Raw genomic sequence first — 288,358 nt, forward strand, 5'->3', positions numbered from 1 at the left:
CTGGGAAAGCGGTACTGAAAGGCATGATAATGAGGGGAACTGCTTTTGCCAAAAAATATATCAACACTACCAGAATTACACTAGAAAACTAAATCTTACGCCTCACCTCTATTTATCTCAAACCCATTATCCAATTATATTACAAAAATTATTATCAAGAAAATTCGACATTAATACTCTTTATCCCTCAATGACATTATGAATGTTTGGAAAAATCTGGGAGATTACTAGCATACCAAATACGACAGCAAGAAAGCTCTAGTACAAACCCTGTTATTAGGAACTCTGATGGTTCTTTACTTATACTCCCCTCAGAGATCCTCTCTAGATTTCAATCATTGCATGAAACTCTGTACACTACCATTAATTGCTCTGATATCTCTGAAGAAAATATCTTCTTCTCTAAATTCAATCTTCCGAAATTGACCCTAGAATAGAAACAAAAATTAGAAGCAGTGGTTTCTACTGATTGTTGTGTTAAAGACGATTAACTCATTGGCAACTTGTAAATCACCAGAAGAAGATGGACTACCGATTTAATTTTACAAAATTACCAAAACACACATTGCTCTGTTACTGGTATACGTATCTAATGAAACCCTAATTCTGGGACACCTAACTTCTGACTTCTTAATAGCTAGAATCACAATCATTCCTAAACCAGGTAAGGATCCCCTATAATGTTCTAGTTATAGACTAATATCACTAATTATCTCATATGTAAACATCCTAGTTAAAATCTTGTCATACCGTCTTGGTTGAATTTGTCCCTGGTTGATCACCTACAAATCATCTTGCACTTACCATAGTAATTACGGAATGGTAAAGAGGAATATGTCCTCTTATAACTAGATGCTGAAAATGCATTCGACAGAGTGGAATGAGGATATTTATTTCGTACAATGGAGAAGATGGTTTTCAATAATATTTTTTTTACATTAACTAGTGGTATGTATCACTCACCCACTGCATCCATGTCTTAAGGTGGAGTCTCTTCACCATATTTTAAAATTCACTGAGGCACTAGACAAGTCTGCCCTCTTTCGCCTTTACTGTTTTTATTGGCTTTGGAACCTTTCGCGGTTGTGAAAAGATGTAATACTGATATAAAGGTATTAACACAGCAGCTGGATAAATCAAGGCCTTTTAGCATGCAGATGATATTCTTTGGCCATCTCTCACCCAAAATTTTCTGCAAAAGCCTTGATTTTCCAATTAAATACTTTTTCAAAATTTTCAGGTTATAAAATTAATTGGACTAAATGCGAAGCTCTACCACTAACACCTATTACTACCACGGGCAGTATTGTTGCTCTACCTTTCAAATGGTTACACTCTACATTAAAATACTTGGGTGTATTCCTCAATACTGGTCTTAAAGATATGATTGCAGATAATTTAAATCCTATAATTGATCAAATTTAAAGAGATTTTTTCAAAGATGGACACACTTAAATGTATCCTTATGGGGTAGAATACAGATTATAAAAATGAATACAACTCCTAAATGTAACTATGTTTTCAGTATGATACCTCTCTCTATTCCAAAAAACACTTTGAATACACTTTCATCTATGATTCCTCATTTTGTATGGGGAAATGACAGACCCTGTGTAAGCAGCTCTGAACTTCATTCCACACCAGAGAAAGGAGGCCTATGACTTTCTCATTTAGATTCATACTGGATTGCACAACAACTAGCCCACTATATATGGATGCTACCCACCCAAAGGAACACACTACTTTGGGTCCAGATGGAGCAATCCATCCTTTGTTCTGACTTAAACCTGGCAATTTACTACACTTAAAGATTGAAATGTACAAATCCCACCAAGCCTATTATTCATTCCTCACAATTAGAAGGGCAAAAAGCACATAAAATCATGGCTGTTTATTTGCATCTCCTTTACGAAGTTCCATTATGGGATAATGCTGACATCCTTTATAAAGGATCAGAACTTAACTGGCCTCTATGGATTGAACATAAAATAGACAAGTTACCAGATATATTTGTGCCAGACCACTTTATCAAATAATTTTCTAGCTTACAACAAGATTATGACTTGCTTCCAACACTTCATAATAATTATATCCAACTTAAATCAGCACTTATCCTTAGCAAAGCGAAACATCCTGACATATTATCTCATTCTCCAGTTCCACACTATATTCATAGATGGAAATATTCAAAGGGCACAGTTTCTGGTCTCTACTCCATTCTTATGAAAATTTTATTTTCTACTGAAACAGCTAACAATTTAAAATCATGGGGGTCTACATGTCTGAATATAGAATTTGAGGATGAAGAATAGGATAATATCCTTATCAGTTACAACAAAGGCCTGAGAGACTTGTGTCTTAAATTAAACTTCTTCAAACTACTACATTGATGGCATTGGCCCCCTAATAAATTACATTCTGCTACAATAATTCCTGACTCTCAATGATGGCGATGTGGTACTTCAAATTGTGATATTGTTTATATATTATGGGAATGCCCCAGGATTAGACTGTTCTGGTATCAAATTGAAAGCTACATGAATACACACTCTAATATTAATATTCATTTTTCAGTGTGCCAAATGCAGCGGAAAGGCCAAAGAGGATGAAGGCAGCCGTGTCTCCGTGGTCCAGTATGATGCGGATGTCATCGGTGCTGTGAGGAGTGCTGTCTCAGTGCTGTTGTTGCTCCTGAAACTGGACTGTGAGGGGTCAAGGGTGTAGTTTGACTCGAGGAACTCCGTCAGTTGCATGTTGATGGCCTTTTTGTTACCTTGGCTGGGAAGGGGAGCAAAGAGATGGGTCTGTAGTTTTTCATCTCCTTCGGGTTGTCGGAGGCTTTCTTTAGGAGAGGATTGATCTCTGCGTGTTTCCAGTCGGATGGGAAGGTGGCGGTTTCGATGAAACGGTTGATAGTCCGGCAAGCTATGGTGAGATGGTGGCGCTATCCAGGTTGAAGATGTGATGTAGGCACGGGTCTGAGGGTGCCCCTGAATGGGTGGAGTTCATGAGTTTCCAGTTGTCTTCTGTAGAGATAGGGCCCAATGGTTCAAGGCCTGTGGCGTGGGTCTGTGGTAATGCTGGTGGGCGGTGAGGTCAGGTTTTGGTTCTTGAATCCTTCGTACATATGTCCTGGATTTTCTGGTGGAAAAAGATGGCGAGATTGTTGCAGAGGTCTTGAGAGGGGGGATGTCTTAGGTGACAGATCCGTGGTTCATGAATTCCTTGACTAAGGTGAATAGCTCCTTGCTCTTTTGTACATTGGTGCTGATGCGTTCTAGAATGGCATCTTTCTTGGAGGCTCTGATGCGCTGGTGGTGCGTGGTGACTGCGTCTTTGTAGGCTGTGCAGTCTGTGGTTGTTTTGCTGCTCCTCCATTTTCTTTCCAGTTGTCTGCAGTTGCATTTGGATTCTTGGAGTTCTGTTGTGAACCAATTAAGTTTCCTCCACTATGTGCATTATTTGTTATGCATTTACCTAAAAGAGAAAGGCCAACAAAATATTTCAGCATATTTTGTTCTTTTTTAGCTCTGTCTCTGGTCACTTTGGACTCGGAATCACACTGCCTGGACTTTATCAAGCATCGGAGGAGTTGGAGAAACTCGTGGACGGGGTCCTCCCCCAGTACACGCTACTCTACGGTCCTCCAGACAAACAGGTAAGTACACCGGGAGCATGCTGTATGGGCTATGCCTGTGTGGAGAGGGGTGGATGTAAGAAGGAAGGGGGAGAGTGCGGCGTGCATGAGTGCATGTGCCACATGGCAAGGGTAGGGATGGGGGCCAATAACTTTGACGGTGCAGTTGGTAATAACTTTCTCTTCCCCCTGTACAAATCATGTAGGTCAGCGCCCACCAGAAAAAACATATTTGGCGTGCCATCGCCAAGGACGTCAGGACCCTGGGGGTCTACCACAGACGGAGCACCCACTGCCGGAAAAGATGGGAGGACATTCGCCGCTGGAGCAAGAAGACAGCAGAGGCTCAGCTGGGGATGGCCTCCCAACGTGGGAAGGGTGCCTGTCGCGCCATGACCCCCCTGATTTTCAGGATCCTGGCAGTGGCGTACCCGGAGTTGGATGGGCGCTTGAGGGCATCACAGCAGCCACAAGGGGGTGAGTACACTCGCATTCTGCTCATTTTGGGGGCAGTGGAGGTGTCTGGGTGGGGGAGATGGGCTGTCGGTTTCCCTACGCCAGTGCGAGTTCCGTAGGCAAGGTCCCTCCATAAGGCAGGCCATGTGGCACCCCACCGCACCTCTGTAGAGTGCCAACTACACCTAGTCATGCCCCTGTGTCATCCATGTGTGCAGATGTCATCCATAGCCTAGTAGGCCATTTCCCAGGAATTGAACAGTGGAGCCCAAGAGCAGGGCGTAGTGCAGGGGGCTTCTGTGTCTGTCGTGTCTGCCAACGGTAGGGGTAATGCATGCACTCAACATGACTTTCTTCTGTCGTCCCCCCCCTTTTTGTGGTCTCCCTGTTCTTGTGTGCATTAGCATCATCAGGCGGAGGAGCAGTGGCACCGGAGCACGAGGGGGCTGCATCCCACATGGCCATGGAGGGCCACACTATGGAATCGGACTTCACCAGTGGGACGGAGGGCGACGGGAGCTCCACAGCGGGGACAGGAGCTGTGACCAGTGACAATGACTCATCCTCTGATGGGAGCTCCATTGTGGTGGCAGCAACATCTGTGCCCCCCTCATCTACAGGTACAGCCGCCACCCCCCCTTCCAGCACCACCCTCCCAGCAGCCCCTCAGCCTTCGCCCGTGCCCGCTCACCCGGGAGGGTGGGCATCACCTTCACCCCAGGCACCTCAGGCCCTGCCTCAGTCACCCCTGCTGCCCTCAGTGAGTAGGCCATTGACCTCCTCAGGTCCCTCACTGTTGGGCAGTCTGCCATTTTGAATGCCATCCAGGGTGTAGAAAGGCAGTTGCAACAAACAAATGCATTCCTGGAGGGCATTCATTCTGGTCAGGCGGCCCTTCAGCGAGCTTTTCAGACTCTGGCCTCAGCACTGATGGCAGCCATTGTCCCTGTGTCTAGCCTCCCCCCTCCAACTTCCTCCACCAAGACCCAATCCCCTGTACCTCAGCCTATCCCAAGCACACCTACAGACCAGCATGCACACACGTCAACACACAAGGGAAACTCAGGCAAACATAAGTACCACACATCCCACAGGCACTCACGCAAGCATCACACACATGCAGACACACCAACATCCACTGCCTCCACTGTGTCCCCCTCCTCCTCGTCTCCCTCCTCCCTCCCTATCTCGTCTACACTCACACCTGCATGCACTACCTCTACAGCCATTACTACCATCACCAGCACACCCACCACCACACCCCGCTCACCTGCAGTCACCACCCCCACTACCATTCACACGTCCCCTGTGTCCTCTCCCAGTGTGTCTGTGACGCCCCCTCCCAAGATACACGAATGCAGGCACACACCCACCCAACAGCCATCCACCTCACGACAGCCTCCAGCACATGCACCTTCACCCAAAGTCAGCAAACGAACACCTCCTACAACCACAACCTCTCCTCCACTCCCAAACCCCCCCCACCTACCCGTCCCAGTGTGTCCAAAAAACTTTTCCTGTCCAACCTTGACCTCTTTCCTACATCTCCCACACCCCGTCCGTCTCCTAGGTCCCGAACTAGTACCTCAGCCACAACATCTCCGGGACCAGTGGTGCCTGTAGTCACCGGAATCTGGAGTGCACCGGCCACCAGGGCAGCCAGTGTGCCACGGAGCCACAGCACAGACAGTCCCCCACCTGTGAAGCATCAGAAGTTGGCCAGTGCCCGGCGGGAGAGGGGGAAGACTCCAGCCACCAAAGCCGCTCCCAGGGGTACAGGTGGGAGTGTTGAGTCAGCTGAGACACCTTCCAAGGTGGGGAAGGGGCACAAGAAAGTCAGCAAGTCTGGGAAGAGCAGCACGGCGGAGAAGACCGCCATCATCCCAGCTGCCCAGGAGGCCACCGTCAGCACCAGCCCAGCTGCCCAGGAGGCCACCGTCAGCACCAGCCCAGCTGCCCAGGAGGCCACCGCCAGCACAAGCCCAGCTGCCCAGTAGGCCACCGCCAGCACCACCCCAGCTGCCCAGGAGGCCACTGCCAGCACCTGCCCAGGAGGCCACCGCCAGCACAACCCCAGCTGCCCAGGAGGCCACCGCCAGCACCAGCCCAGCTGCCCAGGAGGCCACCGCCAGCTCCAGCTCAGCTACCCAGGAGGCCACCGCCAGCACAAGCCCAGCTGTGCCATGAAGGACCGCCAGCAAAAGCCCCGCTGGGCAATGAAGGACCGCCAGCAAAAGCCCCACTGGGCCATGAAGGACCGCCAGCAAAAGCCCCGCTGGGCCATGAAGAACTGCCAGCAGCTGAGTCACTGCAATGGAGACCACCGATCCATGCACCGCTGAACAGGGCACCGCTGTCTCAAGAACCGGTGAACAGGGCACCGCCGCCTCAAGAACCGCTGAACAGGGCACTGCCGCCTCAAGCACCGCTGAACAGGGCAACACGCCTCAAGAGCCGCTGAACAGGGCACCGCCGTCTCATGCACCGCTGAACAGGGCACCGCCGCCTCAAGAACCGCGGAACATGGCACCGCCGCCTTATGCACCGCTGAACAGGGCACCGCCGTCTCATGCACTGCTGAACCGGGCACTGCCGCCTCAAGAACTGCTGAACAGGGCACCGCCGCTTCATGCACCGCTGAACAGGGCACCGCTGTCTCATGCACTGCTGAACAGGGCACCACCGCCTCAAGAACCGCTGAACAGGGCACCGCCGCCTCAAGCACCGCTGGCCCATGAGCGCCAAGGGCACTGACTCTACTGAGTCCGTCACAGACAGAATGAAGCACTCTGGGCACCATGCCCCCTCCAGAACCAGTGGAGAGATCCATCCACTACCTCTGACCTTAGCAGGATGAAGCACTCTGGGCACCATGCCCCCTCCAGAATCAGTGGAGAGATCCTTCCACTACCTCTGTCCTTAGCAGGATGAAGCACTCTGGGCACCATGCTCCCTCCAGAACCAGTGGAGATTGTTATCCACTTGAGAGACTGTGGCTTTGCACTCCCCAGGATGGAACAGTGGGCAACCCAACCACTGTAGAGACTTGAGAGACTGTGGCTTTGCACTCCCCAGGATTGAACAGTGGGCAAACCACCCACTGTAGAGACTTAAGAGACTGTGGCTTTGCACTCCCCAGGATTGAACAGTGGGCAACCCACCCACTGTATAGACTTGAGAGACTGTGGCTTTGCACTCCCCAGGATTGAACAGTGGGCAACCCACCCACTGTAGAGACTTGAGAGACTGTGGCTTTGCACTCCCCATGATTGAACAGTGGGCAACCCACCCACTGTAGAGACTTGAGAGACTGTGGCTTTGCACTCCCCAGGATTGAACAGTGGGCATGTGGCCCCCTCGTAGATTTGGCGTTGTGCACTCAACCGGCTGAGGTGCCCCCCCTTTCCCTCCCCCTGAGGTGCCTGTTTTGTTGCTCTCTGATGCCCCTGCAGTGTTCTGTCCATCATGGTCGGGGATCTTGTGTGGGCCTCGCCCATACCGTGTGGCCCAGTGTTCCACAGACTTAATTTGAAGCACTACCTGCACTACTATGCTTGGTATATATTTTGTACATGGTGTATATATATATATTTTTGCCTACTTGATTTTAATATATTACAATGGTTACACTCTTTTCCTTTGGTCTTTGCATTCTTCTGGGGGGGTTGGGGGGTGTAACTGTGATGTATCAATATGCATTAGTGTGTGTGTTGTAGTGGGGGAGGGTGGGGGTGTTGTGTGTGTGTGTCCCTGTTTTTTCCCTCCAACCTCCCCTGTGTCGTAGGTGCAGTACTCACTGTGGTCTTCGCCGCCGGCGTTCGTGCTCCTGGTAGAGGAGCAGGAAGACTATCGCAGGGAGAATTTGGAGTTCCGGGTCCATGGTGTCCTCGTTCCTCGTGGGGTGTGTAGAGGTGAGCGTTTTCCCTTTGGAATCCTGTTTCCGCCGTGTTTTTATCCGCGGTGAATCCACCCGGAAAAGGTGGCGGATTGGTGGGTTGTAACAGTGTGGGCGGTACATTGTCTCCCGCCTGTCTGTTGGCGGTGACCGCCGCGGTGTTTGTTTGTACTGCCGTGGCGGTCGGAGTGTTATAGTGGCTGTCTTTGTTGACGGTTTCCGCCACGGTCGTAATTGCCAATTTTTTACCGCCGGCTTGTTGGCGGTATTACCGCTGCTTTAACGCCGTCCGCCAGGGTTGTAACGACCACCTATATCTCTAAGGACACTGTAACTCTGAGACTCCCTAGAGTACTTTGAAGCACTAATACATACTATAATTCCGGCTTTAATATAAACCTTATCTCACATAGCCATTCAGATAGGCGGGAATTCTGTTGTTCCTTTGAGTTCTTCGCAACAACATATGGTCTTCAACACCCTCTCACTTACACGATAAGCACTCCCTTTACCACCACTTCCATCCACACTACTGTGGATCAATTCATCATCATCCATCAACATATAACTGCTACAACCATTCCCACCATTACTGCTCTGCACCTTTACTGATTGTTGATCCACTCCCATCTGTACAGAATTTGCCTCTCCATACTTAGCTACCCTCCTCAAATTCCACTTTTCACCATTCTCCAATACCACAAAGAAACGGTGCACTTCTCTCACTTTGAAAGGACCTCAGAACTTCTTCCACATGCCTGCTTTGACCTTAATTTTCACCCAATCGCCCTTATGGATTCCATTGGAACTCACATTAGACCACTTTTTGTTGCTCTCATCAGATTTTCTTTTCTCTCCCTCCAGTAGACAATTATCTAACATAGTTCTCATCCATGCCAGAAACACTCTTGTCCCCGCCTTCCTACCTCTCATCACCTCAAAAGGAACCTCACCCGTCACTCCGTTCCTCTTGGTGCAATATGCCCAAACCATGTCCGACACCATTGATTCAATACTGCTGCCGCCACTCAATGCCATTTGGACAGCCCCCTTCACCAAACGATTAGACCTCTCTACAATTCCATTGGCATGGGGGTTATGCAAACTTGTAAGAGAGTGCTTGATACCTGCCCTTTGTAGGTAACTTTTCATTTCTGTCGAAACTAACTGGGTACCATCATCCATAATAATCTTGTAGGGATATCCTTCTTCCCTAAAGACTGTTTCCAAAACTTTGATGGTAGACTTTGTGGTGACCTCCTTCATAAATCTCACCACCAACCACTTGGAATGAACATCCACCATCACCATGGCGAATCTCAACTGACTACCAACCAGCGATAATGGTCCTATAAAATCCACACATACATTATGCCACACCATACCAGGTTTCTCGATGACACCCCCAAAGGATTGACTAGCAACTTTTAATCTTTTCTCGCTATCCTTACACACACTATATTTCTCCACCCACACTTCAACATCATTATCCATGCCTGGCCACCAAAACATTTCTCTCAACCTTTTCTTAGTTAGAGTCTGACCCAAATGGCCCAAATGCGTCAACTTAAACAGGTCAAAATGCAAGCACGAAGGGGAAATCAACTTATCACCTCTCATTACCACCACTTCCATCTGCACTACTGTGGATCAATTCATCATCATCCATCAACATATAACTGCTACAACCATTCCCACCATTACTGCTCTGCACCTTTACAGATTGTTGATCCACTCCCATCTGTACAGAATTTACCTCTCCAAACTTAGCTACTCTCCTCAAATTCCACTTTTCACCATTCTCCAATACCACAAAGAAACGGTGCACTTCTCTCACTTTGAAAGGACCTCAGAACTTCTTCCACATGCCTGCTTTGACCGTCATTTTCACCCAATCGCCCTTACGGATTCCACTGGAACTCACATTAGACCACTTTTTGTTGCTCTCATCAGATTTTCTTTTCTCTCCCTCCAAAAGACAAGTATCTAACATAGTTCTCATCCACACCGGAAACACTCTTGTCACAAGGTTAATTCGTCCAAAACTTTCAAATACGGCCATGTAGAGGTGCTCACACAACTCTCCCTTTTTGCACCACACTTCACTAACCCAATCATCTCACTCAAAACAACATCATCCTTTAATCTCATCAACCACTTAACCTTGGGAATGGCTCCATGCATGCTCTCAGAAACATCTTCAACACTTGCAACCACAATGTCTCTCTCACCATCCACATCAGTTCGACTACCACCTTGAACTGGCAATCGAGACAAACAATCGGCCTGTACATTACGCCAACCAGAAATGTGTTCCGCCACATACATGTATTCTTGCAACTTTGAGGCCAATCTGACTAGTCTAGCTGAACCCTTTCCTGCACCACCAGGTGCTAACACCTTAACTAAAGTCTTGTGATCTGTGCGTAGGACAATAGTTGTCCCCCAAATGAAAGTGTGGAAGTACTCCAACGCCCAAGCAGCTCTCAAGGCCTCTCTTTCGATAACAGAATAATTCCTTTTGCTGGAAGATAAAGTTCTGGAAGCAAACGCTATTGTATTTTCACCAGCAGCATGATGCTGGGAAAACACCGCACCTATTCCCACAGCACTCGCATCCACCGTGACAATAGACTCATGATTCACATCAAATGGTACTGAAACACCAGCATTCAACAATTCCTCGTTGATAGAATTGAAACATCTATCTTGTTCGATACTCCAACAAAAACTTGTGTTTTTCTTAAGTAATTTCCTCAAACCATCTGTTTTGTCTGCAAAATTCTGAATGAATTTTTAATAGTACTCAATGAGGCCCATAAATTACCTCAAATGATCTTTGTTATTTGGTGGAGGAGCATCTCTAATAGACTTTAATAAATCTTTCTTTGGTCTCACACCCTCCTTTTAGAGCGTATGTCCCAAATATTCCACCTCCTCCACCAAAAACTTACACTTCTCTTTCTTGAGAGTTAAACCTGCAGAGTTAAGCTTATCAAACACAGATTTCAGTGCAACATTATGACTTTGTATCGTTTCTCCAAACACTAGAATGTCATCTTGGAAAAATATCACAGTTTCTACTCCTTTAAAGACAGTTGACATCATCCTTTGGAATACACTAGCAGCCGCGGACAAACCAAATGGCATTCTATTAAATTGAAAGGTCCCCTCCGATGTTATAAAGGCTGTAATTTATTTTTAATCATGATGTAACTTAATTTGGTGGTATTGAGGTCAAGTTTGCTGAACAAATGTGCCCCTCTTAACAATAACAGCATTTCATTGATATTTGGTAGGGGAAAGGTGTCCCCTACAATATTGTGATTAACGCTGCGTAAGTCCACACAAAATCTCAAACTTCCATCTGTTTTCTTCGTGATGACCACCGGAGAAATCCACTCAGAGCTTTCCACAGGCTCAATAATGCCTTTGGGCATCATATCATCAATGAGTTTCTTTACTTCGCCTCTCACAGTTATGGTAATTCCCCGTAAAGCATGTTGAACTGGTACAGCATTTTCTTCTAACACAATTTTGTGCACATAGCCTTTCAATGTCCCTTTACTTTCCGAAAAAACCTCACTTGCTCCTTCGATAATGTAATCAATAGGCATATTCTCCACCACCATAACTTGAGACGGGATTCTTGGATTGATCACAATATGAAGGTCATACTGATGTTGTCATCCTAAAATGGGTGACCCAGACTCGGCTACATACACTTTGCCTTTCACTGATCTGTCCTGAAATGTTATGCTCGCGAGCATATAACCTATAATGTGAATTTGCTCTCCTTGGTAACCACCTGGATTTATATCTTTCGGCATCAAGGAAACACCTGGCCATTCATGATCTACCATGCTTTTAGGTATGATGGTGTACAAAGATCCTAAATCCACCATAAGTTGGACCACTTTACCCTCCATCATGAAGTTCGCTTTTGGTCAAGAACATCTCCCCACTACAGCATTTTGTACGCACAAAATCCTGCCTTCAGATTCTTCATTGGTATCCAGGTTTACATGATCTTTCACCATTGCAACTTTACTTGAAGACGCTCTACAAACTTTAGCGAAATGGCCTTTTTTCCCACATTTCCTGCATTCCTTACCCCAAGCATTACAATCCTTGAAGTCAGCGTTGTGCGTAGTGCTGCCACACCTGAAACACATCTTAGGGTTAAACTTGTGACTTCTCACTAGTTTGTCTCGACCACTGGAATGGCTTTCCTCCAGTTTTGTTTCTTTTTTAATAACAGAGACATCACTGTTCCCCACGTCTTTCCTCGCCATTTCTTTCATGTAATATTCAGATTGTTCGACTATTTTTGCAACCTCAATGGCATCTCTGAGAGAAGGGTTCTTCATTGCCCACAAACGTTCTTGTATTTTCTTACTTTTGCACTGTACTATGAGTTGGTCTCTTATCATCTCATCAGACATGCTTCCAAATTGACATTTAGTGGACAACTGTCTCAAGCGCGAGACAAAGTCATCAATGGATTCATCCATATTCTGAGGTTGGGTATAAAATTTATACCTACACATAACAACACTGGTCTCCCTAGAAAATATTTTCTTAAGCCTGAGCTTAGCTTCAAGAAACACATCTTCAATGTGTCTCCCATCCTCATTTAGACATTGAGGTAAATACTTAAACACATGTTCGCTGTCTTTCCCCAAAACACTCATTAGAATAGCTTTCATCCTTGTAGGTCTAAATGTTTGTCCATCTAATGCTTCCAAATAGTTTCTGAACATATCAATCCATTCTTCCCAATCAATGTCAGGTGAGCCCACATCTTGTAAAAACATTGGTGGTGCAATAATAGCTGAATTATTCATTTCTTTAGCATGTATATAAATATGTATTGCAATACACCGAGAATGAGAATGTAAAATAAACGAACAGAAAAGAACAAAACAAGATATTGAAATATATATGTATATAAACACAGAATGTTTATGTAATTCTTATTACAAATGTCCTTTTTCTAATAAAGATACTTCCACCATGTTCAGTCCTCTTTCTGTGACACTGAAGATAAGTGAGGTGGTCCTTCTTTAGTTTCCCTGCGTAGACAGGTGCTGTCCTCACTGGCCTGAGACACGGCAAAACAGGTAAGTTCTGCCCGCTTAGTTTATTTTTTAGAAATACATGATAGAGCGCGCGTCGTCTGGCGTCGTTTAACATGGTTGCGTATCCATTGTAACCTGTGCGGAGAGAGCGCTCGAGATGCTCCAAGCCGAACTCATTTAAATGCTTCAAAAGTAAAGTTTCCCATGAAATATTCTCTGCAGAGCGTTAAAAAAAAGTCTTACTTGAGGCAAAGAAGGGATTGCGACCACAAACCCAGAAAGGATCAGCCTCCTAACGCCAGGCACTTTTACAGGTGTAGGTCAATGGCACGAGCCGTACCTCTAGGCTGGTGTCCTTGTCGCCAAATTTATGTTGTAGCGAAAGTACAGATCACAAAGGCACTCGTCCATAAATGAAGGAAAAGGGTTTATTCTTAGAGGTACAGCAGCGTGCGGCTCCCTCTTTCACCAGCCAGTCGAGTAACTGCCTCCACAGGGAACCTCACGCACTGCAACACTCCAAATTCCACATTCCCCATTACAACACTTATGCACTCCACCACCATTTACGTCTGCGCCGTTTTTCCGCCTGTCTCATCTACCTCATTGCCCCATGCCTTCATCATTTATACAGCCCATGGTCCCACCCTCATCTTACATCCCTCTTCGATTGTCTGCCTCTTTCCTTCACACCAACTCTATTCTTTACCCAATATGCCTTTGGTACCCACGCCTTTCTGGGCTCTTGTCATATATCTTTGCCAACTTCGATCTGTGCCACCTCTTCTCTCTCTGTGCCCCTGTTCTGTTGGAACTTCGGACCCATGATGACGAGCCGTGCTTTCATGTAGCTTCTGCCTGTCACCCTCCCTTTTCGACCCTCATGCACAAAGAGGGAAAACAAACTATTAACATTGAAGGTTGAAAAGGGGAGACACATAGACTTAGATTTAGTGGCAGATTTGTACAAAGTGAAACTAGAAAACCCAGGGCCGTAGCCATGGGGGAGCCGAGTGGGGTGGGCTCTCCCAAAATGATGTTTGGCCCCCCTCCAACCGGGAAATAAACTGCACGGGGAGTAAGGGCTGGTCCACGCCCATTCCCCTCTTGCTGCGGCATGCTTTTCTCCTTGCTTGCCAATGTCCAATCACAGGTCCTTCGGCGCTGCCATGGCTGTTTCCATCCCTTGTTGATGAATCTACCACTCTTCTTCATCTGTGCATCCTGTCAATGAAGGCACTCACTGGCATACTTCTGGCAGGTGGGATCAGGAAACGGTGGCGGCTCTGCCCTAGTACTACAAGATAGCTCAAGGACTCCGACACACCACTGCAATAAAAGGTAGTGTCGTAAGTGAGTAAGATTGTCAGCATTCCATTGGAAAAACACCGGACACATTTTAAGACTCTGCAAAGGCCCGAATGTGATCTTAAGTAGAACTTTATATGAAATCTCCTGTATTCATTTTTGACATGTCCTTTCTGTCTTCTTTGTTTACTTTGTCAGTCAAGGGTTATAAAGGCAGCAGTGGAGCACATTTTAAGTAATTTTTTCTTATGTTTATTACTTAAAGCATATACTTCTTATGGCAAAAATACCAGCTTTAGGTGACTTTCGTATTTTTTTACTGTCCTAGACCTTAAAATTCTCGTATAAAATGAGCTATGTAGTAACCATTTAAGTGAGTAACCTGATTTTGATTTAACCTTGACTCACTGCTTTCCTAGATGTCTGTCACCTTAGTGGGAAGGAAGTTAATTGAAACATGGGAGACCTTCCAGTATATCCCTAACTCCATGATACCTTTGGCACTTCGGAGATCGTTCAAAACAACTTAATTGCTCCAATACCAGTTTGATAATGCTTGCATGTGATGGCCTCTGTGATGCTGATACACCTATACATAGTGCTTGATTCCTAGGCCAGATGTACCAAAGGATTTTACCCATTCTGTGTCTATGGGGAAATGCTTTAGTACATATGGGCCCTAATGTCTACAGATTCATCCTGCTGCAGGTGTTTTTATTACTTGGTTACACTGGTGGTACTTATTTGTTCCTGCCAGGATTTGAAACGTAGGTCTGATGACTAGGCAGACATATGTCAGAAGCTGATGTTGGGCTGGGGTGAGTTGGTTGCTAGGGTAGGTGAGCTGTGAGACACTGGTGGAGTTGTTACGTAACTGCACATTCTATAGGATTCTGTGCCGAGAATGAAGAGCACACTTCTTTTGCAATGTCTCCTCTTTCCCCACCTGGGGTTCTCTTGCCTTGTAATAGCTTTCCAGGTCCTGAATGCCTGGGCACAGTCTCTGCAAGTCCACGTACCTCCCCCCTACGTCTTCAGAACTAGCCCTGATGCCGGTGAGACCCTCTGGCAAGCTGTGTTGTGTCAAAGAATCACCCTGAACCTTCTGACCGAGGCTCCTGACACTCTCTGTGACCTGGCCACAACCTGCACATTCAGTCTTCTCCATAAGGGTGAAGTATCAGTCTTTGAGACAGGGTATGTATTCATGTGATTTAGACCTCTAACCTTTCAAATCAGTTATGGTGTGGAGCACGCATCACTGCACTGTGCGTGCACACGTTGTTATATAGCCTGAATGCATGCACCCCCTTACACACTCTTTACTCCTGTCTCTGCTCCTTAAAGAGACATTAGTGGGGTAGCAAGGCTAAGTGTCATTATGCAAGCAAACAAAAGTGGCCCTCAGTGCCTCCAGGTTGTGTGATAAAGGCATCCATAATGGGCACTGTATTTTCAACAAACCAATGGGTCCTGGAACCAATACCCCCCACTGCACTAATGATAGCTACTCCCCTGAAGAGGCACAATAAATGTGACAGACAAGGATGTTTTTTACACTCCTCAAAAACAGGACAAATTTAGAACTAAAAACAGAAAGCATAACCAGCAGAGAGTTGTTACAAACTGTGGGAGAACAATAGTAAGGGAAGAGATAAAGTGTAATAAGCAAGGCAGGAGAGCCATCTTTGCAGATGACAACATGCAAACAATTTAGAGAGGGATATTATTGATAGTCAATAATAGTAATCATTATAGCTTACTTTACTCTTCTAACGTTTCTTTTCACCTTACAAAGTTGGTAGAAGGTTTGGTACTCATTGTATTTATTCTAGAATACCTCTGAAAACTAGCTGGACCTCTTGGTTAAAAAACAGTGACCTTCAAGTTCTCTGCAACAGATACATGAACCTTCCAAGTAATCCTTGTCTTTTTACCTTCACAGTTTATGTAAACAGTGTTTTGTTCCAGGCCTTTACTGCCACGACTATGTGCATTATGAGCAAAATGCTCTGCAGACCTCCATCTTTATGAACTAGCAGAACGTAATTTCTGTCTTCTCAATAACTTTTACTTGGCTGGCTTAAAACAATACATTAACATGACACAAAATTAAGAATCCGCTTTCTGTGTTTCCAGAATCCTAACAGTGACCACACACTGAGACTGCTGGATGAACTACTGTCCTGAACCTAATTATATATCAATAAAGGGACAAAGCTACTTTTGTACACCACGAAAAAAAACAAGAAAGAAAAGGCAGCTTTAAATACCTATTGGTGTTGTGATCACTCTCCTCTTCATATGCACAAAGGCAGATTTGTTGTGCAGCTGCTAGAGGAAAGTCAGATGAAAAGTAGCTTGAATTTGAATGATCATTCAGTTTGAATGGTTGTGTTGCTGAGCCTGTTTGGGGATGTCTATGAAGTCTCCAAAGGAGACCTAGCGAGTGTGATCCGTGGGTTTATTGAGGCCAACTATAGATGCTACATTCAAGATGGTAATAATCATAATTCTAATAGCATGACTAAATGATGGGACAATAGCTGGTTCTTGTGTCTCAGTGGACTAATGCATTCACTGTGTTTAACCAGGCGATCTTGTGTTCAAACCCTTATTAGTCCATTTAGCCTTCCGTTCTCCTGAGGAAGAAAGGCTAAGCTTTATTAAAAAAGTGCCACTGAGTTGTAATAAACACTAATGGGTGAATGGGTGCTTTACAAACACGTCAGTGTTGGTCATGTTTATGGCCAATATATGAAGCCTTTTTGCACTTGCGATTTGCACAAACTCCGACTTTGAGACAAAAAAAATGTGATACAATGTACAAAGCATATTTTGCAAGTCAGGAAAGTCTTTCCATGTTACGAAGTGCACTTTAACTCACAAAGGGCGGAGCTAGTCTACTGAAAAAAAACACTTGTGATTGGTGAAATGCCTGAATCCATCTCAGCCATTAGTATTTACTTGGGTTGCTTTCTAGCCTATTATTTTTCCCCACTATGTCATTATAGACAAAGATGAGCCATATGCAAATTAGCCTAGATCCTACTCCCAGTCCATCCCAAACTGCCAAGACTGATTTGCGGTTGACTGAGCGCTGTCTAGATTGACATAGTGGAAAAAACAATGTACTGGAATGCAGCCCAAGTGGCTGACATTAATTCAAACATTCCTACCATCACCTTGTTTGACTCAATGAGTGAGCAGTAGGAATCTCCTTTGCCTGCGTTGTTATGAAAATGATCAGTGACTTATGACTGTTATTGCAGAAGCGAATTGTTGATCAGTTACTTAATACAAAAACCAGAGGGGAGGGTTAACAGTCTCAAAGTGGAAAATGTTGCTAAGGAACACACCCTTCTTCTGAATAGTGTCTTTTTAGCACTGGGGAAAAAGGCAGTGGGCCCAGGGGTCCTTTGCGTGATTCCCACAATGCTGTTCATATTTAATTTGTTAGTATTTTTTTATTGAACATTGTTGACATGAATGGACATAGTTAACTTAGTAATGAGCTGTCCATAGCCATTACAAATATTTCCAAGTTCTGCTTTGATGTAATGCAGCCTCCCTGGGCCCAGGATGACTTGCCCATGTTAGTGAATGACAGGGTTGCAAGCAGAGTTCTCCTGTTACTTCCCTCATGTCTTTATTGGTTTTTGGTTCAGTTTGTGGATCAGTAACGCTTGACTTCTCTACATTCTTTATTCATACATTCTGAAACTGGCTTCCACACAGAGAAAATATAATCTCCGTCCCTGATTAGGTGTCTGCTCAGTATTTCCATTATCATAGAATCTCATAACCTGGTGTACTAGAAGTTTAGTTTGAGGGCATTTTGTTGTTTACAAAAAATCACAATCACCATTTTAGCTACTACTAGCAGCTGGAAAATTAGTGACCATTCTCTCCTTTTCAAGCCTTCACACCTATCTGTTTTCTGCTCCAGAATTATCATTCAGATTTTATACAAAATTGAAAAGTCTACTGTTTCTTATATTGCCACCATAACTTAATTCCAATAAATAGAAAGGAGCAAGCAGGTCCTCCATATATGATTATTGTGATCTTTACACTGGAAGACTTCCCATCAGGTATCATCAACCCCAATGTACATCCTATAAATTCGGTCTGTTGTTAAACACCTGTATGTTGTTATCTTATTGGAGGATTCCCTATGTAGGACCAAATTTGTTAAAATACAACTTCCTTGGTTCTCTCCACTGTAGTTATCAGTTTCTTTAAGCCAGTCATCTGTCTGGTGGCTGCCAGATTGTTGGGTATGTGGTATGGCCAGTGTCGTAGTTGCTAGTAGCAAAAGAGTTCTTTCTCTGTCACCTCATATGTCTTTTTATAGTCTTGAAAGGATTGAATCTAATCTTTCTCATGTAAGTATGCTAGGGTCTTCCAATCCCTGACTTGCCAGACCTTGTAAGCCATGCCCTCACTAGCTGGTGTAAAAATCTCCATTTTTGTAAATGGGAGTGAGCAGTGAAGGGAATGTTGTGAGCCATTGGTTGATTACTTTGATATCCCTGATATCGAGGGTTGTGCTCATAATTGGTCTATATTATAGTCTCCACGGTCTATTTATGTTTAAGAACTTGAGATTATCCAACAATGTTCTTCCTGTTGTTGCCTTGTCCATGTGTGCCTGTGGTCTTTGGACCGTTCCTATACTGTCTGTAAGTGGGAGGCATGGTTGTAGTTTCTCATGTCCGTAAATTCTAGAACACCTTTGTATTCAGGTTTGTAAAGGACTTTCCTTGACATCCGTAAAGCTTCCCTTGCTATACAAAATTTTTGGAGTGTGCCATGTTCTATTCTTATTGGAAGTGTTTGGAGAACTTCCTCCACTAGTGGATAATATTGGCTATGCTAATGGCAGGTGTATCCCGAGGTACTTTAAAGAAAGGGTGCTGTTCCAAAGGGAACCCCCTTCTTGATTTTATCCTCTATTTCAATAGGTGTTTATATTATCATTAGTTCCAACTATTTGGGATTGACTTTGTATCTAGTAATTTCCTTTAAATATCTTTAGCAGTTTAATAGCAGAGGATTCTTGCATCAGGGTAAAAAATACATAGGGCACAAATAGGGATATTTAGTGTTCTTTCGCCCACAAGGTCAGTCATTTTATCTCTTTAGACCATCACATTGTGGTAGCCAGAGAGTAGATTGCCACTATGAAGTGCAGGGGTGAAATTCGGGCACTGCTTGCTCATGCTACGACATATCTTAGTTTCCATCAAAATATCCTGTTTACCACAATTATTGGTATGGGATTTATATGGGATGCTTTTACTTTTCAAGTACAATCCTGTCCTAGTGCTATCATCACCATCACTTTCTTCAAGAGCTCCTAGTTTACCCCGTTAAATACTTTCTCAGCATCCAGTGCCAACAGAGCATGTGATATCGTTCTTTGCTGGATTTCTCAATGAGGTGTACTACTCTCCTTCTCGATCAAACATCTGTCTGCTTCTGATTCAAACAGACAGGTCATAAAGGATAATGTCTGGAAGGGTTGAGAACAGGTGAGACATTTCTTGTACAATTTATTAGCACGTATTTTTAATACAGCTGCTGTTCATTTAGGGGCATTGTTTAATTAATGCAAATGGATGGATGGCAGACTGCTGTACGCGGCAGACCTCCATCATGTATTCACAGCTATTCGTAGAATGTCACAGATTCTTACCTCATTAATATTAATGAGGCAGGAGTTTCTGCGACTTCCCACAAATGGCATTTTGCAAATTAGCACAACATTTTATAGCATACTCACGGTGGTTTTTCAGACCAGTCACTGTGCAAATACAGCGAGTGGTTTGTGATCTCACTATAATATTTTAGACACTTGCATCTTACAACATTTCTTTATATTTGAGACATGATTCAGACATTACTGAAGAAAAAAGGGCTAAAGTGGGAGCACTAGTTGTTCTCCAGCGATGTAGTATGCCCCGTAAAATCTTTATGGTCTGAGCCACATCAAGCCTTCTCACATATTCTTGTGCCTTTGGCTACTCAACATTTGTATGCACTCCTATGTATTTAGCAGCCTTTTTCTGACATTTCATTCCACCTTGTAGGACTCATAACATTTGATCACCATTTAGCATTTGAAAGTCTTTCGATTTTTTTTCAAACTCTTTGAAATAGTAGCTCATATCTACTTCATCTTGATGTACTGCGTCAGTTTCGTCTTTTAAAGGATCCATGGTGCATTGTCTGCAGATCTTCTATTTCCCTCGAGTGCCCTCTGATCTGGCTATTTTCGCCTGTGCCTGTATCCAGTTTATAATTATTTACCTTTATTTGTCCCTTGTTTATGTTTGTTTAAGGACTTGCCATTTATTTTGCTGATCTTGGGCATTGTAAGTCATGTTTTTGGATATGAGACTCAGGCGCATAAGAAGCGTTGACTGGAGTTGTTCTGAAAGTTGTATTGAATGTGATAGGGTTCCATGAACAATAGTATGCACCAAGATAGGAATGTATCAGCTTTACTCTCACCCCCTCTAATGAACAGGGAGGACGGGCTCCGGATGCATCTTTGATTGCCATCATTGAAAATGTACGCATTGTAGGCATCCTGTACCAGGACTTTTAAAATATTCAAACTCTATTTAGTAGACCATCTCCCTGATTCAGCCAGCACTGTGCTTTTATTTACCTTTTGTAATGAGGTGTTTTTTGACCTCCTCAAGACTGTTGCAATCTGCAGGTAATTACGCTGAATCTCTAACGGGGTCAACTCATCCATCTTTAGTTCTTATTTGACCCATTATTAAATTGGAAATAGTAACACTAGACATTTCCAGCACATTGAATTTGAAACTGCAGTCTTGTGTGCTGTTTACACAAACAGTGACATTATCTTTGACTTTTGTATAGTGAATGTGCATAAATATCCATACACACATCCAAAGATATGATGCATGCAAAATATGCAGACAGAACAATTTAACACAGGCATTCATGCATGCACAGACCAACATACCTACAATCGCTTGCGCAGATCAGCAGACACCCATATACACGAATCTACTGGCACACATACACTCAATTCACATGATATGCAGTCACTTGTACACAAAGAAAGAGGGGCATGTGATGTATTATGTTACCCTGGTTGAATAGAAAGCACTTAAATGTGCTCTTAAGCTAAACTTACTGATGAGGCCCCAGATATGAAAGGAGAGACTAGGAGAGAGGAAATGAGGAAGGTGCCATGTGAATGGAGTGATCGTCCCACAAATGGAGCAGTAATCACAGCCAATCTGAGGCATCTGCCTGTCAAGGGGAAGCATGAGTGGAAATGGGATATGAAAGAGCCAAAGAGGGAACAGGAGAGTCCAGGGTCCATAAATCTTGGTAGATAGAGCAAATATTCTGAGAAAACTAGCATAACAGAAGTTAAAGAATGGTGGTCTGATAGAAAAGTTTCAGAAAAGTCAAGTACCCATGTCCTCTCACAAAAATTGGAGCCACAGACAGGATATGACACAGACACAGTCACATAGCACACAAGCAGTCACACATAGGAGGCAATAGAATGCACAACAGACAGAAAGAAGGGAGAACTAGTGTATGGCTACAGCTTTCATGCCCACTTGACGGGTAGACTCTTTTGTGACAAAAAAAAATTAGAAATTAAGAAAATATTTGTGTCAATCTCTAATTACATCTAGTCCCGTTTTAGGAATATCCTTGCGAAAGGGTGCTGGAATGTTTTGTCTGCATACCTATTTAATCACTTCCTCTTTTCAGTGATCACATGCCATAACAATGCGGAGTTTTGTGTAAGCCCATTCCATCCATGACCTCTTTGCTATGATAATACTGCAAGCCATTGTCCTCTTTGTTTAACTGAATGTAATGTCTGATTGTTTCTCAAAACAATAACGACTGCTGCTTGAATGACGCTTATATATTGATTTCCATGTTTTGTCCTTAGTCCAGGCACTTTAGACCATACAAATTTTTCTATTTTTAGGCCTGGCGGTAGCCAAGACCTCTTGATTGTACTAATTATGAAAAAATAATATAGTCCCTTATAGGGGTTTTCAGACAGCATTTTTCTCCTATTGGCCTGGTATTATAGCATTTACATTTTTGTGTCACCCACTACAGAATACAGAATGACTGACTTCGTTATATGAGTGACGGCATTCTTGTCTTTCACAAACTTTCACAGGGAGCATATTCACACACAGAGCAGTTCCCTTCAGTACTACAGACTACTATGGCAATCTATGATACTACAGGGAGGTTTTGCAAAAAAGATAACAGCTAAACAAGCAATGACAAAGCCAAAAGACTGCCAGTGAACGCAAAACATATAGTAAAAAGCTTATGTTATTAGAATTATCTTCACAAGGACACAGCACATAATCCTAAATTGGGCAGGACCTTCTTTTCCTGCCTGGATCGAGATTTCCATCAAACATGCAATCAGCGTCTTAGCATTGTAAGGGTGATGTAGCCGCAACATGTTTTCAAAACCCGTCGGGCAAAAAAATAACTTCCTTGTGCACTCAGATGGAACCTTTGTTAGATGCCAATACGGGGGGCCATTCCCCCCAAAATAAATATTCCTGTCTACGGCCCTGAGAAAACTTGCATTAATTGCGGCTTCCCCATTTAACCAAATTGTATGATCTTAGGTAAAGATGTTATTTGTCTAAAAACAAGAGTATTGGGGAGTCAAAGTTAAAATATAAACACACTATACACCATAAATGTATAGCTCATGTAGCATCTTTATATTCAAATGTAGTATTTTTGTATTCAAAGTGGAAATACACACATTAGATATCTATTCAATAGAATTATAATCTTGGAAATCACAAATAACAAGAACAAGCTCTGAAGATGTTAAAATTCAATTTAGTTACAGTCATAATAATCTCCTTTACAAACAAGCACTGAAGTTCCCAACACGTGTTTCGCAGAAAAAAACAATCCACTTCTTCAGGGCAAGGAAGGATATTCTAACTCATATACTTCAACCAGGAACTAAATAGATTACATATCTTGTGGGACATATCATGAATCAACCGTGCTGTAGATAGCGGCGGTGCCCACAAACTGCCCCATGGAAAGACCAGGCTAAAATGGAGAGGGCAAAAGTTGTTTGCCGACATACAGCAATGACTGATGTCAGCAGACAGGGACAGAAGGAGGTCCTTGGAAGTGGCGACGGACAAGTCTTTAGGGGACTCTGCGGATCATGGGGGCAACAAAGACCAGAGACCGCTGCCAGAAGTCATGTCAGTGACATCCAAGGCTATCATAAGGCCCAAGCTTAGATTGGGCCATGGCTGGGCTGGCCTGTACTTGTCCTACACCGGGGAATACAGAAATAATGTGACTCGTATTTTTCTCTTTGGACACCGCCCTGCGCCGAATGACCCCTTAAAACTTGCATGGTTCACTGTTCGTAAATGAGGTCTTAGTTTTGGTGGGATATCAAGCACCCGAGTGTTAGGGATGTGTGATTTTAAGCCTACAGATCACAGGGGTAGGATGGGAGTAGTTGGCGGGGTTGAGAGCCACAGGTGTTCGCGTCTACATCCACTGCCACACAGTGGAGCACTACTGTATCCAATATGGCAGATATACTGACACAACATCCCACGGGTGGGCAAGCACTTACGATATTATCCTGGAACATTACTGGCCTGGGGCACATGCTGAAGAGGGAAATTGTAGCTAAATACCTGCACCAGCAGGATCATGGCCTGTTCCTATTGCAGGAGATGCATTTAACAGGTAACGAATATGGTTTCATTTAACGGGCCACTATAGGCTACTGTTGCACTCCGGGTTCACAGAGGCTGCAGAGGATTGGGAATTCTGGTGCACAAATCTTTGCCATTGCAGGTGGTCAATACCTGGGTGGATCCTCTAAGGCGCTATGCTGCAGTTAGCGGATACCGGAATACCAGGTGTCCGGCAGTGGTCTTCTGGTACTTTCCCCAGGCCTGAAGTCCAGTGGGCTGAATAAACTGGGTGAATAGTTGGCAGAAGCACATGAAGTCCATGTGATAATTGTGGTGGGGGGTAGGTGGGAGGGGAGGTGCTTAAACCTGACTTTGCAAGGCGATCTAGGCAGGGTGACTAAGACTGGGTTGCAATCAAGAAATTATACCTGTCTTCACGACTTCTTGGATGCGGTGGGTGTGGTAAACATCAAAGACGAAAGTACTTGGATGGCTTTAATTCTATGCACTCCCTTTCCCGACTGTACTGTCTGCTGACACGGTGGGACAGGCTTCGGGAATACTTCGCAGGAGCATCTTGGAGCATTCCTCTTTGACCGCAACACTATACTCGGATCAGGTCAGAACGCGATAGGTCTGAAGACTGGACCCAATTGAGGCTAGAGGTGCTATCCCAATGCCAAGACTAGGGGACGATGCCAGACAATCCCTAGAGTGTCATTTATCGGAGACTGATATCTCAAAAGCCCTGGCCCAGATAAAGAGGAGAAAGTCCCCAGGATCAAACAACTTTGCCTCAGAGTTCTTTGAATGTGTCAAGTCTGGCATAGTGGGCCCGCTAGAGAACTCTTACTGTGAAGCCAAAGAGAGGGGTAGGCTGCCCAGAGACTTGCACTGAGCCAATATTGTCTTAATACATAAAGAAGGAAAACCAGCTGGACGTGAGCCTCCTACAGGCTAATCTCACTACTAACCATGGAGACCAAAGTGCTGGCACAGGTACTGGCGAACAGCCGGATCTGTTTTATTTTTTTATTTTTTTATTAATAAGGATTTATTGAAGTCTGGCAGAATGGAAATAAAGCATCTTTACAGAATCCACTTATTAACAAAAAGATCATTGTCCTAGGATGTCATCAATAAACAGTTATTTCTGATAACCAATGATAAAATGAAAAGCTGGCAGTCCGAACTCGGTTCCAGATCTGGCGGACTAATGACATAAACCCATCCCTCCCCCCAACCTCGTGCTAGGGTCCAATAATTAATGTATGTAATATTCAGAACAAATAGTTGGTACAAGTCTGTGAGGACTAGCAAAACCTGACAGATCTCAAGCGGCACTTTCCACTCCGAATCCCTATTTATGTTTCACAGTATTTCCTGCCTGTAGGAGGGCAGGGATGGGCAAGACCACACCATATGTATACAGTCCGCACTCCTGGCCCCACTTCGTGCTCAGTAGGCTGGACAGCTGTGTATATAGCATGTAAGGTTTTTTGGGTGAGGTATGTTTGGTGTATATAGCTATATTGTAGCAGCTTGAATCGTGCATTGGAGCTGAGTGTCTGCACTTCTTCATGAACCTGTACCCAGTCCTTAGTCAACATGGGTTCCCCCTGTATCTCCTCCCACTTGGTCTGTGTGGTAAGCATCGTAGGCGGTAGGTCGCCACATAGCGCCCTGTAGATGTGGGAGATCAGCCTGCAGCCATGGGTCATTTCTGTCACTGGAAAGTGAGGAAAAGGTGTTTTTTTTTGCCAAATATTGAGGTTTGCAAAGGATTCTGGTTAACAGAACCTGGTCAGAGCCCCACAAGTCACCCCATCTTGGATTCCCCTAGGTGTCTAGTTTTAAAAACTGCACTGGTTTGCTAGGTTTCCCTATGTGCCGGCTGAGCTAGAGACCAAAATCCACAGCTAGGCACTTTACAAAAAACAGCTCTGTTTTCTTTGTGAAAATGTGATGTGTCCACGTTGTGTTTTGGGGCATTTCCTGTCGCGGGTGCTACGCCTATCCACGCAAGTGAGGTACCATTTTTATTGGGAGACGTGGGGGAACACAGAATAGCAAAACAAGTGTTATTGCCCTGTAGGAAAGTACCATCTTGCCTGGCATGTTACCCCCATTTTTCACTGTATATATGTTGTTTTAGTTGTATGTGTCACTGCGACCCTGCCAGCCAGGGCCCCAGTGCTCATAAGTGTGCCTGAATGTGTTACCTGTGTAGTGACTAACTGTCTCACTGAGGCTCTGCTATCCAGAACCTCAGTGGTTATGCTCTCTTATTTCTTTCAAATTGTCACTAACAGGCTAGTGACCAATTTTACCAATTTACATTGGCTTACTGGAACACCCTTATAATTCCCTAGTATATGGTACTGAGGTACCCAGGGTATTGGGGTTCCAGGAGATCCCTATGGGCTGCAGCATTTCTTTTGCCACCCATAGGGAGCTCTGACAATTCTTACACAGGCCTGCCACTGCAGCCTGAGTGAAATAACGTCCACGTTATTTCACAGCCATTTACCACTGCACTTAAGTAACTTATAAGTCACCTATATGTCTAACCTTTACCTGGTAAAGATTAGGTGCAAAGTTACTTAGTGTGAGGGCACCCTGGCACTAGCCAAGGTGCCCCCACATTGTTCAGGGCAAATTCTCCGGACTTTGTGAGTGCGTGGACACCATTACACGCGTGCACTACACATAGGTCACTACCTATGTGTAGCTTCACAATGGTAACTCCGAATATGGCCATGTAACATGTCTATGATCATGGAATTGCCCCTTCTATGCCATCCTGGCATAGTTGGCACAATCCCATGATCCCAGTGGTCTGTAGCACAGACCCTGGTACTGCCAAACTGCCTTTTCAGGGGTTTCACTGCAGCTGCTGCTGCTGCCAACCCCTCAGACAGGTTTCTGCCCTCCTGGGGTCCAGCCAGGCCTGGCCCAGGATGGCAGAACAAAGGACTTCCTCTGAGAGAGGGTGTCACACCCTCTCCCTTTGGAAAATGGTGTGAAGGCAGGGGAGGAGCAGCCTCCCCAGCCTCTGGAAATGCTTTCATGGGCACATTTGGTGCCCATTTCTGCATAAGCCAGTCTACACCGGTTCAGGGACCCCTCAGCCCTGCTCTGGCGCGAAACTGGACAAAGAAAAGGGGAGTGACCACTCCCCTGACCTTCACCTCCCCTGGGAGGTGCCCAGAGCTCCTCCAGTGTGCTCCAGACCTCTGCCATCTTGGAAACAGAGGTGCTGCTGGCACATTGGACTGCTCTGAGTGGCCAGTGCCAACAGGTGACGTCAGAGACTCCCTCTGATAGGCTCCTTCAGGTGCTGCTAGCCTATTTTCTCTCCTAAGTAGCCAAACCCTCTTTTCTGGCTATTTAGGGTCTCTGCTTTGGTGATTTCCTTAGATAACGAATGCAAGAGCTCATCAGAGTTCCTCTGCATCTCTCTCTTCACCTTCTGCCAAGGAATCGACTGCTGACCGCGCTGGAAGCCTGCAAAACTGCAACAAAGTAGCAAAGACAATAACTGCAACTCTGTAACGCTGATCCTGCCGCCTTCTCAACTGTTTTCCTGGTGGTGCATGCTGTGGGGGTAGTCTGCCTCCTCTCTGCACTAGAAGCTCCGAAGAAATCTCCCGTGGGTCGACGGAATCTTCCACCTGCTACCGCAGGCACCAAAGAACTGCATCACCGGTCCCCTGGGTCTCCTCTCAGCACGACGAGCGAGGTCCCTTGAATCCAGCAACTGTGTCCAAGTGACTCCCACAGTCCAGTGACTCTTCAGTCCAAGTTTGGTGGAGGTAAGTCCTTGCCTCCCCACGCCAGACTGCATTGCTGGGAACCGCGACTTTTGCAGCTACTCCGGCCTCTGTGCACTTCCGGCGGAAATCCTTTGTGCACAGCCAAGCCTGGGTCCACGGAACTCTAACCTGCATTGCACGACTTTCTAAGTTGGTCTCTGGCGACGTGGGACTCCTTTGTGCAACTTCGGGTGAGCACCGTTTCACTCTTCTTCATAGTGCCTGTTCCGGCACTTCTGCGGGTGCTTCCTGCTTCTGAGAGGGCTCCTTGTCTTGCTCGACGCCCCTCTGTCCCCAGACACAATTGGCGACATCCTGGTCCCTCCTGGGCCACAGCAGCATCCAAAAACGCTAACCGCACGACTTGCAGCTAGCAAGGCTTGTTGGCGGTCTTTCGGCGCTTCTGCACGACTCTCCACGGCGTGGGGTATCCATCCTCCAAAGGGGAAGTCTCTAGCCCTTGTCGTTCCTGCAGAATCCTCTGCTTCTACTGTCCAGTAGCAGCTTCTTTGCACCCACAGCTGGCATTTCCTGGGCATCTGCCCATCTCCAACTTGCTTGTGACTTTTGGACTTGGTCCCCTTGTTCCACAGGTACCCTCGACTGGAAATCCATCGTTGTTGCATTGCTGGTTTGTGTCTTTCCTGCAGAATTCCCCTATAACGACTTCTATGTCCTTTGGGGAACTTTAGTGCACGTTGCACTCACTTTTCAGGGTCTTGGGGTGGGCTATTTTTCTAACCCTCACTATTTTCTAATAGTCCCAGCGACCCTCTACAAGGTCACATAGGTTTGGGGTCCATTCGTGGTTCGCATTACACTTTTGGAGTATATGGTTTGTGTTGCCCCTATCCCTATGTGTCCCCATTGCATCCTATTGTAACTATACATTGTTTGCACTGTTTTCTAAGACTATACTGCATATTTTTGGTATTGTGTACATATATCTTGTGTATATTTACTATCCTCATACTGAGGGTACACTCTGAGATACTTTGGCATATTGTCATAAAAATAAAGTACCTTTATTTTTAGTATATCTGTGTATTGTGTTTTCTTATGATATTGTGCAAGTGACACTAGTGGTACTGTAGGAGCTTCACTCGTACTCACTACAAGCCAGTCCAGCCTCCTACATTGGTTGTGCAGCGGTGGGATAAGTGCTTTGAGACTACTTACCACTCTTGTCATTGTACTTTTCATAAGAGAAAAATATGCAAAACAAGTTCAGAGTGTGTACACATAACTAAAAAGTTTTGCATTTCCTCTTTTCACTCTTTTCTAAGTGCTGAAAAGTACTTCTAAACTTTCTAAAAGTTCTTAAAAAGTTTTAAAAGTTTTTTTTCTGTCTTTCCAAAAGTTCTGAAAAACTTTTTCTTCACTTTTTCTGTCACTTAAACTCTTTCTAAAATGTCTGGCACAGGCCAAAATGTTGATCTGTCCAAACTTGCATATGATCACCTTAGCTGGAAAGGAGCAAGGAGTCTCTGTGTAGAAAGAGGTTTGAGTGTAGGGAAGAATCCTTCCTTGGAATTGTTGCTTAACATGCTTAGAGAACAAGATAAGGCCAAAAGGGCCCCATCTGTTGAAAAAGTAGCTAATGGTTCCCAATCTGATCCAGGGACTCCCCAAGGAAAAGATTCAGGAAAGAAACTTCCTAGCCTGCCCATTACTAGACAGTCTAGCATAGTTGGTACTGATGTAGAGTCACACCATACAGATGGTGGTGTCTCACATCATAGCAAGAGTATTCCTTCTCACCACAGTAGAAGTGATGTTTCTGTTAACCAAGCTGTTAGGGTACCTTCTGTAAGGGACAGGTCTCCTTCTGTCCATTCTCACCACACTTCTGTTTCAAGGCATGTCCCTCCCACCCACCCTGATGACAGAATGTTAGAAAGGGAGCTCAATAGATTGAGAGTGGAACAAACCAGACTGAAGCTCAAGAAGCAACAGCTGGATTTGGATAGACAGACCTTAGAAGTAGAGAAGGAAAGACAGAAGTTGGGTTTAGAAACCCATGGTGGCAGCAGCAGTATTCCTCATAGTCATCCTGCAAAAGAGCATGATTCCAGGAATCTGCACAAGATAGTTCCCCCTTATAAGGAGGGGGATGACATTAACAAGTGGTTTGCTGCACTTGAGAGGGCCCGTGCTGTATAGGATGTCCCTCAAAGGCAGTGGGCTGCTATCCTATGGCTATCATTTAGTGGAAAAGGTAGGGATAGGCTCCTTACTGTGAAAGAAAATGAAGCCAATGATTACAAAGTTCTTAAGAATGCACTCCTGGATGGTTATGGCTTAACCACTGAACAATACAGGATAAAGTTCAGAGAGACCAAAAAGGAGTCTTCACAAGACTGGGTTGATTTCATTGACCATTCAGTGAAGGCCTTGGAGGGGTGGTTACATGGCAGTAAAGTTACTGATTATGACAGCCTGTATAACTTGATCCTGAGAGAGCATATTCTTAATAATTGTGTGTCTGATTTGTTGCACCAGTACTTGGTGGACTCTGATCTGACCTCTCCCCAAGAATTGGGAAAGAAGGCAGACAAATGGGTCAGAACAAGGGTGAACAGAAAAGTTTATACAGGGGGTGACAAAGATGGCAACAAGAAGAAGGATGGTAAGTCTTCTGACAAGGGTGGGGACAAATCTAAAAATGAGTCTTCATCAGGCCCACAAAAACACTCTGGTGGGGGTGGTGGGCCCAAATCCTCTTCTAATCAAAACAAAGAAAAGAAACCATGGTGCTATTTATGTAAAATAAAAGGCCATTGGACAACAGATCCCAGTTGTCCAAAGAAAAGCACCAAGCCTCCTACCACTACATCCCCCACTGCTACACCTAGTGTCCCTACTAATAGCAGTGGTGGTGGGAGCAAACCTACTAATAGCCAATCTAAGGGAGTAGCTGGGCTCACCTTTGGTAACTTAGTTGGGGTTGGTCTGATTAGGGAGACCACAGAGGCTGTGTTAGTCTCTGAGGGGGCTATTGATTTAGCCACCTTAGTTGCTTGTCCCCTTAACATGGATAAGTACAAGCAACTACCCCTAATAAATGGTGTTGAGGTTCAGGCCTACAGGGACACAGGTGCCAGTGTCACAATGGTGATAGAGAAACTGGTCCACCCTGAACAACACCTACTTGGTCACCAGTACCAAGTAACCGATGCTCACAACAACACCCTTAGCCACCCCATGGCTGTTGTAAATCTCAACTGGGGGGGGGGGTTACTGGCCCAAATAAAGTTGTGGTTGCCTCAGATTTACCTGTAGACTGTCTATTAGGGAATGATTTAGAGATATCAGCTTGGGCAGAAGTGGAGTTGGAGGCTCATGCAGCAATGCTGGGCATTCCAGGGCATATTTTTGCTTTGACAAGGGCTCAGGCCAAGAAGCAAAAAGGACAGGGAAACTTGGATCCTGGAACAATGGACCAAGTGCTCCCTAAAGCTAGGGCTAGTAGAAGTAAAGCACTACCTACTATCCCTCCCTCTACAGTGGACTCTACTTCTGAGGAAGAAGAATTTCCACCCTGTGCAGAACCTACACCAGAGGAGCTGGAAGCAGACACTGCTGAGCTTTTGGGTGAAGGGGGGCCTGCCAGGGAGGAGCTGAGTGTGGCACAGCAAACCTGTCCCACACTAGAGGGTCTAAGACAGCAAGCTGTCAAACAAGCTAATGGGGATGTCAGTGACTCTCACAGAGTTTACTGGGAGGACAACCTCTTGTACACTGAGGCAAGGGATCCTAAACCTGGAACTGCCAGGAGATTAGTGATTCCTCAGGAGTACAGAAAGTTCCTCCTAACTCTTGCTCACGACATTCCCTTTGCTGGACATTTGGGGCAAATTAAAACTTGGGACAGGCTTATTTCCTTGTTTCATTGGCCTAGAATGTCTGAGGACACAAAAGATTTTTGTAAGTCCTGTGAAACCTGTCAAGCCAGTGGCAAGACAGGTGGCACTCCAAAGGCACCCCTTATTCCACTGCCTGTGGTTGGGGTTCCCTTTGAAAGGGTAGGGGTAGACATAGTTGGCCCCCTTGACCCTCCTACTGCTTCAGGCAATAGGTTTATCTTGGTGGTAGTGGACCATGCCACCAGATAGCCTGAAGCAATTCCTCTAAGGATCACTACAGCTCCTGCAGTGGCAAAGGCCCTCCTGGGAATATTTTCCAGGGTGGGCTTCCCAAAAGAGGTAGTTTCAGACAGAGGAAGCAATTTCATGTCTGCTTACTTGAAGGCCATGTGGAAGGAGTGTGGGGTGACATACAAGTTCACACACCCTATCATCCACAAACAAATGGACTGGTGGAGAGATTTAACAAAACTCTCAAAGGCATGATTATGGGTCTCCCTGAAAAACTCCGCAGGAGATGGGATATCCTGTTACCATGCCTCCTTTTTGCCTACAGGGAGGTACCCCAGAAAGGAGTGGGCTTCAGCCCCTTTGAACTCCTCTTTGGACACCCTGTTAGGGGTCCACTAACACTTGTCAAGGAGGGTTGGGAACAACCTTTAAAAGCTCCAAAGCAAGATATTGTGGATTATGTACTTGGCCTCAAATCACGGATGGCTGAGTACATGAAAAAGGCCAGTAAAAACCTTCAGGCCAGCCAAGAGCTCCAGAAGCAATGGCATGACCAGAAGGCTGTTTTGGTTCAGTACCAACCAGGGCAGAAAGTGTGGGTCTTGGAGCCTGTGGCCCCAAGAGCACTCCAAGATAAATGGAGTGGACCCCACACAATTGTTGAGAAAAAGGGTGAAGTCACCTACTTAGTTGACTTAGGCACTGCCAGGAGTCCCCTTAGGGTGCTCCATGTCAATCGCCTGAAACCCTACTATGACAGGGCTGATCTCACCCTGCTCATGGCAACTGATGAGGGACAGGAAGAAGACAGTGATCCTCTTCCTGATCTCTTATCTTCCACAGAACAAGATGCTCTGGTGGAGGGGGTAGTTTTGGCTGATTGTCTTACTGCTGAGCAGAAAGACCACTGCATAAATCTCCTGGGTCAGTTTTCTGAACTCTTCTCTACTGTGCCAGGTACCACTTCTTTGTGTGAGCACACTATAGATACTGGAGACCGCTTGCCTGTCAAAAGTAAGATCTATAGGCAGCCTGACCATGTCAGAGACTGCATAAAGCAAGAGGTGCAGAAAATGTTAGAACTGGGAGTGGTGGAGCACTCTGAAAGTCCATGGGCTCCTCCTGTGGTACTTGTACCAAAACCCCATTCCAAAGATGGAAAGAAGGAAATGCGGTTTTGTGTAGACTACAGAGGTCTCAACCAGGTAACCAAAACTGATGCTCACCCTATACCCAGGGCAGATGAGCTCATAGATACACTGGCATCTGCCAAGTATCTAAGCACTTTTGATTTGACTGCAGGGTATTGGCAGATCAAATTATCAGAAGATGCTAAACCTAAAACTGCATTTTCAACCATTGGAGGCCATTACCAGTTCACAGTAATGCCTTTTGGATTGAAAAATGCACCTGCCACTTTTCAGAGGTTGGTGAACACAGTCCTGCAAGGGCTGGAAGCTTTCAGTGCAGCATATTTGGACGATATAGCTGTCTTTAGCTCCAGCTGGGATGATCACTTGGTCCACCTATGGAAAGTTTTGGAGGCCCTGCAAAAGGCAGGCCTCACTATCAAGGCTTCAAAGTGCCAGATAGGGCAGGGTAAGGTGGTTTATCTGGGACACCTTGTTGGTGGGGAACAGATTGCACCACTACAGGGGGAAATCCAAACAATTATTGATTGGGTTCCCCCTACTACTCAGACTCAGATGAGAGCCTTCCTAGGCCTCACTGGATATTACAGGAGGTTCATTAAGAACTATGGCTCCATTGCAGCCCCTCTTAATGACCTCATATCCAAGAAAATGCCTAAGAAGGTATTATGGACAGCAAACTGTCAGAAAGCTTTTGAGGAGCTGAAGCAGGCCATGTGCTCTGCACCTGTCCTGAAAAGCCCTTGTTACTCTAAAAGATTCTATGTCCAAACTGATGCATCTGAATTAGGAGTAGGGGCAGTCCTATCACAACTTAATTCTGAGGGCCATGATCAACCTGTTGCTTTTATTAGTAGGAGGTTGACCCCTAGAGAAAAGCATTGGTCTGCCATTGAGAGGGAGGCCTTTGCTGTGGTCTGGGCACTGAAGAAGTTGAGGCCATACCTGTTTGGCACTCACTTCATTGTTCAGACAGACCACAAACCTCTACTTTGGTTAAAACAAATGAAAGGTGAAAATCCTAAATTGTTGAGGTGGTCCATATCCCTACAGGGAATGGACTATACAGTGGAACATAGACCTGGGAGTAGCCACTCCAATGCAGATGGACTCTCCAGATATTTCCACTTAGACAATGAAGACCCATCAGGGAATGACTAGTCTTATTGTCCTTCGTTTGGGGGAGGGGGGGTTGTGTAGGAAAGTACCATCTTGCCTGGCATGTTACCCCCATTTTTCACTGTATATATGTTTTTTTAGTTGTATGTGTCACTGGGACCCTGCCAGCCAGGGCAGCAGTGCTCATAAGTGTGCCTGAATGTGTTACCTGTGTAGTGACTAACTGTCTCACTGAGGCTCTGCTATCCAGAACCTCAGTGGTTATGCTCTCTCATTTCTTTCAAATTGTCACTAACAGGCTAGTGACCAATTTTACCAATTTACATTGGCTTACTGGAACACCCTTATAATTCCCTAGTATATGGTACTGAGGTACCCAGGGTATTGGGGTTCCAGGAGATCCCTATGGGCTGCAGCATTTCTTTTGCCACCCATAGGGAGCTCTGACAATTCTTACACAGGCCTGCCACTGCAGCCTGAGTGAAATAACGTCCACGTTATTTCACAGCCATTTACCACTGCACTTAAGTAACTTATAAGTCACCTATATGTCTAACCTTTACCTGGTAAAGGTTAGGTGCAAAGTTACTTAGTGTGAGGGCACCCTGGCACTAGCCAAGGTGCCCCCACATTGTTCAGGGCAAATTCCCCGGACTTTGTGAGTGCAGGGACACCATTACACGCGTGCACTACACATAGGTCACTACCTATGTGTAGCTTCACAATGGTAACTCCGAATATGGCCATGTAACATGTCTATGATCATGGAATTGCCCCCTCTATGCCATCCTGGCATAGTTGGCACAATCCCATGATCCCAGTGGTCTGTAGCACAGACCCTGGTACTGCCAAACTGCCTTTTCAGGGGTTTCACTGCAGCTGCTGCTGCTGCCAACCCCTCAGACAGGTTTCTGCCCTCCTGGGGTCCAGCCAGGCCTGGCCCAGGATGGCAGAACAAAGGACTTCCTCTGAGAGAGGGTGTTACACCCTCTCCCTTTGGAAAATAGTGTGAAGGCAGGGGAGGAGTAGCCTCCCCCAGCCTCTGGAAATGCTTTCATGGGCACATTTGGTGCCCATTTCTGCATAAGCTAGTCTACACCGGTTCAGGGACCCCTCAGCCCTGCTCTGGCGCGAAACTGGACAAAGGAAAGGGGAGTGACCACTCCCCTAACCTGCACCTCCCCTGGGAGGTGCCCAGAGCTCCTCCAGTGTGCTCCAGACCTCTGCCATCTTGGAAACAGAGGTGTTGCTGGCACACTGGACTGCTCTGAGTGGCCAGGGCCAGCAGGTGACATCAAAGACTCCTTCTGATAGGCTCCTTCAGGTGTTGCTAGCCTATCTTCTCTCCTAAGTAGCCAAACCCTCTTTTCTGGCTATTTAGGGTCTCTGCTTTGGGAATTTCCTTAGATAACGAATGCAAGCGCTCATCAGAGTTCCTCTGCATCTCTCTCTTCACCTTCTGCCAAGGAATCGACTGCTGACCGCGCTGGAAGCCTGCAAAACTGCAACAAAGTAGCAAAGACGACTACTGCAACTCTGTAACGCTGATCCTGCCGCCTTCTCGACTGTTTTCCTGGTGGTGCATGCTGTGGGGGTAGTCTGCCTCCTTTTTGCACTAGAAGCTCCGAAGAAATCTCCCGTGGGTCGACTGAATCTTCCCCCTGCTACCGCAGGCACCAAAGAACTGCATCACCGGTCCCCTGTGTCTCCTCTCAGCACGACGAGCGAGGTCCCTTGAATCCAGCAACTGTGTCCAAGTGACTCCCACAGTCCAGTGACTCTTCAGTCCAAGTTTGGTGGAGGTAAGTCCTTACCTCCCCACGCCAGACTGCATTGCTAGGAACCGCGACTTTTGCAGCTACTCCGGCCTCTGTGCACTTCCGGCAGAAATCCTTTGTGCACAGTCAAGCCTGGGTCCACGGCACTCTAACCTGCATTGCAGGACTTTCTAAGTTGGTCTCCGGCGACGTGGGACTCCTTTGTGCAACTTCGGGTGAGCACCGTTTCACTCTTCTTCGTAGTGCCTGTTCCGGCACTTCTGCGGGTGCTGCCTGCTTCTGAGAGGGCTCCTTGTCTTGCTTGACGCCCCCTCTGTCCCCAGACGCAATTGGCGACATCCTGGTCCCTCCTGGGCCACAGCAGCATCCAAAAACACTAACCGCACGACTTGCAGCTAGCAAGGCTTGTTGGCGGTCTTTCGGCGGGAAAACACTTCTGCACGACTCTCCACGGCGTGGGGGATCCATCCTCCAAAGGGGAAGTCTCTAGCCCTTGTCGTTCCTGCAGAATCCTCAGCTTCTACTGTCCAGTAGCAGCTTCTTTGCACCCACAGCTGGCATTTCCTGGGCATCTGCCCATCTCCAACTTGCTTGTGACTTTTGGACTTTGTCCCCTTGTTCCACAGGTACCCTCGACTGGAAATCCATTGTTGTTGCATTGCTGGTTTGTGTCTTTCCTGCAGAATTCCCCTATCACGACTTCTATGTCCTTTGGGGAACTTTAGTGCACTTTGCACTCACTTTTCAGGGTCTTGGGGTGGGCTATTTTTCTAACCCTCACTATTTTCTAATAGTCCCAGCGACCCTCTACAAGGTCACATAGGTTTGGGGTCCATTCGTGGTTCGCTTTCCACTTTTGGAGTATATGGTTTGTGTTGTCCCTTTCCCTATGTGTCCCCATTGCATCCTATTGTAACTATACATTGTTTGCACTGTTTTCTAAGACTATACCGCATATTTTTGGTATTGTGTACATATATCTTGTGTATATTTACTATCCTCATACTGAGGGTACACTCTGAGATACTTTGGCATATTGTCATAAAAATAAAGTACCTTTATTTTTAGTATATCTGTGTATTGTGTTTTCTTATGATATTGTGCAAGTGACACTAGTGGTACTGTAGGAGCTTCACTCGTCTCCTAGTTCAGCCTAAGCTGCTCTGCTAAGCTACCATTATCTATCAGCCTATGCTGCTAGACACCCTATAAGCTAATAAGGGATAACTGGGCCTGGTGCAAGTACCCCTTGGTACTCACTACAAGCCAGTCTAGCCTCCTACATGCCCCTTGTCTTTTTCTACATTTTTTCCTTCCAAATGTAAGACAGTGTGTAAAAAAGATGTCTATTTGAGAAATGCCCTGTAATTCACATGCTAGTATGAGCACCCCGGAATTCAGAGATTCAAATACCCACTTCTTCTCAACACCTTATCTTGTGGCCATTTTGGAAATACAGAGGTTTACTTGATCCCTATTTTTCACTTTTTATATTTCAGCAAATTAATTGCTGTATACCCGCTATAGAAGAAAAACCCATTGCAAGGTGCCGCTCATTTATTGGCTCTGGGTACCTAGGGTTCTTGATGAACCTACAAGCCCTATATATCCCCCCCACCAGAAGAGTCCAGCTGACGTAACAGTATATTGGTCTCAAAACTCTGACATCGCAGGAAAAAGTTAGAGAGTAAAACGTTTTTCACCTCAATTTAAATATTGTTTTATTTCAGCTGTTATTTTCTGTAGGAAACACTTGTAGGATCTACACAAATGACCCCTTGCTGGATTCAGGTTTTTGTCTACTTTTGAGAAATGTTTAGCTTTCTGGGATCCAGCATTGGTTTCTCACCCATTTCAGTCACTAACTGGAAGGAGGCTGAAAGCACAAAAAATAATAAAAATGGGATATGTCCCAGTATAATGTCAAAATTGTATTGAAAAATTGGGTTTTCTAATTCAAGTCTGCCTGTTCCTGAAAGCTGGGAAGATGGTGACCTTGCCACCGCAAACCCTTTGTTGATGCCATTTTCAGGCAAAAAAAACACGAGCTGCCTTCTGCAGCCCTTTTTTCCCATTTTTTTGAAAAAAATAAAAATAAAATGTCCACTGTATTTTGGTTAATTTCTTGGTCTCCTTCAGGGGAACCCACAAAGTCTGGGTACCTCTAAAATCCCTAGGATGTTGGAAAAAAAGGACGCAAATTTGGCGTGGGTAGCGCTCGTGAACAAAAAGTTATGAGGGCCTAAGCGCGAACTGCCCCAAATAGCCAAAAAAAGGCTCGGCACAGGAGGGGAAAAGGCCTGGCAGCGAAGGGGTTAAGCATGTAGCGTTGACACCCACGCCATGGGTGTGTTGCATGCAGGTTATTCTTCTAATGAGAACTGCCACACAGTAAACTTGTACTGCGCTAAACACCGAGTCTGATGGAGATAGTAAAAATCTGATGGAGATAGTAAAAATGCTACCAAGAGCGAACGAGTAGCCAAGAACCACCTTCCGAGTGTTTTGAGGTGAGACAAGCAAAAGCTAGCAGTGGAAAGAGAAGTGTGGGCTCTGTTCTGAGTAGTCTTTCCGGGATCCTGTTACTTCCTCTTCGGTCAGTGGCAGAAAGCAGCAAGAAGGCGGGACTTTTTTCGGATGCACAAGCTCCCCTGCCAATAAGCTTTCATCGTTGAATGACGTCTCCAGGAACTTAAGGATCGTCCCGGTGGTAGCGTCCAGCCGAAGGGTGCACGGTACTGAATCTAGTAAAATTTCTATATAAGCCCCTCTTCTCACTGCCGCTTAAATGTTCCACTCTGACAACTAAGTCTATCATGTGAGCTAGTTGTTTTTTCTATTTGATGTATTTGTTATGTGAGCTTCTGCTCGTTTTAGAACGGCTGTTTCCGGTTTTTCAAAATCGATGTCATTGAGCACTATGGAAACGAGTTGTGGTGTCAAACTCCTTCACGATTTCAGAATACTCATTGATTGTGATCGACATCACACTTTCCCCTTTGCAACCCGAGCTGAACCAACAGGCAGCACTGTTATTTATTGGTTATTTGCTAAAGCAATCCGCATGGCTTGCATAATTACTATTGAGTAGCAGTTTATTGGCCGGAAGCGTTAAAGTGAGGATTGTTATTCTGTTTCTGCTCCGGGATAGCAGGATCCACGTTCAAAGATAGTTGATTTGATCTCCAACAACAAAACATTCTTTTTGCCTCCAAATCATTGGCAATATAACGTTTTAAAAACATTGTGTTAAGTATTCTTTATTTTTTAATTCAGAAATTGGAGACTGTCCGATGGGTGGTGTTAGTAGTTGTCCTACTCTGTTACCTCTCTGTTGTGTTCTGTCTCTCTCAATAGTTATTTTTCGAGTTTGAATGCTGGAATATACGAATCAGAATGCACAAAAAGGTCAGGTATGGGTTACTTGCTGACATGATATGTCTTTCTGGTGAATGAGTAACTCACATCTGACAGTTCTAAAATGGATGAGCTACTTCTACCAACCGGACTGCTTGGTGAACTATTCACGCCTGACATAAGCCTGCTTGAAATCTCTGTTGGGATGACCTCAGAGCAAACTTAAATGCAATGTGTAGGCTAGAAGCTTTCCCGTTGCCTGATTTTTGGGGTCTCTGTCCCCAGGATCCCCTATTGCAAGACTCAGCTGCTCCCGGGATTTTCACCACTGATGACTGCCCGAGCTGTAGCTGCGCTGTCACTCGCTTTCAGTTTCTCGGCTGTGGCAGGCCCTCGACAGGCCCATCTAGGATTCAGCTCTCCGGCTTGCAGGTACTCGCCATCTACCTGCCACAGTTCTGATCTCTGTCATCCCGGCAAAGAGGACCAGCACTTCTAACAAAATATGTATTATTAGTGGTAAACATTTATGGAAACTTAGCAGTAACACAAAGAAACACACAGTAACCTGTAGGGGAGGGTCGTAGGCGGGGGTGGAATGTGGTTTAATGGCTAAATTAATGACTTTGAACTTGGAGACCTTGGTTCTAACACAGACTTATGCTCTTGATCAAACGTGAAACTGGCAAATAACTATCTCACAGTGTCTTCATTTTGGGGTGGGTGTAATGGAAATATTTAGTAATCAGTAGCACAATATATAATAAAACTGTTCTCAGAAGAGCATATCGGTGCTCATTGAACCTACATTTTTGTATAGTCCATAGTCAGCATCAGAAATTACATTTTTATACATAGTAATTCCTCAAAAGGTCTTCCTTGGGTGACTGAGGGAAGGATTCTGTTAAACCCCAGGATGTAAATAAGGCTATCCTGTTATGTTATTTTTTATTTATTAAGCGCAGCCAGCTCACTCACAAAGTTTTTTCCGTGTGCTGAGGACAAGGTATTAATTAGCGAAACTAGGTAGAAAACAGGAGCAGCACACAAACGTATTAGAACGGCCACGTTTTGAGCATTGTTTAAAAGTTTATTCGATTCTTGCAAGATCGGAGAACAAAAGATAGTTTATTCCACTGCCTAGTGGCTAGGTAAGAGAAAGACCAACCACCACTTCTCACCTTGCTTATTCGGTGCAGAGTTGCTGAGGCCATGTCAGGCTATCTTAACCTTCTGCCGGGAGGATAAAGAGTAATCCTGGCTCGAGATGTAGAGGGCCCCTCCCGTACAAAGCTCTAGCCACATGGCAAAGGAGTTGAAAGACCCCTCCGTTTAGTATGAGCAGCCAATGTAGATACTTTGGGGGGGGGGGGGGGCTTTGAAGGTGTTCTAGGCGGGAGGTGGCAGATCAGCCTGGCACCTGCATTCATCACAATTTGTAATTGTGTCGGCAGCGAGTCACTTATGGCTGCATAAAAGGGATTGCCATAATCCAATCAACTATTAATAAGGGCTTGTGCAACTGTCTTCCGGCACTACAGCAGAATCCACATAAAAATCTTTTCAGGCAACCGCCTGACACCAGCAGCACCTATGAAAGCTCCTAGAGTTCTTTGATTCAGGGTGCATACTCTACACAATTCTTACAAATGTGTCCCAGCTGCTATAGGGTGCACTATTTAAACCCCAATGTGTCTGCTGGCCCCTATTACTTGGAAGGCAGGACCCTTCTGCTATTCAGATACACAAGAAGGTTGTTCTACCTTTGAAATCTCCCTCCGTGGGGGCTTTGTTGGGAGTATTGCGTCTATTTCTGAAGGACATATATGGATTAGCATTTGGGGAATTGATTTCAGCTCCTGAGATCTGATCTGGACTTTTTATGGTTCTGGGATTACACTGGTGTGTTTTGGCCAGTTCTGGCACTAGTAATATATAGAGTTTTGAGTCCAGTTCTGGGCCTTATATAAAAAAATAGCTGCTGGCAAGGGACCTCATACACTCCCCATTGACATGGATTCAAAGATTGTAGTCAGTTGAATGTAGTTGTATGCATTCTATTTCTTTTAGGATTCCACTTCTATATATTTGACAATTTGTCAATCAACCTGTTCTGACTGCATTCCTGCAGGGGGGGCAGAGGTCTGCTTGGGGTTTTCCTGTGCAAGCGATCTGCGTTTCACTGTGGATCTGTGAAGGCATTACACCTGAAGCACACCGCGTGATATATACATAAGAGTCAAAACTCTGCTATCTGATCCTCAAGATCTTTGTACCGCGAGAAATAGGAGATTGCTATAATCTGAGAGATGGACCATCTGCTTGAGCCTAAAAGATCTGTTGCCTGACTTTCAAACCCATATACTTTTCTAACTGCCCTGCTCTCTGACCATTACCATACACTTACACTTTACACACTTGCTGGGGTAATTCGATGTTGGCAAGTACAGACTGCTCACAAAATTCAGCCTGTGGTCTTCTAAGTGGCGTGTTTTTCTTTTCTTCTTGCAGATCTTACTTTTCTCATTGGTTTCATTTTCCTCAAGCCTACTGCCTCAGCGCCATGCCTTCCTCTGACTCGCACACTAAGGCCCGCACCTCACCGTACCCGCAATCCAGTGTCAGGCGTGGTTTGGTGCCGGATGACAAGGTCAGCTGGTCGGTGCCCTGGCCTGAGTATCAGCCAGTGGATTACACTGCACCCTCTGTTTTAGCCGGACCCGTCTGGGCTGACCCAGATATCAGGTAAGCAGATCGGTGGTATAGCTGGGTCGACTAGCACATTTTTAGAACTATATGAAGATACGGCTGTGTAGCTGGCAAGTTCCGTTACATATATTTGTGGGGAATTTTTAAGCACTTAATACTAAATACCTGCTGCTAGCCATCACCGTCTTTTGGTATTTTCTACTGTTGCATATATGTACTTTTTAAAATTATCGTTCATATTCACAAATACTGACCTTTTCCCGATTGTAAATATGTATTTTTACATTCTGTGGTAGCTTACTGTTTATTTATTTGTTTGATATTTTGTCGACATGGCAATACAAACATTACACCAGAAAAAAAGAAAAACAGTCCGTTTAAAACAATTAAAAACAAACGACTACACATTATAAGTAAGATACATTTCATTACTGTAAACGAAATTCATTTGAAAAAACGTAGAGTTACAGCATAAGACTCAATTTAAAGTCTCCTCTTTATAAAACACTTTCATAAAAAGATTATCCTCATGTATAGTTGCCTAAGCTGTACTCTCTAAAAAAATATGCAAGAAAATATGCAGCTGCTAGTAAAATGCACACCAGGCAGACATCTGGTAAAATACCAAAACATTGCTAACATCGATATCATTGCCCAAAAAAAGAATGCATATAAATGTACAGTTTTGGTTTTCTAATGTTTTCACCGGACGACAGCTACTAAATTCTGCTCAGGCAGGGCAAAATACAAATAGCTAGACACTAGTAGCTTCACACTTACTTGACAAAATAAGACAAATGGAAATTATTTTTCAAACCGCTAATAGAAAAGCAGAGCAAAAAACTAAAATATAATCCCTACCTCCAGTAGGATCTGTAGTATTTGCACAGGCTAATACTCTACCTTCCAAGAATTTTGCACCTTCTATTGGGAATTTAGAGCCTCTATCAAACGCAGATTTTGCCTTGTCCGATTTGGAGTCTATCGACTGACTCTTTCCCTGTGAGATGACTCCTTGCTATGTAGGCTCAGCTAGTATGAAACCTTCCCAGGCCAAAGTCTCAACTCCAAGGCTTAATATTTCTATGGAACTAAGATCAGTCATTTACGCTTCCAATGACATTTCCTCGGACCACGACAGGGTTGCAACAATCTGCACCTCAAGTGCTGAATTATGGGGATCTGACAATGTTGACTGTGGGTGTGAACAATTTTGTAAGGTCTTATTTACATTGCCGCAAAAGATTCCCGCTTATTCCTATATTCCAGGATGTTGCTCTTAGGAGAGTAGAGCAAGTAGCAGTTCTAAGGCCTATACTTTTTTGGGTGAGGGTGTAGACAGTATAGGAGCTTGCTCCATATAAATAGGACATGAGGGGACTCCTTGAACCAGATGAGCATAGCACCTTTCCATAGTTCCGTCATGTCGAATCTTGGTTCACCAAACTAGGCCTAAGGTCCTTTTGGACCAACCCATGCTCTTTGACTGTGCTCTCCGAAAACCGATTTGAAGTTTACCTTTTGTGAATATGCAATTGCCAGCTTACACCAAAGTTCCAGGTTGGGGAGATTGTCAGTCCAATTTCTGGAAATCAAGCCTAGACCTCACTTCAAAGTGTTTTTAGACACATCCCAATCCCAGGTGGCTAAGACACTTTATTTAAAGTTTTGCTGTGATACATTAGAAATTGGGTCGTTTCTGTCAGAATGGAAAAATGGTAGTGATAACCTTAGAAATTGAACTTGCACCTTGTGCCAGTGAAAGAAAATGGTACATATATTTTGTATTTTTTGGTACAGCATATGTAAGGTCAAGTAACAAATGGCTACGCCCATCACGTATTTCTCTAGATTTTAGACAGTATCTTGAAGCTTTAAAGGTTTTAAAAAGTGATACTTTCTAAACATAGTATCCAGCCTGAGCAGCTTCCAATTTGTAGTAGAGCCATTGCGGAGAAAAAGGGGATTACATTTTTAACATCGTTCTCTTAAGTTTTTTTTAATTGTGAAATTTCTGAATATAGTAAATTGTTGCAGCATTTTTTTAAGAGTCTTTCCAACTAAAGTTCAAAGTGACAAGAAGAACTACTGCATTAAAAATGTTGGGGGACACAATTGTACAAATAACTATGTCCAGCAATGAGTTTAATGTATGATAAAGGAAATGCTTTGTATTGTACATGTTTTTGAAGAAATATTTTTCCTGAGATAAACTAAACTACAGCCCTCAAAATATAATATTACAGTGTACCATGCCCTGTTATCCAAAAATTGTATATGTACCTGTTTCAATGCATTCTAAAACAACTATTTCCAAGCATTTTTTACACAGTACGTACAAATATTCCCACACTGCAGCATAATCTCATTGTTACATTCTGAATAATTTTCATTAAGTCTTGTACTCGTCGAACCTGTACGTCACTGAAAACTGGAAATAACAAACCTTTCCTCTTTATATAAAAAGTAGTGCAAAAACAAGTAGGGGAGACAATTTCAACAAGTAATTTTTACAAAAGGGGTAGATGGTCATTTCTGCTCTGTCCTGATTGATCTTCTTCAGTTGTATAAAGGCAGGCACCGGGCCAAGCCAAAGCTTCAGTATCCACCTTCTAACATAAGGTGATTTAATGTCTCTTAAATATAGTTGTCTATGACCTCTATTCTGTGTGCAATAACTGCACCAATTGACTTTCTTTGGCCACATCTTGTAAATTGCATTTTCTATATGTTTCTTTTTTCTTTTGATGCACTGGGCCACTCCCTATGTTTTTAAAGGGTTATCCGGTTATCCGTCCTTTTCATGATTTTATGAAGGTTTACAATCCATGAAGCTGAATTGATTGATTGTAAATTACTTTTATTTAGGTGCCACAATGATCCATCAGCTGAACTGTTGAGACAAAACCAGTAGCTCATAGTTTTTGGTTGATACTTGAATACTGTGTCAGCCCCAGCTCAAGCCTTAATGTGCTGTTAATTGTTCCTCTTGGGACACCCAGCCATCTTTTCCAAACATTCATGTTGGTAATCTGGAGACAAGTGCTATTTTACCCAAGTAGGATTTCACAGCCATAAAGTAGCAGATACATTATTTTAAAATTGTAAGTCTTTTTCAGGACTTCAACTGATTTATTCCCCAGTTCAGAATCCATTTTTTGTAATAAACCTTCCACCACTTTTCATCTTGGCTCCTGTGGGTCTTAAAGTTAGGATTATACATAAAAAGAAGAGTTAGGTATCCGTACTCTTTTACCGACCCCAATTGTACCCCATTGAGCCACCACTTATGGTGAATGTTCTAAATAGGTTTATTAAAAATATAGTTTTAGAAATATTAGTCATCAAATTGTTTGCTGCACAGTATGTCACAAAAGCATTTAATTGTCTCGGAAGGCCTATAGGAGTAGTAAGATCCAATGGTACTGTGGTGTCTGCATAGAACAATGAGGAGATGGGCTACCCTCCCAGTTTTGGTTGAAATGAATTAACCAGCCTAAGTGATATGTATATGTGTGTGTGTGTGTGTATATATATATATATATATATATATATATATATACTTATACTAATGGCAGTTGCCATTAGGTAGTTATAGTTAGGGCCATATTTACATAGAATTTTTTTTTTTTTGACTTGCCTATATCCTTGCTGGCGTTTGAACCTTCACAACATTTTCCAAAAAGGTGTTGGGGTGATTTTTGTTACGCACGAAAAGCTTTGGGGAGATCCGTCAAGTGGGGGTGGGGGGGTTTCAAAAAAGTTGTGTTTCCCATGTTAATTCCCATAGGACCTTTAGACGGAACTACTTTCTGAACCTGTGGATGAAATTACACCAAATTTGGCAGAAAGTTGGCTTGCAGTACGCAGATTACGCTTTTGCTTATTTGGTGTAAATCTGTCCAGTAGTTTTTGAGAAATTAAAGGAGATACAAATTTGTATATCTGTGATCGCAAAGACTTCACAAAAAATGACGAGCTCGTGCATGGAAATGCACAGCTCTGATAGGCTGCCAACACTTCAAACTAGGAAGTGTTGGGAGCTATGTTGGGGCTCGGCTTCAGCTGAGTCCCCGGGGCAATTTTAATATTATATGTGGGGGACTCTCAGCGTCCCAGGGACCACCACCTACCCAGGGCAAACAATAAAAATAAGAAAAGGGGTCAGTTTCAGATCCCTTAGAACCGGGGACCACCACCTCCCTGGGGCACTTTCTAAATTTGTTGTGGGGCTGCCGCTCGGCCCCCGAGCCGAGACACAGGGATTACCACTTCCTCGGGGCATTTCTAAAAATTCAGTGCGGGGTGCCATGCTGCCCCCGCAGCCGTGGGTACCACCACCTCCCCAGGGCAAACAATAAAAATAAGTAAAAGGGGTCAGTTTTGGACCCACATTAGCCCCAGGGACCACCACCGCCCTGGGGCCTATCTACACATTGGAGGGGGCTGCGCCGCCCCCCCTTGTGGAGCCACTGACCACCACCTCCCCAGGGCCTGCTCCTGCTATGTCCTTGGGTGCCCACCCCCAGGACATAGCTGTATGCTATGGCTAGGCTGCAGCTTTGAAGCTGCAGCCAAGCCATAGCAAATACTCCACCTTTTAACAGCAGGACCTGTAAAGCAGGTGGAGCTTTCATCTCTATCCCCTGCACGCGTGCAGGGAACAGAGATGAAATGCTTCAGCAAGCTTTTAAAACAGCTTCTTGCTTGCTGAAGCAATGACACTGCGGGACAGGCCTTGAAGCTTACCCCACAGTGCCAGTAACTTTAATTCGTGCCTTCGCCATGCACAGCTAATTACCCTACATATTATATCTTTGCTGACATCTTCTAAAATTTTCCAAAAAAAGTGTGCCCAAGGTTCTTTTTGTGCATGGAAAGTTTTGGGGTGATCTGTCAAGCTGGGGCACAGAAAAAGGGGGTGAGGGTAAAAAAAGTGTGTTTCCCATGTTAATTCCCGTAGACTCTTAAGACACGCCTGCAGCCCGAACCGCTAGACAGAATTGCACCAAATTTGGCAGAAAGGTAGCTTTTGGTCCACAGACCAATATTCTTCTTATTTGGTGTAAATCTGTTTAGTAGATTTTGTAATATTATAGGAAATCCACATTTGTATATCCGGATGGAACCTAGGCACAGATCTCATGGTGAGATCTGATTGACTGTCAGCACTTCAACCAGAAAGTGCTGGCAGCGATCTTGGGACCAATATACATGATAACACCCACCGAAATGTATTGTAGTGAATGCCAGGTTTTGAGTGTCACAAAAAGAAGAACATATAAAGGGTGAGAACAAATATTAGTTACAATATAAGTAATTTTTTGATGGAACCGTACTAATTTTAGGAATTGTGGTGTGTTCTAAGGTGATTTTACCCTACGGGGATTTCATGAAACTTGTGTGAGAGAAAACAGTTTCTCATGATTTTCCCATAGAGGTTATGGAAGGTGCTCCAGAAGCTAAAATGAGAGCATATTTTCTGTAAATTCACACTATCTTTCTCAGCTATATGAGAGACGTCCGACATTCGCAGTAAAACATGAACTTCCAACAGGAGCAGTCTGTCAGTTGATTCCCTGGTGTTCTGCTGCAGCCCCCAGAGTGTTGTAAAGAACAACTAGAGCTCTAACAGTCTTACTTATGACAACATTGTGACACACCTGAAGCCATCCATGATGTCATAGAAATTATGGTTAGTGCTGTAGAAAGAAACATTTGGAAATGTTTTAAGTGAGTACTCAAATATCTTCCTTTTGTATTTCATTAAAACATTCTGACATGCAGGCTGAAACATGCCCTTTCAACACCAGTAGCAGACTGGCAGTTAACTCCATGGTGTTCAGCAGCTTACAGTGTTCTAATAAACGACTAGAGTGCTAACATTTTCTACTGAGGATTCTGCAGTGAATAAGGAAATTAGGGAGTTTCATACCAAAGATGGCCATCAGAGCAAAAAAGAGCCCAAATGTAGCACACATATCACCCAAATGTAGCCCAGGTATAGCTCAATGACAGAAGTGTGCAAAACACTTAATTTAGCAGTTTTTGTGGAGTTTTATATAGCGCAGACTTGACACGGAGGTTTTAGGGTGCTTTACATGAGCATCAGTTACATTACACAAGGACACATTCATTTTAGTACATAAGCATAGCAAATAATTTAAAAGTGCTTTTTTCATTATTTGATAGCTCAGAAATGATAACCTCATTTTATGTTTTTTAGAGCACTAACCATAATTTCTATGAGAATAAGACCCTGTCATTTCTATAATTTCTAAAGGTAATGCTTTAGGTATTACATCAAGATAATGTCAGGAGTGCCACACTTTTGTGTGTGATCAGTTTAGTTTTTAATTAGAATACTGAGGGGAGACCGAGGTCAGGCGCATGGACTTAGATAATTGAGGGCATGGAGGAGGGTGCAGTGGCAACAAGTTGACCACGCTGGATAGGCGAGAGGGGCAGTGCAACAAATCATGGAGGGCAGTGGCAGCAAACCAACAATGCAGGACAGGCAAGAGAGGCTGTGGCAAAATAACAGACCATTGAGGGGAGTAGAAAGAGGCAGTGGCAGTACAGCTAGTACAACTATACATGCCAACAGAACTGATTCAGACGGGAGACTCCTGATGTTTTTAAACCCAAAAGTGCTTTATTTTAACTGTCTCTTGCTTAAAATCTCCTCTTTTTCAATGTAAGTCAATGGGGAAAATCTATTCCCCAGGTTCTTTTTCAAAATACCCCTCTTAACAACTTCAAAAGTTTGGCAAGTATCCGTCCATTGGATCATGGAGGGCAGGAGGAATGGAATAGGGACCTAGACTCAAATAGAGTGCAGGATGGAGATGGGCAGGGGCACAACCTGTCCTTGCAGGGCACGCATCAGGGGTTGCAGCAGTTCAGTACGCCACACAGGGCAAGAAGGATGGCAGTGCAGCACAATGGACCATGGAAAGCCATAGGAAGGGGACAGGGCCACGCAATCTCCTTGTGGTTTGTCAATTTTTATTACACTAATGGTGATTAATAACATAATTCACTATTAGTAGAATATAAATGAAGTACAGTTAGCTGGAATATGACCCTCCCTAGCAGTTGAGGTAAGTAAAACATGTTTTTAAATGGATGTTGCATGCATAGATGCATGCAGGTGAGAGTGTGTTTATGTGAGAGAGAGAGTTTGTATATATTATTTTGAGTGTGCATGTGTAAGCATGTGTGTGTGACCGAATGCAAAGGTTAAATGGCGTGTGATATCACTTCTGCTGCCCCTGGCCCTTTAGTGCATTGACGTTCATGTTGTGCAGGTTGAGGGAGCGAGTTATAGTTACCTTAGGGCACGAGTTATAGTTACTTGAAATAACTAACTATAGCAGCTGAATTGCTATGGTTTTGTGCATGTAAAATCTGAACCGAACTATAAAGTTCCTGTAACCTTTGTTTTTTTTTGTGAATATATATATATATATATATATATATATATATATATATATTGATCAACAAAAGTGTCCTCAGTGAAAGGGAACTCTCAGCAGTTTAACATAGGGAAATACGAAGTTGGCAGTTCACAGAGAATTCCTTTTAAATCTTGTCATTATTACGGGCCAAATGTCAATAAAATATCTCTGGACACGTGTTTCAGGGATTTTTTCCCCTCATCAGCAGAGAAAAACTAAAATTATTCACACCATCGTAGGAGCAGCCATTGCTGTTCCAGACTCATTCCTTTTAACAGCCACGTACCTGGCTCATTCAGCTAATTGAGATTGCAGGCACCTGATCAATCTGTTTTATGCCAGCCCAGGTGCATGCTGGTTTTAATAGCCCTGTATATAGCCCCTCAGTGGGTTGCTAGAGCCAGGCAAAATAATGAAAGAAATTCACGACCACAGTGGGCGAATTCAAAAGTGAAATATTCAAATTTACTTACATGTCCCAACCTGCTTTTCGATGTGTGACGATCCATGTTAGTCACACTAGACCTGCTCATAGCGCAGTGATGCTGCCTTCCCGGCTGGACAGCCAGCAATTATCGATCAACAAAAGTGTCCAGAGATATTTTATTGACATTTGGCCCGTAATAATGTGTGTGTGTGTGTGTGTGTGTGTGTGTGTGTGTGTGTGTGTGTGTGTGTGTGTGTGTGTATATGTATATATATATATATATATATATATATATATATATATATATATATATACACATACATATACATGTGTATACATTATTATTATAGATATATATGTGTGTCTCGGTATATATTTATTTATATATATGTGTGTATATATTTATACACACACATGCGTATATGAATGTGTGTGAATATATATGTGTATGTGTATATAAATATATATATATATACACTTGTATATATACCGATATATTGAGAGAGAAAAGAAATGGTGCTCAAATACATCCTTCCTTTAAGCCATTTGGTGTATATTTTTCTAGATAGCACACCCTTATTCCCCAATTCCATTCTAGTCCATGACCCTTCATGGAGTTGCATTGTTAATTTCAGTCAACCAAGCAGTATATTAACTATATTAACCAGTTTTTGCTCCCAAAGGTGTGCATGCGACATAGGGAGGCTGATTTCTTTTAAAAACATAATCCTCTGCCAGCAGTTTCAATATAAGGCACCCACCCACTGGAGTTTCCTCTCCTAAATTTGGTAGGACTGCTTCCTTTTCAACCAATTCTTCAAGTGCTTGTAAGAGATGCTTAGAATTGATTTTGCCACTGAATGTCCTGAAGCATTATGTGGTAGCTCTTTGGATACTCACTGGGCCTGTTTTGTAGATTGAGACCCTTATGCTTCCTTTCTAGTATTCCAGGGTTTCCTGTCCACTTATTACTGCTGCGAACAGCGGAGTCACAGCTTGGGCCTCCTTGCTGGGGTTAAGTTCTATTACATCAGCAGATAGGCCATCTAGGCCTTGTGTCCCAAACGTTTTAGCTTCTTTATGATTTCCTCAATATCTTTTGTTGCTGGTATCAGAGAAACTGATCTAAAAAAGTTCTGTCGGCATTTGGCCTCTAAGAGACTTCATGAGGGGACTTTTCTTACTAGATCATTTTTCTTTACATAGCTTTGAGACATACTTAATCTAGTCCTTTTCAACAACCAGGGTTGCTTCTGGTTTCCTCATTGTTCCTAGGATTTTACCCACGATATCCCAGAAGGTCCTTGATCTTTCTTTACGTACAGCCTTAATAACCTTTGACCATGTTGTTTCTTTATCTGTCCAATTGATCCTTCTGATCTCCTTTCTAAACTCCTTCCTCAGTAGTTTTATTGGGACTCTAGATCTGATTTGGATGTTGGCGGTAACAGTGCTGCTGTTGACTTTTCGGCTGAAAACCCACCTGCTGTCGCGATGGTCTGCCCGCCATATTTAGATGTTGGTGGTCCCATAGATGAAAGCCTCCCCCGTCTTTGACTGGGCAAGAACGGCCATCACTGCTGTCCCTGACCAACGGGGAAAAAATGACCACCCCCCTTGATGGACACAAAGGCAGGTACGCCGCATTGCCAGGGTATGTTGGGTGGGCACTGCACAGGAAGTGGGGACCACTGCAGACGTATACATGTCACAGTATTTTTTTAAATTACTGTGTCATGCATATGTGGGGTAATCAATGGTTCTCACCCATCACTGGGGACACACTGGCAAAACACGCATATCGCACATATACACAGCTGTCATTGTGGTGTCAGTAAACATTGCAAAATGAATGCTGGCACCACAATAATGGTACACTCACACTGGACAATGGTGTCCATGTATGTGCATTGCAGGAGAACCGGTGCGGGTAGGTTTGTGCTATCTGTTTGTGTGTGTTTGTATGTATGTGTGTGTGTGTGTGTGTGTGTGTGTGTGTGTGTGTCTGGATTTGCTGGTTAAGGTGGAGGGAGCTGGAGTGGGAGGTGGGGTTGTGTCTGTATGTGAGTCGCTTGCATGCGAGGCCGATGTTGTGTTGCCATGTGACACAGTCAGGTGATTGTGGTTGTTGTGTGGGGGGCATGATGTGTATAGTTGTGTGTGTGAGCGTGTTTGTGTAACTGAGTGTGTAGTTGCATTGTTTGTTGTGGTTGTGTAATGTGTGGGTGTAGTGTCAATGGTGTGTGTGTTTTGTGGCATGGATGTGTGTCATTGTGTGTTTTCGGCATGTACAGGTTGTGTTGGAATAGCAATGGGTTATTGTGAAGGTGGTGTGGTGTTTAGTGTGGGGGTACACATATGACAAAGGGACAGTGAGTGTGTGTCACATACCTCTATTCCATAGCCTCTGCCATTGAGCCCTGCCACAGTTTCCCTCTGTCAGCAATCCGCTGCCATTCGATTTGCTTGCAGAACTCTTAACATCTGAATACGGCGGGTGAAAGACCGTCTACTTGATGGTCTTCTCCAGTCTGTCACCATTGCGGTTTGGCAGTCTGCCCGCCAAGATCTAAATCGGGCCCTCTGTCAACTCTGCTTGCTTCAAAAGACTCTCTTATTTTCTTATTTAACTCCATTGTCACCAGCTCCTTCACTGAACTTAGTTTAAACTTCTGTACCTTTCCATTATTAAGGGCCTCGGATATGGTATCTCTCACTGAGTGTATTAGTTTTGCATATTCTCTAGGTTAACTTTGGGAGTATTACCCTTATCCTCTCTCAAAAGGTCACAGATCCTATTTACTATTTGGGTTTGCACTTTTGCTGTCCATATATTCTTACGTCTTTTCTTCCATCATATTTGAGAGCTATTCTGCCAGCTGTTCCTTAGTTGAGGATAATTTAATGACAACAGAAGGAGCTAATGATTACTTCCTATAGACTTCTCGTTTTTAAGTTATTTTATAAAATAAAAAACTTTGGAGGAAATTGTAGCACAAAACATAACTTAAGACAATTTCCTACTTTCAAAAGTATGCTTCCCTGGCTTGTCTTCTTTAATCCTAACATTACTTATTGTCCTATTCAAGCTTTCATGTGTTTAAGGCAGTTTTATGTCTTTGGCATCACCAGCTGTCTCAACAAAAATTTGACCTGGGATAACAGGCCATTATCTTTTTCTAATTGAAACACAACCATCAGGAGTCTACTGGCGATCTTTGTATTAAAATCTTCTAACAGGAGAACTAGAACCTAAGGGAATTTCAAGGTAATGTTCTCCAGATAACACCCCTATGTTTCAATATATTGGGGGGTGGGGTAAGTATTTAATATTATTACATTTTTTTTTTTTTTTTTTTTTTTACATCAGTACACAAAAGGATACATTGTCACTTTCAGAGAATAAAACGAAAAGAGAAACAAAAAAAAAAGAATCAATCAGGCTTATCCAAGAAATAATTTCCCCAGATTAGAGAGAACTTTTTGACATTGCCTATTCTCCTAGCATATCTCATCTCCTGAAGTCTAACTTGAATCATTTTATTGTACCATCCTTGACTAGTAGGAGATAATTCAGACCGCCAGTTTCTCAGCAACAGTGACCTAGCCACCGCCGTGGCTATAAATACGAGCTTCTCCAGCCGAGGGGAGAGTCTTGCTTCGGGATCATAGCCCAGACTCAGCAGGCGAATACTCGGAGATATGGGTACCAACACAATGGATGTTAACGTTGCAAAGACCTCTTCCCAGTATCTCTGCATACATTTACATGTCGCTATCGTATGTATCCAGCCAGCTGCCCCTATTTCCTTGCACCGAAAACACATATTTGGGTGGCCGATCCCCATACGGGATAGGTCTTGCGGGGTTCGATACAGCAGCCATTTGCTAAAAAATATAATTCTGTGCCAATTAGCCCCTCGTAGCTCAAAGAAATTTAGGCGGTTAATAGTCTCCCAGTATTCACTTGAGAGCATCATGCCCTCCTGACTAACCCATTTCTTCTGAGCTCGTATCCCCAAATCCACTTTAAACCTTTTTGCCTAGAGCCTTCTCCATGCCCCTGCATTCCCTACCCGCAAAGGAGTAACTAATTCTGATACCAGTGATTGGGTATTAATGATACAATTAGTATCTAAGTCTTTAAAAACCCTCAGCAATATATTGTAGGATCTGACCAGCAAGAGATCATTATTGACTGTAATCATGATTTTCCATGGGGCTTCCCAGTTACCCTCAACCCAGAAATCTCCAATTTTACTATATCCAGCGCGCTCCCACCTTTTCACCGTGATTTCGTTAAGCTTTGTCCCTGAACCTAGAGAAATCTGTGAGAGTGGGGTGTCAAAATGTACAGAGGGAATTGAATATTTTCTAGCGAAATCCACTCTTCTCTTAAGAAACCATTTGAGAATTTTATAACAAACTTTGTTAGGCGATTTGGTCAAAAGGGCTGGGTTCCGAATATTATGCTCTTGGCATATTAGTACCCGAAAATCAATAAAAAACTTGGAGCCCACGGAGTATTCTAACTTAAAGCTAGCATAATAGTGTGCAAAGAAAGCATAATAATAATCTTTGAAATTGGGTAAGGCCAGTCCCCCCTTCTCCTTATCGGCATAGAGTATACTCAAAGCGGCTCGAGCTTTTTGGTTCTGCCAGGTAAAGGAGCGAAATAGGGATTCCAGTTTTTTTAAAAAGGGTTGCGTTAAAACACACGGAATGGCTGTAAACAAGAAATTAAAAAGTGGTAAAATTGACATTTTAATTAATGCGATGCGGCCTAATATCGAGAGAGGAAGAGGCCTCCAACGAGTGAGTAAAGACTGAGTTTTCTGAAGTAGAGGAGCGAAATTCAGTTCATAAAGATCACTTATATTGGCCGAATAGAAACCCCCCAAGTATCTCTTTGGGTGGAGGTTTACACATCCTCTTAATTCAGGAAGAAGACAATTAGGAGTAGTGCCACAAAGAATGATGTCGGTCTTGGTCCTATTAATCTTATAGCCACCGATTTTCTGAAATTCTTTAAATATATTAAAGGTCGCTTCCTGAGAGGCGTATTTTGTGTCCTACAACAAAATAATATCATCTGCATAAAGTTTAATTTTTCCCATTGATTTAAGCGGTGCCTGAACCTGAGTATTTTGTCTAATTTTAATGGCAAGTGGTTCAATAAAAAGGGCAAATAAAATAGGGGATAGTGGGCACCCTTGTCTAGTCCCTCGTTGTATTTGAAGCTGTCCCACAGACCTTGAGTTTATAATAATATTAGCCTCAGCATTTGAGTACAGCCTTTGAATTAAAGAGATCACTTGACTGGGTACCTTGTAACTGGATAAAATTAAATAAAGCGTGTCCCAGACTACCAAATCAAAGGCTTTCTCTGCGTCCAGCAGAAGAATAATGGCAGGGATTTTATTAGTCGTAATATAATCAAGAGCCTCTGCTAAATAGTGCGTGTTTGTAGCCAGTTGTCGACCAGCCACAAAACCATTTTGATTGGGATGCACCAGTTTATTAATTACCCCATTAAGCCTATTAGCCAATAGTTTTGTCATAATTTTATGGTCTGTGTTTAACAATGAGATTGGACGGTAAGCATTTGAATCCTCCCTATCTTTATTTTTCTTAGGGAAGCTAACCACATTCCCTGTGTGCCAAGTTCTGGGGATTTCCTCGCCTTGTAATATACTGTTTAAGAGGGCTAAGAACTCCTCAGCAAATACATTTATGAAAGTCTTATAGAACTCTGCCGGGAAACCATCCGGGCCACAGGTTTTCCCTGTGGGAAGATCCTTGACTACATCTAGAAGTTCCGGCTTTGTAAATGGTTGAGACAATCCCCTACGGTCCTCCTCTGAAAGAGAGGGAATATTAAGGCCCAACAGGAATATCTCGGTGGTCCTGGAGTCTATAACTGAAACGTCACTATAGATTTGTTTATAGTGCTCCAGCATGATTTGATCAAGGTCCCGAGGCTCAGTGCACCTAGCCCCAATGATCGGACATCTTAAGGCGTGTATAACATTGCCAGCGATACGATCTCTAGCTTGCCATGCCAAGAATTTTCCCGTAAAATTGCTTTCTTCATAACTTTTCTGTTTATAAGATCCATATTCTATATCAACTTTTTTTTAAAAAAAATCCCGCTAACGCTTTCTTGGCAGCTTCGAACGCCTTTCTATTAATATCAGAAGGGGCCTTCAAATAAGAGATTAGACACTTGTGAACTACATCTTCCAGTGCCGCAGTTTGTTGTTTCAGAGCCCGTCTATCAGCTACCTCTTTAATGATCACCCGGCCCCTGAAGTAAGCCTTAAATGCATCCCAGACTATTGCTGGGGTTGACGACCCCTGGTTGTGTTGAAAAAATTCCCTTATTTCAGCCTGTGAAGTCTATATCCACCCTTCTTCCGTCAAAAGGCGGAGATTGAAAATCCACCTTTTAATCTGAGGTGGTTTAATTGTAGAGTGGAATGAAATTTCCAGCAGCAGAAGGGCATGATCTGAAAGACCAGAATGCAGGACGTATTGAGATCGATAACACAGAGTTTCAGAGATCAAAAAGAAATCTATAGGCGAGGAGCTTTTAAATCGAGAAGAGATACAGGTATATTCCCTAGCGTCGGGGTGTTGGTCCTCCAAGGATCACATAATGCCAGCACCTTAACATAATCTCTGAACATCTTGGCTACTTTAGGTTTATACTGTCTCTTACCTTTTACGGTAGAGTCTAGAGCTGGATCCTGAAGAAAGTTGAAACCCCCCCCCCCAATAATAATTTTCCCTGTCAACTAGAGAAGGGAGTGAAACAAGTCTCAATACGGGGCCGGATCATCCGTCAGAGGGGCATAAAAGCTAACAAAAATAAATCTCTCCATTGCAATAGTACACTGAACCCAGCACCAATGCCCTTCAGGGTCCGAGAGAAAATCCAGCGGTTGTGCATTCAGGGTTTAGCTAAAAAAAACTGCCACCCCTCTATGAGCCACTGAGGCTGCCGCAAGAACTTTAAAATCAGCCATTCTTTTAAACATTTGAAAATCTGAAACTTTATGAAATGGAATATGGGTTTCTTGAAGAAATATAACTGAGGGATTAAGATCAATTACCATCTTTTCGATAGCGGACTTCTTCCTATGATTGTTTAATCCATTAACATTCCAGGAGAGGAATCTTAATGGCAAAAGTGATTGTGTCATTTAATTAAATTTTGGGCTAGTGTGCCTGTAGCCTCACTAAATCTGGGGACAAAACTCCTAATCAATTGTGACGATCCTTTACATTGACTAAAACATATCCATGACCCCCCTCCCCCCCCCCTTTTAGTGGCCCACACCTGGAGCCTTCCCGCCTTGACGATCCGGGGCTACATCCCTCCCCCACCCTTTGTCCCACTTCTTTCCTAGCAAGGTGCCTTGTCATAGCACCCTGGGCTAGAGGCTAGAGAGAGAAATTTAGAGTAGTCTGTCCATACACTACGGCAAAAAAAAAAAAAAAAGGGGGGGGAAACAAAAACAAAAAGGAGGTCGGGCCTTTACTATGAGACTGACATTTCTAGTATTAAATAGATCCTTAAAGTCTATCTTGCGTTCTTCCCCGCCCCCCCTTTCTCGTGCCGGCTGTTCGGGGTTTTGAATTACATGCAACAAAGATTTAGCAGCATCAACCGTATGAATGAAGTTTGAATGACCCTTAAAAAACACTTTAAGTTTTGATTGTTGCACGAGGCCTGCCTGCGCCCCTGCGTTTTGGAAAGCTGGAATCATATCTTTTAGCTCTCTCCTTCGATGCGCTGCCGCCACTGACCTATCTGAGAAAATCTTGAATGCATAGTCCCCGGTAATCTGAAAAGTTTTAGTTCTAATTGATTTCTGGAAAATCCGCTCCTTAATACGAAAGACCCAAAGTTCACTAATATAGTTTGAGGATACTTAGAGTTGGATGGTTGGACCGCAGGGACCCGATGGGCTCTCATGATTGTTAGATCCGGATACTTATCCTCTGACCCTGCTAAAACATGACTTTTTATAAGATCTGTCACCAACTCCATGACCGTCTGACCGTTTTCGTGCCCTAAAACGCAAATTGGATCTACGTGATCGATTTTCAGCATCGTCCAGACTAATTTGTAGATCTAGCAGGTCAGCTTGGCATTTTGCCAGAGAGGGTTCTACCGTCACCCGAGTATCCTCCAGAGCAGAGACTCGTTATTCAATACCTGTAACTCGTGAGTTAAGTTGCTGGATGTTACTGCAGATCAGGTTCAATTGAGATTCTGTTCTCTGATTTGCATCGTCCTGGGAGATTTTAATGCTTTCAACTCACTTAGAATCTGAAGAAGTAAGTTGTCAGCAGGAACACCGGTGTCTGACATAACTATCATTCTCTGTGCAGAGGCTTCCCTTAACGCCTTAGGCCCGGCCGAATCAATAGAAGAAGCAAAAGAGGAGGAAGTGTGGGTGCAAGCTTCAGTTATTACATTTAGCCCTGCTTTGTTGATCAATTCTTGTGCTGATAGTGAAGCCAAGTCAACCGGCTGCGCAGAGGAAGTGTGGGTAATGCTGAATACCAGATGATCTTCCTTACGATTCCTTCCACTTTCAAACAAAGGAAAAAGGGGTCTAGAAGCAGATCTAGTATTCACTGTTGGATCACCAGCTATCTCAGAGCCACTGCCGTCGATCGGCTGAGTCAGTAATGGCGAGCCCTTAATTAACCCTGGACTAGAATCCAGATCCAATGGTGGGCCCTTGCATCATCAGACGGACAATCCAGACTAAGGGGGGTGCTGGACGAATTGGCTTCTAAGGGTAGAGGGCTGATAGGGAGAGGTGCAGGCAGACTAGAGACTGGATCCATAGCTGAAATTAAAGGAGGGGGGGCAGAGTCCAGAGCCTTGTGCAGGTGGTTATCCGAAGGGGCTGGTCGCTTCTGTGTAGTGATGCGGGTTGTCCTAGGAACTCTGGCAGCGGAGCGACCTGCAAAATGTGGAGACCGCCGCATTTTTCCCTCTCCCCCCGGAGAAAGAAAAAGGAAATTGAATTACGCAAGCAAATAAAAAAAAAAACAAGGGTGAGGTGGGACCTCTATCCAAAAAAAGGGAAAAAAAGAAAAGAAAAAAAAGGGAAGGAGGGAAAAAATGTCCCCCTACTTAACCCCTTTAAACACCCCCCCTCCCCCCACGGAATCTATCAAGTGAAATAAGTCTTAAGTACTAGGCAATTCCGGAGAGTTCGGTAAGCAGACCCACCAAAAAAAAAAAGGAATCTCGAGTTGGGGATACACAAATATGCGGAAATATAACTCCCTGCTTCTCTGTGCCCTAGACAATCTACTTGAGCCGTAACCTCTCCCATAAGAAAAAAGCCCGGGAAAAGTCACCTTTACTCCGTGCCTTCGATGTAAATTTCTTGCAGTTTTCCTCTTCTGGAGGACTGGCAAGAGTCCTCCGACAGAGAGCTGGACATCTACGCCTCCAGTAGGCCATAAAAAAAACGGCAGAGAGGTCTTTGGGAGGCCCCCCCCGTTGACACACTCACTCGGCGTCCCTAGCAACCTTGTCCGACTTTCTTCCCGCTCCGAGGCTTCCGCGGACCCGACTTCAATTAACGTTCCAGGGCGGCTTTCCGTTTTTTTTCTGATTTTCGAGCCGGCGTCCCTAACAACGGCTCTGAGGAGGCTTCCGCATTCCTCCGGCAGCCTGGGTTCAGCCCGGCTTCAGTAATTATCCTGGGGCGGCTTCCGCATTCCTCATTCCTTGAGCCGCAGCGCATCTTGCCTCTCCCTCCTACTGCCTCCTGCCTTCAGCCACAGAGCATGACAGGAGCTCTTGCGGCAGATCGGGTTCCTTAGCCGATTACCAATATTATTAAATTTTTAGAGGTATATTCAAATGAACATCTTTACAATTCTTCAGACTTGATATTCCAATGGCTAGAAAGCTTGTAAATTCACTTCATATTTTTGCATTCTTGAGTTCATGCCTCACCAAAGTTAGGATTGCTAACCAGCCTGCTGGTTGATGCAAATTTCTGATTAAACTGCTTTCATATTATAAACCTGGTATTTATCACCACATCTGCAGTTTCCAATGTTTCATGTAGTGCTATAACCATAACATCTTTCTTTTTCAGTGTTGTGGTTATAGATTCTAATTCCATGTCTGACAGCAATATTCTCTGACAATAGGTGGACAACCTTGTCATCAGGATCTCCAAGTTAATGGCCCTGTAACTGCATTTCCCAGATTGATTGCTGCAGCAATCCAGTGCCAGTCATTTTCGAACATCATAGCATATTCGTCATAGTTTGTATAAATTTGTCTTCCATAGTGAGATTTGATTTTTAGCATTCCTTTTGCCCCCATTCTTTCTGCCCCCATAACTTAAGTACTACCGTTATACACTTGTCCATGGTCTACCTCTGCTTCCCTCCATCCTCCTTGAGGAAGCCTCCAATTAGTTTCTTGAACCAGCTGTTTGAAATATTTTCCCACAGGGACGGACACTTTTGAGGTAGTGGCACACCTTCTTGTGTTATTTCCGCGTTAGTCATTGTACGCTGTCGCTTAATAGGACGCTGCCCTCTTGTGTAGGGGACAGGCCAATCAAATATGGAAGAAGGAAATCCTTTCTTTGGACTGCTCCTGAACATCCTCTCTTTTCGGATATTTGTATAGATCCAAGTACAGGGCTTGAAATATCGTGTGTATCATGTTGTTTAAGATTTCCAGAGAGCATTTAACATAACAGCATGTCAGACTGGTCCACTGTGTCTCCATCTTTTTCCAGATTGCCCAAGAATGATTTATTGCTTAACGGGATGAACTCAGCATTTCATTTAATTTGATCCTATTATTGGAAGGATCTATGATTGTACAAATCTGAATCAGAGGCATAATCTTCCTTTTGACACTGCTTTCAGTTGTCACCTTTGTTACTTTTAAAGCTGACCCCTGCCTCAAACGGGGTATACAGTGCATCTGTCTGGACCTGATTCTGTAGCTGTATTAATATGCTCTTCCACTTGCACTTTAATTTGTTGGACCGGGAACTATGATTGACTTTCCAGACTAAGCCACCAAGTCCCTAACCATGACATGACCGATTATTTGTTCCTGTGATGTTAAATGTTTATTGGCCTTAGGAACTGACCCAGCCTCTGTTACCTCAGCATTGCATAGTAAAGATTTACTATCAGGTATTTGTAACAAGCCTTTATATGTGTCTTGTACTTGTTCCTGCCCTTTATGTATGTCTTGGCAGGTGCGCAGTCCATTTTGCATTGGAGAAGCCCCTTCTTTAACAGTTAGTTTCATATAGTCTTGAATCGAATATCTGGTTTCTTTAGCATCACATCGCCTCTTAATTACGTCCTTTCTTCTCGCTATTCTAGATCCTAAAACCCATAGTGGACGCTGTGTCAGTTGACATTATCACATTTAGTATTTGGACGAGTGTCCAGTGTAGCTGTCATGGTTGCATGAGATCCAACTCCTACAGTGTACACTTTGGGATTATGCCTAGCCCAAGAGCTTGCCTTAATAATGTATACGACTTTCCTTCCCCTAGGAAAAAGAATGCCATGTGTGGAAGGTAACTACGTTCGGGAATGACACAGGACCACACCAGACCACAGGACACACAGAGACTGTCAACTGTTGCTATTGTTTTGAAGAGATCAAGGGCCAGATGTCTCAAGCTATTTTGCGGTCACCAATGGCGAAATTAGCCTTTTGCGACCACAAACTGGCCTTGTAGCATTACTATCCTTATTTTGCGACTCTGTAAAAATAGGGATTGTGACTCACTATTAGATAGGGGCGTTCCAAGGGCATCCCTCCCTAGTAGCGGATCGCAGGTCCATGTGTGAATGTTTTGTGACTGTGAATGGGGTCGCAAAACAATCGCAGTTACCACCAATTTAAAATAGGGGGTTACCCATTTGTAAACGGGAAGGGGTCCCCAAGGGACCCTTTGTGAATGGGGTCGCCAACATTTTTTCATAGCACCGTCCACTCCGAAAAAATGAAACCGGAACGTTTCATTTTCATTTTTGAAATGCATCCCGTTTTCCTTTGAGGAAAACTGTCTGCGTTAAAAAAACCTGCTTTATTTAAAAAGCAGTCACGACCTGCCTCATGAATATTAATAAGGCAGGTCCCTTGCAACTCATTCAGGAATCGCTAACTGTGTCTGACATTTTATTTTGCAACTTGCGATTTGCAATAAAGTGCAAATTGCAAGTCGCAAAAAAAATAGTCATACATCTGGCCCCAAATCAGTTATGATAGTTACGATCACCACTGACTGCTAAAAAAATCAGCGGCTAAGAGCCTTGCAGTGAAGGCAACAACTGATGGCTGATGGATAAGAGCCCTTCTGATAAATCTGTAACCCCACCTCCCCAGTCCACAGTAAAAGATGCTTCATGATCGTTGCCTTTCCAGGATCTTCAGAGTTTCTAGAAGTCTCCTGCTTCCCAGCGAATGATGCTCTCAATTACACTTTCAGCGGCACAGCACTATTAGCAATATGAAAAGCTAATATTAAATAGTCCAGACAAGTCAATCCACAAAAGCGTTACCACTAATAAAAATGCAGAGTTTGCAGAGTGCAGGCAATCCGCTCCTTTCGTCCCCAGAGAGGTCCGCAAGCTGCACCTGGACCGCCTTCATAGCAGTCTCACCACCCCCACACAGTGCTAACCCCCCAACTGTCCACTCTCCCATGCATCACATGCCTCAGCTGCCGCCAGATTGTCCCCACTCCCAAGTAGCCTCCACCGCTGCCAGTGAAGCATGACAGCATGACTAAAACAAGCCAGAGCCAATGAAACAGGTAGAAGCGCAGGAGAAGAGAATAGCGGGCATGAGCATATCCAGCCACTTCCTCAGGAGGGGAAGAACTTGAGAGCTAAAGATTGTTCAGACCAAGAATGAAACCTCTCAATGATACTGTATTGGTAACTCTAGTATTCTCAAGTAGTGATTTATTTCCTTACTTACCATGAGCTGATGTTCCACTATGCTTGTGCCATGTTAAGCAGATTTTTGAAGGGCACCATGGCCAGTCTTTTTCCTCACTTTGTTTTCTGCATATAGCACTGACCACCCTGAAGAGGTAGAAATAGAGGGAAGGTTGAGAGAAGGTGATCAGACTGAGAAGGGGGTAGGCTGCTCCTAGGAAATGTGCGTTTGGTTAGAGGGAAGGTTGAGGCTCACCACCAGTGGCAGTGAAAAACTCAGAGCACAGAGAATGATAGTCCAGCTCAATCCCAGGAGAGGGGGTGAGCATGGATGCTTTTCTTTGAACTGTGAATAAGCCTAATTCCCAATATGTTTAGTGATACAATTCTTGTGTAGTGCAGCATGTGGGTAGTGCTGTTGACGTACACGTAGCAAGAGTTTCATGAGCTCTAATGAAAGAAAATGAAAATCCCCTCTTGACCCCTGTTGGGATGTAAAAGAAAGCAATAATTGTGCTGTAAGGAAGCCTTCCCATCCTAATGATAGCTAAACCTCATGCGGTTGGGTGCTGTCAAATGCAGATAGTTATCTGCTAGTTGTGTTTTTCATCCCTGAAGAAGCCTCAGTCAAGGAGTGAGGTCTTGTGAGATTCTAAGAAACTCATATTATTGTGGTCAGTGAATTCCTGCAGTGATTTTAGTCGGTCATGGCAAAGACTGAAAATTGGTTTTCTCAGGGTTACTCAGTTTCGTGCCTGACTTTTATTTCCCGCCTCGAAGACTAATAACTGCCAAATGCAAAATTCTAAATCTTTAGGAATGAATGCCCAGGACACCCACAGCAAGCGAAAATGTGAAACAGCCATGCCTAGGACCCCGCAGTATCTCTGAAGACTAGGGGGTCCCTGTCTGAATATAGTAGCTATTCCAGGGAGAAACATCATGTGAGAATAAGTTATAGCTACTATTCCTTCACTATATTGTGAATTAATTAGTAATAATAATCAATATATTTTTTCATATTTCAATTTATATAATTGTCTCGTGAATCAAGGTGTATACTATTTTCAATTGCAGAACACATTTACCTTCTTTATGTCAAGGTCTATCATCATCTTTATTCAATTACATAACTTTTAATAATCCAATTTGACAATTATATTTTATTTCATATAATGTTATTTTTTGATGGGATTATGAGAACCAGGCATAGAAATAGAAAACAAACACATTACTGTTGCCACCATAATCCTTCTCCAAAGGCCTACTCGGATTCCCAACTCCTTCTTGCCACTTTCTCTGCCATTGTTCTGATATTATCTCAATATGATTGTTAATTAATGAATGAACGTATGAATGAAAAGCATTTTATAATACTCATTCTGCAGTCTCAAGTGTCCTGGTGTTTGGATTTGAAAGCTTCAAGTAGATATCTAACTAGTCAGAACAACCAGGTTTGGAGATGGCGTGCTTAAGAAATTATGATGGGTTTGCGAGTGTGGAGGATTTTACGGTTCAACAGTAAGAAATGAAAAAGACCCGCTGCTCCACTTGTTGTAGCGGACAGCAGGATTTTTCAAAAGTTGTGTTTTAGAGCAGCATTTCTTAATATTTTGACTTTTAAGGACCGCCACTGAATCACTACTGGAATCCGGGGACCCACAAGCCATTTGTATGACTTGAGCAGCAAAACAATAATACACAAAAATATATCAACTATATAAACCATTAACACACACCATTAGTAGAGGTGAGAGAGCCACTTAAAGCTCGAGCCAGAAACCTTGCTCAGCTTTAGGTCCTTTTAGAACGTCAAGCCCAAAAAGAGCTGAGTTTTCACAGGGAGCAATTTGGCCTTGCAGCTATAACTGTGGATCTCTGCCATGGAGTACCGAGTTTCAATCAGGACCTCAGCTCAGACTCCTGCAATTCTCATTATACCATAAAAACAATATGTACTTTGCAGTAGGTCTCCTGTGAAGAGCGCTTCTGTCTTTAGCCGAGAGTTGCGCTATGTAAGAGGGCCTAACTAAAATGTGTTTATTGCCTGTCGCCCATAGATTAATCTAATCCTGCAAGAATCATGGACAAATCATGAACCTTTTGATCTTAAAAAGATTTACTATTTAGTGGTCAAATTGTAGTGTGATCAGTCCCACCTTCCCTGATTGACCAAACTCTGTGATCCCTGGCAAATACTTTGTTATCAAACCTCCTTTTTGTTCATTAATGCATGTAGGAGTTCCTTCAAATACCTGCATTCAGATGTGTGCTGTACAAAATCCTATAATGTCTAATTCAATAGCCATAATGTTGCTCAAACTATAATAAGTCTCTAGTAAGCATAAAGGGTATACGTAACTGACCAGCCTCTTATTTCAGTAATAGCATTGTTATCAGGGCGTGGGCAAGAATGTTTCTCAGTGCAAGTTTTAAAACGATTCACTTTTAATACTTCTTGCTGATGTACTAAGGTAATACACTGCGGAATGGCAAAGAAGCACACTTTTTGAGTTTGAAAGACACATTACGGTATTCTAGCATGATGTTTGTGGCATGATTTACAAGCCAGATATTTTCAGGGTCGGCTCGTGCAGGGACTCTTGGAGCCACAGCCCACCCTTGGCTCAGCTCTCCCTGTTAATCTGTTGGCTCGCCCACCTCTGTTCAGAACTGGATGCAAAGTCCAGCTCTTGGATTTTTGGAATCTTCTCAGAGCCGTTGAAGAATTCAAGTTGTGGTTTCATCAGGTCCACAGAACATTTTTTGAAATTTTCCAAAGCTTATAGGTGTTGTCATTGATGATTTAACTGTCACCACATCAACCTTAGCCATTGACTTTCTTCTGTGCCTACGAGTCTCAATTCCTTGACACTCATTAAAGAAGAGCTGTTTCTCGAAGCTGGATCTGGTTTTCTCTAATTCACGCAGCACAGCCAAAATCAACTTCTCCCTCCTTCCTTAGTGGATTAGCGTAGATGTTTTGTATAGTCTGGGTTAGGAAAGAGCCTGTGGAACTCTATGAAGAAAAGGAAGAAAGTTAGGAAGAAAAGTAGGAGGTTAAACAGCCTCGGATCAGGGTGAAAGAAAAGCAGCAAGCTAGGGGTGTGCACCTTCTCTCGACCCCACCTCCCAGAGATGATAAACAAAAGTGTGTGGGAGAAAATGTCAAAGGCGGTGGAGGGATCCAGGATCAGACTTAGGTTGTTGAGTCCTGCCATCATCACAGATCATGTGCTGTGTTGTGCACAGAAGGGTAGATAAAAATATGTTTTTCAAGATGAGAAGACTTCATTTTTTACTGAAACCTCAACAATGTAGGAGTCTAGCAAAAGTAGCAAAATAGGCCAGTAGTTGGCAAGGTTACAAACACATGTGTTAGGCGCCTTTAGGAAAGGGAGAATGATTGACAGTTTCCAACCTTAGGGAACAGTGGCAGAACAAAGTGACAACTTACAAAATTCTCTGAGAACTGCATCCATATTACAGATTGTTGACTTGAAACAATCTAAAAGAAAACTGTTTATTTTCAGTAACTTATGTGGTCAGAATAGAGAAGCTCCAGAGAAGGAAGAAGAATCACCCAATGGGTACTTGGTGCCATCCATGCCATCATAAACACTATAGGGAGAAAAAGAATTTGGGAGATACCCAATTTTATCAAAGAAAAGTGATAACTTGTTGCATAATGCTCGTGAAACTGAAGGAATGGTGTGAGGAGGAAGCCATTCAAAGAGAATGGCAGAATGATCTGTATATTTGAAAAAACAAGAAGCTAGGATAAAATGAGAAGAGTATGGGGAGCTGAAAAGTAGGTCAAGGGTATGGCCTTCTATATGGGTGGGGCGGGTTAGCATCAGGCTAAGATGTACAGGCATTGAGGAGATTGCAAGTCGTGGTATATGTTTTGCTTACGAAAAAAGGATCAGAGATTTGACAATAATGATAGCTCTTATCTACAGTCTTGGCACTAGTTAATTGTGCAACTAAAGTACTTGATAGTAGGAGATGGGTAGTAGTCCCCGAAGGTAGTCAAGAGTTGGTTGGTGTTGACTTTGAATATGTTTACTGGCTGGGCTGTAGTAGACTGGAGACTTTGCAGGGCCATCAGGATACTACTAGTGTTGTTTATCTTTGGTTAAGGCTGCAGCAAGGCAGGTGTTATGACCTCACACCTGGTTGTTTTGCACAAGGGTGAAGGCAGGCTTGCCTTTCGGTTTCCTGCTGGCACTATTGGTTAATATGCCAGCTGTCCTCTGTAAAGTGTGGAGCACTTGTCATTCTGGAAGGCAGCAGCAAAGTAGCAAAGAAGTAAAACAAGGACAGTGTTGTAAAGAATAAAGGTGGAGTTTGTTTACTCTTCCTACATGTCAGAACTCCTCTAGGACATGGTACTGTGAATCTGTTATCACAAAATAACAGTAAATACAACACAAATGCCCCACAAGAATAAAATGTAGCAATACATTATTACAATTTACGAGGAGGTGTGGCTAGATCCCCAAATTTAAATGATGAAATACAATTCTTGGTTAAAGCAAATGAAACCCAGTTTTCATGCTGTATGGCTAAGTGCAGTGAGCAGAGTAGCCTGGTAAGTGGAATCATTAAGGCCACCATCTCTCATCTGCACAGAGTGGATGTCAGAGGTTATTGCTTTTGTCAGAGTGCAATAAGATAACAAGTAAACAAGAAACAGAGTACAGCTATGACTGAAATAAGCAAGAGGACTGGAGACCTGCTACTACTCTTGACAAACAAATCTCCTTCTTTGAGGCAGGGTACAAGGGAAACTAGAACAAGCTAAAGGTAAATTGTGAAAGGTAACAAAATAAAAGTAATCAAATAAAAAAAGTGTCCACAAGTATGAATGAAGCGATAAATTAACAAGAAACAGAAGGAGGGGCCTGGACCAAAACTTAAAAAATGAAATGAAAGGGCCAGCAAAAGCAAATTAAACACCCTTAGCAGCCATTGACGGTGTTCATCCTTGAGCAAAGGGAGGTGTGGTCGTTTACTGCGGATGAGAGCAAAGCTTTCAAAAATAAATTTGAGAAGATTCTATCCCAAGATTACATGGCTAGACTTCAGCTGGCGAGGCATAGACAGACTTGGATAAGAGTAACATATTGTCCATAAATGTAACATTTTTTTGTAATGGCTTTCCTTTTTGCTCCCAGCACAAGTGATTTCTTTCCAAAGTTTAACCAGAGGGATGGAAAGATACAGAGGAAGAGCTTGTGTGGCACGTATGAGGTGGTGGAAAGCAGACCAAGGTGAGTGGTGAGCTTGAGAGAATCTGCTGTTTCATTATCTGTTCTAGTCTTTCTCTCTCTCTCTCTCTCTCTCTCTCTCTCTCTCTCTCTCTCTCTGTCTCTCTCTCTCTCTCTCTCTTTCTCTCTCTCTCTCTCTCTCTCTCTCTCTTTCTCTCTCTCTCTCTCTCTCTCTCTCTCTCTCTCTCTCTCTCTCTCTCTCTCTCTCTCTTCTTACCAGTCTTTCTGTCTTACCCTTTCTTTAGTTCTGTCTCTCTCACTCCTTCTCTTGCCTTATGCTGTCTTGTTCTCTTTTCAAGAATCACCTCTCCTAGATCTTTCTTTCTCTTTTGTGCTCGTCAGGCTTTCTTCCTAATTATTTTTGTCTGTCACTTCCCATTTATCACTGTCTTCTAGCACATCCACGTCCCCTCTGTGCACCACCAGTCCCTTCCCATTTCTCCTTTCATATGCCTTTGCTCCTCCATCATGGTTTCTTTCGCACTTGAAGTTTCTTTCTGTTGCTCTACATTTCTCCCCAGACCTAAAGCCATGTGATTCTATATTGGATTGTTCATTCAGCTACCAGATCCCACTCTTTATCTTGTCAGTACACTTTTGCCATCATTTTGAGGGTTGATTTTCCTGAACTTACTTTTTCAGAAATCCCATGGGGCGTACAGGGATCACTGGGCGTGGACTCTTGGGACGCTGGGGGCCAAACCATGCTGCAGACCCCATTATTACAAGGTAAGAACATGCCAAGAAAGTAAGGAAGGGAAACTCTGGGTATTGACTTAGTGCAGTGGGAGTGTGGGGGGAAGCAAGGAAGGGCGAGAAAATGGGGAAAGGAAGGGGGGCAGAGGAATGGATAGGTGAGATCATAGTTGCAGAGATACATGGTGGTTGCTGATGTTGGTGATGAAAGGGCAGGTGGAAGCAACTCTTTAGGCAGATGCAGTTTTGGCATGGTGTAAAGGTTTACGAGGTTGCTTAAATCTATCTTCTCATTCATTTGCTGTCTCTTTTCTTCTCACAAGATGGAAAAGAGATAATACCGGGGCTAAAGTCATCCACAAGTTGTCTGGAAAGAACATCTTGGAGTTTGTGGCCATCAAGAGGAGAGACTGTGGAGAATGGGCGATCCCTGGGGTAAGTGCAGCTGATCACGAAACATTCGATCTAGCAACAGCTGAAGAAAACGTTAAAAAGTAAACAATCAAGCAATGATCGTTAACACAGCCCTGTGATAGAAGACTTCATTGTAGAAGCCCATGGCCTCAACAACAAAGCCATATTTTCCAAGTCACATGGAGGGATTTTTTGACATAATTAATTTGAGTCTCACAGCTGATTTGCTTAGCAGAGAATTGTAGTTCTAAAGTGCATTTTTATAACACTTACTACCACTGACGAGGCTTTGCAGCTCTTAAGACGAGTAGCATGCTTCTCCGGAACCCAAGCTTAGAGTTAAATAGATTAGTAATATGTGCTTCATTCTTTTACTCGTGGATTAGTTTTAAGTTTGTGCTCTAGAGTTCCCATGGTTTTGTAGTGTTTTGAGTGGTGACTGAATAATGGAGGTGGATTAGAAAATAAAAGTTGTGAATTGATGTTGCGAGTAGTGTACGTGTGCCTATTAACTGGATGATCTGGATAATAATGAGGTGTACGATTGAAAATGATGTTTCAGAATTCATAGTAATCAAACAAATAAGGATGAATCAGAGAGAGGAGGGTTTGGAAAAAGGTTGAAGAAATTAATTTTTCACAACTGAAATTAACCTCTTAAATGCGGGTGGTGGCCACACTCCCTCCCCAGTGCGGTTGGGGGCTAATGGCTGACACTGAGCACTGATCCTCTTGGGAGGGGTATCCTTGCAAAAGAGAACATCTCCCCATTTCAATGATATCATTCCCCTGTGGATCCCTGCTTGGGGATCGCCACAGGAGTGCAAGCCCCAAGCAAGGATCCAACTACTAGTCACCAGAGATTTTGGCGGAGCAGCCCCTAGGGCAAGGGATTGAGCTCCCCCCTTCCTTGCATACTTTTCAGTCTTTCTGTCCCCTTTGGAGGGGAGATGGTGTAATTAACCCCAAGCTGCCCCAGGGAGGGTGGGGGGTTTGAGCTATGGGAGTGGGGAGGGACAGAAAGCCCACTAGACATCAGGATAAAATGTAAAAGAAAACCATTGGGGTGGGGACTGCCACCAAGGGCATGGCCATGCCCCCAATCTAGAAGGCATGCAGACAGTCTTTCTGTCCCCCTTGTGGTGTCGATGTGGGTGATTACCCCAATCTGCTCCCTTGGGAGTAGAAAAACCCACTAGACAACAGGTATTTCAAAATGCACCAAGACAAACTAAAGGATGGTGTGTCCCACCTTGACATCAAGCCATACCTCTGCCCCAGAAGAGCAATAGTTTCTTTCTGCCCATTGAGGGCAGATGGGAAGTTTGTCCCAATTAGAGAGGATGCCCCAAATCTGTCGCCCAAGAGGGTAGAAAGGCAACTGTAAACAAGGGATTTTCCATTTGAGGCAAAAGCAAGGAGGGCGTGCGGCACACTCTGACATTAGGCCATACTCCCACCCCAGAGGGAAAAGCCAGTATTGGCCTTCTCTCAGGGCAGAGTGGGAGTTTGGCCCCAGTATGCACCCTGGTAGCATAAAACTCACTGGATGATAGGATTATTTTTTCAATAAAATAATGGGGTTGTCCACCCTCGCACCTTAAGCCCTTAGCAGTCTTTCTACTTCTTTGCACACTAAACCATCCCACCCCAATGTTAAGAGAGAGAGGGTTTGATTGTTTTGAGTATTGTTTTTCACATATGGACCAGGAGAGTGTGGCTAAATCCCAATATCGTCCTACTTACCATGGTGAATGGCTGCACGTTTTGGGTTTGGGTAGGCTGCCAACTGGAGATAATTTCCAGTTCCAGGCATTTCAGAAAACTTGACTTTGAGAGGAGTCCAGAGTAGTATGCCTCGTGTGGATCCGATTACGTTTTCTTACCCACAGTGCAAAGCGTACCTCAAACTCTGCTTAAAATCACACATTTTCTGTGTTGTAAAATTATGGAATAGACAGGGATATACAAAATTCCTACCGCCCAGTATTCTACCACTTGTTTCAATAAAAGCACTGCTCTTCTCGTATCGGTGGGCTTAGTGTCCACAACAGGAAAAGCCCCAAGAATTAATGTGGAACCATCCACATTTCCTGTTAAAAAACAAATCTGATTTGCCAGTAAGAGTAGCTGCATTAACTGGGCCTGATCTCAGTCACCACCTTGGGAAAGCTACTAAAACCACACACATCTGAAAACTAGACACCCGGGGAGTCCATGACGGTGTGCTTCCAATGACATTCTCTTACCCAAAGTGTAATACAAACCTCAAACTTTGCCTAAATCCCAAATTTTCCTTGAATTTATGTAACGTAATCTACTGAACTCCACAGGGATCCACAAGATTCCTACCACCTAGTGCTCTCCCACTTCTCCTATAAAAACACTACCCCACTTGTGTAGCTGAGTCTAGGGACCGCAACAGGAACGGATCAAACCAGGGTCAGTAGAAATCCCACAGTGGAACTCCCATTGTCGTTGGTTTGATCCGTTCCTGTCACGGGCACAAGGCCCAGCCACACAAACAAGTAAGGTAGTTACTTTATTGGGCAAGTGGGGGAATGCCAGAAATTTCCATCACAGAAATGTGAGGAAAATTTGTGATTTAAGCCAGTGTTTGAGGTTTGCAGGCCTTTGTGGGTAAGAAACCCTTCTGGGATTCATGAAAGGCCCACCACCTGTCAAGTTTTCATTTAGGTCTGTGGTTGGTAGGTTTCCATGTGTGGTGGTCTAGCACGGCCTCAAATACAGCAGCTACCCCATCGTTGATCTCTCCAGGTACAGCATTAGGTCCCTTTCTGTGGTGGTCTCCTGACCCACACAAGTGGGGTACTGTTGTTATCAGGATACGAATGGGAACCCTGGGTGGTACGAAATGTCTGGATCCCCACTGATTCTGGAACTTTCCATTACAGAAATAATGGAAAATGTTTTTTTTTTTTTGTCAAAGTTTGAAGTTTGCAAGGGATTCTGGATAAAGAGTACTCGTGGAGTTTCCCAAGTCACCCCAGCCGGGACTCCCTCTGGTATCTAGGATTACAAAACGTCCAGGTTTGCAAGCTTTCCTTAGATGCCGGCTGAGCTTGGGCCCAAAATCTACAGCTATTCACTTTGCAAAACAAAAGGGTCAGTTTTGAGTGGAAAAATGTGATGTGTCCATGTTGTGTTTCAGGCTCTTGTTGCAGGCACTAGATCTGCCCACACAAGTGATGTACTATTTTTATGAGGAGACTTGTGGGAAGGCTGGTTGGAAGGAAGTTTTTGGCTCCGCGCAGATTTCAGAACTTTACATCACGGAAATGTGGGGAAAATGTGTTTTGTGTAATCAAAATTTGACGATTACAAGGCCTTTGTGGTAGCAAAAACCTAGTGAGAGCCACGTAAGTCACCCCACCATTGATTCCGCTTTGGTGTCTAATTTTCAAAAATGTACACGTTTCTAGATTTCCCTAGGTGCCTGAGCTAGAGCCCAAAATACACAGCTTCCCACATTAGGGGGAAAAAAACAGTTTTCAGTGGGAAAATGTTATGCATCGTTGTTGCATTTTGGCTCATTTCCTGTTGCGGGCACCATGCCTACCCACACAAGTGAGGTACTGTTTTTGTCAGAAGACATGTGGGATCATTTTTTCTTCACCTCGTCTGTGGCTAAGATGCGGAACCCCCTTGCTCACAGATTCGTTCTCACTATGCACACAAGAGATTCTATCGTAAAGGCAAATAAAAGCGGGAACAGGGGACATCCCTGCCTGGTTCCCTCTCAAGTCAGGAACTCAGAGGACATCTTCCTATTCACTGTAACCACTACCTTGGGATTATGGTATAACACTGCCTACCTTTTATAATTTGGACAAACCCAAACGTCTGTAACGTTTGTTAAAGTAAGGGCCAGTGTATAGCATCAAACGCTTTTTCGGCATATAAAGAGAGGAAGGCATGTGGCGCCTGTCAGGCTTGCACTGTTGCAAACCACTTGTGTTGAGCTGTCTTGACGTACAGGGGCATGAATCCTATTTGATCTCTGTGACCTAAAAATGTGGTAACCTGCAGAAGTCGTGTGGCCAAGACTGTGGCCTGGATTTTGACTTCACTGTTGGGCAGTGATAGCAGGTGACAATATTTGCACCGCTCCTTGGTCTTTCCCTCTGGGAAGCACTATAATGGTGGCTCTCCGATGTCCGGGGTCAAAACCCCCTGGTTGCCCACTTCTGAAACATATTCAGCAGGTGGGGCTTAAGTAATCTGGAGTAACATTTGTAAAACTCAGCTGGCATGCCGTTGGGTCCTGAATTTTTACCTGGTCTCAATTTGGCAATGGCTGCCTGCACCTTCACTCAGTGTTAAATCCTCTTCTAGGGTCTCCTGCGCTTCCGTGTCTGGTACAGGAGTGGGGACGGCAGCCAGCCAGGCACTGTGCAATACTGGCAGAATCATGGAGAGGTTGGGCCCCATAGAACAGCTCATAGTAGTGGGTGAACTCTTCAGCAATTTGCTCATCATTTTCACAGGAATTTCCTGCTTGATTTATTAGACTTCGTACCCCGTGAGTCTCCAGTTCCCTTCTGCTCAACCATGCTAGGAGCTTACCAGCCTTACCCCTTGTCTCATGCAAGCGGTGTAATGTGGCTATCATTAGCTTTTTTGACCCTTCATTTGCCAGATCCTGGTATTTAGTTGGTGCGGCTGCGATCTGCATAAGAATAAGGGGGTCCCCTCCAACTGCTGGATCTGGGTCTCCAAATCCTTGAGTTCTACTATGTCCTTCTTTTTTTCTGTGCATTCCGATGTATTCGTTTGGAAGGTACATCATTTTGCATTCCTGTGTATCCATTTGGAAGTTACACCATTTTGTATAGTTATTGGTGTATCAGAATGCAAACTTATGCCAGTGCCTCTGTGTCCAGTGATTATGAAAGAAGCAAACTGTGTATTTCCAAAAGGATTTGTGTTTACAGTCTCGGCTACAGTAGCCAATATCTGTCATGTAACTCATGTTGATTCCTTATTGTTGTATACCAGTCAAATAATCTTGGCACTGGTGTCCCATACACAGATTCCTTTTTAAATTTATCTTGAAGAAAGAAAATTTGAAATGTAACTGTCATTTGTTCAACCTTGTCCTGACATTGAATGAACAAACACAGGTATCTGACCATCATACTTTCTTCTTTTAAGTTGCCTTGTTGGCCAATCATAATGTCTGAAAACCATACATTCACCAATTCCAATATAGAACATAATTCACATGAGGTAAAATGATATCTCTGGTCCTGAATAAATTTAAAAAACACAAGTTGTATGGCCCATAATGTTGAAAATATAAAGATAAAGGTGCAAAGGTAGGAAGAGTGTCTTCAAAATTTTAAAACACACATTACAAACAATAGAGCAAAATCATTTCACTTTGCATCCAGAGGTATCGTCCCCGACTCCTCCACCACACCCCCTGTTCATGATCTACAGATCCACTGATAATTCTTCATTGCTGTTAATTTCAAATGGAGCAACAGTATTGACATCAGTAATAAATTGTGATTCTAGTCTATATAAGGTCCTATTTCCCACTATAGTGGGCTTGGGATTCTGTTCAATGCAAAGATATTTAATTTTTGTCCAGTCGCTGTCATGAGATCGTTAAAGTATTTTGTAAATGCTGTAATTAAATCATCGTTGGTAATAGCCCTAAAGTGCTCAAGGATTCTCTTTTGAACTGTAAAGATGGCACTTCTGATAAATAACTCGACATAGACATGAGATACCATAAAACGTAAATGCTGTATTGCAATTGATATGTTTTTCAGTGTGGGTCTTCCGTCCAGTGTTAGTCCAAAAACTTCAACATCGAAGTACTATTCTTACATTCTTTGTCATGTCGACATGGAAAAAATGTGATCTAAGTGTTATCCACTTACGTGTTATCAGCCTCTGTAGATAATTCTATACCTATTTGTCCTTCAGCGATGGACATTCCCTATAGGCAATCAGAGGTTTTGGTCCTAACCCATCTTCTAATGTAATTTCGTTCCTTAATATTTCCCAGTGTTTTGAACGTATTTAGAAAACCTCATGTGATTGTGTGTGGTAAATGGTCACAAAGCGCAATTTGTTGGTCTGTTGCGATTTCAATGCATTTCTGTCTCCAAGCAGAATATCATCTCTTGAGTTTTGGTCCACTTACTCCATAGCTTTATTCAGTATCTTTCTGAAGTATCCCCTCCTTCTGAACCTTCACATAATTTCCCTATATGTGTGCATGAATGCACTCTTGTTACTGCAGTTCCTTTTTCAGCTCTAACAAATTCACCATCGGGGATGTCTGGCGTGAACAATTTTTCATGACTACTTTGTAAATGCAAGGTGGAGCTACCGGCTATCTACTTTCTGTAGAGCATTGTCTGAATCTTATTGTCTTGAATGTCAAGTTGAAGGTCTAAGAAGACCAATGAAGTGCGACTTGACTTCATAGTTAATTTTATATTCAGATCATTGTGATTCAGAATATTCACGAAGTATTTTAAATCTGCATCAGATCCCTTCCATACTAGGAAGCGTTTGTTAATGTAACTTAGCCATATTACTATATCACTATTGTATTTTTACATAGATTCAGCCCAGACCAACTGCTCCTCCCACCGTGCCATGAATAAATTCACTTAGCTGAGGGGAAAAAAGTGCTGAAGGCTGTGCCTTGTATTTGTGTGTAATTTTGATTGTTGAAGATAAAAATATTTTCCGTTAGTCAAATCTAAACCATTTCCAAAAACATCTGTGTATGTTGTATTGATTTATGCCTCCAGCCCTTAGGAAGTGCTCCTATACCATTTTGATGTTGATTACTTGTATAAAGGTCATTAACATCCATATTATAAAAAACCCACACAGCCTTTGGGCGTGTGCATTGCGGGGTACTCCTACTTAGGCATGGTAATAAAACATTACTTTACGTTAAAAAAACGTAGAAATTTACTGAAAAAAACAAAGATTATAGTCCTGTTTTAGTAAGGTGAAAATGTCAGTTAAAATGTTATATTTTAACCTCTAAATGACTGAAAATTTCTAAATAAAACTACCTCAAGGATCTATAACTTGTGCATTCACCACGCACTACTTGTTACCTCACATATTATATCACTCATGGCATGTTCTATCACATCATTGTTACCATCACTGATGTCATCTGAAATTACACCATGGAAGACAATACTAAGCATGACGGGGGCTTGACTTCTAGTTTAACCTTAACCACCTTTTACCTCTACCCACCCCTAAATTTACTCTTACGTCCCTTTACCTGTACCCGCCCCTAAATGTACCCGTCCCATAACCCTAAATTCACCCTCAAACCCTTTTTTAAAAATACTATAGCACAAACTATTATAAAACAAAAATACCTTTGTATTAAAGTACCATGTTGCAAAGGATGCATGCTAAAGGTAAAAAACATATACTGTGCACTTACCTGCATGGCGAAGATTGCGTGGCAAAGGCCTTGCAAGGCAAAGGCAGCAGCCAGCAAGGTCTGCATAATAAAAAGAGCACAAGGCCTTTTCTGCTCATTGTCTATTTTGAAGGATTTAGCAGTGACTAATTGCATTTTTGCAGGGTTAGAGACTAACCTTATGCCAAGCAACTCGGACAAGACGGAGCATGCAGAATTGCTTCACCTACTTTTGCGGAAGGCTAGTGGGAGGCATTTAGCCTTCACTTGCTGAGCTTATCTGCCTGGCTCCCAACACTGATAAGAATAGCAGACCTTGCTTTGATATACCTAGGGCCTCTTTGGTAAATCAGTAATGCAAGTGTGAACCTTTTGATGGTAAAGATTAGCTTAGTAGGTAATAAATGAAGGTGGAACAGTGATAACATTTTAATTTTAATATGTTGGAATGCTTCTTACTGTTCACACTGTTAATAAATGTTGCAACTCTTATTCTGTTCGTTTTTTTTTTATTTACAATTAAGTTTGTGTGCACTAGGATAGGACTTTGATTTTGAAATGCATCTTTAAAATACATTATTGTTTCCTAGTGTTTATAAGTTTGCCTTTCCTTAATGAAAGAAGGTTTGGATTCCACTAATTATCTTTGTGATGTCTGATAGAGTTGATCGTTACCTGAAACACATCTCACTGAAATATTGCTCAGTGGTTTGTGGGGTGGTTGCAGTCAATAGAGCCATGGGATCTAAAAGGCCAAGGTTTGGACACTATTTTATAGAGTCTATAAAACATATCATCTCCTTTTGATAGTGAGTGACTTCAATATACTTCAGTTCTTTTCAAGGTCAAAAGTCCTCAGTGCTCTTTTCAGATCTTTATTTCTTGCCGCTGGTCTGCTTTTCAGGTACAGTCTTTATATTGGCTAAGATGCTACTTACAAAGTCATTCCCTTTCCTGAAGCAGAAGATCCTTCTGAGGTCTGCTTGATCAAGGAGATTCTCTGAGAGTCCAAGCCCTCAAGTGAATGTGTGCATCGACTTTGGCCCCCTATCTCAGCTTCAATAATACTGGAAGGTTCAGTGTCGCCTCTCTTGTTCCCTGAAAGCAATTCCTGCTGATCCATTAGAGTGTACTACGGTTACTGTATAGACTTTCCATTGGGATAGTCTTCTCACAAAGAAACACCTTGAAAACCGACCAGTTTGATTCATCCTGGTGCCTCAACAAGCTGATTCAAGTAGGACAATTTTGATTTAGAACTTATGCTGGGCCTCAGAGGTGTGTTTTTATTCACCTTTCCTCAAGTGAACTATTCTTGTCAAATAACTGAACCACCTCTTGGAATCTGCCAAATCCGAATATTGGTTAAATCATAGCACTGAGACTGCCCTCCTTGTTGCTGCCAACATCTATCTCATCATGGACATGAGTGACAGCACAGCTCTCGTCCTTCTCAACATCTCTGCCACGTTCTGCACTGTCACCCACCCCATCTCATCCATTGCCTTCATGTAAATGAAACAAGGACCTGCTTGGATCAGCTCCACCCTCCTTGCTCCTGTGCAGTCAGTTAGCCTGCCCTCATACGCCTCCACTCTGAACTGCTGTGTCCCCCAAGACTCCTCAATCAGTCCCACGCTCTTCAGTGTCTTCATGGTCTGCTAGCTAACACTGCCCGAACCCACAGACTCAACATCCTCTCTTATTTCAATGACTCGCAGCTCATTCTCTCCCTGTCCGACGACACCTGCAACACCTAGAATAAATTCATTAGCTACATGTTTGAAGTTTCAAAATGGATAAAAACCAACTGCCTGAAGCTCAACTCCACCAAGACAGAGGTGGTTCTCTTCAGAAAAGACACCTCTCTCTGGTCCTCGGTCTGGTGGCCCTCAGAATTAGGACCTACACCCATCCAGTTGAACCATACCAGAATCCCTGGGAACATAATTGACAGTCAAATCTCGTTGACCAGCCAGATCAACTCGGTTGCCTCCAGACTTCTCAGGAAAACCTTCAAATGACTCCCACTTAACAGCCTGATCCATTGCCCAATCCCTGATAACCAGCAATCTGGACAACAGAAATGTACTGTTTGTTCGCTTTGCTGCACAGCTCACCAAAAGACTAGGTTATCCAGAATGCTGCAGCCAGCCTCACGCTCAGTCTTCCACCTTGTATTCACATTTCTACATACCCACATGCTTCCCATCCATAGATGCATCCTATTCAAAATTCTCATGTGCACACATACATAGCACTGCTCAGCCAATGTCCTGAATACCTGAACAGCAGCATTAGCTGCCACATATCTATCAAACTCTTCCACTATTCCAGCCCACTGCTTGCTTACTTCCTCTGCATCTGAAGAGAGAGCTGGTGGCTGAACATTGTCGTATGACCCCTCAGCAACTGTAACGACCTTTCCCTGTACATCAGAGCTGCCATTTCAGTCCCAGAGTTAGACACAAAACTGAAAACCATGCTAATCCCAAAGGCACCAGTCAGGGCAACACCCTTGGGTCAGTGGATACCCTCCCGGGTGACATGCCTTCCATGCAAATAAAGACACATAATATAACAAAACATAACATTCTAATATGGACATAGTCATTGGCCACTGCAAAAGTTGTTATATGTTGAGAAACTGGTTCTGAATTGTATGGTGTACTGGTTCTGCTACAGTATCATGGGAGTCTTCAATCACATCTACTATGGCAAAATCCTTGGCACGGTTCCGACTGACCACTTTAGTTCAAGTTCGAACCACAAGGCAGGAATAAATAAATCTGAAGGGGAGTCAGTTTCCTGTGGCATTGTGGGTTTTGAGGACGTGATCATGGGTTATTGGCTGCTTGCTCATAATAACGTAACTCATTATTTGAGCACTCAACTACAAATGTTAGGACACGGTACAGCATTTGTCCTAAAACAGTATATACTACAATACCTATCTATTCAAGTCCTTTCTGTAGTCTTTCCCATGCTGGTTCTTTAAGGTTCAGTTATGGGATGGATTCGGCAACAGTCGGGCATTGCTAAATACTGGATTAATTAATTATACTATTTGGATGAGCATAAGAATGATACAGTAGCCAGACAGTCATCTGTAACACACTCTATTTCTGAAATGACACAATCTTTCAGCTGAACATTATATCTCCTATGGGACAAGTATGTTTTTATTAGAGAGCAGTAGCAACATTTTAAATAGACCCCTCTTGGAGAGCCCCTCAAAAATAGCCCTCACCTTTAATCAATCAGAACTTATCATTGCCAGCTTTCAACATAAATAGGTGTGTTATTATAATGTTTCCTCATCTGGTAAAATTCTATTGTTTTTGTGCAAGTCTAAGCTACATGTTAAAATAGAAAGCTCAATTTGGATTATTAACTGAAGAATGAATGAAAGTGCTTTACAATATCACAGGAACAAAAAACATGCTGTGTTTTATGTGTTAAAGAACCGTTTCATGTTAAGTGAATTAATTCCACCATCTAAAGTTGCATACCTTCATGGTTAGGTTATGCTGTCCATATCTTTTTTTAACATATTGTATTTTTGATTTTTACATTAAAAACAAGTAAAAACATATCGGAACGTACATCTTGACTTGTTATGAAGCATAGACCTTCTTGACACACGTACATCATGCACTTGATATTCATGTTTGAGATCAGCTGCCTCCATAACTCCCCTGCCCCCTCATTTCCAACCATCATGTCTCTAGTCATTGATTCAAGCTAGCCTGGCTGATGAAGGGTGATACCCTGAAACCGGTCCCAGGATACTTGTTTCCAGTCCAGGGAGGACCTGGTTTGGCAGTTCGGGCTGGACTGTTCCCATAAGGAACAGGGTCAAGACAGATTTGCATATGGCTGGGTCAGACTGGGGTGGCATGGTGAGCAAAAGAATGATGGATTAAACCCAGATCTGTGACTGGGATGAGTGTTTGCATTGTTCAGCACTCCGTCCTTCATCCTTTTCTGTTGCTAAAGTTGCCCTAAGTGGGAAGGGTATGCCCAGACGTGGGTCCCTTGCTCACTGTGCCACTGGATTCAAGCTAGTCCGGCTGATGAAAGGTGATACCCTGAAACCTGCCTCAGGATGCTTGTTTCCAGTCCAGGGAAGACCTGGCCTGGCAGTTTGGGCTGGACTGTTCCCATGAGGAACAGGGTCAAGACTGATTTGCATATGGCTGGATCCAAAGTGGATTGGTATGGTGAGCAAAGAACGATGGATTAAACCCAGATCTGTGATTGTGGCTGAGTGTTTGCATTGTTCAGCACTCCGTCTATCATCCTTTTGTGTACCTAATTGCTATTCTCCTTTTTGTCAGCACCAATCCCAGTAGTGCAAACTTGTGTTATATTCTCTTTCTTTTGGATGGTGGCACAGCGCCAAGCAAGCAGTGGCGGGTGGACTTGTTGATAAACAGTCCGGTAACCCTGCATAATTTTGCAACAACGGCCTGCCAGAAGCCCTGTTTCCATAAACAGTTCCACGTCATGTGCATGAAATCAGCTTGTTCCTGCCCGCATCTAGGGCAGTCGGAGTTTCTATTCAGGTAGTTTCTGGCTAGTTTTAGTGGTGTGTAATAAGTTTGTTGTAGAAAGTTAAAATGCATAAGTTGGAGTCTGGAATTGCTAGAGGTCGTTTTTATGTGCTCTCAAACCTGTCTCCACTCTGTGTCCATTAGCAGTGTTGTAGCATTTCTGTCCCATTGTTTAATGAGTGGTAGTTCCAATTTCTGCATTTCAGATTTCAGTGCCCAGTATAATTGGGATACCTATTTGGCGGCGGAACCTGACTCCAGGAGTATTGTTATGGTTTGAGAAGTTGCGGGAGGGGGGCTGTAACAAGGAATCCAAGCCATTTTTCCTTTACCAATCTGGTCACCGTTCCATACTGTAAAAACTGTCCCAGTCCCACCCCAAACTGGTCCTGTGCCTCTGCAAATATCAGGAGCTGTTCTCCCGGGAACAAGTCTCATGCTGTCCGTATCTTTATCATCGTCGCCTTATCCAAACAATTCTCCCAAATCACTTTACACTGTAGAGAAGAGTTATTGGGGAGAGGGGCATCTCAGATTAATGTACCCTAGATCACAGTGATCATTCCTTGAAAGAAATAGAAAATATTCAATTAAAAGTTGCAAGAGTAAGTTTTTCATCTTATCCCATTGGTTAAACACAGTAGTCAAGAACATTGGTACATATTTTTTTAACCAAAAATCTCTGTTTACTGAGCTTCTGTGTTGATAGCTCGGTTGCTGCAAACCATTGTGTCATAAGGAAGGCACCAGGTGTACTCCTGTGCAGAGCACCAAGGACTTTGAAATAGAAGAAGGTTTTGTGGTTCATTTTAAAAAGTGTAAAGCATGTAATGCTAATTAATATTATGCAAAGTGATTCAGAGTAGGCAACCCTCAACTGGTAGATCAGAGACATGTTTTGAAAACCAAAGAGACTAAAGATTTATAAACTGTAACATATAAAAAACTACAGCTCAGAACATATATATTCTTCACATGGGTATCTGTTAAGTTTCTAGGTGTTTGATGTAGCACTACTTCAATACTTTTTTTCAGAGAAATATAAGACAAAGCATATGCATTATGGATGAAAAAGCAGTATTCAGAAAATTACTGTGAGCAGTGTTCATTATATTGTATGCTCTGTGAGGTTTAACTCTCTTCTTGGTTGCCACGTAATCCCTCCTGGCAGTTTCTGAAATATTTTGAACAGTCAGTTACTAGCTGTATGTGAGATGCAGAGAACTGTGGACAGACCTTGCTGAGGGTGAGCTTTAGTCTGAGTGTGCTATGAGTGCAGATGCTTGTCAATGCACAATTGCTGCAAACACAATGTACTAGTGGCTGTGGCCAGTGGGGGACTTAGCTCGTCTTAGGGTAGAATTGGGCAAATAAGACAGTTTATTTTCTCCAGCAAGCCCTTACGCTGCACTCCCTGTGCACTGATGAAGAGAAGTAATGACATTACCAGGGGTGTGGAATTTATTACAATATCTACTTGTCCATGGGACAGGTTGCTTTTTAAATCTAGTAGTCCTGTAAAAAATCTACTTGTCCCTTTTGTGCCATGTAGTGCAGCGACAAAGTATGGCAGCAGTCTCATTATGTAAAGCTCTGATAATAGCCTCTCTGATTCTGCCAGGGCCACTAGTATAGTAGGGCTTGAATACTTGCAATTTCAATCCCTACTATAGCGATTTCCTTATTTTGCCACCTTTCCGCAGATCTACATACTGGGGCTGGAGGAAGCAGTAAGCAATTGTCCCAGGGCAGGAATGCCTTTGCGTCTGCAAGCCTACTAACTTGTATGTTTTAAGGATTTTCAGCATCTCTTCTCTAATCTTTTCCCTTAATGAGAAAAGTTGGAAATTTACTCCTGACAATGGCAGACGTAGAAGTTATTCCAGGATTGGGAAAAAAGTGGTTGGAGGGAATGTGAACTTGTAAACGCTCAATAGATTTTCACATAAGCAAATCTACACATGCATATTTGCTCATGCTAAAATACAGTTCAAAAATATTTTCAAGGAGTACGATTTCCTGGACTACTTCTGTAAGTTCTTGTGAATTCATGAAAGCCACTAATTCGAAGACATTTATCATGGGTGCACTTTTTTTACTTTCTTTAAGAATTTGGGTCCATAATTAGGTCTGGTGTTAACAAAGACATTTTGTTTTTATTAAACTTTTATTTCTCTCTCTGTCAGGTGTCTTTACTGTGAGTGGTCGCATTCTGCTCTTACACAAGGAACATATTAACACACAAAGTAGTTTTGTTCAGTGCCAGGAACTACTGTGGCAGTCAGTGGCATAACAAAACTGGAGGGGAACCCCCTGCAAAGAACATGGAGGGGCCCATCTCCATGCTCACTCAGGGGAGGAGCTGTGCTGAATAGGCCTCCTGGAGGTGGGCTGCGGGGCCTTTATTACGCCAGTGGTAGTAATGTGTGCTTTTTCAGATCATAAACTTTTTTTGTTTTTGCCATTGTTTGTTACAATGGTGAGGGCCTGACAGCTCCCACACCAATAAAGTGTTACAAAAGCCACGTCAAAACAAGACACTCATTGACAAAACCAAAAGACTCACACAAAAATATGTTGGATCGGTTGGCTTTGTCAGAGCTTGTTTATTTTCATTCATCCCATTATCTTGTTGAAAATGGTTACACTTTTCCATTAGGAATAATGTTTGGAAATACTAGCATGCATCAACACATTTTACTAAATGACGCTCCAAAGAAATAGCACCTAAAACTTCATAGTAGCAAAACATTTTTTTTCCCTTCTTGCATTTTTTCCTGAACATTTTATTTTAAAGAATCATCACTCTTGCTTACAAGCTTCTGCAAACATTTGCAAATAATCAGAGAGCATTCTGGAAGCACTATGCGTAGCCTCATATTGTTTAACGTTTCAAACATGTGTGCACACTTTTTTTTTTTTTTTCCTTACTGGGACCACTGTCAGTAGTGCAGTGTGACCTTAAAACGTTTATTTACAGCGCTCACCCTAATAGTGAGGGTCTTTCATTAATGAACCTTAATGAACCATAAATACAAGTTCGGACAGCATAAACATATGGACCCACATATTACCTCAACTGCATATAGTTCCCCTCTATGTAAACTGGCAGCCAAAGGGTTTGTGCTGCAGGGGGTTGAGTCTACGTGTCCCAAGGACAAAATAAACATGAATGAAAATGTGTTGCCCTTGACCCCAAACAATATGTCCCGGGCGTCGGGCGATAGGAATTCCACATCCCTGCATTATTTATATCATGGCATCATTCTTTTTATCCAGTGAAACAATACTGACATCATGTAAACACATAGGCCTGGCACAGTAATGCAACCTTATTAGATAGCATAGAAAAGTCAGAAGAGATAGGTTTCTGGTACTTTTTCTTGTGTACACCTTAATAAGGCAGAAATGTACAGAGGTAGTATCAGACCCAACCTCAGCTTTTTTCCTTTATTTGGAATTCCGGAATTCTGTCTGAAGTAGCAAAGGCAAGGGGATTAGTTTTGTGTCCAACATTATAAGATGCAGGCTGTAAGGTTTAGTGTGCAGAGAAGAATTACTCTGTATCAGTTGAAGGACAACAGACATGCTCACGTCCAATAAAACATGACATTGGGGAAACTGTGAGAGTTATCTTCTTCTTCTGCTGTTGTATACTGAAAGACTCTATTAGTTGTTTCCATGTTTGAGTGTTGTATCATAGCCAAGAAGAGGCATGTGGAAAGTGCCATGGTAAGTGGGAGGAAAATCATGGTACCTGAGGTACCTCTTAATAAAGTTACATACTGAGATTGAGGAAGTGGCAGAAGGTACTAGTGAAGACAGTATACAGAAACTAGTCCTTAGTTAAACACCAAGACCTACTCTTCTAATGGATCTAGAGGCTTCTTCCTGGCAGAGTAGTTGGACAAAAAGTCTAGGTTGCGATTCCTGTCCAGAATGTCAAAATATAATAAGTATGGAATGACGTAAAAAAGATGCACCATCACATGAACATTCAGCTTCATGTGACATTGCTTCCATATCTCGTGTCAGCATGGTGCAGTTATGTCTCAGTCGGGAAACAGAAAATGTGAGTCTTGGGTACTGTGGCAGAAGAGATGACAGTTTTCTGAAAATGTTGTCAAGAAACTAAGAAGATTCCCCTGCAGAATTAATCTCTGGACAAAGAACATATAAAGGCGGTACAGAGGTTTACATTTCATATTTCCACGACAGCAAATCATGAATTATCTGCTGTTGGCACAAGCATGCAGCAACCCATGCTAGAAAATATGAGTCCCCCAGATTGCGGTCTTCAAGATCAAGGCAATGTAATGCTTGAGCTAGAGATAGGGAAGAGATCCTTTAGGCACCTTGATCCAAAACCAGTCTGCAGCAGTCTTGTCTGTGTGCAGAATATCCTGTTTTAGTTTTAAACCTATAATAACTGTTAAAGCCCTACTGAAAGGTGAATATCCCTTATCAGTGTAAATATACAAACACTGTAAACACCTCCACACCCACAAACTATAATGCCAAAACAAAGTGAGAGGGAATTTTTATTTCTTCCTGAAGAGACCAATGTGACGTTTTTATATGAGGCAGATGCGAGAAAGACTGGCTTAAGATTTAGTTTGCTTGCTTTTTGTTGTTTAGCACTGTCACCAAAATGCTTCTTTTTCCTTTTGGTGGTGCCAGTTTTATGTGCTTGGAATAAAGAGCCATGGTTTAGAAGCATCTGTTTTGGTCTGACCGGATTATTGTGTGCCCCTCAGAGAACCTAAGGGGGGCTAAGGGGAGAGAAGGTATAACTGAGAGGGAGGGTTAGGAAATGAGCATGAGAGTGTGAAGATTCAGTAGGTCATTGGCCTTGTGAGGGGAACCAGGCATAGAGGTATCACGGGATGGCATGTAGTAATATGCCCAGATAATTTGAGGGAAGCATGGAGGAAGTACAATTTGGGCTGGAGTAGGGTGGTGCGAGGAAGGTACGAGGATGCAAAAATGGGCTAAGATATATTTGGTTGATTGGGCAAGGGTGTATGAAGCGTGCTCGCAGTTATGACAAAACCTACATGAAGGGTTTCAAGATAGCATGTGATCACCGTGTACCTTCTGGTGAAAGTAGCCTACTGTGGAGAGATAGGATGCTTCCAGAGACCGCAAGCTTCCTTGCAGTGGAGCGCCGCCTCTTCAGCTGCATCCCCACTTACGAAGTTCACCGTACCAGGCTTCTGTTGGTGGCAGAGTAGGGGAGCGCCAATGTATTGTAACAGTATGTTTAGCCAAGAGAAGGGATAACGCTGCAAAGCGAGTGTGCACATTGTCATTTCTTGCGCTGGAGGATGCCAAGGGCGCATGCTTCCCAAGTCTGTAGGTCCATAAGTTCTGTGACTTCCTGTAGTGTTGTGTGTGTTGCTTGCCAAAATCCCCGTAATTCAGTGCAGGACCATAGATATGTTTAAGATCTGCACCCTGGGTAGGACAGCATGGACAGGTGATGTGTGCGCAGGGGTGGTATAGGTCCTATGTAGGACATTAAACTGAATGCTCTTGAAATGTGAGTTTCATGAAACCTGTTGTGGGTGTCATTGTGCTTTCTCTCATTCCTTCATGTCATGTAAAGCCCTCCCAAAGTCTTCCTACCACTTTTGTCGTAGTGTAGTAAGGGAAACATCTAAGAGGGGACAGATAGGTTTGTGTAACCAGGTGACTAGATGTCAACCAGCACCCATTGTCAGGACAGTCTGCAGAACTGGGTGTGTGTGCAGGCGGTTCTGGATCCAAGGGGCCCCAGAAGGCACAGCAGGTGCTACGTAGTTGCCTGTAGGCCAGGAACTGACCAACGGGGAGGTTATATACAGTAATAAGCTGGTCTAAGAAGAGTAAATGACCGTTATAGTAAAAGTCACCAGTGGTGAGTAAAGAGTGGGACCTCCAAGATGTTAGGTCTATGGAGGTATAAAAGCCAGGGAAGGCCCACAAGGGGAAGGTTAGGCGCATATGTCAATTTGCCATAGGAGACGCAATGGACTCTGCTTGCAGATGTGCGCCACTGTTACCTGGAGGGGCAAAGGAGAGGGAGGCAGCACCCCAGGCAGGGGAAGGTTACCTGTGGTCGTGGGTGGCAGAATACCTTGAAAGTCACATGTCTCCCTCATGTAGCGTCCCGCTATCCAGCGCGAGAGCCACTGTAACTGTGGCGCTAGGAAGTACACCTCGAAGGAGGGTGCAGCGAGACCCGCCCAGCCCACTGGGAGTTATAGTTTTCTAAGGGCTACGTGATGTTGGCCAGAACCCCATTTAAGCGTGGATAAAAGGAAGACAAGATTTGCAAAGAAAGAATGCGGAGGGATCACAACGAGATTGGCAAAGCAGGAGAGTAGTTTAGGCAACACAATCCTCTTGATTAACGCTGTCTTGCCGATAGGTGGGAGAGATTGCCAAAATGCCATTTGTGAGCGAATACCCAGGACGGCCATATGTAAGTTCCCCTCATATAAGTCTGCAGGTGAATGGTTTAACGAACCAGGTAGAGGATTGCCTCTGAAAACCAGGTAAGATGGTCTGCATCAGCTGACTGGGGCTAAGAGGGTAAATAGCAGATTTGGACCAGTTCACTTGTAGACCAAAGGCAGCCACAAAGTTGGTCAAAGTATCATGGATCGGCGTAAGTTCTATCTCTATGTCCCGGCGATAAAGGAGCAGGTCATCTACACACATGGAGACAGCATGCAAATGGTCCTCCATCTGGATACCCCTTGTCTGTCCCTCCGTTCAGAAGCCTTATAGCTAGGGGCTCCATCGCCAAGGCTAACAGTAAGAGAGAGAGAGCAGGCAGCCCTGACGGGTGCCCTGATGGTCAGAAAAAGAGTCTGAGACAAGGGAGCTGAGTCAGACTCAGGACATTGGGTTCCAGTAAAGCAATCGGGTATAACGAGCAAGAGCCTCCCAACACCCATGCATTCGAGCACCAGAAAGAGAGAGTGTCCTCTGAAAACGTTTAGAACGCCTTTTCCAGGTCCACTATAAAACATGTGGTGCTTTGAAAAAGATGCGTGGCCCTCTCCTGGGTGTGAAAGAGGCACCAGATGTTTTGCAAGGTGCTGCGCCCAGAGGCAGATCTGTTCTGGTCTGTGCGTATGAGGGATGGACCACCTGAGAATCCCTAGTAGCAAGGATTTACCCTAGTCTCTTATAATCATTGTCTAAGATAGCAATTGAACAATACGAGTCTAATCGTGTGGGGTCTATGTTGGGTTTGAATATCGATACCAATAGAGATTCACCGAGTGAGTGGGGCAGTTCACCGTATTCAAGGGCTACTTCATACATTGCCACTAAATGGGGTGCCAGCAGACAGCGGAGACAGTCCAGGTCCAGGGCCTTATTGTGGGCTAAATCTTAGATGGCCTGCTTAACTTCCTGTGTTGTGATTAGGGTATCTACGGCTGCTTTGGTCAGTGGGAGTTTAAGGAGGGGGGATGTCAACCAAGAAAGCTAGTAAAGTGTCTTGGGTGACTTTGGGGGAGGGCTAATAGACCGCAGAGTAAAATGCCTGGAATTCCTCCAGGATCTCACTTTGGGCATATAAAAGAACCCTTGAACATGAACAAATCTTAGTGATGGCAGTAGTGGCTGTGTCCTGCCGAATTGACCAAGCTAGTAAGCGTCTGGCCATGTCCCCTTGCCTGTGGACCTTGGCTGCATAGGCCACAAAATGAAAGCATCTAAGGTGCTCAAGCAGTGCAGTATACTCAGTTTTTGCTGCTAGGTAAGCAGGAGCGATCAAAGATGCCCTGTCAATTCCACTGCGTATTTCTGCAGTTCAGGCTTCAGCAACAGCTATCTCTCTTTGGAGGGTTCAATGTACCACCACTTATTTTCTGTATACATGCGCCCCTGGTGACCACAGTAAATGTATCCCACTCCATGCATCTGGTGGAGGCAGTGTAGCAACTCTTAGTGAACTAATGCCTAATGTGGGTCTCTTGGGACGCATGGAATGTGGGGGTCTTTCAGGGAGTTGCAGGGGAGTCACCACAGCAGTATTTGGGGACGCGGAGGTAGCCTTTGCAGGTCCCCCATATCAGTAGTGTAATAGGAGACTGGTTTCTCTTGAGTACATAGGTAGGGTGGTCTATGGCGCATATCTCCAATTCTTGATAGCTGTCAGCTGTGTCGCCCAATAATATGCTTGGTTGTCTGGGAGAGAAATGCCACAATTGTACTGATTGCGCTGCAGTGTCCTCAACGCCACCATGGGATGTCCCTCGTTCCATAAGAATTTGTGGACAAACCCATCAATCATTGTAAAAATCTTGTGTGGGACCTTATAGTAGGTGTTTGGGAGAACATATAAGAATTTCAGCAAGGTAATCATTTTGAACATGACCACCATGCACAACACTGTTAGCGGTAGCACCCTCCAGCGGCCTACGTATGCGTGGAAGTCTGTCAGTACTCTCTGGAGATTTCAGTCGAAGCTGTGCTCTTTGCCCATGGTCACATATACCCTGAGGTATTGAAAACCCTCCCTATCTGTTTCGTAGTCTTCCAGGAATGGCTGTCAAGTCCAGATCTCCACCCGTTGGGAATAGGCCTGATTTGTATCAGTTCATTGTGTATCCTGAATAGGCGCCATAGTGGTCTAATACATGAAACACTACTGGAATTTTCTCTTTCGTGTCGGTCACATATAAGAGGACATCGTCCATATATAGTGAAATCCTCTTACCTTCCACCGTGGCTTCATCCACTCCGAAGCCGGAAATATCGGAATGTGCCCGGACCACATACGCCAATGGCTCAAATGTTATGGCGAACAGTAGGGGGGGGACAGAGGACAACCCTGCCTCGTACCCCATCCAATAGAGGATCCTGTAGAGAGGGTACCGTTTACTTTGACTGCGGCCACTAGGGCCTTGTATAGTAGAGCTATTCAGGCCAGGAATGTTGGGGCCACAACCAAATCTCTTCAGTATTTGCATCAAAAAAGGGCCAGTGTACTGCATCAAATGCCTTTTCAGCATCTAGGGAGAGGAATAAATGAGGTTCCCTTCTCAATTGGACAACCAATTGTGGAGTCTACAGAGATTAAAGGCCTGATTGAGATCTTGTTGGACAAGTTAACTCCATCACAACAGTGACAGGTATTCCGCACGTAAATGAATACCATTAAATCCTGTGGGTTTCATATTTCAGCAGACAGGATATCCGTCACCACTGTAACGGAGTACCTCGTCATCCAAGGTCTCAGTCAGGCCCTAAATCTGGTCAAGCTCCGTGGCATAAAGCCTGATTGGTTCTTATGGCTCTGAGGGGATATACCTCCATTGAGTCCCATAGCTAAGGTTGTTGCCAGTATCTTGGCCTGTACATTAAGGAGCAAGATTGGGCGATAAGAACTACAATTTGTTGGTGGTTTCCCTGGCTTGTGGATTACTACTATTGTGGCTGGCAAATATCTAGTGGCATTATTTCCTCATTTCGTGCCTCTGTGTACATTTTAAGTTGGTGGGGACCAAGAATCGGGTTGTTTCTTTTAAAGAACAAGACTGGTAATCCATTGGGGCCAGGCACCATACTTGAACTGAGCTTTGTTATAGGCGCCAATATTTCAGGGAGAGTGAATTCTTCCTCTAGGGCCGATTGATCCTCCAGTGGGAGGGCTGACATGTTTACCATAGCTTTGTAGGCTTCTGTTTGGGGGGGTTCTGCTAGTGGGCGTGCCCTGTAGAAGTCCTCGTGCTATTGTGCAAATTCATAAGCTATCCTCTTATCTGTGTCAAAGGCTTCCTTATTGCTGCCCACTATACCTCTGACTCATTACTCCTCTACCTTTCTACGCCCTAACCAGGCCAGGAGCTTGTCAACTGCTCTGCTTGTGTTGTACAGACAATGTTGCATAGCTAATACCTGTTTTTTTTTGCCTCATTTTAGGCCAGCGCTGTGCGTAGGGCCGCTATCTTGCAGAGGGTAGGGGGATCCAAATCTGCCACAGAGCTTCCCTCTAACTTCACCAAGCGACTTTCTAGGTCCTCTAGTTCCCTTCTTTGCCTCCTCTTTCTGTGTGCTGTTACATTCTGTGCTTTATACCTGAATACTGTTATACAGGCCTCCCGCGGTGTGACCGTAGAGTTCACAGAACCTTTATTTTCTGTGAAATGTAACTCCATGTCGACCCTAAAGTCCTGTGAGGGGGGCGTGGCCAAGATGGCGACGTGCTAGGACGTGCATGTCCGAGCACCACCGCCCTGGCCCTGTGAATAGTTGCCTGGCCTGCTGGGGGGTCGCTTTGAGGCCCCCCAGAAGATACAGACGGCTCCGTGGGCCGCCATTTGCCCCCTGAAGACTTTGGGGCGCGCCGTGCGGCTTCTAGTCCTCGGGAGCCGGCGGGCTCGGAGGCGCGGCCTAGGTCGCGGCGCGGGCGGCGGCCTGAGCCGGCATGCGGATCTTCCCCCGCGACTTGCTTGATTTAGTGCCGGGGGGCTGAGGGAGGGCCAAGGAGGGTCGTTTTTTTTTTCTTCGATTTTTAGCCCTGGTGCCGGCGGGGCGTTGTTGAGGGCCTGGGCCCCAGGATCTTGGAGCTGTGGGCGCGGGGGGCGCCCTTCCATGCTGGAGCTGGCTGGAGGCGGGAGACTGTTGCCCCCAGACTGGTGTGCCTCGCAGAAGATGGATGAGAGGCCAGAGATCCAGGTTGCGGACGGGGGAGGCCATTGCATCGCCACGGGGTCGCTCTGCGCCCTCCAAGACAGCAAGTAAGTGTGGGCCCAGGTAAAAACCACAAAATTGGAATGCCGCAGCGGAGGATAGCCGGGTCTTGGATCCGAACACTGGCCCTGATCCAGTGACGCTCCCATGATTGCCAGAGAGGGCGGGCCAGGCACAAGAAGGCAGAAGCTGTAAAGGTAACGTGCTGCAGGAGGTGATTACCGAGTGCAGGCCCAGGCACAGAATTTGACGTGGCAATTCCGTACGCTCTGCTACCGGCGGAGTTGTTGAAGATACCTGGGGAGCTGACCCGGCGATTTGCGATTGGGCCTGTGAACTATGGCGACGTCTAAGTCTAAGCGAGAGCGGTCAGTGAAGGAGATGCTGGCAGGCGCCGGTCTGACATTGGGTGGCATGGCCGGAGACTCATCGGCGACAAGACCTCCAGAAGGTCGACTGGACGCGGATTCAGATGGAGGTTGACCGGTTACGAAGGGCTTTTTGACCTCCCTGTTTGATTCACTCCGTAGCGATATACAGGAGTTGCAATGGGACATATCCCAGGAGATGAAGGAGCTGCGAGGAGAGGTGACCTCCTTGGGAGAGTGTGTCTCGCAATTGGAGGATGGTGAGATTCCTCGTGGCAAAGAATTAGCGGACCTGCAGCAGGAGGCTGTCCATCTCCGAGAGCAGCAGGATCATCTCCAGTGAGCAGTCGAGGATTTGGAAAATCGCTTGAGGAGACAAAACATCCGCCTCAGGGGGGGCCCCGGTGGGGGCGGAGAAGGAGGACATTGGGGACTATGTGAGGGGCCTATTTCGCTCTCTACTTGGCCCGGACGAGATGCAGGAGATAGTCCTGGATAGGGTGCATCGAGTCAGCCGTGCTGGTGGCCCCGGAGACCGCCCGCCGGACATTCTAGCTTGTCTTCACAACTTTGTCCTTAAAGAACGGATTTTGCAGCGAGCCCGCAACCTTCAGAAGGCACTCTTTAGAGGACATGAACTTCAACTATTCCATGACCTCTCTGTGCATACGTTGCAAAGGAGGAGAGAATTTAGACCGATCACGGAACACTTGCGGGCGCACAATGTGTCTTACTTTTGGGGTCATCCATTCCACCTGGTCTTTCGCTGGTAGGAGGAGCTTCGGCAGGTGACATCTGTCTTGGAGGCGGCTCGGATCTTGGGTTTGGAGGATAAATGCCAGGTGTCGAGCGAGGGGGCGGCCTTGTCGGGGGGCCCCCCGCACTGGCGGCGAAGGGAGAGGAGGCAGAAGCTGCAGCGCCCAACGGCCTTGGAGCTGAGATCCGAGAGGGAATCTGCTTTGAGTAGTGTGGCGGCTTGAACTTCAGCATAGAGTAGAGTGCCCGGGGGTGTCCTAAATGGCGGTTGGCCTTGCTGCGAACGGCATGTCGGCCGTTGGAGAGGGTAGGGGCGGCGGGGGCGATGGACATGGATCACCAAACATGGCTGGTTCTACTGCCCCCTGGAGACTTTTCCTCCTGAGGACGGATGTGCGAGGACTCTTATATTTTGTGCACCTGTTGTGCGTATTGGTTTATGGTTGTTGGGTTTCCCGGCAGGGTTGGCACTTAAGTGGAGATGTTCCCAGGGCTTGTGGTTATAGGTGGGATAGATTTTGGCACGGGGTTTTCTTCCTGCGCTTTCTCTTCCTCTCTGCCTGCGGCCTTTAACTTAGCACATGATTATTAAATGTACGAGCTTGAATGTCAGTGGGCTCAGTAACCCTACCAAGAGGTTGGCTGTTCTGTCCACCCTAGAGAGGTCAGGGAGTCACATATGTTTGCTACAGGAGACACATCTCGTCCCGAAAGACACCTATCGTATGCGCTGTAGGTGGGTCCCTAGACAGTTTTGGTCCTCGGCAACATCAAAGCATGCGGGGGTGGCGATACTACTAGTGTGCTCATTCCCCGGGGAAGTGGTGTCCAAATTGCATGAGGTACAAGGGAGGCTTCTGGCTATTCGATTGAGACTTGTTTTTTTTTCCTTCACTATTGCTTCTCTGTACGCGCCTAACTCTCAGCAGGAAGCCTTCTTAAAACGAGCCTTGACCCTACTGTTGCAGTCCCCAGATGGCGCTATTCTGGTTGGGGGTGATTTCAATTTGGTGATGGACGGGGGTTTGGACCGTTCAGGTCACAGGTGGGGGCAGACAGGGTCGATAACCGAGACTGGTCGTCACTGGCTGAGTGAGTGTGGCTTGGTGGATGTGTGGCATAGGGCTCACCCCACGTTAAGAGATTACTCCTTTTAATTGGCAGCGACTAAGACATATGCTCGTCTAGACCTTTTCTTGGCCTCGCAGGAGTTCCTTTCCCAGATCAGGGACTCTTTGATTGAGCCTCGAACCCTGTCGGACCACTCCCCGGTTACTGTGGTGGCCCACACGAATATGGAGCGAGTGAGCGCATCGGGGTGGCGGTTTAGAGACTCAATGCTTCAGAGCGATGTAACAGTGCAGGCGATCCACAAGGCTATAATAGACTACCTCGGCCGTAATGACGACGGGACCACTAGCACGGTGACGCTGTGGGAGGCACTGAAGGCTGTAGTTAGGGGGAAGGTGATGTCGCTCTCAGCTAAGGACAACAAGGCAAGGGGACTACTTAGAGCGGATCTGGAACAGCGAGTGAGCGTGCTGGAGCGTTCACATAAACGCACCAGAGCACCGAGAGTTTGGCGCGAGCTTGAGAAAGTAAGGAAACAGTTGAGAGGGATGGACTGGGATAGGGCAGAATATGCGGTGGCGTGCCTCAAACACAAGTATTATATGGGAAGTAATAAGTGTGGGAAGCTGCTAACGCACAGGTTGCGAGCGCAGCGAACGGCGTCAATGATACAAATGGTTCGCTCTTCCTCTGGAACGGAAGCACGTACAAGTGACCAAATAGCGGAGGCCTTTGCGGAGTTTTATCAGGCATTATATCAGGCCGAGGAGCCCGGTAATTCATCACCGGAGGCCTTTCTAGAGGGTATAGCAATTACGCTTTTGTCTGAGAGGGATGCGGCTTCTTTAGAGCAACCTATAAGGGCGGAAGAGGTTATATCAGCTATCTTGCGCTTGCAGGCCGGGAAGTCACCAGAGGCCGATGGCTTCTCTGCACTTTTTTATAAGACCTTCTGCATGGAACTTGTACCCGTTTTAGTGCGACTTTTTAATTCCTTTCGACTCACGGGGGCTCGCGCACGTAGCATGCTTGATGCCACTATTGTGGTCATTCCGAAGCCGGGGAAGGATTGCGCCTCATACAGGCCGATCTCGCTCCTGAATATCGATGCCAAACTGTTTACTGGCATATTGGCGCACCGTCTAAATTATTATATGCCAGGCTTGGTCGATCCTGATCAAGCGGGATTTATACTGCATAGACAGTGTAGCGATAACACTAAACGACTGCTCCATTTATTGGATAAAACAGAATGCTCTAGAAGGGAGGCGCTATTTCTCTCTATTGACGCTGAAAAGGCGTTCAATAGGGTTAATTGACCATACCTGTTTAAGGTGCTAGAGCGCTTCGGGTTGGGCCCCGGTTTCATGGCATGGATCCGATGTGTCTACCGAGCGCCCCGTGCGGCGGTGCGGGTTAATGGGACGCTCTCGTTGCCATTCTCTGTTCAAAGAGGAACCCAGCAGGGGTGCCCCCTCTCGCCCCTCTTGTTTGCATTGTATATGGAACCTATGGCTCAGCGGCTTCATGATGACCCTAGGATTGCGGGCATGAAGTTTGGGGGAGATAAGCACCTCATCTCATTATACGTGGATGATGTGATTCTTACTCTGGCGGAACCTGCGACCTCGCTGCCTGCGCTGATGACTGTACTTGAGGAATTTGAAAGGGTCTCGGGTTTCCGAATCAACATGCTAAAGTCACAGGCCATGAGTAGGTTTATCAGCGCTGAACATGAAAGAGATTTGAGGGACCAATTCCATTTCGTATGGTCCTCCTCAAAGCTCCCATACTTGGGGGTTGAGTTAGGCTCCACGGTCACCCATACAGCGACGTTGAATTATATGAAACTGACGTGGGAGGTGCAGCGAGATCTGGAGAGCTGGGGGAGGTTTAAACTGTCTTGGTTGGGTCAGGTGGCGGCAGTTAAGATGACCATCTTGCCACACGTATTATACGTGTTTCAGGCACTGCCGGTGGAACCCCCGCCACGAACAATAACAACCCTTCAAACAGCGGTCCTAAGATTTATATGGGAGGGTAAAGCGGCACGGCTACCACGACGCGTGATGTATCGCCCTAAGTGGGAGGGGGGATTGGCTGTCCCCTGCCTTCTGAGATAATTTCAGGCGGCACAATTGCGTTTCCTATTAGAATGGAGCCACCCATCCTCCGAGAAGCACTGGTGTTTCATGGATCAGGCGGTGGTTGGCTCACATATATGGAAGGAGCCTTGGCTTAAGCGCCGTCACAGAGCCCGTGGGTTGTACGTATCCCCGGTCACGGAGGTGTTGATGAGGGTGTGGGACCGCATGGCCAGTCGATTGGACCTAACGACCTTTCCGTCCCCAATGACCCCCCTTTGTGCGAATCTTGATTTTGGTCGAGGCCTTCAAGTCGAGGCACTCCGCCAGTGGTATGAAGGTGGTTGTAAAAGGGTTGGTTGTTTATTTGATGAACATGGAGTGATCCCCTTTGACCCGATGAGGGAGACGTATGGCTTAACTGAGGCAGACAGGATGATGTATTATCAGATACGACACTGGGCTCTGTTACCGGCCAATAGAACATTAATAGACAGGCCCTTAACACCATTTGAAAAATGGATTATAATGAAAAAGGATGATAAGCGATTGATCTCCGAGCTTTATGCTCTCCTGTGGGGGGGGGTCCGACCGCCCAAAACTGAGGGTCAGCTGAGATGGGAGAGGGAGTGGAGAGAGAGCTCTCTGAGGAGGAGTGGGAGAGCATCTTTTACAGGACACATCACACAGCTTATAATGCGGCAGGAACAGAGTCAGCTTATAAAGTGGCATCCTACTGGTACTATACTCCAGCAAGGATCCATGCCTGGGATCCTGTTAAGTCAGACCTGTGCTGGAGAGGGTGTGGAGGGACCGGATCGCTTGTCCATCTCTTATGGCACTGCCCTAAGTTCCATCGGTACTGGGAGAATATACTAGACATTATTGACTCGGCTTTCGATACTCATATCCCCAGATTTCCTGCGTACATCTTGCATGGCCTTCCCAACACGCTCACTTTCCCTTTGAAATCAATGAAAGGTCGACAGATGGCCTTAGCTTTAAATGCAGCCACACAGCTGTTGTTAAGCATGTGGGGGTCTGACCAGATCCCGACGCTAACATTATGGCTCCATAAGCTTTAGTTTATTCTCGCCATGGAAAAGCTTACCCTGTCTTCATTGCAGAGTAGTGAAGATTTTAAGGAACTGTGGCAACCATTCTTACAAATACTGTCTACGGAGTTCACAAAACTGACATGTCCAACCTACTTGAGGGTTTTGAAGCTAAATTGAGGGAGGAGAAGCGGGTGTGCAATGCTTGCGTATACCCGGGGCCATGATTACTCTGGTACAAGCCCTGGGAGTGCAAGATGTTGATGTGATCTGGTATGCCAACTGTGGGGAAACTATGTTTGATGTTTTATCTAGTTTTTTTTTTCTTATCGCTATGCATAGAGCATATTGTATGTTATTGCAGTGGTCCTATTTTGAAGCGTTGCATATGCGTTGTTTATAATTGAAAATACAAATAAACAGATTTGATCCATAAAGTCCTGTGAGACCATCTCGTCTCTTAGTTCCCATGTGTTCAGCCTCCATCATGAGTCTGAGCAGTGTGGTCTTGTCCCCAGGGTGAGCCAGAGCAGCGAGTGGTCAGAGAGGCCTCTGGCCAGATTGTTGGCCCTCTCTATCTTATCAACCTCTCCTACTGAGACGAGGATGTAGTCTACCCAGGAAAACACTCAATAAAAGTAAGAGTATCTGTGGTGTCCCAGGTGATGGTGACACCAAAGGTCGGAGAGTCCGAGTTTGCAAACTGTGCCATTGGTGTTTCCCTTGGGACATCGGGGGCAGGGCCAGAGCAATCCATTTTAGGGAACATAACATCATTAAGTTCTCCCCCTGCAATGTGAATGGAGTAGTGAGTTTCCAACAGTATTGCCATAACTTTATCCCGGATGAGCTGTTGCAAACGTTGGGGGGGTCATACACACTAATAAGTCTGATGACTCTCCTTCCCCACACGCCTTGTACTGTGGCGTACATCCTGTTAGGATCTGTCCAAGTCTTTTGAGCCTGAAAAGGGGCGTCTTTTTAACCAGAATTCCACCCAGAGAGCCCAAGGTGAATCTGGCCTGGGCCATCGTGGTATAGGTCCCCCTGCTTAAAAAACTACACTGGGACCCCAGCAAGTGAGTCTCTTGTACCAAAACAACATCCTTTTTTAGCAGCCTGATATAAGTGGTCATCAACCCTCTTTTGACTTTATTTCCCAATCCATTCACATTCAAGGTCATAATGGAGATCCCTTTCATCTATTCTTCCTCAGTCCCCGTCACCTCTCTGTTGTGTCATTGTCTGTCTGCACCTCTTGGCCAATCCCATACCTGCATTGTTGCACTAGCCTATTCTACTTCTTAAACCTAAACCTAATAACCCCCAAAAACACCTGATCTCAGTAAAACTACCCCACCCTTTCCTGCCCCTTTTGCATGTCCACCCTCACGTCAACAAGACAACTATGTCGCAGGCTGGGCCTTAGAGATCTTTAGTCCTCCCCCCCAAACTCCTCCTGTCAACCACCCCCCCACCTCTCAGATCTGTACTCTCCAGTTACCTTTCACTCACACTTCTCACTCACACTTAAGTGTACACCAAAAGGGAGGGGGGGGCAGAGGTGCTCTCTCACACGTCTTGTTTTTGTCCCCTTCATGATCCCTTCCATGTGCCAAAATCTCTTCACTCCGTCCGATCCTCCTCTCGGGCCCTATTTCCAACCCCTCGCTAGTTTTCAGCATGCCCAGACTGGTCAATGTTCCTCTGGTCAGCTTTCAATGCTATTTTGTCCAACCCTCAACTTAGTACAATCTGTCTCTCTTTGATGTGTCCCTTTCTCCCCGGCAGTCTGGTATCTTTGGCTCTCCTGCCCCCATTGGTCATCCTCAGAGTCTTAGGATCATCCGCTAGATTCCCAGAGATTTTCCTCTGCCCATTCTTTGACTGTTTCGCCTCTTGCTCATTGAGGACTAGATTTTGGGCCTGGCACCCAGTCCGCTTGCCTCCGGGACTGTCCTTTCTCCCATTTGCGATGGCCTGAGCTATGGTCTCTCCAGCTCCAGGCCTCTTCTGGTATGATAGAGAAGTGGGTTGTGTCTTTGTGTATCACTTTTAATTTAGCTGGGATTGTATTTTCAGAGATTGGAGCTTGGCTTTTACTGCATCAAATGTCCGCCTCTGCTTCTGGACCTCATAGGAACAGTTTGAAAATATCATTATGGTGGCTGATTCATGTGTAATTTCTCCCATTCTCCTTGCCTCTTGAAGGACCATGTCTCGGTCCTGAAGTTTTAACAATGGGTAATTATAGCATGCAGGGAGCTCCTGCTGGCAGTTGTGCTGCAAGCACTCTGTGCATGCTCTATGACAAAACTGGCAGAGAAGTTCTCAGTCTTGAACATGGATCGCAGCCACTGTACCAGGAAGTCCACGATGTTGGATTCTTCTTTTCCCTCAGGGAATCCTACTATTCTCAGGTTGTTCTGTGTCGCTCGATTCTCAGCATCGTCAACCCTCAAGAGGAGGTCTTTTGACACCGCCTGTACTTCTTTAATGTCTTCTCCCATAAACTGCGTAGTATCTTCTAATTCGGACACTCTGCTTTCTGCCTGTGTCACCCGTTCTAATACATTTCGGAGATCCTGTCGGAGCAGTGACACTTCCGAACGTACCTCTCCAGTCCTGGCCTCCAAGGCCGTTCTGGACAGCTAGAATGCGTTCATGTGAGCCGCATTGTCTGACAGTGTGGGTGTTATCTCTGGGTCTGGTGTGTTTTCCACCACATTGGTGTATTTATCAATTTTCCCTTGACTGGCTGGTTTCTGTTCTTTTTCCTGTATAATATCGTCCAGACTCTGTCACCCGTTTGACTGATTGGCCTTAGGGGTTCGGGATGTATGAGCTCGAGGACGCCACCCGTCTCTCACACAGCTCCAGATGGTTTTGTATAGTGGTGAGATGTTGTGTCATGTCAAGTCTAGATCCGTTCAAAACTATCTAGACGTGTACAGCTGTGCCTCCGAGTATCCCCATTGCTCGCCATTGACAAAGGAGCAGGGGTCACCATGCTGCTGCCATTGCTGTTCCCTTTCTTTTACCCTCAGGCTCAGGTTCTTTGCTTTGCCTCTCTCTCACTGCCCGCCTTTGGAGCTCCTCACTTAAGTTCTATGTAGAGCCTCCTTGGGTGGGGATCCTCACCATCCATTCCCTCAAATCCCTGCCCTCCCCAACCACTCATCCGCACTGGTACATCAGAAGTGCATGCAGTCAACAGTCGTGCTCAGGGTGTGTATGGCTGAGAAGCAGTGTCTGGGGGGAGCACCAAGTCCACAATGGGCTCTATCTTTATCCTGGTGCCCGGGTGGACCACAATAGTTTACCACTCACGGGGGAGCTGCTCCCATGATCTCTCACGCCGCCAAGTCCTGCTCTAGGGGTTTGGTAGTGTCTGCTGCTGGTCACCCTCTTCTTGGTTTTCCTTACTTCTCTGGCTGCAGTGTGCCCGACCTTCTTAGTCCAGGGCCGGGTCCGATAAGTTGTCCTCACCCCCTACGTTGTGCCAGTCAGGTCCTCCGTCAGATTTAACCTAGCAGCACTATTGTTTAGCACAAGGCATCCGTGCTCCACTGGTTTCAAGCTTCGGGCTTTGCCCTGCTGTAGGCCTCTGGTCCACCTCTGAGGATCACCCTTCCCCCCCCCTTGTTTTTCTCTCCCAGTGCCAATCCATGTCTTGACTGGCCGGGTGGGATGGGTACTGGCCGATAGCGCCTCTGATCTGACTTGGGCCTCGTCGCTCACAGCCCTGCTGTGGTGCTGGGAGGGGTGGGGCGTCCTCTGTACCTGTTTCTTTGGCAGTCTAGGGCTGTCGCCCTGCTTAGGTGCAGACCCGCACCTCGATCTACGGGCAGTGCCAGGGGTTTCCTGTCCACTGCAGGGATCTTTCCATGCTGGGCCTGGACCTCTCAAACACTGTGTTTATCGGGCCATTTCTCCCTCGGTGCTGATCTGGTGCCCGGGGGGGACTCAGGAAGGGGTGCCTTCCCCGTACCTCTCACTGCATGCAACCAGGGAGGCCTCCATGCTTAGGCACTGACACATGCCTAGATCAGCAGGCAGCGCCGGGGACTTTCGTGTGCTTCAGTGACCTGTCAGAACCGGGTGCGTACCTCCCCGATATTGTAGTCATCTGGCTGTGGCTTAGAATCACCTCTCTTTGGCCCCTCTCAGCCATGGAATGCAGTGGCCGCCATTTTGTCTGGCCTCCTTTCCTCACCCCAGGGCCATCGCCAGTCCGCTAGAAATTGTCGCCCGACACTGTGGGACCACTCTAACCACTTGTGGGATCAAATATTGGCTGTTTTGGGGGTTCGATGGGGCTCAGGGATGCCGGATCAGTGCAGGATGTAGGAAGGCCTGGCAGAGCTCCATATAGGGGCATCTACTCCACCATCTTGTTGGCCACACCCCCTATCAATTCACTTCTTGGCCTTTTTCTGGATGTTCAACTTTTGATGTAAAGATCTAATTTCAGTGTTTGCACCCAGTGTTTGATTGATCTCCTTGTGTTGAACACTCCACTCTCTTGTTGAGAGCAGAGCTCCATCTCCATTCTATTCAATTGTGCTTGACCTATCTGGTGAAGGCAACCGCAGAGATGACAATGTTTTGTGTCAAGTGACTGAAACTAAGGTTGATCGAGTACAGGTTTACTTCCATTTGTAGAAGTAATTGCTCTCAAAGTAGTTTGAAGTTGGTTATCTAATTGAAAGTGCTGTGTTCCATTACAGGGCATGGTGGACCCGGGAGAGAAGATCGGAGCCACACTGAAGCGTGAGTTTGGGGAGGAGGCAGTAAATGCACTGGATAAGACAAGTGCAGAGAGACAGGTCCTAGAGGAAAAACTGAACCTGCTGTTCAGCCAGGATCAGTTTGAGGTATGGGCTGCTCAGTATGAAATACAGATTCGAACCTGTGGGTGTGCATATGTGTTTCAGGCTGCTGGTGTCTTGGTATACACATATATTTTTAACTGTAGATGCTCTGCTATCTGTAAATGTAGCCACAGGGCTAACCTCTGTCCTCCTCCTTTACCAAGGTCTACAAGGGCTACGTCGATGACCCACGCAACACTGATAATGCCTGGATGGAGACGGAAGCAGTGAATTATCACGATGACACAGGTTAGTGTATCTGTATTTACCATGGAAGGGTATGAATGTCTTGCGACCCCGTAAAGATAAAAATTTGCAAATGTATCTATCCAAACCAGCACAGTTTCATTGCCAAACCTAGTTTTGCTTCCCAAGTTGGGCATATGTTCCAGTCCTCCACATGCCGTCAGTAGTGGGAGAAGCAAATACTCCCTTTCATTATTAAAAGCCAACATAAAGCTGAAGGTTAGATTGTGGCATAGGTATGGACTGTGCAGATGTCCACTACATTGGCCGACTAACCTATCAATTGTCCAGTTTGCAACATATACAAAATGCTTAAGTCTGGCAAAACATGAGGATCAAAATCAAAAACATGAATCGATGTCCTGAGCTATTTGCTGATTGGATTGGTTGCCCATGAAACACCCATATTTCTACAGTGAGAGTGTGCATGTATACTGCACATGACAAACCAGGAGATCTAGCATCCAGCAACTTGTTTCCTCCCAAAGCCAATGTACAAATGGAGAGGAGAAAAGAGATTCTGAATCCTAATTGATGGAATGTTCTTTCTGTACACATCTGCATCTTCTAGACCAGGAAGGCCCTAAAACCCTTCCTTGTCTCTGAATAGAGTCGGTGCAGGTAAATGTATTGCTTATTTATTCAAGCCTGTATCTGCATGGGAAATGCACAGGGCGTTCAGATTGCAATGCCCATCATAAAAATGATTTAAAAAGAAATCAATGAAAACTGATAGATGCTTGAAAGGATTATATCAGAGGTTACAATCAGATGTGATCTCAACAGAAAGCATAATTAAACTGTGGCTATTTCATGCACTGATTCAGCCTTCTATTGTATGTAGAACCTGATTCTACTTTCTAAATTTACTCAAATCAGTTTTCGACTTAATCATGATAGTGGGATCTGGGTGAAAGTATAGCAGAAGACTAAATAAGTGCATGGCTGTCCCAGAGTATTGCGAAAGGATGTAATTCAGTAGATATCAACCCTATTATGATTTAAAAGGAGGCAGGGAGTGGCGCACCCATATTACACCCCATCTGCAAAAAACAATATCAACCCGAAACCTGATGTGGACATTTAACAATATCTTTCTAGGGTAGATTATGACTTCGCAGTTATCAACAGATATAACCAGTATAGGTTTTGCTTAGTAAAGAAAGTAGTGTGGGTATTTGAGGGAGATGAGAGTAGAATGAAGAAAAGCAGAGCAAAGCCTACTAAATTAAAAAGATGTAACATATAAAATGGTTTGAGTCTGTGAGGAGTGAGTTAGTGTGCAAGTATGTCTGAACATAGAATAGTGGTATAATTTCATCAGGGTGGAATGTAGGTATGATAGAACCTGGGTGTGGTTCTGTTAGAGGCTAGATTGTATCAGGATAAAATTAGGGTCTCATTCTATCAGACCAAAATTGGAGGTGTCATTATCTCATGTTAAAATAAAAGGGTGATTGTATCAAATAACAAATTCCAAGTGTCATTTTATAGGAAGGTAGAAACTTAATAGTAATATAAGGTTTAACGTCTGAGTAGATGATAAGGTGGCTCGGTGGGCTAAGCAGCAACTCAGTACCCTCTATATAAGAGGTTACAGTCCTAGCAGACTTTCAGTGAAGTTGGATAATATTAGCACTTATTATTTTTTTGTCCTGTTCTGCCTTTTTGCCACTTGGTTGGGAATACCTGACACAATGGCAAGAGTAGAAGGTAGCCCCTAAAAGAACAGTGTCACGTTCAATAACTTTAATAGGACCTTAATTCATGTCCATCTGGGCGCCTGGCGCCTAAATGTACCTCGCCAAACATTCCACTCAGGTAAACTCAGCCAGAGGGGTGGGACTCTAGTATCAGCTTCTTTGTAATGCTTCCTCATTTTTGGGTGATGCCTCCTATTTTGCATCATTTCTATACCGGAAAGGGCATTTCCCATTTACCTTAATTTTTATTATTGGTTTGTTAGAAAAATGCCTTCCTTATCTGCCGGCTGTTTAAAATGTGCTTCAAGCAATTCTTTGAGTGTATAGAAGATTTTTTTAGTGGCTGAACCACCTAAAACCGCCTATAAAGCTTCAATAATTAACATCTGTGCAAATTATTTTGTATTTGCACTGATATCTGGTAAACATGTTTAAGTAATTATCTTTGATGGTACACATGCCACAGTGGACCATTGACTTAACTGCAGACTTATGCACTTTTGCACCTTCCTAATAGAGGAATAGAGATTTTTTTTGGGACACATTCCTGAACCAGTGATAACCATAATTTTTGGTCTAATGGTTGTATGTCTTTCTCCTTTTCTAGGTGAGGAAACAACTGTCTTGTGGTAGTGACTTTCAAATAGTTTGTTTACTGTGACTTCACTTTCTTGGTCTTGCCTAATACAAGATATATAGACCTTTTTCTGACTCTCAAGCCCTGCTTCCTTAGGTGCAGGTGGTATTCTTCAAGACTTACTGACACCACAATTGTAGCTGCCAACCAGAATAAGCATGAGAGGACCTGGTCTTATTGCCTATGTCAATTTGGTGTGTACTTCAAGATCAATCCTGAACAAGATACTCCCTGTTGCGTCCCATTTGGAGGGCAAGATGAACATGGAAGCGGGTGCTATGAGTAATCTTTTCCATGCACCATGTCTGTGCTTATTTAATTACTTATATTGCACCTACTACAGACCCAACCACATGTACTTGAAGCAAACAACAACAGAATACTCTGGTGCAGATAACTGAATTATCAACTCGATTGGCATTTTATTGCACACCTAAACAGAAAAGCACTGCATACAGCTCTAGGAATCCATGATTTTGGACCATTACTTTCAATCAGCTACGAGTGAATGGGTACCTGGTGTGAGGAACAAGGTAAAGAAGTTGATTCTCTGAATGCAGAGCTGGATAGGGCCTTTGCATGCTCAGTATATCGATTAGATAGCAGAGGCCCAACCTCCGTAAGCACTTGAAACCACCTTCAGGATTTTTAATGCTACTCTGCCTTTCACTGGTAGCAGGTGTAACGCAGACTGGAATTTGAAGACTGCTTCTCTATCTTCAGACTGAATATTTCACTCAGGTCTGCATCCTGAACCCTCTAAGTGTGTGATTTCTTTGGGACTTGGGCGCATGTAAGGAAATGCCCCTTTTTGCCTGTTCACCCCCATGTTTTTAGACTGATGCTACTGGTTTTTCGAAATTGAGGATTCACTGAGGCCTGCTAATCAGACATCAGTGCCTGTGTTCTGACCTCATGCAAAGTATAAATTGGATTGGATACACCCAATTGGCAAGGCCTGACTTACTTATAAAACTCAAAATGGCTCTCAGCCTGCCACTGCAGACTGGAAGGACAGTGTTGTCACTGTCAGTTCGACTTTGCTATTTAAACAAATGGCAAAGCCTTCCTGCCCCTTTACAGTATATTTGAGTGCCCCCCAGGGAAGACCTAGAAAACCCTATTACAGGGAGTAATATTTATTGTTAAGTGAGGCGTATGTATTTTGTCATGTCTCTGCGGCAACACTTGCAAATAGCCGTTTGCTGTGGGCAAAGTTGGTAGCCCCATTGGCTAACACAGCGTTACTGGGTGGCATCCCCACCCAGCTAATTTTTGACTGGGACTACCATACTAGGTCATGTGGGGTATCAAATGAATTGTGACATCAAATGCAATCTAATGCTCAAGTCAAAATTAATGTCAGTTTTAATGTTTGGCCACTTTTAGAAGAGTGACCACTCTGCTCATATAGTAACCTCTTAGAAGCACACACACAGGCAGCTTTATGACTGCCTGGTAGGACATGTGAATGACTCCCAGGCTGGAGGACAAAGGCAGTGCCACAGCAGCGAGGTGTCACCTCATCTGACAGGGTGGCTGCCCTGGGGATTAGCCTCAAGGCATGATTTAAATGGGAAGCTGCCTTTGATGGGCCGCCTGGCCCAACATCCCTGAGCAGGATGCCTTTGATCCTTGCATACAGTATGAAGACAGGGCCAGTAGCAAGAAACTTGCCCCAAAACCGTTTTTACTGTGGGCATGTTGTCCCTAGGTAGCCACACCTCTAGGGTGGGCTACCTTGCTCCTCACTAATGAGAAAGGGTTGTGCTATCTTGAAGTGGCATGAATATGGCATTATAGAATAGCGAGATGCCACTCATCACAGGAACTTTGTCACTAGGTAAGAGGGGATCCAGTAGCCCATTGGCTAGTGTCCATGTGGTCCCCTTAGAGCACTTTTCTGGGATAAATATGGCACTCCTGGTACCCTTAGGGGACCCTCAGTATTCGCTGGACCTGGAAAGAGGACAAGAGAAAGACCACTTGGCACCCATTGGAAGCGTGGTTCCTACTTGGTTTATAATTCAACTTCTTGAATATGAATATGGCAGTTAACATTTTTGTGGGTCTAGTTGCCTCTTTAGAGCATTAGGTTCTATAATCTTTCCCAATCATTTTAACCTTGTGGACCATTTACTATCAGATTTGAAGATTTTTCCTGTGGAACATGTTCTAAAGGAAGAACTACTGGACATCAGAGAAAACGTCTGGATGTACTGTTTAAAATCACTGCATCCAGAAGGACTGAACATCACTGACAATACCACTTGGTTTCTGCATATCTGAAAAGTTCTCAGGACTGCATTGATTCCACATTCCAATTGGAATCTTCACTCATGATGCTTTTTGAAAATCCAGCAGTGTCAGCTGTGCAGCCACTGAGCAAACCATCTTATACTACCTGAGGAAGGCGGAAGCTGAAACGTTGTAGTAGAAATATATTTTTGTTCTTTGGTGAGACTATCTGAGTCACTTCTTTCTTGGATATATATATATATATATCTGCATTATCCTGCCATCTAGTGTTGGGCTCGGAGTGTTACAAGTTGTTTTTCTTCGAAGTCTTTTCGAGTCACGAGACCGAGGGACTCCTCCCCTTTCGGCTCCATTGCGCATGGGCGTCGACTCCTTCTTAGATTGTTTTTTTTCCGCCATCGGGTTCGGACGTGTTCCTCTTCGCTCCGTATTTCGGTTCGGAAAAGTTAGTTAACAAACGGAAAATTCGACGGTATTGTTTGCGATCGGGATCGGGTTAGACATAGCACATCGACACTGAAGAAAAGAAGAGCTCCGGCAGCCCTTTGGGGCTTCCACTCATCGACGGGGCCTGGTCGGCCCGACCGCGTGCATCTTCAAGGCTCATGGAACGGACCCCATTCCGCTTCTGCCCCAAATGCCACGCTAAGTATCCTTATACAGACCAACACTTGGTTTGTAATCTGTGTTTGTGCCCCGAACACAAAGAGGATACGTGCGAGGCCTGTCGGGCTTTTCGGTCCAAGAAGACGCTGCGTGACCGGAGAGCTCGAAGGCTTCAAATGGCGTCGACACCGGCCGGACACCCCGACGTCAAAGAGGAGGAGACATTCTCCATCCCAGATTCAGACTCTGACGAGCCAGAGAGTGAGCAGCCGACGAGGCAACAAACCGTGAGTAAACCAGCCCCGGCCAAAACTCACTCGAAAATCATGAAGGCCCAGGGGACGCCACCGCTGACAGGCCATGGCTTTACTCGAAAACACAGTGACCAAGCATCGGCACCGAAAAAGGGCACACAGCAGCCGAAGACATCCGACTCCGGTCGAGATACCGGCTCAGAATATACTCTGCACCGCGATACCGGCTCCAACCAAACTCGGCACCCCGAAATCAAAAAAGGTTTCTTCGCAGCCTAAAAAGACTGCTGAGAAGGTTTCGGTGCCGAAACACCCAGCCTCAGAGCCGAAACAAAGCTCCTATATGGACGAACAGGGCCTTTTCTCATAACTACAAGGCCACAAGTTTGGACAAGAACTAGAGATGGGAGAGCCAGACCATACACAGAGGAGGCTCCATATAAAAAAAGACACAGGAAAATAAGAACTCTTCCCCCAATTAAAATGAAGTGGAAGCTTGCATTCCATGAAACGGAAATGCAGCCAAAAGCAAAGGTGGCTAAAGAAAAAACACCACCACATTTTTCTCCACAGCCATCGCCACCGCCCTCACCACATCTGTCCCCAATAGCAACACCCCCAATGATGCAGTCACCAACGCATACAGGGATGAGCCAAGATGACCCAGATGCATGGGATCTGTACGATGCACCAGTCTCTGATAATAGTCCGGACTGTTACCCGGCAAGGCCATCACCACCAGAGGACAGTACTGCTTATATGCAGGTGGTTTCCAGGGCAGCTACTTTCCATAACGTAGCATTACATTCGGAACCTATAGAAGATGATTTTTTATTCAATACCCTGTCATCAACACATAGCCAATACCAAAGCTTGCCAATGTTACCAGGCATGTTAAAACACGCCAAACAGGTGTTTCAAGACCCGGGGAAGAGCACAGCCATCACACCAAGGGTGGAGAAGAAATATAAACCTCCCCCTACGGACCCTGTTTACATTACACTACAACTAACTCCTGATTTTGTGGTAGTAGGAGCAGCCTGGAAAAGGGCAAACTCACAAACTTCTGGGGACGCACCACCACCGACAAAGAAAGTCGGAAATTCGATGCAGCAGGCAAAAGGGTGGCAGCACAAGCAGCCAATCAATGGCGAATTGCCAATTCGCAAGATCTACTGACAAGATACGACAGGGCACATTGGGACGAAATGCAACATTTCATTGAACACCTTCCCAAAGAGTTTCAGAAGCGTGCCCAACAGGTTGTAGAGGAGGGCCAAAGTATCTCCAACAACCAAATAAGATCGGCTATGGACTCAGCAGACACAGCCGCCAGAACAGTAAACACGGCGGTCACCATTCGGAGACACGCATGGCTACGCACCTCCGGATTTAAGCCAGAGATCCAGCAGGCTGTGCTGAATATGCCTGTTAACGGACAACAATTGTTTGGGCCAGAGGTGGATACAGCTATAGACAAACTAAAGAAAGACACTGACACGGCCAAAGCCATGGGCGTGCTCTACTCCCCACAGAGCAGAGGCACTTTTAGGAAGCCACACTTTAGAGTGGGGATTTCGGGCCCAAGCTACAGAACCTTCTACCTCACAGGCCAGACCCACATACCAGAGCCAATACCAAAGAGGAGGTTTTCGGGGACAATATAGGGGTGGACAGTTCCCTAAACCAAGAGGGAAATTCCAAAGCTCAAAAACCCCATAAACTAAACAGTGACTCCAACGTCACAAACCCCCAACACACAACACCTGTGGGGGGGGGGAGACTCACAGATTATTACCAAAATTGGCAAGACATAACTACAGACTCGTGGGTCCTAGCCATTATCCAACATGGTTATTGCAAAGAATTCCAACAATTACCACCAAATGTGCCTCCAAGAGCACACAACATGTCCAAACAACACTTGGATCTGTTACAAATAGAAGTCCAAGCATTGTTACAAAAAGAAGCAATAGAACTAGTTCCCAACCATCAAAAAGGAACAGGTGTTTACTCCCTGTATTTCCTAATGCCAAAAAAGGACAAAACACTGAGACCCATATTAGACCTCAGAACACTCAATCTTTACATCAAATCAGATCACTTTCACATGGTCACACTTCAAGACGTGATTCCCTTGCTCAAACAACAGGACTACATGTCAACATTAGATCTCAAGGATGCTTACTTCCACATACCCATACATCCTTCCCACAGGAAATACTTAAGGTTTGTAATCCAAGGCGTGCATTACCAATTCAAAGTGTTACCGTTCAGGATAACAACAGCACCAAGAGTATTCACAAAATGCCTTGCGGTAGTAGCTGCTCATATCAGGAGGCAGCACATGCACATATTCCTTTACTTAGACGATTGGCTAATAAAAACCAGCACTCAGCAACAGTGTTTCCAACACACAAAATACGTCATAGAAACCCTTCACAAGCTAGGGTTCTCTATAAATTACCAAAAATCACCTCTACAACCGTGTCAAATACAACAATACTTAGGAGCAACAATCAACACACAGAAAGGGATTGCCACTCCAATTCCACAAAGGGTACAAGCATTCCAAAATGTAATACAAAACATGCACCCAAACCAACACTATCGAGTGAGGTTTGTGATGAAACTTCTAGGCATGATGTCTTCATGCATAGCCATTGTCCCAAATGCAAGACTACACATGCGGCCCTTACAACACTGCCTAGCAACACAATGGACGCAAGCAGAGGGTCAACTTCAAGATCTAGTGTTGATAGACTGCCAAACACACTCCTCGCTTCAATGGTGGAATCCTATAAATTTAAACCAAGGGCAGCCATTCCAAGACCCTGTGCCTCAATCTGTAATCACAACGGATGCTTCGATGGTAGGGTGGGGAGCACACCTCAACCAGCACAGCATACAGGGACAATGGGACGCTCAACAAAGCCAACTTCATATAAATCATCTAGAACTGCTAGCAGTGTTTCTAGCATTGAAAGCATTTCAACCGTTAATAGCCCACAAACACATTCTTGTCAAAACAGACAACATGACCACAATGTATTACCTAAACAAACAGGGAGGGACACACTCATCACAGCTAGGTCTCTTAGCACAAAAGATTTGGCATTGGGCGATTCACAATCACCTTCGCCTAATAGCACAGTACATCCTAGGAATTCAAAACCATTTAGCCGACAATCTCAGTCAAGATCATCAACAAACCTACAAATGGGAAATTCATCCCCAGATACTACAAACTTACTTTCGAAGCTGGGGAACACCACAAATAGACCTATTCGCAACAAAAGAAAACGCAAAATGCCAAAACTTTGCGTCCAGGTATCCACACCCTCACTCCAAGGGCAATGCGTTATGGATGAGTTGGTCAGGGATATTTGCTTACGCTTTTCCCCCTCTCCCACTCCTTCCATATCTAATAAACAAACCGAGTCAAAACAAACTCAAACTAATACTAGTAGCACCAACTTGGGCTCGCCAACCATGGTACACAACACTACTAGATCTGTCAGTAGTACCTCATATCAAACTACCAAACAGACCAGATCTGTTAACTCAACACAAACAACAGATCAGACACCCAAAACCAGCATCGCTCAATCTAGCAATCTGGCTCCTGAAGTCTTAGAATTTGGACATTTAGACCTTACACAAGAATGTATGGAGGTCATTAAACAAGCTAGGAAACCTACTACAAGACAATGTTATGAAAATAAATGGAAAAGATTTGTTTATTACTGCCATAATAATCAAATTCAACCACTACATGCATCCGCAAAAAACATTGTAAGCTACTTATTACACTTACAAAAATCGAAGCTAGCTTTTTCATCCATTAAAATACATCTCACAGCAATATCTGCCTATCTGCAGATTACACATTCAACATCACTCTTTAGAATCCCAGTCATCAAAGCATTTATGGAGGGTCTAAAGAGAATCATACCCCCGAGAACAGCACCAGTTCCCTCATGGAACCTCAATATTGTATTAACACGACTCATGGGTCCACCATTTGAACCCATGCACTCTTGTGAGATGCAATACTTAGCTATTAGGAAGGCTACTTTCCAGGTTATCACATCTCTTAGAAGAGTAAGTGAAATACAAGCATTTACTGTACAAGAACCCTTTATACAAATACACGAACATAAAGTGGTTCTATGCACAAATCCCAAATTTTTACCAATAGTTATAATACCGTTCCACCTAAACCAAACAGTGGAACTCCCAGTCTTTTTTCCACAACCAGACTCAGTAGCCGAAAGGTCATTACATACATTAGACATCAAAAGGGCACTAATGTATTACATTGATAGGACAAAACAATTTCGCAAGACAAAACAATTGTTTGTAGCCTTCCAAAAACCTCATGCAGGAAATCCAATATCCAAACAAGGCATTGCCAGATAGATAGTGAAATGTATTCAAACTTGCTATGTTAAAGCAAAGAGAGACCTGCCTATTACACCAAAGGCACACTCCAATAGAAAGGCGCCACAATGGCCTTTCTAGGAAATATACCTATGACAGAAATCTGTAAGGCAGCCACATGGTCTACACCTCATACATTCACGAAACATTACTGTGTAGATGTGTTAACCACAAAACAAGCCACAGTAGGACAGGCAGTATTACGAACATTATTTCAAACAACTTCAACTCCTACAGGCTAAACCACCGCTTTTGGGGAGATAACTGCTTACTAGTTTATGCACAGCATGTGTATCTGCAGCTACACATGCCATCGAACGGAAAATGTCACTTACCCAGTGTACATCTGTTCGTGGCATGAGACGCTGCAGATTCACATGCACCCTCCCGCCTCCCCGGGAGCCTGTAGCCGTTATAAGTTGATGAAAATTATATATTATATGTTGATAAAACTTGTACATTTGTAAATTTGTAAATATATGTTCGATGGCATGTGTAGCTGCAGATACACATGCTGTGCACAGTCCGCCGTCTGGTGTTGGGCTCGGAGTGTTACAAGTTGTTTTTCTTCGAAGAAGTCTTTTCGAGTCACGAGACCGAGGGACTCCTCCCATTTCGATTCCATTGCGCATGGGCGTCGACTCCATCTTAGATTGTTTTTTTTCCGCCATCGGGTTCGGACGTGTTCCTTTTCGCTCCGTGTTTCGGGTCGGAAAGTTAGTTAGAATCTCGGAAAAAAAGTCGGTATTGTTGCGTTCGGTATCGGGTTAGTTAGAACAAATCGACACCGAATTTTGAAGAGCTCCGGTGGCCCTTCGGGGTAATTTCGATCCCCCGTCGGGGCCTGGTCGGCCCGACCGCGTGCGACTTCAAGACTGATGGAACGGACCCCGTTCCGCTTCTGTCCAAAATGCCATAACAAATATCCGTATACGGATCAGCATCTGGTCTGTAACTTGTGCTTGTCCCCCGAGCACAAGGAGGATACGTGTGAAGCCTGTTGAGCGTTTCGGTCGAGGAAGACGCTGAGAGACCGAAGAGCCAGGAGACTACAAATGGCGTCCACGCCCACAGGTCAACAACGGTTCGAGGAGGAAGAAGAAGAAACTTTCTCCATCCACGAGTCGGATTCAGAAGAACTCGACGCCGAAGAAACAACAACCGTGAGTAAGACGTCGAAAATAAGGACTCACGAAAAGTCCACAAAAGCCCATGGGACGCCACCGCCAACAGGCCATGGCTTAACCCAAAAACTAGGTGACCGACCCAAGGCACCTAAAATGGGCATGCTGGTGTCGAAGTCATCCGACTCCGGTCGTGATACCGCCACACAGCAACCTCGGAGCCGAGACAGCGGCTCCGAGAAACTTCGGCACAGAGACAGCGGCACCGAAAAGATTCGGCACTGAGACACCGCGCCGAAACCAAAGAAAATTTCTTCAGAGCCGAAAAGGACTTCCGAAAAGGTTTCGGTCCCGAAACATCCAGCCTCGGAGCCGAAAACTAGTTCCTATACAGAGGAACAAGGGCTAACCACCCAATTACATAGATTTGGAGAGGAGCTTCAAGCTGTAGAGCCTGACTACACGCAGAGAAGGCTTCATATTCATGAAGACACAGGGAAGATAACCACTCTTCCCCCAATCAAGATTAAAAGGAAACTTGCCTTTCAACAAGGGGACAAGGAACCACAGGCAAAGGTGGCAAAGAAAACAACCCCACCACCTTCTCCACCACCATCAACACATGCATCACCAGCAACAACTCCACCACTAATGCACTCACCAGCTCATACCGCAATGAGTCAGGATGATCCCGATGCATGGTACCTCTACGATGCTCCAGTGTCTGACAATAGCCCAGGCTTTTATCCTACAAAACCGTCACCACCTGAGGACAGTACATCCTATACACAGGTGGTCGCAAGGGCAGCCGAGTTTCACAATGTCTCCTTACATTCGGAACCAATTGAGGATGACTTTCTCTTTAACACCCTATCCTCCACCCATAGCCAGTACCAAAGCCTCCCATGCTCCCAGGAATGCTAAGACATTCAAAACAAATATTTCAGGATCCAGTTAAAGGCAGAGCCATAACTCCAAGGGTGGAGAAAAAATATAAGCCACCGCCCACAGATCCTATATATATTACAACACAACTAACACCAGACTCCGTAGTTGTGGGAGCAGCTTGTAAGAGAGCCAACTCTCATACCTCAGGCGACGCACCACCTCCGGACAAGGAGAGCCGCAAATTTGATGCTGCAGGAAAAAGGGTTGCAGCACAAGCAGCAAATCAGTGGCGTATTGCCAATTCACAAGCACTTTTGGCAAGATACGACAGGGCTCATTGGGACGAAATGCAACATTTCATCGAACACTTACCCAAGGAGTTCCAAAAAAGAGCGCAACAGGTGGTGGAAGAGGGACAAATTATCTCAAATAATCAGATACGGTCTTCCATGGATGCAGCAGATACAGCTGCAACGACAATAAACACTGGAGTCACAATACGAAGGCACGCATGGCTGCGCACTTCTGGGTTCAAACCGGAAATCCAGCAGGCTGTGCTCAATATGCCGTTTAATGAACAGCAATTGTTTGGGCCGGAGGTAGACACTGCCATCGAGAAACTCAAAAAGAACACCGATACAGCCAAAGCCCTGGGCGCACTCTACTCCCCGCAGAGCCGAGGTACATTTCGGAAACCACCTTTTAGGGGAGGGTTTCGAGGTCAACCCACAGAAACCACAACCTCACAAACAAGGCCTACCTACCAGGGTCAATATCAGAGGGGAGGTTTTCGGGGGCAATTTAGAGGGGGCCAATTCCCAAAAAATCGAGGAAAATTCCAAGGCCCCAAAACCCCTCAAAATAAGCAGTGACTCACAAGTCACACACCCCCATCACATAACACCTGTGGGGGGAAGACTAAGCCAATTTTACAAACTTTGGGAGGAAATAACAACAGACACTTGGGTCTTAGCAATTATCCAGCATGGTTATTGCATAGAATTTCACCAATTCCCTCCAAACGTCCCACCGATAACACACAATATGTCAAAACAACATATAGACCTTCTATGACTAGAAGTTCAAGCATTGCTACAAAAGGACGCAATAGAATTAGTACCAATTCAACAAAAAAACACAGGAGTTTACTCACTGTACTTTCTAATACCCAAAAAGGACAAAACTCTAGACCAATACTAGATCTCAGAACACTAAATACCTACATAAAATCAGACCACTTTCACATGGTCACGTTACAAGACGTAATCCCACTGCTCAAACAGCAAGACTACATGACAACATTAGATCTAAAGGATGCGTATTTCCATATACCAATACATCCTTCACACAGGAAATACCTAAGGTTCGTATTCCAAGGAATACATTACCAATTCAAAGTGTTACCATTCGGAATAACAACTGCGCCAAGAGTTTTTACAAAATGCCTGGCAGTAGTAGCTGCACATATGAGAAGGCAGCAAATACATGTGTTCCCGTACTTAGACGACTGGTTAATCAAAACCAACACGCTAAAACAGTGTTCACAGCACACAAAATATGTCATACAAACCCTTCACAGACTAGGTTTCTCCATCAACTACGCGAAGTCACACCTTTTGCCGTGTCAAACGCAGCAATACTTAGGAGCGACAATCAACACAGCAAAAGGGATTGCCACTCCAAGTCCACAACGGGTTCAAACATTTCACAAACTAATACAGGCCATGTATCCAACACAAAAGATACAAGTCAGAATGGTAATGAAACTACTAGGCATGATGTCTTCATGCATAGCCATTGTCCCAAACGCAAGATTACACATGCGGCCCTTACAACAGTGCCTAGCATCACAATGGTCACAAGCACAGGGTCAACTTCTAGACCTGGTGTTGATAGACCGCCAAACATACATCTCGCTTCTATGGTGGAACAGTACAAATTTAAACCAAGGGCGGCCTTTCCAAGACCCAGTGCCACAATACGTCATAACAACAGATGCTTCCATGACAGGGTGGGGAGCACACCTCAATCAACACAGCATCCAAGGACAATGGGACATACATCAGAGACAGTTTCACATAAATCACTTGGAAATGTTAGCAGTATTTCTAGCGCTGAAAGCATTTCAACCCATAATAACCCAAAAATACATTCTTGTCAAAACAGACAACATGACAACAATGTATTATCTAAACAAACAAGGAGGGACACACTCGACACAGTTGTGCCTCCTAACACAAAAAATATGGCATTGGGCGATTCACAACCACATTTGCCTAATAGCACAATTTATTCCAGGGATTCAGAACCAGTTGGCAGACAATCTCTCTCGAGATCACCTACAAACCCACGAATGGGAAATTCACCCCCAAATACTAAACAATTACTTTCAAATTTGGGGGACACCTCAAATAGATCCATTTGCAACAAAGGAAAACTCAAAATGCCAAAACTTCGCATCCAGGTACCCACAAGATCAATCCCAAGGCAATGCTCTATGGATGAACTGGTCAGGGATCTTTGCATACGCTTTTCCCCCTCTCCCTCTCCTTCCATATGTAGTAAACAGGTTGAGTCAAAACAAACTCAAACTCATACTAATAGCACCAACATGGGCAAGGCAACCTTGGTACACGACACTACTAGACCTGTCAGTAGTACCTCATGTCAAACTACCCAACAAACCAGATCTGTTAACACAACACAAACAACAGATCAGACATCCAAATCCAGCATCTTTGAATCTAGCAATTTGACTCCTAGAATTCGGACACTTGCACCTCACACAAGAATGTATGGAGGTCATAAAACAAGCTAGGAAACCTACCACTAGACACTGCTACGCAAACAAGTGGAAAAGATTCGTGTATTACTGCCAAAATAATCAAATTCAGCCATTACACGCATCTCCAAAAGATATAGTAGGATATTTACTACATTTGCAAAAATCAAATCTAGCTTTCTCTTCCATAAAGATACATCTCACCGCAATATCAGCTTACCTACAAATTACTCATTCAACTTCACTATTTAGAATACCAGTCATTAAAGCGTTTATGGAAGGCTTAAAGAGAATCATACCACCAAGAACACCACCTGTTCCTTCATGGAACCTCAACATTGTCTTAACAAGACTCATGGGTCCACCTTTCGAGCCCATGCATTCTTGTGAAATGCAATACTTAACGTGGAAAGTTGCATTTTTGATTGCCATCACATCTCTAAGAAGAGTGAGCGAGATTCAAGCATTTACCATACAAGAACTGTCACGACTCACGTGCTGCTTGCGCCTGGAGTTTGCAGATCTTGAGGTGTGGATCTTGAGGGTTCGACTTTGTCCCAAAAAGGGGCGACTCTTTCTGGTAGCCACGGTGCTGTAGGCGAGGAAACGCCAAGGACAGACCGTGACCGTGAGAAAGTAGCGCCAGAGGGAAAAAACCCCTTCAGAAGAAGAGGAAAAAACCTCCCAGAAGATTCGCAGGGGATTCCTGGAACAAGAACAGAGGAACAGGAATCAAAGGAACTGACGTAACACAGAAATGGCGAAATCCAGAGCCAAGGGCTAGGAAATCAGGAGCGAGGACACTAACTGAAACAGAGAGTGTTGCAGCGCAAAGAGGGAAAGAAAAAACACCCTTAAATACCATAAAACAGGAAGTGACCCACAGGAAGAAAAAGGACACCATCTTGCATAGGGAAAAGTAGATAGAATAGACTGGAGCAGAAACCATAGAGAATAGGGAAGGAGGAATGCTGGGAAGACAGAGGTAACCTGGGAAGGGGAAAGACATAAAGGACAGAGGAGAAAACAGACCCAAAAAGAAAGAAAGACAGAAAAGAAGAAAGAGGAGTCCCCAGACAGGTAAGAGGGGTCAGGAGACCCCAACAAGACGGAGGGAGAGCGCAGCGCGAGGCCCCTAGTAAGTCCTGGGGCCTCGCAAGGTGCAAGAAAGGCTCGGGGCGCGCCGCGTCTTAGAGACGCGAAGCGCGGCCCGAGCCGAACGCGCGGCTTGTGCCGAACGCTCGGCTCGCGCCGCGCGGTGCGGCGCGACAGTAGGCCCCCCTCCCGAAGGCCCTGGTTTGAAAGGAAATAAACGGTGAAAGCGCTGAGTCAGAAGAGGAGCATGAACAGAAGATGCATCTTCCCAAGAACACTCACTGAGAGGATAACCCTTCCAATGAATCAGATACTGCAGACGGGTGTGAAAAAGACGAGAGTCACAAATCTCCTGAACCTCATATTCAGGAACATCATCCACTAAGACAGGAGGAGGACAGGAAAACTGACGGGAGTACGGATCTGGTACATAAGGTTTGAGTTGGGAGACATGGAAGACTGGATGAATCTTCCATGTGTGAGGCAAGTGAAGACGGACAGTGACGGGATTAAGCAACTGGAGAATACGGAAAGGCCCGTAATAGCGAGGGGTGAATTTGTTCTGAGAAAGACGTGAGGGTAAGAATTTAGAAGAAAGCCAAACTTTATCCTGTGGAAGGTAGTCCGGAGTTGCCCTACGCTTCTTGTCTGCTACTTTCTTCATATATCTCTTGGTGTGTAAGAGATTAGAACGAATCAGTCTATGGATTTGTAGAAGACGTTTGGAAAAATGAGTAATAGCGGGTAAGGGAGTGGGAGACAGAGAAGAAGTAGGAAAAGAGGTAGGATGAAAACCATAAGAACAGAAAAAAGGAGTGGTCTTGGAGGCACTATGGACTGAGTTATTATAAGAGAACTCAGCGATAGGGAGATAAGTGTTCCAGTTGCTTTGAGTTGAGTTGCAAAAACAACGAAGGTATTGTTCTAAGCCCTGGTTCAGACGCTCGGTCTGTCCATTGGTCTGGGGATGGAAGCCCGATGACAGAGCTCTATCGATGTTTAGTGTCTTACAAAAATACCTCCAGAACCGGGAAATGTACTGAGGACCTCTATCAGATATAAGAGTATGAGGGAGTCCATGAAGACGGAAGATATGTTCAATGAATATCTGGCTTAATTCTTGGGATGTAGGTAGTTTTTTCAAGGCAGTGAAGTGAGCCATCTTAGTAAAAGAGTCCACAGTGACCATGATTACTCGGTTTCCTGCTGAGAGTGGTAACGAACACATGAAATCGGTGGAGATGGTGTGCCATGGAGTTGGCGGAACCGGCAAGGGCTGTAGTAAACCCGCAGGCCTGGTTCGGGGAATCTTGACTTGAGCGCATGTGGGACAAGCCTGAACGTATGTTTCAATGTCTTTTTTCCAAGTAGGCCACCAGAAAAATCGGGATAACAGTTCTTGCGTGGCCTTGATGCCTCTATGACCAGCAACCGGTGAATCATGACACATTTGTAATGCCTTTTCTCTCACTCTGTTAGTGGGGATGAATAACAGATCGTGATAATAATAGTATCCTTGTCTCTTATGTAAAAGAGGCCTTAAGTCCTCTATTTCATCATCAGATAGATTGGGGTACTCCAGTTGTACCTCCTCCAGAAAAGACTGGGCTACCCCAATGATCTTACTAGGTTCCAGTAGGGGTTGAGCTGGGACAGGAGTACAATCTGGATAACGACGTGATAGAGCATCAGCCAGAATGTTTTGGGTGCCAGGAATATATGTAATGCAGAAATCATACTGGCTGAAGAAGAAGGCCCAACGAGCTTGACGACTATTTTGGCATACGAAATTTCGTAAACATTGTAAGTTTCGATGGTCTGTTCTCACTTCAAAAGGTTCCTTGGAACCCATCAGAAACTGCCTCCATTCAATACAAGCTGTTTTCAGAGCCAACAATTCTCTTTCCAATACTGAGTAATGTTGTTCTGCAATAGAGAGTATATGAGATAAATAGAAAACAGGATGTTCAAGACCATCGTCTTCTTGTTGTTGGAGTAGAACGGCACCAATGGCTTTTTCAGAAGCATCGGTGACGACAATAAATCGTTTGTTGGTATCTGGATGTCTTAAGATGGGAGCTTGTGTAAATGCCTTCTTTAATTCTTGAAAAGCTGTTTCAGCAGTTTTAGTCCAGACAAACCCTTTAATAAGATTTTCCTTCTTGAAAGTGTGAGTTATGTGGCTAGTTTGTTTAGCAAAGTCTGCGATGAATTGTCGATAGAAGTTCGCCAATCCTAGAAAGCATTGTGTTTCTTTAATGGAGGATGGAGAAGGCCAATCTAGGATAGCTTGCACCTTTTCTTGATCCATGGCTACTCCGGTGGTACTTAAATGATATCCTAGATATTTGACTTCTGTCTGGTCAAACTCACACTTTTCGGGTTTGCAAAACAGTTGATGTGCCCGGAGTCGTTGAAGAACTTGTTTAACATGGGAAGAATGGAGTTTGGGATTTCTGGAATAAATAAGAATATCATCAAGGTAGATTACAACTGTCTGATTCAGGAGATCCGAGAATACTGAGTCCATAAATCTCTGAAAAATTGCCGGGGCATTAGTAAGACCGAAAGGCATTACCCTGTATTCAAAATGACCAAATGGAGTCCTAAAGGCCGTTTTCCACTCATCTCCTTCTTTAATGCGTAAGAGGTGATAGGCTCCCCGTAGATCTAGTTTGGTAAACCGTTGAGCCCCTCTGACTGCCTCTAAAATGTCCCTTATGAGAGGCAAAGGATAACGATCTTTAATAGTTATTTTATTCAGGCCTCGAAAATCCAGGCAAGGGCGAAGGTCCTTTGTCTTCTTGGGTACGAAAAAGAGAGGAGCCCCAGCCGGAGAAGACGATGGAACAATAAGCCCACTTTGAATATTTTCATCCAAATACTCCTTTAGTACTTCCTTTTCAGTTTCCGTGAGGGAATACATCCTGCCAAAAGGAACGATAGTGCCAGGTTCCAAGGGAATAGCACAATCGTAATCTCGATGTGGAGGTAACACAGGTTTGGAAGGTTTTTGGAAGACATCTTGAAATTCCAAATAGTGTTCAGGAACTCCTTGGACTGTATTTATGGTCGAACCGGTGGTGCCCTCCGTGATAATTGACCTCTTAGGCGACCAATACTTGTCTGAAGCAAAACAGTGCTCGTGACAGAACTGTGAAGACAAGGAAACCGTCCGGGTAGCCCAGTTCACATATGGATTATGTCTGATGAACCACGGGATTCCAAGAATGATGGTATGGTTGGGGGAAGTTATAAGATCAAAGGAAATGTGTTCCTGATGGTTACTGATCTGTAGATTTAGCATCAGGGTAGTTGTATCTACTGGACCCGATGATATCAAAGATCCATCCACCGTGTGAACTTGTTCTGGAACCTCCTTAGGTTGTATAGGAACTTGTTGAGTGGTGGCCCACTTCTTATCCATATAAATGCCACTAGCTCCACAATCTAGTAGTGCCATAGTCTTCTCTAGACGGCCATCAGGTAATTGTAACATTACTGGTAAAGTGAACAAGGATGTGGTATTGTCGTTGAAAGAACTGATGGAAGGTATGGCTGCTAATCCCGTCCCCTCCCTTCTTACAGAGGACGGGAAGCGGCGTTTCCCGATGGCCTTGATGGACGTACTGGACAGGTACGCAGTATGTGGCCGGCAGATCCGCAGTATAAACACAACCCCTTCTTTCGTCTTTCTTCTCGTTCGCTAGGGGAGAGAGGGCCTCGAGTTGTATCCACCTGCATGGGTTCTCCTTCGGTGTCTCTGACAGGAGGGCGAGGTTCCTCAGAACGATGTGGAAAAACTCGTGAGGTGCTTGGTTGAAAAGACCCTCTGCTTTTTCTCTTCTCTGCTCTCCGTTCCTGAAGGCGATACTCGATGGAGAGGGCTTGATCCATCAGGCCACAAGATCCTCCACTCTGGTGGAATGTACTAGTTCGTCTTTGATCTCTTCTTTGAGTCCTCTACGAAACAAAGTCACCAAAGTACGTTCCACCCAGGTGGTCTCTGCCGCTAGTTGACGAAAGCGTGTAATGTATTGAAGGACTTCTTGTGAACCTTGATGAATATCGCATAAGGCCTCTTCTGCTGAAGCCTCCAATCCCGGGCGACTAAACATCAGCTTGAAACGGTTCACAAAGGCAGAATAGTCCGACAATACCGGATCGTTAGATGATACCATCGGGGTTGCCCAGGCCAAGGCAGGACCAGATAGGGCACTGATGAGATAACCCACCTTTGTTCTGTCATGGGAGAATTGGGTGGGTCGGAAGGCAAAGTACACTGTCAAGGAGTCAAGGAACTCTCGCAGCTTGGTTGGTTCACCCGAAAAACGATGGGTAGAGGCGGAGAGCGTCGGGACATCACCACTACGGAAGGCCAAGGCCTGTCGCAACGCAGCATTCTCACTGCGTAGTTGCTGTAATTCTTGAGCTTGTTGCTGAATTGTAGTTAGCAGAGCTTGATCCGGATCCGCAGCAGCTACCACAGTGTCTTCCATGGTGTTAGAAGACGTCGGGATGGTTGGGCGCTGCAATCTGTCACGACTCACGTGCTGCTTGCGCCTGGAGTTTGCAGATCTTGAGGTGTGGATCTTGAGGGTTTGACTTTGTCCCAAAAAGGGGCGACTCTTTCTGGTAGCCACGGTGCTGTAGGCGAGGAAACGCCAAGGACAGACCGTGACCGTGAGAAAGTAGCGCCAGAGGGAAAAAACCCCTTCAGAAGAAGAGGAAAAAACCTCCCAGAAGATTCGCAGGGGATTCCTGGAACAAGAACAGAGGAACAGGAATCAAAGGAACTGACGTAACACAGAAATGGCGAAATCCAGAGCCAAGGGCTAGGAAATCAGGAGCGAGGACACTAACTGAAACAGAGAGTGTTGCAGCGCAAAGAGGGAAAGAAAAAACACCCTTAAATACCATAAAACAGGAAGTGACCCACAGGAAGAAAAAGGACACCATCTTGCATAGGGAAAAGTAGATAGAATAGACTGGAGCAGAAACCATAGAGAATAGGGAAGGAGGAATGCTGGGAAGACAGAGGTAACCTGGGAAGGGGAAAGACATAAAGGACAGAGGAGAAAACAGACCCAAAAAGAAAGAAAGACAGAAAAGAAGAAAGAGGAGTCCCCAGACAGGTAAGAGGGGTCAGGAGACCCCAACAAGACGGAGGGAGAGCGCAGCGCGAGGCCCCTAGTAAGTCCTGGGGCCTCGCAAGGTGCAAGAAAGGCTCGGGGCGCGCCGCGTCTTAGAGACGCGAAGCGCGGCCCGAGCCGAACGCGCGGCTTGTGCCGAACGCTCGGCTCGCGCCGCGCGGTGCGGCGCGACAAGAACCATTTATTCAAATACATAAAAATAAAGTCGTTCTAAGAACAAATCCTAAATTTTTACCAAAGGTTATTTCACCATTCCACTTAAATCAAACAGTAGAATTACCAGTGTTCTTCCCACAACCAGATTCTGTAGCTGAAAGAGCACTACATACATTAGACATCAAAAGAGCACTAATGTACTACATTGACAGAACAAAACTAATTAGAAAAACAAAACAACTATTCATTGCCTTTCAAAAACCTCATACAGGAAATCCAATTTCAAAACAAGGCATTGCTAGGTGGATAGTTAAGTGTATTCAAACCTGCTATCTTAAAGCAAAGTGAGAGCTGCCTATTACACCAAAGGCACACTCAACCAGAAAGAAATAAAGGGGCTACCATGGCCTTTCTAGGAAATATTCCAATGAACGAAATATGTAAGGCAGCAACATGGTCTACGCCTCATACATTTACCAAGCACTACTGTGTAGATGTGTTAACTGCACAACAAGCCACGGTAGGTCAGGCTGTACTAAGAACATTATTTCAAACTACTTCAACTCCTACAGGCTGAACCACCGCTTTTGGGGAGATAACTGCTTACTAGTCTATGCACAGCATGTGTATCTGCAGCTACACATGCCATCGAACGGAAAATGTCACTTACCCAGTGTACATCTGTTCGTGGCATGAGTCGCTGCAGATTCACATGCGCCCACCCGCCTCCCCGGGAGCCTGTAGCCGTTTAGAAGTAGATCTTGAACATTTGTACATTTGTAAATATATTACTTTAACCTTTATTATGTACATACGTATTCATTCCATTGCATGGGCACTATTACTAACATACACAACTCCTACCTCACCCTCTGCGGGGAAAACAATCTAAGATGGAGTCGACGCCCATGGGCAATGGAATCGAAATGGGAGGAGTCCCTCGGTCTCGTGACTCGAAAAGACTTCTTCGAAGAAAAACAACTTGTAACACTCCGAGCCCAACACCAGACGGCGGACTGTGCACAGCATGTGAATCTGCAGCGACTCATGCCACGAACAGATGTGCACTGGGTAAGTGACATTTTCCATCACTTTTAGACACATTATGTACATACATACTTACTCCATTGCATGGGCACCTTTACTATATACACAACTCCTACCTCACCCTCTGCGGGAAAAACTATCTAAGATGGAGTCGACGCCCATGCGCAGTGGACCCGAAAGGGGAGGAGTCCCTCGGTCTTGTGCCGCGAAAAGACTTCTTCGAAGAAAAACAACTTGTAACACTCCGAGCCCAACACTAGATGGCAGGATAATGCACAGCATGTGAATCTGCTGCGTCTCATACCACGAACAGATGTACACTGGGTAAGTGACATTTTCCATATATATATATATATATATATATATATATATATATATTATTATTATTTTTTTTCTTCACTGAAGAGGGATGTTATAGGTAGGACCAGATTTGACACACACAAAACCATAGAAATTCAGCAGTTATAGCTATCTCAAGTAACTATAACTCGTAGTCTAAGATAGCTATAACTCGCTCCCCGCCATGCACAGTTTTCTCATCAATAATTTCACTGCAGATAGTGCAGTGATATTATCAGTGATGTCATAAATGATATCATGAGTGATGTAACATTCAGGGCAATTAGTGCATGGCAAGGGCGTGAGTTATCGTTTTCTTAGGGCAGGAGTTATAGTTATTTGAGGTAACTATAACTTCTGATTTACTATGGGTTTGTGTACTGAAAATCTGATCCTAACTATAACTTCTCTAGAACCTTTAGTTTTTTCCAGTGAATTCCTAAGGTTTTTTAAAATGTTATTTCCTAACTATAAAGTCCCTGTAACCTTTGTATTTTTCAGTGGCTTTCTACGATTTTAATGCTATTTCCTAACTATATTATTGTTAGTTTGTGGTGGGTGTGTGAGTGCTTGTGTGACATTTCGTGAAGATATGTCAAAAAGCACCAAAGTTATCAGCAAAAACAAAAAAAAATTCCTATGTAAACTAGGTCCGAACTATAAATACCTACTGGCAAATCCCCAGGGCAACATATTGAAGTATTATTAACGGGGGTCCTGTGGACCCCCTCCCCCAATGACCTCCACCTTCCTGGGGATATCTGTAAGAAGTAGGCAAAGGGCGCATGGCCCCCCCATCCCCCAGGACCACCACCTCCCTGGGGCAACATATTGTTTTTTAAAAATAGGAGGGTCCTGTGAACCCCCCTCACCCCCAAGGACCACTACCTCTCTGGGACTACAAAGTGTTTTAAGAAGGGGGTCCACACGGACCCCTAGGGACAACCACATCCCTGGGGCCAAATAGAAAAGAAGCAGTGGGGCTGTGCCCTAAGGTAACTATAACTCGTGCCCTCGCCATGCACTGCTAATTATCCCAGATATTACAGCATTTATGATATATTTTACCCATTGATAATGTCGCTGTAACATTGGTAATCAAATTATTGATGAGATCAATGTGCATGTCGAGGCACCAGTTATAGTTACTTGAAATTAACTCTAACAGAGGAACTTTAATGGTTTTATGTGTTTAAAACATGAGCCTAACTATAACGCTCCTGACAAACAGTTTACGCTTTTGCACCAGATTAGCAACATGCACTGAGATTTGTCCTTTAGCAATAGAGTTGAAGGATTGTAACCAAAACCTAATAGTGAGAGCCTGGATCACTGGTCAAGTCAGGAGTGCAATAGCTCTTTTCAAACATTTTCCCTCCAGCTGATCAAAACTGATCTTAGAATCAGGTGTAGTAGCTGGATAACAATATAGCCCTAGAGGGATGATTTTAGCTTTCCAATACCCTCAAAAGTCCTACCGCAGTTTAGCCACCAGAAATCATATTACATCATATTACATTTATTGAGTCCTCCTATGATAGTCGGGACATTCATTTCTATAAACTCTAGCAAATGTCCATGACAGAGAGGTGTTAAAAATAACACAGAGATACTTGCTCTGGGAGATTGTCAACAATTTTTCACTTGCCATAAACCTCCCTTCCTTGAAACGTAGAGCTTATGTCTTCCCAAGAACTTTCCTTTTTTAGTCCTAAAATTAGCAACTTGTGTCTTCTATACATTAATTGTCAAGCAGCTGAATATTTACTTCAAGGCAGATAGATCTTATTGACGGTGCAATAAAAGCATACAGAAGAGCATAAAAACAAAACAAAAATAAAGGTGCCAACAAGAAGCTCAGCTTGCCCAGAATCATCAAGTTGAGCCTGAGTCCAGGTATGATGTATGCAGTTACTTGATTGGGGTAATAATCAGGATGAGATTCCCAGCATGACCAACTTGGACTCCATCAACTTCTGATCAACAGTATCAGCCTTAGCCCAGAAGTGGACAAGAACAAGTTATCTTCAGTAATACGTTTTCTGGTGGACACTCCATCTAACAGATTCCTCACTTTGTGCATGTTCCGAGACGCTTGACTGGATGAGAAAAGTGTTCCTACTTACAAGTAGGTGGCACCATATGGCTACACCTGGACGATGTCCTGTTCAGAATGTGATGAATGGAGCCACATATAGGTGCCACCCATGCATGTCTATGCTGGTTTCTTTTATGAACTCTTCTGTGCTCTCAGATGCAGAGTCCACTGGTGAACTGAAAATACCAGTATGACTAGCATCTTTTTAGATGGAAAGGAGACCATTCTACAGAACAGAGGGGTGGGAGGGTAGTGCCAAATTTATGGTTAGATCAAATATCCACCAAAAAGAGCATTACTGAAGGTAAGTAACTGATGGATATTTGAGATAAAAGAGACCCAGGCACCAAAATAAAAGTGGCCCCATTAGCAACCCAGATAGCTAAAAAAACAGCCCACATTTGCAAATGAGACCAGTTTTCAACTTGTAAGGACATGCTGTATAGGTATATCGCAAAGCATATGAGACGGCATGCATTTTTCTTCGGTCCAAGCAATGTTTATGGTAATATCACATAAATCAACTGTAAAAACCAGCCCAACTGGGCATAAAATAGGTCAACAAACTGCTTACAAAATGGGCTCACAGACTGATCTGCCCACACACGGATCTACCAGACCAGCCAGTTGGGCACTGTCTGATTGCCCTATATGCCAGTCCTTCCCTGCCTTAGACTAAAAAGTCCTGCAAGACTGACTGGGCAGACTGTCAAGTCAGTAGTGCTTTGTGGATGGATGAATCAATGCCTACATAGCCAACAGAGTGGTAGCCACCTTGGCCCTGATACAGTGAGCCCTCAGACCTTCTGAAGGTTGTTTCTTAGCCAGTGCTCAGCGATCTTGAAACAGAGGACTACCCAGCAATAGATGGTCCCTTTCAGCTCTGCCTTGCCCATCTTTGCCCCAGAAAGTTGATTGTCCACCCATTGTTTATTGGTGTGATCAGTGTAAAAACCAAGTGCCCTCATGGGGTCCAAACAATGGGGTCTCTCTTCCTTTTTTATGGGATGAGGCAGAGCAAAGAAAGCCATGCGAGTGAAGGCTAGGTCAACATAAAAAGGCATCACTACCTGAGGCAAGTCCTTAACACCAGTTTGTCTGGAAAAAAGGTGGTATAGGAAGGCTGGACTGAAAGAGCCTTAAGTTAATTCACCCAGTGTATCACAAACAGGAAGGCCAAATCTTTGGGTGAGTAGGCACAATGGCCACCTGTGCATTGGTTCAAAAGGGGTACACACTAGAAAAGTGAGACCCGGATTTAAGTCCTAAGGTGGCATCACAAAGGGCTCAAGGGGAAATGTATTTTTAAACGTTTTAGGTAATTCATCGTAACTGGTGATTTGAACAAGGACGGTTGGTTCGGCAAACGTAAAAAGGCCAAGAGGACTGGCAGGTAATCCTTAACTGTGTCCAAACCAAGAACCTTGCTGGGCCAAAGACAAAGCAAACAACACATCGGACAGTTTTGCCTTCAATGTGTTCAACTTGCAGGCACCACTTGAAGGCACAAACTTATTCCAGGGCCCTGCACATAGATTTCATGGAAGGGCTGCGAGGATGACAGCGACCTCAGGAGGAAGATCAAAGGATATCAACTGTCACCCATCAATCTCTGTGCAAGGAGGTGCTGGATTGCCGGTGCAAGACCCTGTCTTGCTGCTGCAATGGAAGGTCCTTTAAGTGGCAGCCTGATCGGAGGATAGATGCTCAAGGCAAGGAACTCACTCTTCTGGCCCAGTCTGGAGCTACAGTAGTAACCGGGCCCAAGTCATCAGATCTTGGGATAGGAAAGGCAGTGGCCGGAAGACCTACAGAAGTCCTGTGCTCCACTCTAGGTGGAATGAGCATAAGAGAGAAAGCCTTCTTGGAATTTTCATTGCTTAAAAGAGTTGGCCTTGCTTGTTCTTCGCAGTGATAATGAGATCAAGCCAGGGGTCTCCCCATTGTTGCAGGATGCTGTATGCCACCTTCAGATGCAACTGCCATTCGTGATCTGCTAGGCGCTGCAATCTGAGTTTGTCCACCGTAGGATTTAAAGATTCATCTGGGTGATGTAGCAATAGGAAAATCCTTCGATCATTTACCCAGCTCTTGGCACAGGACCCCACTCAGCTTCACTTGTTACAGCACCACATGGCAGTGGTGTTGTCTGGGAACTTGCACCAGCCATCCATTGTTGGATAGCAGAAAGGACTTCAACACCAAGAAAATCACCCAGAACTCCAGCACATGGATGTGAAGGCAGATCTCTACGGAGACCAGAATCCTTTGCTCACCTCTTTCAGATGACCTTCACTACCCAGTATTGAAACATCCATCACACCTGCCAACTGTGGATGGGAATCGGTAAGGGTTCTTTGGCGGGTCCAGTTGAGGTTGAGCAGCAACCACTGCGGATCTTTTACTGTCTCCTCCATCACATGGATGGAATCTGACAGGCTCCCTTGATTCCGGGCCCACTGAGACTTGAGGTCCCACTGCAAATTATATATGCGTCATCTGGCATGGTCAGTGTGCTGGATGCAGGGGAATAGTAAGCCAAGAAGCTTCAGAGCTGTCCTCACAAGGAACCAGAACAAAGGTTGAAACACCAGAATCATAGCAACAAATGTCCCAGGTGTATTGTTCAGGAGGATAAGTTCAAAAGTGCAGCGTATTCAGAATGACTTCTATGAAAGGGAGCCTCTGCAAAGGAGTCACATGTGACTTCAACAGATTGAGAAACTCAATGATGCCAAGAGGTTCACAGTCGTTTGGTCAGTTGTCCCCGACTGACAGTGGAAAGCCCTCCTTCAACAGCCAGCGGTCTAGTTAGGGGAAGATTGGTAGACCTGACCTCAGCAGATTGGACTGCAACCACTGCCATCATCTTTGTGAACCCCTGAGAGGCATTGGTGAGGATGAAAAGGGGCACTGCAAACTGAAAGTGTTTGTGACCCACCTTGACCCGCAGATAACACCTGTGGGCCTGCAGGACATGGATGTGAAAATAAGCATCCTGCAGGTCTAGTGCCACCATTGAGTCACAGGGATCCAGGACAGATATAACCTAGGCTAGGGTGACTGTTTTGAATTTATCCTTTTGCAGGAAGACATTGAAAGGGCGGAGATCAAGGATAGGGACCCCTGTCCATCTTTGACTCAGGAAGTAGCAGGAATTGCACCCAGTACCCCCTACATAGGCCAGTGCCCTCTCTATGACTCCTTTGGCCAAATGAGCCTGCATGTCTTGGCATAAAACAGAGGTGGTCCACTGAGAAGGTGGCGAGAGCTGTGGCTTAAAAAGAAATGGCATGGCATAGCCCAATTGGACAAGCTGCAGGATCCAAAGAAGTTGGCCACTCACAATAGGCATTCCCGTAGCCTTTCCTAGACAAGGAGTGATGTCTAAGCCCGAGCCGATCACAAATTTGGCCACATCTCAACCATCCTGAATGGTTTGGGCTAAAGAAGCACATAAGACATCTGGGACCGCTGGCTATATCTCTCTGACCATTTCCCAAAGTGCATGGGTGTAGCGACCGAGTAGATAGCTTTCATTGAATGACATCAGAGCAAGACTAGCCGAGGTGAACACTAGTTCGCCAAATGTTTCTGCATGTTTTGACTCCCTTTCAGGAGGAATGGTTAAAAAGGCCTTGGGGTTTACTCTACTGGTGGATATCTGAACCACCAAGATTTTAGCAGTTTGGTGCTGGGTTAAGAAATGCGAGTCGCTTGGGTCAGGTCTGTGACAATAGGCGACATGCTGGTTGACTGGGGGCCAGAGCATGGAGGTAACCCAAGTGCCCCACACCATGTATGTGAGGGCTTTATTGAAGGCAACAGAGGTTCAGTCTGGGCTTGTCAGGCTGCAAGACCTCTGTCAGCACATTTGTTTTTACCTCCATAAAGGGGAGGTAAAGGTCAAGGACCTCAGCATAACTCATAATAAAAGAGGCGAAAGACATAGGCCCTCATTATGAGTCTGGCGGTCCTGAGACTGTCAGACTTACGGTGGCGGTCGGACCGCAGCGTTTGTGGCGGCCTGACAACCACATTACGACCGTGGTGGGACTGCCGCCACTGCCAGGTTGTCGGCAGTCTGGCGGTCCTGGCGACTGTAATTCGTCAGGATTAAGAGTCCCCATACCACCAGCCTTTTCATGGCTGTTCCATCGCCATGGAAATGCTGGTGGAATGGGGGCATCATGGGCTCCCTGGGGGCCTCTGCACTGCCCATGCACTTTGCATGGCCAGTGCAGGGGCCCCCATGCACAGCCCCGTCGTGCATTCCACTGCCGGAATTATGGGCAGTGGAATGCGTGACAGATGCTGCTGCACCCGCCACACCGCCACATTAATGCCGGCTCTATTACAAGCCAGCTGCAATGTTAAGGCCTTGTTCACCACAGGGCTGGCAGGCAGAAACGCTGTTTCCACCTGCCGGGCCAGCGGTGAACTCCAAGTACGGCTGGCGGTGTTTGGACCGCACAGGCGATCTCTCGGCATGCATAATGAGGGCCATACTCCTAATGAGGGCCATACTTTCTTCTTTTGGTGGGCCGAGGGGTAATCAACCCAGTATCATGTAAGGTATTCATACCACTGGCATCCTGTAAGACCGTGTAACACTTGAGGCAAACTCTTTCCCATCCCCACCATTTTCACCTCCATATCTCTACCTCTGGTCTGAGTTAAAGCTGGTGTAGTGCCTATGCCCAACTGTGAGGTAGTGGAATTGTGTTTGACTATGATGGTTTCTGATTTGTATGTGCTGCATCAAGATCTGGGTGTGGCCTCAGTCGGGACGAAGCAGGTTCAGACGGCACCAGAGGCATCAGTGCTGACGTTGACATTCAAAAGACCGGTGAAGATTTAGTGCCAGGCTCGAAGCCTGCACTGACGCCAATATGGACTCTAAAGTAGGATCAAGGGGCAAAGATGGCATTGAGGGGGAACCTGCTGACAGCAGCCTGACTGGTGGCCCTTGTGTATCCCGAATGTGTGCCACAGGAAGACAGAAGCATGTCAAAGATGTGCAGCATGGCCTCTCGAAAGGTTGCGACCTGCTGCAACGTGGCCAGTGGACCCTTGCAAACTGGGTGCATTGGGGCCAAAGATGAAACCAGCTTCTCGGAACAAGATCAAGACCTGAAGCTATGGTGATTCCCTAATGCTTCTCTGGAGACAGAGAGAGCGAGAGAGCAGCAGGAAACTGCTGAGACCTGCTTGGATTTATTATGTTTTTTCAATGATTTGCCCAAGGACTTTGACTTGAATAAGATCAATGACTGTGGGAGCAGGTCCGTACTACGAACTTTGACTTGGAGCATGAATGGCGTGGAGCCTTACGGTGCTTTGCCAGGTAGAGCTTTGCTTCATGTTCTTGGATGGCTTTAGGATTAATCTGGGCTCAGGTCTTGGAGTAGTTTGTCAAAGCCCAAGCACCAGAGGCACACCATGTGAGGATCGATCACCGACATCTGTTTGCATCAGTCCTTACAAGGTTTAAACCCTTTCATTTTTGAGTGACATGTCCTTTGCACTTGGGAAAATTTGAAAGAAAAAAACATGGAAAGAAAGGACCTGACCTCAGCGCATAGGAGGTGCTTATATGTGGTCCATTTAATTACTTCTGGAGTGGAACAGTGCTGATGTGCATGCAGAAACACTTCTTTTGAGTTTTCTGGATCTTGTCTTTCACCTGGTGATGTTCACAGGGGAAGGAGTCCGTGAAGAGAGGTTTATAGAATTCGCTCATCCTGGGCTGGAGATAAATCTGTACTGTGGGAATATGATAGTAATGTGTTGCCCACTCCTTAATATGAGAAAGCAACAGCCTAGAAACAACCATTCCCATTGTATCCAATAGAAATATCAAGCAATATAGAGCTGATTGAGATCCCCGCCTTTTAAATGATGTGTTTTGTGTATGATCCTGACGCAGTAGTGAGAATGAGATTGCTAAGAGCTGCAAAATGGGTCAGATAGAGCTATAGCATAGCCCACCATGAAGAAGATATTTTCTATCACAGTCCAAAGTCTGATACTCTGCTACCTTCGCACAAACGATGGACTGGATTGTGGCCTAGTGTAAATACCAGTGGGTGAGATAAATTCTAGCAATCTACCAACCCTTTTTTTTCCTCTTATGAGGGAAAGGCCTGTGTCAACAAGAGAATGTAGACATGTAGTCACCTCAACTTCCTTCACATTGACCGCAGGTTCCATACTGTAGCATAGACCTAAGTGAACTTTTTTATCACCTGACACATCTGTAATTGCCTGTGATACTAGTTTTCTTACAGTCCTACACCTATAGCACCTCTTCCATCAAGAGTGTCATCTAGGTTTGTTATCTTTATGTTTCATGAAGTCTTGGCAAGAGGAGCCTCCATGCTTAATATTTAATCAGAAGCTCCTCATCCTACTGTATCCATCATGGAGATGTATCAGTCAAGAGCAGCACCTAGATCTCGGTTTCCTTTGGTACCATGTCTTTTGGTAATACTGTAGAAAAAAGTCCTCATTCCAGCCATAACTAAAGAGGTACTAAAGAAATAAAGGCCACCAGACAAGAACCAGTCTTGAACCAAGATCTGTTATTGTGTCAGAGGGACAAAAGAAGCATGTATCAGCAGGGTGGACTTCAGGCCTTCTGGACAGGCAAAGCAAGAGTATGAGTGCTGCTGGAAAGAAAGTATGTGGTACTGCCTCTACAGCACTCAAAGCTCCAAGCACCATAGCTCTTGCATGGAGACATAGTTGCCTCCTACACTAAACAGTAAAAAGGTTTTTTGATGAACTTCCCAAGGACTAGAAACAAGATTTTCAAAAGCAAAGCAGTGCAAGAAGCTCTGCTGCTGGCCAATCAAGCAATCAATGAAAGAATCAGTTTGGTGGAGCTTTTGGCTTGAAATTACCATAAGAAGAATGTCATTGCTTTAGCTAATTTCTTTAAAGCCTGATCCTTCAAAGATTTGAACCAGCTTTTCACTGATTACATGCAGTTGACTCAGCACATGAAGAAAGGGATTCTTCAATTGAAAGCTGAAGTGGAGGCTCTCAGAATGGTGGATATTGAGAAGCAAAAGAAGTTTTTCAAGACAAGTTACTAAAATGTCTTGCGGATTCTGGACTGGAGGGTTCAATCCACTTATTTGCCATACCAACCTCACCAACATAGTTACTCATGCCATCGGAGATAGGGCCCTAAGTGTGCCAGTAACCATCAATTGGTAAATTCATATGAACAACTTCCTGCCAGTTCAATACAATGACTTTTGTTATGACAAGTGGATGCAGAAGAACAATTGGGATGGCACACTGAGATGGACACATAGCATCTTAGTCCCTCTTATGTCGATTCAAAAGGGGCAACTCTTTGCAGGCCTTCAGTTTCATCAGAGCTCCCATCTCAGACATTATAAACAGATTCCTCTCCGTTTGACTGGTAATCTCACTTAGGCAATCTGTCTGTCAAAAGCGATGATCAGCAAAGGAAAACTATTATCCCATCAATTTTGAGTTATCTCATCAATTTCCTAGGTCTCAGAATCTGCCATACTTAACAATAAATCGGGATTGTGTGCACACAGACAACATCACCACAGTGAACTACTTATACAAACAGCATTGAACCTGATCCAGACCATTATCATTGAAAGCCCAAAGAATTTGGTCTTGGCTTTCGGTCAAGATCCTGTCAACGAGAGCAATTCATCTTTCAGGGACTGATTTTCTGAGCAGGTTCTAAAAAAAATGCATAAATGGGGGATGAAGTGCTTCTCAACATCTTTTCTGATTGGGACTTTCCAGACATAAAGACTGATTCGCCAGTTATCGTTAACTGAAGTAACTGTAGGTCATGTCCTCGCCATGCACACTGTTGTCATCATTGATGTGATTTCAGATATCATGAAAAATTTCATATACATGTGTAAGTGATGTAATCTGAGAGGTCATAAGTAGTGCGCTGCAAGGGCACAAGGTGTAGTTAATTCAGTTAACTATAACTCGTAATATTCAGTGGGTTTTTTTTTGTTTTACTTAAACTGGCATTTTCACAGAACCATAACGTCACTTTCAAATGTGATTTTTTTTTTGTCAGTTTCTAGGAGTTTTGTTTAGTGTAAAGTAAGGTTTATTACAATAGGTCACTATGCGGGCTACACCCTACACCCAACCTCTGACAGAATTTGGCATATGCAGCATGGTTTTGCTGCATGGCCTGGCACAGCTGCCCACAGGGGACCACCCCCATTGCTCAAGGTTTTTGCCCTTGCAGCGTGTAAGTTGGCTGCAGGGCCAACTGTCCATATGTGTCTAACCCACCACAGACATCCACACCCCACTTTTTGTCAGAATGTTTTTCCAATCTTGTGGGACTCTTGCAGATGCCAGCGCAGCCCACTGTGTTCTAGCGTGACTTTCACATAGTAGGTGGGCCACACACTGGCTCCTGCAGAACCGGGCAACCCCAAATAATTGTTTTTTTCTTTAAACTCCAACTCCCCCCCCAAACATGGTCCAGGGGTTCAAAGTAATCCTAATACTTTTTTTTTCATTTTCAGGACACTGTCACTGAGTCTCTCCGTATCCTGCAATGGCGGCAGCAACATTTCTCTTCATGTTGCAGCCAGCCAAGCTCGTTGGACCAAGGTGGCCATCGGTGGGGGAGGGCCCTCTAAAGAAATCAGATCACTTTATTATTTGAAGATAGTGGATTGTCCCAGTTATTAAACTGCTGGATATAACACACTACGGGGAAGTCTGTAGGGTCCTCAGATGTGACAAGAAGGAGCAAATTGTATCTTCCATCTCAAGGTTCTTACTCAGGGCATGGAGAATCAGATCTAGTAAGGTTGCCAAAGAGGCTTGAGTCCAGATGGGGAAATTATGGAGGTCTTAACATAATGTACCTCTCATTCAATTCTGCATCTGCAACTTAGAGAGAATTTTTATGATGGCCTATACATTTTTTTCTTTTTAGCACTGAGATTTGTTCCCAGGACAAAATGTTTTAATTCAAGTACGCTCAGTTTTATGGTTTTCTAAAATCTGAAATTAAGTATTATCCATATAGTTGATATACAAAGGCAAAACATGGCCGAGTATAGCTAAACTAGATACCTAAGTGACCAATAATGGAACAGTCCTGATCACTCAAGAAATATGCTCTTTTGGTCACACTTAACCTTTAAAGTCTGTTAACTAGGATCTCCAGAAATCATAATAACGCACTTTGTATGTATAGTATTTTAGTTCTAGAACTGTATTATTTGTGTTTTTCTGCTTTATTATTTTTGACTGTAGTAATCAAGATAATAATTTATGCTCTTTTAACTGGCTAGCTCAAGCATTGTCATAGTATGGAATTCTTCGGAATCGAAATCACAAGTTCCTTTTTATTACTTTTAAATCCTGGATACTATCATACAGATAAATCCTGGGCTGAAGAATATGTACCAATTCCATAGTTCATGGTGGACCATGAAAGTTTTCTATGGTTTATGTTGTTTGTTCTCCCTCCTTGAGCCATCATGAAATCAGAGAAGTACTATGGCCCTCATTACGACTTTGGCGGTCTTTCATGAAGACTGCCAAAGCCACGGGCGCCAGAAGACCGACAGTGCTGGTGGTCTTCCACCCACCATATCGCAGTTACTGCTGGATTTCCGCCACACTTTGGGCGGAAATCTGGCAATAGTCGTGCTGGCTGGCAGAGGTGCTCTGGCAGTTCCACCACCAGACCCGCCCTGGTAGTAGGACTCCACCTGCCATATTATGGGCCATAATGCAGCCTGACATTGTCCTGCTGGCGGGGTGCTGCTGGCGGTGGAAGCACTCGTTCCTGTTCCCTGCTGGATGATCTTCTCCCTTGAACAGGTAAGTTGAATGTCCAACAGGTGAGAGGGTGGGATGCTGGGGTGTGTTGTGTGTGTGTGGTATCTGCATGTGTGCATGAATGTGTGTATGCATGTGAGTATGCGTGTTTGGATGGGTGTCAGTATGCATGCTAGAATGCGTGCATGAATGTTGTGAATGCATGCATGTATGGAAGCGTGCTTGAATGCATGTTTGAATATAGTTGTGTATGCATGTTTGGATGTGTGTGCGCGAATACATGAATGTAAGTGTAGGTGACTGTGTATGCGTGGTGTGTGTGGGTGTCTGTGTGCATGTATGTGGGGAGGGGGTTGCTGTGTCTGAAGGGGGGTGGGCGGTGGGGGGCACGGTGTATGGAGCGGGGGAGAGGGGCGCTGTGTATGGAGGGTGGGACGGGGTTTAGTGCTTGCTGGGGGTAGAGCCCTCTACTGGTGGTAGGGAAGAAATTCCCTGTTACTGGTAGCCTTTCCGCCATGGTTTTCATGGCGGGGCTACTGCAGTGGAAACCATGGCGGAAAGCCCTGCTCCTTATACGACTGGCGGTCTTCTGTGGACCGCCGGGTCGGAGATGCTCATCTCCGGCCCAGTGGTTCTGACCGCGATGACGGTATGAGTGGAGAAGTGTCAAGTTGGCAGAGGCCAACCTGCCACCCTCATAGTGTGGTGGTCTGCACTGCCAGCCTGTTGGCAGTGGGACCGCCAAATTTACCCTGACAGTCAAAAGGCCTCCAGGGTCATATTGAGGCTCTATATGTATTATCTTTGTGTTAACAAGACTGCCAAGAACAACATACGGATTAGCCACAATAAATTGTACTCTAGTTTATTTTTTTTCTTGTGTGACGTTTATGGCCTATAGACGAAATAAAGTATTTCTAACCTATTTAAAGTTGTGTGCCCTCTAGACTCCAGCAAGTGTTCTGTGGAGCCAGCTGTCCAGATATCTATCAATGTTGAAACTTAATTTCTTAAAAAGTACTGAATGGATTTACACCAAATCACAAAAAGTATGCTATGTGAGTAAAGATCTAGCATTCTGCTAAATATTATGCAATTCTGGTCAGCTGTTTTGTCTGTAACGTGTCTAAAATTCCCTGTGGAAATTGCACAAGGACTTTGCTTTTCGGCACTTCACCTTTATTTCTACTTCACTTGATGGATCCCTCACAACTTTTCAGGAAGGAGCTGAGGTGGCTGAACATTTTTTGGAAAGTTTTATTAAGATTTGTTGCCGAAGTTATTAGCAAACCAAAACATCCTTTTCCTATGGTAACTGGGTCCTAACTACAACTACATTGTCACAACTGTTACTGTGTTATATATATATATATACACTGAAAAAATAAAACAGATGGTATAGTTAGGTATGGTAATAATATCTTATTTTATGCTAAAAAAAATCCTTAGCAATTCACCGAAACAAAACAAAGGTTTAAAGGTATGTTATAGTTAGATTAAAATGTTAGTTAAAACATACTGTTTTAAACTAACAAAACCAATTATATTCACTAGTTATAGTTCTCTCAAGAACCCTTAACTTGTGCTCTAAAGTAACTATAACTTGCACCCCGGCATGCACAGTCTTGTCAACAATAATGCCATTTAAGATGTTGCAGTGATGTTATCAATGATGTGATAGAACATGTCATTAATGATGTAATGTTTGAGGTAATTAGCAGTGCATGGCAATGACACATGCTATAGTTTCCTTAAACCACATAAAAAATGTTTTGTGGTACCTCTTTGCCTTCTAGGGTCACCAGCAGCATCCAAAAATTTAAACATATAGTCCTTGCAGGGCATTATGGGGTGCTCCTTGTCTGGAATAGTGAATAATAACTTATTTTTTTATATATTTTTCTGGGTTCCCTGGTGCTCATCCAGTGCACTCCCCCAATCCTGACTTTCTTGGGGGCTGTGGGGGGCGGGCCAGGGCCCCAGTTCTCCAGCTATCTCTCTGGCCAGTACCTTACTGGGAGCTGGTGGGATCCAGCAGTATTCCTTTGCTCCCGCCTGGGCGGGAGTAGTATTTTCTTTACTGCTCGGGCAGGAGCAAAGTTCTGTTTTCTTCATGGGAGAGCATGGACAAGGTCTATTCAGACACTGTCCCAACTAGAAAACTGCAGTGTCCTGGGGGATAAGCTCCCTGGCATACTGCAGCCACCTCAGGCCCCTGGGGGTGGGGGTCCCCAGGGCTGATCATAAGCTCCAGGAAGGGTGTGCCACTTTTGTAAATTATCATCCCCGGGAGATGGGGACCCTGGGTCCTGTTCAAGGCTCAGGGAGGGGGACCTTATGCCCTCTACCCTCATTTAAACAATGTGACCGCCCCCATCCCCCCAAAAAAAACCTCCTGGTCCACCCTGGGGGCAGGGGGGAGGTGGTTATTATTTTTAAAAAAATAAGGAAGAAGATAACTATTTTTGGAGGTGGGGGACCTAAAACAACCCACCTGTGAGGCCTTTTTTTAATAGAAGAGAGGACTGAGCCCTGAGTCCTAAAATAGCTGCCACCATATCTTTGTTCATGTGGTAGCAGCCAGTCAGATCTGATCTTGGGATCTTTCCGCTTCGCTGATCTTACACGGTGTGAAATATCTACATTTTGTAAATCTTAAATCCTTTGACACTTCTGAACATAATTACACCAAAATTGCAAAAGCATGCTTTAAGGACCAAGATGTTGCTTTCACGCACAAAACAGGACACGCTGGACCCTAACATCACATCTAGCAACAGAATCGGATTCAACCACACCTTAGATCTTACCTAATCAGACCACTCCATCTTACACTTCACCATCACCACACATGCCTGCACCATCCCCAATCGTCACAGCTGACCCTTACGCAGCTGGTCCAAGGTCACTTAGCATCAATTGACTGATGCCCTCAGCACCACACAGCCCAAATACGCCCCCAAGCAGTACTGAACTTCAACGACTACATCACCAGCACCGCTGACCAAGTCGCTCCCACAAAACCAGCCAAAACCCACAGACACCCCATATAAGCCAACTGGTACACCCCGGAACTCAGCTTATAGAAATGCAGATGCAAACAACTTGAAAGAAGATGGCGCACCATCAGGAACCACATCGACAGAGCCACTTTCAAATCAGCCCTCAGCAACTGCCACTGACAGATCATAGCGGCAAAGAGAGAGGCCCTGACCCACCGGATCGACACCAGCGCCAACCAATTCAAGGAACTCCTCTCTATCGTCAGAGAGTTTACCTGCCTCTCAGCCACCATAAACTAATTCCCCTCATCACATAAAGTCTGTGACACCCTCGTCGACCATTTCCACAACAAGAATGCAAACATCTATAAGAACTTCAATCCCCAACCCTCCAACCCCCTCAGCCTCCGATCAACCATCACAGCTGAACTCCTGCCTATCGCATGGAAACATCTCAGCTCATAGATCACAGCCACCCTTTAACTTCATCCACTCCGGAGCACCCTCTGACCCCTGCCCCTACTGACTCTTCAACCTCGGAAGAGACAAGATCAGCTGCCAACTCACCACCATCAACGCCTCACTAACCACAGCCACCTTTCCTGATGCCTGGAAACATTCCGAGGGCAGACCTCTCCTCAAGAAACCCTCAGCAGACCACACTGAACTCCAGAACTACTGACCCATCTCACTGCTTCCTTTTCCCACCAAAGTCCTAGATAAGGCCATCAACCTCCAACTCGCTGAACACCTGGAGAAAAACAACCTACTAGACCCCTCCTAATCAGGATTCAGAACAAACCACAGCACAGAGACAGCTCTGATCACCACAACGGATGATGCCCCATAGGCCACAGTTAGGGAATCAACAAAGTGCCTCCGAAATTATAACAAAACAAATGCATAAAGATGCAGGATTTACTAGTCCAGTTTCTTCTGACTCTTGAATCTCCAACACCTAAAACTGGGATGGTGACCACAGTTCTCTGTACTATGGTCCTTGGCCATCATTTTAGATGTCTGGGATTTATCATGAGTCAGTAATCCAACTAGCGATTCCAGTACAAGCTTCATGGAGTGATGCTGGTGCTATATTCGCAAATTCGATTTTTTAATATATTTATTTAGTGGGGAAAAAGGCCTGGTCACTGGCCAATCACATTGGACCAACCATTGGCTGTAGTGCCCTTGTCACAGGTTAGGCCCTTGGTCTACTTTGTCCAGGGCCTGCAGCCTACCACTATTTCACATAGCCGCAAACCGTGTGCAACAGCGGTTGACGTAAGGACCTGGCTAAGGGCCATGTACCAAGGGAATTTCTGCTCATTGATGTTTAACATTTGTAATATAATTTTTGGTAACTCTTATTTCTCTGTGGTCCCGCTGCACAGTAGTGAGGCATTTGGGTATGACAAGAAAACAGTGTCACTTTTTTTAATATTGAAAATAGACTGCTTCAACATTGCCAATCAATTTCATCTCTAGAGCTTCTTGCCAGAGATGCCTTATGTTTGTCTTTATTTTAGATCTTATGGCAACAGTGCTAAAGAGAATTTTCTATGTTTGATAGTACATATAGTATCTAAAATGCACCCAATGCTCTGTTTTCTTGGGGCGTGGCCCGCCTCTCGAGCACGCTAAGTTGATGTTCCTAAAAGCTGTCAAGAATGGTAGCACATCCCTTTGTTTAGACTTGTTCCCGTCACTGCAGTGATTGAGGCTTTATGTGTGAACTACTGTGCTTCTGTTAGAGCCCATGACCTGCAATATATGCTGTCCAAGCTGACAGTAGATGCCTGTTAACTCTTGCAGCATCTCTCTAGTTTGCACCACAGTAGGAATATTGCATTGAGCATGGGGTGTTTACTCTGCTAACCCAGACCATGTGTGTTCCTCAGTAGACTCATTCTAAAAGGTGCCAATACATGGACCTGTTCCCTATAATACCACGGAGTATATCCTTGTATGTAATTACAGCTCTTGTTGGTATGTGGGAAAATAGTACATGTGTATGTGACAAGTTGTCCCAAGGCTGCTTCCACTCCCTCAAGCTCTACACGGGGGGAAGATTTCCGTAATGTACTTTGGGTTGGAGGAGACAAGTGTTACCTCTTCCACACTCTGCATAGTGGGAAACCATTGACTTTAATTAGTCATTCAGTGGCCTTCGAATGGTCCATATAATTTTGGTCTCCATTTTAAAACTGACACGTTTCATTAATTAATCAGTGATATACTTTTCATTAATATTCTCAGTTAATGCCTCTGTAGAATAGGAGGCTCGTTTCCTATCAGAGGAAGATAATTTAATCAGTCTTATTTATGTGTCTTCGTAGCTGTAAAGTGTTCTTTTGTCCATTTTTGGTATCTAGTAGGCATTGGGCCCCGTGTTGTGCACCCCAAGCGTGTGCCAAAAAGATTGCACCCACCATATTTCCCATGGCCTCCACACCGTGAAGGTATGCCCATCAGTTGTGGAGTAGAGAAAACAAACAAGTGTCCGATTAACATCTCATTTACATTGTCCATACAGGATGGGCAATCAACCCTACGACAGCACCAACAGGTTAGTTTGTGAGTTTACCTAGACCTAGATGCTTCATACACAAATAAGACATATTTTTTAAATGGAGGTGTTTTTTTTTACACTATCCTAGTAAAATGTTGGCAAAGATCATGATCGCATTGGCAATCAGAACAGAAGTAGAGAAAATGAAGAACCCAATCATGGCGTACACTTGTAGCTATTTCCCATGTAACCTAAACCTATTGTCTATCAGCTAAGTTGAGAAGTGAGATACAGCGTGATCTAGAGCGTCACATACCTAAGCAAAGGCAGAGGTGGCCTCTGTCCTGCACAGTTCACAATTAGAGCAGGGCTGTGTATGTGGAAATATGCTGGACGTCCCTGGATGTGGTGCTCACTGAATGCTTTTGATCCTCGCTCTCCCCGAATGTATGAAGGATCACTCCTTATGTGTCTTTTCTGATTGAATGGCTGCCCTTAGTCCTAGCAACATGTGTCAGGAAGAATGGCGTAAGAATTAATAGTAAGTTTTCTGACGTGATGGCTTGGCAGCCAAATCCATGTGGAATATATCAACTATAGATAGGGGCAGAAGCGAGTCTCCTTAATAACACCGTGTATATGAGATATAGCCACTCTTCAACAGTAAATAACAATGAGAGCACAGCAATTAGGTATCTAATAGACCTTATGCAAGGCAAGAGGTCACGTGTGATAGATATGTTAATACATAACAGGAGAGAGAGGTGTCATATGGGCCCTGTAAATTAGAAATAATGTAGCACTTGCAACAGTCCCACTATTACTAAAGTGACAGTTTTTAATTTGGAGAATCTTTTTTTTCCCATACTTACCAATGCAAAGGGCCTTCCAACTGTACGAGCAGGAGGAAGAGCAAGGACTACGATTACCAAATCACCATGATGTTAAGTGTTTCTTATTCTGATGTCTAGACTAGATTCCATATGTGCTGAGCCGTTTTAAAAGTAGTGATACTAACTATAGCACAAGATAATAAATATAACAATATACACTAGCTACTATTCAGTTGGGGTGTGACTATATCAGAAGGCATTGATCTTTACAGATAGAATCAGTGCCATTTATCAGAATCGGATATGGATCTGGTTATATTAGAGTGCACTTGTGGTGAGTTTACAAAGGAAAATCAGATATAAGCATATGTACTGAATCAGGACGTAACTATAAACCATGGGATTCTACAATCCCTGTATAAACAGCCGCCTCTAATTTCCTTATAATCGGTGACTTGTGACACACCCAGTCCCCGATTATAAAGAAAATACATCAGAACTCTTCCGAAGTCACAATGCCTCCTGCCAGAATCAGCAGCCGAGGTGAAAGGCTGGTCAGGTCATGGAGCCTAATGAGCAACTGGACAAAAATTTAGCTTTTCTTTCTCCTGCTCTATTTTTCTAGCTTACACTGACAAGCAGGAAGAACATGCTCCTTAGAAAATTGTAGAAAAGTTAAAATCTTTCGGCATGTTTCTCCACATTCCCAACTACTGCAGCTTTTTCCTAAAAAATTACTTGTATTGAACTGTTTCTAATATCTCTTTGTTCCAAATATCTACCAGGTTTTTGATGTGTTTTATTTTGCACCAGAGGCTCTATTTTTATTTGTCATGTTTGCAAACATACTCTCTTTCATATGAAAGAGGCACACACCATAGTTTTAAGTGATTTTTGGGGACAATGATGATGTGACCATGTATTATACAAGATAAAATACCCCATTGTATACATGATAAGGATATTGCATGTCTCCTTTAGCCTCGGTCCTCTGTCTGTTTATGGAACTCCTCGATGACTTGCAAAATACTTATAATATACAGCAGGGAGTACTTTGTCCTTTACATATTGAAGAGTATTAATGTTGTGATTATATCAGAGTGCAGTGATTATGTCGGAATATAATTTGGGTGTGATTTATACTGGAAGGACTGAATAACAATTTGATTAACACAAAGGTAGTTGGGGTATGATTTTGTGTTCGTATATAACAATCACAGAGAGAGAGAGAAGACCTCACCCATTCTCCTTTTCTTCCCTTTAGGTGCTATTATGGACAACATTCCCCTGGAAGCAGGTGATGATGCAGGCAAAGTAAAATGGGTGGCAATAAGCAAAGCATGTCAGTTATATGCTAGCCACGCTCATTTCATCCAGCTAGTGGCAGCCAAACTAGATGCTCACTGGAGCTGAAAAACTACAGTTGGCTGTTTGGGGTTGAGACCAAGCAGCTGTTTGTGGCCCTTCGGCATGCAGAGGAAAGGGAAGATTGAATACTGTTGACCCAAGCAGGCCACGTTTGTCACTTCTGTCTCCAAGGAGGGCTTTACCTGCAGAGCTTTCAGATGTTTATTTGGATTGGTTTTGATGCACTTTCTGGGACTTGCGCGTACACATTCTCTGGTTCTGATCTTGGTTACTTGGTGTTATTTTTTGTTTAATGTCTTTGTTAAAGTGTTGTCTTGTATGAAAGAATTCCTGCTCTCTCACAGGTGGGGTTGGGCCGTGGGTTTTGGGGACATACTTGCGATGCTGTAGCCAATGCTACATAAAAGGTATGGAAAAGCTAGGCACTACCTGTAGAGCCTTGAATTGGTGTGTCACATTGGCCCTGAATGCAATGAAGGCAGTCCTTGTGCTGATGAAGGGGTAGGACATGATTCAGCTGCTGTGGCTACATCCTTTCAGTTGACCTCCTCATATTGTCTGTGGCCAGGGTCATTGCCCCTCCAGCTGAACCTTCTTCCTTCCACTTACAGTTGTATTTCTGTGTTAAAACCTATTGCAAGGCTCATTCATATCTTTATGTAATAGTGTCCTGCTCGCTCATACACCCCAGAAGATGCCAATGTTTCTAATACAAACCAATCATATTGTCCCTACATTAACATACACTAACAGTTCCCTTTTACTGTAGTGCTCTTTTTAGATTTAGCGTTAGTTAAGAGCTTTTATTTTAAAATCATTAAAATACATACGTATACGTTCAGTTAATTCAGTACATCCATTTTTCTATTGTGTCATTCCCTTTTTGGTTCTACTTACCACATCATACAGCATTGTGCAATTGTGAAGCCCATCTCAGCAATCGGCTTATATCACTGTAATGATGGCTTACTGCTCCCCTATTACATGTGCATCAATTTCAAAAGTAGCCCTCTTTAGTACCAGGGACAGGTGAACCGGTGTTTTGCCTCGGAACATTACTTAAAGGGCTGAACAGCTTCACACACATTGATATCGGACCTCATTGCTGCTTCCAGATCACAGCCAGGCACTGCATGTGTTGTCCAGCTAGGAAATACAATTTCAAGACCATTCTAAAACAGACCCCCATGCATAAGCATACGTGCAGAAGTATTAGTGGCCATCTTTAGATAGTTTCAAAAACCATTTGAAGATGGCTCCCTGTACTAGCAAGTGTATATGCACACACCAGCAGCTGTCTTGGAATGCTTCATTTAATAAAGTTTCACAGATTCCACGAGAGCTGACAATGTGTCTACATGTGGTGACTAGCCTGGGTGTCCATTTTTGTATGGCTTTTGTGAAATCTGATTCTCCATATTATTCTAAGATGGCCACCTCTGAGTGTGCGGGCATGCATGAACCCTCATTTATGAATGTTTTAGATGTTTTAGAGAACACATTCAAAGATGGCCTCCAGTGCATCTGCAAGCAGGCTCACACGGGGTTGCCACAAAGCTGGGGCCAAGGTAGTGCCTGTAAGGGCTTGTCACCCCCATATTGATGTTTGCACCTGTATATGCAGCAGGCAGAGTTATGAAAGTCAAGATATTGATTTAAAACCAAAGCTTGATGTGAGAGTTAATCACATCCCCCACAACAATAAATGTATTCAGTCAAAAATGTATAAACTAATGAAATGCAAGCTTTACTTGTCGTCTTATTTTTTTAAAGCTGGGCTCTCTCTAACAAACATGTTCTTTAACTACAGGTTTGTTATATTAGTTGTTTTATTAAAGTACACTATCATCTGCAAGGGAATCTTGCTGATGGGCAGGTGTGTAAGCCTATCCCTGCCGGAGGTAGGCTGGTTAATTGAAAAGCTAGATCTTCAGCTTCTTGCAGAATCCAAGAAGAGAGTAGGAGGCTCTGATTTGGATTGGGTTGCTGTTCCACGCTTCAGGAGCAATAAAAGTCCAGGCCTGTCCTTCTGATCTGGTTCTGTGTATGTGTGGGAAATGTGCATGTAGGAGTCCTGCAGAGCGGAAGTGTCTGGGTGGTTGGTGGAATGAGGTGGGACTGTTCAGGTTGGTGGATTCTAAGTTGTGTAATACCTCGATGTGCGTGTGTGGGGAGTTTGAAATTAGCACGTCTGTGTATCAGGAGCCAGTGATGAGCCATGAGGTGAGGTGTGATGTGATTCTGTGTGGGGGGTTGAGGATGAGTCTGGCGGCCAAGTTCTGGATGGTCTTATCGGTGTTGAGCATGTGACTTTAATTCAGTTACAGACTTCAGTCATGCAGGCAATGAACTTGTTTCTTCTGTTGGGGTCTTTGTCCGAGAGGGAGGGTATGTGTTGCATATTATCGGTGTAGGAGAGGATGTTGAAGCCATAGGGATCGTGTATCAGTGAACTTTGATGAACTCTGCAGATGAATTTCCAGGCTTCCAAGGTGTAAGGTGCCAGACTGAAAGCATGTGTTCTGTCAGTTAAAAGGAGCAGACCCAGCGGAGAGTAGGTCCCGGGGTTTTCAAGTTTTCCTTCCTAAAACACTCATTGACCGTGATCCATTTTTTAGATCACCAAATCTCTCGTCCATCATTTTTCTTAGTGCGCAAAAGAGAACTTAGGGAATTATAAGCAGTGTGTAATAAAAATAATTACATCAGGTGGGACATGAAAGTTAGTACACTGACAAAGTGGGATCCACACTGACATCAGGAAACTGACAGACACCAACAATGACACAGTGGTAAAAACAATGTCACTGGTACTCGGCCACAGGACACGAACACAGGAACAGAGCCACAGGAGGACTGACAAATGGGCACTGACATAGCACACAACCACTAATGACGGGCACTAGGACATAAGGATACATACTTTGTGATAGTGACTGTGGGACACACTATCAGAACAGTGACGACATTTAAAAGAGAGGTACACAACCCTAGTGTACTGACTTGGATACTGACAGGATGCTGGCATGGGGCCGTTAGAACACTGACAACAGGTGCCAACATATATGTACAGATGATGGCATGGGTGTCACTAACACATTGATATGGGTCACAAATATTGACATTAGGACACTGCTACATGGGCACCAACATTACCACTAGGACACTGAAACTGAAACACCAGCAATCACACATCATTTGCCTCAGGGACACAGATACTGGGAGACTAACACAGGAGAATCAACACTTTTATCTGTGCATGTGTTATTTGTATGGTGCAAATCTATCCAGAATGCTGCAAATTGATAGTCCATGTCAAGGGTAAGAATGCAGTTAACAAGTGATTACAGAAGCAGATGATTTCCGGGAGGTGTGTGTTTCTGCATTGTGATTTAATGTTCTTTTTAGAGGTGCGTCTTCACCTGTTTCTTAAATTGGAAGAGAAATACTGATATGGGGACATGGACACTGGAACGTTGATAGGAGGTACAAACTTTGATGCCGGGACAATGGTGTGGATCAGTGACACTGAAAGATTGCCACAAGTACACTAGGATGCTGACACTTGGACACAACAGTAGCACTGCGGCACAATATGGGGACACAATAGCACTGAGGGGGGGCACCGCATTGGGATACTAGCATTTGTTTACTGACTAAAGGATGCTGACACAGGGGCCCTGGCATAGGGACCCTGGCATTGATACTAGACACTGGGGCACTAACATGGACTGTCATAGCAGCCCAGCTTTGTTACGCAGACACTAAAATGTGGCCATCACATCGGGATGCTGATACTGGCTCCTGAATAATGATTCAAAAGAGCTGACTTGGGAACAATGACAGTTTAGCACTGACAGTCCAACACAGGTAGATGGGAAATGGCGGCAGCAACATGGATGTCGGAACACTGACAGTAGAAAGGGGGGAGCTGACACACATCTATTGACATCCACAAATACACCGACTTTGGGGCAGTTAAACTTACATGGAGATACCAGCATTGGAATGGTGACACTGGGACAGTGTCACAAACACTGAGTTGGTGGATATTGGCACTAGGACACTTGTACAGATACATTAATATTTGGACATTGACAGACGTTGTGACTGACATTGCGAAACTGACACTGGTATATGGATTTTCAGGAACCCAGAATCACTGATGTGGCAGTGAAACACCCACTGTGATCATGGGCAGAAGAACAAGTACGTCAGCGATCCCAATTAAACAACAATGTTCTTTAGCAGCCCTCAGTACCACAAACGCAACAGGTTGGCAAATGCTGCTCATCACCAAAACTTCTTTTTTCTTGAGATAATTCAGCAACATATCTGCTTCCACACAGCTTATCTCGGACAGAGTGAGTGGCCCCTCAGCCCTGCCAAAGTACCACCAACCAACTTGAGTTGCCCGAATACAGCACTGAAAGAAAGCTACATGCTTTCTGTTGTCAAACAGTGTAGCCTTCAGTCAGGCTACTGCTGCATGTGGATGAGAAGATGGACACATTTTTCAATAGTTGCTTCAGCGTTCATCATTTTTATTGACGTTGCTGTGTAGGCAGCCTCAAAGAAAGAAACCCATACAGAGTGAGGGCCTTGACCCAAAGTGTATCCCCGCTATTTACTGTCAGTGACTCTGATCCAAGCAGTGTTTAATATGTACAATTAAGTGCAGGTGCCCAAAGTTTTATTTAGGAACCTCCGTCGGCACTTTCAAATGCTAGGGTTAATCAACACCAAGTCAATTACTTTGTCTTTCTTACTTTTGCAGGTTCTTTTTCTTCCTTACTTTCCAACGTTGACACCTTTTTCCTGACTTTCCCTTTCTTTTCTGTATTAAGATGCCTCGCATTATTACTGGCTGTATGTGCTTTCAAAACACACCTTTCATAGATATATGCTGAACAATTGCCATTGTTCCTGGCTCGCTGTGGTTGAAACGGCACAATTTCCTAATAATTATCCTAATTAGTTGTAAGGGTATCATACTACTAATAATTTTTTTTAAATACTGCAAATTATGCTGTGTTCTTTAAAATCTCACCTTGTTGTGCCATGTTCTTAAAGACCTTCTGGAGGGAACAAAATCCCTGTCCAACGTGGTGAGCTGTTTTGTGCAGTAGTTGTTCCTTAGGGCCATGTACCCCAAAACATTTATCTCCAACTAAAGTCCTCAGTGGCCATCATGTAGTAATAAAGGAAACCAAAAGAAACAAGCATTGGCAAATCCTGACGGTCTGCAACCAAAGCCCCCCTGTAAGAAACTCGCATTTTGTACGTGATCACCCCAATTTTTTAGTCTTTCTGTAGACCCTTTATTTTTGCTGGCCTATGAACGGTGGGAATTTATCCCCTTTCTAACTAGTAGTAATGTGCCTTTGCTCCCCTTTTTAACATGGGTGAGTTGTTATGCCCTTAATTGGTATATTTAATTTGCCTATAAGTCTGTAGATTAGATGGCCTAAAAGCCAAATACCACTAATGTACTGTAGCACCTATTGTGCCATCCGCTCCAGTGTAAACATGGTTACAGCCCAGATTTTAGCAGTGTAAAAACTGCAATTCGACCTGTCAAAATAGACCCTTTGACAGGTCACCACTTCCCTTTTAAATATTGATGTCACCTTGATGTGGTCCATGTAGCCCTCAAGGTAGGGTGCCAGATATTTTAAAAGTAGGACATGTAGAAATGTAATGTCAACATGTTGTCATAGTGACTAGCACCTAAAAGCTATTTTCATCATGGCAAGCCTACCTGTCCTGTGTAGAAAGCCAAAGTACTTATTAAAACAATGATACTGTAGCTTGTGAAAGGGACTACCTAGAAAAATAATTACATATTTTTATAGTTCTAAAAATCCAATATTGCTCATTATTGCGAAAAGTAACATTTTTGCCAAAATTCTTGCCAACAGTCTTATGTTGATGTTGCCATCCCTTCTTCACCCAGACCAGTGTGGATCTATGACCCTCTGCAGCACCCTCCACTACATCCACAGGGTGCACATTGTCTTGACGCATCGTCAGAGATACGAGGATTCAGCAGCACGCATACTCTTCGACTTTGAAAAGTCATTCTGCTATTTTGATTGGGGCTTCTTGATTTAGGTCCTCTCTTCTGGATGGGATTCAGTCCCTGCTTTGTCTCATTTGTCAAATCTCAGCCTTGAAGCGTTAGGCCAGGTGAATGACATTGTCTCGCCTCCCTTTTAGATTAGCAGAGGCACCAGGCAGGGATGACCCTCTCTTACCCCTCCTTTTCATCCTGGTGATTGAGCCTTTGACATTCTGGGTGCCGTGCGATGCCTAGATTTAGGGCTTTCAGTGGAAGGATTGCCTGGAGGACCACATCACCCTCTGCCTGACGATGTGTTGGTGTTTCTGTGCTAGCTGCACCTACAGCTGCTCCTTATCTACAGTGAGGCGCCCAGGCTTGCAGTCAACTAGTCTAAATAATTTCTTGACCCCCGGGGGGGGAGTCGGGTGAGCAGTAAGAAGTGATTGGCAGACCTGCCTCCATGCACACAGACTGTTCTAATATTTGGGGGTTTTCAGTGCCCTGGTGCCAGGGCTTACCTGGTGCGTCAACTCCGTCAGGACATGGCTAATGGTGTAACAAACTATTTGTATGGCTTACAAAGTAGTTTATGGATGGAATTTATGGAAAGAGTGTTAAATGTCCACCAATCATTATTAACAACAGACTATGCAACCACATAAAGCCTGTAACACAACTAGTGGCTCAAGAGAAAAGAGTGTCAACCAGCTGGTCACACACCTGCATACCCTGCTCTTTGTGTGGTACAATGGCACTGTTCCCTGAATTCAGACCGAGGTGAGGGTTCAGAGATATGGTTAAGCCGTGACGTACCGCAATGCTGTGTAAGATGCAACAGGCTACTATTACCTTGCACACAACTTCAGGGTAGTACAGCAGCACTCCCCCGTACAGTCAAGACATCTGAATTGCGACTTTAAAGTATTTGAAAAGTGCACTCTATGATGGCTCACGTCTGTAAGTGTGCCCTATTGTACCTACACTGAGGTACAATGATTGCACATCAGTATGGTGTGAGGAGATGAGGGGAGAGTGCATATACAGAATCACCTGAGAAAGAATATGTACAGATTTTGGTGCATGTTCCTGTTGAATTTGTGCAATTGTTAATATATGAAATGGTACATGAAGTGTCTGTTGGCATCATGTAGATGTCACAAGAAACATTATATTATGATGGATGTCTAAATGAACACATTTATCCATATAAAAACTTGTCTATTGTTTGCATACTTACCCAGAAGCCACATGTTGCCAGATTCTCCTGCTGCCAGGAAAGTAGTGACCTGCGTAATAGGTTGCTGTCATGCGTACTACCTGCAAACACTGCACACACATCTGTAAGGCAGCCACTGGCATCACACACACCCTGCACTTTGATGGAGTGCCAGCAGTGTCTGTTGCGGAAGATGTATGCGTTGTGGCGAGGTGGCTGAAGTGCTGTATGAGTGCTATCAATTGCACCAACCACACGTGGGAAGTGAGAAAAGATGTAGAAATTGCTGGCAACCCTTTACCTTCCTGCCAATGTATGTGGCATACATATGTACAGATGCACGCTCCTCGTTATGCAGCTAAGAACCTGACACAAGCATTAGGACTGGCTTGCCTGAGAAATGCCCACAATGTCACTGGACACCCTCTGGAATGACCCAGTAGCAAAGAAATGGGGAGCTGCTAGGATCTTGACATAGGCTTGGATCGCATGGGAGCTGCAGGTCAAGATCACGCTCCCACTCAAAACCATCTCCAAGAGGGGGAAAACGGAATCTGGAGCTGACATCTTGGCTGTACATCCAAAAGAGGTTAGTCCTTTGTCTGAAGATCCTCTCTGCTCTTCTCCTTCTCCTAACATCATTCTGTCGGATGACAAGGGGCAAGCCAACAAAGACATTCAGCGACATGTTCAAAGATCTGAAAGGGTTTGTGTGCGGCAGCTCTGAATATATGTGTACAGCCAGGCTGTGATTGCCTAAAGACTTGCAGCTAGTGCTGGGTGAGGGGGTGGTAAGCACTGACACAGATGTGTGGTATGTTTGCAAGAAACAGGAATCAGATATTTGTTCATAGATTTAAAGTGGTATCTCATTCACAATTTATCTGTTTGTGGAAGACATTACATGACCCATGACTGAGGGTTAAATGTACAACTGTAGAAGAGATATTTTTTCGAACTTACGATGTTTTTCAACACTCTTGTGGTTGTGTGTGTTTTTGCTACAACATTTCCAAATGCAATACACACCCTACATATATACATGACACTGCCTAGTGCCTCCATGTATCTATTTAATATTTTCAGTGATTATTTTTTGCGATTTTGATTGTATAACTAGAATTTTTTGTGTTCTGGCCTGAGTGCGGAGATTCCACCCGAGCCTGGAGATTCTGCCCCAAATGCAGATGTAAAGTTGCTACTCGTAACTCACCATTGTGAATACCAAAAGTCGTACCCTTAAATTTATCTAAGTTTACCTTTGTGAATTAGGCCCTCTGAGAGGTTCAGAGCAGTCATCACTGCCCAGTCAGGTCAGCCTATTGTTTGCTCCTGGGAGACATTTCACAATTAGTCAAGGCTAATTCCTGGCTGGGAGAACCTAGAGAGCTAATGCAAATTAGCCTCCAGGAACTTCAGGTAGGGAAAGCTAAGTGTCCATATGTTATTTTTCTGCAGTATTAATTACAAATCGGACTTTTCCATTCAATTGGATTTTGTTTTAATCAGGAATTCTATTGGTTTAATGTGCTAACAACAGGGATAACAAACAATACACAGTACAGAGTTGCAATGATGCATTAGCAAACATTAAACAATGAGAAGGTGTTGTATTAATTATTATTCCCTGGAGAACGATAAAGGAATCTGGAGTGTTAATGACCAATCTGTATAGGCACGAAATTACACCCGAGTTAGTGGAGATGATAGGACCCAGGATTCGAGCAGATTATATTCCAGAATTTATGCAGATGTTGCTGGTACACCGGCAGTGTGAGGCAGAGCTCCAAATATCTATAGAGCTGGGTCTTGTGGAGATTACATTCTCCTGGGAAGGTATGGAAGGTCTTCCTCTGTGACCCAACCCACACATTCCCTAGCTGGGAGAGTCTTATGTGGTCCAATCATGTGACCCCCTCCAGACCTGAGACCTGGGGGAGCTAGCTGTCCTGACGCAGAGGGGTAGCCTCAGTAGTTTTATGGTCCCAGTGAAGGAGGGTAGCCCGCGTGGCCTTGGTGATGAATTGCAAAATGGGGGTACTCTATAAAAGAAAGCAAAATATGCTGGCAGCCCAAAAGGGATACCTCCTGGAAAGAACCCAGGATTGTCAAAGCCCCTTAACAACTAGTCATTAATTATTTGAAGCTGTGAGGGCCAATAATACAAAAAGGTGTCTGTTATTCCCATCCCACTATCGTAGGGTGATTGAACACATTCATGAAAGGCTATCCTTGGGGTCTTCTTGACCCATAGGAAGGAAGGCACCCCCTGAACAAAGTGGCAAACCAGAATTAAGGGACAAATGAAGCGAAGTTCTGCAATACATATGACAGTTTCAGCAGAATAATAATTTTGAAGACTGCAATGTGGCCTAGGGTGTTAATAGCTTGGCAGTTACACATACAAATAGTTTGTCAACAATAGATATTTTCAAGTCAAACGTTGGGCCCTGCTACAGATTTTGTGTGCATGTCAGTGATTAGTAATGACAAAGTTACAAAGGACTGCATTGCCTAACTTGAGTACATTTCACTGCATTTGTGAGATCTTCCTGGACAGTGGAACTCTGAAACTTTGTCAGCACCAAGGCCTGATTTATGAAAAGTAGATATGAATATGAGTGAATATAATAACAGTTTAGAAGTTTGCGCTGATTTTGCATCAAAAAATTACACAAAGGCGGCGCTAACTTTTCATAAATCAGGCCCCAAGTGTCACGAGGATTGATGCCTATGCCTAGAATCAGTGAAGCTTGGCATTGTGTACGAGAATGAAACCTGCAGGTGAATGTGAAACAGAAAACTTTACAATTAGGTGTCAACCTTAGATTTTTGAGATACCCATACTCTAAACAAGCACACCTTCCCCCAATGAGTATATGAGGCTTGTGGTGGCACATTGTACTTTGGACATTGGCCTTACAGACATGCGACATGAGGGTGCCAGACAGTGTTTGAAACTTACTGGTCCACTCACTGGAGATTATATAAACCACACCATATACAAATTTACAATACTATGGACTGGTAATTACAAAAGCAATTTGATACCAGTGCTTGAGACACAGTAATTGTGGTGCTGACAAACTGCGTGGTTCACAAAAGCAAACTTACACTTTTGTGTAACTCTACGATTGTTTGCTATTCACAAAGAGAGTTACAACTAGTATCATTACAATTGCACTGTCTCCACACATGAAATGTTTCTGTGCAGAGACTACGCACTCTTAAAGATACTAGTTGTACATTCCATTGTGAATAGCAAACAGTATTCAACAATATCAAACTTAAATAAAACTGTAATTTTACTTTTATGATTCAGGCCCATAATAAGGCTACGGTTATAAAAATCTGCAGTGGCTATGCTGCACTGTTTTTCCATGTTGTCTCATAATAGGTTGCTTGATGGAATACTAAAATACTACACACTCTATCTCCATGCTTTGTATGTTATGTTCTCAGACAGTACTGTTTTCACACTGCGTTGAGTTGTGTATAGTAGCACATAACATCCTTGTTACAGATCAGACAAATCTCTTAATCATGTGTACTGCTACTCAGGTGGCAGTGTAGTGATATGTCTATTACATGTACACCCTGGGACAACAGTACCTGTGTACTATCTGGGAATGTCCATGCGTGCTGCAGTACATTGGGTGTTTACCATTGGCGGGCTTGAATGTGTTACAAGCGCTGGGAGGACCTACAACAGTGGGCCAGAATCAAGGCCAAGGACTTACTGGACCTGTCTTTCCAGCCTTGCTTACAGAGGCCCCACCTTAGCCCACTGAACGTGAGGGTCCTGAAAACAGCCTGGCCACCCTCCTTGCTCAGCTGGAGGATTATGAGCAGCAGAGACATGGTAAGTGTATGAATTGCATTATGTGTCTGGTAGTATAATGTGAGTGATGATAGAAATGTTATGTCATGTTTTTTGTCACCTTTCACCCTGTCTGCGTAATGGCTACAATACTTATAAGGTATATGCCTTCTTGAAGCAATTGGAATATTGTTTTATGAGGGGATTCTGGGACTTGTAGTGCATAAATTGCTTTATGTGTTTGGTAGTATAATGTGAGTGATGATAGAAATGTTACGTCATGTTTTTTGTCACCTTCCACCCTGTCTGCGTAATGGCTACAGTACTTTTAAGGTATATGCCTCCTTGAAGCAATTGGAATGCTTTTTATGAGGGGATTCTGAGACTTGTAGTGTACTAAACATGCCTCAGATAAATTTTCCTTACATTTGCATTTTAAAGAATCAATGCACTTACAGTATTATGACTATTCAACTAAAGGCCTTATAACTGTTGTAACTAGTGACTTGAACATTATTGTCAAGGAGGACAGTGAGGGTGGGCAGTGACTGGACAGTGTTTGGACTGTTGACTTTTTTTTTTAACCCCTTGTACATAGACTGGTTCCCCTAACGCTTCTTGGCATGTTATATTTATTTTGCCCACCAAGTACCCTTGCCCAATCTGCTATAAGAGTTTATTTGATTTCCTTTCTCCCTTTCCAATGGAACAGTTTTTCATTTACTTTATTTACTACATTATATACATTTTTCGGAATCAATATCTCTGTCTTGTGTTTTTCATTATATATGCTGGATTCAAAGTATGGAAGTCTACATCAGTAGGTGTTTAGGTATGCTTTCAACATGATACCTTGGTACACAGATGGTCCTACAAATCTACATGTCTTACTCTCGCACATTTTTTGACACATAAATGGCCTACAACCAGAATAACCAGTTGCCCGTCATCAACTATTATTCAACTCAATTGAAATGGGAAAGATATAATTTTATTTACAAACAATTTTAGGGGATATATTTCACAGTGATCATGGGAGATCTCTTGTGATGTTGCAATAGTGGTGGTGAGGATCTCTGTGAGTAAGTGCGTTTACTGTGTTGGCGGTGATGTGTGGGTAGGTGTGGTGCATCTACTTGTACAGTTGGGTGTGCCTGTACAGGGGGTGCGGGTGCCTGCACAGTTGATGGATGTGCCTGTACTGGGTGGCAAGGGTGGCTTTACAGGTGGGAAAAGTCCATGTACAGGTCGGGGATGTGACTGGGTAGGGGTGCATGTTGGGGTGGTGGTAACTGTGTACCTTAGGGGGGTACCTGTGCAGGTTGTGCTACTGGGGGAGGGGGGTCGTGGTGCAGGTAGGTGTGTGGGGTCCCCTCCTTGCGTTAACCTGAAGGAAGACTTTGGTACAGTTTCAACATGTCCGTCATCTTCATGGCCAAGGCATAGGTGGTCATTATGACCTGTGGTGGTTTCACTGCCAACAGGCTGGCGGTGAAGACCGCCACAATATGAGTGTGGCGGGTTGGCCTAAACCGTCTCATCTCCACTAATACCGCCATTGCGGTCCGACCCGGCGGTACACAGAAGACCGCCGGCGGTATTAGGAGATGCCTTTCCACCAGGGTTTCTACGGCTGTAGCACTGCCACGAAAACCCTGGCAGAATTTCTTCCCTGTCACCGGTAGACGATTACCCCTCCCCAGAAAGCACAATACCCCACACCCCCTCCAGGTACAGCGCCCCCACCCCTCCTCCAAGTACAGATCCCCTTCCTCCCTCCCCGCACTCCCCCTCCAGGTACAGCACCCCCTCCCTGCATACCTGCACATGCACACAGGCACCCACACGCACCACGCATACACTCATTCACCTCAGCACTCATACACGCATTCAACCACCCATCCAAACATGCATGCACACACCCATCCAAACATGCATACACACACCCCTCCATACACACACACACACACTTCACCCCCCCACCGTCCGACCCTCACCTTCCCTGTGGGACGATCGACTTACCTGGTCCTGGGGAGGAGGTAGTCCAGCAGGGAACAGGAAAGGGCGCTTCCACCTCTGGCAGCGCCCCGCCATCAGGACACCACCACACCGTATTATTGCACATAATACAGCGGGCGGTGTCCTTCTGGTGGGGCCGGGGGTGGAACCGCCCAGGTGCTTCTGCCCGCCAGCACGACTACTGGCCAAAGTGTGGCAGAAATCCAGCAGTACCTGTAAAATGGTGGGATGGAAGACCGCCAACACTGGCGGTCTTGTGGCGCCCGCAGCTCTGGCGGTCTTCCAGGAAGACCGCCAAAGTCAAAATGAGGGCCATAGTGTCTTGCACTTTCTTCCCTATAGATAGCTATGATGTCAGTTTGCCTCCTTGCCGTGTCTTGGTAATATTTCTCAATCCTGTCCCACGACACCGATCTGTCTGTCAATCATCTTAGGGATTTGGCGTATTTCCTGTAGTGAGTCTGAAATGTAGTCCCTATGACATGAATGGCCTGCCTCGCATCCGCCTATTGTTGGGAAACTTTTTCCTACCACGGCTACACTGACTATAAGCCAGCTCCTTCTGCATGGGCCGGCCTCTGATTCAACGATTCGGTCCAACAGTACGGGGAAGGGTGGCACGTAGGAGGCTGTGAGGAGGAGATTGGTGCCTAGGAGATACCTGAGAGGCAGTAACGTAACATGGGAGGAGTGTGTAAGCGATGCTACACGTCTGACCTGGACATGAGGGCTGTGAGGAGTTGATGGTTGTGTTGGGGTGGGTGAATGCTTTGGCTGTTTGGCTTACTGCTGGGAATGGGCAATCCTCAGAGGTGAAGTGGGAGGTGCATTGCTGGCCGGATCTGGTGTTTTGCCCTGTGGGAAAACAATGTACTCCAGAGACTGATTACTACCCTTTGACCAGCACTTGATTGTCTTCTTCATCCTCCTTTTCTTGTGTGGTGCTGGGAGCTGACATATCTGCTTGGAGAAGGATTGGGTTCTCTCCTCTGATTGCCTGTAGCCCTTCACTGGTAAATGGTGCAGCTTCCTCAAGCGACTTATCACCCTCAGTACTTGAAAGACAGGGGTTGCATAAGGATAAGTATTTGCCTTAGTATATCATGTTCTACAACACAAGGGTTGTGTCAGATAATCTTGGCATCTATCTGATGTTCCACATGTGATCTTGTTTGTGTAAACCTACATGTGACAGCTCACACTGTAGCACCAAGGTGTTCAGGGCAGATGTGCAATGTAAAATCAAACTCACCAGCTCTGGCCACAGCTCTATGTGGTATTGAGATCCCCCATGATGTCAGCTGCTGATCCTGGCTTCTTGAGTGTATTGCGGAAGATGTGGTCCTCGATCCATAAGCTTCAGAAGGAAGAAACACCATAATTCATGTTCAGTATGATTCATATGTGAACATGCAAAGTTAACAGACATCACTGATTATGTTGAGAACATATACACACCAACAACAAATGCTAAAAAAGAGGCAATATCTGCTAATATCCCTTAGCAAGGAGTTGGTTATTGCACACAATTTAAGAATTAAGTTTTCAACACTACTTGGCACACACCTGATGGACAGATGGTAGTGGATCTGACTGCTGCAGCCAGGATGTCTCCCAAACCCCTGAATGATGATGTCTTGAGTACAAAAGAGGTCCTGACAGCAGCTGTATTCAATACTGAGGATGGTGGTAATCATTTTACATGCATATGTCATAGGTATAGACCAGTGATAACTCAAAGTGTGGCCTGGGGATCACATGCGGCTCCCTTGACCTTTACATGTGGCCCCCTGGTGAACAGCAGCATTGGGCTGCTGTTAACTCAACACAGTACTAACTTTGAAAAGATGTTAAACAAACAGTCAAATGTATATTTGAGTCTTAAGTTAAAGAAAGGAAGTAACTGGGGTGTGTTGTAAAGACATCTTACAGCATGCGTGCAAAAGTATCATATATTCTCTTCATCATCTAACAGGTTATTTCATTAAACACACAGATCTGTTTCACCTTAGTACATCAGATTATATGGGTGCATTGCACAGTAGTTTTTTAAAAAGGGATAGTTTTCAGACATGCATCTGGTAACACTCATTCTTCAACTATTCCCCCTTGACAGTGCCAGTAGTGAACTAATAGGTAGATCAGTTGTAATGTACTCTTGGTATGGCCTGTGTTCCTATTATATATGAACAACATCATAGTGTATTATATCAAACACTGGGGAACGATTTATACAGCACACAACCTGAAGCCATCTATCTCAAGGTTCTCTGAAATGTAAATATGATAAAAGAGGAAGGAAACTGACATAAAACAACCACCTAGGATCACATAATTTGGTTAAGTGGAGAAACAGTGAAAAATCACTGATTTGTTTGGTTTCACATTCAGCCACCAGATGTAAATGGCGCACTTCACCTACAACCACCTTACTGCCAAACCCACACCCCTCAAACACTAACTGCCAATCTGCTGCCATCAGTCTGGGCCGCTGCTACATCACTTACCATACATTTTTGCCCCTGGGAAAATGTTTGCCAGTATTGATGTTATAGACTTTCAACCCAGTTGTGGCTACTCCTCTTCAGATGAGGCAATATAAGCAATTTGATACATACTGTATTAATTGAACATAAATAGTCATCGTTTCAGCCAACATGTTATAAAGTAGTATTCTTTTATGAGCCATAGCTGAGCATATGGAGATGAGTGACAGCAGGGATATTAGACACACACCACATTCTACTGCCATATCCCATATCTAAGAGCATGAACGTTTTGTGAAATTATTAAGTGTACTTACCAGGGTAAGGGGCATGCTTTGGCGCCTACAGCATAGGACGTGAACTGCAGTGCTCCCGGCTGAGCTTCACCATCCAGGGACATTTAGCATATTAACTGACCAAATTGACTCTGACATTAAAGGGACTGCTCCATTCTGACACGCTGGGACATATGGCATACACGGATGGGCTGATTTACTGCGCTTTGTGGGTCCTGAAAGGCCGGAGAACCTGCATGGCTAAAATTTATAATGGCGGTTTGGTGCAATAGGCCGGAAGGGCCTACAGCTGCTGATTCCCTGGTCTGCTGCAGAGCAGAAATAACAGTTTCCTGCGCTGAATGACACAGCATGCCAGAGGCCATGAACTGCTGACGGGCGTTCAGACAAGTAGTGCTCAGCTGTTGGCATTCCGGCGAGGCAGAGCATGGCCTGCAGCTCCTCTGAGGGCTTGTGTGAGAGGCAGATCTGCGGCACCTGATGAAGTGACTGTGGTGTGCTACGCAGTGAGAAGTAAACCGAAGCAAGCCTTCCTGGCAATGTCTCCCCTGCACACCACTTTGTTTTGGGTCTGCGCTCGCTGACGGCCTTGGCAAGTGGTGCAGCAAATAAGCCAGGTTGTGAGCTAGGGCTCCAAGACCTGCCGGCTTGTGGCCTGTGACTGCAGAGAGCCTCCTGCTGCAGTCCAAATGTGGCTGCTTGGTGGGGTGTCCTGCCATAGAGGGCGACATTACATATGCGGGGACAGATCCTGGTCCGCAGTGGTGATGGGCCTGATACTGAGTGACAGTGGAGAGTGCCATCCTGTCCCTGATAGCAGGAGTGAGGCTACTCCCTGCAGAGAGTGAAGGACTCCACAGGAGACCCCTACTTGGTGCCCTCTGCTAGAGCCAGCAAAAGGAAGGCAACAGATGAATTTTGACACATAAATACATGAAAGCACTTTTCAGCAGCCATCTACAGGGTGGTTGAACTATGACTGCATGCTCACTTCAGACTCTACTACGCCCCCTCATTGGATCGCAGACACTCGAGGACAGTGGGGGCCTATCAACACACCACACATAGTAGTGACTGCCTCCCGTGAGCCCCCAGCTGTATCACCACCTGTGAGTACTGACTGGCGCTGGAGAAAGTTGCATGTCCTTCCAACCCACACAACCCCCTTAACTGCCCTAGCCTACTCCCTCCCCCATATCAGTTGCTAGCACCATACATGAGTCCACACTGAGCGGACAATTGTATGAACTAACTGGGAGGCCATCCTGGGAACTCTGCTGCCTTTTCTTTTAGCAGCCATGTGTGTCATAGCAGAGACTGTCAGATTGAGGGTTGGGGACCGCGCTCCCTGTTTACTCTGGGAGAATTGCTTCCATATTACTCCTGCTGTGAGGGACCTGTGCCTACCGCTGTATATAGACATTGAGTGGCAGGCGGGAACTGTTGTCACACCACACTTCCTGAGGTTGACCATAGCACCCCACGCACCCCTGGCTTAGTACACTCTGGGGAATATTCCTAAGCATCTTTAATTGGATAGTGGTGCTTGCCCTATCACTGCCCGCCCTTTACCCCCCACCCCCCCCCCCCAGCTAGAGACTGCATTAAAGAGTGAAATTGGACAAACACTTAAAAAGAAGGAAACAACTTATTCAAGTGCATCTCAGAGGATGGACTCACCAACCATGGCTGCAGGGTCTTTGGATATGGGTCCCACCTGAGGGTCCACAGGGGGGCACTCCTAAACACTACAAACCATAGCTGCCTCTAGGTAAGCGCTTGAGCTGAAGATAAATGTGGTAGCTAGGGACATAGGACTACTAAGAGATTACCATTGGAGATTAACTGATAGAGTAACTACCACAGATCGTATGATTGAAGATATCACTCCTGAAAAGACCCCCCTGCATGAACGAATGTCGAATATGGAGAACAAGGTGCAGACGCTAGAGAATTGGGCAGAGGATCCAGAAAATAGGGTCAGAAGGAACAATCTTCAAATACTAGGCCTGTCTGAACGAATTGAAGGTCCAGACAGGGACATGCTCACCTTCCTGGAGAATTGGTACAGTGATGAAGTAGCGCCAGAGGGGTTCTCCCAATTCTATGCTCTTGAATGGAAGCATCATCTTCCAGCCCATCTCCCGTCGCTAGTGGTGCCCACAGAATGGTGGTGGCAAAAGTACTGCACTATAAAGACTGTGACCACCTTTTGGGTGGAGCTCGAATGAAAGGTCAACAGGTGATGATCTTTCCGGACTTCAGCAGGGAAGTCCAGAAACATCGAGCCTCTTCTATGGAGGCTAAGAAATGCCTTAAAACACTGGGGATCCCCTACACTATGCTATTCCCTGCTAGTATGAGAGTGACTTATGGAGAACAGATGCATTTTTTCACCTCGCCCCGTCTACTGTGGGAATGGAAAGATCATCTCCCCCAGGGGAGAATGCTCCAATGGTGGCGGCCAGGGGGCACTACGGAGATCCATGAGAAAGAAACCAAATAAGGATTGGGGGCTTCCTCTCAGGCCTTCCATGAAAAGGCACTGGATGTAATGGCGGCCATCAGCGACACTTGCTCCCCCTTCAGCCTTGTGCAGTGGGAGGATGATCCAAGAGACACTGACTCCGACCATGCTTCGCTCTCCTCTCATAGCTCAGTGATGTCGAACCCCCTAATCACGTCTGGTACCTCCAATTAAATCATCTAGTATTACTATTGTTGCTCTGAAACTCGGTTAAGTGTGCAATGTTACTGAATGTGACCACTGTCCTGCTCCATGCTTAGTAGTTCAATTGTGGGCTCCATGTTATTCTTGAACCTAACGATGGTGTGAAGTGAAGCCGGGAGGTGCCGTAGATGCCCCTGTGTTTATGTGTGAGTATGTTGACTGCACATGAGTTGAAAACTGGTTCTTTGGTTTGGATGGGGAGTCATTTTTTACTTTTGTCCTGGGGTTGAGGAGTTGGGTACTTGACCTTTGGTTAATAGGGTTTGTGTTTTGGAATGCCACTATCTGTCAGAGTGCACCACTTTCAGTTGTTCCCTGAGCCCATCTCCTATTTTCACTGCTCCTGCCCCATTGGATACAGCGCAATAGTGATGTCCATCCTTGGCTTCCCACCTAGCCTATAACTTTATTAATTGGAATGTCAGGGGGCTTAACAACATGGCTAAAAGGTACAAACTATATTCCTATCTGAGAAGGAAGGGAGCACATATAGCTCTCTTACAGTCGGCCCACCTCACCACCACTGAAAGGGATGCAATTCGCAAAATATGTGGGGGCGAGGTGTATGCTATGTCACACTCTTCCTTTGCTAGTGGGATCCTTCTTTGGATTCGTCCAGGTGTACTGTTTCAGCAAATGCATGAACAGATTGACCCAGATGGGAGGTACATAGTGGTGAAAGGGCACCTAGTGGGCTGTGACCTGCCTATAGTTGGTGTTTATGCTTCTAATGTGGACCAGGGGGGATTGCTAGCAGACATGTCTGGGGTCTTGCTACATTCATAATACGTAATATACTGCTGGGCAGGGACTTCAATTGTGTAGTAGATCTGATCCTTGACAGATCACACCTGCCACTACGATACTCCCCTGTACACAGACCGACACAGACCTTCTTAACATGGCAGCGGGAGTGGAGATTACTAGACTCCAGAAGACAACTGCACCCCAGGGTCGTGGACTATTCCTTTTATTCAGGCATGCACAAGTTCCACATGCACCTGGATGCCTTCATCTGCTCCCTGGAGGTCCATGGGATGATACTCACTTTTGAGTACCTGTTCCAAACAGTGGTGGTCATTCTAACCCTGGCGGTAAAAACCGCCAGGGCGAATGACCACGGGAGCACCGCCAACAGCCTGGCGGTGCCCCTTAGGGCATTCTGACCGCGGCGCTTTGGCCGCGGTCAGTGCAGGAAAACCGGCGGTCTCCCGCCGGTTTTCCGCTGCCCGTCAGAATCCTCCAAGGCGGCGCAGCATGCTGCGCCGCCTTGGGGATTCTGACACCCCCTACCGCCATCCTGTTCCTGGCGGTTCGCCCGCCAGGAACAGGATGGCGGTAGGGGGTGTCGCGGGGCCCCTGGGGGCCCCTGCAGTGCCCATGCCAATGGCATGGGCACTGCAGGGGCCCCCATAAGAGGGCCCCGCTTGTATTTCACTGTCTGCATAGCAGACAGTGAAATACGTGACGGGTGCAGTAGCACCCGTCGCACCTTCCCACTCCGCCGGCTCGATTACGAGCCGGCTTCATGGTGGGAAGGTCGTTTTCCCCTGGGCTGGCGGGCGGCCTGCCTTTCGGCGGCCGCCAGCCCAGGGGAAAACTCAAAATACCCGCTGCGGTCTTCCGACCGCGGTACGGTATTTTGGCGGCTCCCGCCGGGCGCGCGGTGACCGCGTCCGGCGGGAGTCAGAATGACCCCCAGTATCTCATAACAACCCAGTTTTTCTCTCCTTCTAGTGGAAATAGAGAACGGACAAGCATCCCTGACTGGTGCCTCAATGTGGAGACACTGGAAGATCCAGTGTTCCTCCACAATATTGGTGACACCATTCGCACTTATTTTGAGGAAAACAAGGCCTTCAACCGCCTCGCCTCTGATTGAGTGAGATGCATTTAAAACAGTGGTCAGGGGACGATGTATTGCTGAGGTAGGAGGAGTCTGATGAACACTAATTGGAGTAGCCGAAATCCATGTGAAGGCATTACGGGATTTAGAACTAGCCAGTTTAGAGAACCCAGACTTAAAGCAGCCACTCCTGGATGCCAAGGAATAATTTAATTTGCAGTCCACACTGAGAGGCTGCGGTGCTTTGACTACCGAGAGTACATGGTATGCATGCATGCATGCAGAATGAGATAAGGCTTGGACTCTCTTTCTTGGCCGACTGGCTAACCCCACATGTCGGTGTTCCATGATATTAGAAATAAAATCTGAAACAGCTGACCGGCTATACGCCCAAGAGGGGCTAAGCATGATACTATGTCATTATATGCCCCCCCCCCCAACAGAGCTGCCCCCCGAATGGTTGATGACTTCCTGGGCCCTGTTACTCTTCTGACTCTCACACCAGAGGAGGCAGGGGCCATCACGCTGAAGGAAGAATGCACAGTGATAAAAGTTATGGCCCGAGGTAAGATTCCTGGAACTGATGGGCTACCAGTAGAGTTCTATTCAGTGTATGCTGACGATCTTGGTCCTAAATTAGTCACCCTCTATGCGGCAGCCAGAGAATTGGAGCACCTACTGGGGAAGCACTGATTGCCCCGCTCCTGAAGCCAGGCGCCCCACATGATGTTAAGGCCTACCACTCCCTGTTCATGTTAAACATGGACTATACACTTCTCAGCCTTATATTGGCCACTCGTCTCTTCCTGCTTATGATCAGACTGATACACCCCGACCAAGCTGGGTTCATACCTGGTAGAAATATGGTGCTAATATCCCCTGGTTCCTCTCAATACTGGTGGCGGAGTTCCTAGACATGCAGAGGGCAGTGGTAGTGACAATCAATCTAGAGAAAGCTTTTAATAACCTCTTTTGGGATTTTCTCTACCAGGTGATGTTAAGGATGAGCATGGCAGAGGAGTTTGTCCATTGGAAAAGGTGGACTGTGTGGCGGTTACAGCCTGAGTTTTGACTAGAAGGCATATATTAGAAACCTATACCATGGGGATGGGCACAAGACAGGGATGTCCACTCTCCCCATAGTTATTTGCTATAGTGGTCAAACCCCTGGCTAATTGTGCACGATCTAGGGCAGCCTATAGGGCAGGTTACATCACACTACTTTATGTAGATGACATGCTTCTATTTCTGTGGGAGGTGGCCGAGGACCTGCTGGGAGCAATATTTCTACTGGGGTGTTTTGGATGCGCCATGGGTCTCCAAGTTAACTTTGAGAAATCCCATTTCTTCCTGCTTAGCAAGAGGACACCCTCACCACGCAAACTACAGGGCCTGACATGGGAGGAGTCCTGCCTGAAATATCTAGGAGTCAAGCTTTACCATGAACCACAAGACCTTCTGGAGGGGAATATTTGGCGCCCTTAGGAAATTCCAGACCAATGTAAACTTTTGGAAAAATCTACCGCTGTCGGTGGCTGGGAGAATAGCATGAGCAAATATGATGGCACTCCCTCAACTATTGTATTTTTTCACTACATTACCATCATTATCCTGTGCCAAACCTTTCAAGATCTGGATTCATTGTTAGTTGAACTAGTGTGGGGATCAAGTAGGCACTAAGTAGCATTAACCAAATTGGATCGCCCGACAAATGAGGGGGGTCTGGCGGTTCCGGATTTTGAGGCCTACTGTGACACAACTGCAATGGTTCAATCAGTGAATTTTTTCACAACTACACCCAGGTGGGGAGGGAGGGAATGAGTTCCCGAAACCCCCCCACGCTGTTTCAGATACTACTGGCCCCCAAGCGTCTGCTGTGAGAGGTCACCATGGAACTGCAGATGGTTCCGCATTGTTGGTGACGCATACTACAACACACCCGTAATAACATGCCCTTATCATCTGATCTACCTCTGATGCCTTTGAAACATATAAGCCAGAGACATGCACTTGGAGGGCTGGAGGGATGGTCCCTATTTGAAGTGTGGTGAGTGGGAAATTTTTGCAGCGATGGGGAACTCATGTACTTTGAAGATTTCTCTTCCAGCTTTGAGATACCTGCAGGCCACTTTCTCCTCCACAGGGTGGTAGTGGCAACTCTTCCCAAACATTGGAGGACTGGCACGGCCGAATCCCCTCCCTGTGCCTCTGTGCTATGGACTGCGAATGGCTGCATCCAAAGGAATGGCCCCAGAAGTGAAGAAATGGGTGCTTAGTTCATATACATGGTATGGTTTTGTCGTCCCCCCCATTTGGAAGGTGTGATTGACTGTTTTAACAAGATCAACCCAAGGTCCATTCCATGTACTTGTTTGACTTGCTTAATAGGAGAATTCCCATGTCCCAAGAAATGTAGGATTACTACATGATTTGTAGATTAGACTTGGTCCTAGCAAAGAGGTAAAGCACCATGCATTGGAAGGCCCAAAGGGGCCCCAGGTTGATTAAATGGAGAAAGGAGCTCACTAGATGATCGGATATGAGAGTGGGATTCTAGACCGGGAGGTACGTAGAGGCTGAAGTACAATGGAAGCAGCCAAGGCATGGGATCACCTGGTCGATTGTCTTAAAGAGACTTAACCTGACACTCCTGTTAGTTCCCGCTGACTGAGAGTGAAATGGATGTGTGTAGGAGGCTGGACTGGCTTGTAGTGAGTACCAAGGGGTACTTGCACCTTGCACCAGGCCCAGTTATCCCTCATTAGTGTATAGGGTGTCTAGCAGCTTAGGCTGATAGATAATGGTAGCTTAGCAGAGCAGCTTAGGCTGAACTAGGAGACGTGTGAAGCTACTACAGTACCACTTAGTGTCATATGCACAATATCATAAGAAAACACAATACACAGTTATACTAAAAATAAAGGTACTTTATTTTTATGACAATATGCCAAAGTATCTTAGAGTGTACCCTCAGTGAGAGGATAGGAAATATACACAAGATATATATACACAATAGCAAAAATATGCAGTATAGTCTTAGAAAACAGTACAAACAATGTATAGTTACAATAGGATGCAATGGGGAAACATAGGGATAGGGGCAACACAAACCATATACTCCAAAAGTGGAATGCGAACCACGAATGGACCCCAAACCTATGTGACCTTGTAGAGGGTCGCTGGGATTATTAGAAAATAGTGAGAGTTAGAAAAATAACCCTCCCCAAGACCCTGAAAAGTGAGTGCAAAGTGCACTAAAGTTCCCCTAAGGACAAAGAAGTCGTGTTAGAGGAATAATGCAGGAAAGACACAAACCAACAATGCAACAACTGTGGATTTCCAATCTAGGGTACCTGTGGAACAAGGGGACCAAGTCCAAAAGTCACAAGCAAGTCGGAGATGGGCAGATGCCCAGGAAATGCCAGCTGCGGGTGCAAAGAAGCTTCTACTGGACAGAAGAAGCTGCGGTTTCTGCAGGAATGAAAAGGGATAGAGACTTCCCCTTTGGTGGACGGATCCCTCTCGCCGTGGAGAGTCGTGCAGAAGTGTTTTCCCGCCGAAAGAACGCCAACAAGCCTTGCTAGCTGCAAATCGTGCGGTTAGCGTTTTTGGATGCTGCTGTGGCCCAGGAGGGACCAGGAGGTCGCAAATTGGACCAGGAAGTAGAGGGGACGTCGAGCAAGACAAGGAGCCCTCTTAGTAGCAGGTAGCACCCGGAGAAGTGCCAGAAACAGGCACTACGAGGATGCGTGAAACGGTGCTCACCCGAAGTCGCACAAAGAAGTCCCACATCACCGGAGAACAACTTAGGAGGTTGTGCAATGCAGGTTAGAGTGCTGTGGACCCAGGCTGGAATGTGCACAAAGGATTTCCGCCGGAAGTGCACGGAGGCCGGAGTAGCTGCAAAAGTCGCGGTTCCCAGCAATGCAGTCTAGTGAGGTGAGGCAAGGACTTACCTCCACCAAACTTGGACTGAAGAGTCACTGGACTGTGGGGGTCACTTAGACAGAGTCGCTGGATTCGAGGGACCTCGCTCGTCTTGCTGAGAGGAGACCCAAGGGACCGGTAATGCAGCTTTTTGGTGCCTGCGGTTGCAGGGGGAAGATTCCGTCGACCCACGGGAGATTTCTTCGGAGCTTCTGGTGCAGAGAGGAGGCAGACTACCCCCACAGCATGCACAAGCAGGAAAACAGTCGAGAAGGCGGCAGGATCAGCGTTACAGAGTTGCAGTAGTCGTCTTTGCTACTATGTTGCAGGTTTGCAGGCTTCCAGCGCGGTCAGCAGTCGATTCCTTGGCAGAAGGTGAAGAGAGAGATGCAGAGGAACTCGGATGAGCTCTTGCATTCGTTATCTAAAGTTTTCCCAGAGACAGAGACCCTAAATAGCCAGAAAAGAGGGTTTGGCTACCTAGGAGAGAGGATAGGCTACTAACACCTGAAGGAGCCTATCAGCAGGAGTCTCTGATGTCACCTGGTGGCACTGGCCACTCAGAGCAGTCCAGTGTGCCAGCAGCACCTCTGTTTCCAAGATGGCAGAGGTCTGGAGCACACTGGAGGAGCTCTGGACACCTCCCAGGGGAGGTGCAGGTCAGGGGAGTGGTCACTCCCCTTTCTTTTGTCCAGTTTCGCGCCAGAGCAGGGCTAAGGGGTCCCCTGAACCGGTGTAGACTGGCTTATGCAGAATTGGGCACATCTGTGCCCAACAAAGCATTTCCAGAGGCTTGGGGAGGCTACTCCTCCCCTGCCTTCACACCATTTTCCAAAGGGAGAGGGTGTAACACCCTCTCTCAGAGGAAGTCCTTTGTTCTGCCATCCTGGGCCAGGCCTGGCTGGACCCCAGGAGGGCAGATGCCTGTCTGAGGGGTTGGCAGCAGCAGCAGCTGCAGTGAAACCCCAGGAAGGGCAGTTTGGCAGTACCAGGGTCTGTGCTACAGACCACTGGGATCATGGGATTGTGCCAACTATGCCAGGATGGTATAGAGGGGGCAATTCCATGATCCTAGACATGTTACATGGCCATATTCGGAGTTACCATTGTGAAGCTACATATAGGTAGTGACCTATATGTAGTGCACTCGTGTAATGGTGTCCCCGCACTCACAAAGTCCGGGGAATTGGCCCTGAACAATGTGGGGGTACCTTGGCTAGTGCCAGGGTGCCCTCACACTAAGTAACTTTGCACCTAACCTTTACCAGGTAAAGGTTAGACATATAGGTGACTTATAAGTTACTTAAGTGCAGTGTAAAATGGCTGTGAAATAACGTGGACGTTATTTCACTCAGGCTGCAGTGGCAGGCCTGTGTAAGAATTGTCAGAGCTCCCTATGGGTGGCAAAAGAAATGCTGCAGCCCATAGGGATCTCCTGGAACCCCAATACCCTGGGTACCTCAGTACCATATACTAGGGAATTATAAGGGTGTTCCAGTAAGCCAATGTAAATTGGTAAAATTGGTCACTAGCCTGTTAGTGACAATTTGGAAATAAATGAGAGAGCATAACCACTGAGGTTCTGGTTAGCAGAGCCTCAGTGAGACAGTTAGGCACCACACAGGGAACACATACATATAGGCCACAAACTTATGAGCACTGGGGTCCTGACTAGCAGGGTCCCAGTGACACATAACAAACATACTGAAAACATAGGGTTTTCACTATGAGCACTGGGCCCTGGCTGGCAGGATCCCAGTGAGACAGTGAAAACACCCTGACATACACTCACAAACAGGCCCAAAGTGGGGGTAACAAGGCTAGAAAGAGGCTACTTTCTCACAATGTGAGACAAGGCTAGATGAGACTGATGATGACTAAGTTAAGGTGGGAGAGGATGTCTACCAAGCAGTTTACTGGGGGGATGGTGGCGGGCAATTGGGGCATATTGTTACTGACCTTAATTTTATACTAACATACACGATGAGTGGCACTTGAAGTGAGGGCCGGTTGGTGTTTGTACTGGGGTGAGTTATTTCTAATGTTCAATGATGTGCCTTGATGTATTTATTTTCCTATTAACACTGTGTTTACTTCCTATTGTTCAGTGGCTAAGGCAGACATATTGGATGTCTTATTTATTGACCCCAGAAGATGGAGTTTGTATTATTGAAAACCTAAATAAAAATCTGCTTTTTATTTTTTTTTAAAGTATACTTACAAGGGTCTAGCATCTGCCTAGTGTGTGTTGCTTGACCAGATGTCATGGCCGTCCTTGGAGCAGAGATCGTTGTGGGCTGTGTTTTTCTGGCCAACGTCACAGGGCCTAAAATTATATGAGTGTATTTAGTTTATGTTCTGGTTGGCAAATGTAATGTACCACATTTTCTAGCTCAGTTCACATATTTTAGATTATTGATGGAGACAACATAAAATACCTATGGTTTGTCTGATCATAGTGTAGTAGATGGGACCCTCTTCTGGCCATATGTATGTACCAGTTTGTGCTGGTGATATGGGTTGATGTTCCGCATGACGTTGCCTCCCCTTTGCTCCAGTGTGTGAACTACTCTAGCTGTATGTGGCAATAAAAAGGAGAAGTCAACAGAACATACCAATAAATGATGATTATGTACAGCAGTTCACATATTTTCTCAATTGCATTTACAAGACAACAGTGATGGATACCAAATCAGTCACATTTTCTAGTACCATTTACTGGTGTAAAATGACATCACCAGCAGTGATGGGCCACTGTTTGTGAATGAGAAATTGGAAATTACCATTTCCATCACAAAGGATTCTGGAACTTGTAGTGCAAAATGAGATACGTGAGAGCCTATCTCACAACAAATATTTGCACACGCTTGCTGACTTCCCTAGTCACATTTGTATTGGATTGTACATACTTATTGTTTTAAGTCATTGTTTAATTCATCACGTACTACCTGGCACCACATTGTTTGTCAGTCACAAACAGCCCATGCAGCAAGTCCCTCTCAAGTTGGGTTAGTCGGAGGCAGGTTTGAGTTGGTCCTCCAGACAGAGCTCTGACCACCTCTATTCTGGTGAACTTCTTCACCTGCGTTTTCTCATCCTGCCACTTCTTCCTAAAGTCTGTGGCAGTCCGGCCACCCGCCACCAATGCACTAACTGCAGTTGCCAAATGCTGCCATTAGGGCTGCTTAGGGAGGTAGGGTGCAAAACCATACAACTTCTTGTAGTTTCTCACTCCAAAAGTGACCATCATGTTTGTCTTCTCGTCAGTATAGTTCCTCTTCCTCCTTAAAGCCTTGAATGTGTACTGCTTTTATGTGGTTTGCAGTGCAAGGGTTGCAGGTGGTATTAATTGTGCAAAGGTGTATGAAATTACACTTACTCTGCTCTGAATGCAGAGAATCCTCCCTGAGTGCGGAGTTTCCACCTTGGGTACAGAAACTCTGTCCAGAATGTGAAGATTCTGTCCGAGTGCAGAGATTCTGCCCTAAGTGCTGATGTAAAGATATTACTCGTAACTCACCTTTGTGAATACCAAAGGTCGTAAACAAAGATTTTTGGTCTAAATTTATCTTTGTGAATCAGGGCCAGAATATGCAGGATGGAGCTGTTGGCATCCTTTTAGGCACTACTATGTTCAATTCTGCTTGTATGTCAAAACCTGCTTGACAGGTCTGCTGGTTTCAAATATAAAATATAGGGCACACTTGAAACGGGAGAGAACAAGATGCAACGACAGTTCTTGGGAGTTGCTGGAGGGCTCTGCTATTGTCCAATCAGATGTCTATCTATGTGTTTACATATACCCCTTGGGGCACACTTGAATGGGGAGAGAATAGGATGCCAAGACAGTGCTTATGAGTCCACTGCCTGTTTGGTTAAGGACTCTGCTTTAGTTTTATCAGATGTCTATTTCTGGGTTTGTTGATGAGACAGTATCTGATGTGGGAGGAAAACTGGAATATTCATATAGCACACCCCACACAGCCCGAGCTCTCAGAGTCCAAGTTTAGTGTGGCTGAAGACGTTGGCCTTCTTGAAAATATCCAAGGTGGGTAGGGTTGAGGCTTGGAACTTTTGCACCATTAGTTAAGGAATTCCTAGGATTGTTTACGCAGTTTCCCTGCCCGCAACCTGAGGTGTAGAGAGGCACTTGCTGGGTTAGAACTTCATCCCCCAGCATCCCCTTGGAGGAAAGGAAGGGCCTGGTGACTCTTTAAATAATTGCTCTAAACCTGCAGTGCAGGACACGTCTGAGCTTGCGCCCCAGACAAGAGCAGGCCCATGTGCTCCCATCCGTGGCCGGACAAGGCTGGGCCCTGTCTCTTGGCCTTATGATCCAGGGTGGCATTATTATAAACTTAAGACCTGATTGAGAAACTCTAATAAGGTTGGTCCCTTTTATTCTACAGTTGAGGGGCAGATATTGTTTTTGACTTCTTTCTAACTAACCTTCTGGACGGGTGGGCTTTACATTGCACTGGGGATGTAAAATGTTTTAGCCCCCAAGGGTGAGGATAAGGGCCTAAGTTGAATTCCTTCAATTACAACTTACCTAACTTCACCCATGTGGGCAATTTCTACTGAGCTTAACCTGGTGGAAAACCATACAGAAGTGTTGCAAAAGTTGACTTCAGAACCATCGACATCTAGCAGACTTCACCAAAAGGTTCCAGACAAGCGCTCCAATATAGCCCTAACTGTTAATGGAAAAGAGGGCACACAGAGCATCCTTAAAACCATGAAGTGGAATAAGCCAAGGTCCAAAAATCCATGTGTAGTACACAATAACATTAGGGGAATAATTCTGGAAACCTCAAGTTCCACCCCTCCAAAAGGTCTACAACCGGCCAAGAGGAAACGGGTTGAGGGTAGAAGACAAGGACCCCTTCAAAAGGGCTGTGTTGTGTCTGAGGCTCATGGCAAGAGTGTTAATGGGATTTGCCTACATCCTGATCCTTTACACAAGGCATGCATTAATCACATTTCAATGGAAAATATTAACAAAGCTCTTGAAACCTGCCAATAGTCCATTGTTGGCAAGTGGGAAGCACCTGTGCCGCACACTGCACCCCCCTAGTGACCTCCATACTTGCAGTGGCCTATCTGGACCTTGAAGGGCAGTGGAGAGCCTAAAAGCACAATCAAGGGGGTAGGTTAGTTTATTGAGTTCCTATTGCTACTTAACTATTTTTGTTACCGCAATGACTTATGGGATCAACATAAAGGTTGATAGACATCCAAGGCACAAGAGGATTTCTAAAAGCTGTACGTTTTGCTTAATGAGTATGGTGTGTTTTGTGTATTGATTTGTGTTGAAGGTTACCACTAGATTCCTTACCACAGCCAAAGCACTGTTTTGAGCAGACACGTGCCTGTATAAGAACACAAAAGGTACATGGTTTTGTCCATGTTATGAGGGACAGTTTTATCACACAGGCCCCAATTGAGGATTCTGTAGTGTGTAATACTCCATCACAATAGTGACTGGGGAAATGTTGGCAGTATTACAGGTGACATGGCATACAATACACTTAGGATACAGTGTATGTTTCAGACTTCACTTTGGTGAGTTATTATGACCAAACAATATTGGCATCTGGTCAAAAATGAGTAGGAACATGAGTACAATGGCAACATTTCTTAGTAAAGACATTTGATAAAAATGTTTTCACTGCAAGATTCAAGTTGGCAGTAGCAGACTAGAATGAAGCCTTACTCCTTCACAAATGTGCATGTAGGCTAGTCTGTTTCAACAAACAATTTAGCAGGCAAACATTCTTAATTGAAGCAGACAGGAATGTGTACACATTGGTGACAGAGTTACCCGCACCCAAAACATTAGTGTGTCCTTTGTTGTGTCCTGATGATGAATCAACATTGGAGGAAAGGGGTTATTGAAAAGGACTTCTGTAGATGAACAATGTACATGTTCCAAAGCTTTCTTGCTTAGTATTTAATTTTGCAACAAGAGTTCACTATTTAAAACAACCAATGTGACCCACTCAGAACTAATGTACAATTAAATAAGAAATCTGAATTGTCTACGTGAATTGATCTAAAATGAGTTGGGAGTAATGATGGTAATTTGCAAAACTGAGCAAATGTGTCCATGATATGTTCCCAACATGCATGGGGTAATGGTGAAGTATACCTAAGATCTAACGCCTTGCAGCAGGTGAATCGGTAAAAGTGTAAAATGTTTTCTTAATGAACCCCGTGAAAAGTTTTATTTGCAGATATACTAAAAAGGTTGCTTGTGTCTTTTCAGCATCATTAGGAGCAGGTGAAAGAAACACTGGCCATGAAGGCGGGGAAGCAGCTGACCCCTGTGTTTCTGGTGCAGAAACATAAGACACAAATGGACACAGTGGCATGGAGGGTGAGGGGACTGGCATGGAGGCCACCAGCTCTACATCTTCTTTGGAGGCCTCCACAGAAGACCAGTCCCTACTGGTGGCAGACCTGATAGGACATTTACCGTCTACAACCTTGTCCGCCACCCACATTCCCATCTCCACCCTCCCTCTTGCCCTCCCCCCAGTTGGCCAAACCCAACCCTTAAATGGTATGGCGTCTCCTTTGCCACAGTCCACTTTCCACCACCCCTGTCACCCCCAGATGTACTGAGTGAAGAGGCTACAGACTTCTTACACAGCATCTCTGCAAGCCAGACAGCAATTGTGAATGGCATTAAGGGCTTCGTTCCCAAATGCAACAAATGGTTGCAACAAATGGTTGCCTTCCTGGATTAAATTCATAGTTCCATGCATGGCCTGCAGAGAGCGCTTACAAAGACCGCAACCCCCTCAATTTGCCCCACCTTGTGCCCCTACTCCTGTCCCTTCCTCATCCCACCTCCCACCACAATCCCAAGCACACTCACGTCCTTACACACACCCACTCCAGCAGACAAAAGCAGCACAGACCCACAGACAAACCAAGAAACACAAGCATACTCCCATCCAGCTACTGAAACTCTACCCACAGGCACCACCACACCCACCACCAAAGACACAACCACCACTACCACAACACCCACCACCACAGACACAACCAGCACACCCACATCACCCACCACCACAGACACACCCACCACACCAACCACCACAGACACATGTACCACCACAAAACCCCAAACACCACCATACCTACATGCACCACAACCACATCTACCTCTACACCTCACTCATCCAAATACACAGTAGCACACACATGCACCTACATGCAAGACAACACCCACCAGACACACACGCTCAGGAGGCCAGGGCGGGTGAGCACCCACCCATCGGCGAGCCCCTAGCCGCATTGTGGAGGAGGCGAGGCTCTGCCTCCTGCAGCCTGCGGGTCACCACCACACCCTCCTAACTCCACCTGATTCTCATCAAAAGCCACGCGGGGCACCACCACGCCCTCCCAACTCCACCTGGATCTACTCCAAAGGCTGCAGCCGACGCCGCATAAGCGCCACACCCAGCAAGGCCCTCTCGACACCTTTTGCTCGTGGCTGAGAAGGATTCAAGCAGGTTGCCCAGCCACAGTCCCCACCCAGTAAATTACGGCTGCATCGCTGTCTCCAGCAGCCCAACGGTCCTGGATCCTCCTCCACCACACCTACCTTGCTGCACATTGGGGGTTTCCCCGGAGGTCCATGGAGGCAGTGTCAACAGAAGATGGCCTTCATCCACTCCAAGAGGTGAGGAAGTCGGTACCTCCAGACGCTAACCACATGGCACACCTTCCAGCGCCCCGCAGGTTCCCTCGCCATGGCTGGCATCCGTCCCCTGGAGCCGTTCACCATTATAGGAGCCCCCCCACAAGGCTGCAAGGTGGAAAGAATGGGTGGAGCGCCTCAAAACCTATTTCGAGGCCTTGGATGTCCAACCTGAGCGAAAGAGGCCTCTCCTTCTTCACCTCAGAGGGGCGGACATCCATAAAGTGTACAAGTCAGTGACAGAAGCAAGGCCACACACACATTTGACACTTTAAAGGGGGCAATCACGGCGCATTTTTAACTGTACGTAAATCCAGACTATGAGCGGTTCTTGTTACGCAAAGCACGCCAAACACCCGACGAGTCAGTTGACCTCTTCTATGCGTGGCTGAAGGAGCTAGCCAGCACATGCACACTGCCGGACGAAGAAGACGAAACCTGGGCACAGTTCATCCAGGGATGCTCCTCATCGAAACTCAGGGAGCGCATCCTGCAACAACCAAACATGCTGATGAGGGACATCCTCACTCTCGGACGGTCCCAGGAACTGTCGAAGGCATGTGCCGGCCACATGGAGCAGGCGTCGACAGCACAAGTCAAAGCTGAGCCGGTTAACGCAGTGACCACAAACACGCCATGGGCAAAAGTTGTCAGCTATAAAGGGAGGCAAAAGTACTGCAGATGGTGTGGTGGCCCAACACCACACCCCGACAGGTACCCGGCCCGGGGAAAACCTGCATCGTGTGCAGGAAAGCCAACCACTTCGCAAAAGTCTGCCGGTCCATGCCAAGGATGGCGGCTCCCGCACTGAAGAGGTCAGTCAGAGTAATTGATGCCGCCCCGGCCCCAGAGTCTGTCAGGAATAAATCTGTGTGCGGTCAAGGTCCCGCCCGAAACTCCGCTGTGCATATTTGCGGCGCTTCATGCGCACCACTTCTCATCCCCTCTTGTTCCAAAAGTGGTCATCAGGGTCGCCTGCCCTGTGGTAAAGCTCATGTAGCTGCAGGGTCAGGACATTGGTGGACAAGATGCACTTATCAGTGCTATTTTAGGAATGGACTACAATTCCCAGGTTTCTAGAGGCAGTGGCCATCTTGGGGTGTGGCAGGCCTATAAAGCACAGCCAGACCCAAGCACATTGCTCACTATTTTGAAGACTTTGATGCAGTCAGACCTCCTGGGGTTCCTCTAAAGAAGAGCAGATTTCCTGCATGGCAGATTGACAGTAAATCAGAGTATCCTTGTTTCCATGGTGAATTCAGATATGAGTAGGTCGTACTCGTAACGGTAAGCTCTTGATGAGCCCAATCTTGAACGGGGTTGTTACTCCCAAAAGTAAAGCGGCCCTTAGCACAACAAGCAAAGCGTTTTCAGTTCAAAGAGTAAAGCGGCCTTGGCGCGACGATCAAAGCGATTCGGATCACATGAGTAAAGCGCCCCTTAGCACAACGAGCAAAGCGCTTCAGGACACTCTTGTAAAGCACCCTTGGCACGGCAATCAAAGCGCTTCAGTCCACATGAGTAAAGCGCCCTGGGCACAGCAATCAAAGTGCTTCAGTTCACGAGTAAGGCGCCCTTGGCACGGCAATCAAAGCGCTTCGGATCACATGAGTAAATCGCCCTTGGCACAGCAATCAAAGCGCTTCAGTCCACATGAGTAAAGCGCCCTTGGCACTGCAATCAAAGCACTTCAGTCCACATGAGTAAAGCGCCCTTGGCACGGCAATCAAAGCGCTTCAGTCCACATGAGTAAAGCGCCCTTGGCACGGCAATCAAAGCGCTTCATTCCACATGAGGAAAGCGCCCTTGGAACGGCAATCAAAGCGCTTCAGTCCACATGAGTAAAGCGCCCCTTAGTATAACGAGCATAGTGCTTCAGACAAAGCAAGTAAAAGCGCTCTCTGACATATTGAACAAAGCGCTTCATGTATAACAAGCAAGGCGCTTCTGCCCAAGGAACAAAGCGCTTCAAGTTCAATGAGTAAAACTTTCAGCCCTAGGTAGTAAATGTGAAAACGTTTCGGAGATAAGCAAATTATAGTTTCATTGTTTTTTGGGGAGCATAATATGTGAGATACATATTTAAGTCTTTGAGAATATGTGAGATACATATTTAAGTCTTTGCGAATTTCTAGGCTGAGATCAAATGTTTATGTTTATGAATGTATAGTGGTTACATGATTGATATTCAGAGTATGTCCATAGTCCAAGGCTCTTGCTACCTCTAGGTTCAGAGGTTGCAGTTTGTTCTTGTTCCATGATTCAAAGAAGGGGCTACACCCAATTCACAAAGGGTCTCAATCTGATATCACGGATACGCCTTTATTCAAGAGTCTATTGGTGAGTTATACTGTTATAAATGAGTATATGCATATTTGTTCTAACCTTTTCTTTTCAGATTTCTCTCCCTGCAGTTCCCTACCCTAATTCCCTTCCCCTCGCCTGGCTTCATCATAACTCTGTGCTATTCTATCTAGCGAACTTCACCAAAAGGTTCCAGACATGCGCTCCAATATAGCCCCAGCTGTTAATGGAAAAGAGGGCACACAGAGTATCCTTAAAACCATGAAGTGGAATAAGCCTAGGTCCAAAGATCCATGTGTAGTACACAATAACATTAGTGGAATAATTCTGGAAACCTCAAGTTCCACCCCTCAATTGATCTTGGTAGTGGATCTGACTGCTGCAGCCAGGATGTCTCCCAAACCCCTGAATGATGATGTCTTGAGTACAAAAGAGGTCCTGACAGCAGCTGTATTCAATACTGAGGATGGTGGTAATCATTTTACATGCATATGTCATAGGTATAGACCAGTGATAACTCAAAGTGTGGCCTGGGGATCACATGCGGCTCCCTTGACCTTTACATGTGGCCCCCTGGTGAACAGCAGCATTGGGCTGCTGTTAACTCAACACAGTACTAACTTTGAAAAGATGTTAAACAAACAGTCAAATGTATATTTGAGTCTTAAGTTAAAGAAAGGAAGTAACTGGGGTGTGTTGTAAAGACATCTTACAGCATGCGTGCAAAAGTATCATATATTCTCTTCATCATCTAACAGGTTATTTCATTAAACACACAGATCTGTTTCACCTTAGTACATCAGATTATATGGGTGCATTGCACAGTAGTTTTTTAAAAAGGGATAGTTTTCAGACATGCATCTGGTAACACTCATTCTTCAACTATTCCCCCTTGACAGTGCCAGTAGTGAACTAATAGGTAGATCAGTTGTAATGTACTCTTGGTATGGCCTGTGTTCCTATTATATATGAACAACATCATAGTGTATTATATCAAACACTGGGGAACGATTTATACAGCACACAACCTGAAGCCATCTATCTCAAGGTTCTCTGAAATGTAAATATGATAAAAGAGGAAGGAAACTGACATAAAACAACCACCTAGGATCACATAATTTGGTTAAGTGGAGAAACAGTGAAAAATCACTGATTTGTTTGGTTTCACATTCAGCCACCAGATGTAAATGGCGCACTTCACCTACAACCACCTTACTGCCAAACCCACACCCCTCAAACACTAACTGCCAATCTGCTGCCATCAGTCTGGGCCGCTGCTACATCACTTACCATACATTTTTGCCCCTGGGAAAATGTTTGCCAGTATTGATGTTATAGACTTTCAACCCAGTTGTGGCTACTCCTCTTCAGATGAGGCAATATAAGCAATTTGATACATACTGTATTAATTGAACATAAATAGTCATCGTTTCAGCCAACATGTTATAAAGTAGTATTCTTTTATGAGCCATAGCTGAGCATATGGAGATGAGTGACAGCAGGGATATTAGACACACACCACATTCTACTGCCATATCCCATATCTAAGAGCATGAACGTTTTGTGAAATTATTAAGTGTACTTACCAGGGTAAGGGGCATGCTTTGGCGCCTACAGCATAGGACGTGAACTGCAGTGCTCCCGGCTGAGCTTCACCATCCAGGGACATTTAGCATATTAACTGACCAAATTGACTCTGACATTAAAGGGACTGCTCCATTCTGACACGCTGGGACATATGGCATACACGGATGGGCTGATTTACTGCGCTTTGTGGGTCCTGAAAGGCCGGAGAACCTGCATGGCTAAAATTTATAATGGCGGTTTGGTGCAATAGGCCGGAAGGGCCTACAGCTGCTGATTCCCTGGTCTGCTGCAGAGCAGAAATAACAGTTTCCTGCGCTGAATGACACAGCATGCCAGAGGCCATGAACTGCTGACGGGCGTTCAGACAAGTAGTGCTCAGCTGTTGGCATTCCGGCGAGGCAGAGCATGGCCTGCAGCTCCTCTGAGGGCTTGTGTGAGAGGCAGATCTGCGGCACCTGATGAAGTGACTGTGGTGTGCTACGCAGTGAGAAGTAAACCGAAGCAAGCCTTCCTGGCAATGTCTCCCCTGCACACCACTTTGTTTTGGGTCTGCGCTCGCTGACGGCCTTGGCAAGTGGTGCAGCAAATAAGCCAGGTTGTGAGCTAGGGCTCCAAGACCTGCCGGCTTGTGGCCTGTGACTGCAGAGAGCCTCCTGCTGCAGTCCAAATGTGGCTGCTTGGTGGGGTGTCCTGCCATAGAGGGCGACATTACATATGCGGGGACAGATCCTGGTCCGCAGTGGTGATGGGCCTGATACTGAGTGACAGTGGAGAGTGCCATCCTGTCCCTGATAGCAGGAGTGAGGCTACTCCCTGCAGAGAGTGAAGGACTCCACAGGAGACCCCTACTTGGTGCCCTCTGCTAGAGCCAGCAAAAGGAAGGCAACAGATGAATTTTGACACATAAATACATGAAAGCACTTTTCAGCAGCCATCTACAGGGTGGTTGAACTATGACTGCATGCTCACTTCAGACTCTACTACGCCCCCTCATTGGATCGCAGACACTCGAGGACAGTGGGGGCCTATCAACACACCACACATAGTAGTGACTGCCTCCCGTGAGCCCCCAGCTGTATCACCACCTGTGAGTACTGACTGGCGCTGGAGAAAGTTGCATGTCCTTCCAACCCACACAACCCCCTTAACTGCCCTAGCCTACTCCCTCCCCCATATCAGTTGCTAGCACCATACATGAGTCCACACTGAGCGGACAATTGTATGAACTAACTGGGAGGCCATCCTGGGAACTCTGCTGCCTTTTCTTTTAGCAGCCATGTGTGTCATAGCAGAGACTGTCAGATTGAGGGTTGGGGACCGCGCTCCCTGTTTACTCTGGGAGAATTGCTTCCATATTACTCCTGCTGTGAGGGACCTGTGCCTACCGCTGTATATAGACATTGAGTGGCAGGCGGGAACTGTTGTCACACCACACTTCCTGAGGTTGACCATAGCACCCCACGCACCCCTGGCTTAGTACACTCTGGGGAATATTCCTAAGCATCTTTAATTGGATAGTGGTGCTTGCCCTATCACTGCCCGCCCTTTACCCCCCACCCCCCCCCCCCAGCTAGAGACTGCATTAAAGAGTGAAATTGGACAAACACTTAAAAAGAAGGAAACAACTTATTCAAGTGCATCTCAGAGGATGGACTCACCAACCATGGCTGCAGGGTCTTTGGATATGGGTCCCACCTGAGGGTCCACAGGGGGGCACTCCTAAACACTACAAACCATAGCTGCCTCTAGGTAAGCGCTTGAGCTGAAGATAAATGTGGTAGCTAGGGACATAGGACTACTAAGAGATTACCATTGGAGATTAACTGATAGAGTAACTACCACAGATCGTATGATTGAAGATATCACTCCTGAAAAGACCCCCCTGCATGAACGAATGTCGAATATGGAGAACAAGGTGCAGACGCTAGAGAATTGGGCAGAGGATCCAGAAAATAGGGTCAGAAGGAACAATCTTCAAATACTAGGCCTGTCTGAACGAATTGAAGGTCCAGACAGGGACATGCTCACCTTCCTGGAGAATTGGTACAGTGATGAAGTAGCGCCAGAGGGGTTCTCCCAATTCTATGCTCTTGAATGGAAGCATCATCTTCCAGCCCATCTCCCGTCGCTAGTGGTGCCCACAGAATGGTGGTGGCAAAAGTACTGCACTATAAAGACTGTGACCACCTTTTGGGTGGAGCTCGAATGAAAGGTCAACAGGTGATGATCTTTCCGGACTTCAGCAGGGAAGTCCAGAAACATCGAGCCTCTTCTATGGAGGCTAAGAAATGCCTTAAAACACTGGGGATCCCCTACACTATGCTATTCCCTGCTAGTATGAGAGTGACTTATGGAGAACAGATGCATTTTTTCACCTCGCCCCGTCTACTGTGGGAATGGAAAGATCATCTCCCCCAGGGGAGAATGCTCCAATGGTGGCGGCCAGGGGGCACTACGGAGATCCATGAGAAAGAAACCAAATAAGGATTGGGGGCTTCCTCTCAGGCCTTCCATGAAAAGGCACTGGATGTAATGGCGGCCATCAGCGACACTTGCTCCCCCTTCAGCCTTGTGCAGTGGGAGGATGATCCAAGAGACACTGACTCCGACCATGCTTCGCTCTCCTCTCATAGCTCAGTGATGTCGAACCCCGTAATCACGTCTGGTACCTCCAATTAAATCATCTAGTATTACTATTGTTGCTCTGAAACTCGGTTAAGTGTGCAATGTTACTGAATGTGACCACTGTCCTGCTCCATGCTTAGTAGTTCAATTGTGGGCTCCATGTTATTCTTGAACCTAACGATGGTGTGAAGTGAAGCCGGGAGGTGCCGTAGATGCCCCTGTGTTTATGTGTGAGTATGTTGACTGCACATGAGTTGAAAACTGGTTCTTTGGTTTGGATGGGGAGTCATTTTTTACTTTTGTCCTGGGGTTGAGGAGTTGGGTACTTGACCTTTGGTTAATAGGGTTTGTGTTTTGGAATGCCACTATCTGTCAGAGTGCACCACTTTCAGTTGTTCCCTGAGCCCATCTCCTATTTTCACTGCTCCTGCCCCATTGGATACAGCGCAATAGTGATGTCCATCCTTGGCTTCCCACCTAGCCTATAACTTTATTAATTGGAATGTCAGGGGGCTTAACAACATGGCTAAAAGGTACAAACTATATTCCTATCTGAGAAGGAAGGGAGCACATATAGCTCTCTTACAGTCGGCCCACCTCACCACCACTGAAAGGGATGCAATTCGCAAAATATGTGGGGGCGAGGTGTATGCTATGTCACACTCTTCCTTTGCTAGTGGGATCCTTCTTTGGATTCGTCCAGGTGTACTGTTTCAGCAAATGCATGAACAGATTGACCCAGATGGGAGGTACATAGTGGTGAAAGGGCACCTAGTGGGCTGTGACCTGCCTATAGTTGGTGTTTATGCTTCTAATGTGGACCAGGGGGGATTGCTAGCAGACATGTCTGGGGTCTTGCTACATTCATAATACGTAATATACTGCTGGGCAGGGACTTCAATTGTGTAGTAGATCTGATCCTTGACAGATCACACCTGCCACTACGATACTCCCCTGTACACAGACCGACACAGACCTTCTTAACATGGCAGCGGGAGTGGAGATTACTAGACTCCAGAAGACAACTGCACCCCAGGGTCGTGGACTATTCCTTTTATTCAGGCATGCACAAGTTCCACATGCACCTGGATGCCTTCATCTGCTCCCTGGAGGTCCATGGGATGATACTCACTTTTGAGTACCTGTTCCAAACAGTGGTGGTCATTCTAACCCTGGCGGTAAAAACCGCCAGGGCGAATGACCACGGGAGCACCGCCAACAGCCTGGCGGTGCCCCTTAGGGCATTCTGACCGCGGCGCTTTGGCCGCGGTCAGTGCAGGAAAACCGGCGGTCTCCCGCCGGTTTTCCGCTGCCCGTCAGAATCCTCCAAGGCGGCGCAGCATGCTGCGCCGCCTTGGGGATTCTGACACCCCCTACCGCCATCCTGTTCCTGGCGGTTCGCCCGCCAGGAACAGGATGGCGGTAGGGGGTGTCGCGGGGCCCCTGGGGGCCCCTGCAGTGCCCATGCCAATGGCATGGGCACTGCAGGGGCCCCCATAAGAGGGCCCCGCTTGTATTTCACTGTCTGCATAGCAGACAGTGAAATACGTGACGGGTGCAGTAGCACCCGTCGCACCTTCCCACTCCGCCGGCTCGATTACGAGCCGGCTTCATGGTGGGAAGGTCGTTTTCCCCTGGGCTGGCGGGCGGCCTGCCTTTCGGCGGCCGCCAGCCCAGGGGAAAACTCAAAATACCCGCTGCGGTCTTCCGACCGCGGTACGGTATTTTGGCGGCTCCCGCCGGGCGCGCGGTGACCGCGTCCGGCGGGAGTCAGAATGACCCCCAGTATCTCATAACAACCCAGTTTTTCTCTCCTTCTAGTGGAAATAGAGAACGGACAAGCATCCCTGACTGGTGCCTCAATGTGGAGACACTGGAAGATCCAGTGTTCCTCCACAATATTGGTGACACCATTCGCACTTATTTTGAGGAAAACAAGGCCTTCAACCGCCTCGCCTCTGATTGAGTGAGATGCATTTAAAACAGTGGTCAGGGGACGATGTATTGCTGAGGTAGGAGGAGTCTGATGAACACTAATTGGAGTAGCCGAAATCCATGTGAAGGCATTACGGGATTTAGAACTAGCCAGTTTAGAGAACCCAGACTTAAAGCAGCCACTCCTGGATGCCAAGGAATAATTTAATTTGCAGTCCACACTGAGAGGCTGCGGTGCTTTGACTACCGAGAGTACATGGTATGCATGCATGCATGCAGAATGAGATAAGGCTTGGACTCTCTTTCTTGGCCGACTGGCTAACCCCACATGTCGGTGTTCCATGATATTAGAAATAAAATCTGAAACAGCTGACCGGCTATACGCCCAAGAGGGGCTAAGCATGATACTATGTCATTATATGCCCCCCCCCCCAACAGAGCTGCCCCCCGAATGGTTGATGACTTCCTGGGCCCTGTTACTCTTCTGACTCTCACACCAGAGGAGGCAGGGGCCATCACGCTGAAGGAAGAATGCACAGTGATAAAAGTTATGGCCCGAGGTAAGATTCCTGGAACTGATGGGCTACCAGTAGAGTTCTATTCAGTGTATGCTGACGATCTTGGTCCTAAATTAGTCACCCTCTATGCGGCAGCCAGAGAATTGGAGCACCTACTGGGGAAGCACTGATTGCCCCGCTCCTGAAGCCAGGCGCCCCACATGATGTTAAGGCCTACCACTCCCTGTTCATGTTAAACATGGACTATACACTTCTCAGCCTTATATTGGCCACTCGTCTCTTCCTGCTTATGATCAGACTGATACACCCCGACCAAGCTGGGTTCATACCTGGTAGAAATATGGTGCTAATATCCCCTGGTTCCTCTCAATACTGGTGGCGGAGCTCCTAGACATGCAGAGGGCAGTGGTAGTGACAATCAATCTAGAGAAAGCTTTTAATAACCTCTTTTGGGATTTTCTCTACCAGGTGATGTTAAGGATGAGCATGGCAGAGGAGTTTGTCCATTGGAAAAGGTGGACTGTGTGGCGGTTACAGCCTGAGTTTTGACTAGAAGGCATATATTAGAAACCTATACCATGGGGATGGGCACAAGACAGGGATGTCCACTCTCCCCATAGTTATTTGCTATAGTGGTCAAACCCCTGGCTAATTGTGCACGATCTAGGGCAGCCTATAGGGCAGGTTACATCACACTACTTTATGTAGATGACATGCTTCTATTTCTGTGGGAGGTGGCCGAGGACCTGCTGGGAGCAATATTTCTACTGGGGTGTTTTGGATGCGCCATGGGTCTCCAAGTTAACTTTGAGAAATCCCATTTCTTCCTGCTTAGCAAGAGGACACCCTCACCACGCAAACTACAGGGCCTGACATGGGAGGAGTCCTGCCTGAAATATCTAGGAGTCAAGCTTTACCATGAACCACAAGACCTTCTGGAGGGGAATATTTGGCGCCCTTAGGAAATTCCAGACCAATGTAAACTTTTGGAAAAATCTACCGCTGTCGGTGGCTGGGAGAATAGCATGAGCAAATATGATGGCACTCCCTCAACTATTGTATTTTTTCACTACATTACCATCATTATCCTGTGCCAAACCTTTCAAGATCTGGATTCATTGTTAGTTGAACTAGTGTGGGGATCAAGTAGGCACTAAGTAGCATTAACCAAATTGGATCGCCCGACAAATGAGGGGGGTCTGGCGGTTCCGGATTTTGAGGCCTACTGTGACACAACTGCAATGGTTCAATCAGTGAATTTTTTCACAACTACACCCAGGTGGGGAGGGAGGGAATGAGTTCCCGAAACCCCCCCACGCTGTTTCAGATACTACTGGCCCCCAAGCGTCTGCTGTGAGAGGTCACCATGGAACTGCAGATGGTTCCGCATTGTTGGTGACGCATACTACAACACACCCGTAATAACATGCCCTTATCATCTGATCTACCTCTGATGCCTTTGAAACATATAAGCCAGAGACATGCACTTGGAGGGCTGGAGGGATGGTCCCTATTTGAAGTGTGGTGAGTGGGAAATTTTTGCAGCGATGGGGAACTCATGTACTTTGAAGATTTCTCTTCCAGCTTTGAGATACCTGCAGGCCACTTTCTCCTCCACAGGGTGGTAGTGGCAACTCTTCCCAAACATTGGAGGACTGGCACGGCCGAATCCCCTCCCTGTGCCTCTGTGCTATGGACTGCGAATGGCTGCATCCAAAGGAATGGCCCCAGAAGTGAAGAAATGGGTGCTTAGTTCATATACATGGTATGGTTTTGTCGTCCCCCCCATTTGGAAGGTGTGATTGACTGTTTTAACAAGATCAACCCAAGGTCCATTCCATGTACTTGTTTGACTTGCTTAATAGGAGAATTCCCATGTCCCAAGAAATGTAGGATTACTACATGATTTGTAGATTAGACTTGGTCCTAGCAAAGAGGTAAAGCACCATGCATTGGAAGGCCCAAAGGGGCCCCAGGTTGATTAAATGGAGAAAGGAGCTCACTAGATGATCGGATATGAGAGTGGGATTCTAGACCGGGAGGTACGTAGAGGCTGAAGTACAATGGAAGCAGCCAAGGCATGGGATCACCTGGTCGATTGTCTTAAAGAGACTTAACCTGACACTCCTGTTAGTTCCCGCTGACTGAGAGTGAAATGGATGTGTGTAGGAGGCTGGACTGGCTTGTAGTGAGTACCAAGGGGTACTTGCACCTTGCACCAGGCCCAGTTATCCCTCATTAGTGTATAGGGTGTCTAGCAGCTTAGGCTGATAGATAATGGTAGCTTAGCAGAGCAGCTTAGGCTGAACTAGGAGACGTGTGAAGCTACTACAGTACCACTTAGTGTCATATGCACAATATCATAAGAAAACACAATACACAGTTATACTAAAAATAAAGGTACTTTATTTTTATGACAATATGCCAAAGTATCTTAGAGTGTACCCTCAGTGAGAGGATAGGAAATATACACAAGATATATATACACAATAGCAAAAATATGCAGTATAGTCTTAGAAAACAGTACAAACAATGTATAGTTACAATAGGATGCAATGGGGAAACATAGGGATAGGGGCAACACAAACCATATACTCCAAAAGTGGAATGCGAACCACGAATGGACCCCAAACCTATGTGACCTTGTAGAGGGTCGCTGGGATTATTAGAAAATAGTGAGAGTTAGAAAAATAACCCTCCCCAAGACCCTGAAAAGTGAGTGCAAAGTGCACTAAAGTTCCCCTAAGGACAAAGAAGTCGTGTTAGAGGAATAATGCAGGAAAGACACAAACCAACAATGCAACAACTGTGGATTTCCAATCTAGGGTACCTGTGGAACAAGGGGACCAAGTCCAAAAGTCACAAGCAAGTCGGAGATGGGCAGATGCCCAGGAAATGCCAGCTGCGGGTGCAAAGAAGCTTCTACTGGACAGAAGAAGCTGCGGTTTCTGCAGGAATGAAAAGGGATAGAGACTTCCCCTTTGGTGGACGGATCCCTCTCGCCGTGGAGAGTCGTGCAGAAGTGTTTTCCCGCCGAAAGAACGCCAACAAGCCTTGCTAGCTGCAAATCGTGCGGTTAGCGTTTTTGGATGCTGCTGTGGCCCAGGAGGGACCAGGAGGTCGCAAATTGGACCAGGAAGTAGAGGGGACGTCGAGCAAGACAAGGAGCCCTCTTAGTAGCAGGTAGCACCCGGAGAAGTGCCAGAAACAGGCACTACGAGGATGCGTGAAACGGTGCTCACCCGAAGTCGCACAAAGAAGTCCCACATCACCGGAGAACAACTTAGGAGGTTGTGCAATGCAGGTTAGAGTGCTGTGGACCCAGGCTGGAATGTGCACAAAGGATTTCCGCCGGAAGTGCACGGAGGCCGGAGTAGCTGCAAAAGTCGCGGTTCCCAGCAATGCAGTCTAGTGAGGTGAGGCAAGGACTTACCTCCACCAAACTTGGACTGAAGAGTCACTGGACTGTGGGGGTCACTTAGACAGAGTCGCTGGATTCGAGGGACCTCGCTCGTCTTGCTGAGAGGAGACCCAAGGGACCGGTAATGCAGCTTTTTGGTGCCTGCGGTTGCAGGGGGAAGATTCCGTCGACCCACGGGAGATTTCTTCGGAGCTTCTGGTGCAGAGAGGAGGCAGACTACCCCCACAGCATGCACAAGCAGGAAAACAGTCGAGAAGGCGGCAGGATCAGCGTTACAGAGTTGCAGTAGTCGTCTTTGCTACTATGTTGCAGGTTTGCAGGCTTCCAGCGCGGTCAGCAGTCGATTCCTTGGCAGAAGGTGAAGAGAGAGATGCAGAGGAACTCGGATGAGCTCTTGCATTCGTTATCTAAAGTTTTCCCAGAGACAGAGACCCTAAATAGCCAGAAAAGAGGGTTTGGCTACCTAGGAGAGAGGATAGGCTACTAACACCTGAAGGAGCCTATCAGCAGGAGTCTCTGATGTCACCTGGTGGCACTGGCCACTCAGAGCAGTCCAGTGTGCCAGCAGCACCTCTGTTTCCAAGATGGCAGAGGTCTGGAGCACACTGGAGGAGCTCTGGACACCTCCCAGGGGAGGTGCAGGTCAGGGGAGTGGTCACTCCCCTTTCTTTTGTCCAGTTTCGCGCCAGAGCAGGGCTAAGGGGTCCCCTGAACCGGTGTAGACTGGCTTATGCAGAATTGGGCACATCTGTGCCCAACAAAGCATTTCCAGAGGCTTGGGGAGGCTACTCCTCCCCTGCCTTCACACCATTTTCCAAAGGGAGAGGGTGTAACACCCTCTCTCAGAGGAAGTCCTTTGTTCTGCCATCCTGGGCCAGGCCTGGCTGGACCCCAGGAGGGCAGATGCCTGTCTGAGGGGTTGGCAGCAGCAGCAGCTGCAGTGAAACCCCAGGAAGGGCAGTTTGGCAGTACCAGGGTCTGTGCTACAGACCACTGGGATCATGGGATTGTGCCAACTATGCCAGGATGGTATAGAGGGGGCAATTCCATGATCCTAGACATGTTACATGGCCATATTCGGAGTTACCATTGTGAAGCTACATATAGGTAGTGACCTATATGTAGTGCACTCGTGTAATGGTGTCCCCGCACTCACAAAGTCCGGGGAATTGGCCCTGAACAATGTGGGGGTACCTTGGCTAGTGCCAGGGTGCCCTCACACTAAGTAACTTTGCACCTAACCTTTACCAGGTAAAGGTTAGACATATAGGTGACTTATAAGTTACTTAAGTGCAGTGTAAAATGGCTGTGAAATAACGTGGACGTTATTTCACTCAGGCTGCAGTGGCAGGCCTGTGTAAGAATTGTCAGAGCTCCCTATGGGTGGCAAAAGAAATGCTGCAGCCCATAGGGATCTCCTGGAACCCCAATACCCTGGGTACCTCAGTACCATATACTAGGGAATTATAAGGGTGTTCCAGTAAGCCAATGTAAATTGGTAAAATTGGTCACTAGCCTGTTAGTGACAATTTGGAAATAAATGAGAGAGCATAACCACTGAGGTTCTGGTTAGCAGAGCCTCAGTGAGACAGTTAGGCACCACACAGGGAACACATACATATAGGCCACAAACTTATGAGCACTGGGGTCCTGACTAGCAGGGTCCCAGTGACACATAACAAACATACTGAAAACATAGGGTTTTCACTATGAGCACTGGGCCCTGGCTGGCAGGATCCCAGTGAGACAGTGAAAACACCCTGACATACACTCACAAACAGGCCCAAAGTGGGGGTAACAAGGCTAGAAAGAGGCTACTTTCTCACAATGTGAGACAAGGCTAGATGAGACTGATGATGACTAAGTTAAGGTGGGAGAGGATGTCTACCAAGCAGTTTACTGGGGGGATGGTGGCGGGCAATTGGGGCATATTGTTACTGACCTTAATTTTATACTAACATACACGATGAGTGGCACTTGAAGTGAGGGCCGGTTGGTGTTTGTACTGGGGTGAGTTATTTCTAATGTTCAATGATGTGCCTTGATGTATTTATTTTCCTATTAACACTGTGTTTACTTCCTATTGTTCAGTGGCTAAGGCAGACATATTGGATGTCTTATTTATTGACCCCAGAAGATGGAGTTTGTATTATTGAAAACCTAAATAAAAATCTGCTTTTTATTTTTTTTTAAAGTATACTTACAAGGGTCTAGCATCTGCCTAGTGTGTGTTGCTTGACCAGATGTCATGGCCGTCCTTGGAGCAGAGATCGTTGTGGGCTGTGTTTTTCTGGCCAACGTCACAGGGCCTAAAATTATATGAGTGTATTTAGTTTATGTTCTGGTTGGCAAATGTAATGTACCACATTTTCTAGCTCAGTTCACATATTTTAGATTATTGATGGAGACAACATAAAATACCTATGGTTTGTCTGATCATAGTGTAGTAGATGGGACCCTCTTCTGGCCATATGTATGTACCAGTTTGTGCTGGTGATATGGGTTGATGTTCCGCATGACGTTGCCTCCCCTTTGCTCCAGTGTGTGAACTACTCTAGCTGTATGTGGCAATAAAAAGGAGAAGTCAACAGAACATACCAATAAATGATGATTATGTACAGCAGTTCACATATTTTCTCAATTGCATTTACAAGACAACAGTGATGGATACCAAATCAGTCACATTTTCTAGTACCATTTACTGGTGTAAAATGACATCACCAGCAGTGATGGGCCACTGTTTGTGAATGAGAAATTGGAAATTACCATTTCCATCACAAAGGATTCTGGAACTTGTAGTGCAAAATGAGATACGTGAGAGCCTATCTCACAACAAATATTTGCACACGCTTGCTGACTTCCCTAGTCACATTTGTATTGGATTGTACATACTTATTGTTTTAAGTCATTGTTTAATTCATCACGTACTACCTGGCACCACATTGTTTGTCAGTCACAAACAGCCCATGCAGCAAGTCCCTCTCAAGTTGGGTTAGTCGGAGGCAGGTTTGAGTTGGTCCTCCAGACAGAGCTCTGACCACCTCTATTCTGGTGAACTTCTTCACCTGCGTTTTCTCATCCTGCCACTTCTTCCTAAAGTCTGTGGCAGTCCGGCCACCCGCCACCAATGCACTAACTGCAGTTGCCAAATGCTGCCATTAGGGCTGCTTAGGGAGGTAGGGTGCAAAACCATACAACTTCTTGTAGTTTCTCACTCCAAAAGTGACCATCATGTTTGTCTTCTCGTCAGTATAGTTCCTCTTCCTCCTTAAAGCCTTGAATGTGTACTGCTTTTATGTGGTTTGCAGTGCAAGGGTTGCAGGTGGTATTAATTGTGCAAAGGTGTATGAAATTACACTTACTCTGCTCTGAATGCAGAGAATCCTCCCTGAGTGCGCAGTTTCCACCTTGGGTACAGAAACTCTGTCCAGAATGTGAAGATTCTGTCCGAGTGCAGAGATTCTGCCCTAAGTGCTGATGTAAAGATATTACTCGTAACTCACCTTTGTGAATACCAAAGGTCGTAAACAAAGATTTTTGGTCTAAATTTATCTTTGTGAATCAGGGCCAGAATATGCAGGATGGAGCTGTTGGCATCCTTTTAGGCACTACTATGTTCAATTCTGCTTGTATGTCAAAACCTGCTTGACAGGTCTGCTGGTTTCAAATATAAAATATAGGGCACACTTGAAACGGGAGAGAACAAGATGCAACGACAGTTCTTGGGAGTTGCTGGAGGGCTCTGCTATTGTCCAATCAGATGTCTATCTATGTGTTTACATATACCCCTTGGGGCACACTTGAATGGGGAGAGAATAGGATGCCAAGACAGTGCTTATGAGTCCACTGCCTGTTTGGTTAAGGACTCTGCTTTAGTTTTATCAGATGTCTATTTCTGGGTTTGTTGATGAGACAGTATCTGATGTGGGAGGAAAACTGGAATATTCATATAGCACACCCCACACAGCCCGAGCTCTCAGAGTCCAAGTTTAGTGTGGCTGAAGACGTTGGCCTTCTTGAAAATATCCAAGGTGGGTAGGGTTGAGGCTTGGAACTTTTGCACCATTAGTTAAGGAATTCCTAGGATTGTTTACGCAGTTTCCCTGCCCGCAACCTGAGGTGTAGAGAGGCACTTGCTGGGTTAGAACTTCATCCCCCAGCATCCCCTTGGAGGAAAGGAAGGGCCTGGTGACTCTTTAAATAATTGCTCTAAACCTGCAGTGCAGGACACGTCTGAGCTTGCGCCCCAGACAAGAGCAGGCCCATGTGCTCCCATCCGTGGCCGGACAAGGCTGGGCCCTGTCTCTTGGCCTTATGATCCAGGGTGGCATTATTATAAACTTAAGACCTGATTGAGAAACTCTAATAAGGTTGGTCCCTTTTATTCTACAGTTGAGGGGCAGATATTGTTTTTGACTTCTTTCTAACTAACCTTCTGGACGGGTGGGCTTTACATTGCACTGGGGATGTAAAATGTTTTAGCCCCCAAGGGTGAGGATAAGGGCCTAAGTTGAATTCCTTCAATTACAACTTACCTAACTTCACCCATGTGGGCAATTTCTACTGAGCTTAACCTGGTGGAAAACCATACAGAAGTGTTGCAAAAGTTGACTTCAGAACCATCGACATCTAGCAGACTTCACCAAAAGGTTCCAGACAAGCGCTCCAATATAGCCCTAACTGTTAATGGAAAAGAGGGCACACAGAGCATCCTTAAAACCATGAAGTGGAATAAGCCAAGGTCCAAAAATCCATGTGTAGTACACAATAACATTAGGGGAATAATTCTGGAAACCTCAAGTTCCACCCCTCCAAAAGGTCTACAACCGGCCAAGAGGAAACGGGTTGAGGGTAGAAGACAAGGACCCCTTCAAAAGGGCTGTGTTGTGTCTGAGGCTCATGGCAAGAGTGTTAATGGGATTTGCCTACATCCTGATCCTTTACACAAGGCATGCATTAATCACATTTCAATGGAAAATATTAACAAAGCTCTTGAAACCTGCCAATAGTCCATTGTTGGCAAGTGGGAAGCACCTGTGCCGCACACTGCACCCCCCTAGTGACCTCCATACTTGCAGTGGCCTATCTGGACCTTGAAGGGCAGTGGAGAGCCTAAAAGCACAATCAAGGGGGTAGGTTAGTTTATTGAGTTCCTATTGCTACTTAACTATTTTTGTTACCGCAATGACTTATGGGATCAACATAAAGGTTGATAGACATCCAAGGCACAAGAGGATTTCTAAAAGCTGTACGTTTTGCTTAATGAGTATGGTGTGTTTTGTGTATTGATTTGTGTTGAAGGTTACCACTAGATTCCTTACCACAGCCAAAGCACTGTTTTGAGCAGACACGTGCCTGTATAAGAACACAAAAGGTACATGGTTTTGTCCATGTTATGAGGGACAGTTTTATCACACAGGCCCCAATTGAGGATTCTGTAGTGTGTAATACTCCATCACAATAGTGACTGGGGAAATGTTGGCAGTATTACAGGTGACATGGCATACAATACACTTAGGATACAGTGTATGTTTCAGACTTCACTTTGGTGAGTTATTATGACCAAACAATATTGGCATCTGGTCAAAAATGAGTAGGAACATGAGTACAATGGCAACATTTCTTAGTAAAGACATTTGATAAAAATGTTTTCACTGCAAGATTCAAGTTGGCAGTAGCAGACTAGAATGAAGCCTTACTCCTTCACAAATGTGCATGTAGGCTAGTCTGTTTCAACAAACAATTTAGCAGGCAAACATTCTTAATTGAAGCAGACAGGAATGTGTACACATTGGTGACAGAGTTACCCGCACCCAAAACATTAGTGTGTCCTTTGTTGTGTCCTGATGATGAATCAACATTGGAGGAAAGGGGTTATTGAAAAGGACTTCTGTAGATGAACAATGTACATGTTCCAAAGCTTTCTTGCTTAGTATTTAATTTTGCAACAAGAGTTCACTATTTAAAACAACCAATGTGACCCACTCAGAACTAATGTACAATTAAATAAGAAATCTGAATTGTCTACGTGAATTGATCTAAAATGAGTTGGGAGTAATGATGGTAATTTGCAAAACTGAGCAAATGTGTCCATGATATGTTCCCAACATGCATGGGGTAATGGTGAAGTATACCTAAGATCTAACGCCTTGCAGCAGGTGAATCGGTAAAAGTGTAAAATGTTTTCTTAATGAACCCCGTGAAAAGTTTTATTTGCAGATATACTAAAAAGGTTGCTTGTGTCTTTTCAGCATCATTAGGAGCAGGTGAAAGAAACACTGGCCATGAAGGCGGGGAAGCAGCTGACCCCTGTGTTTCTGGTGCAGAAACATAAGACACAAATGGACACAGTGGCATGGAGGGTGAGGGGACTGGCATGGAGGCCACCAGCTCTACATCTTCTTTGGAGGCCTCCACAGAAGACCAGTCCCTACTGGTGGCAGACCTGATAGGACATTTACCGTCTACAACCTTGTCCGCCACCCACATTCCCATCTCCACCCTCCCTCTTGCCCTCCCCCCAGTTGGCCAAACCCAACCCTTAAATGGTATGGCGTCTCCTTTGCCACAGTCCACTTTCCACCACCCCTGTCACCCCCAGATGTACTGAGTGAAGAGGCTACAGACTTCTTACACAGCATCTCTGCAAGCCAGACAGCAATTGTGAATGGCATTAAGGGCTTCGTTCCCAAATGCAACAAATGGTTGCAACAAATGGTTGCCTTCCTGGATTAAATTCATAGTTCCATGCATGGCCTGCAGAGAGCGCTTACAAAGACCGCAACCCCCTCAATTTGCCCCACCTTGTGCCCCTACTCCTGTCCCTTCCTCATCCCACCTCCCACCACAATCCCAAGCACACTCACGTCCTTACACACACCCACTCCAGCAGACAAAAGCAGCACAGACCCACAGACAAACCAAGAAACACAAGCATACTCCCATCCAGCTACTGAAACTCTACCCACAGGCACCACCACACCCACCACCAAAGACACAACCACCACTACCACAACACCCACCACCACAGACACAACCAGCACACCCACATCACCCACCACCACAGACACACCCACCACACCAACCACCACAGACACATGTACCACCACAAAACCCCAAACACCACCATACCTACATGCACCACAACCACATCTACCTCTACACCTCACTCATCCAAATACACAGTAGCACACACATGCACCTACATGCAAGACAACACCCACCAGACACACACGCTCAGGAGGCCAGGGCGGGTGAGCACCCACCCATCGGCGAGCCCCTAGCCGCATTGTGGAGGAGGCGAGGCTCTGCCTCCTGCAGCCTGCGGGTCACCACCACACCCTCCTAACTCCACCTGATTCTCATCAAAAGCCACGCGGGGCACCACCACGCCCTCCCAACTCCACCTGGATCTACTCCAAAGGCTGCAGCCGACGCCGCATAAGCGCCACACCCAGCAAGGCCCTCTCGACACCTTTTGCTCGTGGCTGAGAAGGATTCAAGCAGGTTGCCCAGCCACAGTCCCCACCCAGTAAATTACGGCTGCATCGCTGTCTCCAGCAGCCCAACGGTCCTGGATCCTCCTCCACCACACCTACCTTGCTGCACATTGGGGGTTTCCCCGGAGGTCCATGGAGGCAGTGTCAACAGAAGATGGCCTTCATCCACTCCAAGAGGTGAGGAAGTCGGTACCTCCAGACGCTAACCACATGGCACACCTTCCAGCGCCCCGCAGGTTCCCTCGCCATGGCTGGCATCCGTCCCCTGGAGCCGTTCACCATTATAGGAGCCCCCCCACAAGGCTGCAAGGTGGAAAGAATGGGTGGAGCGCCTCAAAACCTATTTCGAGGCCTTGGATGTCCAACCTGAGCGAAAGAGGCCTCTCCTTCTTCACCTCAGAGGGGCGGACATCCATAAAGTGTACAAGTCAGTGACAGAAGCAAGGCCACACACACATTTGACACTTTAAAGGGGGCAATCACGGCGCATTTTTAACTGTACGTAAATCCAGACTATGAGCGGTTCTTGTTACGCAAAGCACGCCAAACACCCGACGAGTCAGTTGACCTCTTCTATGCGTGGCTGAAGGAGCTAGCCAGCACATGCACACTGCCGGACGAAGAAGACGAAACCTGGGCACAGTTCATCCAGGGATGCTCCTCATCGAAACTCAGGGAGCGCATCCTGCAACAACCAAACATGCTGATGAGGGACATCCTCACTCTCGGACGGTCCCAGGAACTGTCGAAGGCATGTGCCGGCCACATGGAGCAGGCGTCGACAGCACAAGTCAAAGCTGAGCCGGTTAACGCAGTGACCACAAACACGCCATGGGCAAAAGTTGTCAGCTATAAAGGGAGGCAAAAGTACTGCAGATGGTGTGGTGGCCCAACACCACACCCCGACAGGTACCCGGCCCGGGGAAAACCTGCATCGTGTGCAGGAAAGCCAACCACTTCGCAAAAGTCTGCCGGTCCATGCCAAGGATGGCGGCTCCCGCACTGAAGAGGTCAGTCAGAGTAATTGATGCCGCCCCGGCCCCAGAGTCTGTCAGGAATAAATCTGTGTGCGGTCAAGGTCCCGCCCGAAACTCCGCTGTGCATATTTGCGGCGCTTCATGCGCACCACTTCTCATCCCCTCTTGTTCCAAAAGTGGTCATCAGGGTCGCCTGCCCTGTGGTAAAGCTCATGTAGCTGCAGGGTCAGGACATTGGTGGACAAGATGCACTTATCAGTGCTATTTTAGGAATGGACTACAATTCCCAGGTTTCTAGAGGCAGTGGCCATCTTGGGGTGTGGCAGGCCTATAAAGCACAGCCAGACCCAAGCACATTGCTCACTATTTTGAAGACTTTGATGCAGTCAGACCTCCTGGGGTTCCTCTAAAGAAGAGCAGATTTCCTGCATGGCAGATTGACAGTAAATCAGAGTATCCTTGTTTCCATGGTGAATTCAGATATGAGTAGGTCGTACTCGTAACGGTAAGCTCTTGATGAGCCCAATCTTGAACGGGGTTGTTACTCCCAAAAGTAAAGCGGCCCTTAGCACAACAAGCAAAGCGTTTTCAGTTCAAAGAGTAAAGCGGCCTTGGCGCGACGATCAAAGCGATTCGGATCACATGAGTAAAGCGCCCCTTAGCACAACGAGCAAAGCGCTTCAGGACACTCTTGTAAAGCACCCTTGGCACGGCAATCAAAGCGCTTCAGTCCACATGAGTAAAGCGCCCTGGGCACAGCAATCAAAGTGCTTCAGTTCACGAGTAAGGCGCCCTTGGCACGGCAATCAAAGCGCTTCGGATCACATGAGTAAATCGCCCTTGGCACAGCAATCAAAGCGCTTCAGTCCACATGAGTAAAGCGCCCTTGGCACTGCAATCAAAGCACTTCAGTCCACATGAGTAAAGCGCCCTTGGCACGGCAATCAAAGCGCTTCAGTCCACATGAGTAAAGCGCCCTTGGCACGGCAATCAAAGCGCTTCATTCCACATGAGGAAAGCGCCCTTGGAACGGCAATCAAAGCGCTTCAGTCCACATGAGTAAAGCGCCCCTTAGTATAACGAGCATAGTGCTTCAGACAAAGCAAGTAAAAGCGCTCTCTGACATATTGAACAAAGCGCTTCATGTATAACAAGCAAGGCGCTTCTGCCCAAGGAACAAAGCGCTTCAAGTTCAATGAGTAAAACTTTCAGCCCTAGGTAGTAAATGTGAAAACGTTTCGGAGATAAGCAAATTATAGTTTCATTGTTTTTTGGGGAGCATAATATGTGAGATACATATTTAAGTCTTTGAGAATATGTGAGATACATATTTAAGTCTTTGCGAATTTCTAGGCTGAGATCAAATGTTTATGTTTATGAATGTATAGTGGTTACATGATTGATATTCAGAGTATGTCCATAGTCCAAGGCTCTTGCTACCTCTAGGTTCAGAGGTTGCAGTTTGTTCTTGTTCCATGATTCAAAGAAGGGGCTACACCCAATTCACAAAGGGTCTCAATCTGATATCACGGATACGCCTTTATTCAAGAGTCTATTGGTGAGTTATACTGTTATAAATGAGTATATGCATATTTGTTCTAACCTTTTCTTTTCAGATTTCTCTCCCTGCAGTTCCCTACCCTAATTCCCTTCCCCTCGCCTGGCTTCATCATAACTCTGTGCTATTCTATCTAGCGAACTTCACCAAAAGGTTCCAGACATGCGCTCCAATATAGCCCCAGCTGTTAATGGAAAAGAGGGCACACAGAGTATCCTTAAAACCATGAAGTGGAATAAGCCTAGGTCCAAAGATCCATGTGTAGTACACAATAACATTAGTGGAATAATTCTGGAAACCTCAAGTTCCACCCCTCAATTGATCTTGGTAGTGGATCTGACTGCTGCAGCCAGGATGTCTCCCAAACCCCTGAATGATGATGTCTTGAGTACAAAAGAGGTCCTGACAGCAGCTGTATTCAATACTGAGGATGGTGGTAATCATTTTACATGCATATGTCATAGGTATAGACCAGTGATAACTCAAAGTGTGGCCTGGGGATCACATGCGGCTCCCTTGACCTTTACATGTGGCCCCCTGGTGAACAGCAGCATTGGGCTGCTGTTAACTCAACACAGTACTAACTTTGAAAAGATGTTAAACAAACAGTCAAATGTATATTTGAGTCTTAAGTTAAAGAAAGGAAGTAACTGGGGTGTGTTGTAAAGACATCTTACAGCATGCGTGCAAAAGTATCATATATTCTCTTCATCATCTAACAGGTTATTTCATTAAACACACAGATCTGTTTCACCTTAGTACATCAGATTATATGGGTGCATTGCACAGTAGTTTTTTAAAAAGGGATAGTTTTCAGACATGCATCTGGTAACACTCATTCTTCAACTATTCCCCCTTGACAGTGCCAGTAGTGAACTAATAGGTAGATCAGTTGTAATGTACTCTTGGTATGGCCTGTGTTCCTATTATATATGAACAACATCATAGTGTATTATATCAAACACTGGGGAACGATTTATACAGCACACAACCTGAAGCCATCTATCTCAAGGTTCTCTGAAATGTAAATATGATAAAAGAGGAAGGAAACTGACATAAAACAACCACCTAGGATCACATAATTTGGTTAAGTGGAGAAACAGTGAAAAATCACTGATTTGTTTGGTTTCACATTCAGCCACCAGATGTAAATGGCGCACTTCACCTACAACCACCTTACTGCCAAACCCACACCCCTCAAACACTAACTGCCAATCTGCTGCCATCAGTCTGGGCCGCTGCTACATCACTTACCATACATTTTTGCCCCTGGGAAAATGTTTGCCAGTATTGATGTTATAGACTTTCAACCCAGTTGTGGCTACTCCTCTTCAGATGAGGCAATATAAGCAATTTGATACATACTGTATTAATTGAACATAAATAGTCATCGTTTCAGCCAACATGTTATAAAGTAGTATTCTTTTATGAGCCATAGCTGAGCATATGGAGATGAGTGACAGCAGGGATATTAGACACACACCACATTCTACTGCCATATCCCATATCTAAGAGCATGAACGTTTTGTGAAATTATTAAGTGTACTTACCAGGGTAAGGGGCATGCTTTGGCGCCTACAGCATAGGACGTGAACTGCAGTGCTCCCGGCTGAGCTTCACCATCCAGGGACATTTAGCATATTAACTGACCAAATTGACTCTGACATTAAAGGGACTGCTCCATTCTGACACGCTGGGACATATGGCATACACGGATGGGCTGATTTACTGCGCTTTGTGGGTCCTGAAAGGCCGGAGAACCTGCATGGCTAAAATTTATAATGGCGGTTTGGTGCAATAGGCCGGAAGGGCCTACAGCTGCTGATTCCCTGGTCTGCTGCAGAGCAGAAATAACAGTTTCCTGCGCTGAATGACACAGCATGCCAGAGGCCATGAACTGCTGACGGGCGTTCAGACAAGTAGTGCTCAGCTGTTGGCATTCCGGCGAGGCAGAGCATGGCCTGCAGCTCCTCTGAGGGCTTGTGTGAGAGGCAGATCTGCGGCACCTGATGAAGTGACTGTGGTGTGCTACGCAGTGAGAAGTAAACCGAAGCAAGCCTTCCTGGCAATGTCTCCCCTGCACACCACTTTGTTTTGGGTCTGCGCTCGCTGACGGCCTTGGCAAGTGGTGCAGCAAATAAGCCAGGTTGTGAGCTAGGGCTCCAAGACCTGCCGGCTTGTGGCCTGTGACTGCAGAGAGCCTCCTGCTGCAGTCCAAATGTGGCTGCTTGGTGGGGTGTCCTGCCATAGAGGGCGACATTACATATGCGGGGACAGATCCTGGTCCGCAGTGGTGATGGGCCTGATACTGAGTGACAGTGGAGAGTGCCATCCTGTCCCTGATAGCAGGAGTGAGGCTACTCCCTGCAGAGAGTGAAGGACTCCACAGGAGACCCCTACTTGGTGCCCTCTGCTAGAGCCAGCAAAAGGAAGGCAACAGATGAATTTTGACACATAAATACATGAAAGCACTTTTCAGCAGCCATCTACAGGGTGGTTGAACTATGACTGCATGCTCACTTCAGACTCTACTACGCCCCCTCATTGGATCGCAGACACTCGAGGACAGTGGGGGCCTATCAACACACCACACATAGTAGTGACTGCCTCCCGTGAGCCCCCAGCTGTATCACCACCTGTGAGTACTGACTGGCGCTGGAGAAAGTTGCATGTCCTTCCAACCCACACAACCCCCTTAACTGCCCTAGCCTACTCCCTCCCCCATATCAGTTGCTAGCACCATACATGAGTCCACACTGAGCGGACAATTGTATGAACTAACTGGGAGGCCATCCTGGGAACTCTGCTGCCTTTTCTTTTAGCAGCCATGTGTGTCATAGCAGAGACTGTCAGATTGAGGGTTGGGGACCGCGCTCCCTGTTTACTCTGGGAGAATTGCTTCCATATTACTCCTGCTGTGAGGGACCTGTGCCTACCGCTGTATATAGACATTGAGTGGCAGGCGGGAACTGTTGTCACACCACACTTCCTGAGGTTGACCATAGCACCCCACGCACCCCTGGCTTAGTACACTCTGGGGAATATTCCTAAGCATCTTTAATTGGATAGTGGTGCTTGCCCTATCACTGCCCGCCCTTTACCCCCCACCCCCCCCCCCCCAGCTAGAGACTGCATTAAAGAGTGAAATTGGACAAACACTTAAAAAGAAGGAAACAACTTATTCAAGTGCATCTCAGAGGATGGACTCACCAACCATGGCTGCAGGGTCTTTGGATATGGGTCCCACCTGAGGGTCCACAGGGGGGCACTCCTAAACACTACAAACCATAGCTGCCTCTAGGTAAGCGCTTGAGCTGAAGATAAATGTGGTAGCTAGGGACATAGGACTACTAAGAGATTACCATTGGAGATTAACTGATAGAGTAACTACCACAGATCGTATGATTGAAGATATCACTCCTGAAAAGACCCCCCTGCATGAACGAATGTCGAATATGGAGAACAAGGTGCAGACGCTAGAGAATTGGGCAGAGGATCCAGAAAATAGGGTCAGAAGGAACAATCTTCAAATACTAGGCCTGTCTGAACGAATTGAAGGTCCAGACAGGGACATGCTCACCTTCCTGGAGAATTGGTACAGTGATGAAGTAGCGCCAGAGGGGTTCTCCCAATTCTATGCTCTTGAATGGAAGCATCATCTTCCAGCCCATCTCCCGTCGCTAGTGGTGCCCACAGAATGGTGGTGGCAAAAGTACTGCACTATAAAGACTGTGACCACCTTTTGGGTGGAGCTCGAATGAAAGGTCAACAGGTGATGATCTTTCCGGACTTCAGCAGGGAAGTCCAGAAACATCGAGCCTCTTCTATGGAGGCTAAGAAATGCCTTAAAACACTGGGGATCCCCTACACTATGCTATTCCCTGCTAGTATGAGAGTGACTTATGGAGAACAGATGCATTTTTTCACCTCGCCCCGTCTACTGTGGGAATGGAAAGATCATCTCCCCCAGGGGAGAATGCTCCAATGGTGGCGGCCAGGGGGCACTACGGAGATCCATGAGAAAGAAACCAAATAAGGATTGGGGGCTTCCTCTCAGGCCTTCCATGAAAAGGCACTGGATGTAATGGCGGCCATCAGCGACACTTGCTCCCCCTTCAGCCTTGTGCAGTGGGAGGATGATCCAAGAGACACTGACTCCGACCATGCTTCGCTCTCCTCTCATAGCTCAGTGATGTCGAACCCCCTAATCACGTCTGGTACCTCCAATTAAATCATCTAGTATTACTATTGTTGCTCTGAAACTCGGTTAAGTGTGCAATGTTACTGAATGTGACCACTGTCCTGCTCCATGCTTAGTAGTTCAATTGTGGGCTCCATGTTATTCTTGAACCTAACGATGGTGTGAAGTGAAGCCGGGAGGTGCCGTAGATGCCCCTGTGTTTATGTGTGAGTATGTTGACTGCACATGAGTTGAAAACTGGTTCTTTGGTTTGGATGGGGAGTCATTTTTTACTTTTGTCCTGGGGTTGAGGAGTTGGGTACTTGACCTTTGGTTAATAGGGTTTGTGTTTTGGAATGCCACTATCTGTCAGAGTGCACCACTTTCAGTTGTTCCCTGAGCCCATCTCCTATTTTCACTGCTCCTGCCCCATTGGATACAGCGCAATAGTGATGTCCATCCTTGGCTTCCCACCTAGCCTATAACTTTATTAATTGGAATGTCAGGGGGCTTAACAACATGGCTAAAAGGTACAAACTATATTCCTATCTGAGAAGGAAGGGAGCACATATAGCTCTCTTACAGTCGGCCCACCTCACCACCACTGAAAGGGATGCAATTCGCAAAATATGTGGGGGCGAGGTGTATGCTATGTCACACTCTTCCTTTGCTAGTGGGATCCTTCTTTGGATTCGTCCAGGTGTACTGTTTCAGCAAATGCATGAACAGATTGACCCAGATGGGAGGTACATAGTGGTGAAAGGGCACCTAGTGGGCTGTGACCTGCCTATAGTTGGTGTTTATGCTTCTAATGTGGACCAGGGGGGATTGCTAGCAGACATGTCTGGGGTCTTGCTACATTCATAATACGTAATATACTGCTGGGCAGGGACTTCAATTGTGTAGTAGATCTGATCCTTGACAGATCACACCTGCCACTACGATACTCCCCTGTACACAGACCGACACAGACCTTCTTAACATGGCAGCGGGAGTGGAGATTACTAGACTCCAGAAGACAACTGCACCCCAGGGTCGTGGACTATTCCTTTTATTCAGGCATGCACAAGTTCCACATGCACCTGGATGCCTTCATCTGCTCCCTGGAGGTCCATGGGATGATACTCACTTTTGAGTACCTGTTCCAAACAGTGGTGGTCATTCTAACCCTGGCGGTAAAAACCGCCAGGGCGAATGACCACGGGAGCACCGCCAACAGCCTGGCGGTGCCCCTTAGGGCATTCTGACCGCGGCGCTTTGGCCGCGGTCAGTGCAGGAAAACCGGCGGTCTCCCGCCGGTTTTCCGCTGCCCGTCAGAATCCTCCAAGGCGGCGCAGCATGCTGCGCCGCCTTGGGGATTCTGACACCCCCTACCGCCATCCTGTTCCTGGCGGTTCGCCCGCCAGGAACAGGATGGCGGTAGGGGGTGTCGCGGGGCCCCTGGGGGCCCCTGCAGTGCCCATGCCAATGGCATGGGCACTGCAGGGGCCCCCATAAGAGGGCCCCGCTTGTATTTCACTGTCTGCATAGCAGACAGTGAAATACGTGACGGGTGCAGTAGCACCCGTCGCACCTTCCCACTCCGCCGGCTCGATTACGAGCCGGCTTCATGGTGGGAAGGTCGTTTTCCCCTGGGCTGGCGGGCGGCCTGCCTTTCGGCGGCCGCCAGCCCAGGGGAAAACTCAAAATACCCGCTGCGGTCTTCCGACCGCGGTACGGTATTTTGGCGGCTCCCGCCGGGCGCGCGGTGACCGCGTCCGGCGGGAGTCAGAATGACCCCCAGTATCTCATAACAACCCAGTTTTTCTCTCCTTCTAGTGGAAATAGAGAACGGACAAGCATCCCTGACTGGTGCCTCAATGTGGAGACACTGGAAGATCCAGTGTTCCTCCACAATATTGGTGACACCATTCGCACTTATTTTGAGGAAAACAAGGCCTTCAACCGCCTCGCCTCTGATTGAGTGAGATGCATTTAAAACAGTGGTCAGGGGACGATGTATTGCTGAGGTAGGAGGAGTCTGATGAACACTAATTGGAGTAGCCGAAATCCATGTGAAGGCATTACGGGATTTAGAACTAGCCAGTTTAGAGAACCCAGACTTAAAGCAGCCACTCCTGGATGCCAAGGAATAATTTAATTTGCAGTCCACACTGAGAGGCTGCGGTGCTTTGACTACCGAGAGTACATGGTATGCATGCATGCATGCAGAATGAGATAAGGCTTGGACTCTCTTTCTTGGCCGACTGGCTAACCCCACATGTCGGTGTTCCATGATATTAGAAATAAAATCTGAAACAGCTGACCGGCTATACGCCCAAGAGGGGCTAAGCATGATACTATGTCATTATATGCCCCCCCCCCCACAACAGAGCTGCCCCCCGAATGGTTGATGACTTCCTGGGCCCTGTTACTCTTCTGACTCTCACACCAGAGGAGGCAGGGGCCATCACGCTGAAGGAAGAATGCACAGTGATAAAAGTTATGGCCCGAGGTAAGATTCCTGGAACTGATGGGCTACCAGTAGAGTTCTATTCAGTGTATGCTGACGATCTTGGTCCTAAATTAGTCACCCTCTATGCGGCAGCCAGAGAATTGGAGCACCTACTGGGGAAGCACTGATTGCCCCGCTCCTGAAGCCAGGCGCCCCACATGATGTTAAGGCCTACCACTCCCTGTTCATGTTAAACATGGACTATACACTTCTCAGCCTTATATTGGCCACTCGTCTCTTCCTGCTTATGATCAGACTGATACACCCCGACCAAGCTGGGTTCATACCTGGTAGAAATATGGTGCTAATATCCCCTGGTTCCTCTCAATACTGGTGGCGGAGTTCCTAGACATGCAGAGGGCAGTGGTAGTGACAATCAATCTAGAGAAAGCTTTTAATAACCTCTTTTGGGATTTTCTCTACCAGGTGATGTTAAGGATGAGCATGGCAGAGGAGTTTGTCCATTGGAAAAGGTGGACTGTGTGGCGGTTACAGCCTGAGTTTTGACTAGAAGGCATATATTAGAAACCTATACCATGGGGATGGGCACAAGACAGGGATGTCCACTCTCCCCATAGTTATTTGCTATAGTGGTCAAACCCCTGGCTAATTGTGCACGATCTAGGGCAGCCTATAGGGCAGGTTACATCACACTACTTTATGTAGATGACATGCTTCTATTTCTGTGGGAGGTGGCCGAGGACCTGCTGGGAGCAATATTTCTACTGGGGTGTTTTGGATGCGCCATGGGTCTCCAAGTTAACTTTGAGAAATCCCATTTCTTCCTGCTTAGCAAGAGGACACCCTCACCACGCAAACTACAGGGCCTGACATGGGAGGAGTCCTGCCTGAAATATCTAGGAGTCAAGCTTTACCATGAACCACAAGACCTTCTGGAGGGGAATATTTGGCGCCCTTAGGAAATTCCAGACCAATGTAAACTTTTGGAAAAATCTACCGCTGTCGGTGGCTGGGAGAATAGCATGAGCAAATATGATGGCACTCCCTCAACTATTGTATTTTTTCACTACATTACCATCATTATCCTGTGCCAAACCTTTCAAGATCTGGATTCATTGTTAGTTGAACTAGTGTGGGGATCAAGTAGGCACTAAGTAGCATTAACCAAATTGGAGCGCCCGACAAATGAGGGGGGTCTGGCGGTTCCGGATTTTGAGGCCTACTGTGACACAACTGCAATGGTTCAATCAGTGAATTTTTTCACAACTACACCCAGGTGGGGAGGGAGGGAATGAGTTCCCGAAACCCCCCCACGCTGTTTCAGATACTACTGGCCCCCAAGCGTCTGCTGTGAGAGGTCACCATGGAACTGCAGATGGTTCCGCATTGTTGGTGACGCATACTACAACACACCCGTAATAACATGCCCTTATCATCTGATCTACCTCTGATGCCTTTGAAACATATAAGCCAGAGACATGCACTTGGAGGGCTGGAGGGATGGTCCCTATTTGAAGTGTGGTGAGTGGGAAATTTTTGCAGCGATGGGGAACTCATGTACTTTGAAGATTTCTCTTCCAGCTTTGAGATACCTGCAGGCCACTTTCTCCTCCACAGGGTGGTAGTGGCAACTCTTCCCAAACATTGGAGGACTGGCATGGCCGAATCCCCTCCCTGTGCCTCTGTGCTATGGACTGCGAATGGCTGCATCCAAAGGAATGGCCCCAGAAGTGAAGAAATGGGTGCTTAGTTCATATACATGGTATGGTTTTGTCGTCCCCCCCATTTGGAAGGTGTGATTGACTGTTTTAACAAGATCAACCCAAGGTCCATTCCATGTACTTGTTTGACTTGCTTAATAGGAGAATTCCCATGTCCCAAGAAATGTAGGATTACTACATGATTTGTAGATTAGACTTGGTCCTAGCAAAGAGGTAAAGCACCATGCATTGGAAGGCCCAAAGGGGCCCCAGGTTGATTAAATGGAGAAAGGAGCTCACTAGATGATCGGATATGAGAGTGGGATTCTAGACCGGGAGGTACGTAGAGGCTGAAGTACAATGGAAGCAGCCAAGGCATGGGATCACCTGGTCGATTGTCTTAAAGAGACTTAACCTGACACTCCTGTTAGTTCCCGCTGACTGAGAGTGAAATGGATGTGTGTAGGAGGCTGGACTGGCTTGTAGTGAGTACCAAGGGGTACTTGCACCTTGCACCAGGCCCAGTTATCCCTCATTAGTGTATAGGGTGTCTAGCAGCTTAGGCTGATAGATAATGGTAGCTTAGCAGAGCAGCTTAGGCTGAACTAGGAGACGTGTGAAGCTACTACAGTACCACTTAGTGTCATATGCACAATATCATAAGAAAACACAATACACAGTTATACTAAAAATAAAGGTACTTTATTTTTATGACAATATGCCAAAGTATCTTAGAGTGTACCCTCAGTGAGAGGATAGGAAATATACACAAGATATATATACACAATAGCAAAAATATGCAGTATAGTCTTAGAAAACAGTACAAACAATGTATAGTTACAATAGGATGCAATGGGGAAACATAGGGATAGGGGCAACACAAACCATGTACTCCAAAAGTGGAATGCGAACCACGAATGGACCCCAAACCTATGTGACCTTGTAGAGGGTCGCTGGGACTATTAGAAAATAGTGAGAGTTAGAAAAATAACCCTCCCCAAGACCCTGAAAAGTGAGTGCAAAGTGCACTAAAGTTCCCCTAAGGACAAAGAAGTCGTGTTAGAGGAATAATGCAGGAAAGACACAAACCAACAATGCAACAACTGTGGATTTCCAATCTAGGGTACCTGTGGAACAAGGGGACCAAGTCCAAAAGTCACAAGCAAGTCGGAGATGGGCAGATGCCCAGGAAATGCCAGCTGCGGGTGCAAAGAAGCTTCTACTGGACAGAAGAAGCTGCGGTTTCTGCAGGAACGAAAAGGGATAGAGACTTCCCCTTTGGTGGACGGATCCCCCTCGCCGTGGAGAGTCGTGCAGAAGTGTTTTCCCGCCGAAAGAACGCCAACAAGCCTTGCTAGCTGCAAATCGTGCGGTTAGTGTTTTTGGATGCTGCTGTGGCCCAGGAGGGACCAGGAGGTCGCAAATTGGACCAGGAAGTAGAGGGGACGTCGAGCAAGACAAGGAGCCCTCTTAGTAGCAGGTAGCACCCGGAGAAGTGCCAGGAACAGGCACTACGAGGATGCGTGAAACGGTGCTCACCCGAAGTCGCACAAAGAAGTCCCACGTCGCCGGAGAACAACTTAGGAGGTTGTGCAATGCAGGTTAGAGTGCTGTGGACCCAGGCTGGAATGTGCACAAAGGATTTCCGCCGGAAGTGCACGGAGGCCGGAGTAGCTGCAAAAGTCGCGGTTCCCAGCAATGCAGTCTAGTGAGGTGAGGCAAGGACTTACCTCCACCAAACTTGGACTGAAGAGTCACTGGACTGTGGGGGTCACTTAGACAGAGTCGCTGGATTCGAGGGACCTCGCTCGTCGTGCTGAGAGGAGACCCAAGGGACCGGTAATGCAGCTTTTTGGTGCCTGCGGTTGCAGGGGGAAGATTCCGTCGACCCACGGGAGATTTCTTCGGAGCTTCTGGTGCAGAGAGGAGGCAGACTACCCCCACAGCATGCACAAGCAGGAAAACAGTCGAGAAGGCGGCAGGATCAGCGTTACAGAGTTGCAGTAGTCGTCTTTGCTACTATGTTGCAGGTTTGCAGGCTTCCAGCGCGGTCAGCAGTCGATTCCTTGGCAGAAGGTGAAGAGAGAGATGCAGAGGAACTCGGATGAGCTCTTGCATTCGTTATCTAAAGTTTTCCCAGAGACAGAGACCCTAAATAGCCAGAAAAGAGGGTTTGGCTACCTAGGAGAGAGGATAGGCTACTAACACCTGAAGGAGCCTATCAGCAGGAGTCTCTGATGTCACCTGGTGGCACTGGCCACTCAGAGCAGTCCAGTGTGCCAGCAGCACCTCTGTTTCCAAGATGGCAGAGGTCTGGAGCACACTGGAGGAGCTCTGGACACCTCCCAGGGGAGGTGCAGGTCAGGGGAGTGGTCACTCCCCTTTCTTTTGTCCAGTTTCGCGCCAGAGCAGGGCTAAGGGGTCCCCTGAACCGGTGTAGACTGGCTTATGCAGAATTGGGCACATCTGTGCCCAACAAAGCATTTCCAGAGGCTGGGGGAGGCTACTCCTCCCCTGCCTTCACACCATTTTCCAAAGGGAGAGGGTGTAACACCCTCTCTCAGAGGAAGTCCTTTGTTCTGCCATCCTGGGCCAGGCCTGGCTGGACCCCAGGAGGGCAGATGCCTGTCTGAGGGGTTGGCAGCAGCAGCAGCTGCAGTGAAACCCCAGGAAGGGCAGTTTGGCAGTACCAGGGTCTGTGCTACAGACCACTGGGATCATGGGATTGTGCCAACTATGCCAGGATGGTATAGAGGGGGCAATTCCATGATCCTAGACATGTTACATGGCCATATTCGGAGTTACCATTGTGAAGCTACATATAGGTAGTGACCTATATGTAGTGCACTCGTGTAATGGTGTCCCCGCACTCACAAAGTCCGGGGAATTGGCCCTGAACAATGTGGGGGTACCTTGGCTAGTGCCAGGGTGCCCTCACACTAAGTAACTTTGCACCTAACCTTTACCAGGTAAAGGTTAGACATATAGGTGACTTATAAGTTACTTAAGTGCAGTGTAAAATGGCTGTGAAATAACGTGGACGTTATTTCACTCAGGCTGCAGTGGCAGGCCTGTGTAAGAATTGTCAGAGCTCCCTATGGGTGGCAAAAGAAATGCTGCAGCCCATAGGGATCTCCTGGAACCCCAATACCCTGGGTACCTCAGTACCATATACTAGGGAATTATAAGGGTGTTCCAGTAAGCCAATGTAAATTGGTAAAATTGGTCACTAGCCTGTTAGTGACAATTTGGAAATAAATGAGAGAGCATAACCACTGAGGTTCTGGTTAGCAGAGCCTCAGTGAGACAGTTAGGCACCACACAGGGAACACATACATATAGGCCACAAACTTATGAGCACTGGGGTCCTGACTAGCAGGGTCCCAGTGACACATAACAAACATACTGAAAACATAGGGTTTTCACTATGAGCACTGGGCCCTGGCTGGCAGGATCCCAGTGAGACAGTGAAAACACCCTGACATACACTCACAAACAGGCCCAAAGTGGGGGTAACAAGGCTAGAAAGAGGCTACTTTCTCACAATGTGAGACAAGGCTAGATGAGACTGATGATGACTAAGTTAAGGTGGGAGAGGATGTCTACCAAGCAGTTTACTGGGGGGATGGTGGCGGGCAATTGGGGCATATTGTTACTGACCTTAATTTTATACTAACATACACGATGAGTGGCACTTGAAGTGAGGGCCGGTTGGTGTTTGTACTGGGGTGAGTTATTTCTAATGTTCAATGATGTGCCTTGATGTATTTATTTTCCTATTAACACTGTGTTTACTTCCTATTGTTCAGTGGCTAAGGCAGACATATTGGATGTCTTATTTATTGACCCCAGAAGATGGAGTTTGTATTATTGAAAACCTAAATAAAAATCTGCTTTTTATTTTTTTTTAAAGTATACTTACAAGGGTCTAGCATCTGCCTAGTGTGTGTTGCTTGACCAGATGTCATGGCCGTCCTTGGAGCAGAGATCGTTGTGGGCTGTGTTTTTCTGGCCAACGTCACAGGGCCTAAAATTATATGAGTGTATTTAGTTTATGTTCTGGTTGGCAAATGTAATGTACCACATTTTCTAGCTCAGTTCACATATTTTAGATTATTGATGGAGACAACATAAAATACCTATGGTTTGTCTGATCATAGTGTAGTAGATGGGACCCTCTTCTGGCCATATGTATGTACCAGTTTGTGCTGGTGATATGGGTTGATGTTCCGCATGACGTTGCCTCCCCTTTGCTCCAGTGTGTGAACTACTCTAGCTGTATGTGGCAATAAAAAGGAGAAGTCAACAGAACATACCAATAAATGATGATTATGTACAGCAGTTCACATATTTTCTCAATTGCATTTACAAGACAACAGTGATGGATACCAAATCAGTCACATTTTCTAGTACCATTTACTGGTGTAAAATGACATCACCAGCAGTGATGGGCCACTGTTTGTGAATGAGAAATTGGAAATTACCATTTCCATCACAAAGGATTCTGGAACTTGTAGTGCAAAATGAGATACGTGAGAGCCTATCTCACAACAAATATTTGCACACGCTTGCTGACTTCCCTAGTCACATTTGTATTGGATTGTACATACTTATTGTTTTAAGTCATTGTTTAATTCATCACGTACTACCTGGCACCACATTGTTTGTCAGTCACAAACAGCCCATGCAGCAAGTCCCTCTCAAGTTGGGTTAGTCGGAGGCAGGTTTGAGTTGGTCCTCCAGACAGAGCTCTGACCACCTCTATTCTGGTGAACTTCTTCACCTGCGTTTTCTCATCCTGCCACTTCTTCCTAAAGTCTGTGGCAGTCCGGCCACCCGCCACCAATGCACTAACTGCAGTTGCCAAATGCTGCCATTAGGGCTGCTTAGGGAGGTAGGGTGCAAAACCATACAACTTCTTGTAGTTTCTCACTCCAAAAGTGACCATCATGTTTGTCTTCTCGTCAGTATAGTTCCTCTTCCTCCTTAAAGCCTTGAATGTGTACTGCTTTTATGTGGTTTGCAGTGCAAGGGTTGCAGGTGGTATTAATTGTGCAAAGGTGTATGAAATTACACTTACTCTGCTCTGAATGCAGAGAATCCTCCCTGAGTGCGGAGTTTCCACCTTGGGTACAGAAACTCTGTCCAGAATGTGAAGATTCTGTCCGAGTGCAGAGATTCTGCCCTAAGTGCTGATGTAAAGATATTACTCGTAACTCACCTTTGTGAATACCAAAGGTCGTAAACAAAGATTTTTGGTCTAAATTTATCTTTGTGAATCAGGGCCAGAATATGCAGGATGGAGCTGTTGGCATCCTTTTAGGCACTACTATGTTCAATTCTGCTTGTATGTCAAAACCTGCTTGACAGGTCTGCTGGTTTCAAATATAAAATATAGGGCACACTTGAAACGGGAGAGAACAAGATGCAACGACAGTTCTTGGGAGTTGCTGGAGGGCTCTGCTATTGTCCAATCAGATGTCTATCTATGTGTTTACATATACCCCTTGGGGCACACTTGAATGGGGAGAGAATAGGATGCCAAGACAGTGCTTATGAGTCCACTGCCTGTTTGGTTAAGGACTCTGCTTTAGTTTTATCAGATGTCTATTTCTGGGTTTGTTGATGAGACAGTATCTGATGTGGGAGGAAAACTGGAATATTCATATAGCACACCCCACACAGCCCGAGCTCTCAGAGTCCAAGTTTAGTGTGGCTGAAGACGTTGGCCTTCTTGAAAATATCCAAGGTGGGTAGGGTTGAGGCTTGGAACTTTTGCACCATTAGTTAAGGAATTCCTAGGATTGTTTACGCAGTTTCCCTGCCCGCAACCTGAGGTGTAGAGAGGCACTTGCTGGGTTAGAACTTCATCCCCCAGCATCCCCTTGGAGGAAAGGAAGGGCCTGGTGACTCTTTAAATAATTGCTCTAAACCTGCAGTGCAGGACACGTCTGAGCTTGCGCCCCAGACAAGAGCAGGCCCATGTGCTCCCATCCGTGACCGGACAAGGCTGGGCCCTGTCTCTTGGCCTTATGATCCAGGGTGGCATTATTATAAACTTAAGACCTGATTGAGAAACTCTAATAAGGTTGGTCCCTTTTATTCTACAGTTGAGGGGCAGATATTGTTTTTGACTTCTTTCTAACTAACCTTCTGGACGGGTGGGCTTTACATTGCACTGGGGATGTAAAATGTTTTAGCCCCCAAGGGTGAGGATAAGGGCCTAAGTTGAATTCCTTCAATTACAACTTACCTAACTTCACCCATGTGGGCAATTTCTACTGAGCTTAACCTGGTGGAAAACCATACAGAAGTGTTGCAAAAGTTGACTTCAGAACCATCGACATCTAGCAGACTTCACCAAAAGGTTCCAGACAAGCGCTCCAATATAGCCCTAACTGTTAATGGAAAAGAGGGCACACAGAGCATCCTTAAAACCATGAAGTGGAATAAGCCAAGGTCCAAAAATCCATGTGTAGTACACAATAACATTAGGGGAATAATTCTGGAAACCTCAAGTTCCACCCCTCCAAAAGGTCTACAACCGGCCAAGAGGAAACGGGTTGAGGGTAGAAGACAAGGACCCCTTCAAAAGGGCTGTGTTGTGTCTGAGGCTCATGGCAAGAGTGTTAATGGGATTTGCCTACATCCTGATCCTTTACACAAGGCATGCATTAATCACATTTCAATGGAAAATATTAACAAAGCTCTTGAAACCTGCCAATAGTCCATTGTTGGCAAGTGGGAAGCACCTGTGCCGCACACTGCACCCCCCTAGTGACCTCCATACTTGCAGTGGCCTATCTGGACCTTGAAGGGCAGTGGAGAGCCTAAAAGCACAATCAAGGGGGTAGGTTAGTTTATTGAGTTCCTATTGCTACTTAACTATTTTTGTTACCGCAATGACTTATGGGATCAACATAAAGGTTGATAGACATCCAAGGCACAAGAGGATTTCTAAAAGCTGTACGTTTTGCTTAATGAGTATGGTGTGTTTTGTGTATTGATTTGTGTTGAAGGTTACCACTAGATTCCTTACCACAGCCAAAGCACTGTTTTGAGCAGACACGTGCCTGTATAAGAACACAAAAGGTACATGGTTTTGTCCATGTTATGAGGGACAGTTTTATCACACAGGCCCCAATTGAGGATTCTGTAGTGTGTAATACTCCATCACAATAGTGACTGGGGAAATGTTGGCAGTATTACAGGTGACATGGCATACAATACACTTAGGATACAGTGTATGTTTCAGACTTCACTTTGGTGAGTTATTATGACCAAACAATATTGGCATCTGGTCAAAAATGAGTAGGAACATGAGTACAATGGCAACATTTCTTAGTAAAGACATTTGATAAAAATGTTTTCACTGCAAGATTCAAGTTGGCAGTAGCAGACTAGAATGAAGCCTTACTCCTTCACAAATGTGCATGTAGGCTAGTCTGTTTCAACAAACAATTTAGCAGGCAAACATTCTTAATTGAAGCAGACAGGAATGTGTACACATTGGTGACAGAGTTACCCGCACCCAAAACATTAGTGTGTCCTTTGTTGTGTCCTGATGATGAATCAACATTGGAGGAAAGGGGTTATTGAAAAGGACTTCTGTAGATGAACAATGTACATGTTCCAAAGCTTTCTTGCTTAGTATTTAATTTTGCAACAAGAGTTCACTATTTAAAACAACCAATGTGACCCACTCAGAACTAATGTACAATTAAATAAGAAATCTGAATTGTCTACGTGAATTGATCTAAAATGAGTTGGGAGTAATGATGGTAATTTGCAAAACTGAGCAAATGTGTCCATGATATGTTCCCAACATGCATGGGGTAATGGTGAAGTATACCTAAGATCTAACGCCTTGCAGCAGGTGAATCGGAAAAAAGTGTAAAATGTTTTCTTAATGAACCCCGTGAAAAGTTTTATTTGCAGATATACTAAAAAGGTTGCTTGTGTCTTTTCAGCATCATTAGGAGCAGGTGAAAGAAACACTGGCCATGAAGGCGGGGAAGCAGCTGACCCCTGTGTTTCTGGTGCAGAAACATAAGACACAAATGGACACAGTGGCATGGAGGGTGAGGGGACTGGCATGGAGGCCACCAGCTCTACATCTTCTTTGGAGGCCTCCACAAAAGACCAGTCCCTACTGGTGGCAGACCTGATAGGACATTTACCGTCTACAACCTTGTCCGCCACCCACATTCCCATCTCCACCCTCCCTCTTGCCCTCCCCCCAGTTGGCCAAACCCAACCCTTAAATGGTATGGCGTCTCCTTTGCCACAGTCCACTTTCCACCACCCCTGTCACCCCCAGATGTACTGAGTGAAGAGGCTACAGACTTCTTACACAGCATCTCTGCAAGCCAGACAGCAATTGTGAATGGCATTAAGGGCTTCGTTCCCAAATGCAACAAATGGTTGCAACAAATGGTTGCCTTCCTGGATTAAATTCATAGTTCCATGCATGGCCTGCAGAGAGCGCTTACAAAGACCGCAACCCCCTCAATTTGCCCCACCTTGTGCCCCTACTCCTGTCCCTTCCTCATCCCACCTCCCACCACAATCCCAAGCACACTCACGTCCTTACACACACCCACTCCAGCAGACAAAAGCAGCACAGACCCACAGACAAACCAAGAAACACAAGCATACTCCCATCCAGCTACTGAAACTCTACCCACAGGCACCACCACACCCACCACCAAAGACACAACCACCACTACCACAACACCCACCACCACAGACACAACCAGCACACCCACATCACCCACCACCACAGACACACCCACCACACCAACCACCACAGACACATGTACCACCACAAAACCCCAAACACCACCATACCTACATGCACCACAACCACATCTACCTCTACACCTCACTCATCCAAATACACAGTAGCACACACATGCACCTACATGCAAGACAACACCCACCAGACACACACGCTCAGGAGGCCAGGGCGGGTGAGCACCCACCCATCGGCGAGCCCCTAGCCGCATTGTGGAGGAGGCGAGGCTCTGCCTCCTGCAGCCTGCGGGTCACCACCACACCCTCCTAACTCCACCTGATTCTCATCAAAAGCCACGCGGGGCACCACCACGCCCTCCCAACTCCACCTGGATCTACTCCAAAGGCTGCAGCCGACGCCGCATAAGCGCCACACCCAGCAAGGCCCTCTCGACACCTTTTGCTCGTGGCTGAGAAGGATTCAAGCAGGTTGCCCAGCCACAGTCCCCACCCAGTAAATTACGGCTGCATCGCTGTCTCCAGCAGCCCAACGGTCCTGGATCCTCCTCCACCACACCTACCTTGCTGCACATTGGGGGTTTCCCCGGAGGTCCATGGAGGCAGTGTCAACAGAAGATGGCCTTCATCCACTCCAAGAGGTGAGGAAGTCGGTACCTCCAGACGCTAACCACATGGCACACCTTCCAGCGCCCCGCAGGTTCCCTCGCCATGGCTGGCATCCGTCCCCTGGAGCCGTTCACCATTATAGGAGCCCCCCCACAAGGCTGCAAGGTGGAAAGAATGGGTGGAGCGCCTCAAAACCTATTTCGAGGCCTTGGATGTCCAACCTGAGCGAAAGAGGCCTCTCCTTCTTCACCTCAGAGGGGCGGACATCCATAAAGTGTACAAGTCAGTGACAGAAGCAAGGCCACACACACATTTGACACTTTAAAGGGGGCAATCACGGCGCATTTTTAACTGTACGTAAATCCAGACTATGAGCGGTTCTTGTTACGCAAAGCACGCCAAACACCCGACGAGTCAGTTGACCTCTTCTATGCGTGGCTGAAGGAGCTAGCCAGCACATGCACACTGCCGGACGAAGAAGACGAAACCTGGGCACAGTTCATCCAGGGATGCTCCTCATCGAAACTCAGGGAGCGCATCCTGCAACAACCAAACATGCTGATGAGGGACATCCTCACTCTCGGACGGTCCCAGGAACTGTCGAAGGCATGTGCCGGCCACATGGAGCAGGCGTCGACAGCACAAGTCAAAGCTGAGCCGGTTAACGCAGTGACCACAAACACGCCATGGGCAAAAGTTGTCAGCTATAAAGGGAGGCAAAAGTACTGCAGATGGTGTGGTGGCCCAACACCACACCCCGACAGGTACCCGGCCCGGGGAAAACCTGCATCGTGTGCAGGAAAGCCAACCACTTCGCAAAAGTCTGCCGGTCCATGCCAAGGATGGCGGCTCCCGCACTGAAGAGGTCAGTCAGAGTAATTGATGCCGCCCCGGCCCCAGAGTCTGTCAGGAATAAATCTGTGTGCGGTCAAGGTCCCGCCCGAAACTCCGCTGTGCATATTTGCGGCGCTTCATGCGCACCACTTCTCATCCCCTCTTGTTCCAAAAGTGGTCATCAGGGTCGCCTGCCCTGTGGTAAAGCTCATGTAGCTGCAGGGTCAGGACATTGGTGGACAAGATGCACTTATCAGTGCTATTTTAGGAATGGACTACAATTCCCAGGTTTCTAGAGGCAGTGGCCATCTTGGGGTGTGGCAGGCCTATAAAGCACAGCCAGACCCAAGCACATTGCTCACTATTTTGAAGACTTTGATGCAGTCAGACCTCCTGGGGTTCCTCTAAAGAAGAGCAGATTTCCTGCATGGCAGATTGACAGTAAATCAGAGTATCCTTGTTTCCATGGTGAATTCAGATATGAGTAGGTCGTACTCGTAACGGTAAGCTCTTGATGAGCCCAATCTTGAACGGGGTTGTTACTCCCAAAAGTAAAGCGGCCCTTAGCACAACAAGCAAAGCGTTTTCAGTTCAAAGAGTAAAGCGGCCTTGGCGCGACGATCAAAGCGATTCGGATCACATGAGTAAAGCGCCCCTTAGCACAACGAGCAAAGCGCTTCAGGACACTCTTGTAAAGCACCCTTGGCACGGCAATCAAAGCGCTTCAGTCCACATGAGTAAAGCGCCCTGGGCACAGCAATCAAAGTGCTTCAGTTCACGAGTAAGGCGCCCTTGGCACGGCAATCAAAGCGCTTCGGATCACATGAGTAAATCGCCCTTGGCACAGCAATCAAAGCGCTTCAGTCCACATGAGTAAAGCGCCCTTGGCACTGCAATCAAAGCACTTCAGTCCACATGAGTAAAGCGCCCTTGGCACGGCAATCAAAGCGCTTCAGTCCACATGAGTAAAGCGCCCTTGGCACGGCAATCAAAGCGCTTCATTCCACATGAGGAAAGCGCCCTTGGAACGGCAATCAAAGCGCTTCAGTCCACATGAGTAAAGCGCCCCTTAGTATAACGAGCATAGTGCTTCAGACAAAGCAAGTAAAAGCGCTCTCTGACATATTGAACAAAGCGCTTCATGTATAACAAGCAAGGCGCTTCTGCCCAAGGAACAAAGCGCTTCAAGTTCAATGAGTAAAACTTTCAGCCCTAGGTAGTAAATGTGAAAACGTTTCGGAGATAAGCAAATTATAGTTTCATTGTTTTTTGGGGAGCATAATATGTGAGATACATATTTAAGTCTTTGAGAATATGTGAGATACATATTTAAGTCTTTGCGAATTTCTAGGCTGAGATCAAATGTTTATGTTTATGAATGTATAGTGGTTACATGATTGATATTCAGAGTATGTCCATAGTCCAAGGCTCTTGCTACCTCTAGGTTCAGAGGTTGCAGTTTGTTCTTGTTCCATGATTCAAAGAAGGGGCTACACCCAATTCACAAAGGGTCTCAATCTGATATCACGGATACGCCTTTATTCAAGAGTCTATTGGTGAGTTATACTGTTATAAATGAGTATATGCATATTTGTTCTAACCTTTTCTTTTCAGATTTCTCTCCCTGCAGTTCCCTACCCTAATTCCCTTCCCCTCGCCTGGCTTCATCATAACTCTGTGCTATTCTATCTAGCGAACTTCACCAAAAGGTTCCAGACATGCGCTCCAATATAGCCCCAGCTGTTAATGGAAAAGAGGGCACACAGAGTATCCTTAAAACCATGAAGTGGAATAAGCCTAGGTCCAAAGATCCATGTGTAGTACACAATAACATTAGTGGAATAATTCTGGAAACCTCAAGTTCCACCCCTCCAAAAGGTCTACAACCGGCCAAGAGGAAACGGGTTGAGGGTAGAAACAATGACCCCTTCAAAAGGGCTGTGTTGTGTCTGAGGCTCATGGCAAGAGTGTTAATGGGATTTGCCTACATCCTGATCCTTTACACAAGGCATGCATTAATCACATTTCAATGGAAAATATTAACAAAGCTCTTAAAACCTGCCAATAGTCCATTGTTGGCAAGTGGGAAGCACCTGTGCGCACACTGCACCCCCCTAGTGACCTGCATTCTTGCAGTGGCCTATCTGGACCTTGAAGGGCAGTGGAGAGCCCAAAAGCACAATCAAGGGGGTAGGTTAGTTTATTGAGTTCTTATTGCTACTTAACAATTTTTGTTACAGCAATGACTTATGGGATCAACATAAAGGTTGATAGACATCCAAGGCACAAGAGGATTTCTAAAAGCTGTACGTTTTGCTTTAGGTGTATGGTGTGTTTTGTGTATTGATTTGTGTTGAAGGTTACCATTAGATTCCTTATCACAGCAAAAGCACTGTTTTGAGCAGATACGTGCCTGTATAAGAACACAAAAGGTACCTGGTTTTTGTCCATGTTATGAGGGCAGTTTTATCACACAGGCCCCAATTGAGGATTCTGTAATGTGTAATACTCCATCACAATAGTGACTGGGGAAATGTTGGCACTATTACAGGTGACATGGCATACAATACACTTGCGATACAGTGTATGTTTCAGACTTCACTTTGGTGAGTTATTATGACCAAACAATATTGGCATCTGGTCAAAAATAAGTAGGAACATGAGTACAATGGCAACATTTCTTAGTAAAGATATTTGATAAAAAATTTTTCACTGCAAGATTCAAGTTGGCAGTAGCAGACTAGAATGAAGCCTTACTCCTTCACAAATGTGCATGTAGGCTAGTCTGTTTCAACAAACAATTTAGCAGGCAAACATTCTTAATTGAAGCAGACAGGAATGTGTACACATTGGTGACAGAGTTACCTGTACCCAAAACATTTGTGTGTCCTTTGTTGTGTCCTGATGATGAATCAACATTGGAGGAAAGGGGTTATTGAAAAGGACTTCTGCAGATGAACAATGTACATGTTCCAAAGCTTTCTTGCTTAATATTTAATTTTGTGACAAGAGTTCACTATTTAAAACAACCAATGTGACCCTTTCAGAGCTAATGTACAATTAAATAAGAAATCTGAATTGTCTGCGTGAATTGATCTAAAATGAGTTGAGAGTAATGATGGTAATTTGCAAAACTGAGCAAATGGGTCCATGATATGTTCCCAACATGCATGGGGTAATGGTGAAGTATACCTAAGATCTAACGCCTTGCAGCAGGTGAATCGGTAAAAGTGTAAAATGTTTTCTTAATGAACCCCGTGAAAAGTTTTATTTGCAGATATACTAAAAAGGTTTCTTGTGTCTTTTCAGCATCATTAGGAGCAGGCGAAAGAAACACTGGCCATGAAGGCGGGGAAGCAGCTGACCCCTGTGTTTCTGGTGCAGAAACATAAGACACAAATGGACACAGTGGCATGGAGGGTGAGGGGACTGGCATGGAGGCCACCAGCTCTACATCTTCTTTGGAGGCCTCCACAGAAGACCAGTCCCTACTGGTGGCAGACCTGATAGAACATTTACCATCTACAACCTTGTCCGCCACCCACATTCCCATCTCCACCCTCCCTCTTGCCCTCCCCTAGTTAGCCAAACCCAACCCGTAAATGGGATGGTGTCTCCTTTGCCACAGTCCACTTTCCACCACCCCTGTCACCTCCAGCTGTACTCAGTGAAGAGGCTACAGACTTCTTACACAGCATCTCTGCAAGCCAGACAGCAATTGTGAATGGCATTAAGGGCTTCGTTTTCAAATGCAGCAAATGGTTGCAACAAATGGTTGCCTTCCTGGATTCAATTCATAGTTCCATGCATGGCCTGCAGAGAGCGCTTACAAAGACCGCAACCCCCTCAATTTGCCCCACCTTGTGCCCCTATTCCTGTCCCTTCCTCATCCCACCTCCCACCACAATCCAAAGCACACTCACGTCCTTGCACACACCCAGTCCAGCAGACAAAAGCAGCACAGACCCACAGACAAACCAAGAAACACAAGCATACTCCCATTCAGCTATGGAAACCCCACCCACAGGCACCACCACACCCACAACACCCACCACCACAGACACAACCAGCACACCCACATCACCCACCACCACAGACACACCCACCACACCAACCACCACAGACACATGTACCACCACAAAACCCCAAACACCACCATACCTACATGCACCACAACCACATCTACCTCTACACCTCACTCATCCAAATACACAGTAGCACACACACGCACCTACATGCAAGACAACACCCACCAGACGCACACGCTCAGGAGGACAGGGCAGGCCCGCACATCGGCGAGCCCCTAGCTGCATTGTGGAGGAGGCGAGGCTCTGCTTCCGGCGGCCCGCGGGGCACCACCACGCCCTCCCAGCTCCACCTGGATCTACTCCAAAGGCCGCAGCCAACGCCGCATAAGCGCCACACCCTGCAAGGCCCCCTCGACACCTTCTGCTCGTGGCTGAGAAGGATTCAAGCAGGTTGCCCAGCCACAGTCCCCACCCAGTAAATTATGGCTACATTGCTGTCTCTAGCAGCCCAACGGTCCTGGATCCTCCTCCACCACACCTACCTGGCTGCACATTGGGGGTTTCCCCGGAGGTCCGTGGAGGCAGTGTCAACAGGAGATGGCCTTCATCCACTCCAAGAGGTGAGGAAGTCGGTACCTCCAGACGCTAACCACATGGCACACCTTCCAGCGCCCCGCAGGTTCTCTCGCCATGGCTGGCATCCCTCCCCTGGAGCTGTTCACCATCATAGGAGCCCCCCACAAGGCTGCAAGGTGGAAAGAATGGGTGGAGCGCCTCAAAACCTATTTCGAGGCCTTGGATGTCCAACCTGAGCGAAAGAGGCCTCTCCTTCTTCACCTCAGCAGGGCGGACATCCATAAAGTGTCCAAGTCAGTGACAGAAGCAAGGCCACACACATTTTACATTTTAAAGGGGGCAATCACGGCGCATTTTGAACTGTACGTAAATCCAGACTATGAGCGGTTCTTGTTACGCAAAGCACGCCAAACACCCGACAAGTCAGTTGACCTCTTCTATGCGTGGCTGAAGGAGCTAGCCAGCACATGCACACTGCCCGACGAAGAAGACGAAACCTGGGCGCAGTTCATCCAGGGATGCTCCTCATCGAAACTCAGGGAGCACATCCTGCAACAACCAAACATGCTGATGAGGGACATCCTCACTCTCGGACGGTCCCAGGAACTGTCAAAGGCATGTGCCGGCCACATGGAGCAGGCGTCTACAGCACAAGTCAAAGCTGAGCCAGTTAACGCAGTGACCACAAACACGCCACGGGCAAAAGTTGTCAGCTATAAAGGGAGGCAAAAGTACAGAGCCTGCATATGGTGTGGTGGCCCAACACCATACCCCGACAGGTGCCCGGCCCGGGGAAAACCTGCATCGTGTGCAGGAAAGCCAACCACTTCGCAAAAGTCTGCCGGTCCATGCCAAGGATGGCGGCTCCCGCACTGAAGAGGTCAGTCAGAGTAATTGATGCCGCCCCCCGGCCCCAGACTCTGTCAGGAATAAATCTGTGTGCGGTCAAGGTCCCGCCCGAAACTCCGCTGTGCATATTTGCGGCGCTTCATGCGCACCACTTCTCATCCCCTCTTGTTCCAAAAGTGGTCATCAGCGTCGCCTGCCCTGTGGTAAAGCTCATGTAGCTGCAGGGTCAGGACATTGGTGGACAAGATGCACTTATCCGTGCTATTTTAGGAATGGACTACAATTCCCAGGTTTCTAGAGGCAGTGGCCATCTTGGGGTGTGGCAGGCCTATAAAGCACAGCCACACCCAAGCACATTGCTCACTATTTTGAAGACTTTGATGCATTCAGACCTCCTGGGGTTCCTCTAAAGAAGAGCAGATTTCCTGCATGGCAGATTGACAGTAAATCGGAAAAGCCTTGTTTCCATGGTGAATTCAGATACGAGTAGGTCGTACTTGTAGCGGTAAGCTCTTGATGAGCCCAATCTTGAACGGGGTTGTTACTCCCAAAAGTAAAGCGGCCCTTAGCACAACAAGCAAAGCGTTTTCAGTTCAAAGAGTAAAGTGGCCTTGGTGCGACGATCAAAGCGCTTCGGATCACATGAGTAAAGCGCCCCTTAGCACAACGAGCAAAGCACTTCAGGCCACACTTGTAAAGCGCCCTTGGCACGGCAATCAAAGCGCTTCAGTCCACATGAGTAAAGCGCCCTGGGCACTGCAATCAAAGTGCTTCAGTTCACATGAGTAAGGCACCCTTGGCACGGCAATCAAAGTGCTTCGGAACACATGAGTAAATCGCCCTTGGTACGACAATCAAAGCGCTTCAGTCCACATGAGTAAAGCGCCCTTGGCACTGCAATCAAAGCGCTTCAGTCCACATGAGTAAAGCGCCCTTGGCACGGCAACCAAAGCGCTTCAGTCCACATGAGTAAAGCTTGGCACGGCAATCAAAGCGCTTCAGTCCACATGAGGAAAGCACCCTTGGAACGGCAATCCAAGCGCTTCAGTCCACATGAGTAAAGCGCCCCTTAGTATAACGAGCATAGCGCTTCAGACAAAGCAAGTAAAAGCGCTCTCTGACATATTGAACAAAGCGCTTCATGTATAACAAGCAAGGCGCTTCTGCCCAAGAAACAAAGCGCTTCAAGTTCAATGAGTAAAACTTTCAGCCTTACGTAGTAAATGTGAAAACGTTTCGGAGATAAGCAAATTATAGTTTCATTGTTTTTTGGGGAGCATAATATGTGAGATACATATTTAAGTCTTTGAGAATATGTGAGATAAATATTTAAGTCTTTGCCAATTTCTAGGCTGAGATCAAATGTTTATGTTTATGAATGTATAGTGGTTACATGATTGATATTCAGAGTATGTCCATAGTCCAAGGCTCTTGCCATCTCTAGGTTCAGAGGTTGCAGTTTGTTCTTGTTCCATGATTCAAAGAAGGGGCTACACCCAATTCACAAAGGGTCTCAATCTGATATCACAGAGACGCCTTTATTCATGAGTCTATTGGTGAGTTATACTGTTATGAATGAGTATATGCATATTTGTTCTAACCTTTTCTTTTCAGATCTCTCTCCCTGCAGTTCCCTACCCTAATTCCCTTCCCCTCGCCTGGCTTCATCATAACTCTGTGCTATAATAGCTTTCTGAGTTGGTGACGCCGGAAGGTGGGCCTTTTGTTCAGCAGCATGCAGATCCTGAGGAATGGGCACTGTGACAGACTTGGACAGTTATATGGACAATGACCACCAGGTGGTCCATGTTGTGCACACCATCGGCGGTCGGCAGCTACCCACATGTCAAGTACTCCTCCAAGGCCTTCCCATATCTGCGTTAGTTGACACCGGCACCTCAATAAACCTTATGGCCATGGACGAGTACCGAAGGCTATCCAAGCAACCACCGCCACTCAAACCCATCCTAGTGCAAGTCTAAGCGTTCGGCAACACTCAACCTCTAGAAATAGCTGGGGTATTTACCGCAGCCGTCGCCCACAACGATACCAGCAGGGCCTCAAAAGTCTATGGGGGTGATTCTGACCCCGGCGGTAAAAGGCCCTTACCGCCGGTCAGAAGTCCGCCATCCTACCGCCGCGGCCGCGGTAGACCGCCACGGTCATTCTGACCACCAACTGTGAAACCGCCAAAAATCCGACATCCAAGGAAGGCCGCCACATCAGCGGGCCGCGGAAAACTGGAGATGAACAAACCTCCACCGTCACGCCAACACAAACACGCCCATGCCATTCTGACCCACGAATCCACGCAGCGGTCTTTCAACCGCGGTATTCCATTGGCGGTACACACCGCTGCGGTCAAAATACACACCCAGCTCCAAAACACTGCCACATTGGACATTCTGAAATACGCACACCTGAGACACATACAAACAATGCTCCCACACATCCAATCAACTATAAAACACCCACCCACATCACCCACAAACCCCCACTAGTTGGAAATCGGAGCGAAGGCGAGAGAGAGAGAGATAGAGATAGCGAGCACAGCAATAGAAAACCCCAACACACACAGGAACCCAACTTCATCACCCACACCACATCTACGCACACATCACCACATATCACCACGCACATCACCACAAACACCACCCCACACCTCATCCACACCACCCCATGGCACCCCAAAGACACCCAAGGTTTCGGATCAAGAACTCCGGGTCATGGTGGAGGAAATCATGAGGGTTGAGCCCCAGCTCTTCGGCACACAGGTGCAGCACACCACCATAGCAAGGAAGGGTGAGCTATGGCAAAGGATCGTAGACAGGGTCAACGCTGTGGGACAGCATCCCAGAAATCGGGAAGATATCAGAAAGCGATGGAACGACCTACGGGGGAAGGTGCGCTCGATGATCTCCAGGCACAACATCGCTGTGCAGAAGACTGGCGGCGGACCCCCACCCACCCCACCCCAATTCACAGCATGGGAGCAAGAGGTGGTAAACATCCTGCATCCTGATGGCCTCGCTGGAGTACACGGAGGAATGGACTCTGGTAAGTCGAATCTCAACTACTTGACCCCCCCCAACCACCAGCATGCCAACCCCCCCCTCCCTCACCCCCAATATCACCCCCCAGCACATAACCTCCCTGCCAATGTCTCACCACCACAACCCACCCTAAACAACACCAACCCCTGAATGCCAACACAAACCATAGACAGCCACCACCAAAGCATGACCATTGCACATACCCATACACCACCCCCAAACCCTCACAACACCTCCCACAAGGGAATGCCAGCACTGGGGGACATGGCACTCAAAATGCATGCCATGGCACACACAGAAACAATAACCATACTCCTTCACCCCTGCAGGGCCCGAACGCCAACACACCGCCACGGAGGGTCCAGAGATGTCCATCCCACCCCCAGAACAGGCCCCCAGCGAGGACAGCAGCTCTGTCGACCTAGAACTTGACGACCAGCCCAGACCATCGGGGACCTCTGGACAGTCGGTTCCCCACACACAGACACAGGCCACAGCAGACCCAAACCCCTCTGGGAACACCAGCACAGCTCCCACCCAGCGGGCCCATGCCTCTGTCTCGCGGACGCGTCAATCAGCGGTGTGTCCGCCACTACAGGGCACCCAGGCTGACCCAACACCCCAACAACAACAGGGACCTGGGGGCAGTGGTAGTGGGCACACCGTCCAGGGGACAGAGGCCCGGGGAAACAGGGCAACTGGGAGGGCTGCTGTGCGACAGGGGGGGGAGGACAGGCCCAGGGAACCGACTCTCCAAGAGGCCCTCACCACCATCATGGGAGCATACCATCACTCCCAGGAGACGATGGCGACGGTACTGGCCAGGTTCACCGAGATCCAGGCACAGCAGGAGGAACGGTACATGGGGTCCAGCAATGAACTCCGGGACATCGCTACCACTATGGGGACCATAGTCCAGGCCCTCAACCGGATAGAAACCACATTGCGGGACCATGTGGCACCGCAAAGGGCCCCTGTCACTAGCCAGGAACAGCCTACCACCTCCGCCGGCGCTAGTGGTCAGGAGGCCCCCACACAACGACGGGCCCCCAGAACCCCACCTCCTGCTGAAGAACAACCACCCCGCAAGAGGAACCTGAGATCTCAAAGGAAGACAGAGTAGGATGCCAAGACCCCCGCCAGCCTAATATCCCCCTGGATGTCATTCCACTGTCCCACAGTGTTACCCTGTCCAACCTTGAACTGCCCCTGCTCCATCCTTCCACAGCCATATGAACAATGCACCTGTGCGACCGAGAACTGGACTCTGCCATGGACATAACTCCACCCTCACCCTTCACCGTTTTAATACCATGTACCAATATATAGCACAAAAAATAAATCACTCATTGCACATAAATCATTCTGGAGTCAGCCTGTATTAATTACAAATGTATAACACATTACTTATCAATAATGTTCTGTAATTTATGTGTGGACAACATACCGATGTCTATAAGCATTAGTCCATGGGCTAACCAAGATGAAGTCACGCAGTGGGTCATACAGCACTGAAAAGGGAAGGGAAAAGTAAACTTCAGTTTAAAAGAACTGGGGGGAAATACACAAAGTAAAGATGCAGGGGGTATTCAGTAAAAGTTAAATGGCGTGGGTGATTCCTACCTGTGTGCTACTGAAAATACTGTTGGATAACTCTGTCCCTGTTGTCTGGGTCGTCCTCTTCGTCTTCCTCCTCTTCACTCTCCGCAGGCTCCACAGCTGCTTCAACCCCACCATCTGGACCATCCTCCTGCAGGAAGGGCACCTGACGTCGCAATGCCAGATTGTGAAGCATACAGCAGGCCACGATGATCTGGCACACCTTCTTTGGTGAGTACATCAGGGATCCCCCTGTCATATGTAGGCACCTAAACCTGGCCTTCAGGAGGCCAAAGGTTCTTTCAATGATCCTCCTAGTTCGCCCATGGGCCTCATTGTACCGTTCCTCTGCCCTGGTCCGGGGATTCCTCACTGGGGTCAATAGCCAAGGCAGGTTGGGGTAACCAGAGTCACCAATTAGCCACACACGTTGTCTCTGTAGCTGTTCCATCACATAAGGGATGCTGCTATTTCGCATCACATACGCGTCATGCACTGACCCAGGGAACATGGCATTCACATGGGAGATGTACTGGTCAGCCAAACAGACCACCTGAACGTTCATCGAATGGTAACTTTTCCTGTTTCTGTACACCTGCTCATCGTCTTTTGGGGGTACTAAAGCCACATGGGTCCCATCAATGGCACCAATTATGTTGGGGATATGTCCAAGGGCATAAAAATCACCCTTCACAGTGGCCAAATCTACCTCCTCAGGGAATACAATGTAGCGCCGCATGTGTTTCGTCAGGGCACTGTTGTCTGGAATGAGCCACTTGCCAGAAAATGGAGGACTGACAGAACCTGCACTAGAGGGGGAATTCCTGTGGGTTGGCGGATGGGGGACATCAGGGCTGGCTCCAGCTGGGCACACAGTTCATGTATAGTGGCTCGGTCAAGTCGGTATCGTAGTATGATGTGGCGTTCTTCCATTGTCGACAGGTCCACCAGCGGTCGGTACACGCGAGGATTCATCCTTCTCCTCGCAAGTCCCAGTGGACGGTGCCTAGGAAGGACAACATGGAGCACAGAGTCAAGCAAGTCACAGGTACGTTCACCACTGCATGCATAGCAGACGATTGTCTGTGTATTGAAAGGCGTGTATGTGTGGCAATGCAAGGCCTAGGCCTGTGTGACGCAGTTCAAATTATGCCACGTGGGGCCTTGAAATGGCGGCTGCCTGACCTGTGAAGTGGGACAATGGGATGTGAGGTCAATGCGCTGGCGTGGCACACTGTGGCGGTAGGCGGTCGAAGACCGCTATACGAAGCCGCATTGGCTAACATTGAAGCCTATGGGTTTCAGGAGCCAATAATGAGGTGCGCTGGCGGTCGCGGTACGCACCGCCGCGGTACGCACCGCCGCGGGCGTGACCGCCATTTTCTATCTGCTTAATCACTCGAGACCTGATCTTCCACAGGAGAGGACCTATACTGCAAGTGCTGCTGTGACCTCGGTCTGGAAGCGACGATGGCTGCTGCGACTGGGGAAAGGGCCCCCGCCTTCAGTTCTGAAGAGTTGGAGAAGCTCGTGGACGGGGTCCTCCCCCAGTATGCGTTACTCTATGGTCCTCCAGACCAACAGGTAAGTCCACTGGGTGCACATTGAATGGGCTATGCCTGTGTGGAGTGGGGTGGATGCTAAGTTGGTGGGGTGGGGGGCGAATGAGGAGTGCAACGCACGACAGATGAGAGCATGTGCCATTTGGCAAGGTTGGGGAGGGGGGGCCAATCGCATCTAACATGCAGGAATATGATGATTTCTCTTTCCCACCCTGTACATGTCAAATAGGTCAGCGCCCATCAGAAAGTGGACATATGGCGTGCCATCGCCAAGGAAGTCCGGACCCTGGGGGTCCACAACAGACGGGGCACCCACTGCCGCAAGAGGTGGGAGGACATCCGCCGCGGGACCAGGAAGACCGCCGAGTCACTGCTGGGGATGGCCTCCCAACCTAGGAGGGGAGCCAGTCGTACCCTGACCCCCCTGATGTCCCGGATCCTGGCGGTGGCCTACCCTGATTTGGATGGGCGCTTGAGGACATCACAGCAGACACAAGGGGGTGAGTATCAGCACATTCTGCTATCTCTCTGCGCAGTGGAGGCGTCTGGGTGGGGGAGGAGGGTTGGGGGTGACATTAGGCCAGGGCGCTTTCTGTAGTGAAGTCCTCTCCTTTAGGCATGGCCCTGTGCTCCCAGCCCCCACCTCTGTAGGGTGACAAGTACAGCTATCGATGGTCCAGCATCACACATGTGCGCCTTTGTCGTCTCTAGACCTGTTGTCCTAGTCAGAAGTACTGAGTAGTGTACCCCAAATGCGCGGCTTAGTGCATAAGGCTCCTGTGTCTGTCCTCTCCGCCAACGGTGTTGACATTGCATGCACTCAACCTGGTCTTCGTTTTTCTCCCCCCACCCTTCTTCTTCGTCTTCTTGTGCATGTGTGCATTAGCATCATCAGGCGGAGGAGATTTGGCATCGGAGCACGAGGGAGCTGCAAGTCACAAGGCCCCGGTGGGACCAGGAACAGACACCGAGGGCACCAGTGATCCGGAGGGCGAGGGGAGCACCACAACGGGGACCGGTGGTGACACCAGCGACAGCGACACGTCCTCGGATGGGAGCTCCCTAGCGGTGGCAGCAACATCCGGGCCCCCCGCCTCTACAGGTACAGCCGCCACCCAGCGCACCAGCCCCACCCTCCCAGCAGCCCCTCAGCCTACGCTCCGTGCCCGCTCGCCCAGGAAGGCGGCCGTCTCCTTCGCCCCAGGCACCTCAGCCCCTGCCCCTGTTACCCCTGCTGCCCTCAGTGAGGAGGTCATTGATCTCCTCAGGACACTCATTGTTGGGCAGACTACCCTTTTCAATGCCATCCAGGGGGTAGGAAGGGAGGTGCATCAGAGCAATACCTACCTGGAGGGCATTCATTCGGGTCAGGCTGCCCATCAACGATCATTCAATACTCTGGCCTCAGCACTGACGGCAGCCATTGTCCCTGTTTCCAGCCTCCCTGTTCTGACTGCCTCCACCCTGTCTCTGTCTCCTGTTCCTCAGCCTATCCCATCCACACCATCAGACCAGCCTGCACACACCTCAACACCCAAGGGCAGCTCATCCAGACACAAGCACCACAGAACCCACAAGCATTCACGCAAGCAACACCCAGATGCAGACATTCCAACAGTCACTACCACCTCTGTGTACCCCTCCTCCTCGTCTCCCTCCTCCCTCCCTGTGACGTCTACACTCACACCTGCATGCACACCACCATCAGCCAGTGCTTCCATCACCAGGACACCCTCCAGTCCAGTCCGCACACGTGCAGTCACCACCCCCACTGCCATTTACACGTCCCCTGTGTCCTCTCCCACTGTGTCTGTCACCCCCTCTTCCAAGACACACAAACGCAGGCAGCCACCCACCCAACAGCCATCCATCTCACGACAGCCTCCAGCACATGCACCTGCACCCAAAGACAGCACACCTGACTCTCCTACAACCACATCCTCTTCCTCCACTTCCATCTCCACTTCTCCTACCTTTTACCTTGGTCCTAAGAAACTTTTCCTTGCTAATCTTGACCTCTTTCCCTCCACTGACCCACCCCCTCCATCTGCAAAGAGTCCCAAGAGCACCTCAGCCACCACCAGCCCAGCTTCGAGTGTCACTGTGGTGCATGGGTTCTGGAGCCCACCCTTTGCCAGCAGTGACACCTCAATCAGCAGCAAGGGGACAGCCAGCCCCCCACCAGGCAAGAAGACCAGGAAGCTGAAGGGCCGCCGTGAGAGGACTGACACGGCTGCCCCCAAGGAGCCAAGTTCGCCCACTTCACCAGCCACAACAGCTAGGGGAGGCAAGGGCCCGAGAGCCCCATCTAAGGAGCGAAAGGGCAGCAGGGCGGAAGAGTCAGCCAGCAGGAGCGCGGAGCAGGAGGGGCCCACAAGCCCCATCCCGGGTGTTAGGAAGGACACCAAAGGGCCCAGGACTCCGTCACCGAAGGGTCCAGCAACAGCACGGTCGGAGGGCGACTGAGCAGGGAGTCCAGGCCAGGTCTGGCTCCCTTGACCTACTGGACGAGCACCGCTGAACCAGGCCCCGCCGTGCAGAAGAGCACCGCTGAACAGGGCCCCGCCGTGCAGAAGAGCACCGCTGAACAGGGCCCCGCCGTGCAGAAGAGCACCGCTGAACAGGGCCCCGCCGTGCAGAAGAGCACCGCTGAACAGGGCCCCGCCGTGCAGAAGAGCACCGCTGAACAGGGCCCCGCCGTGCAGAAGAGCACCGCTGAACAGGGCCGCGCCGTGCAGAAGAGCACCGCTGAACAGGGCCCCGTCGTGCAGAAGAGCACCGCTGAAGAGGGCCCCGCCGTGCAGAAGAGCACCGCTGAACAGGGCCCCGCCGTGCAGAAGAGCACTGCTGAACAGGGCCCCGCCGTGCAGAAGAGCACTGCTGAACAGGGCCCCGCCGTGCAGAAGAGCACCGCTGAACAGGGCCCCGCCATCTCAAGCACCGCTCCGCTGGGCCCTTCATCCCAAGCACCGCTCCGCTGGGCCCTTCATCCCAAGCACCGCTCCGCTGTGCCCTTCATCTCAAGCACCGCTCCGCTGGGCCCTTCATCCCAAGCACCGCTCCGCTGGGCCCTTCATCCCAAGCACCGCTCCGCTGGGCCCTTCATCTCAAGCACCGCTCCGCTGGGCACCGCCGTCTCAAGCACCGCTCCGCTGGGCCCCGCCGTCTCAAGCACCGCTCTGCTGGGCACCGCCGTCTCAAGCACCGCTCCGCTGGGCCCTTCATCCCAAGCACCGCTCCGCTGGGCACTGCCGTCTCAAGCACCGTTCCGCTGGGCCCCGCCGTCTCAAGCACCGCTCCGCTGGGCCCTTCATCTCAAGCACCGCTCCGCTGGGCACCGCCGTCTCAAGCACCGCTCCGCTGGGCACCGCCGTCTCAAGCACCGCTCCGCTGGGCCCCGCCGTCTCAAGCACCGCTCCGCTGGGCCCCGCCGTCTCAAGCACCGCTCCGCTGGGCCCTTCATCCCAAGCACCGCTCCGCTGGGCCCCGCCGTCTCAAGCACCGTTCCGCTGGGCCCTTCATCTCAAGCACCGCTCCGCTGGGCCCTTCATCCCAAGCACCGCTACGCTGGGCCCCGCCGTCTCAAGCACCGCTCCGCTAGGCCCTTCATCTAAAGCACCGCTCTGCTGGGCACCGCCGTCTCAAGCACCGCTCCGCTGGGCCCTTCATCCAAAGCACCGCTCCGCTGGGCCCTCCATCCCAAGCACCGCTCCGCTGGGCCCGCCGTCTCAAGCACTGTTAACGGTTCACTGTGCCCACCATGCATCCTCCTTGACCAGTGGAGACTGTAATCCACCTGATGGACTGTGGCTTTGCACTCCCCAGGATTGATCAGTGGGCAAGCCACCCACTGTAGAGACTTGAGAGACTGTGGCTTTGCACTCCCCAGGATGGCCGAGTGGGCAACCCACCCACTGTAGAGACTTGAGAGACTGTGGCTTTGCACTCCCCAGGATGACCGAGTGGGCATGGTGGCCCCTTCGTGGATCTGGCGTCGTGGACTCATGTGGCTGTGGTCCCCCCCCCTTCCCTTCCCCCTGAGGTGCCTGTAGTTATTTCATCAGATGCCCCTGCAGTGTTCTCTCCAAAGGACTCAGGTCTCCTGTGTGGGCTTTGCCCTTGTGTTGCTACACTTTGGCCCACAGACACTTTGAATCTCGTTAGTTGTGCAGGACTTATTGCCTCGGTTTTTCGTATGCACTGGATATTGAATTTGGATTTTTGAGTTGTTATTGCTATTTGACCGTGACTTATCAGTGGTTTTTTTTCCCATAAATTTCGAGTCACTATTTAATTATGTCCTTGTTTTCTTTACGGGGGTTTGGGTGGTTTCACTGTGACTTGTTGCTCTGCATTGGTGTGTACATGGTTTGGGGGGGTGGGTGTATCGCGTATGTGTGTGCACGTGACCTTTCGTCCTCCCCCCTCCCCTGTGTCGTAGGTGCAGTACTCACCGTTGTCGTCTGCGGCGGCGTTCGTACTCGTGGTAGATGAGCAGGTAGACGAGAGCAGGTAGGATGTTTAATTCGGGTTCCATGTTGTCCTCCTTCCTCGTGGAGTGCGTAGAGGTGCGCTTTTTCCCGTTCGTAGTCTGTTTCCGCCGTGTTTTTATCGGCGGTGCTCCCGCCTCAGAAAAGGTGGCGGATTGGCCGGTCATGATAGTGTGGGCGGAACATTGTCTGCCGCCTGGCTGTTGGCGGTGACCGCCGCGCTGTTTGTCGGTCCTGCCGTGGCGGTCGGAGTGTTAATGTGGCGGTCTCTGTTGGCGGTTCCCGCCAGGATCAGAATTCCATTTTTTGGACCGCCGGCCTGTTGGCGGGTTGGCCGCCGCTTTATCACCGACCGCCAGGGTTAGAATCACCCCCTATGTATCCAAAGAAGGTTCAGGGTTTTTGCTTGGCTGCCAGACCGCCCAAGATCGCAACCTGGTGCACTTCGCGTTTGGCATTCACGTTAGCGCTATGAAGGACCTAGTGAAGAAGTTCAGTTCCCTCTTCGGAGGTATTGGCTGCCTGAAAGGACCTCCCCTCCAAGTCCACATAGATGACTCGGTAGCTCCCATAGCCCTCAGACATCGGAGGGTGGCTTTCACCTGCATCCAAAGGTAGAGCAAGAATTACAGCTCTTGGAGCGGGCAGGCATCATCGAAAGGGTATCAGGCCCTACCCCATTGGTGTCCCCAATTGTCGTCACACGGAAGCCCAAGCAACCAGAAACAATCCGAATCTGTGTAGGCATGCGCCTACCGAATCAGGCGATCAAGAACGAAATGGCATTTGACTCCGACCATAGATGACATCGTAAGTGAACTATCGAGGTACCAGTAGTTCTCCAAAATGGACCTCAGATCAGGGTACCACCAGATCGTACTACACCCAGACTCTCGGCCAATAACAACCTTCTCCACCCACACTGGCCTCTGGAGGTACACTTGGCTCAACTTTGGTATCGCCAGTGCAGCATAGGTGTTTCAACACACCATCAAAGAGGTCCTACAAGGGCTCCCGGGAGTCCTCAGCGTGAGCGACGACATACTGGTGCATGCTCCAATCCTTGACGACCACATGGGAAAGCTACGGGCAGTGTTCGTGAGGCTGCAGGAGCACGGGCTGACGCTCCACAGAGACAAGTGCGACTTCCTCAAGAAGGAGATATGCTTCTTCGGGTACCGATTCTCCGAACACGGAATCAGGCCAGACCCACACAAAGTTAAAGACATTCAAGAGGTCCCGGCTCCCACATCTGTTTTGGGGGTCCAAAGTTTCCTTGGCATGGTCACGTATTGTGGCTGATTTATGAGGAACTTGTCTGACATCACCGGCCCTCGGAGACGGCTCACCCAAGCTGACCACCAGTGGGTATGGAAGTGATCCGCATTGCCACGGCGGAGTCCAGGAACATTGAGAGTGCCATCTATGCCTTCCTCTGGGAGTACCGGGTCACCCTCCATGCTACCTCTGGCGTGACCCCAAGCCAACTCTGTTTTGGGAGAACAGTAACAGACACCATTCCACACCACCCCTCATGGGCAGCACAGGCGCCGCCACAGAGTCAGTCTACAACTAGAAGAACTCACACCAATGCCTATGCCTCCCAGAGGCGCAGGGCCCGAACTGCTCATGTCCAAGTGGGAGATGCCGTCCTAGTCAAGGACCGCCACCCAGGAGGCAAACTCAGTTTACCCTTCGAGGCGCAACCGTGGACAGTGATCGCAGTTTAAGTTACAATGGTGACAGCCCGCCGGGGGTTGGAGACTGTAATCCGCAACGTTGCACAGTTCAAACATCTTCTTCACTCCACCCCCCCAGGACCATATGAACGATAGTACTGTCACGACTGGCACCAGGACCGATCCTGGGGAATCCTGACTCTTCCTGAGAGCACAGATGACCGAGGGAGGCCCACTGCTGAGGGACCTATAACGAGCCATCAGGCGCAGGTGCCCTTTCCAGCACCAGCACAGAGGCAGGATCTCTCCGCAAGAGTCGAGATGTCTGGTGAGGGACCAAGCCAGTTTCCGGCATCCGGGAGGTCCGGGAACGAGCGGTATCACTTGTGGTACAACCTAAACCCCTCCCGGTGGTACGTGGATTTTGCACTTGACTGATCCTGGCACCCGAGACACGCTGGCAACGCTGCCTCGTCCAATACTTATCTGAATGTCGTAGTGCCTCAACGATCTACAGTTTCATTAGTTTTACTACTCTCTGTTTGTTTTGTTTTTTTCCCCGTTGGGGAGGAATGTAGTGTTGACGTAGGAGTGGGCAAGCCCTCCCCTCCGTGTTGAGTCAGGGGTCGACAGGTGTCACCCCCTGTGATATCGCGCTCCAGTGAGCACGCCCAGATTGATGAAGGGCAGATAATAAAAGGGCAAAGTTAGAAGCTGGAGTTTCAGTTTAGGAAGCAAGATAAGCGAATAAAGAGGATCGTATGCAAAGCAAACGTAGAGTCTGCGTCTTTATTTCTACACGCAGCGTGACTCTACAATCTCAAGTGACGTTTGGGAATGTGCAAAGCGATACCGAAAGTAAAAAAAAAAAGCTTTAAGTCGCTGATAACTAATGTCATAAGTTTGTAAGTTTGTAACACACAGCACGGATGTATTCATTTAATTGCTGGAGTCTTGCCGCACATTTTACCTTTTTTAAATACGAAGAAGAAAGGACAGAGGTCATGCTTCTGTTTTAGCTCCTGATAATCGTATCAGGACCTGCAAAGAAATACAAATGTGTGTCCGCCCCACTTCTGCTTGAGAGAACAGTGATTTATTTCCCCGTAAATCGTAATCACACTACACTGTTCTAAACACTTAAGGGAAGAGCCAGTAACCCGCACCGATGCCATTAATTGTGTTTGACCAATGACTTTGTGTTTCACCACTGCGCATATTAGTTGTTCAATGTTCATCAGTAGAACATTGCATGCTGTATTCAGTTTAGCTGCCTATTGGCTTTAACGTGGCATTAGACATTACGTTTGGTATTTAGGTGAGCTGCCTATTGGCTTTAACGTGGCATTAGACATTACATTCTGTATTCAGTTTAGTTGCCTATTGGCTTTAACATGGAGCTCGACATTGCAGTTGAGACATTGGATATGAGCTGTGTTTTTCCACATGTTAGACCAAGCTGTGTTTTTCGTATTGTGTTCACACCGAACCCTAGCGTGATAAGAGAGCGTATATTTTGTGTTTTCCTCTCTATCCAGCCTGGGAATGAGTGAGGTTTGGAGACTTGGCCACTCTCCAACTCTTGTTCTGTTCCCACTCTGAGCCAGCATGTTTTGACTAAGGGGCCTGTTAGCAGGCTTTTTACGGTGTCCCTGGGCAGCAGTAAAGGGGAAATTTTCCAGGACTTCAGTCAGGATCGGACGTCAGCTGCCTGACCTCCCGTTTGGGTGGAACATCTCTTTCTCGCAGTTGAACAGGAGTCATCAACTTGCAGGCATGAGAAAGATGACGAACAGTGATAGGCCCTACGGTGATGAATTTTGACTTTTATTCTTTGCTTTGAAGGTATGCTATAATATAAGCACATGTATTTGCTGTGTACATTGCAATTGAGAAGTACTTTGATATATTTTGCTTTCATTGCTGCGACTACTTTTAAACGTGTGCATCCAACCTACTAATCTCGTCTCTCAGGAACCTCGTGGTGAAGTAATAATAATAAATGTCTTCTTTAAACTAAGAAGTGCATTCCAGAGAAGTTTTGTCAGCTCGGTCATAAGTTAAAGAAAGCAAAACAATGATCCTGCTGGATCTTTTGAACAAGAACTTGTCTATGCCTTAGATGCTGGTGTGTGTCATACAGTCAATCAAGCCTTGGCCCAGGTTCTCAGGCCTATTAAACATCATCTCATTGGTTTTGCCGAGCAGCAAGGATGGGTGGCCCCCTCGAGGTCTCAGATGGTCCAAGATCCCTCCCTGTCTGGCAGTCTGCAGGCCCTCAAGCAGGATAAGAACCCTCATACAATAATACTTCTTCTTCCACCCTGAAGTCTAAGCCCAAGGAGGATCTGGACTCCTCCTCGTCAGAGCACTCCTCAGACCAGGGGGACACCCCCCCACCCCCAGAAAAACAAAAAGAAGACGCGCCACCAAGAAGATTCTACCCTGGCCCCAAAAGTTCTTACTTTTGACCCAGAGGACATTCTTCATCCCGTTCTACCCTATTGTTGTCTCCAGCGGAGGTCGCAGACTATGTGGAGTCCCATATTAGGCATGCGTTCTAGAAGGAGGTTCGCTCCAGATTACGCTTTGAATGCCCAAGACCAGACTTCCCATCTAAAGTGACAGAGACCCCGGAACTGGATCCTACTCTGGTCACATATTTAAAAAAGTTCTCAAAGGACCCCAAGAAGGGGATAGACCGCGCCTGGAGCGGTTGCCAGGACAAGCTTCTGGATGTGACAAGCCCCTTGATGAAGATTCTGGAAATGGGGTTTCAAGCCAAGGTTTTGGGAAATTCCATTGACCCTGATGTTCTGGTGGGTTGGGCTCGAAGGGCCTCTGCTTCCTGGGGAATGCTAATTGTGTGATTTCCAACTAACGTCGTCGCTCCATATTGATAAAGATGGACCCCAAGTAAGCAGATCATGCTTCATCTGAGTCAGGACCTTTGGCAGAGGGCTTGCTTTTTGGTTCTCCTTTCCTCAAGGAGCTTTCTAAATTTGCGGCAACTTATGCCAATTTGGACAAAGCCCAGGGGTCTATCAAAAAGGTTTTTCACCCACTTTTTCATGGGGTCGGACCCTACAGAGGGCCTGCTTTCAGCCGGTTCATTCATCAAGGCCCCCAGCGGGGGTACTATCATTAAGGAAGAGGTGGCTTCCAAGACAACAATTCCTCCTCGTCCACTTTCTACCCTTCACAACTGAGAGCAGGTCGCTCCAAGTTCTGCAGAGGGAGATCTAGAAGCACCTAATCCTACTCCCAGGACACAGGACCTAAACGTAAGCCTCATTTCAAGCTCAGAGGTTGTTTTAGAGGGCGGGAGGGGGTGTTTTCTGCAGGCATGGCGCAAGATCACTTGCGACTCTTGCGTCCTGGAGACCATTCAGGGCTGCAAACTAGAATTTTATGAATCCCCCTCTCAGTGGTCCCCTCCCCATCTAAAGTATTTTTCCCTTCAAGATCGCAGTTTAATTTCCGCCGAAATTGCATCGCATTTGCAAGAAGGCGCTATAGTCGAGGCTTTGACTCATCCTATGGGGTTTCTCAGCTCGGTATTTTTAGTGGACAAGAAAAGAGGAGGCGCCCGCCTTGTCTTGAACCTCAAAGAGTTCAACAGATACTTGGTTTATCGCCATTTCAAAATGTAGGGCATCCACTTGTTAAGGGATATTCTTCAGGAATGAGACTGGATGGTAAGTTTGGATTTAAAGGATGCTTATTTGACCATTCCTATTTTTCCTCCACACCATTGGTTCTTCCAGTTTCTGTGGGAGGGCCTTTGTTACAAATACAAAGTCCTTCCTTTCGGCCTCTCATCGGCTCCTTGGTGCTTCACGAAGGTGATGCGGCCAGTCACAGAGTTCCTCCGAGCAAGAGGGGTGCGTCTAATAATTTACCTAGACGACATTCTCATTATGGCTCAATGTCCCCATCCTGTCCTTTCCCATCTGGAATGGTCCAGTTCCCTTCTTCGGAGTGTGGGGTTCATAATCAATGCCCAGAAGTCAATCTTAATTCCCTCTTAGAGTTTGGCCTTTCTGTGTTGTCTGGTGGACTCTACCCTAGCTCAGTTGATTCTTCCCTCTCAAAAGATTCATCTAATCAAGAGGGAATTGAGGTTACTGTTGTCCAGACAGACTGTATCATTGAGGGCGATTGTCCGCTTGGTGGGCCTGCGCTCTTCCTCCATCCTGGCGATCTTTATGGGTCCCCTTCACTACAGGGCTCTTCAGCGTTTGAAGATTTCTCATCGTCAGAAAGGACTCAGATATGTGGACCAGGTTCCTCTATCGGGGGAACCCCGGTCGGAGAAGTGTTGGTGGTTGGACCACATGGAGGCTTGGAACGCCAGGGCTATCTTTGGTTCATCCCCGGAGATTGTGATAGAGTCCAATGCCAGTGTTTGGGGAAGGGGAGTTTGTTGCGGGTCGGTTTCCAGTGGGGATTGTTGGTCCAAAGCGGAGCTGGACCTCCATATCAATTGCTTGGAGCTCCTAGCGGGCTCGTTTGCAATCAAGAGTTTGTTCCCTCTCAAAACAAATTGTTGTATTCTTCTTAGAGAGGACAGTATCTCGGCAGTGAGGTATGTCGACAAGCTGGGCAGGACCAAGTCTTGCATTCTAGCGGAGATTACCAAGGACTTTTGGCACTTCTGTCTACAACACCAGATTTCGGTAGTGGTGGAATATCTGCCGGGGAGCAGCAATTCAGTGGCAGATTGGCACTATCGCCACCTTTGGGATTTCAGCGACTGGAGGCTTCATCTGAGGGCCTTTCAAGCTCTCCGCTCCCGGTGGGGTCCCTTCTCGAAAGATCTTTTTGCCTCCTGTCTCAACCGGCAGATGAAGGGCTGCAGATTGGTCATCTGAATCTACGTTCTAATTGTTTTATTATAAGCCTATTGTGGATATTGCTTCTGTGGTTGTGGGTCAGCTTTAATCAGGCATAATCGGAGCCTCCGGTCCTGACATAGAATACAACATTTTCTAGCATTCGCGTTAATAATTAAAAAATTCTATTAAGGACACAGAGGCGAAGATTATCCCACCGCACTGTTAAAATGTTATTTGATTGTTGTGATTACTATACAGTTTCAATGGTTATTACTGTATTTTTCTGTGCTTTTTTTTACCCCCCATTGCTGTTTCTATGGTTATTGTGTCCTGGTTCCGTTTTATGGCCTGGTCGTTTCATCACCTTGCAGGTAATGAGGACAAATGATTCATTGATGTGTCCAGTGGATTTTTCTGGAGATCTACGTCGAACTAGGATTTTCTTTCCTCTTTGTTCTTCAAAGTTGGTTTTCATGGTTGCTCCTCTACATTTCGTGTGGTGTTTTTCCAGCTTATGTTTTATGGACTCAAATAGACTTTTCCTGTGTGTTCGAGCAAAGAAAGAGGAGTTGTTACTTTGTCATGAGCATTATATGGGGGGGGGGCTTCCTCTATGATTATCACATGATATGTATGCACTTGGGATTTGTAGTTTTTTCTGTGTTGTCTTTCTGACTGGCTGCTGAAGAAATTAAAGTGAAGAGAGAGAAGCGTAATCCTTGCCTCTGTGTCATTAATAGAATTTTAAAAATCTTAAGGCGAATGCTAGAACATTTTTTATTGATGCTAATTGGAAACAGGTGCATTGGATAGCTACTGCAGAGGAATCTGTTTTTTAGAAACTGAAGAAAGACTCCCACTGCAAAAGGAAAGTGAAGACCAGGAATGGAGAAATTAAAATCGAGAAAGATTGTGAGGCTGTTTTTGATAATGTATGTAAAAAATGTTAAAGCCAAATTGAACTATAGGTTATGGGTGCTGAAATTTGCACACATGAAAAAGAAAAAGAAACTATTTTGCCTATCCAATATGCAGCGAAACACCGGCCATCTAGTGTCAATGATTAAATAATCGAGGTTGCAAAAAGTCAATGATTAAATAATCGAGGTTGCAAAAAGCATATTACTGAAAGTTACATACACCTAGATTTTGGCTAGTGTCAATGATTAGGTATACAGAGTCTAAAGGAGAAGAAGGTACTATTATTTTACAGATGATTAGAAAAAACCTCAGAGTTATTGTCCCTATCAGGCAATTTGAGACCATGTGACCTCGTCATTGAGAACTTGGCGGTGAGTCTTGAGATGATAAACCCATTGCTGTTCTTTTGGTAGCAGAATTTTATCAGCGTAGGTATTATCGTAGTCCCGGGATTCTAAGAAAACCCACCTGAAGTCATCAATTGAGTGTTGTGCACTTAATAAGTGGTTACTCATACGTGCGGTAGCCCTGTTGCATCCGATGTTAACTCTGTGCTCCCTTATACAGGTTTTTATCTTTCTGCATGTCATGCAGTGGCGGCTGGTGACATTTAAAAGTGGTGGGGCGTAAATGTTTGTGATGAGTGACCTGTCTTGAGTGAGTGAGCCTGAGTGTCATAAGGGGGGTTCGTGGGGGTTCTCCCCCGAGAAACTTTTGAAAAAAAGAGTGGGCAAACTGTACATTTTTAAGTAAACTTGAGAATGCAAGATGGTTAATGAGGCAATTGTGAAAGAGTAGTTATGACATATAGAGATATTTCATATGATAATGACGTACGTAGCTTCTTATTCACTATAACCAAACCACAGAACTTCATAACAGACTTTGAGATAACACTGCTGAGTACCACACAGATTTGCCTAATTATTGTTAGATTTTTAAAAGTGAAATGTACTGAAGAAATACAAGTTATTATGATTTGTCAGACTGTACTGTAATGAGAAAGCAAGGAATAAACACTGAAAGGCAGTAGGATGGGCACCCTACATGGCACTGTACATCTCACTGTGGAGGATGAAGAAATATGATCATATCACCCCGATTCTGATGATGGATCTCCATTAGCTCCTCTTCCTGGTCCACTTCCACATCAAAAACATCTACATAATTTACAAACATTGCAAATGATGCAGCTGTTATTCATGAAGTAGTGGTGGTGGTGCCCCAGCAAAGCCATCATGACCTGCTGCAGCACCCATATTATCTTGCTTTTGACAGACAGAACAAAGTAATCAAAAAATAAAGAGGTATTTTGGATCAGATAGCAATTGAAATGAAGGCTTTATGAATGAGATTGAAGTCAGGCATACATAAGTGATTTTAGTGACTCAGATGTGTATAGATGAGGAAAAACAGAGTAGGTATGATAACCACCAGCACTCAAGAAGAAATGTTAGAATTAACAACACATATTGGTTACTTTTTGTAGACAAACTCAGCACGTCTGTCTTTAATAGCTGCAAACATCTCAGTGACTTGAATATTAAAGTCTGGGATTCGCTTAACAAGGTCTCTCTCTATTGAGGGCATTGCTAAAACATTCAGGGCCATATTTATAGGCCCCTACCACCATAGGAGAGTTACTTTTAGTGACGCTCATGTGGTGCTAAGCACAGCACCGTATTTACAAGGTGGCGTGAAGCCACTTTTTATGGCTTAATGCCACCTTGTAAATACAGTCCCTTCCCACACAGCACTGTGCGTGGAAGGGGCGTGCAATGGATGTTGCTGTGGGTGTGCCACAGCAACACCCATTGCAATTTGACGCTGCCTCATATTTATGAAATCTCGTAAACCTGAGGCAGCACCAAAATCTAACGCCACCCCCAGGGGTGGCGTTAGTAGAGCGCAACGAGGAGGAATACTTTTATTCTTCCTCGTTTTTTGCTTTTTATATGCATGCTGCATTCTGCTGCATGCATAGAAAAAGCAAAATGCCAGAAATGATTGTTTATGTGCGCGAATGAGTCCCTTCCTGCACATAAACTATCATTGGAAAATGACGCTTTGGCACTTCTGTGTGTGCTGCATCGTGCAGCACACACAGAAGTGCCAAAGCACCACTAGTGATTGTTTATGTGCAGGAAGGGACACCTTTCTACACATAAACAATCAAACCCCTCAACACAGACATCCTTGCACGATGGTGCAAGGATGCCTGCGTTGGCGCTGGCAGCTAAATTTAGCTTCAGCGCAGGGAAAAGGTAGGGGTGCACCATGTTCCCTTAAATATGGAGAATCCCTGTGTTTCTAAAGTGACGCAGTGTGGCGCTGCGAATTTTGGCGCAGCACCGCCCTGCGCCACTTTTCATTAAATCTGGCCCTCAGTCTTTCCTCAATCATGGAGTTCCTCAGGAATGTCTTGATTCTGTTTAAAGTTGAAAATCATTGTTCAGACTCTGCTGTAGTCATAGGAGTGGTAATGACTATTTTTATTACAACTACAATTTCTGTAAATGATTTGTCCACATTAAGTTTCTGAATTAAGGCGAGCAAAGAAATGGCATTGGTGGCCTCCGGATACACATGCATTGAGTACAGTACAGTCAACTCAGTTCTCAGATCCTCTCTGTTGGGCATAGGATAAGCTTACACAACCTCATTCAGTGTTTTCTCAGAGAAGGAACTAGTTTGCATACTGATCACTATTCAGTAATGTGGCGCTCACCAAATGCGTTGTAAAAGAAAAGAATTACTTTGCATGCACAACTATAGTGTCACATATCTCCTTTGTAATTTCGATCAGACTGCTGATGTTTTTTTTGCTGTGGTTTGAGGAAGTAGAATCGCCTGGCAGTCTGCTGTCTAAACTGTCAATCCCATCTCTGACTTTGTTCATGCTGGTGAAAAACTGACTAGTAGCTCTTTGCACAAAGCCAGTACGTACTTCACGTTTTTGTAGCTGGTTGTATAATATGTCGACCAAAGGCATTATTTCATGAAATAAAAACAGAAATACCTGAAATTCTGTCTTGTAGTGTTTTACGAAGCCATGTGCCTCATTCCAACTTTTGGATTCAAAGTCAGCACTGGCTTCTATAGTGTCGAAACATTTCTCTAGATCAACCCTGTTGTGAAATATTAGGTTGATTGTACGTATGTAAAAGTTCCAGCGAGTTGGGGATCCCTTTGGAAGGCTTCTGGCCACAATTTCCAGAAGTACTTTGGTTCTTTTGGGGGAACATGAGAAGAATGCTGCCATGCCTCCTACATCCAAAAAGAAAATTTGTGCCTCAGAGATCTTTGCTACTGTTTGTTGCATAATAAGGTTAAGCTGGTGGGCATAACAGTGCACATAATGGGCTTTAGGGTACACATCTCTAATTCTTTTTTGTACTCCACCAAAGATTCCACTCAATACTGAAGCACCATCATAGCTTTGTGCAAAAAGTTTTTGTTTTTGAGGCGGCTCAGGAAAAATCAAGTTCAGTTCACGTACTATAGCTGAAGTAATGGTTTCTGCATGTGTTTCTTAGATGTGTGGAACAGAAGAACCTTTCCACAACTTTACTGTTGTTGTCAAGGTACCGAAAGATTAATAAGAACTGTGTTTTAGTGACCACATCAGTGGTGTCATCGTCCCGAATAGCTACAAGATTTGTGTTTTTTAACTGTTGAACAATATAGCCACTTATAATCTCTATAATACATTCAAGGAGTTAATTTTGTATTATTTTAGAGGTGCCCTTAGAGACTGCAGCACTTGCTAAATGTGCTTCCATTTCACTGTCTGTGCTTGCTATCAAATCTACCAGGCCTCTGAATATCTGGATTTGCAGAACTTTCAGATTTGTCATGCCCTCGTAAGGCCTGTTCAAAAGCACCATAGAAACAAATACATTAAATTATTCTTGACAGTATATGTCTATTCCTATCGACTGCTTCATTGTGTTTCTTTATTGTTTGCATGCATCGCAATGTGGGCTTGAATTGTTGTGTCTCCAAACATTCCCAGTCGAGTCAGGTTTTCCAAATGGATTCTTGAGTGTGCATGCTTCTTTATTTTATCTGACAAGTGCTTCAAGTCTGTTGCTCCGTTTTTTGTCCAAATATTGTCACCGCCAAACAGCATGCAGGGGAGGCAGAACAGAGAATTTGTTGACCTACTCCCTGTAAGCCAATCAACTATTATGTACCAGGTGTTTGAGAATGTATATTTGTATGTCTTCCCTCTGTCTTGGGGACTTAGTTGCAGTTTTAAGTCTGGCCGGTCAGGTCCTAATTGTTTTACAATTCGGTCCAGATTTATGAAAAGTGGCTCTGCACCTAGTGCAGCACCACTTTTCTTGCGCCCCTTAGCGCCGCCCTAATGCCACCATGTGTGCACCGTATTTAAAATACGGCACACCAGGGCAGTAGTCAGGGGGACTAGCATCATCATTTTTTACGCGAATCCGGCGCTTTGCAGGACTAGGTCAAAAGTTTGATGCTAATCCTGTAAAGCACCCGGAGGCCTACTGAACACAACGGGAGCCTCTTTTTAACGCCTACACTTAGCAGACGTTAAAAAATGCTGATAAAAATTGGTGCAAAGCAATCTCATAGATTCCTTTGCGCCATTTTTACAGCCCCCCTAGTGCTGGAACTCCCCCTTCTACATACATTATGCATGGCGCAGGCATAATGTGGTGCAAGGGGTTACAAAGTAGTGCAATGCAAGCACTGCACCACTTTGTAAATATGGCATGGCGTTTTTGTCCTTCCATGCCACATTAGCATAAAAAATATAATGCTAATGTGGCGTTGGATGTGCGCTAGGCCACAATAAATCTGGGCCTTAGTTTTTCTTAATGTCTCAGTCAAATGAATGGCTTTGCAAGTAGCTGCTCTACTGTAATAATGGTGTCAGTCTTACCAATCCGAAAGTTACTTGTTAATAGTTAAAGTACAATGTATAAGGTGTGGTACAAATATAACTCATTTTTCTGTACAAAAACATGTTTTGTGAATTACAGTTCCACCAGCTCCCCTTTGCACAACATGACTAATAACTATATAGCCTCATCGCTTTCTGTCTCGGTGGACCACACTGGTTTTATGGAGGCCCTGAACCAGAGATGTTTCTTTAGCCACAGGTGAGGGCCTAATACAGTAAGACAAGGGGGGGGCCTTTAACACCCGTATAGGCAGAGTGTAGCTAATATTACATTCCATAAGGCTAGAATCAAAATTAACAAGCATTTGCAATGCAATAGGTCTCGCATTTGCTTGAGTTAGGACTATTGGCATTGTAAATTCAGAACTGTACTTTTCTTGCCACATAAATTGGTCAACCCTCCCTCATAATTTTGTCTTTTCCTGCCATATAATTCTAGTGGCCCTGCCTATAACTAAAGCACTTCCATTTACCTTCTCACTGTATCTGCATAAAAAAATAAAAATGTTGCCATTTAGCATCCTCATTTAAATCTGCCATGCTAATTCCGCTAGAATATCACTTTCCTCACCCCACCATCAGAGTTGCTGGCTGTCTAACACAATTCGCCAAAAAAGACACAAGACAGCCACAGAGGAGAAATAAACTACAAGCGTCACCCAAACATTTCAAGAGTGTTTAAACAGTCATAGAGTAATAAGGATGTTCGGTTGGCCTGAATTATGGTCATAATGTAATAAGGAGAGTTTATCGAAACATATACAATTATCATATAAACCTTAATCAGAAATAAACATTTTGCATTAGACTGTAATGCTCAAAACAGGCCCTAGAGAGTGCCATAACAAAAATATCATTTGGAAGAAACTTGGTCATGTAACCATATTGTTAGCCCCAAGAAGGGGTAGCCCCCATGAAAAAAGCAGGAGAAAGTAATGCTGTGTAACCCTATACATAGCCCAGAGAGACATTTTTAGGGGTAGCAGGCTTACTGCAATATTTAAAATTAGGCTTTTAAAACAAAACTTCTCCCAGCTATAAGTTGTAATTCATGAGAAAACTTAAAAGACACTGAATGGTGGGAGGGGTTAATATTTTGGGGTCCCCACTAACCTAGTGTGGGGACCCAGAGATGATGTAGACAGAGAGCATTTTGAAGGTGGTCCAATTCTCCTAGGACCACCACAGGCTGAGTTATGAACAAAAATGTTTTGTAAAAGTAATGCCCTGCAAAGCATTATGGGACAAGGTTCCATGTCACAAATATTTTAATATGTTGATATGACTGTAATGCCTAGAACAGCCATACCCGACCCCACAATGAAAACAGCATTTGTAAGAAATATGGTCATGTAACTATATAGTTAGCCCCTAGGAGTGGCCACTCAAAAAGAAAATGACAGTAAACAATGCAGTGTAACCATATATTTAGCCCCTAGAGGACATAGTGCATTACACTTTATCAAGGGTAGCAGGCCTATAGCATTATTAGTACAAAAAGGCACTTAAAACATAAGCTATTCCTGACTATAAAACAAAAGTTACAGCCATGAGAAAACTTAAACAGATACTGAATGGTAGGAGGAACTTACTGTGGGGACCCAGAAATGATGAAGACAGAAAGAGCACATTGTCATGAACGTTTTGGTGGTCGTCCTATTGCCCTACGACCACAATAGGCTGAGTTATGAGCAAAAATGTTTTGTAAAAGTAATGCCCTGCAAAGCATTATGGGGCACGTTTCCCAAGTGTAGTGAATATTGTAGTATCGGCTCTCCAGCTGTGCCGGGAGAGCCACTTTCACTTTGAGGATTTCCCTTTTATGTAAACCATTCACCAAGTCAAGTGTTTTAAGGAGAGAGCCACAAGAAATTACTCTGATTAGGTAACTGTGAACAATGTGACCAACACTCCAATACCGCTGATCGAGTTCAAGCTGTTGTGCCTGTTTGTGCAGTGAGCACCATGGCCGCATGCAGCAGGGAGAAGGAGAGGCAAAAGAAATAGTTCGCCCATGCTGAAATATATCAGCAATCATGCAATAATCCATGTAATAGGGGCAGTCTGCAAGGCGTGACAAAAACAGCCTCAAGGCGGGACAAACGTACAGCATTTACACAATGACATCAAGTGATTTTCGAAAGGCAAGCCCAGGAATGAATGAAAGTGATGGGTGTGAGATGGGCGTAGCTAAAAGCCCTTCAATGCTTGTAACAGGTCAAAGCACTTGTGCACTTGACCTCACCAAAATAACTCTCCATTCCCATTAAAGCATTACTCCCTGCATAGGCCCCACCACCGCACTTAATAAATAAAGCATGTTCTCTGTGGAAAGATGTACAGGAGCAGATTCCATATTTGCAAATATATACATTGTGCGAAAAAGAAAGAGCACAACGGTGTGTATATATAAGTTGAGGTTGTTTAATTCAGTGTGTGGTGTAAGCAAGATGTGTGTAACAATCAAGGTGCACTAAGCGCTATCAGTTAATACAGGGGGTACAGGTAGTGTTTTGTGTTGAAGAACTTCAGTATATTAAGCACATGTGTAGAAAACATAAGCTGCCCTCATCATGGCGTATTTACCACACAAGGACGGCAAACAAAATATATTTATCCAGAGCGCTGTACATTTAACTTAAGTTGTGCTATGCCCGCTATATGTTTACCAATACTTTGTAGTATAAAGTGGCACCTACCTAGAGAAACATTGCAATACTTAATAAAAAGAATATCACAAGGATGCAGTAAGAGCAATCTAGTTAATACACCACGTGCATCTACGGGTGCATATGTAACACAAGTTATTTTTCTAGGCGCTTTCTGCTGAACACCACTTGGGCCGAAAACCTGGACCAAAAGTATGACAACATTTGAGAAAGCGGCATAGTGAGCAAATAGCATGCACCAAGCGCTACATGTTACATACAAGGGGAGTGGTTTGGCTTTGTAAGTCTATTACTATATCAGAGGGGATGAGTTACCAAATTTTAAAAATATCGATTTTTTTTAATGTTGTTTGAAACCTAATGTTCACAAACATTACGAAGAAAAACACAACAGGAAAAGGAGAGCTGTTGTTCACTCTTGAATAAAGCGCTTGGATGGTATCCCAAACTCGTGCTTCAGCTACCTTGTAGGGTTTTATGTGAAGATGGGATGCTTCCCCCTCATGCTAAGGCTGCCCTTCCAGGGTCTGGGGCCCCTCGAAGTAGCGTGTTGTGCAGAAACATTAGGAAGTATGTAATTCAATCTAGGCTTGTTTGTTTTTTTATATGGTGGTATATTGTTACATTGTGGTTTTTATAGTTAGGCTGAACGTTTTGTGTGTAGATTTTTAAAAACCCCGTCAGTTAGCAAACGAATATGTTCTTGTGTAATGTAACTAGCGCTTACATAAAGTGCTCCAGTAAGTTGAGTGTGAGCTTGCGCTACATGACAATGCCCTCGAAAATGTAGATGAAGAGATGTGTAGGTCTGAAAACACAACGTTAGTAAAACAAACTTTTTCAGATAATGCACGGATTGCAGGTTGTGTGATGTGTGTTTAATTCATGGACTGCATTCATTAAGCACATTGTGTTTAACACTGTAGCAGCTGTGTACAGTACACATAAGTGCTGTTTGCAGCACATACATATTTAACCTTTGGCATAAAAAAAATCCACAAGAATGTAGTTATGCGCCTATGGCACGGCTCGTCTGTTACAGACTGAATAAAATCACTTTCAGCAGCGGAGCTGCAGGTAAAATATATAAATAAAAAGTATAACAACAAAAAACCCGGAATATAACTTGCGCTCTCCTCCAAATAAATGTTCCTCTTTAAAATTAAGTGTAACTACTGTAGAAAGTTTCCCAACGGTGATTTAGGGCCAATAGCAAGATGTTTACATCCAAAAACCCACACATATGACAGTTTTGCCGATAACGATCATAAAAGTTATGTTAATGTCGGTGTTATGCATTTTCAGCACCAACGTGAAAGTAGTCAAAATATTCAACCTTGTTCCCTGACGGCAGACTCCTTTTTGCACCCTCCTTGATATAAACAAATTTAAGATGTAAATACATTTCAAAGTCTTTATGTGGACAGTTAGCCTAAAGGCTGTTAAATACAAAAGGGACCTTGTAAATGCGGAACAGGCGGATAAGATCGAATCCTCTGTGGTTCTGCCACTGTCTAAAGTTTGTTATCGTCCTCCAAATGAACATGTGTTTTTTTATTGCAACATACACATTTGTCTGTGGAAGTTACCAAAAGTAAAGCAAAACAAACAGGGGGGTAAAGGGATTTGGGGAATTCAATGTCAGGACCAGAGGTTTCAGATTATGCTTCTCTCTTTACTGAACAGAAAACAGCAGCCAATGAAACACCTTAAACACAAAAAACTACTTCTCCCAAGATCCCCAGAGGTCCATATCACTGCCCAATCATATGCCATCACCATATATATATAGGCCCCATGCAACAAAGTCCTTCCTCTTTCTTTACTGCTTGCAGCCAGAGATAAGTGTTTAATTCCTTTTCTGAGTGTTTTATACTGTGTGTTCATATATGTTCACTGGCAGCCTGGAGCAGGAGTGGGATTCCAACCTGGCGTTTTGCTCTGCCTGTTCTTCCGTTTGCTCTTGCATGTGGTCCCCTTTAAACATTTTCGGGAGCTGGAGCTGGATCTAGCGCGATACGCAGAACAATTTGAGCAATCTGTTATTATTCTGAAAGCGGGCGTTTTTCCAAAGCAGGCAGATCGGCCAGTTTCTGCATGTGGGGCACAGCGCACTTAGGCATGCCTTCAGACGACTGCTGGAGTCAGAGGACGTAGTCCTCTTTCTATTTCTGGTGCCGCTCATGCGCTCAGGTGATTTTATTACAAGAACGGAGGCTCCTATTATGCTTTCCTTTCTTGCTTTAATCAAACAGCAGCCAAGATAACATATCACAAAACTACATATCCCATGAAACATGAGGAAAAAAGTAATTGATGATGTCACAAACAAACAACCAATAATAAACGCCCAATCCTAATAACTATCTTAACTACGAGCAACAAGTCCTCTTTTCTTGCTGCTCGCAGTCAAGATAAGTTCTTTTCCTCATCTCGCTTTTCTTATCATTGTGTATTTCTTGTATATTAAGATTTATCACTATTTATGATAGAGTTCTGAAAATATATTAATTTAATGCTTTAACTTTATTTATTTATTTACTTATCGCGTCTTTCCGTTTTTTCCCTCAGAGCGCTTGCTTCGCGCTTCACTGGCAGAGCCGAGCGTTCTTTCGAACGTTTGGCTCTCCCGCCGCTCTCTTCTGAGGAGCGCGTCTCACTTCAACACGTTCCTCAGAAGAGCTCGGCCCGAGACTGACGCGTCTCCATGGAAAGCTCTCCCTTCAATCGGGAGGCTCCGTTTTCTCTCTCAGCTGTTAGCTGGGAGGCTCGACTACATCGCGAGGGGCGCAACACGCCCTTTTTTCAGTATCTTTCGTTTTTCCTTCCAATTTGTGAGCTTTCTGCCTGGCATCCTTATTATTTTCTTATTGTTATTTATTTCACTATGTCAAAACAAGTAGCTGATCATTCCAATGACATGGATATGGATAATTTGCGTGCTGACTTGAATTCTTTTATTCAGGAAACTGTACAACAGGCTGTATCTTCGTCTATGTTACAAATGTCGAAAAAGTTAGAGTTGTCTTTTAAGAAAATGTCCTCTCAGAGTTCCAATGTTTCGGAACCGGTTAAAGGTAAAAAGCGCATTTTTTCCAAAGTTCAAGTAAAATCGGGCGCTGATGAATCTCCCCAGATTGCTGGTCCTTCCCCCCGTAAGGAATCCAAAACGGTGGAAAAGGGTCCCTCTCCTTTGAATATAGTTCAGTTGAGGGATACTGATGATGACATGGAATATGATGATGGGGACGATGATGATTTACAGGGTTCTGACGACCTCTGGAAAGGGCCTTTAGAGAAGAGGCTGAAAGTTTCTCTTTCTGATGCAAATCCTTCACAGGTTAATGATTTTACAGTACTTGATGCTTTGGGGGAACCAATGTTTGATCCGACTCTAATACACCACCCAAATTCTACAGAATGGTTCCCGTCTGATCACGTGGCGGGATATGTTTCGTGTCATTTAAGACACTCTTTAGATAAAGCCACGAGAAATAAACTACGATCTGAATGTCCTCGTCCCTCCCTTCCTTTTAAAATTACTTCCACACCTGTAATTGATCCTAACATGGTGTTATTTTTCTCTAAGTTTGGTAAGGATCCTAAGAAAGGGGTTGACCGTGCGTGGTCCGTATGCCAGGACCGATTATTGGATTTGGTTGGTCCCTTAACTAGGATTCTCGATTTAGCTGAGGATGCCAGGTTGGAAGGCTCGCAGATTGATCCTGAAGCTCTGTCCAATTGGGCCCAGCGGGCAATTTGTTTGTTGGGAAATGCAAACACTGCTATTTCTCAGGAGAGACGTAAGAGTCTTTTACTCAAGATAGAACCTAAATTGGGCAGTTTCGCAGCCAGGGAAGAAGGGCAGCAGGCTGACGGCCTTCTTTTTGGAGACTCATTTATTAAGGAGCTCGGTAGATATGTTTCTACCTTTGCAACATTGGACAAGGCTCAATTTTCAATGAAGAAGATCTTCAACTCCAGGGTTTTTGGCAGGGCCGGTAAAGGAAGGAGCCGCTTTACCGGCCGTTTCGCCACCCGTGGTGGCAATTTCCGAGGCTCTTCCATCTACTCCACGGAATTCAGACCTCAGTTCTACCCCCAAAGAGGGAGGGGTTTCAGGAACAGAAGCTACCGTCAAAGGGGAGGACAGGTCTCAGGTAAGAGATTTATGTTTTGGCCCTCTTCCTGTAGGTGGTCGATTAGCCCATTTTCTTTCGAATTGGTACCGAATTACCGCGGACCCTTGGGTTCTTCAAACCATTCAGGGGTATTGCATAGATCTCTATCAAGTTCCCAGTCAAACTTCCCCACCTCTTCCTCTAAGGTTCTCTCAAGAACAATCTCGTTTGATGAATTTAGAGATTTTATCTTTAATTACAAAAAATGTGATAGAAGAAACTTGCTTCCATCCCTCGGGTTTTCTCAGCACCATATTTTTGGTCCAAAAGAAGAACAAAAAATGTTGCCCTGTGATAAACTTACAACTATTCAACAACTACGTTGTTTACAATCATTTCAAAATGGAAACGATCCTGCATCTCAGGGACATTCTGTTGGAGGGCGATTGGTTTGTTCGACTGGATCTACAGGACGCTTATTTTGCGATTCCTATCCATCCTTTTTACAGAAAGTTCCTACAGTTTCAATGGGAAGACTCGATTTTTCAGTTCAAAGCCCTTCCTTTCGGTCTAGCTTCGGCTCCTTGGTGCTTCACAAAAGTGATGAAACCACTGGTAGCTTCTTTAAGAGCTCAGGGAATAAGATTGATCGTCTATCTAGACGATTTTCTCATAATGGCTCAGAACAAGGATACCCTGTTGCAACACTTGCACATTTCCCTTCATCTGTTACAGTCCCTTGGCTTTCTGGTAAACATGGAAAAATCTTCTCTGGTTCCCTCGTCTCAAGTGGAGTTTCTGGGGTTCCTCATAGATTCCAAAACCACATCTCTGTCCCTTCCCCATCAGAAGGTATGTTGTATAAAGCACGAGTTACGGCAGATCCTCAGTCTCTCTCATCTTTCTCTGCGATCCTTAGCAAGAGTGGTGGGCCTTTTGGCTTCATCCATTCAGGCCATATTCCCAGGTCCGTTACATTACAGGGCTCTTCAAAGACTAAAGATTCGTCATCTCCGCAAGGGCCTTCAGTACTCGGACGTCGTTCGGTTAGATCAGGATTCTCACGCGGAGATACAATGGTGGCTCGATCATTTGGAAGCCTGGAACGGAAGAGCTATTTTCTCTTCGGCCCCAGATCTAGTATTAGAATCCGATGCAAGTCGGACAGGTTGGGGCGCAAGGTGTGGCAACGTCTCGACTGGGGGCGTATGGTCAGAGAGGGAGTCTGCCTTGCACATCAATTGTTTAGAGATGCTTGCAGGCTCCTTTGCTCTGAAGACCTTCGCGAAGGACAAGGTAAGCTGTTCTATTCTCCTAAAGATGGACAACATTTCCGCCGTGAAGTATATCAATCATCTAGGGGGAACAAAATCCAAACCCCTTGCCGATCTAGCCAAAAGCTTTTGGGAGTTTTGCCTTCTCCGAAAATTGTCGGTCACGGCACAATACCTTCCAGGGAAATTGAATACCATAGCAGATTGGTGCTCACGCTACCTAAAAGATTCCAGCGATTGGCGACTTCATCCTTTAGTATTCAACAAACTTTCTTCGAAATTCGGCCTCATGTCGATAGATTTGTTCGCTTCACGATTGAATTCTCACCTCCCAAAATTTTACAGTTGGAGACCGGATCCCCAGGCTCTCGATACGGACGCTTTTTTCCAAGACTGGTCTCCCCATTTCAATTATGCCTTTCCTCCCTTTATGATGATTGCCAGAGTCATGGCCCAGGTTCATCGTCAACGAGCCTCCCTGGTATTGGTGACCCCCTTTTGGCAAACCCAGCCTTGGTTCCCTTCGGTTCTAGAATTGTCAATAGACTTTCCAGTCCTGATTCCTTCCTTCCCGGAGCTCCTGCTCGATCCAGAAGGTCGTCCTCACGATATGGTTCTCGACCACTCCTTAACTCTGGTAGCATGGAAAATTTCGGGTCAGCCTGGAGAACCCCAGGAATTTCGGAAGAAGCTGCCCAATATATCCGCCACTCTTGGGCCCCAGGAACATCCAAGGCCTACAAGTCTGCCTGGTTGGTCTGGTGTGGCTGGTGTTTGGACAGGAACTCAGATCCCTTTTCAGCCGATGTGACTTTAATTGTCAATTTTTTAGCGTCTCTTGCCTCCCAAGGAAAGGCATATAGGACAGTGAATACTTATAGATCCGCCATTTCTGCTGAACATGTTCGTATCGATGGTAAACCAGTTGGGGAACATCCTTTGGTCTGTCGTCTTTTGAAGGGAGTAAGATTTTCTAATCCCCCTACACCTAGATACACGGATTTATGGGATGTGAATTTGGTTTTGAACTTGTTCAACTCTTAGCTCGATAATGATTTACTTTCTTTAAAGTGTCTTTCTGCGAAGTTAACTATGTTGTTATGCTTAGTTTCATTGAAGCGTGTTTCTGATGTAAGAGCTTTGGATATATCTTCCGTCCAGTTTTCTCCTTCTAATGTGTCTTTTAGAGTTCATAGGAGAACTAAAACTAACATTTCTATAATTCATTATCTGTATTTTCCTTTGCATCCTAAGCTATGTGTTGGTAAATGTTTAAAAGTTTATATTGCCAGAACTGCAGATTTAAGAACGTCCTCCTCTCCCCAGTTATTGATTTCATTTTCTAAACCTCATAAACCCGTTTCTTCCCCTACCCTGGCTCGTTGGGTTAAATGGGTTATGACCCTTGCGGGTATCAACACCACCTCTTTTGGAGCACATTCTACTAGAGGTGCTATGGCTTCTAAGGCTTTTTGGGCTGCAGCTCGCTTGGAGGACATTCTTAGATCAGCGGATTGGTCTAATGTTACCACCTTTAGGACCTTTTATTGCAAACCTATTTCTTCTATGCCTGATTCAGTCGTTAATATGCTTTAAACAAGCATAATAGGAGCCTCCGTTCTTGTAATAAAATTCAGATTTTCCTAGCTTTAGTGAAGGAAAGTCTAGATTTTATTAAAGACACGGAGGCGAGTATTATCCCACCGCTTTTATTAACCCACCCTTTCTTTTTCAGTGCCGGCTCCTTCTGAACCACTCGTCTCATCCTGAAGATGCCGATTCCGGGTGTAAGGCCCTTCCTCGGAGTGATCTTTCTTCTGACACTTCCCATGTTCACCGCTTATCGCTATCCAGATGTTGTGATAACCACCTGAAGCCGTCTCCTCTCTCTTCTCTGGACTTTGCCAAAGACTTTTTCACTTTATTAATGGCCTTTTCCATTATTTTGGTTATAATTCCTTTATTCCGTTCGCTTTGACCTGCTCCTGCAAGAAAAGAGGACTTGTTGCTCGTAGTTAAGATAGTTATTAGGATTGGGCGTTTATTATTGGTTGTTTGTTCGTGACATCATCAATGACTTTTTTCCTCATGGTTCATGGGATATGTAGTTTTGTGATATGTTATCTTGGCTGCTGTTTGATTAAAGCAAGAAAGGAAAGCATAATACTCGCCTCCGTGTCTTTAATAAAATCTGGACTTTCCTTCACTAAAGCTAGGAAAATCTGAATTTGGTCTGTATTTCGAGTGTGTCGTCCTGATCACAGTGGGTTCTGGCCTACTAGTTAATCCTGAGAATGCCAGACAGGGCGCAAAAAAAGGTGCAGGGCTTTGCCCTAGGGGTAAATAAGCAGGTGCTCCCTCCACATATATTTAGTGCTGCCTCACCCTTTACGCACTTGGTACTTCTATTAATTGCTTGACCTGCTGGGGTTGCCCTCTCCCCCAGAAATCCTCCATTCCTCTTAGTCTTAATGATGGCGTACTACGCTGATGAGGAAGAATATTATCAGGAATTCCCTGAAGTGAATGAAGACCATCATATGGAGGAGAGATTGGTTGAGTCCCTGGGCAATTATGTTCAGGACTCGATGAATCAGGCTCTAATTAAGGCTTTATAGCCTTTCACTCACCCCTTGATGAGATATGGTCATCGGGAACTCAGGGAACGGACCCCTATTTCAAATGTGTCTAGGGTTGACCTGACATCTTATTTGGGCTTTGCCCAGACAGCCTCTCTTGGTCCAGCATCATCAGCGGAGATTCTTCTGCAGATGGTTGCATCAGTGGTAAAGGACCATGAATATGGTTCCTTCACTCCATTGGGAGCCTCAGAATCAGCCCCAGAGCTCTCCACAGTAACATTGGATACCTCCCAGTCTACCTCTTCCCACTCCTCTGATTCAGATCAAGTGCAAGATGACACCAAGCTATCGAGTAAGCACAAACACAAAACCCGGAACTTTGAGGATGATAACCAGACTCAACGTATTTTATCTTTTGACCCAGAAACCAATATCCACCCTCGATCCACTGAGTGGGTGCCTTGTGGCGAGGTAGAACACTATGTGCAGGATAGACTACATAAAGGATTTGATCGGGATGTCCGCAGTATCTTGCGCTCTGAATGCCCATGCCCCTCACTACTGGGCAAGGTGGTGGAAACACCTGAGTTGGATCTGAACATAGCAACCTTTATTAAAAAATTCACAAAGGATCCCAAGAAGGGTCTGATTAGGGCATGGAAGGGCTGTCAGGACAAGTTGCTTGATATTTCCGGTACCATCACAAAAATCCTAGAACTCGCAGTGCAAGCGAAGGAATCTAGTTCGCCATTAGATCCTGATATGATCTTGGAGTGGGCTCAGCGAGCCATATGCCTGTTGCGCAATGCCAACTGTGAGATGTCTACAGAGCGTAGACGATCTTTCCTCATGCAAATTGATCCGAAGTTGGTGGAGTTAGCACCTAACGAAGCCAGAACCATGGCAAATGGAATGTTGTTCAGGGATAAATTTGTCAAAATCTTGGGAAAGCATGTGGCCACCTTTACTGCTTTAGACAAGGCCCAAACTTCGATGAGAAGATGTTTAGTCGGGGCCTTTTTGTCAGGGCCGGGCGCTTCAGGGGCCGGGCGCCAGGCCGTGGATATTACCAGGCCTCAGGAGGCTATTTCCAAAGAGGACAAGGTGGCACCTATGCCGCATCTCGATTCTACCCCTCCAGATCTAGAAGGGGTCATGGCCGAGGCTTCCAAGGCAGTAACTGAGGTGGTTTAAATGCATCGGAGGGCACTACAGCAGATGAGAATTATTCCGTTTTCACATGTCACTGTCGTGTGCTGTTCCGATTCGCATCTCCTCTCATCCATCTCTATTGCTGGACCCAGCGGGATTATCTCATCCCCTGATAGAAATAAGGCAGTTTTCTCTCATGGCCTGGAGACTTTGAGGGGACCTTGGCAAGTGCCAGGAGTTTCGGAAAACGCATTGTTTTTCTTGTCTCAGTCCTGGGTCCCTTGCACCCACAAGCAACATGAGTCATCTTGAAAAAGTTGGACTGGTTGGTGTAGTGAGCAACGTATTAATCCTGTGGGAATAGACATTAAGATTGTTAAATTCCTTTCTGATTTAGCAAACCAGGGTTTGTCTTATAGGACCATTAATAATTTTAGGTCTGCAGTATCGGCAGTCCATCCCCATGTAGAGGGTAAGCCTGTAAGGCAGCATCCTTTGGTGTGCAAATTGTTGGGTGGCATCACAATGGTCAAACCTCCACAACCAAAATATTCGGTCCTGTGGGACATGGATGTAGTTTTGCGTTTTTTGAGAGCCTGGCCTTGCAATGGAGATCTTTCATGCAAGCAATTGTCAGCAAAGCTTATTGTGCTCCTTCGTTAAATATCTTGCCGTCGTGTTTCCGATGTGAGGGCATTCGACTTAGCAGGTAGAGTATTTACTCCTTCTGGAGTGTCTTTTACAATTTCTAAAAGAAGAAAGACAGCTTCTAAATGTATTTCGTATCCTGCATTTCCTCATAATCAAAAGTTATGTGTTGTTAAATGTTTGAAGGCTTATGAAGAATCTACTTGTGAGGTTTGTCGTGATTTCCAAGGCCAATTACTTATTTCCTTGAAGAATCCATTTGGTCTGGTTTCGTCAGCTACTCAGGCCAGGTGGGTTTGATGGTTGCTGGACGAAGCTGGTATAGATACTTCTAAATTTGGAGCACACTCATTTTGAGGTGCTATGGCTTCCAAAGCCTTTGGTACTGGTTCTCGTTTGGAGGACATTAAGACAGCTGCAGACTGGTCCTCAGATTCTGCATTCAAAGTGTTTTATCATAAACCTATTGTTGATGTAGCATCGGTAGTAATGGATCAGCTTTGTAATAGCATAATCTGAGGCCTCCGGTCCTGACATAGAATAACATAATGACTAGCTTTCGCATCAAGAATTTTCAGTTCTATTAAGGACACAGAGGCAAGGATTATCCCACCCGTATAATAGACAGGATCATGTTGTATTAATCTGAGTTATTATGGTTTATTTAAAAAAAATGAAATGTCTTTTAATACTCACCTGTTGATCCATTGTTAGGAATGTATATTACTGGTACATTTCTGTTTATCCTAGGTGCGCATGAAGGCTCTGGAGTTCGGAGGATTATGTTTCACCTGACATGCTGGGGCCCTGTTGGTTGAAGATGCTGGGAAGAAATTTCCGAGAGGATTCGGTTTGAAGAGTCAGGTTATGTTCTCAGTCCATTGGAAAGAAAGAGGAAGGACTTTGTTGCATGGGGAATATATATATGGTGATGACATATGATTGGACAGTGATATGGACTACTGGGGATCTTGGGAGAAGTCGTTTTTTGTGTTTAACGTGTTTCACTGGCTGCTGTTTTCTGCGCAGTAAAGAGAGAGGAGCATAATCCTCACCTCTGTGTCCTTAATAGAATTGAAAATTCTTGATGCGAAAGCTATACTTTTTTTATTGGTCCTCAACAATAGCATAGGTAGAGTGGGAAGAGGGAAGAAAACTGCAAAAAACATTACCCACCTCCATAGGGCCAATCACCGCAGTTATACAAAGGATGTTCTCTGAGAAAGATGTACAGGGGCAGATTCCATATTTGGAAATAATGCAGTGCTTTACTTTACCGCATACTAAGAGGAGAAACACAAATACTGAAAGGAATTTCTGGTATGCAACACTCTCAGTTCGAGAAATGCTTTTGTTAAGGCACTTTGCAAGGTTAGAATAAGAAGGTCAATTATGTGCAACAAGAGTGCACATTTGAAGATAGTCACGGCAGTGAAAAAGTGTTTTGCTCCTACTTCAGACTGAGAGGAAACACAAATTAAAGGACTTCCAACAATGCAGAGCTCTTTGTCTGAGTAATAAGTTTATTAAAGCACTTTTTAAGGTGTGAATGGAGGAAACATACAGGCCAAATGCAGCAACACATATACTCTTCCAAAAATAGTCACAGTAGTCGAATAATAGTGATCATACAAACAAACAATAAAAATACACTCCTTCAATCAATTATATATCTCCATTTAAAGTGATTATGTATTAATTCACAACACAAAGCTAAAAATAAGAATTAAAAAGAATGCATCACCACGAGGTGAAGTAAAGACATCTTCTCTTTGCCTACTTCAAGCCAGGAACCCAGACGACTGCTGAAAGAGAGAGCAACGGGAGTGACGGCGGGCAAAGGCGTCCCTTTCCCGACCCGAGTTCGATCTCCCACAGTCGTCAAGCCGCCCTTTTAAATACTGTAAATAAGCTGTAGAGGAGGATTCTAGAAATCCCCCCTCTAATATTGTAAGATGTTGTTAAAACGTTGGCTGTACCAGTCCGTGTTGAAAGAGCAGGATTTGGCCACATCCAAGATATGTGCCCAAGACCGAAATGTTCCCTGCCGTACCATAAACATTCTCCTCTGGTACATCTTATCATCTGTGCTCTTCACTGACCCATGTTATGTACCTGCCCTTGGTGAGAAAGAGCACAAAGAGTGAAAACATGAGCAAAAAAACATGTTGCATAATTTGTGTGCGAAAAAATACCTGCATCACCAATGTGATGGTGTTTGAAGCTAAATTAAGCACAAAATGGAGTCAGTGGTCAAGACGGAGCAGTGGTTAAATACAGATATCATTACATGCAGTTACATCGTGCGCGTCACAAAAGAGCACAATGGTGTGTTTAATTAAGTTCAGGGTGTTTAATTCAGTGTGAGGTGTAAGCTCTACCTGTGTAACAGCCAAGGTGGTGTAAGCGCTATCAGATAGTGTTGTGTGTTTAAAGACGTGAGTATATTAAGCGCAGTGTGTTTGACACCAACGCTGCTGTGGTCGCAACATGTAGAAAGCATAAGTTGCACAAATCATGGCGTATTTACCACACAAGGACGGCAAAAAAAACATATTTTTGAACAGGTATTCACTGCAAGTGGAGAGTTTAATACATAGGTTATGACTAACAAACAGGTGCTGAAAATACGTCGTGGTCATAGACCAGAGCGCTATATATGTTTCCTAATACGTTGTACTGTGAGTGCCACCTACCTAGAGAAACCTTGCAGTATTTGAAAAAAAGAAAATCACACAGATGCAGTAAACGCAATGTAGTTAACACACCACATGCATCTAGCAGAGCATATGTAAGAGATTTCTTTTTTTATTAGTGCTTTTTTCTTTACACCACTTCGGCCGAAAACCAGGAACAATTAGCAAAAAAAGAAGTGTGGAACAGCCGCAGATGGTAGAATCTTTTGTAGTCCTGCCACGCTGTAAAGAGTGTTATCGCCCTCCAAATTAGCATGTGTTTTTTTAATGCAATATAAAAATTTGAAAATGTAAAAGTTACCAAAAGCAAAACAAACGCGCGGCTCATTTAACACACAAGTGCTGAAAATACGCTGTAGTTACTGTACCCAGAGCTACATATTTTACGGAAGTTACACTATGCACCCTATCTGTTCCCTAATACGTTGTGCTGTAAGTGACACCTGCCTAGAGAAACCTTGCCATATTAAACAAAAAGAAAACCACACGGAAGCAGTAAACACATACACCCACGGCATAACACAGCTACAGTAAATACAAAGGAAACGACAGTCCGTTACCCTGAGAACAACTTGTTCCATTCTGAACTGAATAAAGGCAGTTTCTGCAGTGGAGCTGCCAAAAAAATTATTTCATGCCGGTAAAAACACTATCCGTTCTGGATTTAAAAATGGCGCTTTCAGCAGAGTTTAATAAGAAATGAACAAAAAAGAACACGCCCTTAAAAGGTAAACAACACAACTACATATTGTTACAAATGGGGTCTCTAGTTGGAAGTCGGTTTGCACCCTGTCCAAGTAGGGACCCTCACTCTAGTCAGTAGAAGGAAGATAGCCGCTCAGATAACCCCTGCTCACCCCCTTGGTAGCTTGACACAAGCATCCCGGCTTATCTCAAAAACAAGGTGTAAAGCATTTGCACATAACACACAGTAATAAGTGAAAACACTACAAAAGGACACCACACCAGTTTTAGAAAAATAGCCAATATTTACCTATATAGAACAAGACCAAATCCGAAAAAAATCCAACATACAGTAATAAAAATATGAATTCTGCAAGATTCACTAAAAAATGCAGTTCCTTGAAGTTGATAGCTCCACCTGGGGCTATTATGGTGTCGTAGTCAGCAAAACCAACAGTTCAGGCTGGCCGCGGCATTGCGGACCAGCTACGGTGTCGGGAAGACCCACAAACAGTACCTTGGATTAGCAGGGTGTCGTGATCCTTGCGGTGAGCTCTAGAGAGCGGCGTCGCTGACGTCACGGCATCTGTTCCGGAGTCGGTTCCAGAGTCGGTGCAGGAGTCGTCGGGCCCTTGAGGTCACACGCATTGCGGATCAAACTCCAGGCTGATGAAGTCAGGTGTGCCAGGGTGGATGGCGTCGGCGTTGCTGTGTGAAGCGGGACGATGCGACGTGCGGTGCCCACAGGTCATGGTGCAGGCAGAGGCTCGGTGACGGCATCCAGCATCGTCGGTGAGACCTGGTCTGCGGTGTGAAGTGGGGTGGTGTGACGTGCGGTGTCCACAGGTCACGGTGCAGGCAGTGTCGTCGCCATTGCTGAAGCGCTGTCATCGGGAGGCCCAAGCCAGCGGTGCAGGACGGTACGGTGCTTTGTGACCCTCACGAGCGGTGTCCACAGGCCACAGTGCAGGCAGGATGCCTGGTGACAACACAGGAGTCGATGGTGCTGGCGTCGGTAGACTAGGGCTGCGGTGCGGGACGGGATGGTGCTTTGTGTACCTCACGAGCAGTGTCCACAGGCCATGGTACAGGCAGCCGCGCCAGTGTTAGCAGGAGCGTCGTCGTCAGGGATGCCCAGGCTACGGTGTGAGCAGACGATGCCGAAGTGTGGGGGCCACAGGTCCCGGTGTGAGCAGCAGGTCAGTGAAATCGTCTGATGATGGCGTCAGTGAGACCAGGGTTGCGGTGCGAAGCGGGGCAATGTGACTCAGTGTGGCGTCAGAAGGTCACGGTGCAGGCCAGCGACATCGTTGGCAGCATCGTGGTGGTTTCTCCTCTTGAACAGTGCAAAACACACAGTTCCCAGTGCTGCAGGTCGGGGGAAACTGAAGTCTTTGGTGTCCCTGAGACTTCCAACAGGAGGCAAGCTCTATTCCAAGCCCTTGGAGAATTTTCTCAAGCAGGACATGCAGCAAAGTTCACCCTTTGCACACTTTACAGGCAGAAGCAGCAACTGGAGGCCAGTCCAGCAAAGCAACACAGCAAATGGACAGTACTCCTCCTTCAGTTCTTTAGCTCTTCTCCTGGGCAAAGGTTCCTCTTGGTTCCAGAAAGATTCTAAAAGTCTGGGGTTTTGGTTCTTCTTCTTATACTCAGTTCTGCCTTTGACGGTGGCAAACTTCAAAGCAAAGTCTCAAGTGTTTGCAAGATCCTTCCTTGTCCAGGCCCGGCCCCAGACACTCACCAGGGGGTCGGAGACGGCACTGTGTGAGGCCAGACACAGTCCTGTCAGGTGTGAGTGACCACTCCTGCCCTCCCCTCCAGCACAGATGGCTAATCAAGATATGCAGGCTACACAAGGGGGTGTGAACAGCCCAACTGTCAAACTGACCCAGACGGGGAATCCACAAACAGGCAGAGTCACAGAATGGATTAAGCAAGAAAATGCCTACTTTCTAAAAGTGCCATTTTCAAACTAACACTCTAAAAACCAACTTCACTAAAAGATGTATTTTTAAATTGTGAGCTCAGAGACCCTAAACTCCATATTTTTATCTGCTTTCAAAGAGAATCTGCGCTTTATGGATATTTAAAGCCAGCCCCCACGTTAACCTATGAGAGAGATAGGCCTTGCACAGTGAAAACCGAATTTAAAGTAACACAGCCACCGTGAGCTTTGAGCGTGTAGGAGAAACACAAAGGAAAAAGAAGTTTGCTCGCATTAAAACATATTGGTAAACATGCAATTATCCATGTAATAGAGTCTGTCCCCAAGGGGGTTAAAAAAACGCCCCAATGAGGGACAAACGTAAAACATTTACCATTGATAAGAAAGGATTTTTGCAAGGCAAGCCTACGAATGAGTGAAAGTGATGGGCATGAGGTGGGCATGGTTAAAAGCCCACATGGATACCAAGACGTCGAAAAAGAAGTGCTTGTGCGCTGCTATGCTCGACTAAAAAAGGAGCAGCAGAAAGTCAAACATTGGAATGTTGGATCAAAAGACATACTCCAGCCATTATTATACCTGAGCCAATTCATTGTGTTCAATGGAATTCCCAACATTTCAGTCTTTCATTATTGATACACAGTTCCATGCCTCAAGTGATACTGATGCAACCAAAGTCACCCTACCTGTCCACCACCATGCAGACTGCTACCTAAACCTAACCCCTAACTACCATGTAAAAATAATATAGCATCAGCTTCCTTGCCCTCAATACTGGGTTTGTGTTGCAAGAGTGCAAGAGCAGCAAATTAGGTTGGGTTTGGTACCCTCTTGTTATTTCCCTAAAAATGATGCTAAAAAGAGAAAAATATAAGTATAACAATTAGTAGTGGGACTGGTGACCAAACATACATTAAGCCAAGTTAATGCACACTGTTATGCCTGTGAAAGTCATTATAGGTTAAAAGTGATTCCTTTCAGTCCTTTGGATCCCTAGTTTTAGTGTCAGCAAATCAATGGTAAGCATTGGCAGAAGTGCTGGTTACTATTCCTCTCACTAATATTTTAAAAACTAGAGTTTTTTTTAATGTGAACTGTGCAAATATCTTGCTGTGGCACAGAGCAGTGGAACGGGAAGTGTGGAGAAAATGGCTGTAGCGTGGACATACATTTCTAACTCAATAAAATGTGAATACCTTCTAGTAAACTGTACAAATAGTTCAAAATATATAGCAGATAGGGAAGAACAAATTAAGCACTTTTAGGTAATTCTCAAATTCAACTGAAGCCCAATTCCCAGACGTTTGGTTTCTGAATCTTCTTAACATGCCTGCAAACTCCATGAAGGCTGGCTGCAGTAGCCTGTTCCCAAGAACCCAGTGTATCAAAAACAAGTGGAGCCTCCTGGGATTTCCTTTTACAGCAACAGACTATATGGAATGTGTTACCACCAGGCCCTATGTGTTTGTTTATGTCCTGACAAACGGCTGCTTAAATTTTACGGGGAACATCCGGAACAACGACCTACGTTGTTAACGCAAGCAAAACTACGCTTGCGTTAACAACAACTCCCTTTTTCTCTCCCTTAACCATGCATGTGCTGAACAAAGCATATGCGTGGTTAAGGCAGAGAAAAGGGGAGCCACCATCAGGAGAGGATGCAGTCAGGTAAGTGGGGCTGGGGCAGGGTTGGGAGGTAGGTTTAAGGGGTGGGGGTGGATTAAGGGCTTGGGGAAGGTCGGGGCTGCTTGTTTTTTAGGGGCAGGTGGGAGGGTTGGGGCAGTTCTGTTTTTTAGGGTTGGGGGATCGTGGCAGTTCTGTTTTTAGGAGTGGGGTGGGGGGTTTGGGGTAGGTTTTAGGCCTGAGGGTGGGTGGGGGTATCAGGGTAGTTTTATTTTTAAGGCGGTGGGGGTTGGGGTAGTTTTATTTTTAGGGCGGGGATCTGGGTAATTTTGTTTTTAGCTGCATGGTAGTTTTATTTTTGGGGTGGGGTCACTATTTAGGGAGGGTGGGAGGTCGGGGTAGGTTTAAGAGCTCAGGGTGGGTGGGGGTATCCGGGTAGGTTTTAGGGGGCAGGTAGAGGGGTCAGGGTAGTTTTATTTTAAGCACAGGTGGGGGGGTCGGGGTAGTTGTATTTGTATGGTGGGTGGGGGGATGGCATGCAAATACCACACATGCCGTTCCACACATGCCTTTACTAGGCATGCCTTTACAACGGAAAATCATTGTTCCAACCGCGTTGTTCAGGCATGCGTCGTTGGCGCATGCGTTGTTCCATCACACATTCGAATTTTACTGCTTGCATTTCAAAGAACCTGCTTTCTGCAAACCCGTTTATATAGGCTCATATGTCAAGCCATAAAGACCGCACAAAGGGCTGAAGGGTCAGAAGTAAGACGGGCTGTAATTAAACTTTTGGTAAAGGAAACCAGAGTCCATTTTGAAAATTTAATTAATATGCAAGCAGAAACCTGAAAGTATTTTTACAGGGCCTTGTGGCCTTGTGCTGCAATTGCTTACCGTTAGGGGTGATTTTTATTACTTAACTTACTTAGTTTGTAACTAATCAGTGTCACACTCTTTTTTGTTGTGCAACAGCATGCTAATAAAAAAGTGTAAAACATGTCAGAATTTTTTACTCGTGCCACTTGCACATGCTACACTTTATTCCCTTCACCTTGACCAGCACTATGGTGATAAAGGGCTGAAGTCAAGACATAGTGGCCACACTCATAGCAGGCACCTGAATGGATACTGAGCATGGCTGTCCCCCTTTTATTAGCAATCAGGCATGTCCACCAGTATCTACAGTGTGATATTGTGTACTCACCAGCACTCAGGAGTACATTGTCAGAACAGTCTGGCGTATGTTTGCAGGCATAATGGACTACAGGCATGACATAAAAATGCAAAGATGGTACTGCAGTGTAATTTTCCGAAGCACAAGGGTACAACCCTAAATAAATAAAAAAATTGGTATAGCACACTGTCTTTCGGAAACACAAAATGTCAAAATGAAAAATGTTAATGTTCAGCAAGGATGTACAAATATGAAATAGCGCACTAGCATTCGGTAGCAAAAAGGTTCAACAAAGGAAGTACAAAGATAGTATGGAGCACTAGTTTTAATAAACTCAAATGTTTAACAAGCAAAATAAATAGATGCATTAGATTTTGGATGCAGAAAGGTCATACAGTAGAAGTACAAAGATTGTATAAGTACAAAGTTAGGTGTACAAGCACAGCACTTCTGACAGAAGACCTGAAAAGATAGTAGAAGCCGGATGATGGACAGTCTTTGCGCTCCCTTCTCGTGCACCATTTTCCTTCTGTCCCTTCAAATTACACTCCCCTTCTTACCCCCCCACTTTCACTGAACCTCACTCTTCTCTCCTCCTTTCCTTTCTCTACTCACTCTTTCCCCTCTTCACTAATTCCCTCTCATATTCTCTCCTTTCGCTCTATATTTGCAGCTTCCTGCCCCCTCTCCCTCCCATTAGCCTACATCCCTGTTTCTGTGGAAGGCACCTGAGTTACCCGAATTAGTAGGAAGAGAAAAATGAAAAACCTTCACAAAGGGAGAAAACAGAAAGCGGCAAGAGTGAGCAGAGGGGGCAGGAAGTCAAGTGGCTGCAAATAAATTAAAGAGGCCCGAGAGATAGCTTTAGGATATTTCATGATGTTTGTGACTGTGCACGACTACTTTGAAACTGTCCTGCTTAGTCGCCTGTCTTTAAGACTCAGCAGAACATTTTGAAAGTTGTCGTGCGTCGTCATAAACAGTCTGGTGCACCGTGCAGGGCACTCGTACTTATTTTGGGAGACCGGCACTTAATTTTCTGCCTCAAGCATTTACTGAGAGCAAAAGGCACATATTGGAATAAAGACAGAGGAAGAGAAAAACAAAAAGCTTCACAAACGGAGAAAACAGAAAGTGGCAAGGGTGAGCATAATGGGCAGGGAGTCAAGCGGCTGCAAATGGATCGAAGAGGCCCAAGAGATGGCTTTAGGATATTTTATGATGTTTATGACAACAACGCATGACTACTGTAAGACTGTCCTGCTGAGTCGCCTGCCCTCAACCCCCTGGGTGCCTGGGGCGGGCTAGTCTCATCCTTGGCCACGGTTCCCCTGTGTGCTTCCCACCCACACCCCTGCATTAGGGATGGAAAGGGAAGCGATTCCCCTTCTACGCCCGACCCCCCGGCAATCTGATGACGCCAGCATGCTCACAGCACGCCGATGTCATCAAATGCTGCTGGGGATGCACTGGATGCCATTTGCTTCCAGCGCATGGACAGAGATGACCCAAAACAGGTGAGTCCTTCTCCTGGGGGGTGGTTGGGGGTGGAAAACAGACACAGGGGGAAAGGAAAGAGCATTTACTTTCCCCCTGTGCTTGTTTTCAATGGATTCGCCTGCGATCGTGGAGCAGTAATGTGTTCTTTAGTCTACTTTGGGAAGCGACCCTCTGACGGGTCGGACCATGCCGACCCGCACACAACTGCGGCTTGTGCTGACTCTGCCTCTAGCGTCACGGAAGCAGCCCAAAGAGCCGGTCTTTCTATTGGCTCCCCGCAGTGTTCGCAGGGAGGATGGGCCGTAAAAGGGGAGGCCCCGAAATGTCAGAGGAGGTCCATCCGGAGGAGAATCCTGGAGGAGCCGACCGGCGAGAGGATCGGAAAGACAGAAAGCAACCACGGAAGAGCAGAATCAGGAGACGTCCGGAATTCCAGAGAGAAGAGCAGTCCGGAGCAGACACACTCACAGTCCCGACCCTGGGACGAAGACCGCTGGCCCTAGGGAGCACACGCCTAGGACCAGCCACGCTTCAGGAGAAGCGTGGCCAAGCCAGGTACGGGGTTTGACACGGGTAAAGGGGCGGGAGGGGGGAGGAGGAGGGGATACACGGGCACAAACACAATGAGCACGGACGGGTGGGAAAATAGTGTAGAAAGGAGGGGAGGGAAGAAAGGATAAAACACAGGAAGATGTTATGAAATAGGAGAAGGAGAGGAAAGGAAACAGAAGCAGACCCGGCGGGAACAAAAGAGGGCGAATAATAATGAAGAAACAGACAGCTCCAGAAACTAAAGAGAAAGAGGAGAAGAAAGAAAGAGACAGGAGAAGAGAAAAACCCGGATAGCGGAATTACGCAAATAGACAGGGAGAAGAGAGAGAAAAGAAACCCTCCCCACAGGAAATAGGGAAAAGAATAAGACAAGGAAAACCGGGTTAAGGAAGAACCAGTACAAAAAAACGAGATAAGAGCAGAAGAGACAAAGAGAGACAGAGAAAAAAGTGTTGAGCCATTAGAGTGGAGAGAAGAGATAGTGAGAGAGAGAGTTTAAACAATCACTTACCGTACCTATTCTTCTTCTGTCCCCACACGCTTCCCGAGTGGCCTTTGGAGAGGAAAGAAAGAAGAAGACGAGATTAGCGCCCAGACGAGAGAAGACATCTACCACCACCTACCTCAGACTTACCCACCAAAAAAGAGAATTACTCTGTAAAAGAACAATAAATCATACTTACCTAAAGAGACAAGCAGTCTGGTGTACTTGATCGGCCAACCTACGACAGACACCTTAGGCAAGGGTCTCTCCCCTGGGGGAATTATTATCTCTATGTTTTTTTTTTAGGCACATCTGCCCCCAAAGAGGGCACAGACCACCAATTCGCCAGGGATTTTTTTCCCTTTGTTTCTTTGTGTTGGGGGGCACCCCCTTTGGCAAGGGTCACCTCCAAAGGGGCACAGAACTGTTGGCCATTTCTGCCCGCCTATTTTTGTAGGCCCATCTGCCCCCCTAGGCAACAGGGAAATTGTGTGTGTGTGTGTTTGTGTCTGTGTATGTGTGTTTTGTGTGGGGGTCAGTCCTTTTGGCAAGGGCCACCCCCCAATGGGGGCCCATTACTGATGGCCATTTCTGCTCCCCTTGGGGGCAGATCAGCCTAAATCTTTTAGGCCCATCTAAGCCACCAAGATGCCAGGGATTTATTTTTTCTTTGTTTATTTTTTGTTGTTGTTGGAGGTGTGCCCCTTTTAGCAAGGGTCGCCCCCCTTGGGGACATGGAACTGGTGGCCATTTCTGCCCCCTTGGGGGCAGATCAGCCTAAATCTTTTAGGCCCATCTGCCCCAAGGGGGGCAGAAGCCACCAAGATGCCAGGGATTTTTTTTTCTTTGTTTATTTTTTGTTGTTGTTGGGGGTCTGCTCCTTTGGCAAGGGTCTGGCCCTCCAAATGGGGCACAGAACTGTTGGCCATTTCTGCCCCCCTTGGAGGCAGATTGGCCTTTTTTTGCAGGCCCATCTGCTCCAAAGGGGGGCAGAATCCAGTTGGGCACCATGGAAAATTTCTAAATGCTTGGTGGCGGGGTGCTCGTCAACTGACGAAGTATTTGCATTTGTGATTATAACAGTTTATTTCTCCTTTTTGTTCTAGTTCTAGTTCAACGTTTTTGCTTCCTTTTCTGTGGCTCCTTTCGGTTTTTGCAGTGTTTGACCTGTGGTTTGCGTAGTAGCATGTTTTAGGTAAGTAAAAACAATTTACTCCAAAGGAGTATTGTTGCCATGCATGAATGAAATGTTTGTAGGCGGTATACTAAATGCAGGATTGTGTGTGAAATTGTCCTTATATTTGTGCACAATGATATTTGTGTTGTCTTATCTCTAATTTGCTTTTCTTTTTAGTGGGATATCATTGGTGATTGCTGTGTCTGTGCAGAATAGTTGCTGGTGAGTCTAGCTTTTTCAGGCAAGTGAGTGGTATAGTTTTTGAGTACATAACTCTTTGTGATAAAGCCACACTTTGTTTATTACTTATTTTAGACAGTGCTGGTTGTTGTTGGCACATTTGTCAAGTTACACTTCTTAGAAAGGACCATGGCTAGCAGCAGAGTAACCGCTCAGCAGGTTATTGGCATGCTTTTTGGGTCGTTTTCTGATTATGAGACTGACTCTACATCTGAGGCAGAGGAGGAAGTGAGAGATTCTGGCAGTGAGTTTTCTGTCCAAGAGGAATCTTCTGATGAGGAAGCCACTCTCAGTGCAGATGAAGGGGCCTGTTTTAGAGGAGGACACTAATGTGCCAATAGTGTAGCAGCTTGGGGCTGGGAGGTTTCCCATTGGAAGACCTGACACCTGGGTTGCCCCAAACATGGAGCAGCCACAATTTCCTGCCTTTACTGGTCTCCCAGGGTGTAGAGTGAATACCGAAAACTTTTTGCCTGACAATTTCTTTGAGTTGTTTATGGACAATGTATTTTTGGAAGAGATTGCTGAACAGACTAATTTGTATGCGGAAAAGTATTTGAGGGACAACGATGCCAAACTTAAACCTCAGTCTAGAGCTACCCAGTGAATTCCAACATATCTGGAAGAGTTGAAAAACATTCCTGGGATTGACTTTTTTGATGGGGTTGATAAGGGAGCCGTCACTGGCTTCTTATTGGTCTACTAGTCCCTTGATGGCAGTGGCTATATTTCCTGCAACCATGACTCGTAATCGGTATTTGCCTCTTCTTTGGATGCTGCATTTTGTTGACACTGCCTTAGCCTTGCCACAAGATCACCCTGACTGTGACCGTCTTTTTAAGATTAGGCCTCTCTAATTTTGTAGATCGGTTTTCAGAGGTGTATGTTCCAGGCAAAGAAATAAGTGTGGACGAGTCTTTGGTCCTGTTGAAGGGGCGTTTGGTTTTTAAGCAGTACATTCCTAGCATGAGGGCATAGTATGGAATTAAGATGTATATGCTGTCTGAAAGTAGTACAGGATATGTGCATAATTTCCGGGTCTACACTGGTAGGGATTGCAGTATTGATCCCCCTGGTTGTCCGCCCACTTTTCGAGTTGGTGAGAAAATTGTGTGGGAACTTGGTAGACGTCTGTTTAACAAAGGTCACCATTTGTACGTAGATAACTTGGAGTTCAGTTGTTCAAGGAATTATTCAGAGTGGACACTGTTGCTTGTGGCACAATCTGTTCTAACCGGAAAGGCTATCCAAGGGAGCTTGGCTGTAAAAATCTTGAGAGAGGACATGCAGTGCTTTGTGTAATAATGAGCTGCTAGCTCTGAAATTTGCAGACCGGAGGGATGTGTACATGCTAACTACCATCCATGATGAGAGTACTTCCCCTGTGACTGTTTGGGGTCAGGTTGCGGAAGTGCGCAAACAAACGTGCATTTTGCACTACAATAAGCACATGGGTCGTGTAGATCAGAGGTTGGAACCTTAAACTGCTCTTCGTAAGTCTTACGTGTGGTATAAAAAGTTGGCCATACATTTGTTTAGTTTGGCAACTTTTAATACTGTTATTGCGTTCAAGGATTGTTCCCCTGAGTCAAGGATGAAATTTGTTAAATTTCAGCTGTCAGTGATAGAGAGCCTTATTGTGGTGGATCAGGCAAGTTCCTAGAATATCAGTGGTAGAGGATGTGGCTAGATTGAAAGATTGACAATTTCCTGATCACATTCCTCCCACCCCTAAAAAAGACTTGCCCACTAACAAATGTAAAGTCTGTGCCCAAGGAGGTATCCGGAGGGGGAGCCGGATTCACTGCCCGGACTGTCTTTTAAAGCCTGGGCTGTGTGTGGCTGGCTGTTTCAGGAGTTACCACACCCAGAAGAATTACTGGGAACTACTGTGAGCGTAAACTGCCTGTTTTCATATGTTCAGTTTCATGGTTGGCATTACTGTCATGTATTTAGTTTGAGCTTTTGTGTTTGTAGTTTTGTACTTATTTCTAATTAGTTAGTGGTTTCTTTGTTGTTTAAAAAAAAAAAAGTGATTGCGGTGTGCATGGTGTGGTGCTTGGCTGGTGGTGTGCGTGGAGTGGCGCTTGGCTGGGGGTGTGCATGGAGTGGCGCTTGGCTGGCGGTGTAAATAGTGACTTGCTGTTGGCCACTGCAACACACTGCCAGCCAAGCTCCAGTCCACACACTCCCATCAGCTGGTGTGATTGCTGTATCAGGCATGTGGGCGTATGAAAGTGATGGGCCCTTGAATGGCACTCTGTTGATGCAAATGCTGTAATGTGTTAGGCCTGCGGCTGGCGGCATAAATGGTCTTGTGTATGTCATGTGTGAAAGATGTGTGAATGGACTGTAAAGTGGTTGGTGCCTTGACTCAGCTTTACAGCTCACTTGGTCAGGTTTTTTGGCCTTTCAGTTATTAACAGTTAATTTCATTTTTGTGAAATCTCTTGTTAATAAAAATTTGAGCTACTGAACCATCACTCACCCTCATGCCAAATCCAACCAGTATGTATGGTAAAAATGAAAAATCCTGCTCCACTGTAAACAGGCGTTGCAGCACACCCGTGACATGCTAGGTGTCTCGGTGGGACCCTGATGATGAAGCATGCCACCAACTTGGTTGGTGGGTGAGGGGTCTTTTTAACATAACCTAAGTGCATTTCTTTTCACAATTTTAGTGTTTGGAACATCACAAGATCACAGGGTAAGAAAATGTTGTGAGATCCACACAAGCCACACCTCCATGGACTCCTCCAGGTGTCTAGTTTAAAAAAATGTCTGGGTTTGGTAGGTTTTCTGTAGTGTTCTATCAAAGCACAGAGACATAGGCCCTCATTATGAACACAGCAGTTTTCACCGCCGTGTTCAGGCTTGCGGTCTTTCTATCGACCGCCAGCCCTCTCTGGGACCCCCCCAGCTGTATTACAAACATTCTGCTGGGCCGGCAGAATGCCTGGCCGGGACATTGCCGGAGGCTCCATGTGCCACCGTCAATGCCTATGTGCGGCGGGTGCAGCTGCACCTGTCAAGCAGATCACTGCCCGTAAATCGGGCAGTGACCTGCGTGACGGGCACTGCACAGGGGCCCCTGCACTGCCCATGCCAAGTGCATGGACAGTGCAGGGGCTCCCGGGGGGCCCCGGAGCACCCCTTCCGCCAGCCTTTCCATGGCGGGGAGACCCGCCAGGGAAAGGCTGGGGGAATTGGGATCATTATCCGAGGAGCAGCAGCACTTCCCTGTCGGAAAATGATGCCGTCCACCGCCAGGCTACCTGTCAGAGGCAGCCTGGCGGTGGGTGCGGGCCGCCTATGGCGACCCTCCCTGTCATCATTTTGTGGCGGTGTGGGCCGCCATGCCGGATGGTGGGATTTCCCGCCACCACCGGCATGGCGGCCCACACCGCCAAGTTCATAATGAGGGCCATAGTGTTGCCATTTGCCCCCGTGTGTTGTGTGTTTTTTCCCTTCCCTCTGTTTTACCTTATGTGTCTGTGCATGCGGCTTACGCTGCACACAGTCTTTGGAATGTTGGGGGAGGGAAAACGGTAGAGAACGACTGTTGAGGCATTTGGGAGTGAGAAGTCAATAAAAAAAGTGGTATTCACCTCATTCTCCGTCTCCTCCTCCTTACACCAAGAAATTAGGCGACGAAGGACGGGATCAAAAGCAAAATCCATTTGACGAGGGGCAGGCTGTGTTCACAGCTCTGGACTGGCTTACCGAGTGCATTCTTCGAGCGTAAGTCATGTGAAGAGCCCGAGGTGTGTCAGCTCGTATCCACTCAGGCATCTGAATTCCTGCCAGCAATTTATGACCTCTTGACCCTGTGTTTCTGGCTTTGAGATGACTTTGGGAGCTGAACTGTGTGTGAATAACCCTTTACATGCCCTGAATTAACTAATGTGCTATACCTGAAACCGCCATAGGAGGGAGCCTGATCCTAAAAAGTGATACTTATAGTTAAACAAAGGCATTGTACAATCTAAATCTGAGGAGTTGAACAATTTGATAGATCATTACCTATAAATTATAAATAAAATCCCAGAAAATTAACCTTATAATGGCTGGCATACTGAATGCAGTGGCAATGCCAAGTACCTTTTTAGATGTCCCAGGACCACCTGCAGAAAGCTGGACACAATGGATCAAATGTTTTGAAAAACATTTGGAGGCTATCGATGGAACCAAGTATGATCCAGCCAGAAAACAAGCCATGATGTATAACTGTCTGGGGGTAGAAGGAAGAAGGTTGTTTGATCACATCGCTCCTGTTGAGAAGAAGGAGGAGGAAGATCAAGAATGGGATGTGTTCACTGAAGCCAAGGCAAGAATAAAAAACGACTTTGATACAACTATGAGCGTTATTATGGAAAGATATAATTTCTATTACCGTTATCAAGCTCGAGGAGAGTCAATTGAGTCATATGTCGCAACCTTAAGAATGTTAGCTACAACATGCTCATTCAGAAACATGGATGAAATGATCCGCGATCAGGTAGGTATGCACACCACTTGTGTTAAAGCGCAAGCAAAACTGCTGTGCCATCGCAACCCCAGCTTGGAGAAGGTGGTATCAATCATTAAAAGTATGGAAAGATCTGCAAAGAGAATAAAATTGCTGTGCAAACCTGATAACCATTCAGCGAAGAAGGTGAATCATCTACAAATCAAATAAAGAAAAGCAATAGGAAAAGCAGTTCAAATTCAAGCAGCAACAAGATGACATGTTACCACTGCAGATCCGGTACCCATTTAGCATCCAGCAGAGGTTGTCCAGCCATCGGCAAAACTTGCAAAGGATGTGGAAAGGTTGGACACTTCCTTAAAGTTTGCAAATCTTCTCATGTGAAGAAAGTCTTCAAGGTGGAAGAATATAAAACAGACAAAGACTCAGACGACAGTGAAATGATGGAGAATGTATTGTTACTTGTGGCCATCATCAGTAAGAAAGACTTACATAATCAACCCATATGCAATATTCATGTAAATGGGGAAAGTGTGGAAATGCTAGTTGATACTGGATCCAGAATTACTATCTTGTCAAAGAACACTTATGAGACCTTAGAATGTAAAGCACTGCTACAGGCTAGCAAGATTATTCCAGGAGCCTATGGAGGCCACAAAATAAAGCTAGAAGGAGTATTCAACGCTGATCTGAAGTTCAAGGACAAAAATACATCCTCAAAGGTGTTCGTGGTAGACTACAATGTCAACATACTTGGTTGGTTGGAGCAACAGAGCCTGAGGATGTTGATCAACCTATGCCAAACACCCTACATGTTCAGTATCCAAGAAGACAGCTTGGAAAACATTCTTGAAGAATACAAGGAAGTATTCAGTGGAAAACTAGGGTGCTTAAAGAATTTCAAACATAAAATAATTTTGAAGGAAGACGTGCAACCTGTGAAACAACGTGTAAGAAACATACCTTTGTCTGCCCGCTCTGAGGTCAAGGCTATTTTAAAGAGTTGGTGTGACGCGGGAATAATAGAAGCCATCAATGCATCCGAGTGGCTGTCGCCCGTGGTCTTAGCTAAGAAAAGGAAGTGCTCAATCCGTTTATGCGTTGATCTTCGCCAATTCAACAACCATGTGGTAGCTGATTGTCAACCATTGCCTCTGATAAATGAGATGGTGATGACTTTGGACCAAGCAAAATTCTTCACTACTGTGGACCTCAGTTCAGCTTACAATCAAGTTCAGTTGGAGGAAGGTTCAAAGAGTTACACAGCGTTCATCACTCCTGAAGGAGCTTACCAGTTCTGTAGATAACCTTTGGAGCTGTGTTCAGCATCGGCGGTCTTCCAACGAGTAATGAATCAACTTTTTTCAGATATGGACAGTGTAAGGTCCTTTCAAGATGACATACTAATCTACAGTAAAACAGAGGAAGAACACCAGTCTATTTAAAAAAAAGTATCACAGAGAATTCAAGACAGTTGTCTAATGCTACAAAAAGACAAATGTACATTTTTCAAAGGAACAGTAGAGTACCTTGGGCACCATACTGATGAACAAGGTGTTCGACCAAAGCCATCACTAATATCTGCAATTTCAAACTCACCAACCCAAAGCAACAAGGAAGAACTTGCATCATTTTTAGGAATGTGTGAAATTCACTCTAAATTCATACAGAATTATGCAACAAAAGTGGAACCACTTCGGAAGCTAACAAAGAAGGATGCAGAGTTCATATGGGATGAGATATGTGAAGAAAGCATGAAAAACATAAAAAAAGAACTTCAGCTAGCACCTTCCCTGCAGTCTTTCAGTGAAAAACTACAGAGCATAGTGACCAATGATGCTAGTCAGGTTGGGTTAGTGGCAGTGCTGAGCCAGAGAGTGGATAAAGAGGAGAAAAGTATTGGTTTTGCTTCACGAAAACTGAGAGGAGCTGAGCCAAAGTATTCAGTAATTAAATGTGAGCTTTTAGCCTGTGTCTGGGCTATTACAAAGTTTCCTAGATGACCTACGCACCTGGGACCAAAAAGGCAGGTGCTCCCAGCAAAAACAGGTGGTTTTGTAATAGATAATTTTGATGTGTCCACATTGTGTTTTGGGGCATTTCCTGTCGTGGGCACTAGGCCTACTCACACAAGTGAGGTACCATTTTTATTAGGAGACTTGGGGGTATGCTGGGTAGAAGGAGGTTTGTCCCTCCCTTCAGATTCCAGAACTTTCCATCGCCGAAATGTGAGGAAAAAGATGTGTTTTTGCCAAATTTTGAGGTTTTCAAAGGATTCTGGGTAGTAGAACCTGGTGAAAGGCCCACAAGTCACCCCATCCTGGATTCCCATTGGTGTCTAGTTTAAAAAAATGCACAGGTTTGGTAGGTTTCCTTATGTGCCGGCTGAGCTAGAGGCCAAAATCCACAGCTAGGTACTTTGCAAAAAACAGGTCCATTTTCATTGGGAAATTGTGTTATATTTTGGGGCATTTCCTGTTGCGGGCACTAGGCCTACCCACACAAGTGAGGTGCAATTTTTTTCATGAGACTTGCGGGTACACTGGCTAGAAGGAAGTTTGTGGCTCCCCCACATTCCAGAACTTTCCATCACCGAAATGTGAGAAAAAGGTGTTTTTTTGGCTAATGTTTTGGTTTGCAAAGGATTCTGGGTAATATAACCTGGTGCGAAACCCACAGGTCACCCCATCCTGGATTTCCCCAGGTGTCTATGTTTTAAAAAAGCACAGGTTTGGTAGGTTTTCCTAGGTGCTGGCCGAGGAAGAGGCCAAAATCCACAGCTAGGCACGTTGCAAAAAACAGGTCCATTTTCTTTGGGAAACTGTGATGTGTCCACGTTGTGTTTTGGGGCATTTCCTGTCGTGGACACCAGGCCCACCCACACAAGTGAGGTACCATTTTTATTGGGAGACTTGGGGGAACGCTGGGTAGAAGGAAGTTTGTAGTGCCCTTCAGATTGCAGTACTTGCCATCACCTAAATGTGAGGAATAGGTGTTTTTCTGCCAAATTTTGAGGTATGCGAAGGATTCTGGGTAATAGAACCTGGTGAGAGTCCCACAGGGCACCCCATCATGGATTCCTCTAGGTGTCTAGTTTTAAAAAATGCACAGGTTTGGTAGGTTTTCCTAGGTGCTGGCTGAACTAGGAGCCAAAATCCACAGCTAGGCACTTTGCAAAAAATAGGTCAGTTTTCTTTGGGAAAATGTGATGTGTCAACATTGTGTTTTGGGGCATTTCGTGTCACGGGCACTAGGCCTACCCACACAAGTGAGGTACCATTTTTATTGGAGACTTGGAGGAACGCTGGGTAGAAGGAAGTTTGTGGCTCCCCTCAGATTCCAGAACTTTCCATCACTGCAATGTGAGAAAAAAGTGTTTTCTCTGCCAGATTTTGAGGTTTGCAAAGGATTCTGGGTAATAGAACCTGGTAATAGCCCCACGAATCACCCCATCCTGGGTTCCCCTATGTGTCTAGTTTTAAAAAAATGCACAGGTTTTGTAGGTTTCCCTACGTTCCGGCTGAGCTAGGGGCCGAAATCCACAGCTAGGCACTTTGCAAAAAACAGGTCTGTTTTCTTTGGGAAAATGTGTTTTGTCCACGTTGTGTTTTGGGGCATTTCCTGTCATGGGCACTAGGCCTACCCACACAACCTAGGTACCATTTTTATTGGGAGACCAGGGGGAAAGCTGGATCGAAGGAAGTCTGTTGCTCCCGTCAGATTCCAGAACTTTCTGTCACGAAAATGTGAGGTAAAGGTGTTTTTTCCAAAGTTTGAGGTTTGCAAAGGATTCTGGGTAATAGAACCTGGTGATAGCCCCACAAGTCCCCCTATCCTGGATTCCCCTAGGTGTCTAGTTTTAAAAAATGCACAGGTTTGATAGGTTTCCCTAGGTGCTGGCTGAGCTAGAGGCCAAAATCCACAGCTAGGCACTTTGCAAAAAACAGGTCCATTTTCTTGGGAAAATGTGATGTGTCCACGGTGTGTTTTGGGGCATTTAGTGTCGCGAGCACTAGGCCTACCCACACAAGTGAGGTACCTTTTTTATTGGGCAACTTGGGGGAACGCTGGGTAGAAGGAAGTTTGTGGCTCCTTTCAGATTCCAGAACTTTCCATTACCGAAATGTGAGGAAAAGGTGTTTTTGTTTGCCAAATTTTGAGGTTTGCAAATGATTCTGTGTAATAGAACCTGATGAGAGCCCCACAAGTCACTCCATCCTGGATTCCTCTATGTGTCTAGTGTTCAACAATGCACAGGTTTGATAGGTTTCCCTAGGTGCCAGCTGAGCTAGAGGCCAAAATCTACAACTACGCACTTTGCAGAAAAGAGGTCAGTTTTCTTTGGGAAAATGTGTTGTGTTTTCGGCCATTTCCTGCCGCAGGCACTAGGCTTACCCACACAAGTGAGGTACCATTTTTATTGGGAGACTTGGGGGAACGTTGAGTAGAAGGAAGTTTGTGGCTCCTCCCAGATTCCAGAACTTTTCATCACCGAAATGTGAGGAAAAAGTGTTTTTTTTTTTTGCCAAATTTTGAGGTTTGCAAAGGATTCCGGGTAATAGAAACTGGTGAGAGCCCCACAAGTCACCCCTTCCTGGATTCCCCTAGGTGTCTAGTTTTCAAAAATGCACAGGTTTGGTAGGTTTCCCAAGGTGTGGCTGAGCTAGATCACAGCTAGGCACTTTCCAAAAAACAAGTCAGATTTTAATGTAAAAATGTGATGTGTCCATGTTGCGTTTCCTGTCCCAGGCACTAGACCTACCCACGCAAGTGAGGTACCATTTTTATCGGGAGTTGGGGGAACACAGAGTAGAAGAACAATAGTGTGTGAAAAAGACGTCTAGTTGAGAAATGCCCTGTAATTCACATGGTAGTATGGGCACCCCGGAATTCAGAGATGTGTAAATGACCACTGCTTTTCAACATCTTGTCTTGTGCCCATTTTGGAAATACAAAGGCTTCCTTTTTTCACTCTTTATATTTCACCAAATGAATTGCTGAACACCCAGTATACAATAAAAACCCACTGCAAGGGGGAGCTCCTTTATTGGCTCTGGGTACCTAGGTTCTTGTTGAACCTACAAGCCCTATTCATCCCTGCAACTAGAAGAGTCCAGCAGACGTAACGGTATATTGCTTTTGAAAATCTGACATTGCAGGAAAATGTAACAGAGTGAAACGTAGATAAAAACAGCATTTTTTTTACCTCAATTTCATTATTATTTTCTTTCAGCTGTTATTTTCTGTAGGAAAACCTTGTAGGATCGACACAAATGACACATTGTTGAATTTAGAATTTTGTCTACTTTTTAGACATGTTTAGCTGTCCGGAATCCAGCATTGGTTTCACACCTATTTCTGTCACTAACTGGAAAGAGGCTAAAAGTAAAAAAAAAAGTAAAAATGGGATATGTCCTAGTAATATGCCAAAATTGTGTTGAAAAATGTGGTTTACTGATTCAAGCCTGCCTGTTCCTGAAAGCTGGGAAGATGGTGACTTTAGCAACGTAGACTCTTTGTTGATGCCATTTTCAGGGAAAAACCCAGAAGCCTTCTTTTGTAGCCCTTTTTTCCCATTTTTAAAAAAGAAAAACGAAATTTGTGTTGTATTTTGGCTAATCTCTTGGTCTCCTCCAAGGGAACCGACAAACTCTGGGTACCTCTAAAATCCCTAGGATGTTGATAAAAAAGGACGCTAATTTGGCGTGGGTAGCTTATGTGGACAAAATGTTATGAGGGCCTAAGTGCGAACTGCCCCAAATAGCCCAAAAAGGCCTGGCACCTGAGGCGGGAAAAGGCCTGGCAGCAAAGGGGTTAAGACTCAGCAGGACAGTTTCAAAGTAGTTGTGTATCGTCATAAACTGTCTGGTGCACTGTGCAGGGCACTCGTACTTATTTTGGGGTTCCGGCACTTATTTTTCTGCCTCAAGAATTTACTGCGAGCAATAGACACAAATGGGAAAGATGGAGGAAAAGAAAAATGAAAACCCGTCACAAACGGAGAAAACAGAAGTCGGCAAGAGTGAGCAGAGGGGCCAGGGAGTGGCTGTAAATGGATTAGAGGCCTGTGAGATGGCTTTAGGATATATTGTGATATTTATGACAACGACGCATGACTACTGTGAAACTGTCCTGCTGAGTCGCCTGCCTTTAAGACACAGCAGGACAGTTTCAAAGTAGTAGTGCATCATCAAAAACATCACGAAATACATGACGCCGACGACCATGACGTAACGGTGTCGCTAATATTAATCATTTCATTGTTTTCAAAAGCAGAAACACACCACTATTATTTTATTAATAAACTTACTTTACATACCTGTGTGCTGTTTTATTTTCAACAATGCAGCATGCCAGCCAGCCTATCTCTTGTCACTGGTGATGGTATGCTGGCACTGCACCAAATGATGAAAAATAATCTTTAGGGGAGAGACAGTCTCCTGCTCCCCCAATCTCCACACGTGCAGCGTCCATATGTTGTTGTGGATTGCATTTGCTCTCCAGAGACCTGCCTGCCTGGCAACACCACGGTCTCAACCAACCAATCCTGGTGCTGGTCCTGCTGTTGCTGCTACGACACAATTGTTTCGGGCAGGGGTCCTCAACCCTCATTTCTGAGACCAGGGGCTGTGCCTTCTGCATCACCCCTGGCTCACTAATGTGCGCTATAGCCTCCTGCTACTCTGAGACCTAGAGTGCATGTGGGGTTGGCCGGAGGAAAGCTCCTGCCCAACTCGACATGCGCACTAGGTGCAGTGGTAGCTGGGGAATCTTTCTTAGTTTCTCACAGTCAGACAGCGCCGCCATGGAGATTCCGACCCCTTCCCACCATCCTGTTTCTGGCGGTTTTTACCGCCAGGAACAGGATGGCGGGAACGGGTATTGTGGGGCCCCTGGGGGCCCCTGCACTGCCCATGCCACTGGCATGGGCAGTGCAGGGGCCCCCCTAACAGGGCCCCACCATGATAAGCAGACAGTGAAAATCGCGACGGGTGCAACTGCACCCGTCGCACCCCTGCAACTCCGCCGGCTCCATTCGGAGCCGGCTTCATTGTTGCAGGGCCTTTCCCGCTGGGCCGGCGGGCGCTCCTTTGGCGGGCGCCCACCGGCCCAGCGGGAAAGCCAGAATGGCATCTGCGGTCTTCTGACCGCGGAGCGGCCATTTGGCGGTGACCGCATGGCGGGCGGCGCGGTCAGAATGACCGCCATGGATTCCTTCAATTCTGTTTATGTACAAGCCTGTCAAACTTGGGGCAAAGGTACTGGCCATAGACGTTCCATGGACTTGTAGATAAAGTGTCCCTTTGCATTTTAGATAGTTTTCTGTGAGGGCAAGTCTACAACATTCCAAAATGAAGTGTCTATGTGTCCTAGATTGCCAGTCCTCTTTGAAGAGAATTTGTTCCGGTGTGCCATTGTTGTGCACTGGGGTAAGCTGGTGTACAGACTTTCATTGTCAAGGCCCGCCAACAGGTTTTTGTGTGGATCAAAAGAGCAATCCTATAGCAGCCTCAACAAATCTCCTGTGTCTTTCAAGTATGTAAGGGGTGTGTACTATACTTTAGGCCTCAGAAAATAGCAAACTGTGCAAGTGGTTCCAAAATTGAACCTATACAATAGGCCAGCCTGGTGGAGGAGATTGATTCTTGTATATTTTGGGAAGCGAATTAAAGAAAAGTGTCTGTGCTTTCCTTGTGCAAAGGAAGTCCACCTTCTTTCTGGAGATTCACTCACTGGTCTCAGCATCATCTGCCATGTTTCAATGATACATTGTAGTTTCTTTCTAGGGTCCTGTGTTATGACTCTGTACTATCTTTCGTCACTCAGTAAATCAGTACCTTGTTTGTTATAATCAGATTTCTTTAATAGGATGATACCTCCACCTTTGCCCCTAGCTTTATAACCTGACTTCTATTCTCTGTGAGCTCGCAGAGGGCTGTTCCTTCTTTCCCCGTTGTGTTGTTGAATAATCTGAGTTTGGAAACGTCTAGGACTTCTATCTCTGTGAAAATTCCCTCTTCAAAGGCAAGTATCTCTACAGGAACAATAGAGTTAGGAGGAATGAAGGTCGATTTACGTTCCAAATTGGTATCTCCCTCTTCCACAGTGCTCTCTTTTCCACTGAAGAATGCTTTGAATTTTAGTTTTCTGCAGAATTCTGCCATTTCACTCTGAAGATGAATATTTTTGAAATAGGGTGTGGGAACGAAGCCCAGATCTTTATTAAGAGTATAAGTATGTTCCTTTGTTTGGGGGCATCCTGTCAAGGTGATTGTTCCCAGTTGATCTTTCGTTTTTCTCCTGGTTTGCATCCCAGTCTCGGTGTCTCCCGACCAGACTTCTCTTCTTCATCTTTGTTGACCAGGGCCTCTCCCTGAAAAAGGTCTAAACAAAGGTGGACAATGAGGTTGATTCCCTCCCAAATACGGGTTCCTCCACCTTCAAATTGTGGGAAAAAGGTTGTAAAAAAAGGCATAGATTGATCATTGTGATAAGTTTCCAGACAAGGTTGCTCCCAACCAAGTCCACATCCTCTGCCTTTTCCCGAAGCTCTGCGTCTGCTTCTATTATCTTCGTTACTGCTCCAACCGGTCAAATCTGTCGAGCTACCACCGGAGGACTCCACATCAGAATCAAGTCTCTCTGGTTTTCTAATATTCTCTTGTGTAAGGATACACCTTTTCATGAGAAAATCGTTTAGGATCCTTCCCCAGTTTTTGTATTTTACTCTGTGTGAGGAAGTCTTTCATTTCTGCCATTTTCTATTTATTTCCTCAAGTCTTTTTTAAAGACCGTAATGTGTACCGTAGTCTTCATAGTCTTTCGTTTCCCTTCACTTATCTGTATCTTAATGGCAAGGGCTTCTGAAAGTCTCCTTTTGTCATCCTGTCCATGTGTGTATTAGCATCATATGGCGAAGGAGCAGGGGACGGCGAGTGAGGGAGCTGCAGCCCAAAGGATCCAGGAGGCAGAGTCCACCGATGCAGAGGGGACCAGTGGGACGGGGTACGAGGCGAGCACCACAACGGGGACAGGAGGTGACACCACTGACTCTGATTCGTACTCCGATGGGAGCTCCCTGGTGGTGGCAGACCCCTCTGGGACCACCCCAGCTACAGGTTCTACGGCCACACCGTAACAGCACAGCCCTCCAAGTAGACCCCCACCAAGTTGCCTGTGCCCGCTCGCCTAGGAGGGTGGGTACTCCTTCGCCCCAGGCACCTTAGGCCCTGCCTCAGTTAGCCCTGCTGCCCTCAGTGAGGTGGCTATTGACCTCCTGAGATCCATCTCTGTAGGGCAGTCAACCATTGTGAATGCCATCCAGGGGCTGGCATCCCAGAGGCAGCAATGCAATGCCTTCCTGGGGGGCATCCACTGGGGGTTGGCGGCCCTACAGAGATTGTTTCGGGCTCTGGCCTCTTCACTGGTGGCAGCCATTGTCCCTGTTTCATCTGTCCCTCCTCCAACTACCACTACCCAGTCCAAGTCTCCTCACCCAAACCCATCCAGCGCACACATTCAGATATGCATTCACCCAAAACAACACACAAGACTCACACAGACAAACACAAGCAGCACTCTTCAGTCCACACGCACTCACACAGCCAACAGACAGATGCACACACAACATCATCCCCTGCCTGCACTGTCTCCCCCTCCTCCCTTACATTCACATACTCACTCAAACCTGCATGCACTGCATCAATAGTCCCAGATCCTGCCACTTGCACAGCCTTGCCCACAGTCACCACAACAGCAGACCCACAGACATGCAGCCTACACATCACATGTGCAGTCACTGCCACCACCACACGCAGCACACCCACCTCATTTGCAGACACCATCACAACATACATACACATGCCATGTTTGTCCTCCCCCACCCTGTCTACCCCCTCCAGTAAAACACACACGCTCACACTCCGACCCCCAACAGCCATCCAACCCACACACGCACAGGTTGGAACTGTGTATGTGTCCTGCTTCTATATACTCTTGGATTCTGATACTATTTATTCCTGTGCATGTGTATCTGGGTGTGTGGTGTGTTTATGGTGTGTGTTGTGCGTGTATCTGCCACTCTCCCCCCTCCCACCCTTGTGTGCTAGGAGGTTGTACTCGCCATCATCGTCTTTGTGAGCATTTGTGATCCAGGACAGCCATGGCGTGTACAGCATCGGGAAGACTTGCAGTTCAGGTTCCAAGGCGGCCGCGGACTCCTGTGTGTCCCTGGAGGTGAGTAGCTCCTTTTGAATAATGTTGTGTTTCCACCAGGCTCTTGGTGTCGTTGCTACCGCTCCGGAAATCGTGGTGGTGTGCTTTGTCATAATATGGTGGACGGATCCTTGTCTCCCGCCTGCCTGTAGGTGGCTACCGTCGTGTTCGGTGTTCGTACCGCCCTGGCGGTTGGTGTGGTACATTGGCTGTCTATGGAAGGGATCACCACCATGGTCATAATTTGGTAGTCATTACCGCCAGCCTGGGGGCGGTGATACCGCCACGTTAACCCTCGCGTTCAGAAGACCGCCAGGGTCATAATGACCACCATATTTACACATCAGTCAAAAAACAAACACGTTCGACCTCTCACTAGTGATAGTGAATATCAAAAGTCCAAGAATGTCAAAGATGAATTGTCCATAATTAATGAAGGAGTCATATTGCAAAGTTAGGGAATCCTGATTCCTGGAAAGTCCAGGACAAAAGGTGATAGAAGTAGCTCATGAAGGACATTGTGGTATTGTTCTTATAAAGAGAGCTCTCCAAGAGTGAGACTAGTTTCCAGACCTGGATGAAAGAGTTGAAAAGGAACTCAAAGCCTGTCACATAGGCAACTGCCCGTCAACCAAAAGCCACTCAACATACTCTGAACATGTCAGAACTCCGTAAACATCCCTGGGAGGGAATAGCTATCAAGTTCACTTGACAATGGACATCTTTTAATAGTAATTATAGATGAATATTCATGTTTTCCTTTGGTCAAAGATCTCTCATCCTTGACAGCTGAGCGAGTATTAGAAAAACTTAGAGGCATCTTTGCAAAATGGGGCTTACCAGCCATTGTGAAGTCTGACAATGGAATACCCTCCAACAGCAAAGAATTGAAAGAATTCCTGGAGCATTTAAACATAAAGCATTAAAAGATCACACCCTTCTGACCAGAGGCCAATGGACTTGTTCAGCGTTTTATAACTTTTGAGAAGCTCAGCCTCAAAACAGTACTGAACTCTACACTACAAGCTTATTGTTCGACACCCCATTCAACCACAGGTGCAAGTCCTGCGACCTTGATGTTCAGAAGAGCAATTGCAACCAAGATCCCCCAATTTCCCACAGAAAGAAATAGTAATGAAAACCTGATTCGTAGGAGGAACTTGGGGCCAGATGTTGCAAAAACCCAAATTGCGACTTGCAATTTGCGAGTCCCTGCGACTCGCAAGTCGCAATTTGGTATGCAGAAAGGTGTCTCAGACACCTTCTGCAACTCGCAATGGGGTCGCAAAGACCCACCTCATTAATACTAATGAGGTGGGTCGCAGTTTGCGACCCCATCGTGAGTATGGGAACTCACGGGGATGGAGGCCTGCTGGAGACAGCAGACCACCATGTCCGTGACTGCTTTTTAATCAAAAAGCAGTTTTTTTTTTCTAAGTGCAGCCCGTTTTCCTTAAAGGAAAACGAGCTGCACTTTGAAAAAAAAAAAACGAAACCTTTAGTTTCTGATTTTTTCAGGGCAGGTAGTGGTCCATTGGACCACTGCCTGCTCTGAAAAAATATATTTTTTTCCAGTCACAAAGGGGAAGGGGTCCCATGGGGACTCCTCCCCGTTTGCGACTGGGTTACAATCCACTTCAAGTGGATGGTAACTGCGATTCCATTTGCGACCAATGGAATTGAATTGCATTGCGAGTCGCAAATAGAAAGGGAACACCCCTTCCTATTTGCGAGTCGGAAATGCATTTTGCGAGTCGGATCCGACTCGCAAAATGCATTTCTGCATAGCAAAGAGGCTTTTGCGCCTCGCAAACGGCGTTCTCCGCTGTTTGCGAGGCGCAAACCCTTTGCTACATCTGGCCCTTGGTTCACAACCAGAAAATTAACGTGGATGCAGACAAGAGGCGACATGCGAAAGACCTCTCATCCCGAACAGGAGATTTGGTAATCGCTCAACAGTTGCGGAAAAGAAAATCTGATGCTCCTTACGATGCTGAACCTTTTCAAGTAGTGTCTACCAAAGGACACATGCTGAATGCCCAATATCCTGGTAAGTCTCTTACCAGAGGCTTTTCTCACTTTAGGCCAGTGTTTCATCGATTTTCAACTCGAAATTGTGAAAGAAAGACTGATTCTGAAAACTCAATGACTGTTGCTGATTCCTTACCATCATTGGCAATCTTTGACATTGAAGATAACCATTTACAGCTTCCAGTAACCAGATCGGGTTGATAGATCAAATCGGCAAGAAGATTAATTGAAGAGATACAGTTGTACATGTTTCTCTATGTATGTAGATATTTGTGTCTCTCGTGCCTTTCTGGCCCCCGAGGACTCTGTATCAGTGTGACGTAATCGCTAGAGTAGAATGTATGAAAGCTTGGTTTAGAATGTTGGAGTTCATGGTACACGCAGAGGAATAAAGAGCAGTCGTGGCTCGCTGCCCTCTGAAGGGGCGGGTGTGGCGTGCAGGGGAGTTGGGGGAGAACATTTAATAAAAAATAAAATATATAAATAAAAACTTACCTCCTCCATTGCCTCCGCGTTGCACCTCTTTCCCTCATTGCTCCAAGCTGCAGGCAGAGGCTCCCAGCCTGCCCTGTGGCCAATCCTGACCCTGCTCAAGGCAGAGTTAGGATTGGCTTGGAGCTCCCAGCCACGGTGCTCTCAGGCAGACTGGGGGCCTGTGCAGGCTCTCTCCAGCCCGGCAGCTGTGTTGCTGGGCTGGAGAGAGCCTACTGTGCATGTTTGTTTGGCCGGCCCGAGATGGCCGGTCAAACATACATGCGCACTGAGGGGAGTGCTCTGTGCACTCCCCTCAGCGCTCGTCACACCCACTGCCCTGCTCCTTTACAAGAAAACGATCATAAACACAGTTTATTATCATTTTCTTGTAAAGGTT

General features: G+C 45.9%; 1 protein-coding gene across 3 annotated transcripts; it reads left to right on the plus strand.

Annotated features, from left to right (window-relative positions):
* Nucleotides 1–13,033: 13,033 nt before the first annotated feature.
* Nucleotides 13,034–146,387, plus strand: NUDT9 (nudix hydrolase 9). Of its 3 annotated transcripts, XM_069244055.1 has the most exons (9): nucleotides 38,407–38,803; nucleotides 39,711–39,857; nucleotides 41,937–42,170; nucleotides 68,174–68,269; nucleotides 68,909–68,995; nucleotides 69,286–69,397; nucleotides 102,130–102,276; nucleotides 102,438–102,522; nucleotides 144,540–146,387. In XM_069244055.1, the coding sequence occupies exons 2-9, from the start codon at nucleotides 39,757–39,759 to the stop codon at nucleotides 144,686–144,688; spliced, it is 1,011 nt and encodes a 336-aa protein (XP_069100156.1). In that variant the 5' UTR covers nucleotides 38,407–38,803; nucleotides 39,711–39,756; the 3' UTR covers nucleotides 144,689–146,387. The 3 variants fall into 3 exon arrangements, with proteins under 3 accessions (XP_069100159.1, XP_069100156.1, XP_069100157.1); XM_069244058.1 differs by lacking the exons at nucleotides 38,407–38,803; nucleotides 39,711–39,857 and adding an exon at nucleotides 13,034–13,111; XM_069244056.1 differs by lacking the exon at nucleotides 39,711–39,857 and having other exon boundaries at nucleotides 38,429–38,803.
* Nucleotides 146,388–288,358: the final 141,971 nt, after the last annotated feature.

Source organism: Pleurodeles waltl, chromosome 7 (genome assembly GCF_031143425.1).
Source record: "Pleurodeles waltl isolate 20211129_DDA chromosome 7, aPleWal1.hap1.20221129, whole genome shotgun sequence".
Taxonomy (NCBI): Eukaryota; Metazoa; Chordata; class Amphibia; order Caudata; family Salamandridae; genus Pleurodeles; species Pleurodeles waltl.

Excerpts from the sequence above, each read along its gene's own strand:
- NUDT9 (XM_069244055.1), top strand. The coding sequence starts at position 39,757 with ATGACTGCCCGAGCTGTAGCTGCGCTGTCACTCGCTTTCAGTTTCTCG. Across the intron at positions 42,171-68,173 it reads TGGGCTGACCCAGATATCAG|CACAAGTGATTTCTTTCCAA; the intron begins GTAAGCAGATCG and ends TTTTGCTCCCAG. Across the intron at positions 69,398-102,129 it reads GAGAATGGGCGATCCCTGGG|GGCATGGTGGACCCGGGAGA; the intron begins GTAAGTGCAGCT and ends GTTCCATTACAG.